Here is a 288,358-nt window from a genome sequence, read left to right as displayed (position 1 = left end):
GAGTGGCATTCTCACAGAGAAATCTGTTAAAATCCATCTTGTGTCCTTATATTTCCCAAAGCTTTTTATGTATAAAGAGACAACTGTATGGGGCGCCTGGGTGGCGCAGTCGGTTAAGCGTCCGACTTCAGCCAGGTCACGATCTCATGGTCCGTGAGTTCGAGCCCCGCGTCGGGCTCTGGGCTGATGGCTCGGAGCCTGGAGCCTGTTTCCGATTCTGTGTCTCCCTCTCTCTCTGCCCCTCCCCCGTTCATGCTCTGTCTCTCTCTGTCCCAAAAATAAATAAACGTTGAAAAAAAAATTAAAAAAAAAAAAAAAAAGAGACAACTGTCAGTTCAAATCTTACAGGGTTGAGCCATTAACATGAACGGATAAACCTGGTTTCACGAAGGCTGTTCTGAATCGGGGGTGCCTGCCCTAGTCAATGGAGTTGACATTACCTGGCTCCATCAACCATTTATTATGGGAGAACAGTGGTCACACCATAGAATTTTCTAATTAAAAAAATTTTTTTTCATGTTTATTTATTTTTGAGACAGAGAGAGACAGAGCATGAACGGGGGAGGCTGAGAGAGAGGGAGACACAGAATCTGAAGCAGGCTACAGGCTCTGAGCTGTCAACACAGAGCCGACGCAGGGCTCGAACTCACGGACCGCGAGATCATGACCTGAGCCAAAGTCGGATGCTTAACCGACTGAGCACCCAGGCGCCCCAGCATTTTCTAATTTTTAAAAAGAAACAAAAACTTTCAGATCATATAAAAGTTGGCAGAGAATCTAAAATATTTAAACTACAGAGTGGGAAAAGGAAGTGAAATATTGGGACCATAAACTTACCATTTCCTACCCTTGTGTAGCCTATGTTTAGAAAACTGTCATTCATAAATGTGCATCCACATACCCTAAATGAAATGCTAGAAACCATATACTCTTGGAAGAGAATTAGATTCCTCTTTCAGAGTAGTTCGACTCAATATTTGTATATCCAATAATATGAAGTAGGATTTTGCAAAGAGGAGTAAAGGTGAAATTTGTTAATAATGAATTTGCCATGCTAAAGAAAATAATGCACATATTATTTCTCTCTAGATCATCTGGCTTTGAATAAAACAAGCTCCTTCTGGGCATTGACATTATGGCTTCTTGTGAGTTTGTAGTGGGGATTCTCTTTCTCTTCCAGACTGGAACTGGGCTCCTAGGGAATTCCTTACTCCTTTATTTCTATTTGTTGACTTTGTTCACTAAACACACTCAGAGACGTACAGACCTAATTCTCAACCATTTGGCCGTAGCCAACTTTCTGATCCTTTTCTCTAGGGGAATCCCTCAGACACTGGCTGCTTTTTGTTTGGACAATTTCCTGGGAGAAGCTATGTGTAAGATTGTCTTTTTTACTCACAGGGTGGCCCGAGGGGTTTCTCTCTGCACCACCTGCCTTTTGAGTGGCTTCCAGGCTATTACTATTAGTCTTAACAATCCCACGTGGGCAGAACTCAAACTGAGAGCTCCTAAGTTTGTTCAACCCTCCTGCTGCCTCTGTTGGATTCTTCATCTCCTGATAAATATTGTCGTGCCAGTGAAAGTGACTCACCCAGGGAGTACTAGAAACATTACAAAAAGGGATTTTGGATTGTGTTCTGTCAAAGGGTCCAGTTCATTCATAAGCTCACTCTGTGCATTCCTGTTTACCTTCCTTGATATTTTGTGTTTGGGATCCATGGGTTGGGCCAGTGTCTCCATAGTGCTCTTCCTGCAAAGACATAAGCAGAGAGTCCATTACCTTCACCACACCAGTCTCTCTCCCAGAGCCTCCCGAGAGACCATTGCCACTTATACTGTCCTGCTGCTAGTGAGCTTGTTTGTTTCCTTTTACTTTCTGTCCTCTATCTTATCACTCTATATGACTTGCTTTGTCAACCCAAGCCTGCAGCTGGTGAACATCGGTACATTCCTTTCTGCTTGTTTTCCAGCTTCCAGCCCCTATGTGCTCCTCAGCCATGAAATTAAAGTCTTTGTCAGTTGTAAGACAAAAATCTCCAAATAGTCCGTTTACAAACAGCTACCCTTCATTCCACAATTTTTTTGAGTACAAAATATTCGGCAACTGTGAGTCTAACTGTGGACTCATTTAAAATATATCCTGGTTATGTTTCAATGTGAGATTTGTCTCGTGATTTAATTTTCTAAATGCATTTATTTTCTTGAATATTGCCTTCCAATGTAGCAAAATATGTTCTATTCTCTGCAGAAACTGCATAACCCAAGAAAAATGGGCTCACTTATATTGACACTTGGCTTTACCCTAATGACATGGCAGGACCTATATAATAACCTTAATAGGAGACCCACTGGATACTCTTTGTGCCCCACCACACGTGATCTGAATTCGCTTTTGAAGGCCTCATCTTTTAATATGAATCAGCCAAAGGCCAGCAGCCATTTGAAGAAACATTCTACCTTGATAGAAAAACACAGGGATGGGGGGGTGGGGTGGGGGGGAAGTAACATGGAAAAAACAAAGCATATTAAGGAAGTAGAATAAAGTCCTGCAATTTGTAAGTAATATCATTGATGAGATGTGAAATTCCACTGCATGCATGAGGCAAGGATAGGATGCTATTAACATGAATGACAGAAGACTAAAATGAACTTTTGGGAATCAGGACCATGCCAGAAGAAAGTACTCAGGCAGAGGGGTTGGAAGGTAATATGAAGCAACCTCTAGGAAATTGGAAGAAGGGGAAAGAACACTGGAAACATTAGAAAAACAGCAAAACTTTACTGGATGAATAATAGCGCTGGGAGAAAGAAATGTAAATGTGGAGAGGAGAATAACATCAAAGAAATTCTACACGATGGTTTGTCACATCCATTAACAGACTAACGAGGCCTATTTGTTTAATGGGAAATGGATCAAAATAAGCCCATATCTAAATTTTGAAATATTGGAGAGACTAATATTCTATAGTTCCATCCATGGCATTGCAAGTGGCAAGATTTCATTCTTTTTTATGGCTGAGTAATATTCCATTGTATGTATTTCACTTATGTGGAATTTAAGAAACAAATGAATATTGGGGGGAAATAAAGAGAGGCAAAGCAAGAAACAGACTTGTAACTATAGAGAACAAATTGATGGTTTGCTTGTGGGGGCAGTGGGCTGGGGATGGGTTAAATGGGGGATGGGTATTAAGGAGGGCACTTGTGATGAACACTGGGTATTATATATGAGTGATGAATCACTAGCTTCTACACCTCAAACTAATATTGCACTGTATGTGAACTCACTGGAATTTGAATAAAAACTTGGATGAGAAAAAAGTATTGGAGAGAAATAACAACTTCCTAAAGATTCTGGAGAGCAAACAACTGGTCATATCCAAAGGGAGGAAAATCAAAATGGCCTCAGGTTTCTAAAGAGCAACATTGAAAACTGGGATGTGATGGAACAATGCTGTCAAACTTCTGAGATAATGATTTACAAACTCAAATTGGATACCTGTCAAACTAAATTAAAAAATTTTTTTAACGTTTATTTATTATTGAGAGACAGAGAGAGACAGAGCATGAGCGTGGGAGGGGCAGAAAGAGGGGGAGCTACAGAATCCAAAGCAGGCTCCAGGCTCTGAGCTGCCAGCACAGAACCAAATACGTGGCTCAGACTCACAAACCGCCAGACCATGGCCTGAGCTGAAGTAGGACGCTTAACCAACTGAGCCACCCAGGTGCCCCTCAAACTAAATTTTTTTAATGTTTATTTTTTAGAGAGAGAGAGCACAAGCAGGGGAAGGGCAGAGAGAGAGGGAGACAGAATTCGAACCAGGCTCCAGGCTCTGAGCTGTCAGCACAGAGCCTGACATGGGGCTGCAACCCACAAACCGAGAGATTATGATCTGGGTTGAAGTCCTACACTCAGCCGACTGAGCCACCCAAGCGCCCTTGGATGCCTGTCAAACTAAACTCAGGGATGATTTAAAATAAAGGTGTTTTCAGGAGCGCCTGGGTGGCTCAGTCGGTTAAGCGTCCGACTTTGGCTTAGGTCATGATCTCACGGTCCGTGAGTTTGAGCCCCATGTCGGGCTCTGTACTGACAGCTCAGAACCTGGTCAGATTCTGTGTCTCCCTCTCTCTCTCTGACCCTTCCCTGTTCATGCTCTGTCTCTCTTGATCTCAAAAATAAATAAATGTTAGAATTTTTTTTTAATTTCTAAAAAAAATAAAGATATTTTCAGGAAGGCAAGGTCTCAAAATATTCTATTAATGCTTTCCCAGGAATTACTGAAGGCCAAACTCTGTAAAGAAAGTAAGTGAAAAAGGGGGCTCCTGGGTGGCTCAGTGGGTTAAGCGTCTGACCTTGGCTCAGGTCATGATCTCGTGGTGCGTGGGTTCAAGCCTCTCATCGGGTTCTGTGCTGACAGCTCAGAGCCTGGAGCCTGCATCAGATTCTGTGTCTCCCTCTCTCTCTCTGTCCCTCCCCCACTCATGCTCTGTGTCTCTCTCAAAAAGAAATAAACATTAAACAATTAAAAAAAAAAGAAAGTAAGGGAAAAAGAAGAAAATATGGATCCCTAGAAACTGGAGATTCAACGATATGAGATAATGAGATCTGTTCAGTAGTAGAGAAAGGAAAGCCTAGGTTGACAGCTGTATAGCCAGTCTAGAGATTACATAGTCCAGTTGGTGGCAGAGGAATGTACTAAAGAAGAAAATTAAACTGATAGAATTCCTGATGGGTTCCACTGCAAATTTGGGAATGAATAAAGAGTTTGTACACGGAGAAGCCAAGTATATTAAAACACATGAATTCTAATTTGGGGAAGTTAAAATTGGTATGAGAATACAAATTTAACATGAAACCTCACTTAGCTCAGCGGTTAATAGTCGTAATGTATAAACACTGATGATTTATTTGATCAAAATAGATGTATTTAAGCTAGTGTGGAGGGTTTGTTTGCTTTTTCCGTCAAATGAATCTCTAAATGATACACTGGCAAATATTATGGAAATATATTAGGTATGCCCAACTCCCAGGGGCAGTTCTGTGAGCGGGATCAGGAGTTCCCTGTCTCCCTCTCCACTTTCAGTGGGAAGTCGCTAAGGACTAACACCTTTTCATCAGATTTCCTCTGATTTACCCTGAAGTGTATGTGAGAAGGATGTGCATTGCCAAGAGATGTGGAATTAGGTTCCAGACTCCAGCTATTATCTACCTCTATGAGAATGAGATAAAGGGGGAAAGTGGCCAACGTGTCACGCTAGTCTGAAACTTTTCAGAGTGTTCAGATTGCAACAGAACTGCTGAACAATTACAGAATAATCCATGACACAAGAGTTACCTGGAACAAGTGTCCCTGGGGCAGCTAGAGAAGTTATTCCGTTTTTTCAAGGTCACTTGTGGAGGCAAAGTCTGGCAAAAAAAAAAAAAAAAAAAAAAAAAAAAAAAAAGTGGAACAAATTCAATGGGAAACAACCCTTGATCCTGAGGAAGACTTGAACAAAGTAGATGGCAAGAAACTTGCCAAAGAAAGAGAATCATGGGGCACCTGGGTGGCTCAGTTGGTTAAATATCCGACTTCGGCTCAGGTCATTATCTCGTGGTTCATGAGTTTGAGCCCCACATCTGTGCTGACAGCTTGGAGCCTGGAGCCTGCTTCAGATTCTGTGTCTCCCTCTCTCTCTGCCCCTCCCCTGCTCGTGTTCTGTCTCTCTCTCTCAAAAATAACTAAACATGTGAAAACAAACAAACAAAGAAAGAGCATCATATATGAGCTTTCTGAGAAAAACTAGAAGAAGGATGATTCAAATTTTGTTTATGACATTGAAGTTGAGTTCCCACAGGATGAACAGCTGCAGTCTTGTGACTGGGACACAGAGTAAGCTGATGAATTCTGCTATATAAAAACCTCAAAAAAATATATTGGGCTGGCAGAAAATCTATGTTTATACAAAAAGTGTATGAACGCGGTGCTAGCAAAATCCATTAAAGAACACTAAATGAACGTGTTGGGTCATGTTTGGATTGACCATGTTACTTTTCAAAACTGGGACATGTAGAGTATCTACTACTTAGATGCATGAGGAAAATAAGGAAAACAAAATATAGGAATCTGCATTTAAGGAGCTTACAATCTTGGGATGAGCACTAGGTGTTGTATGGAAACCAATTTGACAATAAATTATATTTAATAAAAAAAGGAGCTTACAGGGGCGCCTGGGTGGCGCAGTCGGTTAAGCGTCCGACTTCAGCCAGGTCACGATCTCGCGGTCCGTGAGTTCGAGCCCCGCGTCAGGCTCTGGGCTGATGGCTCAGAGCCTGGAGCCTGTTTCCGATTCTGTGTCTCCCTCTCTCTCTGCCCCTCCCCTGTTCATGCTCTGTCTCTCTCTGTCCCAAAAATAAATAAACGTTGAAAAAAAAAATTAAAAAAAAAAAAGGAGCTTACAATCTAATTGCAAGATAAGTAAAAAACCTGTGAAAAGCTAATTAACAGTATTAGGCAGAAAAAAATATTACAGCCACATGCTCTTTAAAGATTAAAGAGGGTCACAATATTCAAAGATATAATGTCAGAGAATGACCTAGATTGTAAGGAAGTCATGAAGTAGCAATGGAATAACGTTAGCACTTAAATCTAAATCACAATCTTCCTGACTCACCAATCAGATGTGGACTCCAGAGTCCATTCAAAGATTAGTGTTTCCTTACCTGGTTGTAGATAACGTTGTAATTGGGGCATTCTCTGTCTCCTACTTGTGTGTTACCCATAGATACTGCATTTTTCCTCTTATCTCATGTTTGATCTGGGTTTTTTAGTTGTGTTGTTGTTACATTTTGCGTTTGTTTGTTGAGGATGTGTTAAGCAATTCAGAATAAAATAAACCAGGGGTCCTTAAAAAAAAAAAGATTAAAGAGGGTCAGATTACCATAGGATAGGACAGTCAGGGAAGACTTTGTCCTTTAGTGGTGAGATCGGACTTTGCCTGGTCCTTGAAATGGTAGTATTTGGATAGAAGTTTATATGGAATTCCAGGTGAAGGAAACTGGGAGGGAAAAAAAAAGGCAGGGGGAGGAAGGTAGTGGTAAAGAGATAGGGATTAGGATATTTTATTTGAGGAACAGTAAGCAAATTACGGTTTGATAAGGTTGGAGGGCATATATGGTTACCAGGGGACTATTCTGTATGTCTTTATATGTATTTAGCTCTGTTTGTTATGTAGGTTCCTTTGTTATGTACTATTTGTTATGTATTTAACTCTGGAGTAGAAGAATGCCCTGCAGTTGCAAGTGGGTGTCATTTGATGGACAAAAGGGGAAATCTGTGCCCCTGGGATCAGGAAATATATGCTAAAGACTTTCTGAAACCCTGAAGCTCTTCCTATAAATAGAGGTTTGCTTGTAAAATGGGAAATCTACTCATAATAAATGAACCTAATAAAGGCCAGTTTAGACCTGTTCTTGAGTTTGGACCTACAAAGAGAACATCTTTGTTGAACAAGGTTTATGTGTACAAATACATCTTTTGTCATATTAGAATACTGTGTAATTGGCAGAAATTCTGTTTTCTGCAAGGAAATTCATACTCATTAAATAAATGTTTAAACATTTTTTTTTTTTTTAAGAAATATACTAGGTAATACGGAGAATGGTAAAAGATGGGATCAGAAAAGTGACGGGGGCAGATCATGAAGGAGATTATAAGCTATACAGGCCATGCTTAAGAGTTCGTCGGGGCGCCTGGGTGGCGCAGTCGGTTAAGCGTCCGACTTCAGCCAGGTCACGATCTCGCACTCCGTGAGTTCGAGCCCCGCATCAGGCTCTGGGCTGATGGCTCAGAGCCTGGAGCCTGTTTCCGATTCTGTGTCTCCCTCTCTCTCTGCCCCTCCCCCGTTCATGCTCTGTCTCTCTCTGTCCCAAAAATAAATAAACGTTGAAAAAAAAATTAAAAAAAAAAAAAAAAGAGTTCGTCATTTGGCTTTCGTTGTGTGAAAGCCTTTTTTTGAATAGTTACTTCATTCTGTTAACTGTTATACAGCTGGGCTATGGGAACTGAGTATTTTGTACTGATAACGCGATCCTGACTTCCGTCAAACTCAGCCATCTCTGATTTCCCATCCTGCGTGCCCATTTTTGTCATCCATTATCTACAATGCTTTCTGGAAGCTGATGCAAAGTTCAAATACTGGAATCTGTATTTACCCTACCAATTTAAAGTATAAAGAAATTTAAGAAAATAAACACAGGCTTACAAAATCATCGAATGTACTAGAGAAAAGAGATCTAGACAGGACTTTCAGGAAGTAAAAGATGGAAGTAAAAAATTTCCAAACTGGAAATTTTATTTCTGCAGTAGATTTCTGTCACAGACAGGAGCGGAGGATGTCATGAGGGTACCACCGGAACTGTCATGTTCAAGACCCAACACCATAGCTAAATCTGGGCATTTAGAAACCTTTGCCACTGACACCTCATCGGACTTTTAACATTTTAATAGCTAATAATTGGGGATATAACCTTCTGTAAATAAGATCATTATCTCCGCAACCTTGCTTCACAACAGAGCAATCAGCAGGAAAATAGCATGCCTCACTTCTATCTTCCAAACATCAGCCAAGTGTTAAGAGAACTTAAATTTGATTTGGATTTAAAGAAAAATTTAAGACAATTTTTAAAACCTAGTCCACTCCCACTAACCTAGCCAAAAAGGAACTGGTGAGTTTATATTTTTTAGCATTACAGCTTCCTCAGTTCAGGAAGGCACACTGAGAACACAGGGGATTGATCCTGAGGGTCAATTTACCACATCCATCAAAATAATCGAGAAAAGATTAATCTAGAAACCAAAGCATGAACATTACAAAGTCTGTTAATATAATTCACCGTATCAATTCTGAAAGTAAAAATTCAGACGTTACTCTCTCTAGAGTCTTTTTTTAAATCCCAGTATAGTTAAACGTACAACGGTATATTAGTTTCATGTGTACAATATAGTGATTCAATAAATCCATACAACTCAGTGCTCATTATGGTAAGTGTACTCTTAATCTCTCTCATTTATTTCACCCAGCCCCCCACCCCCCTCCCCTCTGGCAACCATCAGTTTGTTTTCTATAGCTGAGTCTGTTTTTTGGCTTGCTTTTTTTCTGTGTGTTGTTTCTTAAATTTCCCAGGCGAGTGAGATCATATGGTATCCGTCTTTCTCTGACTGACTTATTTCACTTGCCATCCATCCACGTCATTGGAAATGGCAAGGTTCCACGGTTTTTATGGCTAAGTAATGTTTCAATGTATATAGATACCACCTCTTCTTTTTTTTAAATTTTTTTTTTCAACGTTTATTTATTTTTGGGACAGAGAGAGACAGAGCATGAACGGGGGAGGGGCAGAGAGAGAGGGAGACACAGAATCGGAAACAGGCTCCAGGCTCTGAGCCATCAGCCCAGAGCCTGACGCGGGGCTCGAACTCACGGACGGCGAGATCGTGACCTGGCTGAAGTCGGACGCTTAACCGACTGCGCCACCCAGGCGCCCCATATACCACCTCTTCTTTATCCATTTATCTATCCATGGAAACTTGGGCTGCTTCTGTAATTTGGCTATTGTAAGTAATTAATAAACATAGTGGTGCTAATGTCTTGTTGAAATGGTGTTTTAATATTCCTTTTTAAATGTTTATTCATTTCTGAGAGAGAGAGAGAGAGAGAGAGAGAGAGAGAGAGAGAGAGAGAAAGTGAGCCGGGGAGGCCAGGGAGTGAGGGAGACACGGAACTCAAAGCAGGCTCCAGGCTTTGCGTTGTCAGCACAGAGCCCAACGCGGGGCTCAAACTCACGAACTGAGAGAACATAACCTGAACGGAAGTTGGACGCTTCACCGACTGAGCCACCCAGGTGCCTCAATATCTTTGGATAAATACCCAGTAGTGGAATACTGGATTGTATGACATTTCTATTTTTAATTTTTGGAGGAACCTCCATCCGGGTTTCCACAGTGGTTGCACCAGTTTGCATTCCCACCAACATTGCACGAAAGTTCCTTTTTCTCTACATCCTCACCAGCACTTGTTTCTTGTATTTTTTATTTTAGCTATTCTGACAGGTGTGAGGTGGTATCTCCTCGTGGTTTTGATTTGCATTCTCTGATGATTAGTGATGTTGAGCATCTTTTCGTGTTTCTTTTGACCATCTGTATGTCTGCTTTGGAGAAATGTCTGTTCATGTCTTCTGCCCACATTTTAATTGGATTATTTGTTCTTTTGGTATTGAGTTGTATAAATTCTTTTTTTCCTTTCACCGATTTTTTAAAAAATTTAAATTTATTTATTTAAATTCAAGTTAGTTAACATACAGTGTAGTATTTTTTTAATGTTTATTTATTATTGAGAGAGAGAGAGCGAGAGAGCACGAACAGGGGAGGGGCAGAGAAGGGGGAGACACAGAATCCGAAGCAGGCTCCAGGCTCTGAGCTGTTAGCACAGAGCCCGATGTGGGGCTCGAACTCACAACCTGTGAGATCATGACCTGAGCCAAAGTTGGACATTAACCGACTGAGCCACCCAGGCACCCCAACATACAGTGTAGTATTGATTTCAGGAGTAGAGCCCAGTGATTCGTCACTTACATATAACACCCAGTGCTCATCCCAACAAGTACCCTCCTTAATGCCCATCACCCATTTAGCTCTTCCCCCCCCACCTCCCCTCTAGCCACCCTGTTTGTTTTCTGTATTTAAGCATCTCATGGTTTTCCTCCATCTCTGTTTTTATCTTATTTTTCCTTCTCTTCCCCATGTTCATCTGCTGTGTTTTTTAAAATCCATGTGAGTGAAATCATACGATATTTGGCTTTCTCTAACTTATTTCGCTTAGCCTAATACCCTCCAGTTCATCCACATTGTTGCAAATGGCAAGATTTCATTCTTTTTGATCACCAAGTAGTATACCATTGTTATTGTATAATTATATTATATTTATTATATATATATAACATATATAACATATATATTATTGTATAACATGTTATTGTATAATTATATATTATATAATTATATACTATATATATGTGTGTGTGTGTGTATATATATATGTATATACACAATTTGAGGCCTCTTATTTGGTAGGGAGGCCTACCACTCATGCATCCTGTGTTCTGACTCTTCAGAGGGCTGCCCATTTCTGTATAGCTTCATCCACAGCACTTACAGAACCAGCATAGCTTGAATACCGGAGGGCTGCTGAGAACAAAAAAAAAAAAAAAACAGGTGGGGAACAGCTTGCTGCAGTCAGTATGCTTTGGTTTGATCAAGAGACAGAGCATAACCTGAGGCTTCTCCCTTGGAAGGGAGGGAGAAAGGTGGAGCAGGCACCCAGCTCCGTGCAATCCAGAAGCTGTCTGAGGGACAGGTATCTGTTTTACCTGACTAGGGCACAGATGGGGAGTCGGCATACTTGGGATGCCTCCTGGCCATTGAGAACAAGGGAGAGAGGAAAGCTTGTTGCTAGAGAATGAGACAACTTGCAGTCCCACAAACCTATACCAGAGGTAGTAAGAGATTACATACTTCTATAAAAGAAACCAGCAAACCTAACTGAGGAACTGTACACACAGGCCCAGAGAAGTTGCACCCCTCCTAAAAAAAGGTCTCAGAGTCTTCCAGAATCTCTTACCAGGCTTTTTGGTAAGGGTCTTCTCCTAAATGAAGCCAGTCCACAAAGACTGGAGAAAGTGGTTGTCTTTTGAAATGCATGGATCTTAACACAAAGTTATGATACATATAAAGAAATAAGCATGGCCTAAACACAGGAGCAAAATAACCCCCCAGAAGTTGGTCCTAAAGAAATGCAGTTATGTGACTAACTTAAAAATAATTCAAAATAACCATCATAAAGATGCTTTACATGCTCAAGAAAATGATGCATGAACAAAATAGGAACATCAACAAAGAGACAGAAATTATAAAAAAAGAATCAAAAAGAAATTTTAGGACAAAAGAATATAATAACTGAGCTGAAAAATTTACTAGAAGGGTTCAACAGCTGACTTGATCAAGCAGAATAATCAATGAATTCAAAGATAGATCAATTAAAATTATACACTCAGAGAAATAAAAAGAAAAATGAAAAAAAAAGTGAAGAAAGCCTAAGGACTTATGGAATGACATAAAGTGGACCAATATATGCATTATGGGAGTCCCAGAGAAGAAAGGAAAGAGAAGGGGGCAGAAAGCTTATTTAAAGAAATAATGGCTAAAAACTTCCCAAGTTGGGCAAAAGAAATGGATATCAGAATCAAGAAGCTCTGTAGACTTCAACTAGGATGAATCCAAAGAAATCCACACTGAGACACTTTATAGTTGAGTCTTGAACAATGTGGGAATTGGGGGCACTGACTCCCATCTTTTCAACATGGCAGTCAAAAGAAATTCCATGTATAACTTTTGACTTCCTTTCACCTTAATAGCCTACTGTTGACCAGAAGCATTACTGATAACATAAATAGTGACTAGCATATATGTTGTATGTTATCTGTATTATATACTGTATTCTTACAATGAAGTAAACTAGAGAAAAGAAAATGTTATTAGGAAAATTATAAGGAAGAGAAAGTACATGTACAGTACTGTACTGCATTTGTAAAAAAAAAAATCTGTGTGTAAGTAGACCTGTACAGTTCAAGCCCATGTTGTTCAAGAGTCGACTATATAATCAAATTGTCAAAAGTCAAAGACAAAGAGTATTTTGAAAACAGCAAGAGACAAGCAGCTTGTCATGTATATGGGAAACCCCATAAGGCTCTCAGCAGATGCCTTGCAGGCCAGAAGGGAGTGGGATAATATATTCAACATGCTGAAAGAAAAAAAAAATGCCAACCAAGAACTTATATATCTGGCAAAACCATCCTTCACAAATGAAGGAGATGCAGAGACTTTCCCAGAAAAGCAAAAGCTGAGGGAGTTTATCACCACTAGACCTGCCTTACAAGGAATGCTAAAGAGAGTCCTTCAAGTTGAAATGAAAGGATGCTAAATAGTAACATAAAAGCATACGAGGGGTTCCTGGTTTGGCTCAGCTGGTGGAGTATGCAACTCTCGATCTCTACATCATGAGTTCAAGCCCCACGTTGGGCATAGATTACTTAAAAAAAAAAAAAAAAAGCATGTGAGGGGTGCCTGGCTGGCTCAGTTGGAAGAACTTGCAACTCTTGATTTCAGGGTCCTGAGTTCGAGCCCCACATTGGGTGTAGAGATTGCTTAATAAATAAAACTTTAAAAAAGCATAAGAAAGTATAAAGCTCACTGGTAAGTTCACAGACAAATACAGCATACTATAAAACTGTGATGGTGGTGCAGAAATCACTGTATGGTTTAGAAGTTAAAAGAAGTATAAAAAGCTGTAACTATTAAAATATGTTAATGGATGCACAATATAAAAAGACACAACGTATGACATCAATAACAAGGTGAGGGGAGAAAGGTGAAAGTGTTGAGTATTTCTTTGCAAGTGAAATTAGGCAGTTGTTAGTTTAATACAGATAGCTATTTAAAATTTTTTTAAGTGTTTATTTTTTGGGGGGAGACAGAGAGACACAGCACAAGCGGGGGAGAGGCAGAGCGAGAGGGAGACACAGAATCTGAAGCAGGCTCCAGGCTCCAAGCTGTCAGCACAGAGGCCGAAGCGGGGCTCGAACCCACGAAGTGCAGGATCTTGACCTGGGCTGAAGTCAGATACTTAACCCACTGAGCTACCCAGGCACCCCCAGATAGTTATAATTACAAGCTGTTTTATGTAAACCTCATAGTAACCACAAAGGAAATACTTATAGACTATACCCAAAAGATAATTTGAAAGGAATCAAATCATGACACTACAAAAAAAATCAAGGAAGCACAAAGGAAGAGAGGAAAAGAGGGAGAAAAAAAGCCATAAGGCAGGGGTGCCTAGGTGACTCAGTCAATTGGGCACCTGACTTTGGCTCAGGTCATGATCTCATGGTTGATGGGTTCGAGCCCCATGCCGGGCTCTGTGCTAACAGCTCAGAGCCTGGAGCCTGCTTGGGATTCTGTGCCTCCGTCTCTCTCTGCCCTTCCTCTGCTCGCGCTCTGTCTCTCTCTCAAAAAATAAATAAAAATGTTTTTAAAAAGCCATAAGACAAACAGAAAATGACTAACAAAATGATAATAGTCTTTCTCTATCAACAATTATTTTAGATATACATGGATTAAATTCCCCATTCAAAAGACACAGTGTGGCTGAACGTATAAACATAATCCAACTATATGTTGTCTACAAGAGAGTAATTTTAGATTTAAGGACACACATAGGCTGAAAGTGAAGTATGGAAACAGACCTTCCATGCAAATGGTAACCAAAAGAAAGCAGGGGTGGCCATAATTGTATCAGACAAAATAGATTTTTAAAGTTTTTTTTTAACTTTATTTATTCTTGAGAGACAGAGAGAGAGAGATGGACTGCAAGCAGGGGAGGAACAGAGAGAGAGGGAAACACAGAATCTGAAGCAGGCTCCAGGCTCTGAGCTGTCAGCACAGAGCCCAATGCGGGGCTCGAACTCACAAACCGTGAGATCGTGACCTGAGCCAAAGTCAGATGTTCAACCAACTGAGCCACCCAGGCGCCCCAGACAAAATAGATTTTAAGTCAACAAATGAAGGCCATAAAATATAAGGTGAAAAACACCTGAAAGCCTACTACCTTGTGATAATAATTATTATTTTTTAACTATCTTTTAACACACATATGTAAATAACAGTGGTGTAGGTATGCCTTTTACACTTTTAACTGGAATTTCTTTTTACACCGGTTATCTATTAGTTTCTCCTCTGTACATACCTTCACAAGTTCCCACAGTCCCCTTGTGTAGAACATCTTAAAAATCGGGTGTACATATCCCCCTCCCAACACACACAGTTGCATTCAATTCCTATACCAAAAAAGTTTTAAGATTTCATCACGAATAAACAAATATTTATAACCAATGAGGAATATATCAAAATAACAGTATACAATTATGTAATATAATCCAGTTTAAGAAATACAATACATAAAATAATTGTGCTTTGTTTTCTTGTAAGAACAACTCAGCAAAACAAAATTCCAGTTTATTGTTGGAAAACACTGTTTCACACACACTTCAAACAGGACAAACAATAAATAAACAGCAACTTCATAGACAAAAAAGGGGGAAAAAGAAATTTTATCTTGGCCCTTTTTCATTAAAATTTTTAAAGTTTATTTATTTTGAGAGAGAGACAGAGAATCTGCATGGGGGAGGGGCAGAGAGAGAGAGAGAGGGAGACTACCAAGCAGGCACAGGGAAGCATCTCACCAACTGTAAGATCATGACCTGAGCCCAAATCAAGAGCGGGAGGCTTGACCCACTGAGCCTCTCAGGCGCTGGTAAGTTTTGATTCTTTTCTCCTCCCTTGTTGCAGATTCCCGCTGTGGTTCTGGGGGGGGCTGGCAGAGCAAGAGGTCATCTGTGGGTGGCGCTCCCCATGATGCGACTCTCCACTCAAAGATGACCCTCTTTACATTTTCAGACTGGACGTGGGGGATGAAGAGGTCCTGGTGGCATTTTTTGTCGTTGTTTATCAAGTTTAACTTTCCCTTTTTCACTGTCTAGTCATCATCATCGATCTTCCGCTTCGTGGTGTCGACATCAGCATCCTCACCATCTTCCGCTGCCCGTGTGTCTGTAGCTGCCTCGGCCTCATCATCTTCCTCTCCATCCTCTTTCCTCACCTCGGCCCTCCACCTCCTTTCCCTCCTCCCCTTCTTTGTCTTCCTCATCTACCTCATTGTCGGCCTCCTGCTCCTGATTTTCCTCATTAGTGTTCCCATCAGCAGGTGCAGCTCTTCCCTTCTCCACCTCCTCCACAACTTCCTTCTTCTTCTGTTAAGTCCTTGGCGGTGATACCGGAGCTGGGGTCCACGGCCGTGCCTGAAATGATGGGGCATGCCAGTGGCCCCATGCAGCAGATTCAAAAGCAAGCGAGAGATGGAGGACCCTCACGGAGCAGGCATGCGCCCGAGGTGGGAGAGCGGGCTACCCGAACAATGCAAAGATGGCTTTTCAGAGCAGCCCATGGGGCCATGAAATAGCTTTGAATCCCTTTAACAACTACCTTTTCATCTTTCCTCCTCTCTGAACTTACCACGTTCCTGAATTTTATTCACCATGCCCTTGTTTTCCATTATCTGCCACTTAAGCACAAAATATCATTGTTTTTCTTCCTTTTTAAAATTTTATGAATGAAACATCCTGCAGGTATATTTCTATGGCTCAATGCTCATGCTATGATAGATTCAGTAACTTTCACTGCTATGTACTATTCCGATGTAAAGGTACTCCAGACCTAATTGTTCACCCTACTTTTGATGGGTGTGTTTCATTTCTAGATTTGTTACTGCAATATTAATGAGAGCAATGCTACTGTGTTTGATCACAGGGAAAGCATTTTAAGAATTTGTGGCTGTGATTAAGCCACTGAGGGGGAAGCAAAAGAAGGACTTTTGGAAGAGAAACAACAACAACAAAAAAGGTCAAACAAACAAACATTTTTCTCCCCAGGAACATTGAGGAGTTTCTTCTGAAATTGTGTTAGAAAAGGAATTTTATCTTCTTCCCGAACAGTATAACCATTAGCTCTTTATCTTTGTTTCTATCTACTATTTGATATCTGAAGGAAAAGTGTCAGAAATGTCAAAGAAATACAAATATTTAGGTTCAAAATTGCCAACTGCAACAGAGGAATCAGGCACTGTTTAGGAAGTGGTTTTTGTATACTCAGGATATAACAAAATGTAATTACCACTTTTTGAAATAAGACAAGTAGTGTTCTGATGGACTAATTATGTAGTCTCAACCAGGTTCCTTGCCTTGCATGACCTATAAACTAGTACATCTGATTCCCTAATTCTGGGCTCTGTTCTAATCTACCTGCGTTCACAAGCAGGAACTTACTTCCTTAGTCTAGGGCTTTCAAAGTTATCTGGTTAAGTACCCTTAACATCACAGAAGAATGGACACCTACAGCAGCCACTCTATGACTGGATATTACTTTGATTTCTTCTTGCTTTTAAAACGTTATGCCAATTTGCATTCTTTCCCATAAAGCATCATTGATTCATTATAAAATATCTAAATTATTTGGCGGATAAATTGTAAATATTTTTCTGCATCTTAAATTTGATGCTCCAAGAAGATGTAATTGTACCACTCTTACGGATAATGAAACTGTGGAAATAATGAAACTCACTATCCTAACAGTTACAATTTTCCAGGTACATATAGTGATTGGCAGTCAGATCATCAAACTAACACATACTAGGCCACACAACACTGCACTGTTTTTCGATCTCAGCTGAACAGTGATCCGCTTTCATAATCACCATAGTATGCAAAAGAAAAGCCTATTAAAAAAACCTCCCAAATACTAAATTGTCCTCGGTTACTGACATTAACACACAATGTCCCAGATCTCATCTCTCAGTCCTACAGGGACCTTTGCACATGATCACAGTATCAATTCACGACCACGTATTGTTGCTTTTCTCTTGAAAAAATATATAATCTCTAACAGAAACCACCTTACACGTAAGGAAACAAGGATTCACACCAGCAGAAACTATCCCATGAATATAAACAACTCCACACGAGGTCCTAGTCACCGAATTGGACCCACAAACTCCGAGCCACACGTAGCCATCTGTTCAACCTGCCAGACCCTACTCGAGTCCCTCGTAAACCAGGTAAGCCCGTGGCCTCGCTCAGGGTTATTCCCATGGACCTTACTTGCGATGTTGCCGCCCATTGAAGCCTAAGTCCCTGGTCATATCCCCCCACGCCCCTCTCCGCCAACGCTCCCCTTCCAATCTCTAACACTCTCAGAATGCATTCCTCAGCCTTCCTTGAAAACCATTTAATTCTCCCTCAGTCACATCGAAGATTATTGAGATGTGATGTTCGCCTAGCCGGGACCTACTCGCTGCAGCAAAAACTAGAAGTTCGGGTTGACTTTGGAAAAAGCGCCTTTGCTAGGCGTAGCCGAGTTGCATGCTGGGAGCATTCTAAGGGTCCTGGGTCCCAGCTTCTGAGGATTTGCCCGCCGTGGACTACATTTCCCAAAAGTCTCCGGGCACAGGTCTTCTTCCGGGCGGGGTGAGGTTGCCCGCGGAGAGCTCTTTGGATGGCCCGGTTCTCGCCCTCCGAGGACTTGCCGTCTCTTATTTCCCATAAGCCTGTGGGTCCGTTTCCGGTGTCCTGAAGGTTCTCGGGCTCCGCGCGGTGAGTTGCTCGCGTCGGAGGAAGTAGTCAGCGCCGGGTCAGAACCCGCAGCCAGTGTGGGGGTGACTTCGGGAAGCGCCCGAGGTGAGGAGGCCCGGTTAGCGGACTGGGTGTGTCGCGTTCGGAGCCTCCAGCCTGTGTGTGCGCTAGCGGCTGAGCAGGATGGTGCGTGACAGGGCTGGGGTGTGCCTCGGTGATCGTGTATGCGATTGGGAATGTGTGCCCGGGTGATGGGGTGCGTGGCCTTATGGTTTTGCTTTGGCTGTGTGCTCTGGGTTCCCTCTAGACTTTCTTTGGGCCTGCCAAAGTTAAATGCCCGCAAGAGAAGGGGTCCTACCCTGAGCCCTAGAGGGAACGTTTCACGCCAAGAAGGCATAGGGCTAGTCTTGGGATGAGAATCGTACATCCGGAAGTGTCCTCGTGACATGCTTCTTGGAAGACGTGATGGGGGAGGCCCCAGAGGTAAGGTTCGTAGAAGGGGCGCGCGTCTCGGAGCTCCTTGGGAGCCAGCTACATGTTTCAGAGCAGCCAGACCTTCGTGCCCAGCAGCTGCTGTCAACTCAGAGACAGATTGCAACCTTCCTTCCTTTCAATTCCGTTGGGTTTTGTGTGGCTGAAGGTGAATACGGCTCTAGGCGGTGTTTCGGTTTTCCTTTTTTGTTTTTTTTGTTTTAGTTAGGTCTGTGCTCCAAGAAATGCTGGTGTCTCATGAGTCTTTCGGTGTCCCCCTCCCGCACCCCCACCCCCACCCCCACTCCCACTGCTGCCGGGTTTCTAAGAAGGATCCTGAGGAGGAGGGAAGAATTGTTGCATATTTTGAAGTCAAGGATCAGGGTGAGTTTGTGTTTCTTTATTATTCACACAGTTACTTTCGTTTTTAGATCATGAGAATATTTGCTTTCTTGGCCTGAAATATCACTAGTAGTGACTATCCTGGGTTTTCCTCCTGATGAATGACCTACCCTGCTCATGCATCCCTCTTCTTAGTCGCCCCTTTTTGACCTTACTCTCAATTAATAGCCAGCTATTCAAGTTTGAAAAAGTGACCAGATGCTCAAATGATCTAGTAGAGGAAATCTCAACCTGAGGTTTTGTCCCATTTATAATTGCCAGATGATCACAAATCTCTTGGATTTGAGACCGAATTTTTATAAATATTTGTAAATTTATTTTTTTAGTGGGCAAAAAATGTCTATAATTTCATGAGATTGTCGAATGTACATGACCCAAAAAAGATCCAGCTCCATTGGTCCGGGATTAGGATTTAATAGCTGGGAAGGAGATTTTACAAGATTAGTGTCCAGTGATATGGAAACAGTTAAGTAAATTGCAGTTGTCTCCTGTAATGGAATAATGTGTACTTGATAAAAATTATGTTTATAAAGAATCAGAAGGAAAATGTAAGTAATAAAATATTAAGTAATTGTTATAAACAGAAGTCCTCAAGAATATTGTGAGTTCTATATGAATCCCATTCAGTAAGAGTTATGGGAGACATTATTCTCAAACATTTTTTTTTTTAATTTTTTTTTTTTAACGTTTATTTATTTTTGAGACAGAGAGAGACAGAGCATGAATGGGGGAGGGTCAGAGAGAGGGAGACACAGAATCTGAAACAGGCTCCAGGCTCTGAGCTGTCAGCACAGAGCCCGACGCGGGGCTCGAACTCACGGACCGTGAGATCATGACCTGAGCTGAAGTCGGCCGCTTAACCGACTGAGCCACCCAGGCGCCCCTCAAACATTTTTTTTAATGTTTATTTTATTTTTGAGACACAGAGCATGAGTGGGGGAGGGGCAGAGAGAGGGAGACACAGAATCTGAAACAGGCTCCAGGCTCTGAGCTGTCAGCACAGAGCCCGACGCGGGGCTCGAACTCACGGACCGTGAGATCATGACCTGAGCTGAAGTCGGCCGCTTAACCGACTGAGCCACCCAGGCGCCCCTCAAACATTTTTTTTAATGTTTATTTTATTTTTGAGACACAGAGCATGAGTGGGGGAGGGGCAGAGAGAGAGGGAGACCATGATTCCGAAGCAGACTGCAGGCTCCGAGCTGTCAGCACAGAGCCCGACAGGGGCTCGAACTCACCAACCGTGAGATCATGACCTGAGCTGAAGTCGGATGCTTAACCAACTGAGCCACCCAGGCACCCCTGAAAGACATTTTTCAAGGATTGTCTCCAAAATGTTTTAATTGACCGTAGTGAACAGGTGGAGGGGTGTAGCCACACTTGTTGAGCATCTGTTCTGTACCAAATATTATTCTATTTATGTGCATATGTTTCCTTCCTCAAGACTTTGAAGGTGACTGAACGTAATTGGTGTGTTGGTTTCAGGGGAATCTTGATAGTGAAAGTGTCTCAGTGTAGGGGTCAGCTCCAGCTCCTGCATGTTCAACAGCTGGTCAGTGTACTTTGTTTCTGGCCCACTGATCTTCAGGGTTGGCTCTGTTTTTTTCAGTTTTCTTAATGACTGAAATATGCCCCTTCCCTATCATTCAGTTTTTTACATTTGGAAATATCTTTATATTTCTGGTTATGGAATTAATGCAGGTTTGTTGCAAAAAATTCAACAGTCCAGGGAACATAGAGAAGGAAATTAGAATTACATCCTCTAGAGGTAATCATTCTTTAAAAAAATTTTTTTAACGTTTTATTTATTTTTGAGAGAGAGACAGGGCGTAATCAAGGAAAGGACAGAGAGAGAGAGGGAGACACAGAATCCGAAGCAGGCTTCAGGCTCTGAGCTGTCAGCACAGAGCCCGATGCGGGGCTCGAACTCACAAACCGTAAGATCATGCCCTAGCCGATGTTGGACGCTTAACTGACTGAGCCACCCAGGCACCCCTAGAGTTAATCATTCTTAATATTTTGGTGCATTTCTGTTTAAAAATTTTTTTTCCTGTAAGCCTATGTGTCTGGTTTTGTTTCTGCTGAATAAGATAACAGTAATTGGTGATACAACTGAATTAAAGACTCTCTAGCTTTTATTTTGATGGAGAAGTCCAACCCACGTGTGGGTTTTGTTTTACTCTTGAATGTGCAGGAAGAAGAGAGAAGTGTTAGTGATTTCTTCTTTATTTAAAAACCTGAAGTATTCACAACTTTTAGGAATGTAAACACCATTTAAAAGTTAATTACAAGAGCCTCAAAGACAGCCTTTCAGAATTAGATTATTTTAAAGGTTATTTCCACAGAAAATAGTGATAATTTCCAGTGTCTTTGTTCTGTCTTATAAAAACCTATTTTACAAATAATATTTCCAAGGACAGATATTAATAACAGAAGGTAGAATAAGAAGGTTATAGTTATGGACATTTAATAAACCACCAATTTGCACAGAACAAGATCACACCTCTGGTTAATGTTCTCCTCTTGACATCTAATTGGGTTGTATTTTCTGAGCCAGCTTTATGATGTTGAGTCCTGTCTCTATCTGCAGCTTCTGGGAGTGGGGGATATCTCCTCTGTGTCTTTCTGAGAACCTGTTGTGCTTATGTTGTTATTTAGGAAGAATAGTGGGCTTAAGGCTGGACTGTGAAACTTTAGTTAACTTTGTAAGAAAACACACCTGAGAAGCATGGATTTTATTATGAAAATATGGAAAGGGTCATTAACTTTTCTTATTATAACAGAATAAGGGATAGTAATCTCCATTTTCAGTAATAATGGCTAAAACTTAGGTTAAGTAATTATCGTACACTAGTTTTTTTTTTTGTTTCTTTTTTTAACATTTATTTATTTTTGAGATAGAGAGAGATAGAGCTCGAGTGGGGGAGGGACAAAGAAAGAAGGAGACACAGAATCCGAAGCAGGCTTCAGGCTCTGAGCTGTCAGCACAGAGCCCGAGGTGGGGCTCAAACTCATGGACTGTGAGATCATGACCTGAGCTGAAGTCGGATGCTGTATTTATTACCTGAGCCACCTAGGCACCCCACTATTTTTTTTTTTTTTTTTTTTTTTTTTTTTGTAATTTAAGAAATCTCTACACTCCACATGGGGCTCAGACTCACGACCCTGAAATCAAGAGCCTTATGCTCCTCCGAACGAGCCAGCCAGATTCCCCTATCATACACCAGTATTGTATGTGGATTTTCTTACTTAATCTTCAGTGCAGCCCTCTGTAGCAGACAGTGTTCCTATCCTTCTCTTTTTCTTTTATTGACGAGGAAATAGAAGTGTTGAGAAATTGGTCACTGTCGAGCCCAGATTCACATCCTGAAAGTCGACACCAGAGCCTTTATCTTAATTTCAGATACGCTTCCCACATTGTGTATCCTTTACAAACTTGCCTGTATCACCAAGAAATTGATTATGTGTGTCTTTCTTCAATTAATATGGTCTAATACCACCAAACTAATGAGGGCACAGCAGGCCACAGTTGAGCAAACCTTTTGCTTACTGTTAGGTAGTTTCTAATTCTTGGTTATCTCATAAATGATTTTTGGTTGAATATTCTTGTGTATACATCTGTACTTCTCTAGCTATTTAAGGACACGTTTCCATAAGGGAATTTTGGATAAAAATTTGTCCCAAATTTAAGACCCTGAGATAGGACTTGGGTAGTGATACAGTAACTGAAAGACATGGTTGTTGCCTTTAAGACAAGGAAGACTAAATTTACATAGGAATGAAGTTAAGGCTGCCAGCAACAAAGGCCAAGAAACAACTCAGGTAACCTGTCTTGGAAACTCATAGGAAGGTAATTACAGGCAATACTGTCGGTCACGACTGGTTTTGCAGAGGCAAATAGAATTTATCCTGCGTGTTGGATACCCTGTAGTTTGTATCCTACTAATGTTAGTTGCTAAGTGAGACCAGTAGGATCCTTCAGCAATTATCAGGAAAGTATCCTGTCTAAAAAGACAAGTTCAGATATAAAATAAACCCATGTGTCAGAGGACATGAAGAGAAGCAGGATTGAGATCTCATCAATATATCCATGACATTTCTTGGGGGAATTTCAGCCACTTTTTTTCTAGGCAAAACGGGAGTGTATGTAGAAATTATATATTTAGTATAATGCATGGCCAGGGTTACAACAGTTATGCAGAATACTTAAACAAAAAGAACATTATGACCACAATAAAAAGAAAACCCTTATTGTATATAGATGTATAACTTTCTAAACACTTTTTTTTCCTAAACACTTTTTTCATCTGTAGACACGTGATTGTCAGTCTTTTCTATATTGTTATACAATTTATAAATATAATCATACTATACATCCTGCAAGCTGTATTTTCTATTGACAGTATATTTTGATTATTTCCCCCGACTTAGCTTAGTTTCTCGTATTCTGTTGCGTGTATGTTCTGAACGCGTTAAGAGGTCAGCTTTTTGGGCTCAGGCAGTTGTACGTCCTGTCCACCCGTATCTTGACCAACCTTCTTGAGCCCCGAGCCCATGAAAGATGTTCTCACTTGGACTGTTGTTGCTCTTTCTCAGCTCGGAGAGGCAGAATGGTGGGAGGGAGATCTGGTCTGGGAAGGACCAGTGGTCCAGCCTCAGTCTCATATCAGCATCCCCAGTATCAGGCACTGCCAGAAACCTTCCTACTGAAGGACCTTCGGGTTTGAGGGGAGAGTTTAGATTTCAAAGATGGTGTGGGAGTGTGGGGGGTAGGAGGAGGAATGGCAGAGGTAGAAGTTTATATTAGCTTAAGTCAGGATGGGATCACTTCACATCTGGTCTAAAGCTTTTTTTTCCCCTCCCCAGCTCTGACTTTTCTGGATTCTGTGCTTCACCAATAGAGGAACCCCATGGATTATTAATTAGTTCTTGCAGTTCTAGAACCATGACTGATGTAAGTTGGTTATTTCTCTCTCCTTGAAATACTGTGATTTTTAGGTCATATGAATCTTTTCCTTAATTATCCGAATGCTTTCTGCATAACAGAACCCCACTCCTGAACCTGCCTCTCAGTTCCCCCTATTCCAGTAAAGGATAGTGCCAAGTAGCCCAGTGTCCTTCGTATGTGCCTTTCCATTCAGTGTCGTCATGGTCATTGAACACATCCAACATCTGTGCGCTCGGTCTTCTATCAAGAGCAGCGAAGGGATGCAGTCTTTTGAGGGAAATACTTGAGCTTCTGTCAAAGAATAACTTGAAGAAATGTAGTTAACAGCACACTTTTACTTATATACAAGGAAAACCAGCAGTAGACTGATTTCATCTTTAAAACACCAATGATTTATTTACAAGGGAAGGAAAAACGGGAGAATGAAGACTGTAGACATTTTGAAAACAACAGTTATTCCTTTTTCAGGTTAAGGTGCTGATTGGCTGGCATCTAGGAAAGAAGCCAGTCAGGATACAATGCCCTTAGACAGCTGGATGGTCACGCAAGAGAACAATTTCAGTTGCTTGTGCCTTCTCTGGAAGAGCTTTGGTGTTTACCTAGGACATATCCATGGTAGGCTGTCTTGGGTGGTGCCCTTCGTAATCACTTCTGTCTTTGGTCCACTAGGGCTGCGCCATTTCCCTTATCAGAATTCCTTATTCCCATCTCAGGTCTGTGGTGTGATGAGTCAGTGATGAGGGTCCCATTTGGTCATACAGGCAAACTTGGAACTTCTTCATGGACCTGAGTCTCCCAGAGAGATAAGATGGAATTTGGGATTTCTTGGGCTCAGCCTCAGTCTCTGTGAGGCTTTGCAAGGCTTTTTGGATGCAGGGGCTTGTGAGTGGGTCTTTCCAGGGAAAGTGTGGTTCCCCAATCAATGAACACCAGTGTCAGAGTCCATTTGGTTATTGACCAGGATGCACGGATCTTGGTGACACCTGTGTCATATATGATGTGCTCTATTGGCAGTGTCCTGCTTGGGAATGAGGATGGTGTCAGGTGAGGTGTGGTTGATGGTAACAAGTAAGGTGACTGAGGTTTCTAAATACTGGATGATAGTAGATTTCTAGAATTAAGAAAGTCTTCAGAAGTTTTGCTCAGCCTAACTGTATAAATATAATGGAGGTATTAATTTCATATACCTATATGATGACCTGAATGCAGCTAATAAAAACATGTATTTGTAAGATGTGTAAGAAAAAAATGCTTACGTTGTAATCTAATGGAATGGTTTACTTGAGGCTTAATGATAATCTGCAATTTAATGGAAGTCATTTTTCTGAAATAGAGATTTTATAGTGCATTTGGGGAAAAAAAATTTCTTTTTGTGTTTTCTGTTCCTTAAAGCCTGAAAGGGAAAGGATGGTGTAGCAGTTTACGTTTATAAAGAATTTACGAGGCAGGCACATAGCAGGTTGTATGTGTGTTTACATACTCATAAACAACCTCCCCCCCCAACACCACTTTTATTTAATAGAAGAGAAACTGGGATTATTTTATATATTACCAGACAAGTCTAGATAGCTTACTTACCTATCTCACAATATCCAAGAAATTTTTTCTGCTGTAACAGGATTCTTCTAGAATGTGTAACACTCTGCTTTAGTTGTACTAATTTCTTTACTTTTCTCTACCTATATGTATCACAGGCCTCCAGCCTACTTGGTTGTTACATTTTCCTCTTCTTGCGGTTTATCCTTCGTCATCCTTTTTCCCCCTCTTAGAAATATTTTCTTAAATTCTTAAATTTCTTTAATTTCCCAAGTAATGTATGGGTTTTTGGTTTTAGGGCTTGGTGACTTTCAGGGATGTGGCCATCGACTTCTCTCAGGAGGAGTGGGAGTGCCTGGACCCTGCTCAGAGGGACTTGTACGTGGATGTGATGTTGGAGAACTATAGTAACTTGGTCTCATTGGGTAAGGTCATCTGCCTGAAATACTTTAGAATCTTCTCTGCACCATTGGCTTTCCCTGTGGGAATTATAGGGCTGTCTTTGAAGAAACCAGGTCAATTTCTTCTCCCTGTTCTCAAAGGGACAACTTAATATTTGTTGGATTAGAAATGGGTTCAGCAAGCTCCTTGATCGTCCCATACCTTCACACCTTCCTCTGGCTTTTCCTGTAGTGGCCTCTCTTCTTTACAAGGAGCTGGATTTGCATTATGGGGCATTCAGTTCGTAACCATTGTTTCATACTGTGTTTAACTTCAACGTGTCTAACGATTATCTGTGTGCTTGCTCCTCAGAATGTGATTGTTAATGTTTGAGGAACCATAGGAAGACCAGAACAGAGTTAGTGAAGGAGAGGATACCAAGAAGTTAGTGAAGGAGATAGGCAGGGCCCAAACGGTAGGCAGTTTTGTTGGTTTGGGGGAGGAATGTGGATTGTTTTCTGGGTGATTAGAAGCCTTTATTTGGTTTACTGGGGTTTTAGCTTTTTTTTTTTTTTAAGTTCATTTATTTATTTTTGAAAGAGAGTATGTGAGCAAGCGGGGGAAGGGCAAAGAGAGGGAGGGGAGAGGGAGAATCTCAAGTAGGGGTTTGAGACGTGGGGCTTGATCTCACTGAATGGAAATCAAGAGTTGGATGCTCAACCAACTGAGCTACCCAGGTGCCCCGGTGTTAGGTTTTTTATTGTTAAATATTACACACATACCTAACATCAGCTGCTTCTACCAGCTTGTCTTTTTTTTTTTTCTTCCCCAAATTAATATTTAAATTCTAGTTAGTTAACTTATAGTGTCATAGTGGTTTCAGGAATAGAAGTTAGTGATTCATCACTTACATATATAAGTGAATGAATTAATGAATGAAGTATTAAAAAAAGAAATACAGTTGCCAGGTCCTATCCCAGACATGCCGAACAGAGTCTACATTTACACAAGATCCCTGGGTGATTTTTATACACATCAAAGAAGCACTGCTCTTTGTTAGTTTTTGACCCACATGCAGAGAGTGCAGCTAGAAACAGGGTCCTGATGTACTCCGACTTTCAAAAGAGCCCCTTCACTTTATGCAGTGGAGGATCGAATAAACAATTCATTTCACACTAAGCGAACACGTTCCTTTCAACATGTTGGAGGCTGAAAGTTGCGATCTGTGAACCTTGTATTTTACAAAGTTAAACTCTACACGGAATTCAATCCTAAAAATGTCTCCTGAAGCTTCTTTTCCTGTTAGCAAAATAACAATAGTAACTCTGACAATATTAACACTTAACACTCTGCCAACCATACGCCAGGCTGTGTTGTTTTCTCTTTTTTAAGTTTGTTTATTTTGAGAGAGAGAGAGCACATGTGCATGTGAGAGCTCGGGAGGGACAGAGAGAGAGGGAGAGAATCCCAAGGAGGCTCCATGCTGTCAGTGCAGAGCCTGACTTGGGCTCGATCCCACAAACTGTTGAGATCGTGACCTGAGCCAAAATCAAGAGTCAGCTGCTCGACCGACTGAGCCACCCAGGCGCCCCAAACCAGGCTGTGTTCTAAGCAGAGCAAGTACATTAGCTTAATTAACTTTCACAACATCCCCTTGAGGCAAGTATTGTTTTTATCCCCTTTTAATGCATGAGAATACAGAGACACATATAGTGTAAGTGACTTCCCGGGGTCACACAGCTGGTGGGAGAAGGTTGCAGCAATTGAGCCTGTAAGGAAGTCTGGCTCATGAGCCTGTATTCTTTTTTTTAAAAAAATTTTTTTTTTTTCAACGTTTATTTATTTTTGGGACAGAGAGAGACAGAGCATGAACGGGGGAGGGGCAGAGAGAGAGGGAGACACAGAATCAGGAACAGGCTCCAGGCTCTGAGCCATCAGCCCAGAGCCCGACGCGGGGCTCGAACTCACGGACCGCGAGATCGTGACCTGGCTGAAGCCGGACGCTTAACCGACTGCACCACCCAGGCGCCCCATCATGAGCCTGTATTCTTGACCCTCGAATATGCATTTAAAAAATATCCTTTGTGGGGGCGCCTGGGTGGTGCAGTCGGTTAAGCGTCCGACTTCAGCCAGGTCACGATCTCGTGGTCCGTGGGTTCGAGCCCCGCGTGGGGCTCTGGCCTGATGGCTCAGAGCCTGGAGCCTGTTTCCGATTCTGTGTCTCCCTCTCTCTCTGCCCCTCCCCCGTTCATGCTCTGTCTCTCTCTGTCCCAAAAAAATAAATAAACGTTGAAAAAAAATTAAAAAAAAAAATATCCTTTGTGGTGAAATGGGAAATATTCATTAAACTCTTCTGCTGTATACCCAAGTGTGGTGCATGCCTTGAGGAAAACCACTGGCGCAGGTGTTTGAATTGTGAGTTAAACTGGCTGTTCTTTTCATGGGACACCACTTTGTTTTTGAAAGAATGCCTAACAGATGAACTATTACACTATTATTGAGACTTCGGTAGTTAGAAAAATTTTCTCACAAGTTGAGCCCGCCACTTGAAAGACAAGTAACAGTATTTTTTGCCAGTGATAGAATTCAGACTTTGAAGTAAAACTTAGAATTGTGTCAAACTTACATCTACCATTTTGAGCTTTTACAACTTCCCAATACATAAACATTTTTCTGATGAGATAGAAGGTAATATTAACACATGATTTTTTAAATATTATGTAATGTGTGAACATTTCGAAGATCTGCATAACTCCACGAGCCACCATTTTTCACATGACCAGTGCACGATATTACAAAATTATGCCCGGATAAAAGATCATTCAAAGTGCAGTGGATTTTAAGGTAACTTAATATGAAAAGTTCATGGGTATATTTGCATATTTCACCTTGCAACTAACCTTTATGAAACTATCCCTTCTCAAGTTTTACTGTAGCATCAAATAGTAACATACCCACAGTATCAAAGAATAACAGTTGCATATATGTGGGAGGCTAGATTTCCTTCGTATATTTCAGTCACAATAGCATATTGCCATAGAGTGAATGCAGAAGCAGATACGAGAATCCAGTTGACTTCTGTTAAGCCATACATTAAAGAGAGTCACAAAAAATTAAGATAATACTTATTTTTTTGTTTTAGAAAATGTAACTTTTATAAATTTATTGTACTGACAGAGTGATTCATTATTTTCAAGTGAATTAATAAATATCTTTAATTTTTCCGTTTTAATTTCTAGTATGGTAAATATTGGAAAATCTAACTTGCGCAAACAAAAGCTCTTTTGAGCCCGCAGTGATTTTTTTTTTAGCATTTATTTCTTTATTTATTTTTAAGTGTTTTTATTTTATTTTTTTGAGGTGGGGGGAGCAGATGGGTGAGGCAGGGAGAGGGAGAGGCAGAGGGGGAGAGAGAGAGAGAGAGAGAGAGAGAGAAAATCCCGTGCAGGCTCTGCACTGTCAGTATGGTGCCGGAAGTGGGGCTCATTCTCACCTGATGCAGAACTCAGACTCATGAACTGTGAGATCATGACCTAAGTGGAAGTCGGATGCTTAACCGACTGAGGCATCCAGGTGCCCCGGTTTGGTTTGTTTTGTTTTTTTTTTTAACATTTAAAAAGTAGTTAAATCTCTTTTCATTTACTAATATCGTTAAGCCTTCCTTACCAAGTAATTGTCATATAAGCTCTTGCATGGCAGTTCAGACTGGTTGAACTAAATTCAAGTTTACTGAACTATCTATTGATGCTAAGCTATACAAAAGTGCATTGCATTTAGTTTACATTTGGCCATCTCAAGGTAGTTGTAAGATTAGATTGGTCAGTTTAAGTTCTGTGACTTCCTTTTGGATGTACACACAGTCCTTATACCCAAATGTTCATGTATACAAAGAAATAAAACATCGTTAAGTAAAGCAGCAATAGTTACTACAGTTTATCTTTGCCCAGTTAAACATCATTAAAATTACTTCCCACAGACCTATCCCACAGTACTCTTCTACCCTTTAATAAGTCACCTAAGATGTCATAAAATCACCATTACACAAAAATACTAACCTTGTGTATTTTGTATTGCAAATACACTTATGCATGAGCAAGCAAAGAATTCACCAATAATTAAGAGTATAAGGGGTTCTGAGACCAAGTTTGAGGACTACTGCAGCAGGTGATGAGTCTTTCACTGTATGGGCTTTGTGAGGCCTCAGATGAATGCCTCTTTCCACTCAGTCTGGGTTGGTACTCCAAGTACCTTGTGGAGAGTCACTGTATGGATGCATAAATTAATATTTAGTTACAGATTCATGGCTCCTTTACTTGCTAAACCATGAGCTACAAATTCCAGCTGCCTTAGCAGTCCTGAACTCAGATACCAGTATCCTTTGCCCAGTGAAACCACTGCTGTATATTTGGACTTCATTTTCCTTTACCCAATTTTGGAGGACGCAGCCAGGCAGAAAGGGTGAATAGAAAGTTCTCCTAAGAATTGTCTCTAAAAGTTTTTCAGCCCTGTGTCTAGTACACTGTTTGTTTTTTAATTTTTTTAAATGTTTATTTTTTTTTGAGAGACAGAGCACGAGGAGGGGGAGGGGCAGAGAGAGAGGGAGACACGGAATCTGAAGCAGGCTCCAGGCTCCGAGCTGTCAGCACAGAGCCCGACGTGGGGCTTGAACCCACGAACCGTGAGATCGTGACCCGAGCCGAAGTCAGTTGCTTAACCGACGGAGCCACCCAGGCTCCCCATCTGGTATACTGCTTTATAGCTTTAGAGCTGTTTATAGTGTGAGAGTAAGTCTAATACCAGATTTTTCTTTATGGCTGGGGCTGGAAATCTCTCATCTTCATTTTGAAGAATACTTTGTGCTTTATATAGAACTTTAGGTTGAAAGCTTTCTTTCAGCCATTGAAGATATCATTCCATTGTCTTGTAGCTTCCATTGTTACAGATGTGAAGTCAGCCTCAATTCTTATAGTTGTTCTCTAACTTTAATGTCCCCCCTTTGCCTCCTTTTATTATTTTTCCTTTATTTTCAGTTTTCAACTGTTTGATTATGATGTTCCCAGTTGTTGCTTTTCTTTGTATTTATTCTGCTTGCAGTTTGCTAAAAAGTAGATTGCTTATTTATACATTTCATACATTTTAAGAATATGGCAATAATAATCTTTTTCAAGTACTTATTTGGCTCTTTCTGGGACTGCTGTTGTCTGAAGTTGGATTGTTTAATATTGTTGCACAGGTCTGACTCTATTTTTTTTTCCCCCATCCTTTTTCTCTTTGCGCTTCAGTTTGGGTTTTTTAGTTGTAGAATTTCCATTTTATAATTTTAGAGTTTGTGTTTCTTTGCTGAAATTTCCCATCTGTTCTCTATCTTTTCTTCCAGAATCTGTAAAATATAATTCAATGGCCTTGCCTGCTGATTCTAATATCTACGTCAGCTGCTCTTTGTCTCTTTTGTGTTTTTTTGGGGGGCTAGGGGTGTGATTTTAGGTCACACTTTCCCTGTTCCTCACCTACCGCATAAATTTTCATTGTGTGCCAGACATTTTGAAGAACAGTAAAGAATAGATCCCTGCCTGTTTCTCAAATCAGCTATTTAGGGGGAGGAGCTGATAACTCAGATCCCCCCAGGCTTAGAGCTGAGCTGGGACTGGGTCATAGCTTTCATTAGTTTCAGTTTATTTCTGGTTTCAAATTAGATTGAAAAATTGTTCTTTGCTCCAAACTTCCTACATGACCACTGATGTGCTTATCTCTTTGATTGTATCAGGATTTGAGCTAAGTGGAGGTTCTATTACAGTTTTAGTTGGTTTTGTTTCACATGTTTCACCTCCAGTAGAGCCTTGGAACTTAGTAGTTTTGTCTGCTTTTATCCCAACACCAATCCCTCAGAAAAATTCCTGTGGAGTATTGTATAGCTTAGTGTTTTGTTTTTTTAAGTGTAGTTGACATACAATATTAGTTTCAGGTGTGCTTGACTTTCTAGATTCCAGTTGATGATGCCAACCCGCATAGTTGTGAAAAAGTTCAGCCGAACGACCCCTGTGCACATAAGGGCTTGCTTGATGGAAAGGCATTTTGTGTAAGGGGTCATCCACACAGGAAGATAAGGAACTTGTTAAAATGATCTTTGAGGAATCCTCCAGAAAACTGTCAGATCAGAACATTAAGAACATAAGAGCTGAAAAGTCAAAACTGAGATTGTTGTTCCAACAGGGTAGACACTTGATGCTTAGGAGTGAGCTCAGGAAGTCTTATAATCCAGTTCTTTTATGGGTATTCTTTCTTTCTTTCGTTTTTTTTTTAATGGGTATTATTTCTAATTTGCCTTGTATTTCTGTTGAGGGTTTTTTAATTTTTTTTTCTGGTAAACGAAATAAAATATGTGGTTTTCTTGTTTTCTTTCAGATTTGGAGTCAACATATGCAACCAAAAATAAAATTTCAGAAAAAGACATTTTTGAAATACATTTTTCCCAATGGGAGAGGACGGAAAGAAGTAAAACTCTTGGCCTTGAGGCATTCATTTTCAAAAATAATTCTAAGTGCAAAAGCAAATTGGAGGGACTACAGGGACATCAAGAGGCATACTTTAGTCAAATGATAATTAGCTATGAAAAAATGCCCACTTACAGAAAAAGCAAATCTTTTAGTGCACATCAAAGAATTCATAATAGAGAGAAACGCTATATTTGTAAGGAATGTGGGAAGGCTTGTAGTCATGGGTCAAAACTTGTGCAACATGAGAGAACTCATACGACTGAAAAGCACTTTGAATGTAGTGAATGTGGGAAGGACTTTTTTAGTGCCTATCAACTTACTGTGCATCAGAGATTTCATACTGGTGAGAAACCCTATGAATGTAAGGAATGTGGGAAGACCTTTAGTTGGGGATCTAGTCTTGTTAAACATGAACGAATCCATACTGGTGAGAAACCCTATGAATGTAAAGAATGTGGGAAGGCTTTCAGTCGTGGCTACCACCTCACTCAACATCAGAAAATTCATATTGGTGTGAAATCTTACAAATGTAAGGAATGTGGGAAGGCCTTTTTTTGGGGCTCAAGCCTTGCTAAACATGAGATAATTCATACAGGTGAGAAACCTTATAAATGTAAAGAATGTGGGAAGGCCTTCAGTCGTGGTTATCAACTTACTCAGCATCAGAAAATTCATACTGGCAAGAAGCCTTATGAATGTAAAGTATGTGGAAAGGCTTTTTGTTGGGGCTATCAACTTACTCGACATCAGGTATTTCATACTGGCAAGAAACCCTATGAATGTAAGGAATGTGGGAAGACCTTTAATTGTGGCTCAAGTCTTATTCAACATGAGAGAATCCATACTGGCGAGAAACCTTATGGATGTAAAGAATGTGGGAAGGCCTTCAGTCGTGGCTATCACCTCACTCAACATCAGAAAATCCATACTGGTGAAAAACCTTTTGAATGTAAGGAATGTGGGAAGGCTTTTAGTTGGGGTTCAAGCCTTGTTAAACATGAGAGAATCCATACTGGTGAGAAGTCCTATGAATGTAAAGAATGTGGGAAGGCCTTTGGTAGTAGCTATCAACTTACTCGACATCAGATATTTCATACTGGTGAGAAGCCCTATGAATGTAAGGAATGTGGGAAGACCTTTAATTGTGGCTCAAGTCTTGTTCAACATGAGAGAATCCATACTGGCGAGAAACCTTATGAATGTAAAGAATGTGGGAAGGCTTTCAGTCGTGGCTATCACCTTACGCAACATCAGAAAATCCATACTGGTGAGAAACCTTTTAAGTGTAAGGAATGTGGGAAGGCCTTTAGTTGGGCTTCAAGCCTTGTTAAACATGAGAGAATCCATACTGGTGAGAAGTCCTATGAATGTAAGCAATGTGGGAAGGCCTTTGGTAGTGGCTATCAACTTACTGTTCATCAGAGATTTCATGCTGGTGAGAACCCTTATCAATGTAAGGAATTTGGGAAGACCTTTGTTCATGGCTCAAACCTTGTTCAACATGAGAGAACTCATAGTAATGACAAACCTTATGAATATAAAGAATGTGGGGAAGCCTTTATATGGACAACTTAAATGAGACAATTGATACTGATGAAACTTTCTGATTGAAGAGATGTGAACACATTTTTTATGTGTACGAACAATACAAGGAGAATCTTACTCTTGAGAAAACTTATAAATGTAGCGAATGTGTAAAACCCTTACCTGTGTGTGGACAGTTTACTTGATATATCAGAAAATTCATACTAGTGAGAAATGCTTTGAATATAAGGAATATGAAAAGGCCTTTAGGATTTTGTACAATCTTATTGAACATCAATTTATACTGATGTGAAACCATTCAAATGTAAGGAACGTGTGAAGATCTTTATTCTTGGCACAAAGTCTGGGAAACATTGGAGAATTCATACTCATTAGAAACACTTTAAGGAATGTAGGAAGAACCTAATCGTAATTCAGTTTTTGCTCTGCACATTAGAGAACTCATACTGCTGTGAAATATTATGAATGTAAGGAATGTGGGGAGCCTTAGAGATGTGATAAGTATCTCAGGGTACATCATAGACTTCATCCAAGTGAGAAACCCTTTAAATTGGGATGTAGGAAGGCCCTTAGAGAAGTACTACTAAAACTTGTCTAGAGCCTAGTGCCAGTCCACAAAATTGTTACCTGTCCATCATGAGATGAATGCAGAAAGCGAGAGTAAATGTTTGCAAACTTTTATAGCAATTTGTTACTGCCATAAAATTATCATATTTTATAAAAGTATCAACCACTTTATGAATGATTAGAAATTAAGAAGTTTGCCCTTTTCCAGAAATGATGTGAGAGACAACATTCACAGTTTCAAGAACATGACACAAGTCACAAGACGATTTAATTAGAATAAGAAACCCCTCACTGTCACCTCTCTGATTAGAATGGCAGAGTATTCACTCTATAGGATGATTTGGCTAACGTGAGACACAACTTCCTTATGCCTATAAAAGCATAGAGAATTTACAATAAACATGTTCATTTAATGAAGGTATAGAAACGTTCTAACACTACTTGATCTTTTTTTTTTTTTTTTTAAGTTTATTTTATTTTTGAAAGAGAGAGCAGAGCACAAGTGGGGGAGGGACAGAGAGGGAGACACAGAATCCGAAGCAGGCTCCAGGCTCTGAGCTGTCAGCACAGAGCCCAACGTGGGACTCGAACTCATGAACTATGAGATCATGACCTGAGCCGAAGTCTGTCCTCATCCAATCTTTATAAAACTTAAGTGAATTCCTCCTAGAGAATAACCCTATCAATGTAGCAAATGTAGGAAATCCCTCCCTCATGGCACAAACCATACTCCCTGTCATCACAATTCCACTTCCTTACTACCTTTGGGATGTCGGGCAAAATGCTCCTCCCCTCTGGGCATCATCTTTAAAATGCTAGTGATAGTAACTTTCTGTCCTGTTGCAGAGATTGGGTGGGTTTAGTATGCATCTGATCTTTGGAAGAATATCTGGCATGTAGCGTATGCTCAATACAAACTTGCTATTGTTCTTATTATCCTCATCATTAGTATTACTACAGTGAATTCTTAGGAAGAGAATGCTCATTGGTGTAATGAATTTAGAAAAGTTTTCATAACCACTCATCCATCTAAATTTCAGATAGTCCATTATGGATACAATTTAGAAAAACAACTCCAAAGGATTGTTATTCAGTTTATCCCTTAAGCTGCATAAAAAATGAAGGCTGAAAAGAAATGTGGATTTAGAAAGCGTTAAGATGTTGGGAATGTACCTCTTGAAGCGCAGGGGGTGTAAAGGAATTTGCCTGTAATGAATCCCAACAGAGAGGTAGCCAGTAATTAAAATTCTCTGTCCACATTTCAAATAAATTACATATTAAAAAGAAACAAATTGTGCATTTGGGAATTCTTTCGCCAGATATTATTAGGACAAATTTCAGACACTCTGAAAAACTTAAAGAATAGTATAATATCCATATATTCTATTTAGAATCAATAATTGTTAACATTTGGTCATATTTGTTTTCTCTATGAATTTATACGTACATATGTGTATGTATACTCATGTCATTTGACTTACGATGTAGAAATTATGACACTTCCTGAACATATTAGCATGCATCTTTTAAGAATAAGAACAGTCTTGGGGTGCCTGGGTGGCTGGTCAGTTAAGTGTCCAACTCTTGATTTTGGCTCAGGTCATGATCTCATGGTTGTGAGATTGAGCCCCATGTCATGCTCCATGTTGAGTGTGGAGCTTGTTTGAGATTTTTCCCTCTTCCTCTGCCCCTCCACTGCTCGTGCTTCCTCTCAAAAAAGATTTTTAAAGAATAAGCACAGCCTTTAAGACCATGGTCATACAGGAAAATTATCAATAATTCTGTAATATTCTTTTATATTAACTTTATATGTCCCAGTACTCGCAAGCTACCCTATTGCTTTGTATTTTCTTTTTATTTTATTTTTTGTTTTTATTTTTTAACATTTATTCATTTTTGAGAGACAGAGGGAGACAGAGCATGAGTGGGGAAGGGACAGAGAGAGGGAGACACAGAATCTGAAGCAGGCTCCAGGCCCTGAGCTGTCAGCACAGAGCCTGACACGGGACTCGAACTCATGAACTGTGAGATCATGACCTGAGCTGAAGTCGGACGCTCAACCGACTGAGCCACCCAGGTGCCCCTGCTTTGTATTTTCTAATGAGCATCTCGTCTATATTCATGCATTGCATTTGGTTTTCATGTCTCTAGATTTTAATCTTGAACAGACTTAAAAAAAATTTTTTTTTTAACATTTATTTTTGAGAGAGAGGGAGACACAGAATCCAAAGCAGGCTCCAGGCTCCACGCTGTCAGCACAGAACCTGACACAGGGCTCAAACTCACAAATCGTGAGATCATGACCTGAGCTGAAGTCAGATGCCTAACCGACTGGACCATCCAGGCACCCCCTTGAATAGACTTTTTGAAAATTAAGGAAAGCTGGTTTGTAGAATCCCATGCATTCTAGATTTGTTTTTTCCCTCGTGGTGAAATTTAAGTGTGCCTCTGTCCTTTGTATCTCTGATAAAGTCAAGTTAGAGCCAGAAGCTTAAACATTTTTGGCCAAATACATCATAGGTGGTGATAGGTACTTCATATTGCAACACACCAGAGTCACTTGCCAAAACTAAGTTTGCTCATTTGATTCCGATGGTGACTGCTAGAGCTCCCCATCATAAAGGTCCATTATACAACCACTTGGCCAACTACTTTTGAAAATGTAGTCCTATCATATGTATATATAAGTTCTGAATTAAAGAGAAAATTGAAACAATTATAGGTTGTTCAAAAAGTGATGATGAAATTGTGTATCAGAACTTGTAGAATGTGCCTGAAGCTCTGTTCCTTGGAAAATGCCTTTTAAAGTGTCTTGGAGAAAACCAAGATGCATCTGGCCAAATGGAGGGCCAGACCTATGCCTTGTTTTCCCCAGTATCTACATGGTCCCTGTCACACTGAACTAAGAAGCTATCAAAATAACAAACCCTAAGCCAATATACAGAAACCATTTATACAACTAAAATTGTCCCAGAACTTCTGAAGTTATGTGTCAAAAATTACCAGTACTGAATAGTGCTTGAGAAATCGTGGGAATCCCTGGTTAAAGAAGCTTATGAAGTAGCACTTACTAAATCTCTCAAGGAAAAATCAAACGCACCGTATCAATTTATTGGAAAACTAAAGAGTATTCTAGTGAAGAAAGTTGTTCAACTTCCTTTAAGTTGGTGTATCTCAAACTTTGCCATGGAAATACAGATTCCCATTATGTATTTCCATCTTAGGGATATGAAACTGTATTGGGAAATGCTGCCATAACTAGAGGCCCTAAAGTTGGGCATTTCAGTCACCAAACCTGCCTGGTAGCTATGAGGGAATGGGCAGTTAGCATCATGCTCTCAAACAATTGCCTTCTAATGTTTTCTCTTACTCGTGAGTAAAAATCTTTGTTGTAGCTAAGTCGAAATGGCTCCTGAGTCTTACCAAATGTCGTTTCATCATCCCTTCCTGCAAGTTTTAGTATTTAATTTGTTAACATGATAATTTATATTGACAGATTCTCTTGAATCTTTTTCCCATTCCCGGATAAACCCAGGTTAATTGTGTATAAATTTTGATGTATTTTATTTGATATATATATTTTACTTTGATATATATTTTGCATGTATTTTGATGCACTGCTGGATTTCATTTGCTCCCACTTAGAATATTGACATCTTATGAGTGAGATTACATAATAGTGTTATTTTTAAGAGATATGTATATACATATATACATATATATATATATATTTGTATTGCAATTACCTGTTCTTTAAAACTGTATTGGGGCGTTTTGAATTGGAGATCTTTAATCACATTTCTAGTTCTATCTGTTGATTTTTCTTGTCTTTGAAATTCTGCTTTGGACACAACAAATTCAGAGTGCCCAGCATAGTTCTTTTAAGGAGACTTTTCAGCCATGTAGTACCGGTCATGATCCACATAAAACGAGCATTCCAACATGGCCCCTCATTGAAAATCCTTCATTATGTGTTCTTGGGAATACTATGTTGGGAAGTCAGAGCTCCTCATCAGACTATTATGATCATACTTGTACATGTCTTTCTCCATATACTGGAAGTGGAGTTGTTTGGGTTTGGTCAGGGATATGCTTGTGTTCAACTTTAATTCTTCTACATACATTTGCAAACAAGTGTACCAACTGGCACTCCCACCAACAGTTGTATGAATGTTCTGCTTTCTCTATATCCTTGACAACATTTGGCATCAGTTTAAAACAATGTTTGCTACTCTGGTAGGTATCATGGTTTGCATTTCCTTTTTTTTTTTTTTTTTTTTTTCTGATTATTAGCTGTTTGGATATTCTTGCAATTTCTCTACTCCTTGCTCCTGACATTGGATGCATTAGGTGTATCTGGTTTCACAAAGCATTTGTAAAACATGTAGGGCAGGATGTAACACCTGGGCAGTGATAGGCAGTGACTGTGTGTGTGTGTGTGTGTGTGTGTGTGTGTGTGTGTGTGTTCATCCCCCAGCAGACACGAGCTGGGTGATGGCTGTGGTGGAATCAGTTTTATCTTTGCCTCTCTAGCTCCCAATATGGGCCATGACCCTTAGTTATTTGATGTAGTTAGGATATATACTCAGCAAAAATCAGAATACCAAAGTAGCTGAAGCAATGAGGAAGTATACTGAGTCAAATAACAGGCTCTTGGGAGGAGAGGAGTTTCCAGAGATTTTTGATTCATCAGCAAAAGGAAATATTCAGAGACGCAGATTCTCTTCTGTTTTTTACTATGCATTCCTCAGTGTTGACTAGGGTACCATGATGGCTGACAGAGTTTTAGACATTATATGCAGGCATGACAATATTCAGGGCAAAGAGTATGAGAGATCATTTTTTGTGACTTTTAGGAGCAAGGAACATTTCCCATTAGCCAACAGTGTATGTCTGCTTTTATCCTAATTGTTAAATTGGGTCACAGGTAATTTCTGAAATAATCACTGGTATTACTTTAAGTTAATCACAGACTCTTGAAGGTTTTATTTAAATAAATAGGTCAGGGGGCGCCTGGGTGGCGCAGTCGGTTAAGCGTCCAACTTCAGCTCAGGTCACGATCTCGAGCTCCGTGAGTTCGAGCCCCGCGTCAGACTCTGGGCTGATGGCTCAGAGCCTGGAGCCTGCTTCCGATTCTGTGTCTCCCTCTCTCTCTGCCCCTCCCCCGTTCATGCTCTGTCTCTCTCTGTCCCAAAAATAAATAAACGTTAAAAAAAAAATTAAAAAATAAATAAATAAATAGGTCAGGCTCAAAGATTTCATTATCTTTTTTTTTTTTTTTTTTTTTTTTTTTTTTTTTTTTTTGAGAGAGAGAGCGAGCACAAGCAGGGGAGAGGGCAGAGGGAGAGAGAGAATCTTGAGCAGATTCCACGCTAGCCCGACATGGGGCTCAATCCCCATGACCCTGTTATGACCTGAGCTGAAATCAAGAGTCAGACACTCAACTCACTGAGCCACTCAGGTGCCCCTTCATTATCTTTTTATGCATGTATGAAGAAAGAACCAGTGATCCTTTATTTTAACAATAGCAAAAAATTTTACATGTATGCATGTCACAAAACAGATGACAATTTAAAATTAAATGTATATATTAAGACCACCAAACATAATCACAGACTAATCAGAGGTTTGCGTTTATTTCGCAAAGACAACAAAAATTCTGAAGTAGTCAATATTAGAACATTTACTAGTACTTTTTTATCATCTGATTTTTTGTGTGTGTGCAGCTATGAGGGACAGGGGAAATATTAATGGTTTAACCTTGTAAAGTGTTTTTTTTTTTGTTCCCAGAGTCAGAGAAGCCTACTCTTTTAACTCCTGGAATTCTGTTAGTTTCAAGGATGAGAAGGTCAAGGTTGGCAATGTGGAAATGAAGTCAAAGGTGTAAGTAGAATTGGGGGGAATGTATTTGTTAAGTTTATTTTTATAGCACACAAACATAGTGCTAAGTACAAAAGTAGTGTTATTCTGTCCCCTTTCCTATACAATGACTATTCAGAGAAAACTACATTTTTCATCTTCTTCTGTATTCTTGGGCAGATATTCTGTATAAAATAGCAGAATACATTGCCTCAGAGTAGACATTCAAGACTGAAAATATTCCATTAATGCCTCATAATTCAGTGTCACCCATATGCCATTATTATGGATTTCACCAATAAAAATTTTCATTCAGTTTACTTTTACTATTCCCGAGTGTTTACTGTGGAGGAAAGGGTCTGCATTATCCTTGGCCACAATTTTTAAATATTATCCATTCTTAATGCCTTTTATGCCTGTTGCTCAAGAGATGTTGTGATTTCTTCTACCACCATCACTATGGTGATTTTCTTTACTTCTCTCCTTTGTTGAATTTTTAATTTTCTTTCATTTACCTGGTGGAAAACCTCTAGTTGCTTTCTTAGACGTGATTTTGAAATCATGTGGTTAAAAAAATTATTCTACCCTTCTGTTTCTAGTGTCTCCTTATTTGGGTCATATTGTATTAAATTTATGCCTACATATAGATGATTGCTTTTAAAAGTCTAGCACTTGAGGTAAATGCCTGATGTCTAAGTGCTACACCAGACTTAGACCAATCCATTCCATTACCTGCCAGGCATTGTTCTCCCTACTGAATACAGTGCAGGAGTTGGCAGATTTTTTTCTGTAAAGGGCCTGACAGTCAGTATTGTAGTTTGTGAGCCACAGGGTCTTTTTTTTTTTTTTTTTTTAATGTTTATTTATTTCTGAGACAGAGAGAGACATAGCATGAGTGGGGGAGGGGCAGAGAGAGAGGGAGACACAGAATCCGAAGCAGACTCCAGGCTCTGAGCTGTCAGCACAGAGCCCAACGTGGGGCTCGAACTCACAAACTGTGAGATCATGACCTGAGCTGAAGTTGGTCGCTCAACTGGCTGAGCCACCCAGGCACCTTTTCATGGGGTCTCTTCTTGATCACAACTACTGAGCTCTGAGGTTGTAGCATGAAAAGAAGCCATAGATGATATATAAATGATTGGGTGTGGCTATGGTCCAATGACATTTGACATGACATTGAATCTTAAAATTTTCAACTTCCACAAAGGACTGTCCTTTGATTTCTTCCAACACTTAAAAATGGAAAAACCCCAAGGGGCGGCTGGGTGGCTCAGTCGGTTAAGCGTCTGGCTTTGGCTCAGGTCATGATCTCACAGTTCCTGAGTTCAAGCCCCACATCGGGCTCTGTGCTGACAGCTTAGAGCCTGGAGCCTGCTTCGGATTCTGTGTCTCCCTCTCTCTCTGCTCCTCCCCCACTCATGCTCTGTCTCTCTCTCCTTCAAAAGTAAATAAAGATATTTTTTAAAAAAATGGAAAAACCCCGTAACCTCAAAATGTAAAAACTATTCTTACTCTGGTGATTGGCCATCGCCAAACAAAAAAAGACAGTGGGCCAGATTTGCCCCATAGGTCATAATTTTCTGACTCCTTTTAAAGATGAATAACTGAAAAGTCAACAATCATGCTGTAATGGACATTTTATTTGGCCTTTGGAGATGGACTTAGGAAAATCCAAATATAAACATAAAATGACACATTATGATGAGTGATAATGAAGAACAAGAAGGATTTTTTTTTGAGAACCAATGATGGGTGATCTTGATTTAAATATGGGTATAAGAAAGGCCTGTAAGAGAAATTAATAAACACACTACGGTTTGAAAGATGAGAACACATTCCTATGGCAAAGACCAGGGGAAAGAGAATTCCTGGTACCACAAAGTCCCCAAGAAAAGAAAGTGCTCGAGACTCTGAGAGGAACTGGAGGAGGTTCAGAGATGTGGGAATATCAGTGCTGGGTGTTCGCCTCATCCCCCTCCTCTGTGAAAGCTTAGTTCTGATTTAAATGTTTAAATGTCATTTGGCTGGATCCCCTTTCTTAAGAGTTCCCTTAGACAGCTTATGTGGGTCACTTACAGTAAATGGCAGAATTGCTGAGCCCTTGTATGCCTGAGATTTCTTTTGCTCTTTTATCAGTCTGGGTTCTCCAGAGAAACAGAACCAATAGGATAGATAGAAAGATAGAAAGAAAGATTAGATAGATGATAGGTAGGTAGGTAGATAGATAGATAAAATCTGTAGAGTACTATATATGTATGTCAATCCATCTGTCTATCTATCTATCTATCTATCTATCTATCTATCTATCTATCATCTATTGAACCAATAGGATGGAAAGAGGTAGGCAGTCCAAGAAGTCCCAAGATCTGAACTTGACAAACTGGAGACCCAGGAGAGTCAGTGATACATATATCACCATATATAGTGCCAGTTGGAGTTTGAAGGCTAAAGCTGATGATGGTTTAAGTTCCAATTGGAGTCTGAGTCAGAAAGCAGGAGGAGACTGATTGATGTCCCAGCTTCAAAACAAACACAGAATTCTTTCTTATTCAGCTTTTTAATTCTATGCAGGCTTTCTCTGGCTTGGGTGTGGCCTCCTCACACAGGGGAGGGCAATCTGCTTTACTCAGTCCTGATTCAGGTGTTCATCCATACAAGACACCCTCACAGACACACCCAGAAATAGTGTTTATCTGAATAGTTCAAATACCTGAACACCTATGGCCCAGTCAAAGTGGCAGGTAAAATTAACCATCACAGCTCTGATATGATAGGGGGATTTTGGCTAAAGCAATAGATGCAATTCGTGTTCACCCTAACGATCATTGTCGGTTTTATTCCAGCGACAACATGCCTACCCCAAGGAGGGGGACTAAGTAAATTATGTTTATGCTTAATGTGTCTGGTGCAGTGCTAAAAGATTCATATAGTTAACCAATTTAAATCTAGCAACAAAACCCTGCGCGTATGGTAATATATTGCCATTATAACAAAGACGAAAAATAGAGCTTATGAAAGTTAAAAAACTAGTCCAAGGCCCACCAACTTCCAAGAGGGGGAACATGGATTTGAACTGAAATGGTTTGGCTTAACCACTCTTTATATATAATCTTTAAGTGTACAAATATTAAAGGAGGAATTATTATCTTCCTAAGGATGAAGAAACTTGAATTTCAAACTTTTATCAACTAGTTAGAATTAGCCAGTGTCTAGTATCATATATACTCTTAAAAATGCTGTTTATATTACATATTTATATTTTAGGGCACATCTTCAATTATACAAAATTGGGGAGACCTATTTTTGTATGTAACCTGTTTTTTCTTATTTCTTGAAATGTTGTGACTATCAGCCATTATACCTCTACATAATTACTATTATTAATACCTGCCCAGATTCCCATTTTTAGAATACAATACTTTATTTGCCTATTCATAATTATTGTTTGCTAATATAATTAATCCTATGGAAAATAAAATTTTTTTCACTCTATCCATTACTGCGAAGTATTCTTTTATTTTTCTGTTTATTTTTTGTTTTTGTTTTTAATGTTTATCTATTTTGAGAGAGAGAGCACATGTGCACATTGTATGAGTAGGGGTGGGGCAAAGAGAGAGGGAGAGAGAGAATCCCAGGAAGGTTCTATGCTATCAGCCTGGAGCCCAAAGCTGGGCTTGATATCACAATCTCACAAACTGTGAGATCATGACCTGAGCTGAAATTAAGAGTTGGACGCTTAACTGACTGAACCACTCAGGTGCCCCTGAAGTATATTCTTTTAAATGGTTGCCGGATTAAAGAACATATTTTATTTTATTTTTATTTTCTTAGAACATACTTATTTTTTAAAAATTTTTTTAGAGAGGGAGAGAGAGAATTCATGATCAGGGGAGAGGGGCAAAGGGAAAGAGAGAATTTTAAGCAGGCTCCATGCTCAGCATGGAGCCCAGTGCAGGGCTTGATCCCATGACCTTGGTGTCATGACCTGAGCTGAAATCAAGAGTCAGACTCAACCAACTGAACCACCCAGGTGCCCCCAGGGCATATTTATTTTAAATAAGGACATAAAATACCCTCTAGGAAAGTTGTATATGGATTATTTTACACCAAATTAACTTGGAATTGATAGCACATAAAATTTATGGTACAATGGATATTATTTTTATAAAAGTTTGCCAGTTTTTAGGCTAATACGTAATATTTAGTGACGTTTCTACTCATGTCATAAATTTAGATATATTTTCATGTACACATTTGTTTTATTAAATCTCCATTTATATCCTTAGCTCATTCTTTTTCATATCAGAGTGTTCATCTCTGTATTGCTGTACATAAGCTGCTTACTGAGGTGCCTGGCTGGCTCAGGCATGTGACTCTTAATCTCAGGATTGTGAGTTTGCACCCCACATTGGGTATAGAGATTACTTAAAAATAAAATCTTTAGGGGTGCCTGGGTGGCTCAGTTAAGCATCTGACTTTGGCTCAGGTCATGATCTCACAGTGCGTGAACTCAAGCCTGACATCGGGCTCTGTGCTGACAGCTCAGAGCCTGGAGCCTGCTTCGGATTCTGTATCTCCCTCTCTCTCTGCCCCTCCCCTGCTCACACTCTATCTCTCTCTCTGTTGGATTATATGGTAATTCTATAATCTCTGTTGGATTTTATGGTAATTCTATATTTAAAATTTTGAGGAATCATCATAGTTTTCCACAGCAACTGCACCGTTTTACATTCCTACCAGCAATGCACAAATGTTGCTGTTTTTTAACGTCTTCATCAACCCTTGTTATTTTTTTTTTCTTTTTAAAACATTTTTTTAATGTTTGTTTATTTTTGAGAGAGAGAGAGAGACAGAGTGCGAGCGGGGAGGGGCAGAGAGAGACAGAATCCAAGGCAGGCTCCAGGCTCTCAGCTCTCAGCACAGAGCCCAATGTGGGGCTGGAACTCACCAATCACAAGATCATGACCCAAGCCGAACTGACTGAGCCACCCAGGCACTCCTCTTTTTCTTTTTTTAAATAGTCATCCTGTTCAGGGTGAAGTGGTATCTATTTGTGGTTTCGATTTGCATTTCTTTAATGATTAATAATATTGATCATCTTTTCATGTGCTTTTTGGCCATTTGCATATCTTCTTGGGAGATACATATATTCATTTGTTCTTTTTATTTATTTATTTTTTATTTTTTTTATTAAAAAAAAAATTTTTTTAACGTTTATTTATTTTTGAGACAGAGGGAGACAGAGCATGAATGGGGGAGGGTCAGAGAGAGGGAGACACAGAATCTGAAACAGGCTCCAGGCTCTGAGCTGTCAGCACAGAGCCTGACGCGGGGCTCGAACTCACGGACCGTGAGATCATGACCTGAGCCGAAGTCGGCTGCCTAACCGACTCACCCAGGCGCCCCTCATTTGCTCTTTTTAAATTGGGTTGTTGTTTTGTTGTAGAGTTGTAGTAATTCTTTATATATTCTGGATATTAATCTGCCAGATAGATAACCTGAAATATTTCCTTTGTTTCTGAGGGCCGCATTTTCACTATATTTATAGTAACTGTTGATATACAAAGGTTTTTAATCTTGGTGAAGTCCAACACATCTATTTTTTCTTTCCTGTGCTTTTAGTGTTATATCCAAGAAATCACTGTCAAATCCAATTTCATGAAGATTTCCTCCTATGTTTTCTTCTAAGAATTCTACCAGCTCTTAGTTTCGATCCGTTTTGGGTTATTTTTTGTATATGGTGTGAGACAAGGGTCCAGCTTTATTCTTCTGCATGAGGGTATGCAGTTTTCCCAGCATCATTTGTTGAAGAGACTGTTCTTTCCCCATTGAATGGTCTTGGCCTCCTTGTCAAAATCAGTTGACAGTATAGTGTATGGGTTTATTTATGGTCTCTCAATTCTATTCTGTTAATGTGTATGTCTATCACTTATGTCAGTAACAGTTTTGATGATAGCTTTGTAGTAAGTTTTGAAATCAGGATGTGTGGGTTCTCTAACTTGGTCAATCTTTAAACAACCCATATACATTTTATTCAGTGCTTGTTAAGTACATGGCTTTTATAATATGCTCATAAGATCAACATATTGATCATGCAATTTCTATCTGTTTGAACTTTTTACTGAGAGATGTGTTAAAATCTCCCACTATGTGTATGGATTTGTCTGTTACTCCTTGTAGCTTCTAGCATTGTTTTTGTCTCCAGGTCCATTCATTTTGTAACATCCCAAGTAGCCCCAGCATTATTGCCTTTTCAGTTAACTTTTTCATTTTTGCCCCAATGCAGATTTAATATTCTCAGATACTCAGCTCTATAACATTTATAGAATATCTATCAGCATTTGAGATAATTTTTCTATTTTACTGAGCATTTCCTGATATTTTGTAGGATTTTTCAAGTTATCTAGTCTGCTCCAAATAGAAGTCTTCATATTATTTCATGAAGTCCTGCCAGATTCTGTTTGTTTTAAGTGCCTACCTACCTCTGCCCCCTTTACTCTTATTTCATAGCTCTTAGTTGTATGGCATTATAAGTGTCATTTTATTGGTCTTCCTTTCTAACTCAACAGGCAGATCTTTGAAGGGACATACATTTCAGATTCATCTCCGTGTCCTCAGTAGAAGAACTATCTCTAGGTTAAAAGAAGGTTCTTGGTCCCAAAATCCTGACAGGAAATGAAATCACAAAGTGTCAGAGGTCATGATTGGAACTAATGCAAATTTAGTAAATAGTAGGCTCATGGAAGAAGTACTTACAATATTTGTTTCTGGGCTAGGTGAGAGAAGGGCCAATCACATGTCTGAAGGGGATAATTTGGGTCTAAGAGTTCACAGGAGTATTTACTTATCCCAAGCTTTAGGGCAAAAACCTTCATCCTTACAGTGCCAAGGACTTAAGTCATGTATCTGGTTCTGTCAGGAATTAAGGTCAGGAAAGATTAAGGACAGACATCCTAGCCTAGACCTCAATCCTCAGACTCTTCTTTGGGTCTAGTTTCAATTCTACCCTTTGTAAGGAAAATTGTAACCCCTTTCTGCAAATTTTGAATGAATCAGGATATGGCATCTAATAGGCTAGAGTTCCGTCTCCACTCTTGAAAGAACCTAGGGTTCCCGAGGTTGGAGGTAGCAGTCCAGATTTGTGAAGTGTGAGTTGCAGAATGGAATTACTGTAAGTTGCCTAATTAGGAGTGATAAGTCAGCGCTGTTCATTCATGGATTGTAGCTCCTCTTTCTCCACCTGCTTCAAAGCAGTTTTCTGTTTCAACTTCCCAAAGATAGACATGGGGGAATAATCAGTTTAAAAGCCAAGGATAGGGGCGCCTGGGTGGCGCAGTCGGTTAAGCGTCCGACTTCAGCCAGGTCACGATCTCGCGGTCCGTGAGTTCGAGCCCCGCGTCGGGCTCTGGGCTGATGGCTCAGAGCCTGGACCCTGTTTCCGATTCTGTGTCTCCCTCTCTCTCTGCCCCTCCCCCATTCAGGCTCTGTCTCTCTCTGTCCCAAAAATAAAAATAAACGTTGAAAAAAAAAAAAAAAAAAAAAAAAAAAGCCAAGGATAGCAGGCTTTGATAATTTCACTATCTTCTGCTAATGCTCACTGCTTATGTTTCCCAAGCTTAGAAGCATTTATTTTACTTAAGTTCCTATTTTACAGTGTTCTATAAATTATCTTAGCTCCTCTTCCCCAAGGAAGGTCTCAAATAACAGCCACTAATGCCTTTTCCTCCAAAGTTCATGTAGTCTTCCAAAATGTCATTTGGCACTATTTGAATTGTTAAAAAAGCAGAAAAGCATGTCCCTAAGGAGGGAAATATCAGTGTCTCACCCTTGCAGGTATTCTGAATTTTTGATGAGGTGGGAATAAACACTTTATGTAAAATCTTTGCTCTGTTTTTGGTTGAGGTGAGATAGGAACATGTGATCGCTGTTTTTAGTATACAACAACCTGGGTGAATCAGTAGAGATTATGTTCGGCTTTAAGACAGAGACAGAATGACTGGCTCAAACAGGAAAATTTTTCTGTCACCTAGAATTCTGGAGGTGGCAGTCTAAGCCTGGTTTTGTGGCTCTGCTCCAAAGTCCTCCAAACCATTTTATCCAAATCCAGGCAGCAGAATGGAGACACGGAGTAAGGAAGAAAGGGAGATAGCCAGGCGTGTTTAAGGAAGATTTCCCCAAATTGCCACACAATCTCAATGGTCTCCAGTTGGCCATAACAGAAGATCCATAATAAGGCGGGGGAATCATCATTCTGAGTTATGCACATAAGCAAATAAAGAAATGGTCATTATTTTATTATGGAAGAAAGTGGATGAATATAGGAGATAATTAGCACACTTGGCCCTAATTCAAATACGAACCATGGAAACCATCTTCTTGGATACCAGTATTGAACAAAAACGCTAAGGAGTAAATAATTGAGGGGTGCCTGAGTGACTCAATCGGTTAAATGTCCGACTTCGGCTCAGGCCATGATCTCATGGTTTGTGGGTTTGAGCCCCGCATTGGGCTCTGTGCTGACAGCTCAGAGCCTGGAATCTGCTTTGGATTCTGCGTCTCCCTCTCTCTGCCCCTCTCCCACTTGTCCTCTGTGTGTCTTCCTCTCTCAAAAATAAACATTAAAAAAAAAAATTTTTTTTTTAAATAATTGAAATGGGAGTTTACAGGTACACTTACAGTGTTTAAGTTTTTCTGGGGGCGCCTGGGTGGCTCAGTTGGTTGAGCATCCAACTTCGGCTCAGGTCACGATCTCACGGTTTGTGAATTCGAGCCCCGCACCGGGCTCTGTGCTGACAGCTCAGAGCTTGGAGCCTGCTTTGGATTCTGTCTCCTTCTCTCTATACCCCTCCCCACTTGTGCTCTGTCTCTCAAAAATAAACAAGTGTAAAAAAATTTTTTTTAAAAAGTCTTTCTGGAAATTTTGGTCTCTTACATCCCATTATGTCCTGCTAATTCTACTTAATATATGAAAAATTTTTGACTTTTTTTCCCACCATCACAGCTGTAGTGAATCTTCCTTATATGCAGCCTGGATTATTGCAGTCCCTAGTAATATTGGACAGATACTTTGTATTCAGTTTTTCCTGATGCTCCTCTCATTCCTGTCCTATATCCAATACATACTATATGGCCACCCAATTGAACTTTCTAAGACACAAGGCTAGTGTAACTGAGAAATTGATTTAAACTTTATCTAATTGTAGGTAATTTAAATATACAAACAAAAGCAGTGTAGGGGCAACTGGCTGGCTCAAAGAGTGTGCAACTCTTGATCTCTGGGTCATAAGGTCAAGCCCCACGTTGGGTGTAGAGATTGCTTAAATGAATGAATAAATAAAACTTTTTTAAAAAGCAGTTTTGACATATTTTGCCATTACTGACAACTTTATTGTTTTGGAAGGACTACATTTCACTTCAACCACTGCATAGATCTTATTTTTGTATTATAATGTACATGTCCTGTGTAGATGTTGTTTCTAGTGTTACACGTAATCACATCACTGATGTAGCTGATGTCAAGCCATCGATGGGTTTATTTGGGTATTTTATGAAGACAACGTGAGTTGCAGTGATATGAAGGAAATAATAATTGGCAATTAAATATAAATACTTATTACTTTAATCATAATTAAATTAGTCTAGATTAAATAAATATGTACAAATTTTAAAAGTTAAAATGAAAGCATACTAATGGCCTGTAGTCAAATGGAAGCCAGTACTCTGGCCAGAGTAGTAAAAAATAAGAGGCTGGAAGAAGTGCTATGAATTTCATCATAAATGCCAATTGCAATTTGCTGTGAACAGAGCAAACAAACAAAAAATTTTTGAAAATTTTTTGGAAAAAAAATTGATGAAAATTTTCCTTTCAATAACCAAAAAGGAATAGATAAAATCACTTACCTGAAAGCAGCATTAAATGGGCAACCAAAATATTTAAATAACTTTGAAACATAATCTGAGCTTATAACTGTGTGTAGCTATAAAATGGCTTTGTGTCTTACACACAAAATATCAATTTTCAGATGGAAATATAGAAAGATAAATTACTTTAGTTATGGAGCTTTGTTAGGATATGAAGACTAAACATTATATTTTATAAAAAAAAAAGGGGCACCTGAGTGGCTCAGTTGGTTAAGCATCAACTTCTGCTTAGGTCATGATCTCACAGTTCGTAGGTTTGAGCCCCATGTTGGGCTCTGTGCTGACAGCTCAGAGCCTGGAGCCTGCTTCGGATTCTGTGTGTCCCCCGCTTTGCCCCTCCCTGGCTCACGCTCTGTCTCTCTCTCAATAATAAATAAAAACATTTAAAAATTTTTCAAGTAAAAAAAATTTTTTTTAATTAAGCCACCAGTCAACTGCTCATAAAAGATCTTTCTAACAATATTAAAGATTAATTCAAAATTAGTAAAGCTACATATATTCTTCTTTAGTTTTTAGGTGAGTTGTACAATATGAAATATTGCCAAATTAACACTCTGGGTACATTTTGTTTCAAAGACTTCCAAATCAAATAGAAATGTTGTCAATTTTCAGCCTACAAAATTAGATTCATACCATAGATAATTAAAAATCTATATATGTCAAAAAAAGAATTTCCTCTAGATATGAAAAAAAAAATAATTTCTATTACAATAGGTGGTGCTCCAGCCATGCTGTTAAAATGTGGATTCCTTGGAATTTTAAGGTAAGAGCCTAATGTCTCCCTAATTGACTTGCTTCCCAGTATGAAAAGTATGATGGCTTGGTATATACATGTAAATGTTATGAATCATTGTCATTTATGGAGCTGTTGAAAGAAACAGAAAACAATGAATTTATTTATCTTATGTTTTTTGCCAGTGTTCATTGGTTGAATGGTGGAAGAGTTATACAAAGATTTACGGTACTTTGAACTCTGAGGCTTTCTTTAAAAAAAAAAAACAACTTGGTGGGGTGCCTGGGTGGCTTAGTCGGTTAAGTGTCTGACTTTGGCTCAGGTCATGATCTTGTGGTTTGTGACTTTGAGCCCCTCGTCGGGCTCTGTGCTCTCTCAGTCTCTCTCTCTCTCTGCCCCTTCCCCACTTGTGCTCTCTTTCTCTCTCTCAAAAATAAACATTTAAAAAATTTTAAAAATACTTGGCAAATATTTCACAATCAAGACCCCCAAAATGACAGTGTGGTTTGCTTTCTCACAAGTATCACACTGCATTTGAACAAACAAAATCTGAAATTCCAAGGAAAGGAAAAACTTTTTAAGACTTAGCTAAAAGGGTAGGAATATTTACTGAACGTGATACTTTTCATAAGTTAATACTAATTTTACTAATTTTCCTATCATGAATTGATATATGAAAGATTTTCTTCAGAATCAAAAGCATTGTCAAAATATGCAATTAAGAAACAGGAAATCTTGGGGCGCCTGGGTGGCGCAGTCGGTTGAGCGTCCGACTTCAGCCAGGTCACGATCTCGCGGTCCGTGAGTTCGAGCCCCGCGTCGGGCTCTGGGCTGATGGCTCAGAGCCTGGAGCCTGTTTCCGATTCTGTGTCTCCCTCTCTCTCTGCCCCTCCCCCGTTCATGCTCTGTCTCTCTCTGTCCCAAAAATAAATAAACGTTGGAAAAAAAAAAATTAAAAAAAAAAAAAAAGAAACAGGAAATCTTAGTAAGGAAATAGAAGCTATAAAAAAAGCACTAAATGAGGACTATAGGACTAAAAAGTGCAACATCTCAAATTTAAGACTTGATAGATAAGCTTAACAGCATAATTGAAATGATGGGAAAAAGAATCCGTGAATTTGAAGATAGAGTAATAGAAATTATCCAATCTGAAAAACAGAAAAACAGTTGAAGGAAACAGAACAAGTGACCTGTGGAATAATATCAAAAGATTTAACATGAGTACTTGGAATCCCAGAAGGAGAGGCAAGGGCAGAAAAAAAAATCTGAAATGGACAAAAGTTTCTGGAATTTGGGGAAAGGCATTAGTGTACAGATTTCAGAGGCTCAGAGAACTCCAAACAGGATTAACATAAAACCATACCTAGACCAGCATAGTCAAACAGATGAAAAACAGATAATGAGAAAATCTTGAAAACATGCAAAGAGAAATGACACAGAAGGAAAATAATTCAAATGACTTCTCATCATAATCTATGGAGGCCAGAAGTCAGCGTTACAATATCTTTTTCAAAATACACAATAAAACCCATAAATCTATTTTAAGAAAAATACTCCCTTCAAGAACAAAGGCATTCAGTAAAAGAAACTGAAAATTCATCACCAGCAGATGTGCACTCCAAGAAATGCTAAAGTTCTTTAAGGTGAAGGAAAATGATACCACATGGAAATTCAGACCATTGGGAATTGGTAACTGGGAATAATGAAGAGCATAGGGAAAGGTAAATATACGGATAAATATAAAATATGAGGAGTTTTGGGGGGTCTTAATTTCTTTAAAATAATAACCAATTTAAATTTCAAGTGGAATGCCAATGTGACTTTCCGTGGATTACTAATTGCAAAGAAAAAATGTACCAGCACAACAGAGAGAAATGGTGATCAATACATGAACCAAGAGACCAAACATAGTTTCACTGGTATGCCAACTGATATTTTATAATATTAAGTACACTATTACCTATGAAGTCTTGTAAAAAATGTGTAATCTGAAACCTAATCAAGCCTCTAGACATAACCTTCAGTTCAAAATAAATACAAAGGAAAGAGGAAAAGTTAAGCCCACCTTGAGAAAAAGGACAAATATGGAATTACAATATTATGTAGGTTACTTCTTCTGAGTCTTCAAAAAAGGTAAGGAGGTGGAGAGTAAATTCTTGACCAATTCTTATCAGACTCAATAAGCCACAGTCATATAACATATATGAGCTTAGTTTGGTTTTTGACTTTTAAAAATCCAGCACTTTTAGAAGATGTTCTTTAAACAATCAGAGAAATTTGTAAATGGGCTGAATGTTGTAAAACAATATAGGGTTATTGTTAATGTCTTTTTAGGTAACAGTGGGTTAATGGTCATCTAGAAGATTATCCTTAATTCTAAGAATTGTATGTTGACTTTTTAGAGGTGAAGTGATATCTAAAACATTCACTGAAAAACACAGCAAAATGATATATGTAAAATACATTCAATATGCAATAAGAATGATATATGGTATTTGTGCATCTGTATATATACATGTTCATACATAGAGAAATATTAGATATTGAATTTAGGTGAAGGGCAAAAAAAACATCATTGTAACACTGCTGTACCTTTTATGTAAGTTTGGAAACTTTCAAAAACTTGAGGAAAACTTTTCCAAGTCAACGTATGTCTTTGGCTACCAAATTATTAGTTTTTAATTTATTTCAATTGTAGGGAATGTGGATTGTATGTTATCTGTATTACAGAATTTATTGTAAGAAAAGTTTCTGCAAACTACTTTCTAATTTTTCAACAGCTAAATTCTCAATATTCAATAAAGGCACAGGGTTTTTTCTTATTAACCTTCAAGGGGTTGCGCTTTGAATAAAAAAGGGTCTTGTTTAATATATTCTATGGGATTTTGTCCAGAATGAATTATCTGAAAAAAATATGCTTATAGAGTCCTCCTTCCACATGAATTTATATACAGTAATACTAGTGATTATCATTTAAAAACCACAATACTTAGTAAACAAACACTATGTGCCAGATGCCTTTCTAAGCATTTATATTTTTATGTTAAATAACTTAATCTTTACCATAACATCATTAGGTGGTGGAATAGTGACAATGGTAAAGGATGTGCCATGGCTAAAAGGCTTTCTGACTCTCACTACATCAAGAGTTTCTCACCACTATGAAATCTTTGATGTTGGGTAAGTTGATAGCAATGAGTAAAGGCCTTTCCACAGTCCTTACATTTGTGTGGTTTCACACCAGTATGAATTCTCTGATGCTGAGTCAGACGATCACTACGATTAAAGGCCTTACCACATTCTTTACACTCATAGGGTTTTTCACCAGTATGAATTCTCTTATGTTGAGAAAGACCTGAGATAGAACGAAAGGCCTTTTTACATTCTTTACATACATATGGTTTCAAACCAGTATGAACTGTCTGATGATAAATCAGTTGAGAATTAAGTCTAAAGGTTTTTCCACATTCCTTACATTCATATGGTTTCTCCCCTGCATGAATTGACTGATGTGTTTTAAGGTCTCCAACACGACTGAAGGCTTTCCCACATTGTTTACATTCATGTGGTTTCAAATTAGTATGAATTATCTGATGTTGAATAAGGTATGAATGAAGCTTAAATGTCTTCCCACATTCTTTGCATTCATGTGGCTTCTCACCAGTATGAATTCTTTGATGTTGTGTAAGTTGAGAGCCTCTGCAGAAGGCCTTCCCGCATTCCTTACAATCATAGAGCTTCTCACTACTATGAATTCTCTTATGTTTAAGAAGGCTTGAGCCCCTACTAAAGGCCTTTCCACAGTCCTTACATTCATGAGGCTTCTCACCAGTATGACTTCTCTGATGTTCAATAAGTAGATAGCTGCGAACAAAGGCCTTTCCACATTGTTTACATTTATATGGTTTCTCACCAGAATGAATTTTCTTATGTTGATAAAGACTTGAGCGATGACCAAAAGCCTTCCCACATTCCTTGCATATATAGGGTTTCACACCATGATGCATTTTCTGATGTAGGCACATATGTCGGTACAATCTAAAAGTTTCCCCACATTCATTACATTCATAGGGTTTCAAACCAATATGAATTTTCTGATGTTCAGTAACGTGAGAATAACGTCTAAAAGACTTCCCACATTGCTTACATTCATAAGGTTTTACACCAGTATGAATTATCTGATGTTGAATAAGCTGTGAATAAAACCTAAAGGCCTTCTCACATCCATTACATCCATAGGGTTTCAAATCAGTGTGCATTTTTTTATGTCTAATAAAATGCTGGAGAACTATAAAGGCCTTTCCACATTCTTTACATTCATATGGTCTCACACCATTATGGTCTCTCAAATGTTCAGTAAAGTGTGATTTTTTTCGAAAGCCCCTCCTACATTCCTTACATTCATAGGATTTCTCTCTAGAGTGAATTCTCTGATGTAGAGGAAGAGATATATGTTTTATAAATGTCATTTGACTAAAACATCCCATGTTGGGTCCCTGTTCTCTCCCAAATTCAATTCTGCACTGTGGGTCATTTCTGAAAATAAACCTCATTAGGTTGAAGGTTTTACTTCTTTTCATTGTCTCCCGATGGTATGAATTTACTTCATAACTGCTTTTTTCTGAAGATAACTTGTTGGTCTCAGTTGTAAAATCAAAGTCTGAAAGAAAATGAGAAAATAAATGCTATTTTCCTGTACTGGGGGTGAGGAGGGGCCTTCTAGAGTAAAAATAGGGATAAATTGAGAAGTATACTCACTGGAAGTAAAAGGGTTATAAAATCCTAAAATCGTGTCATTAAATTTTTAAGAGGCAAGAAGGCCTCAGGAAATTATAAAAGTTCATATGAGACTTTTAAGGTTTGTGAGTAGGCAAAGAGAAAAAGTCAGGAGTTCTCATATTTAGTGTGGGTCAAAATTACAGAGAGAGCTTTTTATATATAGTGCCTTTTAGAGATCCACTGAGATTGAATCAGATTCTGCAGGAGTAGGTTCTGGTTATCTACATTTCTAACATTATCTATCAGAGGCTCTCTGTAATTTTTTCGGTGGGTTGTCTTTATCTTAGCATGAAACCTAAATACACAATCATGAATAAAAAGGATGTCTTATTTACACAAATTCATTTCAAGCCCTTGGCATCTTTGTTCCCTATATACTATCCCAATGCATCTCTTCAGCTACTAAGATGTCCCATGACCTTTCCCATTCCCTGGGGCTCCACCTTTCAGAAATCCTCTCACCTCACTCCTTTAAATTACTATCTTCAGGTGTTGCAGGTTAGAAATCACTTCTTCAGAAAGGCTGCCTCCGCTAACTCTAAGTAAATTCATATCCTTTATCCTGTACTCCAACACCTAACTTTTTGTCTTCAAAATACTTTTCTCTATTACATACTTATTTTCTCATTTGTTTTACTACTTAGTTTCTTACTCTAAAACTCAAAAATTCTTGCAACTATTACTGCAAAACAAGTCCTTACTTGTAGAATAAAGTACTGAATTTTAAAAAATAACTTGGATGAAAATAAAGGTAAATAAGGATGAAAATCAAGGTCACTGGGGAAGACAGCCAAGCAAAATAACCATTTAGTTTCTGAAAATGATGCAACAGTTATCAACTATCTCTCGCTGATCCTAATCTCTCATGCCTTATTATAGTAAAGTATGCTTTCCTCTATCATTTACCTTACAGGTGAGAAAAATGTACATCCAAACTAGCTTAGTCAAAAATATAAATGGAAAGAGGTGATACCTGATCGTTCTCCACCTGCTTATCCCCTTAAATTGACGTACATTGTTCCATCCTTCCTGTGCCAAGTCATGATTGTTTTTCTGCTTTATCTCAATCAAGATAATCAGATGGTGTATTCCCTTCATCAGTAGAACTTTAACATTGTTTATCCATCCTACTGATGCTAACTGTGTTTTGTTTCTCTAATGACTTTCCCAAATCCTCCCTTCCATTCCTTTATAGGCAAGGCAAATTGTCCTTGAATTTCACAGAAATGCATTTCAGGAATTGCAATAGTTAATATTATTTTTAAATGCTTATGAACATCTAAGAAATTAAACTTGAGGATGCTGGGGAAAAATAAAGTAACTAAATACCATGGGAACAGACCCTGGGAAACCAAATGCCTGGGACTCTGCAACAAAGAATACGTTGAATGTAGGCTAAAAATGGGCTGTCTGGATGGTGGAGCAGCCTGAAAGACTCTCATGTGCTAAATGGGTCGAGTATGAGGTGAAGACAAGTGGGATTCTTCTATGAATGAAGTACAATATGTTCACAAAGTTGAAGTAAAGCAAACAATATTCTCTGAATCAATGAAAAATGAGTAGCAATCTCAAAAAGCCAAAACCCTTTCTCTGGATAAATAAAAACCAACAACTACTGTTAGAGAATGATAACATACAAACTGAAACCACAGAACATCTTGAAAAGAATGATAGTAAAAATACAACACATCAGAATCTATGGCCTTCAACTGTATTGCTGCAAACACATGGACCAAAAGGCATACATCTAATGAAAAATTAAAGAAATAAAATGAATAAATTAAATATGAAATCCAAAATTAGGAAAAGACAAAAATTAGAAAAAGAATGATAAAATATATTGAAGGAAAGCAGAAAAGGAAAATCAATAAAAACAAATTTTAAATAAAACTGTACAATTAACACATACGAACAAACCACTAGCCTACCTATTCAAGGAACAAAAGATAGGAGGCCAATCCAAACGCAATGACAACAGGCAGTCAGTCATCAATAAAGAAATAGAGAATGTTTAAGAAATCCTTAAAGACAACTATGCAAATAAATTTGAGATGTACATGATGACGTTTTTTTCTGAAAATATTACTTATAAAAACTGACCCCAGTGAGATTTACTGACTTGGTCCTAACAAATAGAATATGAAAAGGAAACAAAAATAATAACTTTTCAGTGAAGAAAACTGACAGACACCACTTTATACAAGTTTTTAAGGTTAACAGCACACTGATAAATCATATCGATACCATCTACTCCCGTTATACAATGAGAAGGGTACTTCTCTGGTATTCTTCCCCCAAATCCATAATCTCAGTTTGATCATAAGAAAACAAACAGCCCAAAATTTAGAGGCACTCTACTAAATACCTGACCAAACTGTATCTTCAAAAGTATCAAGGTCAAGAAAGAGAAGGAAAAACTGAGAAACTGTCACGTTTGGAGGAAACTAAGGACACGTGATGACTAAAAGTAATGTGGTATCCTGGATTGGATCCTGAAACAGAAAAAAAGACATTAGTGCAAAAACTGGTGAAATCTACATAAAATATTTAGTTTATAGTAATTGTAAAATGTTAATTTGGTAGTTTTCACAAATGTACCATGGTTATGTAAGATGTTATCATCATTATGGGAATGGTAACTAGAACTCTTTGTACCACATTTATAACTCTTCTGTGAATCTAAAATTATTTCAAAATAAAAAGTAAGACAATAACAGAAATAGACCCCAGAAGAGATGGAAAATCTAAACAAACCAATTTCCGTAGAAGAAATAATTTTAAAAATGTGTATTTATGCCCACAAAAAGGTGATTACAATTAGCTTCCCTATTGGCCAGGTTTCAGTCTCTGTAAACTATTTCCCACTAATGTGAACTAGGGTGCCTTGGAGAAATAGCTAATTCCTGGTCCAGGGCAGGGAAGATATAAGGTGAGTCTAAAACCTCTTGTATTAAAGTGCAAAGAAGCTCTCAAAGACAGAGTGAATAATTTGTGATTTTGGTCATGTAACATTAAGAGGGATCAAATTTACCCTCCTACCTTAAATAACTAGAAAACCCAACAAAATAGATGAAACAATATCTTTCAAATATTGGAAAATAGCACCAGACAGAAATCTCCTGAGAGAAGGGAAACAAACGAAGTGTGCCCCATAAGTACCACATCTGACTGCCTAAAGAGAATTTCCAGAACAAAGCACAAGGAGGGGAAACTAAAACAGTGCAGCTATATCCCTGAGTTGAGAAGACAGAGTAGAGAATGAAGGGAAAGAAAGAGATGCAGAATTTGCAAGTTGGAGTACTAGAAAGGAGGAAGAGAGATCTCTAGAGATCTGTAGAGGAATCTCCTTGAAGCTGGATGAGTATGAGTTTGGACATCTGTGTGAGGAAACAAATAACAAAGAATGTACTACCAGATAGAAGTAGGCAGAACATCCCCTGGAAGTCAGAAAGGGCCTGGGAAATTCCTGTTTCCACCAACCAGAATGGAAAGACCCCATAACACAAGGCATCAAACAGAGTCCACAGAAGGATACGGCCTTAGTGGGGTGGGGGTGAGGGTGGGGCAAATTATCCCTAGACTAAAAGCTGTTCTGGACCCACCCTAACAAAACTTAAAAGCAAACCACAAAAGGATCAACAGATTCCAAATTACATAACTGTATCCCAGACCAAAGCCCAAAAATGTGTAAAAGAATATTAGAAATCCAGCATCCCAACACAGTAAACTTCACAATGTCTGGCATCTAATAAAAAATGATCAGGCATGTAAATAGCAGGAAAATGTGACCCTTACTAGGAGAAAAATGAATCAAAAGAAACAGACCAAGGAATGATGCAGATAATATAATTAGTAGGCAAGGATACTGGAAAAAGCTATTGTAAGTATATCCCATATTTTAAAAGGATGGCTACTCTTCTCATCTTTTAATGTTCTTTTTTTTTTGTTTGTTTCAAGTTTTTATTTAAATGCTAGCTAGTCAACATACAGTGAAATATTACAGGAACAGGAAGTGATGCATCAGTTACCTACAACACCCAGTGCTTATCACAGCCAGTGCCCTCCTTAATACCCATCACCCATTGAGCCCATCCCCCACCTCCCTCCTTCCCTCAACCCTGTTTGTTCTCTGTCGTTAAGAGTCTCTTTTATGGTTTGTCCCTCTCTCCATAGTTTATTCTTTGTTAGACTCAACATGCAAAAGCATTTATGGGGAATATTTTCCCAAAATTCTTACATGTTCAAACTGTTGCACCTATACTTTAATGACAGATGATTTAGGCCTGAATCTTCTAATTTTGGGGGAGACTTTTGATGACTGATTCAGTTCCTTTAGTGCTTATGAGACTTTTCAGGTTTTTTTCTTGAGTGGAAATTTTTGTAGATTAAAATTTTCTAATCATTTATTTCATTTGATTTTTCGTTTCTTTTTGGCAGGATGATTTTCAAAATACTGTATTTCACGGCTTCAAGGTTTGTAATGAGGTGGCTTTTTTCCTTACACAGATTTTTTTTTTCTTGATTCATGTTGAGAGAGAAGCAAATTGATTTGACTTGCTCTTTTGTGTTTGGCTTTCATTTCATTACTTTCTACTTTCTTTTACTATTTCCTTTCTTCTACTTTCTTTAAGTCTGTTATGCTCTTCTTTTCCTGGCATGTCAAGCGGACGATTCACTTATTAATTCTCAACAATTCTTCTGGAATCAAAAAAATCCATTCAGAGGGGCACTTGGGTGACTCAGTCGGTTGAACGTCTGACTCCCGATTTTGGTTCAGGTCATGATCTCACAGCTGTGAGATTGAACCCTGCATCAGGCTCTATGATTGGGATTCTCTCTCTCTGCTCCTCCCCTGCTCCCTCTCTCTCTCATATAAATAAACATTAAAAAGAATTTTTTTTTAAAGATCGTTTGGGAGAAGCAGCTTAAAATCGAAACAGATAAGCAATAAGAGCCATGAAGAAGTGATGATTTGGTCCTGAGGATCCACTACTCTTCCCCTGTAGAAACTCATTGATTCCGAGTGCAGCTAACAGTAAAGTGATAAAAAAGAGGTAGCTGACCATTACCCAAACTGAAAACTAGCACTGACCCAGCTCATTCCCTGATTGTATTATAGTGATCAGCCTGCCATCCTAATAATTAATAGAGGAAAATGTAAATACTCTGGTGGAAGATCCCATCATATGGAAACTGTTCAGTTCCTGTGAACACGATGTCCAGCATACAATCACAAGTCCAGGTGACTTAAAGAGGAATTACCAGATGACGAATAATGAGAGAAAAAAAGAAAGAGAATCATACCCAAGGATAGTACAAAAAATGAAGGCCTTCAAGAATTCCATGATAACTTTGATTAAAATGTTTAAGAAAACAGATGAGAAAACAGTAATGAAAAGAAAGTAAATAAAAGAATGAAGAATTTCAACAGATAATTAGATGCCATAAAAGACCACCAAATTGAATTTCTAGAACTGAAAAAGACCACATCTGATATGAAAAATCCATCTTTAAGAGCAGACTCATCATAGCAGAATATGGGATAAATGAGCTGAAATACACGTCAACAGAAAATAATAGAGAGAAAGGGAAATAAATACATGATAGAACTGTGCGATACACTCAAAATATCTAACATCACCATAACTGGCATCCCAGGAGAAATAATGGTCAAGCATTTTCCAAAAACTGAACAAAGACTTTCACTTCTCAGTAGAATCTATAAAAGCACTGCAAACCAACTTTTCTCCTGCTGTAAATGCAAAAATAATACTAAGCAGATAATACTCTTGATTCATTCTACACTGTAGAAATTACCATGGTTCTTTTGTAGCAAAGAGAAAACCAGGACCCCATGTTATCTGTTCTCCATGTAGGTGGACCAGCAATTAAAGTGGAATATTTGTAGATATTCTGGACATACACATAATATGAAATTTGTTTCCTTTGCATTGGTTATGCAGGAAAAAGTCCAATAATTCAAACCTTTATTGATTTAGAAAAAGAAGGAATTGTAGGATGGGGCGGAGGGAGGTAAATGAAAGATAGAAAAGATTCAGGTGCTGAAGAGAGATGCCCATTTCCACCTAATAAAGGTCAAACTAGGCCTTGGAGAATATGAATATGGAGACATTTATCTGGTTTCTCGCTATAGAACATAAAATACACAGTGGAGAAAGCAGCTATTCCAGACAGCAGATTCTACATCACTTCAGGCAGATGTCCTTACCCAGTGAGACCAAGTTAGTATAATTCTCCAACATCACGTCTCTGTACAAATCCCTCTGATCAGAATTTAGGCATTCCCACTCCTCCTGAGAAAAGTCTATGGCGACATCACTGAATGTCAATGGCACCTGAAATGACAAACCCACGTGTTATTTGTAACAGTAAAGAAAAAATGTTCAAGATGGAATGACTGAATTGCAGTAAGGGGGCAATACAGAAAAACAAGTAAGCTGAGTTACAAGATCATGACACGATCAGACGAAGATAAATAAATTAGCTTCTGAAGTAGAGTGCCAACAGTCTTGAAGAATCCTGTTGGAGTACAACAAATTTCTTTAAAAATAGAGGAAAACTTTAAATGTACGAAAATGAATTAAGTAACCAAGACTTTCCCAATTAAATGAAACAGTATATATATAAGCACATTACCTACTATGTACCTAAATCTGACACTATTAGTAAATGCACGTTCTGACATTTTTTCTCCTCAGTGTATATGTAAGGAGCATTGTTCACTTTCTTCCCCAAAATGAATTAAAAAATCTACCCCAGCAAAAATGGAGTAACAGGGATTGGATTTACCTTCCCATGTGAAATAACCAATGGACAAAATGTATGAGACAATAGTTTTCAAAACAGAAAATATTAGGTAGTGATCCTTGAGAGATAAGTAACAGATGAAGTGAACTCTATGATTGCCCTAGCTTCCTGCTAGGAGACAGTATTCTACATAATTATTAGAATGGCTAAAATTTAATAGACTGTGTTAGGTGTTGCCAGGGATGTGGAAAGAAATGGAACTCTCAAATACTGATGGTGGGAATGTAAAATGGTACAATCACTTTGAAAAACGGTTTGTTTCTTTTTAAAAAAAATTGTTTTAATGGTTACTTATTTTTGAGAGAGAGACAGCGCAAGTGGGGGAGGGACATAGAGAGAGGGAGACACAGAATCTGAAGCAGTCAGCACAGAGCCTGACGCGGGGCTCAAACTCATGGACTGCGAGATCATGACCTGAGTCGAAGTCAGACACTTAACTGACTGAGCCACCCAGGTGTCCCAGTTTATTTCTTAAAAAGTTAAACATCCACGTTACCCAGTCATTCCACTCCTGGTGTTCACCCAAGATAAATGAAAGCATATGTCCACACAAAGATTTTGGCATGAAGCATTTTGGCATAGCAGCTTTACTTGTAGTAGTCAAAAAGTGGAAAGAACTTGGGGGCACCTGTGTGGCTCAGTCGGTTAAGCCTCCAACTTCAGCTCAGGTCACGATCTCACGGTTTGTGGGTTCAGGCCCCGCATCGGGCTCTGGGCTGACAGCTCAGAGCCTGGAGACTGCTTTGGATTCTGTGTCTCCCACTCTCTCTGCTCCTCCCCTGCTCACGCTCTGTCTCTCTCTCTCTCAAAAGTAAAATAAAAAAAATTTTTTTTTTTAAAGTGGAAAGAACTCAAATATCCATCAACAGAAGAATGGATGGAAAATTTTGGTATATCCTGAGACGAGAATACTAATCAGTAATTAAATGGAATATACTACTGGAATGGAATATATACTGGAATAAGATATGCAACAATATGGATGAATCTCAACATAAATATGCTGAATGAAATAGGCTAATGAAAGAGCACATGATGTATGATTACATTTATATAAAATTCTAGAAAAATGCAAACTAACCTATAGTGACAGAAAGGAAGACAGCAGTTGCCTGGGCACAAAGGGCAAGGTTGGGAGCAGGTAAGGAGGGGGCGATTATAAAGGGACATGAGAAAAATTTTTATTATCTTGATAATGGTAAGAGTTTCACAGGTATATACATAGGTCAAAACTCATTAAATTCTACACTTTAAATATGAGCAATTTATTGTAAATTAAATTTCAATAAAGCTACTCTAAAGAGACAAAATACACTCAATTATATGTCAGTTATACTTCAAAAAGCTGATAAAGTTTCTATCTTCGGAAATAGTTTCTATAAAATTAAGTAATTTTATCAAGATGTAATATATGTCAGGTTGTGTATAATAAGCATCTCCTTTATTTTCACAAGTTAAAGTTTTCATTTAGTCCCTCTTAAAGACATCAGATACAATTTTTCTTAAAGTCTTAAGGTGTTATTAATGTTATTAAAATAATATTAAATGTAAAGTATTATGCTATTATGATATTTAGGGTGGACCCAAATCCTAAGCTTTTCCCCACTGTTCAGTATCATCTAGGACATGTAGTTCTAGATGATCTTCCTTTCTACAATCTTTACTGAATTCCTGTTCCTGAGTTAGAACATACTAATATAGGATGATCAGACCAACACTGATTGACTCAAGACCAGCTATTTATCTTCCAATACAAAATGGACCTTACTACCTTATTCAGTTCTCAGTGATTCCTTAGCCAGGGCCCTGATGTCTGTCTGTCTGTCTGTCTGTCTCTCAGCACCAATACCATTTCTACCCAAACTGAAAAGCTTTTCAAAGCTGAGGTTTCATCTCACACCTGACCCTGAGAACATTCATAACCCAATTCTCCCTTACCTCCCTGGAAAACTATGGAGAAAGTGTACCCTCCTGTGATCAAATAGGACCATCACTTCTATCTCATGAAACCACAAACCTGATAAGGGAAGCTCAAATACTTCCTTCCAGGTACTTTACTCTTTCACTCCTTTAAAAATGCTCTTGAGAGAAGACTGAACACATAGAAGATAAATGAATTATTTGATGAATAACTGAAAATCAGTTCTAGAAAAACAAGGAGCAAATGAGGAGGACATGATCCTTCTCTGTAAGGGGAGAAACCATGAAATAGGGTCAGAGATACAACTTGCCTAGATAGGGGGCTTGGGGATAAAGAATGAAAGTTTTATATGAGCTAAAAATCACAGTATTTCAGGATAGAGACACCTACCTGGGCCATGGTTTTCAAACCACCTGTCTTCCTCAGGTTTCCTCTATTAGGGAAGCTGAGTTCAGAGAAGCCAGAGCTGAGAGAGGAAAAAGAGGCCTTGAGACCTTGTGTATCTCGGAACTCCAAAAATTATTTAAGGTAGGAGAACCTTTCTTTTTTCTTCTTTATTTCTGCTTCCCACTCTCCACCCCCCCCCCCCAAACACATTAACACATATCAGGGGATATGAGAAGTCCAGAGAAACCCAAGCCCTTCCCCACACCTACAGATACAAGCCACACAAGAGTGGATACAGAACAGGGGCACTCTTGCACCAAAGCTCGATCCAGACACCCACAGTGCCTTATTTTCCATTCTTACCAAGCCAACTGAACCCTGCCTGGGTTGTTCAGTGATACTGAATAGATCCTCCCCCATCCAGGCCTATGTTCCAGGGTAAAGACCAAGTCATACAACACAAACTGCAACAACCTTTATCCTTCATGGACGTGGACATAAAATCTTTTGCACCAAAGACAGAAAACAGTAGAGACAAACCTGGAAACCTTGACCACTGTAAGATTGCCTGCCCATGTGAAGTCTTTCCCCTAAGCCAAAACTTTGACTTCTAAGATCCTCTGGGTTAACCAACCTGGATTTCCCTATCAGGATCTACTTTGCTGGCACGAGTCCTTGCCTGTGCCCGCAGCTCCCAACCCACCCAGTACCGACAAGAGAGGAGTGAATTCCTGCTTACTGAAACCACACAGCAACATACAGATTTTTGCAACCTTACGTGATAGGTAGTGTGTACACATTAACATTTAATTAAAGACTTTTCCCTATATCACGAACAATAAGTAGAAGTGATATGTTTTGAATTTAATTTCTATAATTATAGGGCCAACTTTTTCCTCCAACTATTGCCTTTGAAACCCAGATTTTTTGTTCCCTTGTGTGAAACCTAAGAATAGGTAATTAAAACTTCACCTATCAAAAGATTTACTAAACAGATGTTTTTTAAGCAATAAGGTACTAACATTTACAGGTATTCAATTGTTGGATTTCAAAGGTTGATGATGTACCACATACAGTAAGGTTGTGGGGAAAAGAACATTTTTTTTTTTTTTAATTAGAGAGCGAGAGCGAGAGAGAGAACACGCAAGCACAGGAGAGGAGCAGAGGAAGAGAGAGAGAATCCCAAGCAGGGATTCTCTGTTCAGTGAGGAGCCTGATATAGCACTCAATCCCATGACAGTGGGATCATAACCTGAGCCGAAATCAAGAGTCAGATGCTCAACAGCCACCCAGGTGCCCTAAGAGCATTCTTATGGTGTCCTGTGGACTTCTGAAAACCTAGTGCAGTTGAGACATGTAAGTAGAATTTTCCATAAGAATTTAGCCATGAAAGGCCATTTGTGAGTTTCCATCCAAAGGAAATAACTGTAAAATTTGCCTAGAGATGTATAAAGGAATATTATAGATACTAGTTAAAATTAAAAGAAAAAACTGGAGAGAAATCTAAAAGTACTAAATCTAAAGGTACTTAGATGGTCAATTAAATAAATTATAGTGAGTTCATGCAATGGAGAGTGAAGCAGACTTTGAAAATGACTGTACAGACCATTGGTTCTCAACAGGGGAACATTTAGCAATGTCTGAAGACATATTTGGTTGTCAAAATATGGAAAGGGCTGCTATTGTTTCTAGTGAGTAGAGAACCAGAGGTGCTGTGAAACATCCTGTAATGTACAGGAAAGCCCCCTCCTCCCCACAACAAAGAATTATCTAGCTGAAAATATCAACAGCATTAAGACTGAGAAACCCTTGGGGCACCTGGATGGCTCAGTCGGTTAAGTGTCCGACTTAGGCTCAGGTCATGATCTTGTGGTCCGTGAGTTCAAGCCCTGCGTCGGGCTCTGTGCTGACAGTTCAGAGCCTGGAGCCTGTTTTAGATTCTGTGTCTCCCTCTCTCTCTGCCCCTCTCCTGCTCATGCTCTGTCCCCCTCTGTCTCAAAAATAAATAAATGGTAAAAAAAAAAAATTTTAATGAGAAACCCTTAAGTAAACTCATTAAAGGAAGATAACCTAATCCAGAGTCTGTATATTATCCACAATGCCAGCATACAATAAAAATTATTAAACATGCAAAGAAACAGGAGAAGGCTACTGATAATCAACAGAAAAAAATCTCAGTATAAACAGATCCAGAGATTATCTACATAGTGAAGCTAATAGACAAGGACTTAAAAACATTACATTAAGATGCTCAAAAAAATAAAGAAAAATATGGGCAAAATGGGATGCAAAATGGGTTCAATTGGTAGATCACATGACTACTGATATCAGGGTTGTGAATTCAAGCTCCATGTTGAGTGTAGAGCTTACTTAAAAAAAGTGGGGGAGGGGGGTTCATCTGGCTGGCTCAGTCAGACTGCAAAATGAAGCATATCAATAGAGATTTAGAATCTTAAGAGATTCACATGAACATTTTATAAGAATAGAATACTGAAAATTAAGAATGTATTGAATTGTCAATGTAAAGTCAAATTAACAATAATCTTATGCAGAAAGAAAAAAGGAAAGAACAGAGCAGAACGTAAGAGAAATACAAGAGATAGTCAAGACAGGAGATTGAACACCTAAAAAAATAAGACAGGAAATTTCCTTGAAGAAGCAATGGACAAAAACATCACAAATCTCGTGAAATGCTTTGATGTATGAATCAAAAAACTCATCAAACCTAACCAGATAAAATGCACAAATCCATACCTAGGCACAGCATGGCCAAACAACTGAAAAACAAAGTTTAAAAACATATCTTAATAGTATGTTGTTAAAGGATATCAGTTATAAGAACACAACAAGAGAAAGAGTTCATTTCTCAACAGAAATTATAGTAGCCTAAGAATGGAATCAGATCTTTAAAGTGTTGAAAGAAAAATATGACAACTGTGAATTTTATACCCGAAGAAAATATTGTTCAGAAATGAAAGTGAGGGGCGCCTAGGTGGATCAGTCAATTAAGCATCTAACTCTTGATTCTGGCTCAGATCATGATCTCATGGTTCGCGGGATGGAGCCCTGCATGGGGCTCTGCGCTCACAGGGTGGAGCCTGCTTGGGATTTTTTTCTCTCCCTCTCTTCTGCCCCTTCCCCCCTTGCTTGCTCTCTCTCTCTCAAAATAAATAGATAAACAGTTAAAAAAGAAATGAAAGTGAAAGAAAGACCTTTTCTAACAAAAGCTTGGAGAATTTCTTATTAACAGACCCACAATACAAGAAATACTAAAGGACAGCAATCAGGCTAAAGGCAAGTAATCCCGGATGGAAGTGTGGATGTACAAAAAGTTAGGACAGTATATATATGAATAATATGACTAAACAAATGGGCTGTTTTAAAGCAACAAAAATAATAACACTTGTGGGGCTTGTAATGAAGAAGAAATGACAGTAACACCATAAATGGAGTTAAACTTAAAATGGTCTCACATTATTTGGTATGTAGTAAAAGTCCTAATCTAAAGGAGACTATATTAAAGATGCAGTCAAAAATAGCTCAGTTAAAGAATTATAGAATTATACAAAGAATTAAAGAATTATACAAAGATGTACAACCAGAAAAACCTAACAGAGAGATAAAATGGAATAATAAAAAATACTTGATTAATTGAAAATAAGACAGGAAATAAGAATGAATAGGACAAACAAAATATATCCCAAGATTACAGACTTAAATCAAACTCTATCAGTAATTATAGTGAAATATAAATGTACTAAACATTGCATTTAAAAGCTAAGATTGTCAGATTAGATTGAAAAGAACAACAGGATCAATTATGCTGCTTCTAAGAGATACATTTGAAACATAAAGACACAGACATATTAAAGATAAAAGAGTGGCAAAATGTATTAGACATTAATTAGAAGAATGCTGATGTTAGTATATTAATAACAGATACAATGGGCTTCAATGCAAGCAGCATTATAAGTGACATGTTGTACAATTCAACAAGAACAAAATGGGAGTCTTACATTTCTTATGTACCTAATAACACAGCTTTAAAATATATAAAGCCAGGGGTGCCTGGGTGGCTCAGTCGGTAAGTGTTCAACTCTTCGTTTCAGCTCAGGTCATGATCTCACAGTTTGTGAGTTCGAGCCCCACATTGGGCTCTGTGCTGACAGTGCAGAGCCTGCCTGTGGTTCTCTCTCTCCCTCTCTCTCTGCCCCTCCCTTGCTCGCTCACTCTCTCAAAATAAATAAATAAACTTAAAAGATTAAAATAAATAAATAAAATATGTATAGGAAAGCCAAAAGAATTAAAGGATAGTTTAAGATTTTAATACCCTTTCAAAAGTTTGAGATTTTAATACCCTCCATTGGTAACCAATGACAGGAAGAGAAAAAAAATAAACAAGGCCATAAAACTTTGAACAGGAGTAATCAAATTGACCTAATTGAACATTGTACTCCCAAACTATAGACTATATACACATTATTTTCAAATGCTCACAGTGTATTTATCAGAATATTCTGGGCCATAAAACAAGCATCTATAAATTTCAAATGATTAATATCAAAAAAGAATGCATATATTCTGAAGCCTCTGGAATTAACTTAGAACTTAAAAACAGGTATTTCTCAAATGTTTCCAAATATAAAAAGTTCACTTCTAAATAAATACAGGTCAAAAAACAAATCATAATGGAAACCAGACCTGAATGATCCTGAGAGTATGATATAACACAACTTGTCAGATGCAACCAAACCAATACTTACAAAGATATTTTTTACCTTAAAAAATTTTTTGGGGCGCCTGGGTGGCGCAGTCGGTTAAGCGTCCGACTTCAGCCAGGTCACGATCTCGCGGTCCGTGAGTTCGAGCCCCGCGTCGGGCTCTGGGCTGATGGCTCAGAGCCTGGAGCCTGTTTCCGATTCTGTGTCTCCCTCTCTCTCTGCCCCTCCCCCGTTCATGCTCTGTCTCTCTCTGTCCCAAAAATAAATAAACGTTGAAAAAAAAAAAAAAAATTTAAAAAAAAAAAATTTTTTTTTAATGTTTATTTATTTTTAAGAGAGAGAGAGAGACAGAGTGTGAATGGGGGAGGGGCAGGGAGAGGGAGACGTGGAATCCAAAGCAGGCTCCAGGCTCTGGGCTGTCAGCATAGAGCCTGATGCGAGGTTTCGAACCCACGAACCATGAGATCGTGACCTAAGTGAGCTGAGGTCAGACATTTAACTGACTGAGCCACCCAGACGCCCAACATTTTTTACCTATAGTTTTTTTTTTTTTTTTTAATAAATGCTGCAGATAAATGCCATTCATTGTTTAATCTCCATCATAGTTGTTAGATGTACTACAGATATGTTGACAAAGCAAGTAAATTAGTAGTGAAATTACGATGGAAACCCTGTGTCAAATTATGTCAATGCTAATAAATCTGGAATTTATTTTCTCCCAGTGGACAGCGTGAGCATTTGTAATAATTGTCCACTTAGGTTATTCTTTCTTTACACTTTTTGACCCCCTTCAGCTAAACATAAATGTATGTATTATCAAAGTTAAAAATCAATGATCTACCTTTGGAAGCTAGAAAAAGAAAAGCAAATTTAGAAACCAGTGACATAAAAAACCCACATATACAACAGAGAAAAATGAATAAAGCCAAAAACTATTTCATTGAAGAGATAATATTGATAAGCCTCTAGCTATACTGGTCTAGAATATAAATGCCAATATCAGGACTATGAAAGGAGGTATCACTACATATATTATAGACATTAAATTGATGACAGAATTTCATGAACAACTTTATGCCAATAAACTTGAAAATGTAGATGACATTTTAAAATTCCTTGAAATAAATTTAACTGAACTGATATAAGAAATGGAAATTCTGAATATTGTTGTATTTACTAAAGAAAGAAAATCTTTGGGGCACCTGGCTGGCTCAGTCAGTCAAGTGTCCGACTTTGGCTCAGGTCATGATCTCACTGGGTTCATGAGTTTGAGCCCCATGTTGGGCTCTGTACTGACAGCTCAGAGCCTGGAGCCTGCTTCGGATTCTGTGTCTCCCTCTCTCTCTGTCCCTCCCCAGAGAGAGAGTCTCTCTCTCTCTCTCTCTCTCTCTCTCTCTCTCTCTCAGAAATAAACAAACATTAAAAAAAAAAAAGAAAGAAAGAAAACCTTTATTAAGGAACTTCCCATAAAATGTCAGGCCCAGAGGCTTCAGTGGCAAATTCTCCCAAACACTGAAGGAATTAAAAATACTAGTAAAACTCAGTATCTTCTAGAAAACAGAAAAAAAGTGGACCATATCATGAGGCATAACTGTAGTATCAAAACCTGACAGGGATATTAATCACAAGAAATGAAAATTACAGCATATCTCTCTCATGAACATAGATGGAAGCATATTAAACCAAATATTAGGAAGCATAGTAAACCAAATAGTACCAGTGATAATAGATGATGAGGATTTAATGTAGAAATACAAAGGTCATTTAATTTTCAAAAAATCAATGTAACCTTCCAAACTTAAAAAATAAAGGAGGAAGCCATTCATACATTTTGTCAGATGGAGAATCTTTGATAATATTCAACCACAGTTCACGATAAAAATTCTCGGCAAACTAGGAAAAGAACGGAACTTCTTTAATTTGATAAAGGGAATCTACAGAATAAAACTACAGCTACCATTATATGAGAGGTGAAATATGGGTCGCTGGCCTTCTGAGTTCAGAAACAAGGTAAGGTTGTCCATTCTTACCAGTTCCATTAAATTTTATACTATAAGACCTATCCAGTACCGTAAAGAAAAAAAAAGTGAAATGAAAGGTAAGATTGGAAAAAAAAAAGTAAAGCCATCTTTATTTGCAGATAACATGATTTTGAACACTGAAAAAAAAAATTCAGTTCTACAAACTATTAGGATAAATGAATTCATTAGCAAGATTGTTGAATAAAGGTCAAAGTATAAAACAATTAATTGTATTAAAGCAAAGTTACTGGAAAATGAAATTTCAAAATCCCAACAGTTTATGAAAAAAACTAAAAAATACAACACTTTGGAAAAACCTAACAAAAGAGGCACAAGACTTTTAGACTGAAAACAACAAAACATTAAGAAATTAACAATTAAACAAATGGAAACATATTCTATGTTCAAGAATTGGAAGACTCAATTTTAACTTTTAATTCTCTCTAAATTGATCTAATGATTCAATGCAACTCCAACAATATCAGCAGGATATTTTTTTAAAGAAAATTAACAGCCAATTTGACAAGTTATATTAAAAAAAAAGACAGAAAATTAACAAACTTGTTCTACATTTATATGGAAATGCAAAGAACCCAGAATAGTCCAGGCAATTCTGAAGAACAAAGTTGTCAAAACCACATTACTAGATATCAAGGCATGACAGAAAGCTACTGTAATTAAAACAGTGATAGTGACACAGGGTTGACAAACAGACCAACAGAACAGATTCCAGACAGAGACTTGCACATATATAGTCACATTTTTCAAAAAAGTCTGATTGCAATATAAATCAGAAAGGATAGTCTTTTTCAACAAATGGTGCCTGAGCAATTGAGTATCTGTGTGCAAAAAAATGATTTTGACCCTGATTCTACTGGATAGAGATATAAATTCAAGATGGATCATACGCCTAAGTTTGAAAACTGAAACAATAACCCTTCTGAAAGAATAAGAAAATATCTTCAAGATTATGGATGTGCAAAATTTCCCCCGTTTTTAGTTTAATTTCTATTTTTACTTATTTTAGATTTAGCGAAAAGTTCCAATAGTACAGAGAGTTCTTTTTACCCCTCACCCCAATGTTAACGTCTTACATAGGACAGTAATCAAAACCAGGAGATTAACAGTGGGACAATACTAGAGATGGCACATCTTATTCAAATACCACCGGTTTCTCACACTAATGTCCTTTTCTTTTCCAGGATCCTATACGTGATCCCACATTGCATTTAGCTACTATTTGTCCTTAGTCTCTTCCAATCTCCATGGTCTCCTCACGGTAATAGTTTTCAACTGCTGCCATAACAAACCACCACAAGTTTAGCTTACAACAACACATATTTATCATCTCACAATTTCTGTGGACCCAGAGTTTGCACACAGTTTAGCAGGATGCTCTCCTTAGGCTGATCTCATAAATTGCAAACAAGGTGTTGGCTGGGCTGTGTTCTCATTCAGAAGTTCACCTGGGGAAGAACCCACTTCAGAGTTCATTCGGATTGTTGGCAGCATTCATTTCTTTGCAGCTATACGACTGAGGGCCCCAGCGTTTTGCTGGCTGTCACCTGGTGGACACCTGCAGGTCCTAGAGGCCACCTGCAGTTTCTGGCAATATGGGCTTCTCCCGCATGGCCGCTTACTACATCAAGCCCTCAAGGAGAGTCTAGCTCTAGTCTGCTATAACAGAGTCTTCCACGACACGATATAACCACAACAGTGACATACCATGACTTTGACCATAATGTAACTTTATCACAGGAGTGACATCCCCTCACATTTGCCATTTTCTCTTGGTTGAAAGCAAGTCAGACGCTCAGCTTGTACTCCCGGGGTGGGGATTATACAATGGCACAGACACCAGCAGGCAGGAATCGAGCGGTCACCATAGAGTCTGTCTACCGCACCTATCTTCATGACCTTGCCATCTTGGGGGAATACCAATCATTTTGTCAAATGTCCCCCCACTTGTTTTTTCTAATATTTTCATGATTGGAGTGAGGTCACGTATTTTTGGCAATACCACAATGATGTTGTGTCCTTCTCTTCGCACCATAAGAAAGGGCCCATGATGCCAATGCCTTATTACTGGTGAGGTTAACCTTGAACACTTGATTAGACTGCTTTCTGCTGAGTTTCCCCACTGTAAAGTTACTATCTTTCCCTTTGTAGTCAATAGGCAGCGTGGGAAATATTGTGACACTACAAATCCTTTCTCTCCTCAAATTTTCACCCACTAGTTTCAGCATCTATCAGTTGATTGTGTCTGAAACAACTATTTCTGTGGTGTTTGCCTAATTGCCATTTTCCATCTCCCTCTTCCCTTCTACACTCAACCCCTGGAATTCTACAATAAGGAAGAGCTGACCCTTCTTCCCCAGGAAAAGATGTTTTAAACAGAACAAAGATGCAATAACCGTAAAGAAAAAGACTGGTTAAAATTAAGAACTTCTCTTCATTATAAGATATCATTAATAAAGTGAGTAAGAAGCTCTAGGCTAATGAAAGCTATTCTTTCTTTTTCTGTCTCTGTACACACACACACACACACACACACACACACAGGCATGCATATGCTTACATACACACACAAAGGACTTGTATTCAATATGTATATAATTCCTACAAATCAACAGGAAAATGGCAAAAAACAGACCAAAAAATGGACAAAAGATTTGAATACTTAATAAGAGTATATCAAAATGGACAGTATCAAATGAAAAGATATTACATAGCCACTTATCAGAAAATGCTAATTAAAATCACAATGAGATACTACTGTGCATCTATCAGAATGGACTAAAATGAAACGATTAACAATATCAAGTGACGGCCAGTTTGAAAAGTAACTATACTTTGCAGTGGAGAGTAAATGAAGTCAATCACTTCCGCCCATAAGTACATACCCAGGAAAACCGAGAACAGATGTCCACATGAAGCCTTGTACAAGAGTGTTCATAGAAGGTTTATTCCTAACAGCCAAATGCGGAAAACAACCCATTGTCACAAGAATGAATAAACAAAGTGTGATATGGTGACACAAGGGAGTTGGCATAATGTGATCATATTCTGACAGGGCTGCTAGAGACAGAATGGTGTCTCTTCCTGTGAACTCCTAAAGCAGATCACCTGAATTTCTCCTCGTGGCCTCTCACATAGTCTATCTTATTCCTACTTTGATTTCATTTCCTTACTGGATGACAAGTAATTTGAGGATAGCAACTGTATCTTTTTGTCATTGTATTCCAACGAGTACAAGCATATGGATATATTGTAAATATCTGGTATTTGACTCAAATTTCAAAACTAGAAATTTATCCTTAGGGAATGACTGTAAAAGGACATAAAGATCTATGCATAATGATGTTCACTATAGACTAATTTAGTTGGTGATCAAAAATTAGAAACATAATAGCTAACGGTAGGCAACAGATTCAATTATGGGGAGAAGGGCTTGGGGGTCCTGAGAAGGATGATCCACCTGCATGACCTCACACACAATTCACAGATAATGTCACTGTTAGGCAGGACATTTCAGAAGAAGGAAAAGAAAGGGTCTCATAACTTTACAATTAAAGTGCATTTTACGAATAATGAGGCCATACAAACTCACCTGAACTTTAACTTTTAGATGTGTAACAAAAATTCTTTTTGCTCTCAGTATCTTTTTTTTTTTTTTAAGAGACTGGCAGCACTGGGAAAAGAGAAAGCAATCATGAGACATCAGGATTTTCTTGGATAGCACAGGAACTTCTAACACCAGTCCCACACACACAACCAGACTGGGAGTAGAAAGGCTACTAGAGCAGTGCTGACCTTCCCAGTATGAGAGAGGCCAGGATCACTGACGTCTCGGGTGGATTCTATCTCCAATTCACAGCATGTTCCTGGGGCCGGAGTTCTGGAAATGCTGTGGTTAGGAAACATGTAGGTGACCTCTAGGAGCTTCCAGGGGGGATCCTACTCCTACTCCTGGGGCCTCATCAGGTCTTCCCAAAAGCCTGCCTTGGGGCCACATCGAGCTTCCAAAAAAAAAAAAAAAAAAAAAAAAAAAAAAAATCTCATCTCAAGATCAAGTCTGTGTGACCTTGCTATAATTCTCCATTCTTCCATTCTAAGGCCCCGAATCTGGCTTCCCTCTTTTATCTGCGGCCGTCCCCAAGTGGCTGTGAGGACACAGGGCGGAGGATCCGCGGAGCCTAGAGCCGTGCGTTCCAATGACAACCCACACGGCCACACAACCGTCGGTCACCCATAAGCCATGAAGTTAAATAAGCACAAATCAAGTATCTGTCACTGACATGCAAACGCAGACGACGTCACGGAGACACGCTGTCACACACACACACACACACACACACACACACACACACACACACACGCATCTCGGGGGCACACAAATCTCTGCTGCTCGCGCAGACACAGGCCTGTGACTCCTGGCTCTACACGCCCTGTCATCTCCCGGATTGTTCTCTTCTGGAGAGCCCCTCATCCCCTCCGCGGGTTGCGTCCCGCTCTGGTCAGAGTGCGGAAGCCTCCGCTGATTTTTATCTTTGGATAGGTCTTACTCACCACGTAGGGACCACAGCTGTTTGGACACCGGAAAAGGACTCAGGGGTCTAGGGGGATGCGAGCCCGGTGGCTTCTGGGAAATGCAGTCCAGCGGGAGCAGCCCAGGCAGCAGGGAGCGGGCGGTGCCGGCGCCTGTGCTCAGAGTGCGCAGGCGCAGGTGTGCGCCTGCGCGCGGCGGAAGAGAAGCGGACCTGTGGAGGGCGGTGATCTCAGGTGGTCCCGCATGGGTGGAGAAGGCGAGTGGGATGTAAGTCCAGGCTGTAGGACGCGGAGCGAGGGCATGCGGACTCCGGGGCCTCGACCCTGCAGGCGGGAAGTGGAGGTAGCAGGCTCCTGGGTACCATAGTTCCCTAGGTGCGAGCTCTGTGAGGGGGCCTGGACTTTCGTCCTTCGCGCCCCAAGGGTGGCACCTGCGCCTGCAGTAGAGCCAGGACCACCGCGGGTGTTAAGTATGCGTTTGTTTTAAAGAAACAATGCCTCGGTGTGTGTAGGTGTGTTTGGGTTTTCATTCTCCGTGACACTGGGGAACCCACTGTGCGTCTGTACTGTGTGTGTGTGTGTGCGCGCGCGCGCTTGTGTTTCTCTGTGTGATTCAGACCTTGTTACTTTGGATGCGAAAGTGGTTTGTTTTTCAGATTTTAAGGCTGTATAAAACTTATTAAGCCCTGTTCTTCCTTACGCCTACATCTCCGTCCCAAAATTCCTCGTGCCCAGTAAGTTGTCTTTCTATTAACGTCGAGTCTGACTGACTTCTGTCCAAGAGGTGTCCTAGCAGGGCCAACTCATCCATGAGGCAAGGTGGCAAAATGCCTAGGGCCCACAATACTTTTGGAGGCCCACAAAAAAAAAAAATTCTTTTAAAATCAGAATTAAAAATGAACGTTTAGGTCAAAGCGGCCCTATTTCTTTCCATTTTTAAATACAATACTAAATACTTAAGTATGCACCTCCAATAGGGGATAGCTCCTATAGTGGCTGTAACTGTCCATTGTGAGTTGGGTTCTCTCAGACTCACTAGGTCATAACATTGTAGATGAAAGTGGTACATCTGGAATCAAGTATGATCAGGACCAGAGTGCACAAGCAAGCTACCTCAGTATGTAACTAACCCTGGTTCCATTTCATTCACCATGGTTGCATCAGCACCTCTCCCTCAGCTCATGTGTGTACATGGCTTCCTGGGGGATCATTTATGACCAGCAGATAGAGGAGGAGAAATCCTGAGTTTGATTTCATGTATGTGTTCATTCAATATGCAAGCCAGGAATAGATGGGCAGGATACCATCACCCCATTCAGGAGTGGCCCTGAAGAACAGTGACAAATGAAAATTCTCCCTGTGGAGTAAGAAATTTATCAGTCTATCCGGTGACCCACTTCGTGGGAAAGGATAAGTGACCTAAAGTTAGAACGTATATAAACTCATGTGCAGTGGTACATGGATTGTCAATTGGTAAGATATTTGAGAAGAACAGTATTAGAAGACCAAGGAAAAGGAGGTCTGAGGAAGAGGGATGTGGAGAGACATGGTAGTAGGCATGAAGTGTATGTAAACAACCTTGTATTTCATGTTAGTACCCACCAGAGAGCATGTGTGAGCGACACCAGATCAGGTAGACAAAATGTTGCGGTCAGTTAATATCATTTAGTCTTGTCATGTTTTACTAATTGTGGCACTATGGTGGCAGGGATAGAAGCTACCTCTGGGCCAAACAGCATGGGCTTTTATTTACCAAAAATGATGTGACTATTAATACCACCAAATATTCAACTTGCTAGCAACAGAGATAAATTAGGAATCCCAGATATAACACAGTCCCTCGAGGAGACCAATCAACCATTTGGTGGCAAAGCAGAACTGCTTCCACACTGGACAGGAATTAACACATATTCTGATTATAGGTTTACCTTTCCTGCCCACAAAGTCTTCAGCTAGCCCTAGCATATGAAGGCTTACAGAGCTTTTGACCGTTGTCATGGATCCCAATAACATTTGATCCAACCAGGAACCTACTTTTCTCTAAAGGAGATGCAGAGTGGACTCATGACCGTATGTTCCACGGTATTATATATTTTACCAACCAAAAACTGCCAACCGGATAAAGCATCAAAAGGCCCTTTGAAGACACAGCTAACATGCCAGGTTGGAGGCCATACTTTGCAAGGCTGGAATGCCATCCTCTAGGATACAGTAATCCTTTGAATAAAAATTAAGTGAAAAATATAAATTTATAAATCCCAGAAGTTCAGTGACCTCTAAGAAGGATGAATAACAAAGAAAACTACAGGGAGGCACAACATAATAAAACTGTCTTAAAGCAAATATAAAGAGAGATTTGTGAAAGAAGATGTATAAATGACAAAAATGATTGCCGACTTGTCATTAAAAAATTGAAAGACTGAAGACAATTGAACAACATACTTACAGGGCTGAAAGAAAAGAAATAAGAAAGAGTAACCCCAAATTATTCATCCAGTAAAAAATCCTTCAATAACGAGAGCCAAATGAAGATATTTTTAGATTAAAAAGAGAGTTTATCATCAGAAGACCTAACTACAAAGAATGCTAAAGGAATTTCTGCAGGCCGAAGGGAAAGAGATCAAATGAAAACATTTTTAGGAAGAAAAGAAGTGTGCACAAAACAGTAAATGTGTGGGTTATCTTTTTTTTCCCCAGTGCCTTTAAAACACATGACTGTTTAAACAAAACTATAACATTTTGTTGTGTAATTTAAAACATATGTAAATGTAACATATTTAATAAGTTCAATATAAAGTATAAAAATAAATGGAACATTACCGGTGCAGCTAAGATAGATTAAGTCCACTACAGCCTATATTCCCCATGGATTACAATCAAACTCTGAGAAAAATACAAAGAGCAACTACCTGAGGGCTTTGAAAAGCAAATAATAGCAGGAAGATTAAGGAGGGAAGTCAAAACTTCAAGATCGATTAGTGTGGCATGGTGAATCCATTTATTATTATTATTATTATTATTATTATTATTATTATTATTACTATTACTATTCCCCCCTTTTATCTCCTGGCTTTAAACTAATGGTTGGCCAAATTGGGAAACACCTGAGAACAGAGAGGTAAAAATTCTGAAAGAAGCTTATCTTCTGACCCAAGCACTAGAAAAGAGGGCCCCTGTGACTCTTGAGAGTATGGGGGGGGGGGGTGTAATCCCCTTTTTTTCTTTTTTTCCGCCCCTTTCCTGGTGCCTGCCCAAGGCCAACACCATTGGTGGAACTGCACTAACGTCAGTGCATATGAAGTCGTGAGTTAAAACCCATTTCTCTAGATACAGGAACTGAGAAAAGAGCTTTTCTTATGTAGAGTGTGGGAGTAATGGCCAATGTATGTTTCACTTTCACCACTGTAACCCCACCATTGTCATCTGGTAGTGTAGAAATATGTGACAGGGTATGAGGCTAAAACTCTGATAGAATCTAATCTTTTGGTTCAAATAAACTTGAAAGAGGGCCTTTAGGATCCAAAGTTCAAGAGGAGATTGAGAAGAGGCCATTGCTGAAGGAGACACTTTAGTTCTGTGGATGAACTGATAAAATTTGAGGGTCACCCATAAGGTGCACATTCACAGAATATACCCAAAGAAGTGCAGAAAAGACATTGCTCAGAACTCAACTAATTTCTAAGTGGCTTAGTGGATGACAGACCCGAACGGTATATTCAATGTTTTGGAACCACCACATACAGAAAGTGAGGCAGACTTTGTGATTTGAACCTAATCCAGTTGATTGCCTGCTAAAACAAACAAACAAAAAAATCAATATACTCCAGAGATTTTAATAGGAACCACAGTCTCTTAATGTTTCATTAAAAATGTCTGGGAGGGCACCTGGGTGGCTTAGTCGGTTGGGTGTCTGACTTTGGCTCAGGTCATGATCTTGTGGTTTGTGGGTTCGAGCCCCGCGTCGGGCTCTGTGCTGACAGCTCAGAGCCTGGAGCCTGTTTCGGATTCTGTGTCTCCCTCTCTGTCTGCCCCTCCCCTGTTCACGCTCTGTCTCTGTCTCAAGAAAAAAAAATTTTTTTAATGTCTGGGATACAATCCAAAATTACCTGATACACAAGAGCCAGGAATATCTGACCAATTTCAAGGGAAAAGACAATTAAGAGATGCCAACCCCTAAATGTTCCAGATGTTTGAATTACCAAAGATTATTTTGTTACAATAATAAAGCAAATATTATAACCATTTTCCATGAAGCAGAAGTAAACACTCTTGAAATGAATGCAAATATAAAAGTTCTCAGGAGAGAAATAACAACCATATTGAAATTTTAGAACTTTAAAATACAATGGCAAATTTAAAAATTCAAAGAACATCATGGCAGATAGAGATGACGAAGGCAGCTCAGTAAACTTTAAAAGAGATCAGTAGAAAGTATCCAATCTGAAGTAGGAAAAGAAAAATTAGAAAAATCTCAACTGAGCCATAGTGACGTCACCTTTGGACCCGTATCAAAAAGCCTAATATACGTGTTGTTGGAATTCCAGAAGGAGAGAAGAAAGAGGTATAAGATAAATTTTGGAGGAATTGTAGTTGAAAACTTCTCCAGTTTTTCAGATTCAAAAGGACATTTTTCATATTCAAACAACTCAATAAAACCCAAACATGTTATAATAAAGGAAAGTCACTGGACTTATAATAGTTAAACTATAAGAGAAGAGACCAAAGATAGATTTTTAAATTCTTAAAAGCTAGTAGAAAAAAAATTCACATTATAAATAAGAGAACAATGTTTCACATCACTGCATATTTCTGATTAGAAACTATGTATGTGAGAAGACAGTAGAACAACATTTTAAATATGCTGGAAGTAATGAATTGTCAATCCAAAATTCTGTATCTGGGAAAAAAAATTCAAATGTGAAGACAAAATGATGAAGGAAAACTAAATTAATCACCAGCAGACCTACTGTAAAAGAAATGCAGATGAGAAATGATACTAAATGAAAAATCTCAGGAAGGAAAGCAAAGCAACAGAAATGGTAAATATTTAAGTAAATATAATATGGTATTTCTCCATTTAAGTTCTTTAAAATATGCATGATGAGGGGCGCCTGGGTGGCGCAGTCGGTTGAGCGTCCGACTTCAGCCAGGTCACCATCTCACGGTCCGTGAGTTCGAGCCCCGCGTCGGGCTCTGGCCTGATGGCTCAGAGCCTGGAGCCTGTTTCCGATTCTGTGTCTCCCTCTCTCTCTGCCCCTCCCCCATTCATGCTCTGTCTCTCTCTGTCCCAAAAATAAATAAACGTTGAAAAAAAAAATTAAAAAAAAAATATGCATGATGATTGAATAAAAAAATCATAATGTCTGGTACGATTTTTTTAAATAATAAGTTTTTTTTCATTTAATTTTAGAGAGCATGAGTGGGGGAGAGGGACAGAGGCAGAGAGAGAGAGAGAGAGAGAGAGAGAGAGAGAATCTCAAGCAGGCTCCATGCTCAGTGTGGAGCCCAAGGTGGGGGTCAATCCCATGACCCTGGGATCACAACACAAGCTGAAATCAAGAATTGGATGCTCAACTGACTGAGCCACCCAGATGCCCCCTGGTATGATTTTTCAATGTAGATACATATAATACATGTGGCAGCTATAGCATAAAGAGAGATGACAGAAGGACCTGAAGGAAAGTTGTAAAGTTTCCATGTTTTATGTCAAGTCATAAAACATTTACTCAAAGTAGTATGCAAAAGTTTATACACACACACACACACACGAGTTCGTGATTATATATATATATATATATATATATATATATATATATATTTCCCAGACCAACACTAAAACAAGTGAACAAAACAATAAAACACCAAACCAAAGTAATAGACTAAAAAGACAATATATAAATAAAAATGGAATACCCAAAAATACGCAAATAATGCAGAAGAAGATAGAAAACGTGGAGCATAGAAACAGAAAAGGACAGAGAATAATAAAATGGTAACCCAAATCAAACCATATCAATAATTAAAGTCTAAATATACTGAGTAAGAGGAATGTTTGTCATATGGTAGTCAACTGTGCTGTCTTCAGAAAAATCACTTTAAGGGGAGCTAAGATGGCAGCATATAGGAGGAACCTACATAGTAGGAGGGCTTGCTTCTTCCCTCGAACATAGCTAGATAACTACAAATCATTCTGAAAACCTGGAGTGCCTGCGTGGCTCAGTTTAGTGTTAGGCTCAGGTCATGATCTCATGGTTCGTGAGATCAAGCCACACATGTCGGGATTCTTTGGGGATTCTGTCTCTCCCTCTCTGCCCCTCTCCTGCTCGCTCTCTCTCTCTCTCTCTCAAAATAAATAAACTTTTAAAAAATCATTCTGAATACCCAAGAGATCAACCCGAGGACTGATAGAACAAACTGCACAACTAGAGGGAGAGAAGAGACCACATCAAGGAAGATAGGAAGTGTGGAGACATAGTTTGAGGTGGGGGGAATTGGATCATGGGTGCTGCGGAGGGGAAGGAACCCTGGCTGCCGAGGAAGGTGAGAGAAAGTGGAGTGCACAGAGGTAGGCCCAAAGAGAACACTTCCCCAAAGCCATTGGCTAGGAAAATTAGAAGGGCTGATTTTCCTGAGTTTTTGCAATGAGCAGAGCTCAAATACTGGAATTTTAGAGGTCTGTGGCTAGAATTCTAGGCTGGGATGGAGGACTGAGGGCACTGCCCTACTCCGGGAGAAAAGGCAGACAAGCAACCCCAGGGCAGATGGTGCTATCTGAGGATCACCTAAGGCGCATGGGAGAGACTGTTCCCTCTCCTTGGAGTGCATCTGTGAGAAGTCACATTGCCTCTCCAGGGACAAAAGAGCCGGTGGGTGGCATTTCCCTCCTCCACCCCTCAGCATAGGTGCAAAGACACCTACTGAGGATGGCTAACCTGGACACTGGCTGTTTAGCCTGCTTTGCTCCAAATCTCATAGCCCTGCACTATGGCATGACTGCCCTTCTGAGTCAAACCTGCATCAGTCCCAGCCTGGTGAGAACCTCTCCTGGAAGAGCAGTGCAAGTCCCTGCCACACCAGGTCCCTAAAGTTTGGAGTTATAAAAGTCAGCAGGCTTGGGGCACCTAGCTGGCTCAGTTGGTTAAGCATCCAACTCTTGATTTTGGCTCAGGTCATGATCTCACAGTTCATGGGTTCCAGCCCTGAGCTGGGCTCTGTGATACTGCGTGGAGCCTGCTTGGGATTCTCTCTCTCCCTCTCTCTCTCTCTGTGCCTCCCCTGAGCTTTTGCTCTCTCTCAATATAAATAAATAAACTTAAAAACAAAAACAGAGCAGGCTTGGCTGGGAGAGAACCCCAAGTGTATTGACCTGCCTCAGGCAAGGCAAGCAACCCAGAGACAGTGTGAAAACAGCGATCTGAAAAATGCCTAGGATGCACAAGGGGAAATTATTTGCTCTTCTGGGAGGGCTTTCTTGAGAGCAGCAAGCCCAGTCATCCATCTCCAGACACAAAAGAGCTGGCTGGTGCCATTTCCCTCCATTGCATAAACAAACCAGCAAACAGCACAGCACCAACACTGGCTGCTTAATCTGCTTACACCAAGTCCTTCCCTTTTGTGTTCTGCTGGTACTGCTTTTCCATAGCAAGTGTGCCTTAGGACAAGCACAGTGGGTCCCTTCCCAAGAAGACCAGCACAAACCCCTGCACACACCATGTCTGCTGACCACAGGGTTTTGTAAAGTTTCAGTTCTAGTGGAAATAACATCAGGTATCATTTAACAAGCAGATGAGAGCACACCTAGTTAAAAGTCACCACATTCTGGCCAAGGTCCAAACACTCCCCACTGTAGGCAAGCAGACCTGAGGGAGTGGCCAAAACACAGCAGCAGAGTGCATGCGGTATACACCAGAAACACTTCCTGAAGTGCCAGGACCTAGAAATTATATGACCCCTTCTTCATAAAGCCATTACTCTCAGGATCAGGAGGCATAGCAGAATTTTCTAACACAGGGAAGAAGACAGAGACCTAGACAAAATGCCAAGATGGAGGAATTCATCCCAAAAGAAAGAATAAGGAAAGGTCATAGCCAGAGACCTACCAAACAGATACAAGTAATATGCCCGACACAGATTTTAAAACAACAATCATAAGGATACTTGCTGGTTTTGAGAAGATCATGGAAGACATTGGGGACAGTCTTACTGCAGAGATAAAAGAGCTAAAAACCAACGAGGCATAGGGGTGCCTGGGTGGCTCAATTGGTTAAACATCTGACTCTTGGTTTCAGCTCAAGTTATGATCTCATGGCTCGTGAGTTCAAGCCCTGCATCGAGATCCACATTGACAGCGCAGAGCCTGCTAAGGATTCTCTCTTTCCCTCTCTCTCTGCCCCTCCCCCACTCGTGCTCGCGCGCTCTCTCTCTCTCTCTCTCTCTTTCTCTCTTTCTCTCTCTCTCAAAATAAATAACCATTAAGAAAAACCAATCAGGCAGAAATGAAAAATGCAATAACTGATATTTGAAACCAGCTGGATGTAATGACCACTAGGATGGAAGAAGCTGAAGAACAAATAAATGATATAGAAGATAGAATTATGGAAAATAATAAGGCTGAACCGAAGAGAGAAAGAAGAATGATGGATCATGAGAGTAGGCATAGAACTCAATGACTCCATCAAACATAACAGCATTCATACCATAGGAGTCCCAGAAGAATAAGAAAAGAGAAAGGGGACAGAAGGTTTTCTTTGAAGAGATTACAGCTGAAAAATCCCCTAATCTCAGGAAAGAAACAGACATACAAATCCAGGAGGCACAGAGAACTCCCATCAAAATAAACAAAAACAGGCCAAGACATACTGTAGTTAAATTTGCAAAATATAGTGATAAATAAAAATTCCTAAAAGCAGCAAGACAAAAGAAGTCCCCAACTTATAAGCAAAGACCCAGAAGGCTAGCAACAAATCTCTCTACAGAAACTTGGCAAGCCAGAAGGAAGTGGCATGATATATTCAGCATGCTGAATGGGAAAAATCTACTGCCAAGAGTACTCTAGCCATCAAGGCTATCATTCAGAATAGAAAGAGAGATAAAGAATTTCCCAAAGAAAAACTGAAGGAGTTCCTGACCACTAAACCAGCCCTGCAAGAAATACTAAAGAGGACTCTTTGAGTGGGAAGGAAAGACCCAAAGTGACAAAGACTGGAAAGGAATAGAGAAAATCTCCAGAAACAACGACAAAATAAGAAATAAAATGGTACTAAATATGTATCTATCAATAATTAATCTGAATGTAAATTGACTAAATGGTCCAATTAAAAGACATAGAGTATCAGAATAGGTAAAAAACAAAAACAAGACCCATCTATATATTCCCACAGGAGTCTCATTTTAGACCTAAAAACACCTGCAAATTCAAATTGAGAGGATAGAGAAATATTTATCATGAAAATGGTTGTCAATAGAAAGCCAGAGTACCAATACTTCTATCAAACAAACTAGATTTTATTTTATTAAAAAAAATTAATGTTTATTTATTTTTGAGAGCAAGACAGAGCATGAGACCAATACCCCAAATATATAAAGAACTCATACAACACAACAACCACAACAACAATAACTAATATGATTTATAAAAATGGACAGAGGAACTAAACAGACGTTTTTCCAAAGAAGACATCCAAATGGCCAACATGTACATGAAAAGATGCTCAACATTGCTAATCATCTGGAAAGTGAGGATCAAAACCACAGAGATATCATCTCACACATGTTAGAAGGGCTATCACAAAGAAGACAAGAGATAACAGGTGTTGGTAAAGATGTGGAGGTAAGGGAACCCTAGTACATTGTTGGTGAGAATATAAATTGGTTCAGCCACTATGGAAAACAATATGAGTTTCCTAAAAAATTATAAATAGAAGTACCATATGATACAGCAATTTTACCTCTGGAGATTTAACCAAACGACATGAAAATAGGAGTTATAAGAGATACATGCACTCCCACGTTTCTTGCAGCCAAAGTATGGAAACAATCCAAGTGTCTGTCAATAAATAATTTGTGGTATATATACAGTGGAATATTATTCAGCCATGAGAAGGAAGGAAACGCTGCTGTTTGGGACAACATGGATGGACCTTTAGGGCATTATGCTGAGTGAGATATGTCAGAGAAAGACAAATACTGTATGATATCTCATATGTGGAATCTAAAAAGGGAAAATTCATAAAAGCAGAGAATAGAATGATGGTTACCAGAGGCTGGGGGGGTGGGTGGGAGAATTGGGGATATGCTGTTTGGAATATACAAATTTAGAAATAATAGATGAAGAAATCCCATAGAGCGAATGCACAGCATAGTGATTATAGTTAACAATAACTGTATTATAAACTTCAAAGTTGCTAAAAGATTAGATCTTAATTGTTTTCATCACAAAAAAGAAATGACTAAGGTAAGTGACAAGTGTTAGCTAAGGCTAAGGTGGTAATCACATTACAATATGTAAATGTATCAAATCAACATGTTTTACACCTTAAACTTATACAATATATATGTCACTTACATTTCAATTAAATAGAGCAAAAATTATATATGATTCCTTAATTTGAATTCAAAGAGTTTTTAAAAAGACATTGTATAGGGTGGACCCTATTCTATATTTCCTCCAGTTCCCTGCCAATGCAAGAAAAAATTCCTAACGTCTTTCCTAAAGCGAAGGTAAAGCGGAAAAGTTTGCTGCTTCTGTTTTATATCCTGTTAGATGGTTGCATCTCCTTTTTAATGGTTTCTTGGTCACAGGTGAATCCAGGCGCATGTAATAACGACTTGTTGAGTGCAGCTCAGGCGTCACTTTTCTGATCTCTGTTTTTACCTAACCCATAGCACGCCTTTGCAATTATTTTACTTTTGTTTCTCATATTTCCAACTATATCACGTATGATAGGGAGGAGTGAGGGAAAAAATAGGCCAACAAAGTTCCACAAACACCGAAGAGCTTATTTAGACTTCACCTGCTAATTCAAAAGGAAATTGCAGGCAGGCGGGAAGCTCAGCCCTTCAGAGGATTCTGGGATGTGTAGTCCACACGCTTTCTGGGATTGGGACACTTCCGCTCCGGAAAAGCGCGGATGTCTTTGCTCCGCTCGAGAAATAAGAGCGTATAAAACAGTGCTCCGCGTTTTCGGAGGCATTTCTGCTACCGGGGGTTAAGAATGAGAAGCTCTTTCCTTTCGTGGACTCTGGGAATTGGATTCAGGCTGTGGGTCTCGGAGCCGGCTTCTCAGTCTCACACGGAGGCGGGACGGGGCCTCGGGTTGCTCTCGGGGATGCTGGGAAATGTAGTCCAGGAGCTCCGCGTTGTTGGAGGTATTTCCGCTGCGGGAGGTTAAGATCGCGGCCTTCATTTCTCTCGGGGAGGTGAGTGATACCGGCGACCCCGCGACTTCTTTTAACTTTTGATCTGGTAGTGGAATCAGCCGCGCCACGCCCTCGGTCCCGGGGGAGGAAAAGCCTCGGCCAACGGCAGAGAGCAAGGTTAAGAGACGGGGGCGGCCGCTTGCCTTCCCCTCCCCTCGCCCTAGCCTGTGCGTTTGGGGCGGTTCGCGAGTCTCCCCCTCCCCCGGCCTGGAGGCGGACCTAGATCCGCAGGGTTTGAGGGTCTTCCAGCTCTCCGCTGCCCTGTCCGGCTCACCTTCCGCACGCTGTGTCACTTCCTAGAACTTAATCTTTCTGTGCCTCAGTTTGCTTTTTTTTTTTTTAAGAAAAAAAAAATTTTTTTTTAATTTTTATTTTAAATTTTTTTTTTAATTTTTTTTTCAACGTTTATTCATTTTTGGGACAGAGAGAGACAGAGCATGAATGGGGGAGGGGCAGAGAGAGAGGGAGACACAGAATCGAAAGCAGGCTCCAGGCTCTGAGCCATCAGCCCAGAGCCCGCGGGGCTCGAACTCACCGACCGCGAGATCATGACCTGAGTTGAAGTCGGAGGCTCAACCGACTGAGCCACCCAGGCGCCCCTCAGTTTGCTTTTTTTTGCAAACGGTGATATTACGAGTACCTACTTTACACATTTGTTTTGAGAATTAATGGTATAATGCAAGTAACAGGTTTAGAGCTATTCAGCCGTGTGGCAAGGTGTTAGCTGTGAATATACACTCTGTGATAGTGATCAGGAAGGTATGTCTCTGGAAGCTTTTCGAAGTGGCCCTGGCCCTTCTTTCTGATCCATATGGGAAAGGAGGCTGAGCCTGGACTACTTCTGACTCGTTTAATAAGAAAGTGCGTCACCCCCGGAATATCTTCTGCGGTTTTAACAGGGCCACAGACAAGATCATAGTATCTCGGCCTCCTTTCTTTCCGCTTTCCTGACTTCTAAAAGAGGGCTCCTGGCAGCAAAGCCCCACCGAGACGGAACTTAACATTCCTCTTCCTTTTCTGCGGTGGGAGAAGATACTTCATTCATTAGCAAAATGTTTCCGTTACAAGGGTGCTCAGTTAAACAGTTGGGAAAATCTGTAGAATACGTACAGGGCACGAATAATGGTCATAATGATTAAACGTTGAGCGCTAAGTGTCATCCTAAGGGCTTTATAAAAATTAACGCATACAGTTTCCACAAAGCCCTTATGAAGTGAATACTGTTATTACCTGTATTTTACAGCTGAGGAAATGGAGGCAGAGGAGCATAAGTTACTTATCATATGTCACACTGCTAATAGGAACAGTGGGATTTGAGCACAAGGTGTGTGTTCCTTATTTCTGCGGATAGATATCCTTGGTCCCAAAGTGTAAAGTCCCCAAGTTGGAATTAGGACACAAAATAGAAATATATGCTACGTAAGTATTTAACTATAGGAAACTGCCTGCAGAAGAGTCATTCGGGATCAAGTTGTGGAGTTTCGTTGGACTTTTATTGCAGTGGAATTTGAAATCAGCGTTTGTGAGTTTGGACTTCTTTATAAAATTTTGGAAGCATTCTCATTTAGTTTTATTTCAGAGAGTATTTGTTATTCATGTTCTCATTATGGGAGATATGCACACTCAGGGGCGCCTGGGTGGCTCAGCGTGTTAAGCTTCTGATTTTGGCTCTGGTCGTGATCTCACAGTTGGTGAGTTCGAGCCCCACCTCAGGCTCTCTGCTGTCAGCACCCAGCCTGCTTTGGAACCTCTGTCTCCCTCTCTCTCTGCCCCTCCTCTGCTCATTCTCTGTCTCAAAATGAATAAATAAATACATAAAGAAGATAGGCACACTTACTGTAGGGAATTCAGAAAATATAGAATATATAAAGCATTAAGAATAACAAAAAAAAACCACCTCATAGTACTACAAAATAGTGTTTAACATTTTAATGCACTTCTGTTTAGTAGTTTATAAATGTGTATTTATTTTATGAAATTGTTATCACACTATTCATAGTTACTACCTTAAGTCTTTACTATGAAAATTTCCAAACTTACCCAAAGTGTAATGTAATGAACTCCTATGTAACCATCCCCCTGATTCAGTCCTTGCTAATTTTGTTGCTTCTCTGCTTCCCATGTACACATTTTGTTCTTCTTGAGTATTTAAAAAAAATTTTTTTAATGTTTATTTTTGAGAGACAGAGACAGAGCAGGAGCAGGGGAGGGGCAGAGAGGGAGGGGGAGACAGAGTCAGAAGCAGGCTCCAGGCTCTGAGCTGTCAGCACAGAGCCTGATGTGGGGCCCAAACTCACAAACCACGAGAGAGAATGAGCTGAGCCACCCAGGCGCCCCTCTCCTTGAGTATTTTATTTTATTTATTTATTTTAAAATATATAACTCTTGATTTATTTTCTGTCTCCTGTTGGCTGTAGGGACCACTGTTTCCTGGACCTCATCATACTTTATTCAGAGTGCCTAGCATGAGGTGATCAGAGAAGAGTTATTCAGTGAGTGTGATTCACATAGCATTCCAAAAGGGAGCCGCAGCCTGGGATTAGAGGACAAAATAGAAAGATAATCTGGGCAGTTGGGTGACTCAGTCAGTTAAGCGTCCGACTTTGGCTCAGGTCATGATCTCACAGGTCATGAGTTCAAGCCCTGCATGGGGCTCCACGCTGTCAGTTTCGGATTCTGTCTCCCTCTCTCTCTGTGCCCCTCCCCCACTCATGCTGTCTAATGTTCTCAAAAATAAATAAACTTAAAAAAAAAAAAAAGAAAGATAATCTCTATCCACATTCGTTGTCTTTTATCTCACTTGGGGTGGGCTATAGAATACATCAGTGCAGAAGTTGATGTACAATTATGCATAATATGTCATGATCTAAAACAGATGTCCTTAGAAACAAATCGGTGTTAATGTTTCGGTTTTTGTTTGTTGCATGGAGATCATTAGGGGGGCGATTAGAATAGCTAACATTTGTTGGGCAGCTCTCATGACTTGGAGAATTTCTAACGCTTTACACGTGTTAACTCACTTATTTTTCACTACAGTGCCATCATTATTATTCGCATTTTAATGGTGAATAGACAGTCAGAGACAATTGAATAAATGACCTGGTGGCACAGTTGGCGGGAAGCAGAACCAGGGTCAAACTTCAGCAGCTAGGTTTGAAACCCAGCTCAAGCACTCTGACTGGATAACCTTGGGCACATTATTTAACTTCTGCGTGCCTCACTTTTCTAACCGGTCCAGTAGGGATAGCAGTACCTCCCTCCTAAGGCTTTTGTGAAAATTAAAAGAGCCATCTATGTGGGGTCCCTGGGTGGCTCAGTTGGTTGGGTGTCAGACTCTCGATTTCAGCTCAGATCATGATTCCAGCTTTGTGGGATTGAGCCCCGTGTTGGGCTCCACGTGGAGTATGAAGCCTGCTTGAGATTCTCTTTCTCTCTCCCCCTCTCCCCCTTTCCCCTGCTTGTTCTCTCTCATGCTCTTTCTCTCTAAAATTAAAAAAAAAAAGGGGGGGGCGCCTGGGTGGTTCAGTCAGTTGAGCATCTGACTTCGGCTCAGGTCACGATCTCACGGTTGATGAGTTTGAGCCCCACATCAGGCTTTGCGCTGCTGGCGCAGAGCCTGCTTCAGATTCTCTGTCTCCCACTTTCCGTGCCCCTCCCCTGCTAATGCTTTCTCTCTCCCTCTAAATAAACATTAAAAAATTATCTTAGGGGCGCCTGGGTGGCTCAGTTGGTTGAGCGCCGCACTTCGGCTCAGGTCATGATCTTATGGTTCGTGGGTTCGAGCCCCGTGTCGGGCTCTGTGCTGACAGCTCGGAGCCTGGGGCCAGCTTCAGATTCTGTGTCTCCCTCTCTCTCTGCCCCTTCTAGGCTCACACTCTGTCTCTCTCTCAAAAATAAATAGACATTAAAAAAAATTTTTTTAATTATTTTAATTAAAGATTTAAAAGAGCTATGCTATGCAAAGTGCTTGAAATAGTGCTTGGCATGTTGTAAATCCTCCATGTGTTACAGACTGAAGTTATTTTACCATTATAGATGACTTTACAACATGGAAAATGCAGCCAGTTATTGAAAGGGCAAAAGGAGATTTTAAGGTATTCGTTTTTTTCATGCACCTTCTGCTTTCACTACTTCGGTTCTATCATTCAGCTGAACAGAAATGGTTAGTTTCTGTAATAACCATTGGTTAAACTTGCAACTGACACGAATCTGCTGTCTTTTGAACCTAGAGAGTCCCTGGGAGATGGTTATATGGGCTCTGTTGCTTTAAAAAGGTTCAAGTCTGCACTATCCAGTATGGCAGCCGTCAGGCAGATGTGACAGTTGAGCACTCGAAATATGTCTGGTGCTGAGATGTGCTGTAAGTATAAACCATAAAATGGCTCAGGAATTTTTATAGCAATTGCAGATTCAAGTGGTAATATTTTGGGTATAGTGGGTTAAATAAAACATATTGTTTAAATTAAGCCCATTTGGGGGCACCTGGGTGGCTCAGTCGGTTGAGCGTCCGACTTGGGCTCAGGTCATGATCTCGCGGTCTGTGAGTTTGAGCCCCGTGTCGGGCTCTGTGCTGAAAGCTTGGAGCCTGGAGCCTGGAGCCTGCTTCGGATTCTGGGTCTCCTTCTCTCTCTGCCCCTCCCCCACTCATGCTCTGTCTCTCTCAGAAATCAATAAACATTAAAAAAAAATTAAAAATAAATAAATAAAGCCCATCTGCTTCTTACATTTTTTTAACATGGCTACTAGAAACATTTGAATTACACGTGGGGGCACCCGGGTGGCTCAGTCGGTTAAGCTTCTGACTCTTGATTTGAAGAGTCATGATCCCACAGTTTGTGAGTTCAGGCCCCACATCGGGCTCTGCGCTGACAGTGTGCAGCATGCTTGGGATTCTGCCTCCCTCTCTGCCTCTCCCCTGTTCTCTCTCTCTCTTCTCTCTCTCTCTCTGTCTCTCTCTCAAAAATAAATATTTTAAAAATAAAAAAATAAATTACACATAGAGCTCGGATTACGTTTCTATTGGGCGGCGCTGATTTCAATAGAACCTCCATTTTCACTCTGGGGATCTGCCTGCAGGGGCATCTTACAACGGAGAGAAGCAGGGATTTGGGAAAGCAGGAGGCCTGGGTGCCAGGTCTCACCCTGCCCTTGACTTTCTGGGTGCCCTTGGACAGTACAGAGAACTCCATGAGAGGCAGAATAGAATAATACAGTGGTTCTCAAACTTTGGTCATAGCAAAATCACGTTAGGGAACTCGATGCTGTTCTGCTCACTCCCTGTTCACGCTGTGTAGGAAGGCGAGTCCTTGTCCTATGTAGGGTGAGATGCTGAATGGGTGACACGTGACACCGGGGAGGCGAGATGGGCAGCAGCTTTCCCGCAGCCTTGTGGGGAGGACACTGCGTGTCCTACAGGGCCATCCAGGGGCCGGCACTCAGGAACAGAGCGAACCAGCAGGGGCCAGGGAGGTGGGTTTTGTAGTGACGAGGTACAGTGACCCTGGGCTCCTGCAGGAAGATGTGGCCAGCCTGTCTGGATAAGTTCACAGGCTGGCAGGGAGGTGAGACCTGTTAGGTTGATGACTGAGTAGTGTGCAGCTGGTCCGGTTAGTAGGGGGAATTGTGTCAGGTCTTAAGTTATAAAGGTGATTGAGTGACAACATGGAGAGGTTGATGCCATTGAGAAAGAAGGTTTTTAATTCAGTTCTGCCAGAAACGAGAGACACAGCCTGCCACACAGGACCACATGAAGCCTGTCACACGCAGGGTCGGGAAGCAGAGAGGGCCTGGGCTCTGCCTTTATGACTGACGATCGTGACAGGAAGTAACTCGGTGGAGACACCCACCTGGGGTACTAGTGAAAATAGGCTGGGCTCAGTGGTTGGGGGAATTATATGACTCCTGCGTGCCCTCAGGAAGCTGGCTTTGGTTGACAGGCTGGCCTTGGGATTCAGCAGCCTTATGCAGAGGTTAGGAATACCAGATGTCAAATAGCCAGTATAGAACCTAAAGCCCTGGTTGATACATAGGGGGAGTAGCTGGGGTGGGAGCCTTTCCCCCCAGGGTCAGGGCCGTATCTGGAGACAGCAGAGGAACTCCCGGCTAGGCCTTTGGGCCCCAGGAAGCTCAAAGATGTCCAGGCAGCACATGGAATTTCAGGCCCTACAATTCAGTTGCACACTGGAGTTTGAGAACCACTACACAAATAGGACAAGGGCCTGGGCCTAGGCGACCTGCTGCCTGGGTTCTTTAGTGCCTGGTTCAGTGTCCTGACTGGCCAATGAAACTGTGGCCTGGGACAACGGGAGGGGTGTAGAAATGCACTTGTCAGCCGCCCATGCCAGACCTGAGTTGATTAGTTGTGGCTGAGGCCTGAACCTTTTTGTTTGTTTGTTTTGAAGTTCCTTCTGAGTCTACTGTGCTGCCTGAGTTGAGAACCAAGGTCTTAGTAGTAGTTGAGGCTCTGGGTGAAAATCTTGACCCTTCCGTAGGGCACTGGTTAATCATGAGCCAAGCCGCTTCTCTGTGCTCCATGTTCTTTATCTGTGAAATGGGGATAATCATTGTCCGAATTTCTAGATTTGTGAAGATCAAATGACGCGGTGCACGTAAAGCATTCATGTGAGTAGCGCCTTGGTAGGTAGTAGGTCAGTTGCTGTGTCAGTTGCTGGAACTATTACTGGGAGTATTTTTATGAATGGTGTGGGGTTTCCTTGTGGGTAAAATTAGGTGCTTAGAGTTGCTCTTGGAGTGCTTTCTGATCTTAAGAAACCTTGATTCTAATCCTGTTGTTAGAACCCTAGAGAAAGAGAAGTTTGCAATTTGTGTTTACTTTCTTTAACTTTTTTGCTCTTAGGCAACAGGGCAGTCTGTTGTAGTTAGTAGAAAAGGTGGAGGTGAAAACCTCGAGTCCTGAATCTGATGGAAAATATCTGGAGGTTTGGTTGTTGTGTTTTTTTTTTTTAATGTTTTCTTTATTTTTGAGAGAGAGACACAGAGTGCAAGGTCGGGGGGAGGCAGAGAGAGAGGGACACACAGAATCCACAGCAGGCTCCAGGCTCTGAGCTGTCAGCCCAGAGCTCCACGCGGGGTCAAACTCACGAACCGAACCGTGAGATTATGACCTGAGCCAAAGCCGGAGGCTTAACTGACTGAGTCACCCGGGCACCCCTGGAAGGCGGTTTTTGACTGATACTACTCAAATAGTGACCCAGAAACCAACGGCATCAGCATCACCTGGGATATTGTTAAAAATGTAGATTCTCAGTCCAAATCCGTGATCTCCTGATTTAGAATTTCTGGGGTGAGACACAAGTACCTGTGCCTTCCCAGAGTCCCCCAGGTGATTCATGGAACATTAAAATCTGAGAGGCAGTGGGGCGCCTGGGTGGCGCAGTCGGTTAAGCGTCCGACTTCAGCCGGGTCACGATCTCGCGGTCCGTGAGTTCGAGCCCCGCGTCGGGCTCTGGGCTGATGGCTCAGAGCCTGGAGCCTGTTTCCGATTCTGTGTCTCCCTCTCTCTCTGCCCCTCCCCTGTTCATGCTCTGTCTCTCTCTGTCCCAAAAATAAAAAAAAATAAACGTTGAAAAAAAAAAATTTAAAAAAATCTGAGAGGCAATAAATAAATAAATAAATAAATAATCTGAGAGGCACTGGTAGAGAGAACAGACTTGTGACTTTTTAACAAAAACAATTTTGTTTCTCTCTGGCTGAATTCCGCATCCTTCAGATACCAGATAGCTACATGGCTCTCTCTCTCTCATGATTCAAGTCTCTGCTCAAATGTGGGAGAAGCCTCCGTGACAGAAACTTATTCTGTAACGGCCCCTCCTTTCATCTCTTCTTCTCTCTCTTTTCAAATGATCATATGGTTTTTATTGATTGATTTTTCAAATATCGAACCACCCATGTAACAGGAATAAATCCCACTTGATTGTGGTGAATGACTTTTTAAGTGTATTCTTGGATTTGGTTTGCTGATAAATGCTGAGGATTTTTTGCATCTGTGTTCATCAGAGAGATTGGCCTGTAGTTCTCTCTTTTTTTGTGATGTCTTTGTCTGGTTTTGTATTGGGGTAATGCTGTCCTAATAGAATAAATTTGGAAGTTTTCCTTCCTTTTCTGTTTTTTTGTTTGTTTGTTTGTTTGTTTGTTTTTCGTTTTTGGAGTAGTTTGAGAAGAAGAAGTATTAACTCTTCTTTAGATGTTTAGTAGAATTCAGGGTGCCTGAGTGGCTCAGTTGGGTAGGCATTTGACTCTCGGTTTCAGCTCAGGTCTTGACCTCACGGTTTGTGGGTTCAAGCCCTGTGTCAGGCTCTGCTGACAGCATGGAGCCTGCATAAGATTATTTCTTTCCTTCTCTCTCTGCCCCTCCCACACTCTCTCCCAAAAATAAACATTAAAAAAAAAATAAATGTTGAGTAGAATTCACCTATGAAGCCTTCTAGTCCTGAACTTTTGTTTTTTGAGAGTTGGTTACTGATTCAATTTCTTTGCTGGTGATAGGTTTGTTCAAATGTTCTGTTTCTTCCTGTTTCAGTTTTGGTAGGTGATATGTTTCTAGGGGTTTGTCTATTTCTTCTGGGTTGTTCAATTTGTTGGCATATAGTTTTTCATAATATTCTCATATAATTGTTCATATTTCTGTGGCTTTGGCTATTTCTCCTGTGTGATTTGTGATTTTATTTGAGTCCTTTCCCCCACTTTTTTCTTTATAAGGCTGCTAGACATTTATCAATTTTACTGATTTTTTTTTTCCAAAGAACCAGCTACTGGTTTTATTGATCAGTTGTTTTCTTTTTCCATCATTTAGTTCTACTCTGATCTTTAATATTTCCTTTCTTCTGCTGGTTTTAGGTTTTATTTGTTGTTCTGTTTCTAGCTCCGTTAGATGTAAATCTAAGTTGCTTGAGATTTTTCTTGCTTCTTTTTTACAAACAATATATATATATTTTTTTACCATTTATTCATTTTTTGATAGAGACAGAGAGTGAGTGGGGGAGGGGTAGAGAGAGAGGGAGACAGAATCTGAAGCAAGCTCCAGGCTCTGAACTGAGAGCACAAAGCCCGATTCGGGGCTCGAACTCACGGACCGTGACATCATGACCTGAGCTGAAGTCGGAAGCTTAACCGACTGAGCCACCCAGGTGCCCCGGAGATTTTTCTTGCCTCTTGAGGTAGGCCTGTATTTCTTTAAACTTCCCTCTTGGGGGCACCTGAGTGGCTCGGTGGGTTTAGTGTCTGACTTCGCCTTACGTCATGATCTCAGGGTTCATGGGTGCAAGCCCCATGTCGGGCTCTGTACTGAAAGCTCAGCCTGGAGCCTGGTTGGGATTCTATGTCTCCCTCTCTCTCTGCCCCTCCCCTGCTCATGCTCGCTCGCTCTCTCTCTCTCTCTCTCAGAAATAAATAAACATTAAAAAAAATAATAAAAAAAAATAAAGACTTTTAAACTTCCTCTTGAACTGCTTTTGCTGCATCCCAAAGGTTCTGAACAGTTGTGTTTCCATTTTCATTTGTTTGCATGTACTTTTGGATTTCTTCTTTTATTTCCTGTTTGACCCGTTCATTGTTCAGTAGCATGTTATTTAACCTCCCATGTATTTGTGGTCTTTCCAGGTTTTTCCTTGTGGTTGGCTTCTGGTTTCATAGAGTTGTGGTCAGAAAGATGCATGGTATGACTTACTGAATTTATTAAGGTTTGTTTTGTGGCCTTAAATCTGATCTCTTCTGGAGAATGTCCCACGCGCACTTGAAAAGAATGTGTATTCTGCTGTTTTAGGATAGAATGTTTTGAATATATCTGTTAAATCCATCTGTTCCAGTGTGTCATTCAATGCTATTGTTTCCTTATTGATTTTCTGTTGGGATGATCTATTCATTGATGTAAGTAGGGTGTTAAAGTCCCCTAGTATTATTGTATTATTATGGATTAGTGCCTTTATGTTTGCTAATAACTGTTTTAGGTATTTAGGTACTTTCATATTGGGTGCATAAATATTTACAATTGTTATATTTTCTTGTTGGGTTATCCCCTTTATTATTATACAGTATCCTTCTTTGTCCCTTGTTACAGTCTTTGTTTTAAAAGCCATTTTGCATTTAGGGTATTGCAATTCCAGTTTTCTTTTGACACCCATTTGCATGATAAAGGTTTCTCCATCCCCTCACTTTTTAAAACATTAATTAATTAATTATTTTTATTTTTTAAGTAAGCTTCATGCCCAGCATGGAGTCCAACGCAGGACTTGAACTCATGACCCTGAGATCAGGACCTGAGCTGAGATAGTCAGACATTTAACCAACTGAGCCACCCAGGGGCTCCACCATCCCCTCACTTTCAGTCTGCAGGTGTCCCCTCACTTTCAGTGTTTAGGTGTCGGTCTCCTGTAAGCAGCATATAAAATGGGTCTTATTTTTTTAAGCATTCTGTCACCCTGTGTCTTTTGATTGGAGCATTTAGTCCATTTACATTCAGAGTAAATATATATTTATTGCCATTTTATTACCTGTTTTGTCATTGTTTCTTAAGGTTTTCTCTGATCCTTTCTTGTCTTTCTCCCTTTTGTGGTTTGGTCATTTTCTTTAGTGCTATATTTGGATGGCTCTGTCTTTATTCTTTGCATATTTATTAGTGGTTTTTCATTTGTGGTTACCATTAGGTTTGTATATGATCTCTTTTGCATATAGCAGTCTGTATTAAGTCGATGGCCTTTTATGTTTGAACCCATTCTTTTCTCCTCTCCTCCCCACGTTTTAGGTCTATGGTGTCATGTTTTACATCCTTTTCTTTTGTGAGCTCCTTTTTTTACCTTTATCTTACAGAAGTAGTCAATTTTTACTGCTTTTGTGTTCCTACCTTCTTACTGTCACTTTTGGTATTTCTTTTCCACTCAGAGAGTCCCCTTTAATGTTTCTTGCAGGGCTGGTTTAGTGCTCATGAACTTCTTTAGTGTTTGTCTGGAAACCTCCTTATCTCTCCTCCTGTCCTTTTTTTTGTTTTTAATTAAAAATTTTTTTTTCAACGTTTATTTATTTTTGGGACAGAGAGAGACAGAGCATGAACGGGGGAGGGGCAGAGAGAGAGGGAGACACAGAATCGGAAACAGGCTCCAGGCTCTGAGCCATCAGCCCAGAGCCCGACGCGGGGCTCGAACTCACGGACCGCAAGATCGTGACCTGGCTGAAGTCGGACGCTTAACCGACTGCGCCACCCAGGCGCCCCTGTTTTTAATTTTAGAGAGAGAGAGTATGTGGATGGGGGAGGGACAGAAAGAGAGGGAGAGAGAGAATCTTAAGCAGGTTCAGTCCCCTGCGGTGGGCTCCATGACCCTGAGATCATGACCTGAACCAAAATCCAGAGTTGGACGCTCAACCGACTGGGCCACCTAGGTGTCCCTCTCCTTCTATTCTGAATGAAAACCTTGCTAGATAGAATATTCTTGGCTGTAGGTTTTCTCCAGTCAGCATGTTGAATATATAACGCCACTCCCTTCTGGCTTGGAAAGTTTCTTTTTTCTGTTCTTTTCTTTTCTTTTCTCTTCTTTTCTTTTCTTTTCTTTTCTTTTTTAAACTTTTAATGTTTATTTATTTTTGAGGCAGAGAGAGACAGAGCATGAACGGGGGAGGGGCAGAGAGAGAGGGAGACACAGAATCCGAAACAGGCTCCAGGCTCCGAGCCGCCAGCACAGAGCCCGACGCGGGGCTCAAACTCACGGACCGTGAGATCATGACCTGAGCCGAAGTCGGCCGCTTAACCGACTGAGCCACCTAGGTGTCCCTCTCCTTCTATTCTGAATGACAACCTTGCTAGATAGAATATTCTTGGCTGTAGGTTTTCTCCAGTCAGCATGTTGAATATATAACGCCACTCCCTTCTGGCTTGGAAAGTTTCTTTTTTCTTTTCTTTTCTTTTCTTTTCTTTTCTTTTCTTTTCTTTTCTCTTCTCTTCTCTTCTCTTCTCTTCTCTTCTTTTCTTTTCTTTTTTAATTATATATATATTTTTTTTTTTAATTTTTTTTTCAACGTTTATTTATTTTTGGGACAGAGAGAGACAGAGCATGAACGGGGGAGGGGCAGAGAGAGAGGGAGACACAGAATGGGAAACAGGCTCTAGGCTCTGAGCCATCAGCCCAGAGCCCGACGCGGGGCTCGAACTCACGGACCGCGAGATCGTGACCTGGCTGAAGTCGGACGCTTAACCGACTGCGCCACCCAGGCGCCCCTCTTTTCTTTTTTAAACTTTTAATGTTTATTTATTTTTGAGACAGAGAGAGACAGAGCATGAACGGGGGAGGGGCAGAGAGAGAGGGAGACACAGAATCCGAAACAGGCTCCAGGCTCCGAGCCGCCAGCACAGAGCCCGACGCGGGGCTCAAACTCACGGACCGTGAGATCATGACCTGAGCCGAAGTCGGCCGCTTAACCGACTGAGCCACCTAGGTGTCCCTCTCCTTCTATTCTGAATGACAACCTTGCTAGATAGAATATTCTTGGCTGTAGGTTTTCTCCAGTCAGCATGTTGAATATATAACGCCACTCCCTTCTGGCTTGGAAAGTTTCTTTTTTCTTTTCTTTTCTTTTCTTTTCTTTTCTTTTCTTTTCTTTTCTTTTCTCTTCTCTTCTCTTCTCTTCTCTTCTCTTCTTTTCTTTTCTTTTTTAAACTTTTAATGTTTATTTATTTTTGAGACAGAGAGAGACAGAGCATGAACGGGGGAGGGGCAGAGAGAGAGGGAGACACAGAATCCGAAACAGGCTCCAGGCTCCGAGCCGCCAGCACAGAGCCCGACGCGGGGCTCAAACTCACGGACCATGAGATCATGACCTGAGCCGAAGTCGGATGCTCAACCGGCTGAGCCACCCAGGTGCCCCTCTTTTCTTTTTTTAAAGTTTATTTATTTTGAGAGAGAGAAAGAGAGAGACAGACAGAATCCGAAGCAGAGTCCACGAGGTCAGTGCAGAGCCCGACACGGGGCTTTGACCCACAAACTGTGAGATCATGACCTGAGCTGAGATCGAGAGTCAGATACTTAGCCAACTGAGCCACTCAGGTGCCCCGGGCTTGGAAAATTTCTGCTGAAAATCCCTTGATAGCCTTATGGGGTTTCCCTTGTTCATAACGGTCTTCTTTTGTCCTGCTGCTTAAATTTTTTTTTTTTTTAATTTTGTATGTTTTGCCATTTTAGTTACAATATGTCTTGGTGTGGATCTGCTCTTGTTGATTTTGTTGGGCATTCTCTGTGCCTCCTGGTTCTGGATATCTGTTTCCTTCCCCAGATTAGGGAAGTTTTCAGCTATTATCTCTTCAAATAAATTTTCTGCCCCCTTTTCTCTAATTCTGGGACGCCTATAATGCAAATGTTGCTAATGTTTGATGGAGTTGTAGAGTTCCCTGAGTGTATTCTTGTTTTGCGTGATTCTTTTTTCTCTCTTTTGTCCAGCTTGATTGCTTTCCATTACTCTTTTAGGTCATTAATTCGTTCCTCTGCTTCTTCCAGCCTGCTCTTCATTCCATCAAGTGTGTTTCTCGTTTCATTCATTGAGCCCTTAATCTCTATGTTATTCTTTCTCTCTGTGATAATGGTCTTACTGAAGTCTTTCACTCCTTTCTCAAGTCCAATGAGTATCTTTATGATCATTCCTCTAAATTCTCCATTAGGCATGTTACTTGAATCTGTGTCACTTTTATCTCTGGCCATGGGCTTGTTCTGGTCTTTCGTTTGGAACAGATTCCTCCGTGTTCTCATTTTGTCTGGGTCTCTGCACCTGTTTCTCGGTGTTAGGAAAGTCAGCTACATCTCCTGTCGTTGATGGTTATGGGCTCACTTAGAAGAGGTCCTCCAGTTCCTGCAACGTAGTGTCCTCTGTTTTCCCAGGGCCTGGTGCTTCCGGAGTGTCTCCAGTGTGTGCTGTGTGCCCTCGGCTTGGTTTAAGCAAGAGCTTAAATTTAAAGAGTGTCAGTGCTGCTCTGGTTCCTGCAGGTGGCTCTGTGTTTATGCTGAGGGGCGGGGGATGAAAATGGCACCTGCCAGCTTCTTTGTTCCGGGAGGGCCTCTCCGTGAATGCTGCCTCTCTGGAACACACTCCGAGACGAGCTAATAACCTCCCCACTGTGTGTGCCCCAGGCACGCTTCAGATTGCTGTTGCCACGTTGGGTGTCTGTGGTCTGGTTCTGTGCTGCCTTCTCTCCGAGAGCAGTCCCGGTGTCTCCCGGCTGTCCCCAAGCCAAGCCTGCTGACCTTTAATACTCCAGGCTTTCAGGGCGACTGGGTGGCTCAGTCACTTGGGTATCCGACTTTGGCTCAGGTCGTGATCTTGTGGTTCATGGGTCTGGGCCCCCGTGGGGCTCTGTGCTGACAGCTCAGAGCCTGCAGCCTGCTTGGGATTCTGTGTCTCCCTCTCTCTGCCCCTCCCATGCTTACTCACGATCTCTGTGTGTGCGTTTCTCTGTATCAAAAGCAAATAAACACTGAAACGAAACAAAAGAAAAAAAACCCACCAGGCTTTCAGCCTCGCTGGTTGCAAGAACTCACGAAATTCAGCTTCTCTTTCTTTCCAAGCCCACGGCTCTGGGGATTCATTGTCCCTGTGCGCTCCCCTGCGTGCCAGTCTGTCCCTCGCCTTCTGTGCAACTGTGGCTCCCCCTTCACCACTGAGGCCATCATCTGTTTCTCTCCAAAACTGCATCTCCACACTTCCTAACATCTTCAGCCGGGCTTCTCCTCCACCCTTAGTGGAGTTTGTGCTACCATTGTTCAGGTTGATTTCTGGGGTATTTAGGATGGTTTCGTAGTTACCTAGTTGTGTTCGTGGGAGGAGGCGAGCTTAGGGTCCTCCTGCTCCGCCCCCATCTCCCCCTCTCCAAGAAGGAGGTGATTCTTGACGTGGCTCTCCTAACAGTGCTCTCTGGCCCCAGCCACTTCCCCCTCGAGGCTCTCTGCTGAAAGAGTAATCTGTTTCCAACACAGAAGGAATCTTTTTACCCTCCCTTCCTCAAGGCCTTTGCAGCTTCCCTGCTGAAATGCAGATAAAACTGGGACGCACCTCACCATAGTTTGTTTTTTTGTTTTTGTTTTTGTTTTTTTAATTTTTTTTTCAACGTTTATTTATTTTTGGGACAGAGAGAGACAGAGCATGAACCGGGGAGGGGCAGAGAGAGAGGGAGACACAGAATCGGAAACAGGCTCCAGGCTCCGAGCCATCAGCCCAGAGCCTGATGTGGGGCTCGAACTCACGGACCGCGAGATCGTGACCTGGCTGAGGTCGGACGCTTAACCGACTGCGCCACCCAGGCGCCCCTGTTTTTTATGCTTACTTTTGAGAGACAGAGGCAGAGTGTGAGCAGGGGAGGGGCAGTGAGCGAGGGAGACCCAGAATCCGAAGCAGGCTCCAGGCTCTGAGCTGTCAGCACGGGGCTTGAACCCACAAACCGTGAGATCATGACCTGAGCCGAAGTAAGACGTCTAAGCCACCTGAGCCACCCAGGCGCCCCACATCACCATAATTTGAATCCTGCTTACCTGCTTATCTGTTGCTGCCTCTTGTTTGTATTCACTCCCATCATAACATATGTTCTCATGAGGTTTTCTAGCGATTCTGCTTCTTTTTGGCTAACAGAACTCCATCGTCCCCCACAGCTCAGCGAAAGCCCTCTTTATGTAGGACCTGCTGTGTGGGCCGTGGGGCACCAGACCCTGTGCCCTACTCTGCCCTGTAGCGGTGTGTGATCACCAGACCGTGAGCAAGTTGGCACTGGGTAATTGTCTTCCTTTCAGGGAGGTTTCCCTGAGTGTTCAGTGAATTAATAAACTCAGTTATTTAATGAAGAGTTTATAAATTAGCCTGTCTAATGCTTAACTATGTAGGCAGTGGGTTGGTGGTTCTGAATATTTTGATGGACACATTCTGTGGATTTTGTATCAGAAGTTCATGTAGGCACTGACTGTGAAGAGCAGACATCACCTTCTAAGATGACATTTAAGAAAATTCAGAGGCTCTTTTCCTTCCACAGATGACCTTGGTCTTGCAAATATCGTGAAAGAGCTGGAGGAAAAAGTTAGAAATAAAACCCCCACTCTCCAATCCTCCCAACTGGGATCAGCCTCAAAATTTTACAACTCACAAAAAAATCTCAGACCAATGAGTCTTGTCTTCCGTGCGCCTCCGCCTGTCTGCCTGGTGGCAGGTTCATTCGTCAAGACACTGACACTGACTGCTGAGTGACTCCTGAGCAGTTTCTGTTACAAGCGCTGTTTCAGGTGCTTGAGCTGTAAAGCTGGGTAGGTGTTAATGACGAGGTTGATTTACCGACTATGTTCCTCCCCCCCATAGGTGATGGAAAGATCTCCCCCACGGAGCCCTCTTAACGAACAGAAGTTGTTGGGCAAGCAGTCAGAACCAAGTGAATCACAAATCCCGAAAGGGTATTTCTTCCAGGATTAGGAAGTTTTCCACTGCCCTTTTCCATACTAGCGTTCTTGTATCTAAAGATGGCGCAGTCACTAATCGTAATTAATAAATTGTCCAGCAGTGAACCAGCAATATAACCTGAGTATTTTCAGTTTCCACCCTCCCAGAATCAGAATCCTACCCCGAGAGCTACAAGGAGAACTTGTATTCAGGCCACCAGTGTGGTTGGGTGGGTCGTTCACTGCCGGGGGGTGGGGGCTCTCGCCTGGAAGGGGAGTGGTCTCTGGAATCTAGCCCACGCACTGCTCAGCAAACAGTGCTCAGCTGCATCCACCCTGAGGAAAGGGGTGGGGGGTGGGGGGTCCTTGACGGTTCCATGTAAAGCGGCTATATGGGTAACCCGTATTGAATGTTTTAGCTGCAGACTCTGTTTCAAATGTTTGATGTATAGTCACGTAGGCTGAGTACCCTTCCCCTGAGGTTGGTAGTATTATTGTTGTCATTATCATTATTGTTTCCAATTTATAGATTGGAATTTGAGGCACAAAGTAGTAGCAAGTTGGGGATGCCACTGTTCCCGTCCTGGTCGTCTGATTCCGGAGCCTACGCCCTTCACGACTCTGTTCTCTTCTCCCTCAACTAGATCCTGTGGCTTCAGAGTCCTCTCCCTGTTTCTGTGTCTATCATCCGCAGCTCTCAGGCTCTCGTGTCCCTTTCTGTGAGACCTTAGAGTCCCGTCTGCTTGTTTTTGTCTTTACAAACCACAGAGGGACAAGACCTAGAATGCTGGTTCTGGGGTGAGAGCTGGATTCCGATTCCGCCCCTGCATCTTGACCTTACCAAGCCTCAGCTTCCTCGTCTGTTAAATAGGAGCGACTGTCCTCATCATCATCGTTGATTGAGAACTTCCTAAAATGCCAGGTACAAAGCCAAGGGCATTGCGTGGATCCGCTTGTTTATTCTCCCACAATACTCCTATGACTGAAATTCTGTTTTTATCTCCTTGTTAATAGCTGAGGATGGGCTCAGACGTGTAGGTGATTGGACCAAAGTCACACGACTTGTACAAGAGTAGCTTCCTCACAGGTACGTGGGTAGCACCTCAGTGAAACTGCGCGTGCCAAGCGCTCTGCCAGGTCCCTGACGTGTACTCGGCACCTATGTAATGTCACACATTGCCATTTTTGTTGTCTTTAACCATTTTCTATGATTACTGTAGCTTGTGAGTTCGAATGACCTATTGATTGCCTAACTTACAGTTAAACGAATCTTGCAGGGTCACAGGCTTTTATTAATTTGTCTTCCGTCTTCATGAGAGTTTATACATATATATATGTATATATTTTAATTAATTTATTTATTTTGAGAGAGGGAGAACGTGAGCAGGGGAGGGGCAGAGAGAGAACGAGAGAGAGAGAACCCCAAGCAGGCTCCAAGCGGTCAGCGCAGAGCTCGACACAGGGCTCGTACCCGCGAACGTGAGCTCACGACCTGAGTCGAAACCAAGAATGGGACGCTTAACTGACTGAGCTGCACAGACGCCCCTTGATATGGAGTCCTTTTTAAGGCCCTACTGTTAAACAGAGTAAACTTTACAAGATCTCATACCTTTCAAAAACCAGTCGTCCATAAAAACAAAACAAAACAGTTGTCTGCATAGTCAAATTCACAGAAAGAAAGTAGAATAGTGGTTACCAGGGGTAGAGGGGAGGGGTGATGGGGAGCTGCTGTTTAATGGATACAGAGGTTTAGTTGAGGATGGTGAAAAAATTCTTGAGTTGGATAGTGGTGATGGTTCACAACAAGAGGAATGCATGTAATGAACTGTACAATACTTTAAAATGGTTTAAAATGGTAAATTTGGTGTTGTGTATATTTTACACAGGGAAAAAAGTCATCCACGTAGTTAAATATTATTGCAAAGACATCGTGTTAAGAATGACCGACCAAGATGGGGCGCCCGGGTGGCTCAGTCAGTTGAGCATCCGACTTCGGCTCAGGTCATGATCTTGTGGTTTGTGGGTTCGAGCCCCACATCGGGCTCTGTGCTGACAGCTCAGAGCCTGGAGCCTGCTTCGGAGTCTGTATCTCTCTCTCTCTCTCTCTGCCCCTCCCCCACTCATGCTCTGTATCTCTCTGTCTCAGAAATAAATAAACATTAAAAAAAAAATTAAATCAATAAAAAAAGAATGACCGACCAAGAGAGAATACCATATTTCAGAGGTTACAGCTGGTTTTCATAGGACAGAACAACAGCCTCTAAAGACACCATTGATAGAAACCATTTATGAGGACAGGTGTTTTTTTTTTTTTTAATGTTTTTATTTATTTTTGAGAGAGACAGTGTGCGAGTGGGGGAGGGGCAGAGAGAGAGGGAGACACAGAATCTGAAGCAGGCTCCAGGCTCTGAGCTGTCAGCACAGAGCCCAGTGCTGGGCTCGATCCCACAAACTGCAAGATCATGACCTGAGCCACAGTCGGACGCTTAACCGACTGACCCACCCAGGCGCTTTGGGGACAGGTTTTATGTTAGCGAATATTACCTGCTTTTCTGCAGCTACTAAGAAATAAGGTACTCTGAAAGGGTTCTGTGTGCTTTGTGCCTGCTGGTTTAATTCTTAAAACAGTCCTATGAGGTAGGCATTATTAATCCCTCCGTTTTTGCAGGTGAAGGAATTCAGGCACGGAGATATTAATAATTTGTCCAAGATTTCACAACTAATAAGTAGCAGTACCATGAGCCTAAAACATTTGGCCACCGTGTTATTAGGACCACCGTGTGTGCTTAGGTGGTTGTCCATTGTGCAGGGGCTCTCGGCTGAGGGGGTGAGTGGTCTCTGGAATCCAACCCACGCTCTGCTCATTGAGCCCCCTGAGGAAACGGCGCTTTTGCAAGTTCATGTAAAGCATGAAACCTAGGTAGTGATGTGTGTTAGCCATATGGGTTAGCGACAGTCTTGGCCAGACTCTGATGGTTTTGTTTTCTCCTTCCTCTTCCCTTTTTTTGCCTTCTCAGGACTCAGCCCTTCCCTAGAAGTAGAAGGAGGACAAAATGACCAAGTTCAAGGTGAGTTGGGCTTCCTTTCTAGATTTGAAATTACTGTCTCATTTCTCAATGATTAGTTGCATCCTTGAAAACAATAGATTAATAGGCATTTCAAAACCTCTTCTGTGCCAGAGGATCACTACTTCTTACTTTGGTGTGGTTTAATTTTTTTTTAATGTTATTTATTCTTGAGAGACAGCAAGCCACGGAGGGGCAGAGAGAGAGAGAGAGAGAGACAGGATGCGAAGCAGGCTCCACGTTGTCAGTGCAGAGCCCAGCGTGGGACTCAGACTCACAAACTGCCAGATCATGATCTGAGCTCAAGTTGGATGTTTAACTGACGGAGCCACCCAAGAGCCGCTAATACAGTTTAATTTTTGTTGTTTTATTTTATCTTTCATAATTTCACGAATAAAATAGAGGAGAAAAGTGATTAGCAGTGAAAAAAGCCTCCCTAATTTTACTACTATTTTCCTTATAAAAGCTGTTTTCATTTTCCCATGTCCTTTCCCTCATAGGCATTGGTAACTGTATATATATTTTTTTAATTATTATTTTTTTTAACATTTATTTATTTATTTTTGAGACAGAGAGAGACAGAGCATGAATGGGGGAGGGTCAGAGAGAGAGGGAGACACAGAATCTGAAACAGGCTCCAGGCTCTGAGCTGTCAGCACAGAGCCTGACGCGGGGCTTGAACTCACGGACCGCGAGATCATGACCTGAGCCGAAGTTGGACGCTTAACCGACCGAGCCACCCAGGCGCCCTGGTAACTGTATATTTTTAATAGTTACATAAAAATTCTCAAATTATGCCTTTTCTAATTAATACAAATATATTTTCTACATTTATTTTATTTTTTTTACATTTCGTTATTTTTGAGAGACAGAGCACGAGTGGGGGAGGGGCAGACAAAGAGGGAGACACAGGATCCAAAGCAGGCTCCAGGCTCTGAGCTGTCAGCACAGAGCCTTATGCGGGACTCGAACCCACGAACTGCGAGATCATGACCTGAGCCAAAGTTGGACGCTTAACCGACTGAGCCACCCAGGTGCCCCTATTTCCTACATTTTTAATGGCTACATTATATTCCCTTATATTGATGTAGTCTGTGTGTATGTCTCATAACTTTTACCCCATTCACGGACATTCAGGTAGTTAAGAATTTTTACTATTTTATTTACTTTAATGTTTTATTTATTTTTGAGAGAGAGTGCAAGTCGGGGAGGGGCAGAGCGAGAGGGAGACAGGATCCCAAGCAGTGAGCAGTGACAGCAGTGAGCCTGATGTGGGGCTTGAACTCACGAACCGTCAGATCATGGCCTGAGCCAAAGTTGGATGCTCAACCGACTGAGCCACCCAGGCGCCCCCAGAATTTTTACTATTTCAAAGGACATTGTTATGATGAGCACCAGCTATTGTACAGAAGTGCCGAATCACTGTATCATACACCTGACACTAATATTACACTGTATGTTAACTAACTGGGATTTAACAAAAATTTTAAAAAATGAAAACTAGGAAAGTAAAATTATAATAAATTCTGATTTTGACATAGTTAAAAAAGAACATTGTAGTAACAGTTGGCCTAACGTAAACCATTTTCCTCAAAAAGGAATTTTGAGGGGTTTGCCACTTTTTGTTCTTAATGTTTTTAGGAATGTAAATTGAAAAAGTACCTTTGATAGGCAAAATCCTCAGGGATATTGTATGTAGAATACTCAGATATAACAGTGCAACCAGGTATAACTGATGCTTTGCACAGAGAGAACATTCTTCCATATTTTCCCGTAAGAAAGCTAGATACTTGGGGCGTCTGGGTAGCTCAGTCAGTTAAGCATCCACCTTCAGCTCAGGTCATGATATTGCGGTTCACGAGTTCAAGCCCCACGTCGGGCTCTGTGCTGACAGCTCAGAGCCTGGAGCCTGCTTCGGATTCTATGTCTCCCTCTCTTTCTACCACAACCCTGCTCACGCTCTGTCTCTCTGTTTCTCAAAAATAAATAAACATTTAAAAAAATTAAAAAAAAAGAAAGCTAGATTCTTTCTCATCCATGTCTGAATCCTGTCATGTACATATTTTATTTACTGATTTATATTTTTTTATTTGGGTATTGATTGATTTTTATCAAAGTTATAATGTGCTTTTTTCCCCCTCCCTCTTTTTTATTCTTTTCAGTTTTTTATTTACATTTTAGTTAGAATAGTGTTGGTTTCAGAAGTAGAATTCAGTGATCGATCACTTACATACCACACCCAGTGCCTTTCCCAACAAGGGTCCTCCTGTACCCATCACCCATCCAGCCCTTCCCCCTCCCACCTCCCTCCATCAACTCAGTGTGTTCTCTATCATGAAGAGTCTTTTATGGTTTGTTTCTTCCTCTTTTTCCTTTTTTTCCCCCTCCCATATGTTCATTTGTTTCTTAAATTCCACATATGAGTGAAATCATACGGTGTTTGTCTTTCTGCTACTTACTTGCTAGCATAATACCCTCTGGCTCCATCCGCGTCGTGGCAAATGGCAAGATTTCATTCTTTTTGATGGCTCAGTAGTAGTCCATTAGAAGGTACTTAATTTTATAAAGTCCAGTAGCACAGGGAGACATTCCAGATGCTTTTCTTACTGCGTTTAGCTTCCGACTGACCTTAAGAGGCAGTACTTTGTCTCCTCTGCATTTTAATTACAGAGACACAGGATTGTAGAATTTCAGAAAACGGTTTAAGTTCACACAGGAAAGCAAAGGTCTAACTGATCCAAAAAGACTCCGTGGATTTTTATTTGGATAAAGAGGGAGGCAAGGGCAAATAATTCTCCAGTCAGGGTCTTGGTCCTTCTACGTGCACTTGGTTGCCCTATGCATGGAAGACAGCACAGATAATACTGCCTCTACATGGTCACTCTTCAGAGGCTCCTTCTTTAGGATCTCTGATGCTCATTCAGGACGCTTGGATGTGCAGGGCTCCGGTGATGAACACACAATGCTCATATGAAAAGTTAAGACAGGGGCTGCCTGGGTGGCTCAGTCGGTTAATTGTCCAACTTTGGCTCAGGTCATGATCCCAAGACTTGTAACTTCAAACCCCGAGTCAGACTCTGTGCTGACAGCTCACAGCCCGGAGCCTGCTTCGGATTCTGTGTCTCCCTCTCTCTCTGCCCCTCCCCTGCCCTCATGCTGTCTTGTCTCTCAAAAATAAACAAACATTAAAAATTTTATAAAAAGAGGGGCACCTGGGTGGCGCTGTCGGTTAAGCGTCCGACTTCAGCCAGGTCACGATCTCGCGGTCCGTGAGTTCGAGCCCCGCGTCGGGCTCTGGGCTGATGGCTCAGAGCCTGGAGCCTGTTTCCGATTCTGTGTCTCCCTCTCTCTCTGCCCCTCCCCCGCTCATGCTCTGTCTCTCTCTGTCCCAAAAATAAATAAACGTTGAAAAAAACTACAGAAAAAAAAAAAAAATTTTATAAAAAGAAAAGTTAAGACAGTACCATGCATCAGCAATTCTTGACCGTGGGTGATCTTTGCCCCCAGGCAGTGTCTGGAAACATTTCTGGTGTCACCACTTGAGGGAGGCTTCTGGCTTCCAGTGCATAGAAGCCCGGGATGCTGGTAAACATCCTGCGGTGCATGAAACAGGCCCCCGCCCCAACAACAAACATTATCTGGCCCAAAATGTGTGTCGTGTCAAGGTCAAGAAACCATGCAGTGCACGAAGCTATACAAGAACAATAGCAAAACGTGGGTGACAGTATTTAAATATGTTTAAAAAAAAAAAAGCTTCAAATCTCTAATAGAAATTTTGCAGTCATAAAGTAAAACTCTGGTTGGACTATGAGCAAAGAACATTAACTGGCAACGTACTGAAGCAAAAAATAAAGATGGCCAGTAAATATATGAAAATACGATAGCTCGTTGATTACCGAATTAGTACGAAAAGAACAAGTTGCTTTTTGCTGATCAAATTTCTTAGGACTCAGAAACACTGGTTATATTCAGTGTTGCGTATGATGTGGAGAATCAGGGATATTTATATTCTCTTGGGGGAAGCGTAAAATACAGAGAAAGTTGAAAAGAAAGCCTGGCGTTGTACATAGTAGTTTTGAAGTGGCATATTCTTCAACACTGCAATTTTTACCCCTTGGAACTTATCCTAGGAAAAGAATTAGACGGGAGGCTAGTATTTATGGAAAAGGTTGTTCTTTTCAGTATTTATTTTGAAAAGAAAAGAATGCCAGGTAAGACAGTATGTATTATTTGAAATGTTTAATCAGATAGTAGTGAAAATCTGTGGTCTCTGAAAATCTGGAACCACTTTGTACCCACCCTTTCCAGTTTTCTCAGTGCTCTTCCTCTGAGTGGCCATCGGGCGCAAGATTGAGCTTATGTGTGCTTGATGTTGTAGGAGGCGGTGACGTTCAAGGACGTGGCTGTGGTCTTCACGGAGGAGGAGCTGGGGCTGCTTGACCCCGCCCAGAAGAAGCTGTATGGAGATGTGATGCTGGAGAACTTCCGGAACCTGCTGTCTCTGGGTGAGGACAGGTGCTCTGTGACTGAATGTCACCCCCTCTGTGTGGTTTATTTACCCTCCGATGTGTGGGGCTTTGGAGCTCTTGACCTGGTTTCCGGTGTTCTAATCAGCATAAGATGCAGAGATGGCATTTTTCTGGTCTTCCCCCGCACCCCCAACAAAGTTTGTGTTTTGTACATGAGCCGTAAATTGACGCCATGACTGCTGTATCCACATTTTTGGCTTTTCTCCAGTTGTGGTCATTTCCAATTAGTGGGTCATGACACATATTTAGGGTATTGTACCAGCATTTTTAAAGTTTATTTATTTATTTTGAGTGACAGAGCGTGAGTGGGGGAGGGGCCAAGAGAGAGGGGGACAGAGAATCCCAAGCAGGCTCTGGGCTGTCACACAGAGCCTGATTCGGGGCTTGAACTCACAAACCGTGAGATCATAACCTGAGCCAAAAACCAAGAGTCAGACACTTAATTGACTGAGCCACCCAGGCTCCCCTATACCAGTATTTTTAATGAAATACAATAGGGTAGGGCACCTGGGTGGCTCAGTCAGTTAAGCATCAGACTTTGGCTCAGGTCATGATCTCACGGTCCGTGAGTTCGAGCCCCGCGTCGGGCTCTGTGCTGACAGCTCAGAGCCTGGAGCCTGTTTCAGATTCTGTGTCTCCCTCTCTCTCTGCCCCTCCCCTGCTCGCACTCTGTCTCTTTCTCTCTCTTTCTCCAAAATAAATAAACATTAAAAAAATTAAAAAGAAAAAAGAACTACAATAGGGTAGAAAACGTCAGAGCCCTTGGCAATAACTACACATTGCAGCAGCAAAAACTACAGTCAGTTGCTGAAAATTGTGTAAGCAGTGGCGGAAAAAGTCTGAAAAAAACAGACATTTTTTTACCCCAGTAGTTCACACTTAGATCCTGGATTTTTGCAATAAAATGTCGTCCTCTGATGCATCATAATTAACAGTTTGGAAAACACTAATTCTGATGTCCTAAACATGGTGTGGTGAAAACGCATGTGTTGTGATTTTGGCCTCTACTATATTAATTTAAAATGTTTGTCCTTGCCTTTCCACAGGGCACCAACCCTTCACACCAGATGCAGTACCCCAGTTCAAGAGGGGAGGAAGGCTTTGGATGATAAAGGCAGCAACCCAGAGCCACGGCTCCTCAGGTGAGAGCCATGCGGCTCAGTCTGTCACGTCTCTTGTCACCTCCACAGCTCTGGAGCGGGTCGCGGTCAGTGCCTTGTCTCTGAATTTCTGCAGCAGTTTTTAGCACTCTCCCTCTCTCTTTTGCTCATTTACAGTTGTTCTCCACTGGAAGTGACTCTTTTTTATTTTTATTGTAGAGAGAGCGAGAGCAGGGGAGAGGGGCAGACAGAGAAAGAACCTTAAGCAGGCTCCATGCTCCACACGGAGCCCGACACGGGGCTCCACCCCACGACCCTGGTATCAGGACCTGAGCTGAAATCAAGAGTCAGGTGCTCAAGCGGACGGAGCCCCCCAGGAGCCCCTCGAAGTGATTCTTTTGCATGTTTGTCAGGTCTTGTCAGGCCTCTGCTTGAACCTCTGGTAGCTTCTTACCTGATTCAGAGTAGAATCCAAGTACTTACAGTGACTTCTGATGTCCCACCTGTCCGCTCCTTGCTCATCCTCCATCCCTCTGCAGACGTGACCTGTCGCTTTCCCCCATGCCTGTCTGTGCTGTCCAGTTTTGTCGCTCTGCTATGCTACCCGTGGCCCGGCCTTGTCACCCTCTACCTGTTCTTCCTTCTGTCATCCTCTTGGCCCCTCCCTTACTTCGCGTAAGTCCTTCTCAAATCCTAACATCCTAAGAAAGACCTTCCGTGACCACTGTGTTCCTGACCCCTTCTTCTTCCCCCGTTCTCCTTTCCCTTACCCCGACTGATTTGGTGTCTAGGCATTGATCGCCGCTTACCATATTAACATATATTTTTGCTCCGCTCACTCTATTCTCACTAGAATGTAATTATCAGGAGAGAAGAAATTCTGTTGCCTTTATTGCTGTATCCTCAGTGTGTAGATCAGACTTGGCAGAGGACAGGTGTGCTATAAATGTTTGTTGTGTGAGTGAATGAGCTGATAATGGTTACATGGACTTTTTCCCATTAGTCGTGGACGTACTTAAAGGGTGTTAAACAGAAATGTGTGGTGAAGGCATCGTCTGGAACAGCCCATGATTATCGTGATTATCTAATCGAATGTAATTGATTAGGTCCTTTTAGATATGTGTAGTTTGTATCCATTAAACCATATCTGATGACAGCTTAACTTTGCACTTGTAACCACAGTGAATATCATTTCAGCTCTGGCTTTCCTGCGGGTTTTAGTAGTTAATCCTACTGTCTGAGTGAAGAACCACTTTTTAGAATGAAGAATCTGATAGCCACTTTTGAGGCAGGTCTCCTATTAAGGAAAGTATCAGATATTAACTAGCTTTCAAGTTCGTCTTTCCCTTCGTCGGTTTTCCTCATGGCAACCACCAACCTCATCCAAACAGTTAAAGAAAACAATGTCACCCACCAGTATCCCTGTGTGTGTGTGTGTGTGTGTGTGTGTGTGTGTGTGTGTGTGTGTGTGTAGTTCTAACATGCATTTTATCCAGAGAAACCTTCACTTACAAAGCACTTTTAATATTTTACCATTCTGCTAATGCTTGTCATAAGCCACTAAATTTATTTCAGACTCACTGAGTCCAACCCGTAGCTTGGAAAACAGTGGTGTTGTCCATACAGGAACATGCTTCTGTATCCATCAGTTTGACAGCCTGCTTTCGGAGTCGTTATTCCTGAGGCTCTAAATATTGACTCCTATATGAAGAAGGAAAAGTTTTACACACATAGGAAGAGATTACAAAAATTCAGAAGGGGGTGCCTCAGTGGCTCAGTCGGTTAAGCATCTGACTCTTGATGTTGGCTCAGGTCATGATCTCACAGTTTGTGAGTTCAAACCCCATGTCGGGTTCTGCACTGACAGTGTGGAGCCTGCTTGGGATTCTCTCTCCCTCTCTCTCTGCCCCTCCCCCTTGTGTGTGTGTGTGCTTGTGCCTTCTCTCTCTCAAAAATAGATAAGTAAACATTGAAAAACATTTTTTCACAAGTAATTGATCCATAGGCCCCACGGCCGCTTGTATGCCTTATGCTTTTTTTTTTTTTTCCTTCTTTCCTCTCAAGCGATTCTTGCCATGATTTTATGATCAACATGATTTTATCATCAGCAACATCCACTTAGGTTAGCCCTGCCTCTGGTGAAGCCTTTCAGCTTCCCAGCAAAGTTGCTGCTTCCATTCCTGTTATGGGTAACTTCCTTGAAAAACCTCTTTTACTTTTGTAACAGAGCTCAGACTCTCGCAAAGAAGTCAAACGGGGGCTTATTTGTGTGTTCAACATGTACTTACGGAACGCTGACATCTGGGAGTGCTGATAAAGCAATGAATGATCTAAGTGCTCGTCCTGGTGGATATTGCATTCAGGTGGGAGAAGACATAAAACAAAACAATAAAGGGCATAGATAGTGCATCTGATGTAATATGTGCCATGTAAAAACAACACAGGGTAAGGTGAATGCCGAGAAGGTTGCTGGGGGTGTCAAGGGATAGGGAGAATTTCCTGCTGGATGCTGGATGGTGAAAGAGGCCTCACTGATGAGGTGTTATTTGAAGAGAGAGCTGAAAAGAAGTAGGTAGCAAGCTCTATAGTTTATTGAGGGAACAGAGTCCCAAGGAGAACATAGCTCTTCCTGACTGATCCTGACTTGGAGAATCCATGCCATGCCCTGCTCCTTCTCACAGGTTCTTGCTCTGTTCTAAAAGATGAGCATCTCAGGGGGACCTGGTTGCTCAGTCAATTAAGTGTCCGACTTCGGCTCACATCATGGTCTTATGGCTTGTGGGTTCGAGCCCCGCATCGGGCTGTGTGTTGACAGCCCAGAGCCTGGAGCCTGCTTCAGGTTCTGTGTGTGTGTTTCTCTCTCTCTGCCCCTCCTCTGCTCACGCTCTGTCTCTCTCTCTCTCAAAAAAATAAATAAACATTAAAAAAAATTTTTTAAATGAATAAAAATAAAAGATGAGCTTCTGATTTTCCACTCTTTTTTTCCCCCCGAGGTGATAGGAACTTTATTGCTATGAGGTTTTAGAATAATGTATGCTAGTACCATAAACCTCTTCCCCGATTGCCGTCCTGAAGGACATTTTCCTGCTTATACTCTGAATTTCAGGCACTTGGGTGATAAGATCTGTTCTCCCAAACACCTGTCTTTCCAACCAACCCAGTACATCAAGGCTTCTAACATGGAATAAAGTCCAATGAAATAATTTGAAGCAAAGGTTTTCAGATGTGTCTTCAACACATCTTCTGATCGTCTGTCTGTAAGGGTCCTGCTGGACATTTTGAGCATTTGGTCAGATGTGCATGCAGTAGGCAGAATTATGTGGAGACTATTTATCGGACACCTGGTTTAGCAAAGAAGAGAAAGCTTTTAGGTGGGTGCAGCTTCGTCTTTGGAAAGATTCCCTAGGAAGTGTTTTTCTTGATCTGCAATCACCAAATTCATACTACATACTACATATCTCATTAAGGTGTAGTGAATAGGAGCCTGGAGGACCACCTCTAGGTTTTCAATGATAGAAATGGCAGGGTGTCACAGACTTTGAATCTGGAGTTCTCTCTTGTCCAGCAAGAGAGCGGACGCAGACTTGAATATGAGAGAGGCTAATGTCCGGGAGGAGACAAGCGTCCCGAGTAAGGGTCCTTGTTCCGTATTTATTAGGATCGGAAGGCTTACGAGTGTGCAGAAAGCGACGGTGAAACAGTGAACATTAACTCGTGTGTGAGAGAAAGGGAGTTTCAGAGGTATGAAGTGTTAGGGGTTGGGGTTAAGACAAATCAGAGTCCTGGTGCCGAGCAGACAGCCGTTTACTGCAGGCACCAGGCACCGTGTCTGTTTATCTTAAATTTCTAGGGGCCAAGACAAATAGAGCATGCTGACTCAGGGCTAACAAGGCATTTTTCTCACCAGTTAGCTCTGGGCACTTCCACCTGGTGGCGGCTTTCCACTCTATGCTTTGTTTTACTTCATGATAAATCCTGGGCACTTTTGCCCTGCTGTGGCGGCTTTCTGCCTCTAACTGTTCCTCTACCTGTTCTTAGACACTTGCATCCTTTGGGAGCGGCTTTCCGCTCTATGCTCTGTTCTGTGCTTGGCTTTTTCACCCTGTGGCAGCTTTCCACCTCAACCTTGTTAACCCATTGGTGCAAGCTCAGGGAATCCTTAAACTTATCCCTACAGTGTGGCACCTGGGTGGCTCGGTCAGTCAAGTGTCCCACTTTGGCTCAGGTCATGATCTCACGGTTCATGAGTTTGAGCCCCGCATCGGGCTCACTGCTCTCAGCACAGAGACTGCTTGGGATCCTCTGTCCTCCTCCCACCCCTTCCCTGCTCCCGCTCTCTCTCAAAAATGAATAAACATTTTTAAAAAACGGTACCTTCTCCCGGTTCATGTTAAGCCTTCGGGTGTGGGCCTTAAGTTTATAACCTTGGTACCTCTGACCAAAGCATTTAATGTGCCCCATCTCTAAATTCTCTTTATCCTTTTAGGAGACAGGAATCTAAATGATGCGGAGACTCTTCAGGAAATTGGATTAAAGTACCTGCCACACGAAGAGCTTTTCTGCTCGCAAATCTGGCAACAGGTTACAAAGGAGTTAATCCAGAGCCAAGATGCCATGGTAAATATTCAAGGAACTGGCTCTCAGCTGGAAAAACAGGGTGATGCACTCTATAAAGATGGGGAGTTTGGTAAAGGCTTTAATCAGACTTCGTGTCTTCAAATTCACCACAGAGACCACACAGGAGGAAACCCCTATAAGGGGGGAGAGTGTGAGAATGGTTTCATTGAGCACTCTCATCTTCAGACTCACCAGACAGCCCATGTGGGAGAGAAGCCCTATAAATGTGAAAAATGTGGAAACACCTTCCGCCGACTTTCAAGCCTTGAAGCCCATCAGAGAGTCCACAGCAGGGAGAAATCGTACAAACACGATACATCGCGTAAGGGTCTCAGACAGAGGTCACATCTTCGCCATCCGCAGAGAGCCCCCCCTGGAGAGAATCCACACAAGTACGAGGAGTGTGGGAGGAGCGTCCGGAGAAGCTCCCAGTGTCAAGCTCCTCTGATAGTCCGCACGTTGGAGAAACCTTATAAATGTGAGGAGTGCGGGCAGAGCTTCAGTCAGGGCTCGTATCTTCAAGTCCACCAGAGAGTCCACGTGGGAAAGAAACCCTATAGATGTGAAGAGTGTGGGAAGGGCTTCAGTTGGCGTTCGCGACTGCAGGCTCACCAGCGAATCCACACAGGAGAGAAACCATACAAATGCGAGGCCTGTGGCAAGGGCTTTAGTTACAGCTCACACCTTAACATCCATTGTCGAATCCACACAGGAGAGAAACCCTATAAATGTGAAGAGTGTGGGAAAGGCTTCAGTGTGGGCTCACACCTTCAGGCCCATCAGGTCAGCCACACTGGAGAGAAACCTTACAAATGCGAGGAGTGTGGGAAGGGCTTCTGTCGGGCCTCAAATCTTCTGGACCATCAGAGAGGCCACACTGGTGAGAAACCATATCAGTGTGATGCCTGTGGAAAGGGCTTCAGTCGTAGCTCGGATTTTAACATTCACTTTCGAGTCCATACGGGAGAGAAACCCTATAAATGTGAGGAGTGTGGGAAAGGCTTCAGTCAGGCCTCAAATCTTCTGGCCCATCAAAGAGGCCACACTGGAGAAAAACCATACAAGTGTGGTACATGTGGGAAGGGCTTCAGCCGGAGTTCAGATCTTAACGTTCATTGTAGAATCCACACGGGAGAGAAACCCTATAAATGTGAGAAGTGTGGTAAGGCCTTCAGTCAGTTCTCGAGTCTTCAGGTGCACCAGAGAGTCCACACTGGAGAGAAACCGTATCAGTGTGCGGAGTGTGGGAAGGGCTTCAGCGTGGGTTCACAGCTCCAAGCCCATCAGAGGTGCCACACTGGAGAGAAGCCGTACCAATGTGAGGAGTGTGGGAAAGGATTCTGTCGGGCCTCGAATTTTCTGGCTCATCGTGGCGTCCACACGGGAGAGAAGCCGTACCGGTGTGACGTGTGCGGTAAGCGCTTCAGACAGAGATCCTATCTTCAAGCCCACCAGAGGGTCCACACTGGGGAGAAACCATACAAGTGTGAGGAATGCGGGAAGGTCTTCAGTTGGAGCTCATACCTTCAAGCCCACCAGAGGGTCCACACTGGGGAGAAACCATACAAGTGTGAGGAGTGCGGGAAGGGGTTCAGTTGGAGCTCAAGCCTTATAATTCATCAGCGAGTGCATGCTGACGATGAGGGTGATAAAGACTTTCCCACCTCGGAGGATTCACGCAGGAAGGAAGCTCCAGAAAAGTGATAATGTTTTAATACCTCAAATGGGTGCTGAAACAATCCCGTTACCAGACCTGTCATAGGAGACAAAACATTTGTTTAAAGAGAGTCAGTATTACAGCTCCGCATGTCCCAGTGGTTGGGCGACCACATAGCAGAGAAGTCTCATGAGAGCGGAGACTTAAGTAAGGGCTTCATTTAGAACGTTGACACGTAGCAGATGTGACACAGAAGAGAGGCTTAGGAGGGATGAGTCCGTCTTCCGCTAGGATATAAGCTCCAGGAGAGTAGAGATGCGTCGGCTGCCAAATCTATTCAGCCTTTCAGTGCCTCACACGTTGTAGGTGTTCGGTAAGGTTCAATCAGTGTAGGGAGAAGAGTCATCGTTGAGATTTTTTCTTCGGTTCGTCTCGCAAAATGTCTATGAGATGTACTTAGAAGAAGAAATCTGCAAGGCTTAGAGGACACGTAAATTAGGCATGTGGGCTCATTTCCCCAACCCTGCAGGTCCTGTGAACTGGTGTTTCTCAACCTGTCAGGAGGTCCAAAAATCAATTCAGTGGGTTGTAACCAGCACTTATGTGTGCGGGTACTTTATTGAGGTATAATTTGCATGCAGTAACATGCATAAAATTCAAGTTTACAGCTTTCTGAAGTTTTGCAAATGTATAACACTCGTGTAATCCTCACCCAAATTGATGTGTGCAGTATTTCTATTAAACCAGACTGTTTCCTTGTGTGCATTTCTAGTCATTCCCACCTCCGGTGGCGACAAGGATGGTTTTTATACCTCACGTTGGTTGAGGCTGTTCTTGGACTTCCTGTGGCTTCAGTATGTACTCTTTTATGTCCGGATTCTTTGGATCAAACATGATCATCAAACATGAAAGCAAAGTTGAAAAAATTCAGTATCTATTCATGAGAAAAATTCCTCAGGGAGATAAGAGCCTTCTATGAAAATTCTACAAGTTAGCATTCTTTAAATTTTTTTTTAATGTTTATTTATTTCTGAGACAGAGACAGATCATGAGCAGGGGAGGGACAGAGAGAGAGGGAGACACAGAATCTGAAGCAGGATCCAGGCTCAGAGCTGTCGGCACAGAGCCCAATGCGGGGCTCGAACCCACATACCCTGAGATCACGACCTGAGCCGAAGTCAGACACTTCACCGACTGAGCCCCCCAGGGGCCCCTAAAAGTTAGCATTCTATTTAAAATTATTATTAAGGATTAACTTATATGCAGTAAATTGACTCTTTGGTGTAGGGTTCTGTGTTTTGGCAAATGATTACTATTGTATCACTGCCCCAACAGTCAAGACATTTAACAGTTCCATGACCCCCTTGCCCTGAAATTCCTTTGTACTCTCGTGGTCAGCCCCTTCCCTATCACCCCTCCCTACCTTTGGCAACCATCTACCTGCTCTCTGTATGCATAGTTTACTTTTTCCCTTTATGTCCTAAAATGGAATCATTCAGACTGTAGTCTTTGGAGTCTGGCTTCTCCCACTTAATGCTTCTGAGATTCATCGATCTTGATGTGCGGATTGCTAGTCATTCCCCTTGTCGCTGAGTCGTGTTCTGTTACAGGGATGTACCACGTTTGGTTTACCCATTTATCACTTGAAGGGTATTTGAGTTTCCAGTTGTTAGTGGTGATAAAGAAAACAGTGACTAGTGTTTGCATACAGGGCCGTGTATCAACACAAGTTTTCTTTGTCTTCGTAAATACTTAAGAGGGGGGTTGTATGCATGTTCAACTGTATGGAAAAGCTAACGGCTCTAAAATGGATGTACCGTTTTGTATTCCCACCATCAGTGCGTATCAAAGTTTTGTTTTGTTTTTAGCATTTCGCTAGGTTCATAGTGGCATCTTTCTTTGGTTTTAATTTACATTTCCCGGGGCACCTGGGTGTCTTAGTCGGTTGGGCATCTGACTTCGGCTCGGGTCATGATCTCATGGTTTGTGGGTTCGAGCCTTGCGTTGGGCTCTGTGCTGACAGCTCAGAGCCTGGACCCTTTTTCCAATTCTGTGTCTCCCTCTCTCTGACCCTCCTCCGCTCACACTCACTCTCTCTCTCAAAAATAAATAAACTTTAAAAAAATTTTTTTAATTTACATTTCCCTAATGACTATGTTGGGCATCTTTCATATCTGAATGTTTGCTATACATGTATCTTTTCTTTGGGGGACTGTTCTCTTCTTGAATTTTGAAAGTTTGTATGTTCTGGATGTATGTCCTCATATGTTTTGCATATGTTTTATCTCTGCGTGTGGTTTATGTTTTTATTCCATTATCAGTATTTTTTAAATTATTTTTTAAATGTTTGTTTATTTTTGAGAGAGAGGAAGACAGTAAGTGACAGGGGAAGGGGCAGAGAGAGAAGGAGACACAGAATCCGAAGCAGGCTCCAGGCTCTGAGCTGTCAGCACAGAGCCTGATGCAGGGTTTAAACCCATGAACAGTGAGATCATGACCTGAGCCAAAGTTGGACGCTTAACTAACTTAGCCACCCAGGCGCCCCGATTGTCAGTATTTTTTCACAAAGCTGGTATTTTGTTTTTGATGAAGTTCAGTTTTCATCTTCCGTGGATTCTGCTTTTGGATTCAGATCTGAGAACTCTGCCTAATCCAAGGTCACAAAGATTTTTCTCCGTTTTTTTTTTTTCTTAAGTTTATTTATTTTGAGAGAATGAGACACGTGTGTGCGCGTGGGTGGGGGAGGGGCAGAGAGAATCCCACGCAGGCTCCACACTGTCAGCACAGAGCCTGACATGGGGCTCCATCTCATGAACCGTGAGATCGTGATCTGAACCATGAGATCAAGAATCTGATGCTTAACCAACTGAGCCACCCAGGTGCCCCTCTCCTCTTTTTTATCTAAAAGTTTGTTTCAGGTTTAACATTTAGGTCTATGATCCATGTGAGTTAGTCTGTATAAAATGTGGGGTCAAGGGCCAATTTTTGGGCATGGAAACATCCAGTTAACTATCCTTTTAACATCAAATTGCTGTTGTACCTTTGTGAAAAACCTGTAGATCATACATGTGTGGGTCTTTTTCTGGCCTCTCTTTGGTTCCATCAATCTATATGTCTATCATTTTGCCAATATGTAGCTTTATACACTAAGTCTTGAGATGAGATAGTATGAGTCTTCCAACTCTATTCTTTTTCAGAATATTTTGGCTATTTTTTTTTAAGTTTAAATTGCCTTTTTTTTTTTTTTTTTTTTTTTTTTTTTAGTTTATTTAATTTTGAGACAGAGAGAGAGTGTGTGTGAGCAGAGGAGAAAGGCAGAGAGAGAAGGAAAGAGAATCCCAAGTGGGCTCTGCATTGTCCGTCCAGGCTTAAACTCACGAACCATGAGATCATGACCTGAGCTGAAATTAAGAGTTGGAATCTTAACCAACTGAGCCACCCTGGCACCCCCTATTTTGGCCATTTTGTCTGCTTTTCCATAATTTTTAGAATAAGCTTTGTGACTAAGCTTTGTGAAATTAAGCTCATGACTGGGAATTTTATTGAAATTGCATTGAATATATATAGGTGAGTTTAGGGAGACTTAGCATCTTATCAATATTGGATATTCTCTCTCTCTTTTTTTTTTTTTTTGGCAATATTTAATATTCTAAACCACAGACACCATGTATCTGCCTATTTGTTTAGGACTCCTTTAATTTCTTTTATCAGTAATTTGTAGTTTTCAGTACATAGATCCTGTACATATTTTATTAGATTTTGGGGCGCCTGGGTGGCTCAGTTGGTTGCGCGTCCAACTTCAGCTCAGGTCACGATCTCACGGTCCGTGAGTTCGAGCCCCGTGTCGGGCTCTGGGCTGATGGCTCAGAGCCTGGAGCCTGCTTCCGATTCTGTGTCTCCCTCTCTCTCTGCCCCTCCCCCATTCATGCTCTGTCTCTGTCTCAAAAATAAATAAACATTAAAAAAAAAATTAAAAAAAAAAAGATTTATACTTAAGTACTCTGGTTTTTGGTATTAAACTAAATGGTACTATTTTTCAAATTCCAACTTCCAGCTGTTCATTGCTAGTATATGGAAATGCAATTGTTCTATGTTAACCTTGTAGCCTACAATCTTGTCAAACTTGTATATTAAAGTAGCTCTTCTATATAGATTTCCTGGGATTTTCTGTAATCAGATAATGTCATCCACAAAAAGATTAATCTTTCCATGCCAGTTGATGTGCGTGTTCAGCAACTTCACTGCGACGTAAGGAAGCTTCCCCACCAACATTAGGTTTGGGTCACAAAACTCATGACAGACACCCTTTGGGATGATCAAAGGTGGAGAGAACACTTGTCCAGAAGGTCCAGAGCAGAAAGAACAGTCAATGTTCAGGTATTTTATCTAGTAGAAGTCCTCTCGAAGTTAAGTTTAAAAAATGAGTGGTGCCTGGGTGACTCAGTTGCTTAAGTGTCTGACTTCTGCTCAGGTCATGATCTCGCGATTCGTGAGTTTGAGCCCTGCGTCGGGCTCTGTGCTGATGGCTCGGAGCCTGGAGCCTGCTTCAGATTCTGTGTCTCCCTCTCTCTGCCCCTCTCCCATTCATGCTCTGTCTCTCTCACTCTCAAAAATAAATAAATGTTAAAAAAAATTTTTTTTTTAATGGTTGGAGGTTGCTTGTACTATGTGAGTGAACCTTACCCCAGAACCTTACCAGAATTGTGAAGGAGGCAGAGGACATGGGCAGGAGATGAAGCTTATAAGTTGCTGACACAAAATCAGATGTCTATGTTTCTTTCCGATGGCCTTCACAATTGACTCCTTTTTTTGTTTGTTTGTTTATTTTGAGAGAGAGAGAGAGAGCGAGCGAGCATGTTCGTTCGCATGCGCGTGGGTGGGGGAGGGGGCAGAGAGGGGAAGAGACAGAATCCCAAGCAGGCTCCATACTGTCAGCAGAGAGCCTGGCATGGGGCTCGATTTAATCAACCATGAGATATTTGATATGACTTCAGTATTAAAATTTTTAGACTTCTTTTGTGATATAATGTGATCTTTCTTGGAGAATGTTCTGTGTGAGCTTCAGAAGAATATTCTGCTGTTGGATGGAATGTTCTATGTTGGGTCCCTTTGGTCTAATGTAGTTCATGTTCAATCTTTCCTTATTGATTTTCTTAAGTTTTTTAAATGTTTATTTATTTTTGAGAGAGAGACACACACACACAGAGTGCAAGTGGGGGAGGGGAGGGAGAGGGAGACACAGAATTCGGAAGCAGGCTCCAGGCGCCGAGCTATCAGCACAGAATCCACAGCAGGGCTCAAACTCATGAACTGTGAGATTATGACCTGAGCCAAAGTCAGACAGTTAACCGACTGAGCCACCCAGGTGCCCCTCCTTATTACTGATTTTCTATCTGGATGATCTATCCATTGTTAAAAGTAGGGTACTGAGGTCCCCTTGCATTTTTATTTCTCTCTTCAGATCTGTTAATATTTGCTTAGTATATTTAGTTTCAATGTTGGGCACACATTTACACTGGTTTTATCTCGATAAATTTACCCCTTTAACACTGTATAATTACTTTCTCTGTCTCTTGTTACAGTTTTTGACTTAAAGTCTGCTTTGTCTGATATAAAAGCTTGTGCTTTCATCAGTTTCCATTTGCGTGAATTATTTTGTATTCGTTTCTTCATTTTCAACCTATGTGGGTCCTTAAAGCTGAAGTGAGTCTCTTGTCCGCAGCATGTAATTGGTTCTTCTTTTTTGATCCATTCAACCAAGACTCTATGTCTTTTGGCTGGAGAATTCAATCCATTTACATTTAAAGTAATACTGATAGCTAAGGACTTAATAATGCCACCTTGTTAATTATTTTCTGACTGTTCTGTAGTTCCTTTGTTCCTCTCTCCCTCTCTTGCTGTGTACTTAGGTTATCTGAGGATTTTCCATAGTGCTGTATTTTGATTCCTTTCCCTTTCTCTTTTGTGCATCTACTACAGGTTTTGTTTTGTGGTTTCCATGAGCTTTCATAAAACATAACCATTATACCTTGGATCACATATAAAACTTTGTGCTTTTCTCCTTAGAGTTTATGTTTTTGATGTCACAATTTATATATTTTTATATTATGGATCCACTAATAAATTTTTGTTGCTACGTATTTTTTCAAGTTTTTATTTAAATTCCAGTTAACATACCTTGTAATATTAGTTTCAGTTGTAGAATTTAGGGGTTCATCACTTACTTACGACACCTGGTGCTTTTCCCATGTTCCCGCCTTAATCTCCATCCCCTATTTAACCATCCCTCCCTCAACCTCCACTCTGGTGACCATCAGTTTGTTCTCTAAAGTTAAGAGTCTATTTTTTGGTTTTCCTCTCCCCATCCCTCCTCCCCACGTTCATTTGTTTTGTTTCTTGAAGTCCACGTATGAGTGAAATCATGTAGTATTTGTCTTTGTCTGAGTGACTTATTTCACGTAATACTTGCTAGCTCCATCCATGTCATTGCAAATGACAAGACTTCATTCTTTTTATGGCTGATTTGTATTCCATGGTGTGTATATACTACATCTTCTTTATCCGTTCATCACTTGATGGGCACTTGGGCTCTTTCCATAATTTGGCTGTTGTTGAATCAAATGCTGCTATAAACACCTGGGTGCATATATCCCTTCCAGTCTGTATTTTTGTATCCTTTGAGTAAATACCTTGTGGTGCATTTGTTGGATCGTAGGGTAGTTCTATTTTTGACTTTTTGAGGAACCTATAGTTATTTTAAATGCTTTTCTTTTTTAACCCTAGAATTAAGGAATTGATCACAACTAGGAGAATTTGACAATATACTTCCCTTTCTTTACCAGTGAGGTTTATACTTACATGTTCATTTTACTAATTCGTATCCTTTCATTTCAGCTTGAAGAACTCCCTTTAGCAGTTTCTGTAGAGCAGGTCTAGGGATGATCAACTCCTTCGACTTTTGTTTGTCCGGAAAAGTCTTTATTTCTGCGGCACAGCTTTGCTGAGTAGCATTGGTTGCCCTTTTTTTGTTTTTTGTTTTTTTCCCTTTCAGCACTTGGAATACATCATCTCTCTCCTAGCCTACGAGGTCTTTGATGACATATCCTATGGTGATGAGTTTCTTTTCCTGTGCTGCTTTCAAAATTCTCTCTTTAATTTTTTAATAGGTGTATTATAATGTGTGTCAGTGAAGTCCTCTTTCAATGGAAAACGTTCCAGGGCCTATGAAGTTCATGTACCTGGGTGTGCATATCACTCCCCAGATTTGGGGATTTCTCAGCCATTAGGTAATTTTTTTAAACATTTTTATTTATTTTTGAGAGACAGAGCGTGAGCGGGGGAGGGACAGAGAGAGAGGGAGACACAGAATCCGAAGCAGGCTCCAGGCTTTGAGCTGTCAGCACGGAGCCCTACAAGAGGCTCGAACCCACGAACCGTGAGATCATGACCTGAGCTGAAGTCAGACACTTTACCGACTGAGCCACCCAGGCGCCCCGTCAGCCATTATATAATTTTTTAAACTAAGCTTTCTTTCCCTTTCTTCTGGGACTCCCATGATGTGTATATTGTTTATCTGTATTCGATCCCATAATTCACATAGGCTTTCTTCACTCTTTTTCATTTTCTTTTCTTTTCTTTTTTTTTTTTTTTTTAATGTTTGTTTATTTTTGAGAGAGAGAGGGAGACACAGAATCCAAAGCAGGCTCCAGGCTCCAAGCTGTCAGCACAGAGCCCAACAGGGCGCGAACCCACGAACCGTGAGATCATGACCTGAGCCAAAGTCAGATACTTAACCGGCTGAGCCAACCAGGCACCCCTCACTCTTTTTCATTTTCTTCTCCTCTGACTGAAAATTTCTAATGACCCCTCTTTGAATTAACAGATTTTTTATTCTGCTTGATCAACCCTTAGGTTCGTGCTCTCTGTCGCACTTTTCATTTCATTTATTGTATTTTGGGGCTCCAGACTTTAACTTTGCTTCTTTTTTTCCAACTTGTATCTCTCCGTTGAACTTGCTGTTTTGTTCATGTATTCTTTTCCTAATTTTGTTGGGTTGTCTGTCAGTGTTCTGTAGCTCACTGAGCTTCCTTAAAAGTTTTTTTTTTTTTTTTTCAACGTTTATTTATTTTTGGGACAGAGAGAGACAGAGCATGAACGGGGGAGGGTCAGAGAGAGAGGGAGACACAGAATCGGAAACAGGCTCCAGGCTCTGAGCCATCAGCCCAGAGCCTGACGCGGGGCTCGAACTCACGGACCGCGAGATCGTGACCTGGCTGAAGTCGGACGCTTAACCGACTGCGCCACCCAGGCGCCCCCTTAAAAGTTATTTTGAATTCTTTGTCAGGCAATGCTTCACTCTCCATTTCTTTGAAGGTACTTACTGGAAAAGGAGCGTGTTCCTTTGGTAATGCCAGTTTCCTTGATTTCTTTTTTTCTTTTTTTTTTTTTTTTTAATTTTTATTTTTTTTAAATTTTTTTTTTCAACGTTTATTCATTTTTGGGACAGAGAGAGACAGAGCATGAACGGGGGAGGGGCAGAGAGAGAGGGAGACACAGAATTGGAAACAGGCTCCAGGCTCTGAGCCATCAGCCCAGAGCCGACACGGGGCTCGAACTCACGGACCTGAGTTCGTGACCTGGCTGAAGTCGGCCGCTTAACCGACTGCGCCACCCAGGCGCCCCTCCTTGATTTCTTATATCCCTTGAACTGTGTTGCTGTCTTCTCATTTGAAGAAGCGGTTACCTCCTCCAGGCTCTACCGACTGGCTTCAGGGGAGAAATGCTATCACTATCAGCTGGCTGGGGATTCTGAGTCTTTCTCAGAACTTTTCTATCGATGTATCCATTCCACACTCGTGTTCCCTCTTGGTGGGGGAATTTATAAGATTGTATGCTTTTTCCCAGCAAAGCCAGGCTTGGTGATGAGAGCGTCCCTTTTTCTCCCCCTTCGAGTGTTGTCCTGAAGCGCTTACATTTGTGTCCCCTTTTCCCAATCCTGCAGAATTGGGATGACCGTCTGTGTGTGCCAGAGGTGTACAAAGGCTCATGCTCATCATCTTCTGGGGTGGGTGCAGGCAGCTAGCCACAAAGTGGAGGAAATGAGGCATGTGGCGTGTTGGGGTGCTAATGGGCAGTTTGGGGAGCCTGCAGGAGACGTATCCCCAGCACTTGTGGGCAGGCTTCCTGGCAGTCTGTGATGTACTTAGTAGAATCTGTGTACCTTTGATGAGTTCCAGGCCCTGGTTGCTGTGCTCCTAGCCTCTCCCAACCCTTCGGCCATACAGATCACCTCGGTATTGTGGGTAGAGCAGGAAAGAAGTGGGCCTTTTGAGTAGCAGCTCACACAGCTGGGGAAGCCTAGCACTTGACTCACATGATCTTACTTCCCCACCCACATGGGAGAAACTGCAGGCCAATGGGATCTGCCTTCACGGTGAGCTCTGCTGTCGTGGAGGAGAGGTGACACAGGGAAAGAGAAACTCTTCTCCCCTTCACTGCATCTGTTCTCAGATTTGTTGCTGCTCCACCAGTGCTGGAACTTTTCTGTTGGAATATGGAATGCCTACAAATGTTCTTGTGTCCAGGAGTGATTGCCCTCAACCCCCTGAATTTTGCAAAGTCGTCCTTGCTGCTAGAAGCAGCCATTCTGCTACCTACTGAGGAAAATGACCCCTTTTGTCCCTGAAGAGCATGTAATGGCTTCCTCTGAGATAGAGACCTTGAAAGACAGGGGTGCCTGGGTGGCTCAGTCGGTTAAGCGTCCTACTTCGGCTCGGGTCATGATCTCACAGCCTGTGGGTTCAAGCCCCACGTCAGGCTCTGTGCTGACGGCTCAGAGTCTGGGGACTGCTTCGAGTTCTGTATCTCCCTCTCTTCTCTGCCCCTCCCCTGCTCACGCTCTGTCTTTCTCTCTGTCTCTCAAGAGTAAATAAACATTAAAAAAAATTGAAAAAAGAAAGACACTGCTGATTCTCCTCAGGACCGAATCCTGCCACACCTCTTTGCTTCCACAACTATACATAGATTCAAGTCACACCTGGTTCCAAAGCCTTAGGTACAAATGACACTGAAGTGGTACTCTGCACATTGAAAGAATTTCATGATTTTTCAGCTTAGGTAGATAAATCTGGGAACATGTCTGGGGGTGGATCTTTGGGATATGGGGTTGCGACACAAGGAGTATAAAATTGGATGAGATGAATATATTGATACAGGCTCATTAAACAGATTCTGAATTCAATATTTCAGCTCCATTGGTTAGAAAGGTGTGAGTTTTTTATTTTGTTTTTTGTTTCTGTTTTTTGCTTTGTTGTTGGTGGTTGGTTGGTAGGTTGAAAAACGGATGGAAATGTAGCTTCACTAAATTGAGTTGAAATTCCAGAATTTTGGGGCACCTGGGTGGCTCAGTCGGTTGAGCGTCAGACTTCGGCTCAGGTCATGATCTCGCCGTTTGTGAGTTCGAGCCCTGCGTCGGGCTCTGTGTTGACAGCTCAGAGCCTGGAGCCTGTTTCAGATTCTGTGTCTCCCTCTCTCTCTGATCCTCCCTAGTTCATGCTCTGTCTCTCTCTGTCTCAAAAATAAATAAACGTTAAGAGAAAAAAATATTAAAAAAAAAAAAGAAATTCCAGAATTTCTTTGGTACGATGTAGAGGGAAATGTTCAAAGTCTTGCGGAGATTTGAATGTTAGAGCAGATTTATCATGTAGACATGTCACCCGCCCCTGGAGGAATAGAGAAATCATAATTCATCATGACCTTGATAAATAATTTGAGAGGAACTTCAGCATCTTTGAAGAGCTGAAGGTTTTTTGTGCTCTGTAGAGGAGGATCTCGAAATGAAATGATGAGATCCTAGTGTGGTATTGGTCAAGTGGTGGCATTTAATCCCAAAGGCAATTTGGATAGGGATACTATAATGGACAGCAGAGCCAACATCATACTCAGAATAGTCTGATATGTGACATTGGCTATTGACTTTGATGTCCCTGAAACATAAATAGACGTGAAGTATACATGATACGTACAAGTGGAATAGTTCTAGGCCATATGAACAGAAGTCTACCTTCATCCTAAAAACAGAGATTGACTACCTCTTAAACAGTATCCAGACATGAGCCAGTTTTCACACCCAGAATTTAGTGGATTAAGAAAAGGCTGGGAGCGCCTGGGTGGCTCAGTCAGTTAAGCATCCAACTTGGGCTCCGGTCATGATCTCGCGGTTTGTGGGTTCGAGCCCCGCGTCAGGCCCTGTGCTGACAGTTCAGAACCTGGAGCCTGCTTCCGATTCTGTGTCTCCTCTCTCTGCCCCTCTCCCACTTGTGCTCTCTCTCTATCAAAAATAAATAAACATGAAAGAAAGAAAGAAAGAAAGAAAGAAAGAAAGAAAGAAAGAAAGAAAGAAAGAAAGAAAGAAAGAAAAGGCTTCATCTTCCTAAGTACCCTGCTACCCTGCCAAACATTGCAATGTTAATCTTTCTCCTGGGCTTCCCTCAAGGGGACCATTTGGCTGGGATTACTGGATCATGGCTCTGAACTGGCCCATTGATTGATGCTGATTGGCCCTGGCGAGTGGGAAGTCAAAGTTCTCCTAGGCATATTGATAAGACTATGCCAGGGGATGGGAAATAAATTCCCTAAAAATCTAGGTGCCTTCTACTTAAGTAAAGTTTCTAAGGGGTCATTGGTGTTGGCATGTTGAAATGCCACTTCTAAAGTAAAGGACGTGTTGCATCCAGGTCCCTCCTACGACCAAAAGAGAGTCACCATGCCTAGTGTGCTCCCTCAGATTTTTGAACATGCATATTTCTCATTGGGGTGTTCTATGCCCTTTTATGTGTGACCTGAAAACCTTCTGCCTGGAGCCCAGTGGAGAATAAGGCTCTCAGGTCCAGGCTTCCATGGAAGCTCTCTACCACTTGGGCCATATGACCCAGCAGATTAAAAGGTTCTTGAAATGTCAGTGGCAGACAGAAATGGTGTTTGGAATGTCTGGCTAGCTCCTAAAGATAATTCACAGCACAGACCCTTAGAATTTTGGCATCAAGCCCTGCATCCTCTATAGACACCTCTCTTTAAGGAATAATTTTGGGGGGCACCTGGGTGGCTCAATCAGTTAAGCATCCCAATTCTTGATTTCAGCTCAGTCATGATCTCAGGTTCGTGAGTTCAAGCCCTGCATCAGGCTCTGCGCTGATAGCATGGAGCCTGCTTGGGATTCTCTCCCTCTTTCTCTCCCCCTCCCCAACTCATGCTCTCACTCTCTCTCAAATAAATAAACTTTAAAAAAGTTATATTTATTATATTATATTATACATAAAGAAACCACTTTGGTTTTGTCATTGCACTTTACTAGACTGAAGAGTTAACCATGGGCTCCCAAATTACCACACACTCTGACTCTCCTTCATGGACTAGGTGTCAGCTCACCAATGTAGGCTTGGATTTGACATCAGAAGCACTCTGTTGTCAAATGAAAGAGATTTACATGAGAAGTAAATGGAAGTATATTTATGTGAAGCATTGGAAGCATCAGTAAATGGCCCAAATGCCCACGGTCCATACTTGTATTATGTTACTTTCTCCCAGTGTGCCCCTATAGCTTCGTGGAAAGTTCCTTATGACCAGTTGGGCGAGGAAGGGAAAGTTCACTCCTGGCCAATTTGCAGATGGTTCTGCATGGTAGGTAGACAGGCACCGACCTGAAATTGTTCAACTAAAATATAACAGCTTCTTTCTGAGATGTCCGTAAAGGGCAGTTGTGAAAGGAAAACCTCTTAATGGGCAGAACTTTGACCAGTGTGCCTTCGTTGCTCATTTGGCCTAAAAGAACAAATGGCTAGAATTAAGAGTCTGTATAGTTTTACAGGCTGTGGTCAAAGGTTTGGCTGGATTTTCAGGTTCTTCAAAGATACGTGATTGGAAAATTAATTGCAAGGTATCCTAAGGGAGAGGTATTTTGGATAGACCACTCTGAGTGGGGAAAGAATGTGAAGATAAGTGTGCTCCACATAAACAACCACCGTATGGTACTTTCAGTAGAGAGGGTTTCAATAAACAAGTAGTTTGATTCAATGTGTCTCTCTCTTGTAGCTTCTGTCAACAGCCACTTCTGTCATTGCCCAGTGAACTCATGAGCCAAGTGGCCATAATGGCAGGGCTGGAGGTTATCCATGGTTTTAGCAATGTAAACTCCATGTACCAAGGCCATCCTGGCTATAGCTATTGCTGAGTGCCATGTGCCAGCATCGGAGACCAACATTGGTTCCTTGATATAGTCCCTTTCCCCAGGATGATTGGTTCCATTAGACCATTTCCATCATGGAAGGGGCAGTACCTTGTTTTTAATCGAATAGGCACTCTGGATATGGATTCACCTTCCACACCTGCAGTGCTTTTGCCAAAACTACCAGCTAGGTACTCTAACAGTCCTTTTCCACTATTTTTGTGGTATTCCACGCAGCATTCGTTCTCTTTTTTTTTAAACTTATTTTTATTTCAATTCCAGTGTAGTTAACATACGGTGTTATATTTATTCAGATGTACAATATGGTGATTCAGCAATTCCGTATATTACTCAATGCTCATCAAGATAAGAGATAAGTGTACTAGGGGCACCTGGGTGGCTCAGTGGGATGAGCATTTGACTCTTGATTTCAGCTTAGGTCGTGATCCCAGGGTTCTGGGATTGAATCCCATGTTGGACTCTGCACTGAATCTGGAGCCTGCTTAAACTTTCTCTCTTTCTCTCTCTCTCTCCCTCCCTCCGTCCCTGCCCCTGTGCCCCTCTCCCCCACTTGTGCCCCCTTGCTCTCTAAAGTTAAAAAAGGGAAGAAAAGAAAAAGATAAGTGTACTCTTAATCTCCTTTGCCTATTTCAACCACCCCCCACCCACCCTCCAATGGTAACCATCAGTTTGTTCTCTGTAGTTGAGTGTTTTTTTGCTTGTCTCTTTTTTCCCCTTTGTTCATTTGTTTCTTAACTTCCACATGTGAGTAAAATCATATGGTATTTGACTTCCTCTGAGTGGCTTATTTCATTTAGTATTGTACTCTCTAGATCCAGCCCTGTTGTTGCAAATAGCAAGATTTAACTGTTTTTAAATGGCTGAATTAAAAAAAAAATCATATCTCCTTTATCGCTTCATCTATCAACGGACACGGGCCACTTCCATAATTTGGCTATTGTAAATAATGCTGCAGTAAATATAGGAGTGCATATATCCCCTCGAATTAGTGTTTTCATGTTCTTAGGGTAAGTACGCAGTACTGCAATTACTGGATCATATGATGGTTGTATTTTTAATTTTTTGAGGAACCTGCACACAGCATTGCTTCTGATAAGGAATTCACTTCATAGCAAATGAAGTGTGTCAGTGAGCCCATCCTTGCGGAGTGCATTGTTTTGATCCTGTTCCCCATTACCTTGACATAATTTGGATTGATAGAAAGTGGACTGGCCCTTTGAAAATTCAGTTACATTACCTGGTAGGTGGCAGTATCTTGTTGAGCTGTGGCAGTGTTCTCATAGATACTGTATATGATTTAAATCAGTGCTCAGAATATGGTGTCCATAACCAAGCTTCACAAGATCAGGAATCCAGGGGTAAAAATTTGAGTGGCTCCACTTACTACTACTTCTAGTGTTCCAATAGCAAATATTTTGCTTCCTGTCTCCATGAGCAGGCTCTAAAGAGATCTTAATTCCAAGGGGATGAATGATTTCATCAGAAAACACAACAATGATTCCGTTGAACTTGAACTTGATATTTCAGACTGGGCACTTGATGTCTTCTACTTCTGAATGAATAGTCAAAGAAGGGGGTTATTTTACTGGTTGGGGTAATTGATTCCGATAACAAACAATTGAGTTGCTACAGCACAGTGGAGGTAAACAGGAGTACGTCTGGAATGCAAGAGATCACTTAGGGGTCTCTTAAAAGCACCATGTCTAATGATCAAAAACCAGTGGAAAAATACAACACAGTTCAGGCAGGACTGTTAATGTCTCAACCTTGAAGAATGAAAATTTGGTTCATCCTGCTAGGAAAAGAACCACAATGAACTGAGGTGTTTGCTGAGGGCAAGGGGAATATGGAATGGGTAGTGAATGATGAGAGCTGTAGATCATTACATCAGTTCCAGAAATGATGACTGTAATACTTATAAACATTCATTGTTTTGTTATATTTTCACATACTCACAAAATATTTATTTTCTTTTTATCCCCAGTTTTATTGAGAAATGATTGACATACATCACTGTATAAGTTTAAGTCATACAGTATGATGGTATGATTTACATATATTGTGAAATGATTACCACGGTAGGTTTGGCTAATGTCCATATTCTCATGTAAATAAAAAGAAGGGGCGCCTGGGTGGCTCAGTTGGTTAAGCATCCGACTTTGGCTCAGGTCATGATCTCATAGCTCGTGAGTTCGAGCCCCACGTCGGGCTCTGTGCTGACAGTTCAGAGTCGAGCCTGCTTCAGATTCTGTGTCTCATCTGCCCCTCCCCCGCTTGCACTCTGTGTGTGTCTCTCTCACTCAAAAATGAACAACAACAACAAAAAAAAAGAAAACATTTTCATCTTGTGATGAGAACTCTTAGGATTTACTCTCACGAAGTTTCCTATATATTATATGACAGTGTTCACTGTAGTCATCACATTGTACATTACATCCCTAGTACTTACTTATCTTATAGCTGGAAGTTTGTACCTTTTGACCACTTTCCCCCAATTCCCCTTCCCCCCACCCTCTGCCTTTGGTAACCACAGTCTATGAGTTTGTTTCTTCTGTGAGTTTGTTTTTTTGTTTGTGTTTTAGATTCCACATATAAGTGAACTTATGCAGTATTTGTCTTTCTCTGACTTTTCATTTAGCATAATGTCTTCAAGTTCTATCCATATTGTTGCAAATGGCAGGATTTCATCATTTCTTTTTATGGCTGAATAATATTCCATCGTAAATATATACAAAAGCTTCTTTATCCATTCACTCATTGATGCAAACTGAGGTTGTTTCCTCGTGTTGGCTATTGTGAATGCTGATGCTGCTGCTGCTGCTACAAACACGGGGGTGCCGATATTTTTTCAAATCAGTGTTTTCATTCCTTTAGATATATTCCCAGAAGTGGAATTGCTGAATCCTACAGTAGTTCTATTTTTAATTTTCTGAGGATCCTCTGTACTGTTTTCCACAGTAGCTGTATCAATTTACAGTCGAACCAGCAGTGCACAAGTGTTCTCTTTTCTCCACATCCATAACATCATTTGTTATCCCTTGTCTTTTTGATGATGGCTGTTCTAACGGGGATGAAATGATACCTCCGTTGTGGTTTTAAGTTGCATTTCACTAATGACTAGTGAAGTGGAGCATTTTTTCATGTACCTGTTGGTCTTTTGTATATCTTCTTTGGAGAAGTGTCTACTTAGGTCCTCTGCCCATTTTAACTAGATTATTTGTGAGAGGGGTTGTTTTGCTGTTGAGTTGTATGAGTTCTTATATATTTTGGATATTAGCCTCTTATCAGATACATGGTTTGCAAGTATTTTTCCTCATCCATAGGTTGTAATTTCCCTTTGTGGATGATTTCTTTTGCTCTGCAGAAGCTTCTAAGTTTGATGTAGTCTCACTTGTTTACTTTTTATTTTGTTTCTTGTGCTTCAGGTGTCGTATCCAATAAATCATTACTAAGGGCCATGTTGAGATTTATTCCTGTTTTCTTTTAGGAATTTCTTAAATTTAAGTCTTTCAATTCATTTTTAGTTAATCTTTGTGAATGGTATAAGATTTGGGTCCAGTTTCATTCTTTCGAATGTAAATATCGAATTATCCCAGCACCATTTATTGAAAAGAGAGTCTTCTCCATTGAGTGTTCTTGACTCCCTTTTCAAATATTCGTTGACTGTATATGCTTGGATTTATTTCTGGGCTATCAATTCTGTCCCATTGGTATTAGTTTTTGTGCCAGTACCATACTGTTTTGATGACTATAACTTTATAGTATAGTTTGAAATCAGGACGTGTGATGCCTCCTGCTTTGTTCTTTCTCGGGATTTATTTGGCTATTGGGGGTCTTTTGTGGTGCTATGTAAATTTTTGGACTGTTTTTCCTACTTCTGTGAAAAAAAAAAAAAGCTGCCATTGGAATCTTGATGGGGATCTCATTGAATCTATACATGCTTTTGGTAGTCTTGATATTTTAACAGTATTAATTCTTCCAGTCTATGAACATGGATACTTTTCCATTTATTTGTAACCTATCAGAATAGGGCCCCACTCTAATGACCTATTTAATTGCCTTCTTAAAGAGCCTATCTCCAAATACAGTCATATTGGGGTTTAAGGCATCAGTATGCATGGGCAGGGGGGCACAAACCAGTCCATAGTATCTTGAGAGTGGGAAATAGTTTCAAATAGAAATAGAAATCAAATAGTTTTGATTGAGATATAATTCACATACCTGAATATTCACACTTGTAAGATGTATAATTGCATGATTTTTGGTATATTCACAAAGATATAAACTATCACCACTGTCTCATTCCAGAGCCTTTTCATCAGCCCACCAACCCCTCCACCCCCCCCCCCCCCCATCCATTAGCATTCATTCTCCACTCCCAATGAACAAGTCCCTGGTAATAACTAATCAAATTTCTTCCTCTATGGATTGATGTATTATGCACATTTCATATAAATGGGATCATAAAGCACATTGTTTATTGTGTCTAGCTTCTTCCACTAAGCATGTTTTCAAGGTCAATCCTTGACTGAATCAGTATTTCATTTTTTAATTGCAGAGTAAGATCCCATTGTATAAATATATCACATTTTATTTACCTAGTCATCAGTTGCTGGATATTTGGATTGTTTCTACAATTTGGCTATTATCAATAATGCTGCTATAAACATTTTTGTACAACTGTGGGCATATGATTCATTTCTCTTGGGTATATACCTGGGAGCGGAATTTCTGTGTCATAGACCCAATCTTTTTAAAGGTCAGTTTTGCTGATATCCGGCTAGGGCTGACATCATAGATAAATAAAGATACTCATGGCTGTGCAGCTTATAAGACTATGTGTGCTTAAAGAGGTGAGAACATCAGTTAGAATAAAGGAGACTGTATCGCTCTTAGGTCCAAGTAGGTGGGGTCAGGCCCTGTGCCTCAGGAGGGCCTACAGTATGCAGTGCCCAAATTTTTCATGTTGCCCTCTGCTGCCTGAGTCTGGTTATGACTGGTAGTGTTACCCAGTTAGGGTGTCTAGAGCCTGGATCTGAACCTGTGTGTGTCCAATCTGGTTTCTCCTTCTGGGGTTGTCTCTGGTCTTTATCCCATTTGAGTGGTGTATCAGATACCCCAGGAAACTTCCAAGACTGGTGCCCATGAGGTCGTGTCGAGGTGCCTTGGTGCTTGCTTCCCTGTGGCACAATATTTTAAGCCGTCACATGATGAGTGTACTGCCAGAATGAAGGTGACTCATGGATTCTGGCACTCATGATTCAGACTCATATGGAAGAGTAATAAAGAATCAGTCAAATTACCATAACTGTCTTGGGCCCATGAATTTGTAGCACAGTTTTAAAGTATTTTTATCAACAGTTCTGCTGTGTAGATTTCCAAATGCGCAGCTTCTTAAGCCTTCACCTTGTGCATTCTTCAGAGTATCTGAAGTTCACCACTGCAACTGAACTTTCCAATGATATATTAGGGATATATATCATTTATATATTCCTATATCATATATATATTTGATATATGTGGATAACAGCTAGGTTTGCTGTTATGTTGCATCCACATGACTCCTGAAAACAGAATGCTACGGGCACCAGTGACAGTCACAACAAAGTTTATTACAATGAGAGGCAAGGCCGACCGATCGGGACCAACGCTTGATAAGAGTGCAGCCCCGAACAGCCGGGGTACAGAGTTTTTATAACCGATCACATCGTTTTATCATCACCTGGGAACAGAACAAAGAAACAGTTTCCAGATGAGTTAGAAACAGTTGCCTAATGAGGTGTTTACTTTAGACTTTCTGCCTCTAAGTTGCAACCAGTGGATCTCCTTGACCCTGCCTCTGATGCTCTTTTCTTTGAACTTTTGTTTCCTTAATTGGTGAAGCCTAATTTACAAGAGTATGAGGCGTAGTTTACCAGAGCAAAGCAAGGCTGTTATCTCTTAACCTTCAGTGTCAACACAAAGCTGTTATTTTTCAAGCTAAGCATTAGCCCTACGCTACAATTTAACCCTTACAGTTATAGTAGAGACAAACCTAATAGCTTAAATAACCTAGAATATTTTCTGCTGCCGGATTTCGGAGAGGTTAATTCTTGCCCCCACTGTGGGAACCCACGTTACTACTGTCCTTAAAGTCGACAGTACGACCTGCGCCCCCATGACCACTGTGGGAACTATACTACCGAATCCCTCAGGAGGCACAAGCACTTCCGGCCGAAGAGGGTGGGAATGGGACGGTGGTTCTCTGGCTTTCTGGGAAGTGTAGTCCGGAAGTCCCGTAGACAGTCGTACACTTCCCCAAGGCCGTCTGGAAACATGAATTCTGGGTAGTTGATCCTCCCGCAGCCTGGGGCGGGGCGGTCTCAGGCACTTCCGCTTGGGTGGCCAGGTTGCTACAGGCTCTTCCGTTGCTGTGGTGAGTGGGTTCTGGTTTCGAGACCCTTCTGAACTTCCCTGGGTGCCAGTACCACCGGCCATTGATTTGGGGAAAAGAGCTGCGTCAGACAGCGGTGGTTTGAGGACTGGAGTGGTGTTTCCCTCCCCAGGGACCCTCTTGGCGTTTGGGGATCTTGTGCTGTGCATGGCCCGGTGTGTGTGTGTGTGGGGGGTCTCCCGGGTTCTCTGCCTACGGTCCTGCCCCCCACCCCAGGGCAGCCCACCTTTCCCTCGCTCCGCCTTTTCACTCGGTTGAACATTGGGGGACTTAACATCTGTGTCCTTTTTTTTTTTTTTTTTTTTGTAACATTGGGATGACTTTCCTACCTTCCTATAATACAGCGGTTTGAGAATTAAACAAATGGGTTAAGTAAAGCCTTAAAGACAGTTCCTGCCACGTGGTGAATGGGGATCTCTTGGTATTAGACTCCTTAATTTTTTTAAGTGCTTAGTAACCTGAAAGCCATGAATATCGGATGGAGTGAGAGCTTCAGCTGCAGTGACTCCTGTCATTTCTCTTTGATCCCAATCGTTAGCTTCATAGTCCCCAACCCCTTCTGAAGAGTTACTCCTGTGGAAGTTAGTGAGAAAACCTCCTTTAGGATGGCGTCCGAGGCTGGCAGGGAGAGCCCTCACACCCTGTCGCTCTTGTCAATTGTAAGAGACCCAGTTGGAAGGCCCAATTGGAAGAGACCACCTTGCAGGCTGATAACTACCGTAGCTCTTCGTTGCTATCCCAGAGGGAACCAGAATGGCTTTCCTCCCCCAGCTCCGCAACAGCCCAACCAGTGAAAGATTGTCAAAACTCAGCCAATGAAAAGCCACCATATTTCCAAGTCCCGGTTAATCCAATGGGCTTTTTGTTTATGACAGCCTGCCCAGTTTCTCCCTTTCTTCTGTAAAAGAGTGGGTTTCTCCTTTGTTCTGCGCACTTGCCTGTGGTTTTGCCATATCCTGCTCGTCCTGGATTGCAGTTCTCTACTATTCCAGTAAAATAACTGGCAGTTTTATTTTTAAGGTCAACATTCCCAAACCATTTGTGGCTGGAAGTAGGGGGTCTGGAGGAGGGCAGAATATCTCATGATTTCTCAGGGACAGAGACATAATTGTGGCATTTCAGAGCCTCCTCTCTTTCCTTGGTTTTTGTCGCAAAAAAAAAAAAAAAAAAATTGTGTTTCTCGCTGCACCATTGTGGTTATGTCTAAAAACTGCTGATACTTTTGGAGTTACGTATGATGAGTTGAAGACACCAACACCTAGCTGCTGCCAGCTGTCAACTGTCCTTGCCCTTTTTTTTTTTCCTTCACGCATCTCTTTTTTTCAAGAATTTGGGATTATGCTGTAGAAAATACTTCTTCGTCCCTAAAGATTTGTATTGTTAGCAAAAATTCAACTGAGTAAACGCGAAGACTTCATTGGCTTTATTAAGCGGTTCATAAATTGGGTGGCATCCCAAAGAACAAGTAGGAGGGATCTCCCAGGAGTTGTACAGAATGGAAGGTTTTTACGGGAAGGAGGGTGGGGCAAGGAAGTTATTAGCAAGTGGAAAGAAAGGATTGTTCCGGGCACGGTCACTTTCCCTTAGAGGGAAGAGCAGGGCATCTTATGCATCTTGCGGGGATGGAGAGGGTCTGTGTGACAGATTACTCAGCTGGTGCTTATTGGAGAATTTCTGAGTTTCTGGGGGAGTCTGAAACTGCAATTAGGTTAGGCATTAAGCCCCAGTTTGGTCACTTGGCCTAAGTGACAGCGTTTTAGGGCTGTGTTTTTCTTTTCAACAGTGTCTATTTTCTGCGAACAAGGATATTCTCTTCTATACTCACAGGGTCAAAATCAGAAAATGACATTGTTAATATGCTGTTATCTAACCCACAGTCCATATTTAAATTTGTGCTGTTTTTTTTTTTTTTTAATTTTTTAAATATTTTTTGAGAGCAAGAGTGCAGGCTGGGGAGGGGCAGAGAGAGAGAGAGGGAAACACTCTTTAATTGACTCCTTTAATCTGGAATGATTCCTTCATTTTGATCATGATGTTTTTGTTCACGATGTGTAAGCACACTGTATTGGAGAAAGTCCATCTTGTGAAGTTTGTGTGATAGATTTCATGGTTTGATTCAAGTTTTTATTTCAATTACAGCTACTTAACATACAGTATAATATTAGTTTCAGGAATAGAATTCAGTGATTCATCACTTACATACGACACCCAATGCTCATCACAAAAAGTGCCCTCCCTGGGGCGCCAGGGTGGCTCCGTCGGTTAAGCAACCGACTTTGGCTCAGGTCATGATCTCGCAGTTTGTGGGTTCGAGACCCTCATCAGGCTCTGTGCTGACAGCTCGGAGCCTGGAGCCTGCTTCGGATTCTGTGTCTCTCCATCTCCCGCCCCCTCCCCTGCTCATGCTCTGTGTCTCTGTCTCTCAATAATAAATAAATGTTAAAAAAAATTTTTTTAAAGAAAAGTGCCCTCCCTAATACTCATCACCCACTTAACACATCCTGCCATTCACCTCCCCTCCAGCAACCCTCAGTTTGTTTTCCAGTTAAGAGTCTCTTTTATGATTTGCCTCTCTCTCTTTTTCCCCCCTACGTTCATCTGTTTTGTTTCTTAAATTCCACACTGAGTGAAATCATGTGGTATTTGTCTTTCCCTGAGTGGCTTAATTCACTTAGCATAATACACTCTAGCTCTACCCATGTCATTGCAAATGGCAAGATTTCATTCTTTTTGATGGCTGAGTAATATTCCATCATATATATATATATATATATATATATATATATATATACACACACACACACACACACACACACACACACACACACACATATATCCATTATATATATATATATAGAGAGAGAGAGAGAGAGAGAACATCTTCTTTATCCATTCATCCATTCTTGTACATTTGGGCTCTTTCTATACTTCGGCTGTTGTTGATAATGCTGCTCTAGGGGCGCCTGGGTGGCGCAGTCGGTTAAGCGTCCGACTTCAGCCAGGTCACGATCTCGCAGTCCGTGAGTTCGAGCCCCGCGTCAGGCTCTGGGCTGGTGGCTCAGAGCCTGGAGCCTGTTTCCGATTCTGTGTCTCCCTCTCTCTCTGCCCCTCCCCTGTTCATGCTCTGTCTCTCTCTGTCCCAAAAATAAATAAACGTTGATAATGCTGCTATAAACATCGGGGTGGAGTAAATACCTGGTAGTGCAATTGCTGGGTCATAGGGTGGTTCGATTTTTTCTTTAATTTTTTTAATGTTTATTTATTTTTGAGAGAGAGACAGAGACCGAGCATGAGCAGGGGAGGGGCAGAGAGAGATGGAGACACAGAATCTGAAACAGGTTCCAGGCTCTGAGCTGTTATCACAGAGCCTGACATGGGGCTCAAATTCACAAGCTGTGAGATCGTGACTCGAGCCGAAGTCGGACGCTTAACTGGCTGAGCCATCTAGTCACCCCAGTTCTATTTTTTCGTGTTTTTTTTTTTTTTTTAATTTTTTTTTTTCAACGTTTATTTATTTTTGGGACAGAGAGAGACAGAGTATGAACGGGGGAGGGGCAGAGAGAGAGGGAGACACAGAATCGGAAACAGGCTCCAGGCTCTGAGCCATCAGCCCAGAGCCTGACGCGGGGCTCAAACTCACGGACCGCGAGATCGTGACCTGGCTGAAGCCGGACGCTTAACCGACTGCGCCACCCAGGCGCCCCAATGTTTGTTTATTTTTGAGAAAGTGAGAGAGAGCGAGAAAGCACAAGCGGGGGAAGTGCAGAGAGAGAGGGAGTCAGAGGATCTGAAGCAGGCTCTTTGCTGGCAACAGAGGGCCCAATGCGGGGCTCAAACTCAAGAACCATGAGATCACAGCCTGAGCCGAAGTCAGACGCTTGAACAACTGAGCCACCTGGGCACCCCAATAGTTCCATTTTTAACTTCTGAGGAACCTTTATACTGTTTTCCAGAGTGGCTGCACCAGTTTGCAGTCCCACCGACCATGTAAGAGGGTTCCCCTTTCTCTGCATCCTCTCCGACACCCGTTATTTCCTGTGTTGTTCATTTTAGCCATCGGACAGATGTTAGGTGGTATCTCGTAGTTTTGACTTGTATTTTTCCTAATGATGAGCGACATTGAGAATCTTTTCATGTGTCTGTTAGCCATCTATAGGTCTTTTTTTGGAAAAATGTCTGTTCATGTCTTTTGACCATTTTTTAACTGGATTATCTGTTAAGTCCATCTGGTCAGTGTGTCATTCAAAACCATTGCTTCCTTGTTGATTTTCTGCCTAAATGATTTGTCCATTGATGGAAGGGGAGTATTAAAGTCCCCCACCATTATTGTATTATTATCAATGAATTCCTTTATGTTTGTTATTAATTGTCTTATATATTTGGGTGCTTCCATGTTGCGGGGGAAAACAGTTGTCCACAACAATTTAAAAATTATTGTTCAGCTAACACGATATTAGGGAAGACAATGAAGCAGAGTTAACCTATTTTTCAAAGGTTATGAGTGACCTCAGAATAGTCAATGTCAGGTTCGGATATCATACAGTGTCTTTTGGTAGAAAATCATATTTATAAGAGAAATTTCACATTACAGAATGTCCTCTTTTTTAATATTAGCTACAAAAATAAGAAACTCTGAGTGTATTCAAAGTGTTCTCCAGCTCTCAACAGCTCTAGGATTTGGAAATATTATTCTCCCATTTGTACAGATGACAAAATTGAGGGAAAGAGATGTTATTAAATTACCCAAGATGATACAACTAGTGAGAAGCTGAGGTAGAATTTGAACCCAGATATGATTGCCCCAGAGATGATTCTTAAGTGTTTTTTTTGTGTTTTTTTTTTTTAGCATTTATTTATTTTTGAGCAATAGGGATAGAGCATGAGCAGGAGAGAGGCAGAGAGAGAGGGAGACACAGAATCCAAAGCAGACTCTAGGCTCTGAGCTGTCAGCACAGAGCCCGACACAGGGCTCGAACCCATGAACCGCGAGATCATGACCTGAGCCAAAGTCGGACGCTTAACCCACTGAGCCACCCAGGTGTTCTGCCCCAGAGATGATTCTTGTTGGGTGCATTATGTTGTCTCAATTTCCATCATATCAGAATCTCAGCTGCTACCTTGGAAGCCACAAGATGACACAAGTCAACACACCAAGTCAACACACAACAGTGAATGTGCGTGGGGGGCAGGAATGGAGTATCCATGCCCTGATCTGCTCTTCAAGTTGTATATGGCAGGAGCCACCCCAAGAAAGGGGCTCCTGAGTAATTCACAATAAGCATTCATGTGGGTGAGCATCGTCCCTGGTCACCCATTCATGTCCTTTTTTGCCTTTTCCAGACACTACCAGGCACAGATCTGCCTCAGCAGGACTCTATTCCCAGAATCTGTACATCTCCAGAAGTAGCAAGAGAAAATGACCACATTCAAGGTGCATATGGCTTCCCTTTCTTCCTGGTAAAATTCCATTTCACTCCTCAAAGTGTTACACATTTGTGTCTTTTCCTCGGTGACTCAAGGAGAGCACCAGGCTAAATGACCTGTTTGCTTTTTATTTTTTTGTTTTTTTGGGGTTTTTTAGCATTTGTTTTATTTTGCCATTATTCATTTTATTTGAAAACAAGTGTGGACAAATTAGTAGGAATGCTTGCTTCACTGCTGACACATTAACTATTTTTATTTCCCCATACTCTTTCTTGTGCACATTCATAGATTTATTCGCATTCATGATATACATCTCATGTTGACTTGTGTCTTTTTCATTTAGCATTATATAACAGCCATTATTTATAGTTGCTCCTAGACATTAGGGTGGCTTAGGAGTTTGTCGTAAGGCACACTGCATTGATCATTTTCCTGCCTGCAGGTTTTTCTCCAAAAAATCAATTCTCCGAACACGCTGCCTATTTTTTATCCTCAGTGTACTAAGAACTCAGTAACGAAAGAGTACACATGATACATGCCGTGTTAGGATTTTGTAGACAGATATTCAAATACAGCATAGTGCAACAGGCTCTAACCACTGCTTTATGCAAATATTGTTGGAGATTTTCATACAGGAAGAGCTAGATTCTGTCTTTCCTGTGTCTGAGTCATACCCTGCATGTCTCTTATTACTTACTGGTGTACTTAAAAAAAGTTTTTTGGGTGGGGGGCTCCTGTGTGGCTCTGTCAGTTAAGCATCCGACTTCAGCTCAAGTCATGATCTCATGGTTTGTGAGTTTAAGCCCCGCCTTGGGCTCTGTGCTGACAGCTCAGAGCCTGGAGCCTACTTCAGAGTTTGTGTCTCCCTCTCTCTCTGCCCCTCCCCTGCTCATGCTCTGTCTCTCTCTCTCAAAAATAAATAAACATTAAAAAAAAAAGAAGAAACTTAAAAAAAATTTTTTGAAACTTTTTATTATCTTTATTTGTTATTATTTAATTATTTTGAGAGAAGGAGAGGGAGGGGCAGAGAAAGGGGGAGAGAGAGAGAATCCCAAGCAAGTTCTGCACTGTCAGCACAGAGCCCGATGTAGGGCTTGAACCCATGAATGGTTAAGATCATGACCTGAGCCGAAACCAAGAGTCAGACACTTAGCCAACTGAGCCATCCAGGCACCCCTGGTCTACTTTTATTCCTTCACGTATTGATGAGTTTTTTCAAAATAACATATAACCTTAGGTTTGTATATGTGTTTTTCAATAATAGATTTTATTTTTTTAGGGCAGTTGAGCATTGACAGTAAAATCCAGCAGAAAGTACAGAGATTGCCTGTGTACCCCCTGCCCCCACACACCCACAATCCCTCCCATTGTCAACATCCCCCACCAGAGTGGTGCACTCTTACAGTCGATGAACCTGTATTGGGACATCATTATCACCCAGAGTCTCTAGATTACATTAAGATTCACTCTTGATGTTGTTCTTTCTGTCGGTTGGGACTTTATAATGATATGGCCCCACCATTATAGTATCATACAGAGTAGTTTCACTGCTCTAAAAAATCCTGTGTTGCACCTATTTACCCCTCCCTTTCCCTAACCCCTGGCAACCACTGATCTCTTTACAGTCTCCACAGTTTTACCTTTTCCAGAATGTTATATGGTTGGAATTGTACAGTATATAACCTTTCAGATTGGCTGCTTTTACTTAGTAATATGAATTTAAGGTAAAAACATATCTTTTTTTTTTTTTGTGGCTTGATAGTTGTTTTTTTCCCCCTTAAATTATATTCTGGTGTTGGGCACCTGGGTGGCTCAGTCAGTGGGTTGAGCATCTGACTTCGGCTCAGGTCACGATCTCACGGTTCATGGGTTCAGGCCCTGCATCGGGCTCTGTGCTGACAGCTTGGAGCCTGGAGCCCATTTTGGATTGTGTCTCCCTCTCTGCCTCTCTCTCTCAAAAATGAATAAATGTTAAAAAAAAATTTTTTTTAATTATATTCTGGTATGGATGTGCATAGTTTATCCATTCATCACCTAAGGGACATCTTGCTTGCCTCCAGCTATAAACTAAGGTATAACTTTAGTTTAAAATATCCAGTCTTGCTGGATTTGCCAGGCACTTAGTTCTGTCTCTGCATTTACTCCTCAGAGCTGTTGTATAAGGAGGTTCTTTTTTTTTTTTTTTTTTTTTTTTAATTTTTTTCAACGTTTATTTATTTTTGGGACAGAGAGAGACAGAGCATGAACGGGGGAGGGGCAGAGAGAGAGGGAGACACAGAATCGGAAACAGGCTCCAGGCTCTGAGCCATCAGTCCAGAGCCCGACGCGGGGCTCGAACTCACGGACCGCGAGATCGTGACCTGGCTGAAGTCGGACGCTTAACCGACTGCGCCACCCAGGCGCCCCTATAAGGAGGTTCTTGATTGCATCTTCCACTTACATATGTAAAATATAGGAAACCTGCTCAGGTTCACACAGGAAACCAACGGTCAAGAACATTAGCCATTCCGTTGAGTAAAAGTGACAGATAAGAAGATAGTATCTCAGCGCTATCCCTCTCAGTGAAGGTTGGTTGTAAGATTGAGGTTATATGTGCTTGGTGTTGTAGGAGGTAGTGACATTCAAGGACGTGGCTGTGGTCTTCACGGAGGAGGAGCTGGGGCTGCTGGACCCCACCCAGAGGAAGCTGTACCGAGAAGTGATGCTGGAGAACTTCGGGAACCTGGTCTCTGTGGGTGAGGACATGAGCTCTCTGTAACTGAATGTTAGTCTCCAGGAGTAGCTTTGTATCCGTGGGTTTTTGAGGCTTTGGGGCCCTTGAAATGGTTCTCTGAGTTTGGGGATATGACTTTCCTAATATATATGGGACACACAGCATTGTTTTGTTTTGTTTTGTTTTGTTTTGTTTTGATCAATGGGCAAGTTTTTGTTTTGTTGAAGAACTAAATGAACGGTATACAGCTCTATTTTTTGTATTTCTGACCCTATCATGAGTTATAAAACCAGGACCGGGAGCCCTATTATCAACTTTTAATGAAATAAACGAGATGTTAGCAAGCTTCTCCCACTCTTCCAAAACATTGAAGAAGAGTATTTCTTAACATATATGTGTAGGAGACTTGGCAAATGATATTTCTTCAAATGGGTCATGAAAAAAGAAAGTTTGAAAAACACTGCTTCTGAATGCTTGAAGAATACGTAGTGGGAACCTAATTCTCCAGTGAATTTTACCTACAACACGTATGACTTTGTGTGCTCGCAGGGCATCAACCATTCAAACGAGATATGGTCCACTTGGTAAGGGAAGGAAAGTTTTGGATGATGAAGTTAGCAACCCAAGGAAAAGGCAACTCGGGTAAGATCCAAGTAACTGTGCGTCGTGGAGGCAACTCACCCGTCTCTTTCACATTTTTCCATGCTCATTTCCATCGCCTTGTTCTAAACTGCCAAACCTCTTTCCTGGATTATTACAACAGCCTTTTTATGGGTTGTCCTGCTTCCACACTTCCCATCCTACATGTGTTATCCACAGGAGCAGCCAAAGTGATCCTTTGGAAGTGTACACGAGATTGCCATTCCTCTGTTCAAAATCCATTATGGCTTCTTTTTTCCCCCTTAAAGTTAAAATCACTTAAAGTGGCTCTTTTTTTTTTTAATTAAAAAAAATTTTTTTTAATGTTTATTTTTTTTTTGAGAGAGAGAGAAAGACAGAGCTTGAGGTGGGGAGGGGCAGAGAGAGAGGGAGACACAGAATCTGAAGCAGGCTCCAGGCTCCGAGCTGTCCGCACAGAGCCCGATGCGGGGCACGAACCCACGAACGGTGAGATCATGACCTGAAGTGACATCAGGTGCTCAACCGACTAATCCACCCACATGCCCCTAAAGTGGCTCTTAGAGTCCTCTCTGGTCTGCTCTGCATCCCCACTCCCTCTCCTTTGAATACATCTCCTGTTCTCTCTCCATTTTTCTTTCTTTCTCAAGATTAAAAAAATTTTTTTAATTTTTTTTAAAATTTTTTTAATGTTTATTTATTTTTGAGAGAGAGAGAGAGGGACAGAGCACGAGCAGGGGAGGGGCAGAGAGAAAGGGAGACACAGAATCTAAAACAGGCTCCAGGCTGTGAGCTGTCAGCACAGAGCCCGACGCAGGGCTCAAACCCACAAGCTGTGAGATCATGACCTGAGCCAAAGTCAGACGCTTAACCGACTGAGCCACCCAGGCACCTCAAGTTTTTTTTAATTTTTTTTTTTTTTCAACGTTTATTTATTTTTGGGACAGAGAGAGACAGAGCATGAACGGGGGAGGGGCAGAGAGAGAGGGAGACACAGAATCGGAAACAGGCTCCAGGCTCTGAGCCATCAGCCCAGAGCCCGACGCAGGGCTCGAACTCACGGACCGCGAGATCGTGACCTGGCTGAAGTCGGACGCTTAACCGACTGCGCCACCCAGGCGCCCCAAGTTTTTTTTAATTTTTAAGTTGTCTCTACACCCAACATGGGGCTTAAACTCACAACCGAGATCAAGAGTCACATGCTCTTATCGATGGCGCCAACCAGGTGCTCCTCTCGCTCCATTTCTCCACCCACATCGCCCTCCCTGCCGTTACCAGGACCTGCCAAGTGTACTGTACTTTGCTTATTGCTGACTTTCCAAATTACTATGAGTGTAGTAGACTAAACGACAAAATTTTAAGGTGTGTTTGTTCTTGAGGTGTGAACTTTGACACATCTCACTGGGATAATAGCAAGGTGCCTACAGAGTCGTGTTCCTCTCTGGATGCTCAAGGGGAGAGTCTTTTCCCTCGGGCTACCAGCATGTGCGGCCTGCCCAGTTCTCGACTCTCATTCTCCCTCCTCCGTCTTCGAAACCAGCGACACTGCATCTCCCTGACGGTCTTGGGTACTCTCCGTCTGCCCTTCTTCTGCCTCTTGTGTCTGCTGCCTTTCAGGACCCTTCTGATTACATTCCTCCCGGATAATCCAGGACGATCGTCCTCTTTTTCTGATCAGCTGATCAGCAGCCTGCATTGCATCTGCAACCCAGGTAACATAACAAAAGTTCACGGGTTCTGGGGATGGGACACGGACATCTTTCAGGAACCATTATTAAGTCTGTTACAGAAGCTTCTCCCTCAGGGTCCTTTACTTCTTTGCTCTGCCTGGAACAGTCTTTCCCCAAAACTTCCTGCCGGCTCTTCCCTTCTTCATTCCGGTCTCTGCAGAGTTTTACTACCATGACACAGGCCTTCTGACCATTCTGTTTAAAATACAATGCTGTCTTTACTCTTCCTGCCTTATGTTGTGTCTCATATGTCTTTGCCTCTTAACCCTCTCTCTCCAGTGGATATAATCTTCAGGAGGAGAATTTTGATTGATTTGATTATTGATGTGTCCTCAGTGCCTAGACTAGTCCTGAGATATGGCAGATACCTGTAAATATTTATTGACTTAGTGAAGGACTTAATGGATAGGAGAAATGGACTGTATTTCTTGCTTGTGGTGATGCAGGATAGTTTATTTTTCTGAACGCTTATTACAGGCTTTTAAATTTATTTTACAGTGCGCTAAAAGGTCTTTCATTTGCAATTTGGAAAAAACTGCTGAAGACCAATTTATCTATGTCCAAAGTTTTTCCACCCCATTTTCAACGAAACAGCCCAAAGAAACATCCAGACCTTCTCTAAGAAACCAGTGTGTAGGCTTCCTTTTCACCCAGTCACTCCATGACTCATGGAAACCGCTAATAAGTGATCCATAAACCAGAGTGAATTGAAGATACTGCAGAACATGTCTTGTCCTCAAATGGCCGGCTATCCGGTTTCTACTTATTTAGATGTAATCACACTTAAGTTTGATTCTTTATGTACCCTTGTACATGTATCACAATGACTTATGACTTGTATCACAAGGAGATTTCTTTTTTGATGTTTAAAATATTTATTTATTTACTTTTTATGTATTTTTAATTTATATCCAAGTTAGTTAACATACAGTGTAATAAAGATTTCAGGAATAGAATTTAGTGATTCATCACTTACTTTGAACACCCAGTGCTCATCCCAACAAATGTCCTTAATGCTCCTCACCCATTTAGCCCATCCCCCCCACCCAACACGCCACCAGCAACCCTCAGTTTGTTCTCTGTATTTAAGAGTCTCTGATGGTTTGTCCCCCTCCGTGTTTTTATATTATTGTTGCTTCCCTTCCCTTATGTTCATCTGTTTTCACAAGGAAACTTCTAAGCACTGTGCTTGTGACCATATAGGCAAACATGCTTTCCCTATGGCTTTCCTTTTATAGGGGGCATAGTCATTTCTGGAAAGAAATACTTCTTTTTTTAAAGGTTTTTATTGTAATTCCAGTTAATGTACCATGTTACATCAGTTTCAGGTGTACAATACAGTGATTCAGCAATTCCATACATCACCTCACGCTCATCACAACAGATGCACTCCTTGATCCCCATCAGCCATTTCACATCCCCCCCCCCCCCCCATCTCCCTTCTGGTAACTACCAGTTTTTTCTCTGTAGTTTCTTGGTTGGTCTCTGTTTTTTTATCCCCCCTTTGTTCATTTGTCTTCTTTCTTAAATTCCACGGATGAGTGAAATCACATGGTTTTTGTCTTTCTTTGACTTATTTTACTTAGTATTGTACTCTCTAGATCCATCCATGTCATTGCCCATAGCAAGATTTCGTTCTTTCTTCTAGCCAGATAATGTTCCATTGTGTATATATACCACATCTTTATCCGTTTATCGGTTGATGGACACTTGGGCTGCTTCCATAATTTGGCTATTGTTAATAACACTGCTATAAACATAGGGATGCATGCACGTATCCCTTTGAACTAGTTTTTTAATATTCTTTGGGTGAATAGCTGGTAGGGCAATTGCTGGATGGTAGGTTAGCTCTGTTTTTAACTTTCTGAGGAGCCCCCATACTGTTTCCACAGTGGCTGAACCAGTTTGCATTCCCACCAACAGTACACAACTCCTCACCAACACTTGCTGTCTTCTGTGTTTTTTAGATGTTTTTTTTTTTTTTTTAATTTTTTTTTTTCAACGTTTATTTATTTTTGGGACAGAGAGAGACAGAGCATGAACGGGGGAGGGGCAGAGAGAGAGGGAGACACAGAATCGGAAACAGGCTCCAGGCTCCGAGCCATCAGCCCAGAGCCCGACGCGGGGCTCGAACCCACGGACCGCGAGATCGTGACCTGGCTGAAGTCGGACGCTTAACCGACTGCGCCACCCAGGCGCCCCTGTCTTCTGTGTTTTTGATTTTAGCCATTCTGACAGGTCTTTTGGTAGGGATTGCGTTAAATATGTAGATTGCTTTGGGTAGTACAGACACTTTAACAGTATTTGCTCTTTCAGTCTCAGAGCATGGGATGTCTTTCCATTTCTTTGAGGTCGTCTTCAGTTTCTTTCATCAGTGTTTTATAGTTTTCAGAGTATAGGTCTTTCACTTCTTTGGTTAGCATAATTCCTACGTATCTCATTATTTTTAGTGCGTGTGTAAATGGGATTGATTCCTTAGTTTCTTTTTCTGCTGCTTCATTACTGGTGTGTAGAAACGCAATGGATTTCTGTACATTGAATTTGTATCCTGTGATTCCACTGAATTCATTTATCAGTTCTGGCAGTTTTTTGGTGGAATCTTTCAGGTTTCCTATATAGGGTATTATGGCTTCTGCAAATAGTGAAAGTTTGACTTCTTCTTTACTGATGTGTATGCTTTTTATTTCTTTCATTTATTTATTTATTTATTTTTAATGTTTATTCATTTTTGAGAGAGAGAGACAGAGACAGACAGACAGAGCACGAGCAGGGGAGGGGCAAAGAGAGGGAGACACAGAATCCGAAGCAGGCTCCAACCTCTGAGCTGTCAGCACAGAGCCCGACGTGGGGCTCGAACCCGCAAACCATGAGATCATGACCTGAACTGAAGTCGGACACTTAACCGACTAAGCCACTCAGGTGCCCCCCAGGTGCTCTTCAGATCTCCCGTTTCCGTGCTGTATGTCCGTGGGCTGTTTGTCCTGCTTTCCTTCCAAGAGCAGCCCCAAAGACTTCAGGCTGTCCCCGAGCCAAGCCTGCTGACTTACAGCTCCAGGCTTTAAGCACCACTGGTTGCAAGAACTCATGAAATTTGGCCCCTCTTGCTTTCCAAGCCAATTGCCGTGGGGATTCATTTTCCCCGTGCGCTCCCATGTGCCCGTCTGTCTCACCCCCTTCTCCACAACTATAGCTCCCTCTTCACCACAGCAGCCATGATCTGTTTCTCTCCCAAACTGTGTCCCCACACTTCCTGACTTCTCTGCGGCTTCTTCTCTACCTTTAGTTACAGAGTTTGTGCTGCCATTGTTCAGGTTGATTTCTGGGGTATTTAGGATGTCTCCTAGTTATCTACTTGTATTCATGGGACAGTTCATGGGTACTCTTATTCCATTGCCATCTTCCTTCTTCCCCCCAGATACTTCTCTTTTAAAAAATATTTTTTTTAAGTAATTTCTACACCCAACATGGGGCTTGAACTTACAACACCAAGATCAAGAGTCATGTGCTTTACTGACTGACCCAACCAAGCACCCCTAGAACACCTTTTTTTTTTTTTTTTTAATATTTTGAAAGTTTATTTATTTTTAAAGAGACAGAGGCAGCATGAGCAGGGGAGGGGCAGAGACAGGGAGAGAGAGAGAGAATCCCAAATAAGCTCTGCACTGTCAGCACAGAGCCCAACACGGGGCTCAAACTCCCGAACTGTGAGATCATGACCTGAGCCAAAACCAAGAATCGTATGCTTAACCGACTGAGCCACCCAGGCGCCCCAAGAAAATCTTTTTTTAAAATAAGGATTCTGATGTCTTTTCCTAGATAGCTGCCCAACAAGTGGAGAAAAAAAAAAAAATCTCAACTTCCTGATCTCTCAAGATAGTAATCAGTTTGAAAGGTTTTGTTTTGCACAGTTTGCCCATCTACAGCGCATTGGCATCTTACAAAGCCTACATCCACCCCACTGTTGCCAAGTTTCCTCTCCATGTGCCAGAAGGGGAGGAGATGAAAGGAACCCCAGTCACACAGCTGAATGTTGTCCATACCTGATCATTTTGGTCAAAAATTAAGGTATCTATTTCTGCACCTTTATTTTCTACAAATTTAGCCATTAAAGAATAATCATTTCACATGATTTCCATACATTTATCATGAAGCCTATTTCATCTGCAATTGATGAACATTATAACCTGGAAAGTATCAGGAAACAGCCCACTCAAAATTGTCACATCCTTGGAGAGACTTCTTATATCCCCCGCCCAAAGAAAACTATTTTAATGTTTATTTATTTTTGAGACACACACACACACACACACCCACACAAAGAGTGAGCAGGGGAGGGGCAGAGAGAGAGGGAGACACAGAATCCAAAGTAGGCTCTAGGCTCTGAGCTGAGGGCACAGATCCTGATGCAGGTTTGAACCCACGAACCATGAGATCATGACCTGAGCCGAAGTCGGATGCTTAACCGACTGAGTCACCCTGATGCCCCAAAGAAAACTATTTTAAAGGACAGTTTATTAAATATAACCATAAACTAGCATCTACCAAGAGGTGCATACACACCTATTAATATTTTTCCAAGTTTTTGCCCTTAGGACTTTCCATTTGAACACTTTGTTTAATTATAGACTTGCTGAGTTCCTGAACTAAGTTTTCAAACTTTTTAGAGCACAAGCCCTACTAGGAAATGCATCTTTCAGTGTATCCAAAAGAAACATTTCATTTGTGTGTAGATTTGTGTGTACGACTTTATAAGAATTCGTGCAATCACCCCATTCCTATGAATAATGATACTCTGATGATTTGTCCCTTTTTTTCTAAATGCTTATTGAATGATTTTAAATTTATTTTACAGCCAACTAAAAGGCTATAGTTTCAGTCAGAAAAACTCATGTGAAAGCCCAATATTCTACATCCAAAGATTTTTCCACACTCTGTTTAGTATGAGACAGTCCAGAAGCCTCAGAAGAAACCGGTGCATAAGCCTTTATGTATCCTTTCCACCCCTCGCGGTTCTTGCCATCTTCCAGTTCTTTCATTAGGAACACCACCCTCCTTGTGGGTATTCCTGTGGGGTACAAATTTCTGACCTCACAGTAAAACTGCAGATTCCTGTCCCTTTTTAATTTCAGGTATCTTAATTAAGTTACTACATATATTAGCACAAAAATAAGATGAGCTACACATATTGTGTAGAATTTGCGGGAATACTTAGAACATATAGATATAATCAGTTCTGGGTGCTTGATATATAGGATTGCAAAGAGTCTAAGCAACTGTAAGTTTTTGAGGGACAGTTCACACAGACCTCCTGTACTTGACACCAACTAAAAGTTTGAGGGGTTCCCAAAATTGCCTTCAGATTGAATAATTTTCTAGAATTCACTGAAAGCTGTTATACTTCGTTTATTACAGGAAAGGCATGAGAAAAAGCATAGGAGAGAGAGTTTAGAGAAGTACCATATGCAGTTTCCATTGTCTTGTCTCCATAGAATCAGGGACGTGTTATTGTGTTACTTTCCAAAATGAAAGTGTACAGTTATACACAGGATATTGGCAATTAGGGGAACTCATGTGATCCTCAGTGTCCAGAGTAATTATTGGAGCTCTGTCACATGACCATTCAGTATAGACTGAATGGTTTCATATGGTTATTCTCAGTCTCTTGGTCCACGCTACCAGGTAATTGAAAGCCCCGCCCAACATCATGTTCTTAGTTTTTCTGGTGTGGTCAGTATCATCCTTAAATCATATTGTTAAAGTAATCTAATGTGACTGAAGTCCCTATTGCGCTCATTTCAGGCATGACATTCCAGGGGCTTAGAACTGTCTCTTTGATGTTGAGGACAGGCCTCGTTGTTTATGTAACTTATTTGTAACTGCATATTTTACTATTTCAGAATTTACACCGATTTATGAAATTGAGTGGAAGTCGCAAAATTAATATGTATCATTATCATTTTTGTTAATTCTTTGATTTCTAACTTGTCCATTACATATGAGGCTTGGCATGATTCTAAATTTGTTTCATTGGTGCTTAGTGGATAGGACCCTACTGGATTACCTCTTGGTTTCTGTAGACATTTAAACCAGAGACCATGGTACACACTAGAAGGATGTAGGGAATATTCCCTGGGTTCATTAAACTCTCATGCTCTTTCCTAACTGTTAAATCTTGAGGACACCGAACAAAGCCTTCATTTGCCCACATCTATGCATTCTCTGTCTTTTAGGAGACAAAATCCAACACAAGATGGAGACTATTCCTAAAGTGGAACCACATGAAGAACTTTCCTGCTGGCAAATCTGGCAGCATATTGCAGATGACTTAACCTGGTGTCACGACTCCATGATAAAGAGTTCTCAATTCCACAGACAATGGGATTTACCCAGCCACGTTGAGGCAGCACGGTCTATAACCCACACAGGCCAGAAGACTTCCCTGGGGAATGAGTGCAAAAAGATCTTTAGTGATACCTCCCACTGTGATCTTCAACACATAAACTCAGGGGAGAAGTCTCACACATGTCGCGATTGTGGGAAATGCTTCTTTTATAGCTCAGCGCTTCGTATTCATCAGAGAGTTCACCTGGGAGAGAAACGGTATAGGTGTGAGGAGTGCGGTAAGGAATTCAGTCAGAGCTCATGCCTGCAAACTCATCAGAAAATCCACACCATAGGGAAGCCATTCAAATGTGGGGAATGTGGGAAAGGCTTCAGTCGTAGATCAGAACTTAGTAATCATTGCAGGTTACACTCGGGAGAGAAACTTTATAAGTGTGAGGGATGTGGAAAGGCCTTCATTAATGCTTGCCATCTTCAGGACCATCAGAGAGTCCATACCGGGGAGAAGCCATTCAAGTGTGATATCTGTGGTAAGAACTTCCGTCGTAGATCAGCACTTAATAGTCATTGTGTGGTCCACACGGGAGAAAAACCATACAAGTGTGAGGAGTGTGGGAAGTCCTACACTTGGCGTTCACGTCTTCGTATCCATAAGAAGGTCCACATGGGACAGAAACCATACAAATGTGAAGAATGTGGAAAGGGCTTCTTTTCTAGGACACATCTTTATTATCATCGGAGGTTCCACACAGAGGAGAAACCTTATAATTGTAAGGAATGTGGGAAGAGCTTCAGGTGGGTCTCACCTCTTTTGACACATCAGCGAGTCCACAGTGGAGAAAAACCATTCAAATGTGAAGAATGTGGGAAGGGATTTGGTCAGAAATCGTGCCTGCAAGCTCATCAGAAAGTCCACACCAGAGAAAAGCCATACAAATGTGACACATGTGGGAAGGGCTACAAGACGAGCTTGGATCTTGATGTGCACCAGAGTGTCCATTTGGGAGAGAACCCATACACCTGTAGGACATGTGGTAAGCACTTCACTAGGACCTCAAATCTTAAAGTTCATCAGAGAGTCCACACTGGAGAGAAACCGTACAAATGTAATGTGTGTGGTAAGGTCTTCAGTCAATCTGGACATTTAAAATCTCATCAGAGAGTTCACACAGGGGAGAAACCTTACAAGTGTGAGATATGCAGTAAGCAGTTCAGTTCAAGTTCGTATGTTAAAATTCATCACAGAATCCACGCTGAGGATAAATCTCATTCTGTCTCATAGGAGGGAAAACATTTGTTTCATTAAAGTGAATGTTTCAGCCGTAGCTGAATGCATCCTGGTGATTCCAAGGTCACATAAGTGGTGCAGTGTACAAGGTACAAGAACCTCGGCAGTTTTAGCTATCACTCAAGAAAAAGGCCTAAATATAATAATTTCTTTAGGCCTTTATCAGATTCTAATGGTGGATGTTAAAATCGATGTCCCCTGAAATAGAAGCTTCCTGAGGGCAGGGAGTTTGTTTGCTGCTGAATCTATACAATCAGCATTGAATAGCACTCTGTGTATGCACTTAGTACACATTTGTGAAATGAATCAAAAGGAAGAGAGAATTAGGGAAGATTGTGGAGTAGGAGGACGCTAAGCTCCTCTCCTCTCATCGATGCAACTAGACAACACTCACATCAGCGTAAATAACCCAGAAATTGACCCCGACACTGGCAGAACAAAGTCAACACCTAAAGGTAGAGAAGAGGCCGTATCAGAGAAGGTAGGAAGGGCAAAGATGCAGTTTGGGAGTGAGCCAGACTGGCCGTCTGTGGAGGGGAAGGAACCAGTGGTGTAGAGAAGACAAAAAACAGACTGTCACACTGGGGAGCCCACATGGGGAAGATGAATCCCTGTAACACTTGGCTTTGAAAGCGAGAGGGGCCAAATGGCATGAGTTCTTAGCAGCCAGCTGGACTTAAAGCCTGGATTTCCAGTGTCTGTGGGCTGGGCTCTGGGAGAGCACGATGAACAGCTGGTGGAGACACAACCAGGAATCGAGTTTGGCAAATGCCAGGGGCAGACAGCAGGGACAGCAATTTACTGAGTGTGGCCTGGAGAGGCAGGGATCATGGGGACACTCCTTTGGGAACAAAGGAGGGAACCATTTCCCTCCCTGGCCCCCCCCCCCCCCAGCATAAGCACATGGGTACCTGCTGGAACCAGCACGGCGCCCACACTCCTTACCTAACTTGGTTACACCAGCCCCTGCCCCCCTGTGCTCTGGTGGGTCTGCCTTTCCCAATCACACCTGCTTCAGTCCCGGCACTGTGAAGACCAGAGCAAACCTACCTTGTCTCCTGACCTGTGTGTTTTGCAGAACATCAGTTCCAGAGGTGGCAGCTTCAACAGGTCTCATTTCACAAACAGACCAGCACATATCATTAAAATGGGCTCTACCCAGCTGGGACCAGACACTGCCCACAATAGGCAAAGAGAGCCTCTGCAGGTGACCAGACTGAATAAAAAGAGCCCAGGACACAGCACTGGGGCACAGGCAACACACATAGGAGACCCTGCCCCTGAAGCGACAGGTCCCAGGAAACAGGAGAGCGTGCACTGCAGGGCACTACCGGACTTGTTCTTCATAAGGGCATTACCTTCGAGAGCGAGAGACACAGCTGACTTTCCTAATATGCAGAAATAGACATGGAGACAAAATGAGATGGGAATATCCCCCAAATGAAAGTACAGGACCAAACCACAGCAAGAGACCTAAGCGAAATGGATATAAGTAATATTCCAGACAGAGAATTTAAAGTAATGATCACAGATACTCACTGGGTTTGAGAAGAGTGGAGGACATCACTGAGACCCTTAATAGATTAAAAAGAACCAAGCAGAGATGAACACAATAAATTAAAAAAGCACTTGATGGGATAAGAAGAAGGTGAGATGAAACAGGAATGAATGAATGTCCTGGAAGACAGAGTAATGGAAAGTAAGCCACACAAATGAGAGGAAGAAAATCATGGAGATTGAGGATAGGGAACTCAATGACTCCATCAAGCATAATAGCATAATAACATTTGCATTAAAGGGACTCCAAAAGAAGAGAAAAGGGGGCAGAAATTTTACCTGAAGAAATAATAGCTGAAAACTTACCTAATGTGAGGAAGGAAACAGATAACCAGATCCAGGAGGCACAGAGATCCACCCAAAAAATCAGCCCAAGGATGTCCACACCAAGATATATATTTGTTAAAATGGCAAAAAGTGATAAAATATTTTAAGTGAACCAAAGAGGCAAAATGTGCAATCTTTACAAATTGTATCTGGAGAAGGAAACCAGCAAAAAACTAATAAATAATTCTGAGGAACAAATAGTTGAAATGCAGAAATACACTGAGTACTGTGTTCCACAGCATTATTTTGGTAGTTTCCTCTTATGGTTGGCTCTGGCTATCAGCCTGTGTTCTGAGGTTGAGTTCTTATTTTTCATGTCTTGATCTCATATCCCATTGGTTTACGCAGTAGCAGTTGAACTCTTGTGGTTTTTCTCACATTGCAGACTGAAACAATTTAACTTCACAATAACTGGCCACTGCACATATCTTAATTGAATTTTCTCAACAAAGTTAAGGCAAGGGCTCAAAGAAACACTAAAGGCATCAGATTTATATAGTAGTGATAAAAACATTTTTCTTAATTTTGAATTTGTCATTGAGTTTTAAATTTCTGCATTTCCATGTAGTCTTTGATATGATTGCCTTCTAATTGTGGTAGGATTTTTTTTTTTTAATCAAACTTCTGTGGTGGAAATTTATGCCATTTTGAAGGACATTTAATTTGTCAGCTTCCCATATTTTCCCCTCATCCCCATGAAAATAAATACTAGAAAAAAATTGGGATTTGGTGATTGCATCAAATACATTAATTACAGGGTGCAGAAATGACAGTTATATGTTTTTCTTGGTGACAATAAAAACAATTTTTTGAAAAGCAGTATATTTCAGAATGTGTAACATGCAACTTCGATCTGGAAATCATACTATAGGAACATACTATGAGATTCAAACAATGAAAAGATGAATACCACATCAATAATGTCACAGAGTTTTAACAATGGAAATAACAAGTGTTCAATAAGAATTTGTTCAAATTTCATATATTCCCGTAATAACATGGGGCCATTAAATTGATGTCAAAGACATGTAATAGCAGAAGAACATAATAAAAGCTTTGTGAAATCAGACCATAGCCTTCATAGTGTAATAAATTCATAATTCTGTGTATTATGTGTTTATATACATACATAACCTAGAAATGGATACTCTAAATGATATTCTTTGGCAAGGAGTGTTTGGTGGCATTTTCCATTCTGTAATTCTACTGTGTGTTTTTATTTCTCAGTGAACATCAATTTGATCAAACTGGCAAATTACAATAGAATTTGAAAGATGATTAGGAGTCCCTTATAGTTGGGTCACCTACTAAGATTGTTCTGCATTATCATATGGCAGATAAGATCAAAACTAAGGAATGAGACACAATTTGTATTCACAGATAAACTAATGAGTATGGTCAACCATGTTTGTTGTTGATGCACAAGATTCATCTTGAGGCATAAGCCAGGGAGCAGGCAAATACTGGCGACAGTAGAGTGGTTGGTTATGTTGTGGAGGTTAAGAAAAATGCTTTGAAGAAAAAATGTGCATGGGTAGGGATCTTACAGAGCATTATAGCATTGGAGCCTCTAAGGAGGAAGAAGCTTTGGATGCCATTCCACACTCCGTGGATGCCATGGTGATATTTTAAGTGTATTGACTGAGGGGCTTACTTACAAAGTGTATCTAATAGATTCATTTTCGTAATCAATTTTCTGGGCTATCTCTCCACAGGATACTAGATACTGCGATCCATGCTATCTCAATTTGCATAGTGGCTTGAGGGTCCCTTCTACTACCTTCAGGTTCTGTGAGTTGCTGAGAGGACACAGAATATAGTTGGATTTAGGACTATATTTCAGTGAAAGAATACACGTGTGAAATGTCTACACTAGGACGACAAAAGAAAGGGGTTTTAAAAGGGGTTCTTTAAAAAAAATATTTATTCATTTTTGATAGCATGAGTGGGGGAGGCACACAGGGGCAGAGGGGGACAGAGGATCCGAAGTGGACTCTGCACTGACAGGAGCAAGCCCAATGTGGGGTTTGAACTCACAAACTGAGATCATGACCTGAGCCAAAGTCGGATGCTCAACCCCTTGAGCTACCCAGGCACCCCTGAGAACCTAGGGTTCTTGTTTTTTTTTTCTTTCTTTTTTTAATGTTTATTCATTTTTGAGAGACACAGACCAAGTGAGTGGAGGAGGGGCAGAGAGAGAGGGAGACACAGAATCTGAAACAGGCTCCAGGCTCTGAGCTGTCAGCACAGAGCCCGACGCGGGGCTCGAACCCACTGACTGTGAGATCATGACCTGAGCCGAAGTCGGACGCCTAACCGACTGAGCCACCCAGGCGCCCCTGAGAACCTAGGGTTCTTAATGAGGGCTGGTCACGTAGGCGCCATCTACTTAGCACGTGACAAAATTCAAACCTGCAACAGGGAAAGCAGATGTTCAAAAGAAACCTTGTTGCGCAGTTGAGACACAGTGAACAGCTCTGACCAGTGATGGACGGAGTAAGTCTTCCCAAATCCGTGTTCCCTGACACCAGCCGAAATCCAGCCTTGCAAGCAGGCCTAAGGACCATTTATAATAGCAAACCTACTACTCCTCAGGGGAGGTGCCAAAACGCTTAATTCATCCAGAAACACACCAGGAGTTGGACACGTTGGGCTTATTATTTGTTGCAGTGGAGTACACCCACCGGGGAAAACCATGAAGCGTCACGAGAGAAAGAGGGTGTCAGAAAGAATCTATTCTAGGATTTGAGCTCTGTTTGGGTGGTTTAGGGAAGGCCTAAAGAAGCAGGGTTCCTGGAGATGAACTACCGTCGGAAAGCAGGAGGAATTCTAAGAGTGAGTGTTTCAATAGGTGTTACCTTTTGGGAAGGCAGCCTGGAACAAGAATAAAGGTCCAAGTGACAAAGAAGTAGCAGTCACCCATCTAGCAAAAAAGGGACATGTGGCATTGTGTGATGGCACAGTGACCTCGTTTTTGTGTGCATCTCAACAAAATTAAGAAGGGGACTTGTTTCGTCTCACTTTACCATGGTCTCAGAGGAACGCTCATTCGAGGATGGTATTCTGTGATTCATTTATGTCCCAAAGAAGACTAACGTGGCCTAGCTTCGAGGGCTACACCAGCTTCCAGATGTCGGGCCGTTTCGTTTTTAGTTCTCAGTCCATCCAGTGTAACATTCTACAGCCATCATTTGGAAGGAGTTAGACTTTTTTCAAAAAAATTTTTAAATGTTTCTATTTATTTTTGAGACAGAGAGAGAGCATGAGCAGGGGAGGGGCAGAGAGAGGGAGACAAAGAATCTGAAGCAGATTCCAGGCTCTGAGCTGTCGGCACAGAGCCCGACACAGAGCTCAAACTCACAGACGGCGAGATCATGACCTGAGCTGAAGTCAGATGCTTAACCGACTGAGCCACCCAAGCGCCCCTTAGACTTTCAAAACTGGTATTACAAAATGTTCAGCTTATATGGATATAGAACATGAGACTTCATTTTATTTTTCAATTACCTTTTTTTTAGAGAGAGAGAGAGATTGTGTGTTTGTGGGGGGTGGTCAGAGGGGCAGAAGGAGAAAGAGAATCTTAAGTAGGCTCCACACCCAGCACAGACCCTGACAAAGGGCTTGATCTCACCACCGTGAGATCATGCCCTGAGCCAAAATCAAGAGCGAGACACTCAACCAACTGAACCACCCAGGCACCCTGAGACTTCATTTAAAAAATTAAATATAGGGGCGCCTGGGTGGCTCAGTCAGTAGAGCATCCAACTTCGGCTCAGGTCATGATCTCACAGTCAGTGAGTTCGAGCCCCGCGTCGGGCTCTGTGCTGACAGCTCAGAGCCTGGAGCCTGCTTCGGATTCTGTGTCTCCCTCTCTCTCTGCCCCTCCCCCGCTCATCTGTCTCTCTTAGAAACAAATAAACATTAAAAAAATTATTAAAAAAAAAATAAAAAATAAATAAAAATTAAATATAGCTAGATATAGCTAGATATAGATATATATTGATATGTGTTTATGGGGAGACAATTTTTATCTTCAGGAGGAAGGATTCTAGGTGCAATTTTCTTATTTCGCTTCATGCTATTTTTAGTTTTTAGTAACATACATCTTTTAAAATTAACTATATGCAATAAAATAACTATAAAATATAAGATATTTTTATCAGAAAGTATAAAGGAAAAAACTCAATACTAAAATATGCTCTCCCACCTACAGAATCCTCCTCCGTGATTTGCCTTTAAATCATGGGCTTTGGGTGTCAGAATAAGTCCAATGTCAAGTTCTGCAGCTATTACCCTTGCTTTGAGATACTGGACAATTTTGTAACTTCACAGAAGCTTGACATGTTCACCTCCAAAGTAGGGATAATAATTTAAATTTTTTTTTTTATTTTAGAGAGTGAGCGAGAGCGCACACACAGGGGAGGGGCAAAAGGAGAGAATCCCAAGCAGGCTCCCTGATCAGCGCAGAGGCCAATGTGGGGCCGGATCCCACCACCCTGAGATCATGACCTGAGCCAAAATCAAGAATCACATGCTCAACCTGCTGAGCCACCCAGGCACCCCGGGATAATAATTTTAATATACAGTTTAAATAAGGGAAGCGTGCTTTTCCATGAGGACAAGCTTCCACTTGGGCCCTAAATTCCTCCCAAGTCTGTGGTGTGTCTGGGGTAGAGGCGGGTAACTTCCTCGCTTCTCACCGCCCCTCCCGAATAATTCTCCCTCACCCATTCTTTGAACTCTGTTTTGGCCTCATATCGTCAGATTACATTAAACATCCTCCCCCTCTCAGTCGTCTAGTGTCCCTTAAGCAATCATTCCCCGTTAATTTCTTGAAGATTGTACCTCCTCACCTAATCCCTTTCCAACAACACTCCTGTCACAATTGGAGGCATTTCGAATTCGGAAGTCGTGTCCATGGAATAATTTCGCTGAAGACTCAGGCAGAGGTAACGCAGACTCTTAACACGGAAACCCGTATTACCACCTAGGAAGTCGGGACTGCGTGACCCCTTCCATTCTGGCATTTGGGGAAGCGTAGACAAGGAGCTTCCAGCAGCCGCAACTTGTTTAGGAGCGCGAGCCTAAGAACGTTTTGCCTTTAGCATTCTGGGAGATGTAGTCCCCTTGCTCCGTGTAGTCGCGCTCACTTCCGCTCAGGAAGGCGGGTCTGGTGCATCCTGGGAGATGTGGTCCAGAAGCTCCAGGTTCTCGCGGGCACTTCCGCTGGGGGAGTGGAAGGTTGCTCCTGAATTTTCTATGGGAGCGGTGCGTCAGTTCCGCCTCTCCCAGCGCTTCCAAACTTCCTGAATCTGTGCTTGGAACCTGCAGCGACAGGGCGACTTAGGGGGGAAAAAAGCCTGAGCGGAGCACGCAGGTATTAGCGGGGGGGAAGGCAGTGGTGTGCGTCTCTGGGGGAGTCTCTGCGTTCGTGGTGGGTCCCGAGGTGGGGCCCGGGGTGGGGCGTGGGGTGGGGTCACCTATCGCCTGGCTTGAGTTTCTGCTTGTCTCAGCTCGCCCCGTCCGCCTCCCTACACCCACGCGTGCCTGTGCTTTCTGGTGTTCCAGGATTGTAAGAGGTGGTGAAAGAGGACTTCAGCTGCCTCCATTTTGACCTCAAACTTTCTGGTTGGCTTCTTTCCAGCTTGTCTCTTGGCGCAGGTGGCACAGCCTTGGGGGCAAAGCAGCCCCTGGTGCGAACCTAAACTAACCCCTCAAGCCGTAAGGGCTGCCCTGCGCCAGCAAGACCCCGTTTGTGATTGACCCCAAGATAGTAATCCATTTGACCTTCGCTGCCCACCTGCAGTACCCTCCCGCCTTCACCCCACCTTTTGCTTGTATAAACCTGGACGTATTTTCAGGCACTTTGAAGACAGTCTTGGAGCCGTTAGTCTGCAGTCTTTTGCCGTTCGCCTTACTGAGATAAATTCTTATTCACCTGGACTAGATTCTCTGCCTTCGGATTTTGTCAGCAGCGAGGGACCAAATGGGGTCTGTTTGGGACCTCCCCAAAGCCAGATGCTCTTGCCCCCTCCTCCCCACCCCGCCCCCGCTCGCCAGCTATGGCTGTGGAAATAAAAATCTCAAAACAGCTCCTGGCGTATGGTGAATGGTGATCTCTTTTTGGTATTAATTTCCCGAGCATCAGTCAAGTCCCCAGGTTAGGGTCACGTATCCAACTGCGGTGATCTTTGCTCTTCTCTGATTCCTGCTGGATCAGGTTGCTGGATCATCCTGGGCCCCTTCTTTAAAAAAAAAAATTTTTTTTTAATGTTTTTATTTGTGGGAGAGAGACAGAGCACGAGTGGGGGAGGGGCAGAGAGAGAGGGAGACACAGAATTCGAAGCAGGCTCCAGGCTCTAAGCCATCAGCACAGAGCCTAATGTAGGGCTCGAACCCACAAACTGTGAGATCATGACCTGAGCCGAAGCCGGACGCTCAACTGACTGAGCCACTCGGGCGCCCCATCCTGGGCCCCTTCTAATCTCTCTTTTCAGAAGGTGTGGGTAGTAATGGAACTAAGGTTGAGTTCCCACCTCGGTGACTCAGAAACCTTACCAGATTGAGTTGTTGCATAAAGAAAACTTTGATTTGCAAGCAAAGAAGGAAATCACAGGGGAATAGCTTCCGCAGCCGGGAATCCCCAAAAGAGGGTGGATGGGTTCCTTTTGTTTAGGGTTAGGATGGATATTTAGATAGGGAAGGCTTGTCATGGTATGTAGAGGCAGGCATAGGGATGAGCATGCGCCTTAAGGAAACATGCCTATATGTTGTGTGTTACGTACATGAGGCTGAGGCTCCTCCTTGGGCAGAGATTTTAGGATTATAATGAGGTAAAAGTAATTGTAGGTCAGTCCAGAAGCCACTCCATGGTCCTTCTGTGCAGGCATGAGTTGGGGGTCTAGCGCAGAAGTTCTGGGTGGTCTGGGTCTGCGGCAGGTCTTGTCAGGGCAGTTGTCATCACCTGAGGTGGTTTCCGGTTTCATTCGCCGGAGTTAAGAGGTAAGCTAGAAAAGAGAGCTTAAGGGAAAATGTAAGACATAGGTGGGTGAGTACAAGCAGGTGGGCGTTAGATGTCAGGTCTTGGGGTCTAGTTGGTGATGAGGGTTGCTTCCGGATTGCATTATTATTATTATTATTATTATTATTATTATTATTATTATTATTTTAGAGAGAGAGAGAGAGCATGCGTGAGTTGGGGAGAGGGGCACAGGGAGAGAGAGAATCTTAACAGGCTCCACAACCCTGGGATCACGACCTGAGGCGAAATCAAGAGTCTCTTGCACAACCAACCAGCTGAGTCACCCCAGGCGCCCCCCTAGATTGCACTGTTACTGAGGACAGTGACACGATCGTGGCATTTCATGACATTATTTTTTTTTCCTCCCCAGCTTGATTTCTCAGAAAGGGCTGCACAGAGGTGAAAGAGTGACTCCCCTGACTACTGACAGCAAAGTTCCACGTGAGTGGGATTTGGCTTTTCTTTCTTTCTTTCTTTCTTTCTTTCTTTCTTTCTTTCTTTCTTTCTTTCTTTCTTTCTTTTTAATGTTTATTTATTTTGAGAGAAAGCGTGTGTGGGTGAGTTGGGGAGGGGGAGAGAGAGGGAGAGAGAGAGAATCCCAAGCAGGCCCCCTGCTGTCAGCACAGAGCCTGTCACGGCCTGGGAAAAGGAGGGGGGTTGCTCATTCTCCCTACCTGAGATCATGACCTGAGCAGAAATCAGGAGTCAGATGCTTAACGGACTGAGCCACCCAGGGGCCCCTGGGCATTTTTCTTTTACAACGATAGTCACATCAATTAGATAATGTATAGGTTGTGTAATTGGGCATGGTATTAGTAATAATCCTTAATTGCCAACCTCAACCATGATGGTTTTATACAAATAAATATATTGGGCCACACCACAGCTATGCGAAGAAATTCTGCCTTTTTTTTTTTTTTTTCCTAGGCAATAAAATGAGATTGAGACCCAGGGAGCATAAGTGATTTGCCCACAGTCCCCACCTAGTAAGAGGCTGAGCTGGGGTTGGAATGAAGGCAGCCTGAGTCCAGAGCTCAGGTTGCTAATCTCTTGAGCATGTTCTGCAGCTATAGGAACCAGCAGGCATCAGACCCTGGGGTAGTTAGTACTTGGGTCTGGAGGACCTCAAAAGCAAGGCTAATGGGCTTTGACTTTTCTGAGTTTTTAAAAGCATTGTGAACTATTTTATTCTGCTTATTACTAGTAATATGCTTTCTTCTTTTTTTTTTTTTTTGAAGTTTATTTATGTATTTTGAGAGAGACAGAGGCATTATGAGTGGGGGAGGGAAAGAGAGAATCCCAAGTAGGCTGAGCAGTGCCAGCACATAGCCCAATATAGGGGCTCAAACCCATGAAACCATGAGACGTGACCTGAGCTGAAACTAAGAGTCAGACACCTAACCGACTGAGCCACCCACGTGCCTCCTTAAAGAACTGTATCATTATGGAACAATCAAAAAATACAGAAATATGAGGGAAAAATTATTTTATTTTTTAAGAAATTTTTTAAATGTTTACTTTTTGAGAGAGAGACAGAGTGTGAGTGCGGGAGAGACAGAGAGGGAGGAGACACAGAATCGTAAGCAGGCTCCAGGCTCCGAGCTGTCAGCACAGAGCCCTACGCGGGACTTGAACTCGGGAACCGCGAGATCATGACCTGGGCTGAAGTCGGACACTTAACCGACTGAGCCACCCAGGCGCGCTGGAAAAAATTTTTTTAATTACCCGGTAATCGAGGATGTAAAGATAATAACTGTGAAGCTTTTAATGCATTTCTGTTTGGTGGCTGTTTGTGTATATTTGTATGTTTGTTTATGAACATTCTACACATTGATCATATTTTTCTGTGTTTAGCCTCTGATGTATTTTAACTATGGAAATTTTGTTTACAATTAAAAAAAAATTTTTTAATGTTTATTTAATTTTGAGAGAGAGAGAGAGAGAGAGAGAGACAGAGCACAAGCAGGGGAGGGGCAGAGAGGGAGACACAGAATCCAAAGCAAGCTTCAGGCTCTGAACTGACAGCACAGAGCCCGACGCGGGGCTCGAATTCATGAACTGTGACTTCATGACCTGAGCTGAAGTCAGAGGCTTAACCGACTGAGCCACCCAGGCACCCCCCTTTTTTTTTTTTTACGATTTTTAAGTAACCTCTACACCCATTGTGGGGCTCATATGATCAAGAGTTGAGCCAGGCAAGGTGCCACAGAGCTATGGCCAATTTTTAAACATTGCCAAGAAAAATGAATTTCCATTTAATTTCATGATCATCTTTATTATTCCCGTTATTATTGTTGTTCCTGTGACTGTTTCCTGACAGTATAAGACTTTATTTTTGCATAATTTAAAATTAAAAATTTTTCCATTGAAAAGTTGCAAAAATAGTGTAAGGAGTTCTCATATACTCTTTTTAAGTTGTTTTCTTTTTTCTAATTTATGTGTTTTGAGAGAGAGCGAGTTGAAGAGGGGCAGAGAGAGAGGGAGAGAGAAAATCCCAAGCAGGCTCCTTGCTATCTTGTGCAGAGCCTGATGCAGGGCTCAATCCCACGAACCTTGAAATCACTACCTGAGCTGAGATCAAGAGCCAGATGCTTACCTGATTGAGCCATCTAGGTGCCCCCTCAAATACTCTTTACACAAATTCCCCAATTGTTTACATTTTGCCTGTCTTGTGGCTCCGTCAGCCACATAACACCAGGAATATACCTGCAATTCAATGACAGCTTCTTTTAGCTTTCTGAAGGAAGCCCCACATATGGGTAATCAGGTATCTTGGTAAAAAGGATTTAGGGGAGGCTGATTATAGAATTTTAACATCCTGTGCTTGGTAATATTGGATGTTATACTCTACGATAGAGTTACCTATCAGATGTTAGATGTTTAGTAAGTAATTACAAATAGTAGTTAATGGTGTTGTTACTTATTAAATAATGCTAGATAACATATAACATCCTGGTTTGTAATCTGCAGTCTTCTGTTTAATTTTGTTCTGTTTTTCATGTAAATGCCTATAACCAGTCTTCCCTCCCCCATCTCATTTCAAAGTCCAATTTTATGTACTGCCTTAAACTGTATATTTGTTGATGGACATTGTACAAAAATTTTGTCATAAACTTGATGTTCTTTAATGTGGAATGCATTCCATAACCTTTGTCTTTTTTGTTGATGGTGCTTCTTTTTTTTTTTTTTTTTACTTTTTGTTTTTCACGTAAGCTCTACACCCAACGTGGGGCCCGAACTCACAACCCGGAGAGCAAGAGTCACACGTGCCATCGACTGAGCCAGGTGCCCCTGTTCTTGATGCTTTTGAAGAGTGTAGAGGCAAGTTAGTTTGGAGAAAGTTCTCCATTTGGGGTTTATCAGATGTACTTACTACGTGTTTAGGTTCGGTAATGCGTCATTAGCAGGGATCCCATAGAACATTGAGGCGTCCTTGACATTGCAGCATAACAGGAGCCAAAGGACGTCGGTCTGTCCGTATATCGGTGAACTCAACGTTGTTACCTAAGCTAAGGTGATTTCTATTAGGTTTCTCTGCTGCGAAGTCACTAATTTTTATTTATTACATTTTTTTAAAGATTGTATTTTTTAAGTAACCTCTATACCCAGCGTGGGGCTGGAACTCACAACCCCCAGATCTAGAGTCGCACGCTTTACCGACTGAACCAGCCAGACTCCCCTAAAGTTACTATTTAAAAAAATTTTTTTTTTTTTCAACATTTATTTATTTTTGGGACAGAGAGAGACAGAGCATGAACGGGGGAGGGGCAGAGAGAGAGGGAGACACAGAATCGGAAACAGGCTCCAGGCTCTGAGCCATCAGCCCAGAGCCCGACGCGGGGCTCGAACTCACGGACCGCGAGATCGTGACCTGGCTGAAGTCGGATGCTTAACTGACTGCGCCACCCAGGCGCCCCAAGTTACTATTTTTTAAATCAAAATGAGTAAAGTTTATGGGAAGATACACTTACTGGTTGGCATTCTGCTGTGAGGCCAGGCTTCCCCATGTTCCCTGCTTATTCACTCAAATATAAATACCTTTATCAAGATGCACTCAGAATCTGTCAATTAGTTTTGTGATTTAAATGACACGTAGATGAACAAACATTTATTTATATCAACTTGATGTGTATTGTACATATCATAGAATCTGCCCATTTTAGTTGCACAAATCGGTGATTTTTAGTAACTTCGCTGAGTGGTGCAGCCATTGCTGTAATTCAGTTTAGAACATGTTCATTCTCCCAGTTGGATTCCTCAGGCCCATTTTCAGTTCACCTCCATTTTCTCCCCTAATACCCAGGTGACCACCAACCTGCTTTCTTTCTCCTTAGATTTGCCTCTTCTGGACATTTTCTAGAAATGGAATCATAAAATATCTGGCCTTTTGTGACTGGCTTCTTTGACTTTCAGCAGCGTTTACCAGGTTCATCCATGTTGCAGCATGATCCATACTTCCTTCCTTTTAATTACAGTAAAAGTATCTGAAAAACATTCCACTGTACAGATTTGTCACAATTTGTTTATTCGTGCATAAGTCATAGGTCGACATTTCGGTGGTTTCCGGTTGGAGGGTTATCAGGAATAATGGTTCTGTGAACACTCATGTACAGATTTCCAGTAATCATCCCGGGACAGGAGGGGAGTGACATCCCGGGCTACCTTTAATGTCTTTTTTCCGCCTCCCTAGGCCCCCCACCAGGCGCCGTTCTGCCTTCCTGGGATCTGTGCAACTCTGCGCTCTGCACACTGCCAGAAGTAGGAGGACCCATGACCATGTTCAAGGTGAGTAGGGCTTGCCTTTCTCACTTTCCAGATTCCATCTCATTATTCAGATGGTCACACCTTTTTCTGGGGATGACTCAAGCAGAGCTCCAGGCATTTGAGGACCTGTTTTGTGCCAGGGTCTTCCCTTGTCCCTTTTGAATTTACTTTGCATGTATTTTTAGTTTTTGTTTTATTATTATTTTTCTTATGGAGTAGAAAAATTCCTAGAAATGAGCAATTCTTCCAATTCATTACTTCCTTTCTGGCAAGTGAGCTCTTTTTATTTTTTCCCTCTCTTATCCTTGTCAGTATCCATAACTGAATTTGTATTCGTGATATACATCTAATTTTAATTCTGAGTTTTTTTCCTTTAATGTTTTGTAATGTTCATTTTTCACAGTTGCATCCTGTCCCCATTGAATCGATGTACTTTTTATCTTTACTTCCTGTTCAAAGACATGTATGTGGTTTAGGGATTTTACTGTTTTTTATTTTTTTTATTTTTGAGAGAGAGCGTGAGCAGGGGTGGAGAGAAGAGAGAGAGAGAGAGAGAGAGAGAGAGAATGAGAATAAAAGCAGGCTCCATGCTGTCAGCACAGAGTCCAATGCAGGGCTTGAACCCACAAACCATGAGATCGTGACCTGAGCTGAAACCAAGAATCAGACGTTTAACCAACCGAGCCACCCAGGCACCCCTCGAGAGATGATTTCCACAGCTGGCCTGCTCCCTGACCCCTTTCTCAGAGTCACCCCGCCACACTGACCTGCTCAGCGCTGCAGGCACGTTGATAGCAGTTAGCACAGTCGTTTATAAAATTTAAATTTTAAATGTAAAATCTTTAAATTTCTCTGTGGCCAGAGATACCTGATACGGAATTACCAGGAGCAACAACCTGGGGCAAAAATACTTGCTACAGGGATGCCAAAATAAAAAGGCAGAGCCCATAATAGGAATCTTATGCATGTGGTAAAGGGCAAAAATCCAGTGAAATACAAACAAGGATGAGAGTAAGCATGTGAAAATGAGAAACACAAATAAACATCTCAAAGGTAGTTATGTTAATTTACAGTCAAATAAGTGGCAATAATAATACAAGTTGTTCTTGTAAACCAGATTAGCAAAACTGTGGAAAAATGTATAGCCTGCTCTTGGCTGTCATTTGGAGACCCAGGACTGTTGTATTCTTTTTTTTTTTTTTTTAATTTTTTTTAACGTTTATTTATTTTTGAGACAGAGAGAGACAGAGCATGAACGGGGGAGGGTCAGAGAGAGAGGGAGGCACAGAATCTGAAGCAGGCTCCAGGCACTGAGCTGTCAGCACAGAGCTCGATGCGGGGCTCAAACTCACGGACCGCGAGATCATGACCTGAGCCAAAGTCGGACGCTTAACCGACTGAGCCACCCAGGCGACCCAGGACTGTTGTATTCTTTTGAAAGTATTCTTTTGAAAGATTAGCGGTGTAGGAAAAAGAGGGGGAAGAAAATCTGCCATTATATGATCACAATTTTAAACATGCTCATTTTTGACGTTTTAATTTTCGTTTGCGATCATTTTCAAGTGGTCAGGGAAACAAGGTCTATGTAAAATGATGTTCTTTGCAGGATACGTTGTAATGAGAAAAATACGTAAAATTAAATAGTGTTTAATCGGTATCATTAAGTATAGTTTTCTGTTCTCTGGGATAACAGCCAGAAAATGAGATGAAATATTTTTTTAATTTATTTATTTTAGAGAGCCAGAGCAAGTGGGGGAGGGGCAGAGAGAGAAGAAGAGAGAGAATCCCAAGCGGGTTCTGCACTGCCAGCACAGAGCCTGATGTGGGGCTTGAACTCTCTAACCATGAGATCATGACCTGAGCTGAAATGAAGAGTTGACACTTAACCAATGAGTCACCCAGTCACCCTGAGAGGAAATATTTTTATTTTTTATTTTTTTAGAGAGCTTGGGAGCAAGTGTATGCAAGTGGGGGAAGGGCAGAGGGAGAGAGAGAATCCCAAGCAGGCTCCACACCTGGTGCAGACCCCACCCTGGGGCTCGAGTTCACAACCGTGAGATCTGAGATCATGACCTGAGCCAAAATCAAGATTGGATGCTAACCAGCTGAACCACCCGGGTGCCCTGATGAGATAGTTGTTGATAATGGCAACGTGAAGAAATAACATGAATAATAAAGGTCTGTTAGGCACTTACTCTGTGCCATGCACTGTTCCAAGTGTTAGGGATATTCCCTTGTTTAAATCTTGAAGGAACTCTGTCACAGAAGGACCACATACGGAGAAGAAACTCAGGCACATGGACAGACTTGTCCGAAGTCACACAGCTAGTAAGGCACAGGCCCTTGGGAATCGCACTGAGGCCTGCTGGCTCCGGAACATGATGCTGAACATTACATGGGAGAACCACGTAGCTGTCCCACAAGGTTAGCAAAAGCTCGTCAGTGGCACATGTGAAAGCAAAGTGATAGAGTTCGTGTGTGAGAGGAAGAAGGTGGGTGTTGTCAAACGTTTGAACTAAATTGCTGAATGCTTCTGGGGCAGTCAGCACCACGCGTCGCGAAGTAAAACGTGTGTTGTCCAGGATGCGTGTTTAGAGTTGTTGGTGGTTGCTTGTAAGTAGACTCCACGAGGACACAAAAACACAAGGACGTTGTCATTGCCACACATTTTGGTGAGGCTGACGAAACTCACCGTGGCATTGGCAGGGTAGAAGGAGAAGCGCCTGGAAGCCTACAGATGGACTTGAGTCCCTCACACTCTGGAACTACGTCCCACCATCCTCTCCAGGTTTTCCGTGCTGCCCCGCTCCCAGTGGCCATTGGGTGCGAGATTGAGGTTATATGTGCTTGGTGTTGTAGGAGGCAGTGACGTTCAAGGACGTGGCTGTGGTCTTCACGGAGGAGGAGCTGGGGCTGCTTGACCCCGCCCAGAAGAAGCTGTATGGAGACGTGATGCTGGAGAACTTCCGGAACCTGCTCTCTCTGGGTGAGGACAGGCGCTCTGTGACTCAGTGTCAGCTTCCTGGATTGGCTTTGTGTGTTTGTGTGTTCAAAGCTTTGGGGTCTTGAAATGGTCCCTTGTATTTATGGTGTACTAACTATTTTTAATAACATAAAGTGGAAAATCTTAGTTTATTAGAACAGAATATATTGCAGCAAGATCTCCCGCCAATTTTGTCAGTGGTGTAGGAGCCCGGTGGGAGATTTAGTGAAAATAGACATTGGTTAGAAATAGGTGTTTGTAATGCACGTTTCTGCATGTATGTCTGGGTCTTGAAATAGGGGCCATGTTTGTTTGTTTTTTTAATTTTTTTTAGTGTTTATTTATTTTTGAGAGAGAGACATAGAGTGTGAGCGGGGGAAGTGCAGAGAAAGAGGGAGACACAGAATCCGAAGCAGGCTCCAGGCTCTGAGCAGTCAGCACAGAGCCCAAGTCAGGGCTCGAACCCACAAACCGCGAGATCATGGGCTGAGCTGAAGTCGGAGGCTTAACCAGCTGAGCCACCCAGGTGCCCCAATATGGGCCATGTTTTTAAAAATGTTTGAAAAATGCTGGTTTTGATTAATTGATCAGTATGTGCAGGAATCCAAATGTTCCATCAATTGTACCTTTAGTGTGTGCGTTCTATTTATTTCTAAATGTCTTTCTAGTTTTGAGAGCATGTGTGCTCAAGCACGTGAGTGGGGGAGGAGCAGAGAGAAGGAGAGAGGGGATCTGAAGTGGGTTCGAGCTCACGAACCATGACATCATGCGCTGAGCCAAAGTTAGATCCTTAACCAACTGAGCCACCCAGGCGCCCCTAATGTGTTCGTTTTAAATACGGACTTTGCATGCTCACAAAGCACCGCCTCTTCAAACATGATACATTCCTCTTAGAGAAGGTAAAAACGCTTTGGATGATGCTAGCAAGCCACAGACGAGAGAAATCAGGTGAGAGCCAAGCAGGTGGGAGTCCTCGTAGGTGTTCTCCTGTGTGTCTTCGCTTCTTTCCGCCCCCTTTGCTCTCACCTGGTCCAAACTGCTAAACTGTTTCTTGAATCCTTTCAGCCGCTTGCCTGTTTCCACGCTTCCTCTTGTTTGTTCTCCGCGTAGCAGCCCGAGTGATCTGTAGGAACTGGAAGTCAGAGCCCCGTTCCTCTGCTCAAGACCCTTTGGGGCTAATTTTTCCCGGAGTTGAAACCTCTCGAAGTGGCTTTTTGAGTCCTCCATGGTGTGCTCCCCGTCCCCCACTTCCTCTCTGAATACCTCGCCCGTCCCCTTCCTCTTGCTCCGCCTCGTCCACCCACACCGTGCCCCTCGGGGCTCCCAGACCTGCCAGGGACGCCCTAGCGCCTGCTGCCGGAACAGACTGCCACGTACTTCATGGCCTAGAGCAACATGGTTGATTATGCTTCTCTGGGCCAGAAGTGTGGCATGGTTCTTAACCAGGCTACAGTCGAGATGTCTGCACAGTTGCATTTCTTTTTGGAGGCTCTAGGGGAGGATCTGGGTCTTGGGTTTTTCGGCTTCTAGAGGTTACCCCCCGTTTTTGAACTTACGGCCCCTTTCTTTCGTCTTCACCGCCAGCACCCTGCTTCTCCCTGCCCGTTCTCTTGTGGTTGCATTGCCTTCCTCCGCCCTTCTTCCGTAGCTTTCGTGCACTTTGAAGGATCCCCTTGATTGCCTTGAGTCCACCTGGGCAATAGAAGATAGTCTTCCATTTTAAGGTCAGCTGATTAGCAGCCTTAATTTCCATCTGCAGCCTTAATTCCTCTTTGCCATATACTTAACGTATTTTAGGCTCCAAAAATCAGGATGTGGATTCTTCCGGAGCCAGTTAATTTGCCTACTACACATACTTCTGCCTCAGAGCTCTTACTTACTCTCTGTGGCTCTCTCTGACATATTTTTTCGCCTGAAATCCTTTTGTCCCTTCACTCCTTCCCTCCCTCCTTCCTTCCTCCCTTCCTGTGTCTGCTCGGTTTTAATGTCACAGGAACGGCCTTCTCTGACCAACTTAAATAAAACATCACCCTCTTTACTTTTCTTGTTCTGCCTTATGTTGTGCCTCATACATTTTTTTTGCTTGTTCATCTCCTCTCTGTCCCCGCTGGAGTTTGATCCCTGCCCACCCCCCCCACACCCCCAGCAAGGGATTTTGCCTCTTTTGTTCATTGCTCTATTCTCAGTGCCTAGAATCGTCTGGTATGTTGCAGGTATCTGGAAGCATGTATTGACTTCGTGAATGTGTTAATGGAAGGGAGACCTCCACGTGTCCATGGGTCCTGGAGATAGCTATAGGTCGTGTGCAAACCAGAGCGAAGGAAGGATGTTGCAGAACATTGTTTGTTTTCTGATGAATGCCTATCCAGTTTCTTTCTGTTTGTTATTTTCTTGGGTGCCCTTGCCATGAAAGTGTGTTTGGGTATGTGCACTTGACCCGTGTCCCAGGGCAACTGGTAGGCATTGTGCTTGTGGTCATACTGAGTAACATGCTTTGTCTCTGTGCTCTGTGGCTTTCTTAGAACCTTCCGTTGGGGAGCATTTTCTTTTTTTTTTTTTCTTTTTTAATTTTTTGTTAATGTTTGTTTATTTTTTTTTTTTTTAACGTTTATTTATTTTTGGGACAGAGAGAGACAGAGCATGAACGGGGGAGGGGCAGAGAGAGAGGGAGACACAGAATCGGAAACAGGCTCCAGGCTCTGAGCCATCAGCCCAGAGCCCGACGTGGGGCTTGAACTCACGGACCGCGAGATCGTGACCTGGCTGAAGTCGGACGCCCAACCGACTGCGCCACCCAGGCGCCCCAATGTTTGTTTATTTTTGAGAGAGAGACAGAGTATGAGCAGGGGAGGAACAGAGAAAGGGGGAGACACAAAATCCGAAGCAGGCTCCAGATTCTGAGCTGTCAGCACAGAGCCTGACACGGGGCCCAAACTGACAGACAGTGAGATTGTGACCTGAGCAGAAGTCAGAAGCTTAACTGACTGAGCCCCCCAGGCGCCTCAGGGGAGCATTTTCATTTCTGGGAAGAATACTTTTGGAATGACAATTCTTTTTTTTTTTTTTTTGAGAGCATGTGTGTCCTGGGGAGAGGGGCAGGAGGATGGAGAGAATCTCATGCAGGTGCCACGCCCAGTGCTGAGCCTGATGCAGTGCTTGATTTCATGACCATGAGATAACGACCTGAGCTGAAATCCAGAGCCAGATGCTTGGGGCACCTGGGTGGCTCAGTCGGTTAAGCATCTCTTTTTTTGGTTTTGGTTTTGTGTTTAAATTTATTTTTATTTATTTTGAGACAGAGAGCAAGCCAGGGAGGGGCAGAGAGAGGGAGACAGAATCCCAAGAAGGCCCCGCACTGTCAGCACAGAGCCTGATGCAGGGCTCAAACTCATGAACCATGAGATCGAGACCTGAGCCGAAATCAAGAGTCGGACGCTTAACCAACTGAGCCACCCAGGCGCCCCCGGAATGAGGATTCTGATGTCCTGTTCTCAGATCCCCCAACAGAAGGAAGAAAGATATGTTTCCTCTTTCTTCTTCTATATGTTTCTTTTACCGTATCAGGCAGTATCAGCCAGGTTGCAAGCTGCCTTCCTTTTGAAGAGTTGCCATCTGCAGCCCATTTGCCTCTCTCAAAGCACCCACCCACATTACTGCCTCCAGGTTTCCCCTTCCCTGTCCTCGGAGGGGAAGATTTAAGGTGAGAGCGATAGGAGACACATACCCGAATGCTGCCTGCATCTGGTTCAAAAATAGATCATGCTTTTTATTTTCTACAGAGTTAGCCATTAAACAAATGTGAAAGAATATAGATTTCATACAATTTTTCCTTGATTTTTTTAATTTTTTTTTTATTTGTTTTTTTTTTCAAACGGGAGACACAGAATCGGAAACAGGCTCCAGGCTCTGAGCCATCAGCCCAGAGCCCGACGCGGGGCTCGAACTCACGGACTGCGAGATCGTGACCTGGCCGAAGTCGGACGCTTAACCGACTACGCCACCCAGGCGCCCTTCTTGATTTTTTAAATGAAGATTTGGTGCTTTTCAATTAGTAAACATTCATTGTGTTTTCATTAGAACTTTTTCTTTTAATTTTAGACCGAGAGAGAGCAAGTAGGGGAGAGGGGCAGAGAGGAGAGAGAGAGAATCTTACATAGGCTCCATGCTTAGCACAGAGCTGGACACGGGGCTCGATCCCGTGACCCTGGGATCATGACCTGAGCCAAAATCAAAAGTCGGACATTCAACCAACTGAGCTACCCAGGTGCCCTTCAACTAGTGAACATTCTGACGTAGAAAGAATCAGGAAATTTCCTGTTTAAAATTGTCAACATCCTCAGAGAGGCTGCCTGTTCCCCTCACACAACTCCTCCTTATAGGGGTCAGTTTGTTAAATATAACCATAAACGGAATTACTCACCAAAAAGTACATACTCACCTATTAGCGTTTTCCCAAGATTCTAGTAACTTATCTTTCCATTTGAACAATTTAATTAGGGACTGGGTAACTTGTAGAAGCAAAGTTTCTGAGTCTTTCCAAGCGTGAGCCATAGTAAGAAACACATCTTTCATTGTAACCAGAACATTTTGCATGTTGTAGATTTATATGTGACTTTCACAGGCATTTCGCATAATGACACCTGTCCTGTTGGCAGTGATGCTCTGATAGTTTCTGTCCTGGTTCTTTTTTCTGAGAGCTTATTACAAGCTTTTAAGTCTTTCCAGCTTACTAGAGTCTCGAAGGTTTCGAGTTTGAAAAACTGTTGTGGTGGGTTATGTTATCCACACATCCATACATCCACAGTTCTCCCACATCCTATTATCACAGAGATAGTCCTAAAGCTTCAGAAGGAACCAGCAATAGGCCTTCCTTTCTTTTCACCTCAGAGACGCTTGCCACCTTTTATTGTTTTTGTTAGCATCCTGGTTGAGGTACCCCTGTCTCTCGATGTCCCCTGTGCAGCTTTTCAGCTTCCCAGCAAAACTGCAATATTCTTTCCCTTTCCTGTATCAAATAACTTACCTGGAAAAGATATTTTCTTTCTAGGGTGTGGCTTCAACTCTCACCAGAATAGTTGAACCAGGATTCATTTATTTCATTTAACATGCACTTGTGGAGTACTTTTCCACACTCCAGGCAGAGTTCTGGACATTGGTTATAAAGTCGGAAAGTGTAAAATGTGTTCACCGTACAAGGTATAACACGCTTCCCTCCTTGGTGCTGCATTGTGGTGGGAAAGACATATGGTGCCCGACAGATGACCTAGCAAGTCACATGGTGAGAGGGGTGCATGGAACATAAGGAAGGATGGGAGTTGCCGGAGGTGAACTGGGGGCGGACAGGGCTGATTATTTTACGCTGGGCCGTAAAGTGGCTTGTTGCTGGACTGACTTTGAGCAGAGACCTACAAGTCGTGAGGAATCATCCATGTGTCTGTCCAGGAAGTGTTCCTGGCAAGATCAGACTCCTGCAGTTGGGCTGGTTTTCGGAGGTTACACCATAACCTCATCTTTTCCTTTTCCCAGGCTCTGTCTCTGTTGTTTTTACTTTTTTTCTAGAGCTCTGAATTACCATCAGGTTTTAGAACCATGTATGTTTTCTGTTCAACTTTATTTCCCTTTTGTCCTCAGGAAGGAAACTTGCCCGTAGAAGATAAAGTTCTGCTGTCTGCTTTATGCTATGTTTTAGTCAGTGTGCCATTAGGTATTTGCTCCCAAACCCGCAAGTCATTCTAGATATTCCAGGTCACCTGGACGCTGAAGTAACTTTCCAATAAAGTGACCCAAGGCAGGGCTCTGTAGAGGCTGTTTCCCACACATCTAGTGGATCGAAACGGGGGCAGCTTTTAATTGACTATTCATACAGGGAGGCGAGTGAATTTCCCTTTTAAACATTTCTTCAGCAGTGTTTTCAAAGACTATCTTTCTAGAGCAGTTTTAGGTTCACAGCAAAATTGAGCGAAAGAGACAGAGATATCCCATATATCCCCTACCCCCACACACTCACCTCTTACATGATCAGTATCCCCACCAGATACAATTGATGAACCTATATGGACACATCATTGTCACTGAGTCCATAGTATACATTAGGGTTTACTCATGGTATCATACATTATATAGACTTGGGCAAATGGATAAAGCCATATATCCATCTTTATAGTATTATATAGAGTAGTTACACTGCCCTAAAAATCCTCTGTCCTCTGCCCATTCATCCCTCCCCTCTAACCCTTAGCCACCATTGATCTTTTTACTGTCTCCATACTTTTACCTTTCCAATAATGTCATATAGTTGGACTCATACTTTTCAGTTTGGCTTTTTTCACTTAGTAATACGCATTTACATTTCCTCCATATCTTTTCATGGATTAGTAGCTCATTTCTTTTTAGCACCAAATAATATTCCATTGTGTGTATGTACCACAGTGAATTTTTATCTGTCCGCCTACTGAAGGACATCTTGGTTCATTCAAAGTTTGGTCCTTGTGAATAAACCTTGTCCAGGTTTTGTCTGTGTATAGATTTCTGTGTGGGCGTACATTTTCAGCTCCCTTTGGTTAATAGCAAACTGTACAATAGTGGGAGAGTATGGTAAGGGTATGTTTAGTTTTGTAAGAAACCACCAAACTGTCTTCCAAAGTGTCTATACTATTTTGTATTCCTACCAGCGATGAATGAGTTCCTGGTGCTCCATGTCATGGCCAGCACTGGTGGTGTTGGTGTTGTAGATTTTGGCCATTCTAATACATGTGTAATGGTGTCTCGGTGTTTGGATTTGCATAAAATAACATGGGAGCATCTTGTCATACACTTACCGCCATCTGTAGATCCTCTTCAATGTTTTTTTTTTTTTTTTTTTTTTTTTAATGTTTATTTCTGAGAGAGAGAGAGAGAGACAGAGAGAGACAGAGCATGAGCGGGGGTGGGGCAGAGAGAAACACACACAGAATCTGAAGCAGGCTCCAAGCTCTGAGCCATCAGCACAGAGCCCGATGCGGGCCTCGAACCCACGAGCCATGAGATCATGACCTGAGCCAAAGTCGGACACTTAACCAACTGAGCCACCCAGGCGCCCCGATCCTCTTCGATGTTAGGAAGGTCTTTGGTCCATTTTTTAATCAGGTTCTTTTTCCTTATTGTTGAGTTTTAAGAAAAGTACTTCTTGAAAAGTTTATTGAAAAAATAATCTTCAAATGTTTAGATAATCTTTTTTTTTTTTTTTTTTTTTTTAAATTTTTTTTTCCAACGTTTATTTATTTTTGGGACAGAGAGAGACAGAGCATGAATGGGGGAGGGGCAGAGAGAGAGGGAGACACAGAATCGGAAACAGGCTCCAGGCTCTGAGCCATCAGCCCAGAGCCCGACGCGGGGCTCGAACTCCCGGACCGCGAGATCGTGACCTGGCTGAAGTCGGACGCTCAACCGACTGCGCCACCCAGGCGCCCCAAGATAATCTTTATGTAAATACAGAGACTTGGGAATATGAATGGGGTAAATGTTTTAGAAAACACATTTCTGAACTTAAGTTATTAGAGGTGGTCAAAAGTTTGTAATAGTAGCCAACCCATTTAATGTCTGTCAACACAGAAAGATAAGGTTAGGTGAACATGTGCAGAATTTCCAGGAATACTTTGAATATAGAAATATAAATATTTCAAGGTATTTGGTATTAGGACATATAATAAATCCAAAATTTGGTTATGTTACTGCTTTTCTTTAAGTTCTAATTGATTGACATTATCTATATAACTTTTCTAACTACATAACTTATTAACTACATAATTTTCTATTCAATATTCTACACTGACTTTCAAATTCAATAGAAATGGCCATAGAGGCAAACCATAAGAGACTCTTAAATACAGAGAGCAAACTGAGGGTTGATGGGGGGAGGGGGGAGGGAATATGGGCTTAATGATTAGGAGCCCACTGGCCCCCCTCCTGTGTTCCCTACACCTGCAAATCAGAGACTCTGATACGTGGTGGAAAAGACCGACTGGACATTCTCTGGGTTCAGTAAAGTCTTACGGTCTCTCCTAAATGCGAAATCTTGAAAATACTGAACAAAGCCTTCAGTTGTCCACATCTCTGCATTCTCTGTCTTTACAGGAGGAAAGATCCAAAATAAAATGAAGACTGTTTTAGAAACAGAACCACACAAAGAGCTTTCCTGCTGGCAGATCTGGCAACAGATTGCAAGTGACTTAACCCAGTGTGAAGGCTCCATGATAAAGAGTTCTCAGTTCCCCAAACAAGGTGATTCACCTGGACAGGTTGGGGCCGGACTGTCTGAAACTCACACAGGTCAGAAACCTGATCAGTGCAGTGAATTTAAGAAATATTTCAGTGATGTCTCCAACTTTGATCTTCATCAACAAGTACACTCAGGAGTGAAGTCTCACACATGTCGTGAGTGTGGAAAAAGCTTCTGTTACAGTTCAGCACTTCATATTCATCAGAGAGTTCACCTGGGAGAGAAACGCTATAAGTGTGACGAGTGTGGGAAGGAATTCAGTCAGAGCTCATGCCTGCAAACTCATCAGAAAGTCCACACCGTAGAGAAGCCATTCAAATGTGAGCAGTGTGGGAATGGCTTCTGTCGTAGATCAGCACTTAATGTTCATTATAAATTGCACATGGAAGAGAAACCTTATCGTTGTGACCAATGTGGAAGGGCCTTCATTCATGCTTCCCATCTTCAGGAACATCAGAGAATCCACACCGGGGAGAAACCCTTCAAATGTGATAAATGTGGTAAGAATTTTCGTCGTAGATCATCACTTAACAGTCATTGTATGGTCCACACGGGAGAAAAACTGTACAAATGTGAGGAGTGCGGGAAGTGTTTCTTTTGTAGCACAAATCTTCACATCCATCAGAAGGGCCACACGCGAGAGAAACCTTATAAATGTGAGGAGTGTGGGAAGGGCTTCATTCAGCCTTCTCATTTTCGGGCCCATCAGAGAATCCATACTGGTGAGAAACCATATGTATGCAAAGTGTGTGGTAAAGGCTTCACTATGAGTTCAAATCTTCAGGCACATCAGAGAGTCCACACAGGAGAGAAACCATACAAATGCAACGAGTGTGGGAAGAACTTCGGGACGAAAACCCGTTACCAGGTTCATCTGGTGGTACACACGGGAGAGAGACCCTATAAATGTGAAGTATGTGGGAAGGACTTCAGTCAGAGAGCATATCTTCAGTCCCATCTGAAGACGCACAGTGTAGAGAAACCTTACAAGTGTGAGGAATGCGGGCAGGGCTTCAATCAGAGTTCCCGACTTCAGATTCACCAGCTGATCCACACCGGAGAGAAGCCACACAAATGTGAAGAGTGTGGGAAGGGATTCAATCGTAGAGCAGATCTCAAAATTCACTGCAGAATCCACACAGGAGAGAAACCATTTAATTGTGAGGAGTGTGGGAAAGTATTCAGGCAGGCCGCAAATCTTCTGGCACATCAGAGAATCCACAGCGGAGAGAAACCTTTCAAGTGTGCAGAGTGCGGGAAGAGCTTTGGTCGCAGTTCACACCTGCAAGCCCATCAAAAAGTGCACACTGGAGAAAAGCCATACAAGTGTGAGGAGTGTGGGAAGGGCTTCAAGTGGAGCTTGAATCTGGACATGCATCAGAGGGTCCACACAGGAGAGAAACCCTACAAGTGTGGGGAGTGTGGTAAGCACTTCAGTCAGGCCTCAAGTCTTAAGGTTCATCAGAGTGTTCACAGTGAGGAGAAACCGTACAAATGTGATGTGTGCGGCAAGGTCTTCCGCCACTCTTCACAGCTACAGTCTCATCAGAGAGTTCACACAGGGGAGACCCCTTACAAGTGTGAGACCTGTGGTCAGAGCTTCCGTTGGCGATCCAAACTTTCACATCATCGCAAAACTCATGGTGGCAGTACGGTTTATGAAGGTAACAAGAGTGGTAAGAACATGAAGGAATTGTGTGTGGAAAGAAGTTCTCCAAAATGACGTTGTGTGAAACCCTGAATTCTTACCATCATCGAGTCTCATAAGAGAGAAAATACTTGTTTAGTTTAGTTGGTATTGAAGCAATAATTCAACCTATCTCGGTTTCACCAGATCACACAGTGGAGAACCCTTAAGTGGTGTGATACGTCTTTGTTCAGAAGCACTTAGATAGTACTTAGGAATAGAGTTTGGTCTGGCCTTTAACACAAGTATAATGGTGTGCATGCCAGAATTCATATGCACTAGAATGTAAGCTGCATGAGGACAGGGACTTTGCTGCTAAATATACATAGCCCTCAAAGCTGGAGGCATCATAATTCTGGACTTCAAGTTATATTACAAAACTGTAACAAACAAAATAGTATTGTACTGGCACAAAAATAGACACAGGTCACTACAACAGAATAGAAAACCCAGAAATGAACCCACAAATACATGGTCAGTTAATCTACAACAAAGCAGGAAAGAATATCCAATGGGAAAAATAGCGTTGGGAAGACTGGACAGCAACATGCAAGAGAGTGAAATTGGACTGCATTGTTACCCCATACACAAAAATAAATCCAAAATAGATTAAAGACCTAAGTGTGAGACCTGAAACCATAAAAGTCCTTGAAGAAAGCACAGGCAGTAATTTCTCTTATATCAGCCGTAGCAACTTTTTTTTCTAGATAGATCTCCTGAGGTAAGAGAAACAAAAGCAAAAATAAACTATTGGAACTACATCAAAAGAAAAAGGTGCACGGCAAAGGAAACCACAAAACTAAAAGGCAGCCTACTGAATAGGATATTTGCAAATGATGCATTCGATGAGGAGTTACTATCCAAAATATATGAAGAAATTGTAAAACTCAACACCCCCTCCCCCAAAAATCCAATTACAAAATGGGCAGAAGACCTGATTAGACATTTCTCCAAAAAGACATCTAGATGGCCAGCAAACACATGAAAAGATGCTCAACGTCTCTTCTCAGAGAAATGCAAATCAAAATTACAATGAGCTATCACCTCACACCTGTCAGCATGGCTAAACTCAAGAACAAAAACAACAGGTGTTGGCAAGGATGTGGAGAAAGGGGAACCCTCCTGCACTGTTGACAAGAATGCAAACTGGTGCAGCCACTGTTAAAAACAGTATGGAGGTACCTCAGAAAATTAAAAATAGAACTGCCCTATGGTCCAACAATTGCACTATTAGGAATTTACCCAAAGAATACGAAAACACTAATTTAAAGGGATACATGCACCCCAATGTTTATAGCAACATTGTTTACAATAGCCAAAATATGGAAAGAACCCAAGTATTCATAAGTTGATAACTGGGTAAGGAAGATGTGGTATGTGTATATATATACGATGGAATATTACTCAGCCATAGAAAAGAATGAAATCTTGACATTGGCAGTGATGTAGATGGATCTAAAGGGTATATTGCTAAGTGAAATAAGTCAAAGACAAATATGTAATTACACTCCTATGCAGAATTGAAGAAACAAGAAACCAGCAAAGGGCAAAGGAGAGGCAAACCAAGAAACACTCTTAACTATAGAGAACAAACTGATGGTTATCAGAAGGGAGGTGGGTGGGGGGATGGTTTAAATAGGTGATGGTGATTAAGGAGTGCACTTGTGATGAGCATCGAGTGATATGTGGAATTTCTGAAGCACTATATTGTACACCTGAAACTAATACACTGTATGTTAACTAACTGGAATTTAAATAAAAACTTTACAAAAAAAAAAAAAAGTCCGCACAGCCTTAATATTGACTAGCCCTTGTAGGTGTGCTCTCTATCTGTATGTTAAATAAACAACATATGAAAATTGTATCCAGAGGAGGAAACCTGCAAAGTAAATTTCAGTACAGAGCAGTACATTTGTTGAACTGTAGAAAACCACTGCATATTACAATTCACAACGTTAATGTTACTCCTCTACTATAAATGGCTCCTCTCCTCCCACAGCCTCTGTTCTCAAGTTGGGTTCTTATCTGGGGCCCTGTGTACTTTTCCAAGCATTGTATACAGTTACGTTGAACTCTTTTGTCATTTTTCTGACACTACAGACTGAGAAAATTTTGTTTGCAAGGACTTAACTGCATTTCACACAGCTGCTTTTATCTATCAATGTTAAGGCAAGAATTTACTGTAACACTCTGAAAATGTCACAATTAATTACCAATAACAATTTTCTTAACTGACCTTGAGTTCATCGTTGATTTATAACTCTGCATTTCCATCCAACTCAAAATGTTGCCTTTTAATTACTGTAGCAATTTTTTTTAATCAAAACTTTCATGTGGGGTCTATGCCCTCTTTCTCCCCCATGTTCATGAAAGGAATACCCCCCCCCACACACACACATTTGTGGGAATTTGATAATTTGATCAAAATTTTTTTTAATTTTTTTTAATGTTTAGTTTTGAGACAGAGACACAGCATGAGCAGGGAAGGGGCAGAGAGAGAGGGAGACACAGAATGTGAAGCAGGCTCCAGGCTCTGAGCTGTCAGTACAGAGCCCGACACGGGGCTCGAACTCACGAACCGTGAGATCATGACCTGAGCCGAAGTCCGACGCTTAACCAACTGAGCCACCCAGGCACCCCTGATCAAATGTATTTTTGAGGGGAAATTGATACATGCTTTTCCCTACTGGCAGCACTAAAGCATGGTTCTTGGAAAGGAGTATATGTCAGAATAATAGGTTGTACATCTCTGATTTGGAAATCATATAATCAGAAGTTAACATTATGAGATTAAAATACCAAGAAGATGAGCACCACATTGATGATATCACTGATTTTTTAATAGGAATAAGTGCACGTCTGTAGGAACTTGAATTTTGAATATTCATATATTAACTTGAAGCCATTAAGATTATGGCAGATATCTGTGACAAGAGGAGAAAATATACGGGCTTTGGGAAATCATAGATTGTAGCCTTCATAGCATAATCACACATAAATCTTTGTGAGTGTGTTTGTGGGAATGTATGTATCTACATACATAGATAATGTGTAAAGGGATCCTTTGTCATAAGTGGTTTTCCTTGGCAAGGAACATTTTATAGCATTTTCGCATTTTTCATCCCCCCCCATATTCTTCCATTTAAGTTATGCTTCAGTTTTTCATGGAATAGTACCAAAGCAGTAAATTACAATGGAATTTAGGAAAGTACCAAATAATTATCCCTTGCAGTTAAGCTGCTCTGAATGTTCTGTGTTGTCATCTGGCATATAAGATCAAAATTAAGGTATAGTCTCTGGAAGCCAATTGCAAAACCAAAAAATTCTCTGGTGGTTTTGCATATACAAGAACTGGATGAATTTTAACAGTTGTAGTTAACGCATGCTGTGCTTTAAGTATAAATTCATAACAGGGAGAAGGCAAATCCTGGAGCTACAAACAACATTGGTATAAATGCATTGTGGAGGCATTAAAAAATAAAACATTTCCTTTTGAAAAGGTATGCATGAAGGAAGAACATAACAGCAATGTGGACCCTCTGGATGTGGAACCAGTAAAGATGAAGACCAGGTTTGGATGCTGTTACATAGACATGGTAGTGATTATTCATTATAGTTGATTAAAGGGGCTTTCCTCAGCAAACTCTATTTACTGGAGACAGATTCCCACAATTGATTTTGTGGACCACACCCTCATCGGATGTTAGGTACTTAATTAGGTCCGTGCTGTTTCAGTTTCGTGTATTGGGGGTTCCTAAAGCTGTTCCGTGTTCTTTCATTCCCTAGGAGTACCCAACAACTGATCTGTTAACTGAAAGGATACAAAATAAAATGAGCAAAAGGAGAAGGTACATAGGATGAAGTCCGGAGGAGGAAATTGGGTGCAAGCTTCCAAAAGTTCTCTCCCTGTGGAATCACAGTGTACCGAATTCCTTTGGCACTGAATTGTGGTAACACGTGTGAAGTGTCACCATCAGAGACTCTATGCCCTAGGGTTTTTTTGGAGGCCGGCTACTTAGGCATTCTCTGCCTGGCATGTACCAAAATTAGAGATTCTCAGAAGGAAAATAGATATTCAGGATAAATCACTTTGCACAAAGAGCTTAGGCACTGTGAACTACTTAGGGAACGGTAGGAATCCTCCTGACCAATCCAACTACCCAGATATTTGTCAAGAGCCAGCCTTGCACACCGGCCTTTCTAAGGGTCCCAGTCTCAGCTCTATTTTAAACTTTTCTGTACACGTGACATCAGAAGCCCAGTGCCTTCATTTTGGTTTCGTTTTTTTGTTTTTGTTTTTTTGTATTTTGTTTACCATTTTTTGCTGTTATACCATAATGTGTCGTCAGGGAATTTGTGACAGAAAACTCAGTAGATGAAAAAAAAAAAAAGATTTGCCCTCACAACTTCTAAGACTGCAGGTATGGCTTACTGGTTGAAAGTTACTGAAAAACAGGATGGGTGCTACAGAGCCCAAAATATCTCCACAAAGTACAGTATTATTATAAAAAGAAATATAGGGGCACCTGGGCGGCTCAGTTGGTTAAGCTTCCGACTTTGGCTCAGGTCATGATCTCACGGTTTGCGAGTTCGAGCCCAGCGTCGGGCTCTGTGCTGACAGCTCAAAGCCTGGAGCCTGCTTGGGATTCCGTGTCTCCCTCTCTCTCTGCCTCTTCCCCTGCTCACACTCTGTGTCTCTGTCACAAATAAATACACATTAAAAAAATTTTTTTAAAGGAAACGTAGGTATATCATGGAGAAATCTAGATGAACACTCCCTTAGCCAAGATGTTCATATTATTGATAATAGAACAAACCTACATTTTAGATCTCCTGATATGTACCAAGAAGGACATGATGTTGCTTCACTATTATTGCTGCCAATACAATATTTTTATTTTTGTATCCTGCATTCTGAGGGAATAGCAGATAAACCCAAATTGATAGTTTCTTCACAATTGCCTGACTGCAGGAGTATAATTGGCCAAAGGGCCCAGCTGCTGTGCTCTAAAATGCACCACCACACTACATTTACATGGAGGCCAATCTTCCCATGATTGCTCCCCGTCAACACAATAGGGGTCCTAAAACGGATCCATTCTTGGAGGCTGGGACTCCTCTGTCCAAAGCCTTTTCTTCAGGGACCCCCTCCCCCTGACAGCTTTCAAGATCTTAGATATAAAGCAGTCTAGGATGATCACCAAATGTTCCAAAACTCCTTCACTCAGGGTCACATTTGTACCATGATCTGATGATTCTGATGATTCCCTCCCTGAGCTCCCAGCCATTTTCTCTCTCAGATGTTTCCCCCTAATAAAATATCTGTTCTTTAAAAGTCTTGCTTAACATCTTGGCGTCCACTCCTTGGAGAACCAGGACAAACCCAACATCTTAGAAACACACCTCTCGGGCTCATTCCCGTTATTTCCTTTTCCCGGTGGTAGCCACTAACTCAATGGCACAGATTCATTTAGTCTGTTCTGTATTTTATATAAGTGGAATTATGCAGTATACACAAAATACATACACGCTGGGTTCGTTCACTCAACATCATGTTACGACATTCACCAACATTGTTGGGAGCAGAGGACTTTGTTTTACTTTAGTTGGTGGAGATCATTGTAGTGTGTAAACATACCATAATCTATTGATTCTATTGTTGATGGGTATCGGGTAATTTCTAATTTTTGGATATCACGTTTAGTACTGAAATGAACATCTAAAATGTGTCTTGTGCTTAATATATGATACATTTACTTGAGGAATATTTATATGGATGGAACCAAAACATTATAGGTAAATGTTCAACTTTAGTAGATACTTAGAATATTCCAAAGTAGTGACACCAGTGTAGTCATACTTTCTCAATAGTGATATGCAAGTGGTGGCATCTTTACTCAATATTTTTGTGTTTTTTTTTTTAATTTTAGCCTTTCTAATCAGAATGTGCTGGTATCTCATAACAACATAATTTGTATTTCCCTTATGACATGGAGTTTAGTACCTTTTCATGATTACTGGCTCACTTGACATCCTCTTTTCTGAATTTACTTGTGTCTCTTTTCCATATTTTGTGTCGGGATGCCTGTCTTATTGATCTGAAGACTTCGATTTTACATAAGAGTCCTTTGTTCCACACATTTTGAAAAATCTCTCTTTTTGCCTTTTCATTCTTTTAGTGTGTTTTGATTAGCAGTGTTTCTTAACTTTAAAATAGTACAAGGGAATGCAAGCTGGTGCAGCCGCTCTGGAAAACAGTATGGAGGTTCCTCAAAAAACTAAAAATAGGACTACCCTATGACCCAGCAATTGCATTTATCCAAAGGATACAGGTGTGCTGTTTCAAAGGGACACATGCACCTCCATGTTTAAAATTTTTTTTTTTTCCAACGTTTATTTATTTTTGGGACAGAGAGAGACAGAGCATGAACAGGGGAGGGGCAGAGAGAGAGGGAGACACAGAATCGGAAACAGGCTCCAGGCTCTGAGCCATCAGCCCAGAGCCCGACGCGGGGCTCGAACTCACGGACCACGAGATCGTGACCTGGCTGAAGTCGGACGCTTAACCGACTGCGCCACCCAGGCGCCCCGCACCTCCATGTTTATAGCAGCACTATAAACAATGGCCAAAGTATGAAAAGAGCCCAAATGTCCATTGATGGATGAATGGATAAAGAAGATGTGGTCTATATATACAGTGGAGTATTACTCGGCAATCAAAAAGAATGAAATCTTGCCATTTGCAACTACGTGGATGGAACTGGAGGGTTATTATGCCAGGTGAAATTAGAGAAAGACAAAAATCATATGACTTCACTCAAATGAGGACGTAAAGAAACAAAACAGATGAACATAAAGGAAGGGACACAAAAATAATATAAAAACAGGGAGGGGGACAAAACAGAAGAGACTCGTGGAGAACAAACAGGGTTATGGGAGGGGTTGTGGGAGGGGGGATGGGCTAAATGAGTAAGAGGCACTAAGGAATCTACTCCTGAAATCATTGTTGCACTATATGCTAACTAATTTGGATGTAAATTAAAAAAATAAAACAAGTTTAAAAAATATAAAAATATATATAAAATAGTACAATTTTTCAATTTTTTATTTCAATATTTGATTTTTGTTTTTGTTTTTTTGGTTAAGAAATTCTTCCTACTTAAAAAGAGGGAGGGAGAAATTCTTTCTAGTCTGAGTAAGAAAGAAGTTCCATTTCTTTCCTTTTTTAAAAAAACTTATTTTATCTTTTTAAATTTATTTTTGAGAGCAAGAGAGAGCATGAGCGGGGGAGGGGCAAGGAGTGAGGGAGACACAGAATCTGAAACAAGCTCTGAGCTGTCCGCACAGAGCCTGACGCGGTGCTCAAACTCACAGACCGTGAGATCATGAACTGAGCTGAAGTCAGACACTTTACCGACTGAGCCACCCAGGCGCCCCTGTTTCTTTCCTAAATTATCATTGTTTGCTCTTCAAACTTAAATCTGCAGACCTTCTGGAATTTGTATTTTTATATTCTATGAGACAGTGATCAGCATTTTTTCCCTGTAGAGATATCCAACTGACTGAGAACTGTATATTAGTGAGACCTCTTTACCCTCTCTGTTGTAGTGTTTTCTTTATACACATCAAGGTATAATGTCTGTTTCAATATAGATTTTGATGTCTATTCACTCATTCGTCTATTCTTGAGCAAACTCCAGACTTATATTGTAGATTTTTAAGAAGATTTAGTGTATACTAATATAAATAAGTCCTCTGTTTTATTCTTATTTAGACTCTTCTTAGCTCTTTTCTAATGTTTCTAATCATCTTATCATTTTCTAGGAGAAAATGCTGATATTGTTACTGGAGTTTGGTTGATACTATAGATCATTTTGGTGAGTATTGAGATCTTTGTAATACTGAGTCTTGAAGCCATGAATATCATTATTTATTTTTTAAGAGTTTTTCTTAGAGAACATAAAAGTGAATCCCCATATAATAAGATGCACATACATAGACTCCAAAACATTTAAAGGACCTACATATGAAAGACAGGTCTAGAAATTTATTTTAAGCAGGAAGAAATAGATACTTTTGCCTTAGGAGTTTCCAAGGACAGAGATTAAGAAGAAATTTAGTAGTTGTCTTACAATTAATGATTTCTATTCAATGAGGGACACAATAGACAAAATTTAAAAACACATGCCCACTTAGGAAAGAATATTTGTAATTTCTAAAACTGACAATGTATCAATAATCAGAATGTGCAATGAAAATGAGGAAAGAAAAAGGTAGCATCCACAAGAGAAAAGGGGCCAAGGGTATAAGTAGGCATTTACAAATGAGGCTCCTGAGCATTTGAAAAAATTATCACACTTATTAGAAACTAGAGAAATTTAATTAAAACTGTGTGATACTGGGGCGCCTGGGTGGCTCAGTCGGTTAAGCGGCCGACTTCGGCCCAGGTCATGATCTCGCGGTCCGTGAGTTCGAGCCCCGCGTCGGGCTCTGTGCTGACAGCTCAGAGCCTGGAGCCCGTTTTCAGATTCTGTGTCTCCCTCTCTCTGACCCTCCCCCGTTCATGCTTTGTCTCTCTCTGTCTCAAAAATAAATAAACGCTAAAAAAAAAAAAATTTTAAATAAAACTGTGTGATACTACTATACATTTAATAGTATCATAGTTATACTGCCGGTAGTAACAACTGGCAAAAGTTAGGGTGACAAGTCTTCCAAATGGAGGTGAACAGATAGTTACATAAAAGACAGCTCTTGTTAATGTGGACTGGTGTAATGATTCAATCTGGCTGATACTAAATTTAAGTATACATGTATGCTATGAAGTAATTTCCCTCTTGGATATGTCTTCCCAAGAAATTCTCACATAGGTCTGTAAGTGAACATGTGTGTTCATTTCATTGTTTCTGGCAGTAGGAATGGGAAGAGTAGATAGATGAAATGTTGGGAAAAAAGGTAGAGGCAAACCAAGAAACAGACTCTTAACTATACAGAACAAACTGATGGTTGCCAGAGGGGAGGTGTGTGTGAGATGGGTTAAATAGGTGATGGGAGGGGCACCTGCCTGGTTCAGTCAGTAGAGCAATACAACTCTTGATCTCAGGGTTGTTGAGTTCACTCCCCATGTTGGGTGTGAAGCCTACTTAAAAAAATAAATAAAATCTTAAATGAATAGAATAGAATAGAATAGAATAGAATAGAATAGAATAGAATAGAATAGAATTAAGGAGTGCACTTACTGTGATGAGTACCAGGTATTGTATGTAAGTGCTGAATCACTAAATTATACACCCGAAACTAATATTACACTGTATGTTAACTAACTCGGATTTAAATACAAACTTTAAAAAAATGTGGGTGCAGAAAATGGAGTTGTATAAACTAGATAAGATGGGTGGATAAATCTTAAAAACATACACCTGAGTGGATAATATAAACACCAGGATAAATTTTATGACACAGTATCACTTATATAAAGTAAAAACACATGTGCACAAACTGCATCATACTACATTCAAGATTTCAATTGACTTGTCCATTGGGAAGAATTTCTGTGTCTGCTCTGTGTGCCATGTTGCATTAAGCCAGGCACAGTTCTTAGAGGATGATTTCCCAGAATTTGGAACACAAAAACATTAAAAAAGACACAAGAATACTGTAATTATTATTCCACTGACTTCTGCGTTTCAATGTTGTTGAAGCAATGAACCAAATCCAAAATACTGCAAGTGTAGGGAAAATAATGTGATTTTCCATGAATTCAGTCACATACTTAAAAAAAAAAAAAAAGGAAGAGTGCACGACTATAGAACTATTTAATAGTGATAACCAATACATTCAAATGTTTGGATCTTTTTTTTTAATATCTGGATTCAAAAAAATTTAGTTTAGGCATATTTCACACAACAGTAAAAATTTTTTTTAACCTGGGCTTGAATATAAATTGTTATTAAACAAAGATTTTTCCTTTTCCTTTTTTCTTTTAAGTTTATTTATTTAAGTAATCTCTACACTCAACCTTGGGCTTAAACTCATGATCCTGATATCAAGACTTGCACGCTCTTCTGACTGAGCCAGCCAGGTGCCCCCTCATTTTATTTTTCTTAAACATAATTGCACAATATCTTTAGGCTTTAAAAATGTTCTTATCAGGGGTACTTGTTGGTTCAGGCAGTGAAGCATGTGACCCTTGATCTCCTGGTGGTGAGTTCAAGCCCCACATGGGGGGTGGAGCCTACTTAAAAAACATGTTCTTACCAGTAAGAGATGGATACTAATATATTTATATGTGAGAGTACCTCTCTGGAATTTGCTTTAAAATAGTCAACGCAAAAATAAAAATTGAGAATGTGTTAGAGGAAATAAGTGATCCTGGCCAGTTCAAGAAGGAATGAAAAATAAAGAGAAGGTATACAAATTGGAAAGGAAGAAATAAAATGGTTGTTACTTACAATTAACATGATTTTTTAAGTTTACTTATTTTGAGAAAGAGAGAGTGAGCAAGCAGGAGAGGGGGCAGAGAGAGAGGGAGAGAGCTAGAATCCCAAGCAGGCTCCATGCTCTCAGTGCAGAGCCCAACTCAGTCCTCAATCTCAGGAACCTTGAGATTATGACCTGAGCGAAGACCAAGAGTCAGTCCCTTAACTGGCTGAGCCACCTAGACACCCCACTTAAATTAACATGATTAAGTGTATAGAAAGTCCAGATGAATGTGGTGTTAACACTGAAATTTATAGATGAGTTCGGCAAGTGAAATTTCTGTCATTTCATCAAGTATTACATATATACATATATATATATATGTTGTTGTTGTTGTTGTTACAGAGAGAAAGTAATACAAGCAGGGGAGAAGGGCAGAGGAAGAGAGAGAGAATCTTAAGCAGGTTTCACACTCAGCTCAGAGCTGATGCCAGGCCTGATTCCATGACCCTGGGATCATGACCTGAGCCAAAATCAAGAGTTGGACGCTCAACTGACTGAGCGTCTACACCTCTACAAATATATTTTTATAAAGTTGTTCACAATATCATCATGGTATCTCATGATGTTCTCTTTAATTTCTGATACTTACTATTTTTCATATATGTCTTTTTTAAAAATCATTCTCACCATACTTTTATCAATTTCATTGCTTTCCCCACAGGGTGATCTTTTGACCTTCTGTGGAAGGCGGGATCCACTTAATTTTGTTGGTAGTTCACTAATCTGCTCTTATTTCCTTCTATCTGCTTTCTTTGGTTTTGTTATTCGTTAATTACATTTCTGAGATTAGTTTTTCTCCGGAGGGATTTTCAGCTTCTCCTCTATTTTAATACATGCATTTAAGGCTCAACATTTTCCCCCTATGTGTGTACCTGTTAAAATCTCCAGTTCCAACTGAGTTTGAATCTTTCTCTGTCATAGTTCAATTTTCGCTTTATAAAATACAAACTGAAGTTATTACTTTCTGGTACCTTGAAACTTTTATCATTACGAAAAGTGGCCCTATGCCAAGTAATGTTTTTCCACCTTAAAGTTCATTTGGCCTAATACTGATATGACAAATTTTATAATGATAGGAATAATTTGAGGTTTAGGATGATGACCGACATCTTCCCGTACAAAGGATTTCCACTCGCTTCTGCAAGGGTCAGAAGATGCCAACAATTCACTTTCATGCAGTTTCAAGGACTGAGCTGATTTAACGTTTGCCAATGAAGGCCCAGTTTCCTTTTGCTCCTATTCCTATGGTGGAGCTCTTTGGGATTTACTAGGAAGCATCTGTGGTAAAAAAAAAAAAAAAAAAAAAGAAAAGAAAAGAAAAGGATTTACGTGCTTTAGTCCCTTGAGCATATCGAAAGTGCTACTTAGCTTCTCGGCTTTTCGTGAACAGAATCTACACTCTTCTAAGTGCTGAGATGACGTGCTAAAATGGCAAGGCAACTGCAAGAGACCCTCTCAGGGATCCCTGGAAGTGAAATAGAAGAGTCGAGCACTTCCGCATCAGGGGCGTGGCTTTGTCTGTTTTCCGCTCCGACCTTAGGTGAAGGGTAGTCTGGAGAGTCTTATTATCACCATAGCTGCAGCGCGACGCAGGTTGGCCCCTGCGGTCCAGACCTCCGTATAGTCTCGCACTCCGCAGCGACTGTAAGCCCCGGCTGTAAGCGTTTTTCCCTGCGGCATTCTGGGAAGTGTAGTCCAGGAACTCCGAGTAGTCGCAGGTACTTCCATTCAACACGGTGGTGCTGGTGAATTCTGGGAAGTGTAGTCCAGGAGCTCCGGTGACCGCAGGCACTTCCGCCCCAGGAGGACGCCGTAGCAGCCATCTTTTCTCTGATTGTAGGGTTTCAGGTCCGCTGTTCACGACTCGTTCAAACTTCCCCGGAACGCACCCGGGGCCAGCAGCCACCAGCCTTTCATTGGGAGAGAAAGAGGAGCAGCGGCTAAAAACGGAGGTTAGATGGCCGAGGGGGGGGGGGGTGATTTGCGTTCTCCTGGGCGGAGCTTCTTCGCGTTGGGGAAGTGCCCGGGATGGGGCGGGTTCTGGTTGTGCTTCTCCGGGTTAGAGGGTGTCCCGGGCTCTCTGCACCTGTGTCCTGGCTCCCCACCTACGACCACCCCCTCTTCATGCGGTATCGCATTGGGTGAGTTACTTAATCCCTCTATGCCTTGGTTTGCTGTTTTGTAAAAGGGGAGTAAAAGTAATACCTTCCTAATACAGTGCCGTGGGGAGAAAACCAAGATAGTACATGCAAAAGATTTAAAACTACCTGGCGGGAGGGTTGTGGTTATTAATACTACCGTAATTATCCGAGAAGCGCCCGTTTCTCAGACTCTGCGAGCCCAGGATGCTGAATTGTCCTGGACTCCTGACCTTTTTTTGGAAGGACAGGGTTGCTTCTAGTTGATACCGGGGAATGTGATTTATTGGGAATGGAAAGAATACTGGTATTTCACAACCTCCTTTCCTTCCCCAGCCCTGACTTCTCAACAAGCACTGCAGGGAGGAGGCCACAGAGCCCCACGTGAGTAGGACTTGCCATTCTTCTACCAAGATAGTCACGTAAACTGGAGAAAGTGTGGGACACGCACTTGGGCATGGGTGATGATTACAACTGAGCCTTCGTTGCAGAGTTCCATTCTAAAAGCTTTACACAGATGAACACATACCCCCTCACACAATGGCTCTTTGAAGTACCGCTGTTTTTCCTACTTAAAAAAATTTTTTTTTAAACATTTTTAATTTACTTTTGAGAAAAACAGAGCAGGAGCAGGAAGAGGGGCAGAGAGAGAGGGAGACACAGAATGGGAAGCAGGCTCCAGGCTCTGAGCTGTCAGCACAGAGCCTGACATGGGGCTGGAACCCACGAACCTTGGGTATCATGACCTGAACCAAAGTCAGATGCTTCACGGACCTACGTGCCCCCATGTTTTTCCTACTTTAAAGATGAGGAGAGACTGAGGTGGAGAACATAGCCCATTTGTCCATGGGCATCCAGGTAGTAGGAGGCAGAGCAGGACATTCTGAAGCCATCACCTGAGTTCATGAATCTCTTTGATATATTCTCCTTGACCATAAGGGACTGGCTAGAATCATTGTGAAAACATTTTGGGACTTGACTGCAGGGACCTTGAGAGCAAGGTTTAGGGTATTCTAAGAATTTCTTATATTTTTTTAAGCCGTATTTTTTTAAGTGTATTTATTTTGAGAGTGCGTGCGCGCAGGTGAGGGAGGGGGAGAGGGAGAGAGAATCCCAAGCAGGCTCCCTGCTATCAGCGCCGAGCCCAGGTTAGGGCTTGATCCCACAAACCATGAGGTCATGACCTGAGCTGAAACCAAGAATCTGACGCTTAACCTACTGAGGCACCTCGGTGTCCGAAATCTCTAAAGTAGATTTTTGGTCTGTGTCATTTGTTTTAAATAATATACATATTTTTTAATTTTTAAAAGTTTATGTATCTGAGAGAGAGAGCAAGCACAAGTGGGGGAGGGGCAGAGAGAGAGAGAAAATCCCAAGCAGGCTCTGCACCGTCCGCACAGAGCCTGATGCGGGGCTCGAACTCAAACTGTGAGATTATGACCTGAGCCACCCAGTCGCCCCTAAATAATACTTATATCATAGAAGTGACCTAATCATTATGGAAAATACAGAAATGCATATAAATACAAATGTTAACTACCCATAACCTTGGAATGTAACAGTAACAACAACATTTTAGCCTGTCTGGTTGCTCTATGTATATTTGCGTTTAGTGGAGGTTGCTTTCTTTGGGCCAGATGGGATACTGCAGTGCTCCTGAAACTGTGGCCCACAGAGCATTGGCCTTGGCATCACTTGGGTAGAAATGCTCATCCTTGAGCCCCTTCTGAGACCTTTTATTTAAACTTTCTGCCCATGGGACCCAGGAATCTGCATTCCAGCAAGATTCTGGGGGAGATTCCTGTGCACGTGAAAATTCCAGGAGCTCAGGAAAAGGCTCTTGTCTGGAAGCTGAGACCTGGAAAATGGACCTTGCTGGAGGTCACAGATAAAACTGAGCTGGGTACACCATAGCCCAGCTCAGTCCAGTGGTTTCTCCGCCCCCCCCCCGACCCCCCCGACTCGTTCTTGTCAGCTGTCGTGTCTGCTTGCAGTGTATTGACTTGAGCAGAAGGCAGCCGGCAAGTGTAGAGTCAAACTGGAGGGAATTGGAGGATGTGTGTACTTTGGGGAGTGAATTTGTTGCCATCTTTTGTAATAGAGAAATTCTTCCGGAAGTTTGAAGATCAGCTAGTAGTTACTGTTAACATAAGATATTTTTGCTATAGTCACCTTTATCAGAACTACTGCTATTATTACTATTCTTTTTTTTTTTTTTAATGTTTATTTTTGAGAATCAGAGCGTGAGTGGGGGAGGGGCAGAGAGAGAGGGAGACACAGAATCCGAAGCAGGCTCCAGGCTCTGAGGTGTCAGCACAGAGCCCGACGCAGGGCTCGAACTCATGAACTGTGAGATCATGACCTGAGCCGAAGTCAAACGCTTAACCGACTGAGTCACCCAGGAGCCCCATTACTGTTCTTATAGCTATGACTATTTCCTATTTTCTTTCACTTTTTTTTTTAAAATATGTTTTTTAAATATTTATTTATTTTTGAGAGAAAGAGAGAGAGCCGGGGAAGGGGAGAGAGAGAGGGAGAGGGAGAGGGAGAGGGAACGAGGGGAATCCCAAGCAGGCTTCACACTGACAGTGCAGACAGAGTCCGATGTGGGGCTTGAACTCAGGGACCGCAAGATCACGACCTGAGCTGAAATCAAGAGTTGGACACTTAACCAACTACGCCACCCAGGCACCCCTCACTTTTTCTTTTTATGTACCTTCAAACTTCTAGAAAAGTTGCAAAAATAGCATAACGAAGTCTCATATCTTCATCAGATTCATCAGTTACTAACTTATATTTTGTCTATTTGCTCTGTCAGTGAGTGTCAGCCCCAAACCACCAGGGACGTCTCTGTAATCAAAGCATTAGGTTGGTTTCAGCTTGTGGAAGCAAGGAAGCCCACACACCCAGGGTGTCTTGGTAAGAGGCTATTAAGTGGGGCTGCTTACAGGGTTTTTGCCTTGTGTTAACTGAGTTGGGGAGTTTTAAGCAGTGAGAGTTTGATCTGGTTTGGATGCTGTCAGGAAGCAGAAGCAATTTGATGACTGAATGTTGTAATAATTTTTGTCTAGTAGATGGGAGAAACAAAATGAGACTGCAGTTGTCACTATTAATAAACTAGTCACTCATGTTAGCTGGGGGTGGGCTACAACAAAGAATGTCTTTGTGTCTGTGTTGCAAAGTGTCTCATCCTTTTTAAAAAAAAATTTATTTTAATGTTTATTTATTTTTGAGAGTGAGAGAGAGAGCACGAGCAGGGGAGGGGCAGAGGAATCAAAGGATCTGAAGCAGGCTCCAGGCTCTGAGCTGTCAGCACAGAGCCCAATGCAGGGTTTGAACTCCTGGACCGTGAGATCATGACCTGAGCCAAAGTTGGACGCTTAACTGACTGAGCCACCCAGGCATCCTGTGTCTTGTCCTCTTCCTGTTCATCATGATCACTGAGTGGCCCTGTCAGATTCTCGCTGATCGGTGGCAGACACCAAGCTCTAGCTGTTTGCTGCTGTTAGCTTTCAAGGCCTCCCCCTTTTTTTTTTCTCTTTCACAGCTTTATCATACTTGTATATTGTTATGTTTTTTTGCTGAACCATTTGAGAGCGAGCTATAGACTGATCAATATGGAATTAATTATGATAATAATGTACTGTTATCTAATCCACAGTACAAATTTCAGTTTTTTTCAGTTTTTCCAAGAAAGTCTTTGAGAGCAATTTCCTTTTTCTAGTTCAGGGTTCAGTCCTGTGATATGCGTTGAACTTAGGTTTTGTTTTATTAGTCTTTATTGTAGAATGATTCTGGGGCGCCTGGCTTGCTCAGTCTGTAGAGCATGCAACTCCAGATTTTGGAGTTATGAGTTTGAGCCCCTTGTTGGATATAAAGATTACTTAAAACTTGGGGTGCCTTGGGTGGCTCGGTCAGTTGAGTGTCTTCCTTCGGCTCAGGTCATGATCTCTTGGTTTGTGGGTTCATGCCCCATGTCAGGCTCTGTACTGACAGCTCAGAGCCTGCAGCTTGCTTCAGATTCTGTGTCTCCCTCTCTCTCTTCTCCTCCCCTGCTCACATGCTGTCTCTCTCTCTCTCTCTCAAAAATAAACATTAAAAAAAAAAATTTTAAAAACCTTGGGGCACCTGGATGGCTAGTTGGGTAAGCGTCCGACTTCGAGTCAGGTCATGATGTCACAGTCCGTGAGTTCAAACCCCGCGTCGGGCTCTGTGCTGACAGCTTGGAGCCTGGAGCCTGCTTCGGATTTTCTCTTTGCCTGTGTCTCTGCTTCCCCCCTGCCCCATTAAACATTAAAATAAACATTAAACATTAAACGTTTAAAAAAATTTTTTAAAGGTTACGTAAAACAAAAAGATAGAATAATTCCTCAGACTTCATTTATGTAATTTAGATGATGGTATTCTTGAAGAATATTGGCAAATTATTTTGTAGAATGTCCCTCTTTTTTGGTTTATCTGGTATTTGTTTATGATTTGATTCAGGCTGTACGTTAGCAACAGGGATGCTACAGAAGTCAGTGGTAAGGCCACCTTCTTGGTGCATCACGGGAGGCACCTGTCAGTTTGTTGGTTTGACCCAACTGCTGGTGTCAAATTTGTTTTCTTGGGTAAGGTGTCTGCCAGGTTCCTGTTTTCCCTTTTGCAGTTAATATTTAATTTATTTATTCCCAAACTTTCACCATTTTTTGGCATCCATTGATGATTTTCTAACTATCTTTCTTTCATTCTACTTTTTTTACCTTGCCTTCTGCCAGAGGGGGATCTTTTTCTTCCTACCTATTTATTTCTTATACATTCCTTTATTTGTAACAGTATGGTTACAACTCAGATGTCTGTCTTTTTTATTTAAATTAGGTCAGGACTGTCAACCTATTTTTTGTTGTAGAAGCTTGGGTTTTACTAGTTCTCTTTATCTCCATGCATACTTGTCAAAAGTGCACTTCCTGCTTAAAAAGAAACTTCACTCGGGGTGCCTGGGTGGTTCAGTGGGTTAAACATCTGACTTCGGCTAAGGTCACGATCTCACGATCCGTGAGATCCAGCCCTGCTTCAGGCTGTGTCCTGACAGCTCGGAGCCTGGAGGCTGTTTTGGATTCTGTGTCTCCCTCTCTCTCTGCCCAGGCTCTCTCTCTCTCTTTCAAAAATAAATAATAAACATTAAGAAAAAAAGAAAGAAACTTCACTTATTTTTGTAACTTTTATAAAAAGTTGGCCATGTCTCTCTAAATATTGCCGTTGAGGTTTCAGATTATTAGGAAGACAACCGGAGATGTGGAGCAGTTAATAAGACTCTCACCCGACAGAGCGACAACCTTTGATCTCTGTGTATTTTAACAATATTCTCTCGGTAGAGAGAATCTAAACTATAGAGTCTTACTCTGCAGAATGTGTCCCTGCATTTGCAAAGAAATAAGGAACTGGCAGGGCTCTGGGAGCTTTCCACCTCTTCCGTGGTCCCAGGACGTTGGTAGCGTTATTCTCCCCCACTTGCACATGACAAAATCGAGGCAGAGAGATGTTAATGATCTGCCCAAGATGACACTGCTACTGAATAGCCTAGCTGGGATTTCAGCCCATGCACACTGACTCCAGAGCCAACTCTTACTGGTGCGGTCTCAATATATATCATACCCGGGATAAGAATTCCTATGGGGATTCCCTGTAGCAGAAGCTACGGGGGCACTGTGGTGGAGCCATTTTTGTGGTTGGGCAGGTGTTCCTTGAACTACTATGGAAGGGATAGAGGGCGGGTAACTGGTATACATGTCTCATTCTGCCTGTGAAGGCTTGTTCACCTGCGCCATGCCAAGGAAGGAGTGCCCTTGCTGATTCACAGTGAGCCGTCCCCTAGGTTAGTGACGTACCTGACTGATTGCCACTGACTTCTTTCTCCTTTCTCAGTCTGTCTTCCTAGGATTCTGTTTCTCCAGAAGGAAAGAGAAAATGAGCTTGTTCAAGGTGAGTAGGGCTTGCCTTTTTTGCTGTTAAAAATGTCCTTTTAGTCCTCTAAGGCTGGACATAAGTTCTTCTCTCTTTAGTTTTTATTTGTCTTTTAAATTTGTTAAAAAAATTTTTTTTAACACTTATTTATTTTTGAGAGAGTGAGTGGGAGCTAGCAGGAGAGGGGCAGAGAGTGAGGGAGACACAGAATCCGAAGCAGGCTCCAGGCTCTGAGCGGTCAGCACAGAGCCCGATGTGGGGCTTGAACTCACAAACCACGAGATCATGACCTGAGCCAAAATCAAAATCAAGAGTAGGACGCTTAACTGACTGAGCCACCCAGGCATCCCCATCTTCATGTTAAATATAAAGAAAAGGAGTTGGGAAAAAGGTACTTGCTTAAGTTCACACAAGAAAACCAGGGATCTGGAGGCAGAGTGTGGTGTTCGAGTGAAGACAGGTACAGGAGGAGAGAGTGTTTCATTCAGGGACCTGGCATGCCCTTTGGATTATTTCCACATAGAATGCTACTCCTCACCTGATCCCACCTCAGTGGGACGGCAGGTGCCATCAAACAGTGCTGCGGCTAAACTGTTAAATGTTCCTGGGGTAATTGGCAACGTTAGTTAAAAAGTAAAACCTTTTTGGTATAGGATACAGCGATTCATATTCTAGGGAGTTTGCTTTTTATAGTGTTCACTGAGAGGGCCGGGTGAATAGACAAGCTTTCCTTTCCATAGCAACACTTTTTTTTTTTTTTTTTTTAAGGTTCTGTATTTATTTTGAGAGAGTGTGAGTGGGCTAGGGGCAGAGAGAGAGGGAGAATCCCAAGCAGGTTCCGCGTTGTCCGTGCAGAGCCTGATGCAGGGCTCGAACCCAAAACACCGTGAGTGAGCTGAAATCAAGTCGAATGTGTAACCGACTGAGCCGCCCAGGTGCCCCTCATAGCAGCACTTGTGACGAGGCTGCTGGAAATCCGCGTGTGGCACTGGTAGGGTAGGAGTGGCGCTGGGAAACCTACACACTGCTCAGGGGCCAGAGCAACTTCCCCCCCATCCTTCCCACCTCTCGCAGTGGACATCGGGTGTAAGATGGAGGTTGTGTGTGTTTGTCGTAGGAGGCAGTGACGTTCAGGGATGTGGCAGTGGCCTTCACGGAAGAGGAGCTGGGACTGCTGGACTCTGCCCAGAGGAAGCTGTACCAGGATGTGATGTTAGAAAACTTCAGGAACCTGGTCTCCGTGGGTGAGGACAGCCCCCCTCTGGAGTATCTTTGTGACCTTTGGGGGCTCTTGAGATGGTTCTCTGAGTTTGGGGAGTGAACTTTTCCATTTCCTACGGGACACAGGATGTTTCTGGTCTTTGTGAATGGGATCTTTTAGGTCTTTTTTATTTGGGTTTGGTAAAGAACTATAGATGGACTATGTATACTGCTACGCTTTGCCTATTCGATTTCAGATTTCACTCCTATCCCATTAATGCATTATAAAACCGATTTATTGAGGTCTGTGAGCAACTTTGAATGAAATAAATAAGGTAGAGGATATCAGCTTCTGAGGACGCATTGCAGCAAAAACTGGCTGAGTGCAGGAGTGTGTGAGGGCCAGTGGGAGGGATTTAGTGAACACGGACATTGGTCAGAAATAGAGCATTCAAACGTTGTTTCAACAGTACATATCTTTAGGTATGTATTTGGGTCATGAAATAAATGCTATGTATTTAGCATTTGGGTCATGATTTAAAACAGGTTGGAAAACACAACTTTCGATATCTCGAATATGCAGTTGGAACTCAAAAAGTTTCTAGTAGGGGCGCCTGGGTGGCGCAGTCGGTTAAGCGTCCGACTTCAGCCAGGTCACGATCTCGCGGTCCGTGAGTTCGAGCCCCGCGTCGGGCTCTGGGCTGATGGCTCAGAGCCTGGAGCCTGTTTCCGATTCTGTGTCTCCCTCTCTCTCTGCCCCTCCCCCGTTCGTGCTCTGTCTCTCTCTGTCCGAAAAATAAATAAACGTTGAAAAAAAAAAAAAAAGTTTCTAGTAAATTTTAGCCCTTGTGTGTTCGTTCTTTGTTTTTAATTTTTTTTTTTTTAACGTTTATTTATTTTTGAGAGGGAGAGACAGAGCAAGAGTGAGGGGAGGGCAGAGAGAGACACACACAGAATCTGAAGCAGGCTCCAGGCTGTCAGCACTGAGCCCGATGCGAGGCCCGAACTCATGAACTGTGAGATCATGACCTGAGCCGAAGTTGGCCGTTTAACTGACTGAGCCACCCAGGTGCCCCTCTCTTGTGTTCGTTCTAACTCGTGACTTTGCGTGTTCTCAGGACACCAATCCTTGAAACAAGATAAATGGCGTATAGAAAGAGAAGAGAAGCTTTGGTCGATGAAGACCGCAGCCCAGATGGAGAGAAATGTGGGTAAGAACCAAGCACGTGTGAGTTCTCACAGTTTCCTGACCATCCTTGTTGTTTCTCGCCACCCCTGTGCTGTTGCCCATGTCCAAGTTGCCACAGCTCCTCCCTGGATTGTGTGACTCCTCCTACAGTCTGTTCTTCAAGTAGCAGCCAGAGTGATCCTTTGTAACTTCAGGCGAGGTTAGGCTAGTCTTCTGTTCAGAATTCTCTTACAGCTTCATTTACGTAGAATGAGAACCACTGACAACAGCCTCCAGAACGTCCTCTGTGGTCTCCCCCACTGCCTTTCCGAATACATCCGTCCTCCCTCTTTCCCCATCTTTTCTGCCTACAGCGTCCTCTCTGCCGTTCCCCAGACCCGTAAAGGAAGCTTCTGCCTCAGAGCCCTTCACTCGTTCTCCTCTCTGCCTGGAATACTTTTCCACCTCCAATCCTTCAGGCCCCTTCTCTCCTTCTTTTGGGTCACTCAGTTTTTTGTTTTTTTTTTTTAATTTTTTTTTTTTTTTCAACGTTTATTTATTTTTGGGACAGAGAGAGACGGAGCATGAACGGGGGAGGGGCAGAGAGAGAGGGAGACACAGAATCGGAAACAGGCTCCAGGCTCTGAGCCATGAGCCCAGAGCCTGACGCGGGGCTCGAACTCCCGGACCGCGAGATCGTGACCTGGCTGAAGTCGGACGCTTAACCGACTGCGCCACCCAGGCGCCCCTGGGTCACTCAGTTTTAATATCATGTTTAATATCATGTTTGGGCTCTGACCACCCTGTCGAAAATGCCTTCCCCTCTCTACTCTCTGTGCCCTGCTTTATTCTGTGTCTGAGCCCTGGTTCTCACCTCACATATATTTTTGTTCATTGCTTATTACCTTTCTCTCCTCACTGGAGTGTAATTTTTAAAAGTGGGGGATTTTTCTGTTTCTTGTTCACTATCCTTAGTGCTTAGAACAGTCCTGGTACATGGCAGGGGATCTGTAAATATTTGTTGAATAAATGAATGAGTTCCCGTATAGGGAAATCTGCCTTCCATGGAAATAGCTGATAGGTGGTGAACAGATCCACGTGAATAGGGGATATTGCAAACCATTTTTTGTCTTTAAATGAATTCCTGACCTAATTCCGATGTTTCTGGTGCCCCTGGTATACGTGCGTGTACATGTGTGTGTTTGCCTTTCTGTACAAATTGACCCGCAGCAACTTGTACAGAAACCTATACAGAACCTGCAGCACTGTCATTATAAGCAAACTGAATAACAGTGTTTCCCTGTGACTTTCCATTAGTAGTAGAGCATATTCATTTGGGGAGGAATTGTTGTTTTTTTTTTTTTTTTTTTAACAGGACTCTTCCAACGTTTATTTATTTTTTTTGGGACAGAGAGAGACAGAGCATGAACGGGGGAGGGGCAGAGAGAGAGGGAGACACAGAATCTGAAACAGGCTCCAGGCTCCGAGCCATCAGCCCAGAGCCCGATGCGGGGCTCGAACTCACGGACTGCGAGATCGTGACCTGGCTGAAGTCGGACGCTTAACCGACTGCGCCACCCAGGCGCCCCAGGAATTGGTTTTTTAATTGTGGATTCTTCTGTCCAGTTAGGCAGCTCCTCCATAGAAGGGAAAATATTCAGTTTCTGTGTCTCTTGTATCAGAGAATGAAAGGTCTCAGAAAATAGCAAGCTTGTGAGTTTGCCTTTCCCTTAAAAGATTTGCCCAACTGCATCCCATTTGCTGCTTCCAAAATCCACAGGTATAATAAGAAGTGGATCTTAACGTTGTTACCTCAGACGTTGTGTTTGTGTATGTATTTAAATGTATGACTTTTGAAGGCGTTTCGTATAATGACACCTTTATTGCTTGCGATGACTCTCTAATCGTTTCTGATCTGTTTCTTCTAAATATTGTAAGCTATGGAATTGATTTCCCAGCTCCCTAAGAAACCATTCTTCACTTTGAAAATTATTCTTGTTGAAGACCAATGGATCTATATCCAAAATTTTTCCACGCTGTCTTCAAAGAGTTGGCATTCGTCCCTGGCCTCTAAATTTGATTCTTACTTGGCAGGGTAGTGTGGGGAGGGTGATTACGGTATATTTAGAGAGATAGTACAGGGGCGCCTGGGTGGCTCAGTGAGTTAGGTGTCCGACTTCGGCTCAGGTCATCCATGATCTCACGGCTGGTGAGTTTGAGCCCCGCGTCGGGCTCTGTGCTGACTGCTCGGAGCCTGCAGCCTGCTTCGGATTCTGTGTCTCCCCCTCTCTCTGCTCCTCCCCTGCTCATGTGCGTGCGCTCTCCCTCTCTCTCTCTCTCTCAAAAAATAAAAACATTAAAAAAAATTTTAGGTAATACCAAAGTCTCAGAAGGATCTAGTGCATAAGTCTTCGTGCTTTTCTTTCTTCAGCACCTTTGATTTTCTCCTCAGTACCCCCTTGGTGTACTGCTGCCTCTGGTGCCGCCTTTCACTTTCTTAGTAATCTGTATTTGCCCGTCCTTTTCTTATTTCAAAAAATGTTTTATTTTTATTTTTTTTTAATTTTTATTTACTTATTTACTTAAACATTAATTTATTTTTGAGAGACAGAAAGACAGAGCATAAGCAGGGGAGGAGCAGAGAGAGGGGGAGACACAGAATCTGAAGCAGCCTCCAGGCTCTGAGCTGTCAGCACAGAGCCTGATGTGGGGCTCGAACCCACAAACCGTGAGATCATGACCTGAGCCGAAGTTGGACACTTAACCAACTGAGCCACCCAGGCACCCCTCAAAAATGTTTTTAAATGTTTATTTTTGAAAGAGAGAAAGAGCACAAGCGGTGGGGGCGGAGAGAGAGGGAGACACAGAATCCAAAGCAGGGTCCAGGCTCCACGCTGTCTGCAGAGAGCCTGAGGTGGGGCTCGAACCCACGAACGTGAAATCATGACCCGAGCCAATGTCGGTTGCTTAACCGACTGAGCCACCCAGGCACCACTTATTTCAATTTTTTTTTTGTTTTAATGTTTATTTTTGAGAGAGAGAAACAGAGACAAGAGTGTGAGCAGGGGAGGGGCAGAGAGAGCGGGAGACTCAGAATCCAAAGCAGACTCCAGGCTCTGAGCTGTCAGCAAAGAGCCTGATGCGGGGCTTGAACTCAAAAACCATGAGATCATGACCTGAGCCGAAGTTGGGCACTCACCCAACTGAGCCACCCAGGTGCCCTTTCTTTTCTTACTTCAAATACTTGTAAAAGTTCTTTGGCTCCTCTGTCCTGTTCACACTTAAACTGGGATTTATAATTCTCATTCTAATCATCATCATCATCATCATCATCATCATCATCTCAGACCTCAAACTGGGATTCATCTATGCATGCGCTTCTTGAGTGCCTGCTAACTGCGACGCACTGTCAAAAGCTGTCAACACTGCAACACGCTTGTCCTTACTGATCATGCATTGTGGTGGGAAAGACATGTCATTTCTGACATTTAAATGGTAGGTCAGATGGCAGTAATTTTGTTTCAAGTAGGTTTCATTGATGCTAAGCGGTTGGAGTTTAATGGACTACCTCTTGGTTTCTATCAGTATATAAGCCAGAGTATTTCATATGTGGTGAAAAAGATAAGCCGGACCATCCTGAGGTTCAGTAAAGTCTTGTGCTGTGTCCTAAGTGTGAAATCTTGACTCTGAACAGTGCTTTCACTTGTCCTCATGTCTGAATTCTGTCCCTATAGGAGGGAACAGTCAAAGTGAGCTGAGGACTCAAGACAGAGGACCACGTGAAGAGCTTTCCTGCTGGCAAATCTGGCAACACATCGCAAGTGACCTAACCAGATGGCAGAACTCCATGAGGAATAGTTCTCAGTTTCACAAGCAGGGTGATTCCCCCTGCCAGCTTGGAGCGGGACTGTCTATTCAAATTTCTGAAGATGAGAACTGTATGCTAAATTGTAAAGTGGCTGGTCCCAGTGGTACTGAAAACTCAGAGTTTCCAATTCTGAGAGTCCAGGACTCTTGGAGGAAAACGTCTTTGACTGAGTCGCAGAGTTATCAGAACAGATATCAGCAAATTTCCATGAAAAATCATCTGTGTCGGTGTAAACAAGATGTTGACGCGATCGGTTGGATTTCACATCCCCTTAATCATGGAATACACAGAAGTGACAAATCTTATTGCCACGATGATTATGAGAAAGACGGCATGAAGGTTTCAGCATTGAACCAGGATAGTGTGATTCACACGGGACAGAAACCTTACCGATGTAATGAATGTGAAAAAACCTTCAGTGACCTCTCCACCTTTGATCTTCATAAACAGTTACACTCAAAGGTGAAGTCTCATACATGTAGTGAGTGTGGGAAAGGCTTCCGTTACAGCTCAGTTCTTCGTATTCATCAGAGAGTTCACGTGGGACAGAAAGGCTATACGTGTGGTGAGTGCGGCAAGGGATTCAGTCAGAACTCACTTCTGCAAACCCATCAGAATGTCCACACTGTAGAGAAGCCATTCAAATGTGAGGACTGTGGGAAAGCCTTTGGTCGTAGATCAGCACTTACTGTTCATTGCAAAGTCCACACAGGAGAAAAACCTTATAGTTGTGAGGAGTGTGGGAGGGCCTTCAGTCAGGCCTCTCATCTGCAGGACCATCAGAGGGTCCACACTGGGGAGAAACCATTCAGATGTGATGCGTGTGGTAAAAGCTTCAGTCGGAATTCACATCTTCAATCCCATCAGAGAGTCCATACAGGAGAGAAACCATACAAATGTGAGGAGTGTGGGAAGGGCTTCATTTGTAGCTCAAATCTATACATTCATCAGAGGGTCCACACAGGAGAAAAGCCCTACAAATGTGAGGAATGTGGTAAAGGCTTTAGTCGGCCTTCAAGTCTTCAGGCCCATCAGGGAGTCCACACTGGAGAGAAATCCTACATATGTAATGTGTGTGGTAAAGGCTTTACTCTGAGTTCAAATCTTCAAGCCCATCAGAGAGTCCATACAGGAGAAAAACCATACAAATGCAGTGAGTGTGGGAAGAGCTTCAGGAGGAACTCCCATTATCAAGTTCATCTGGTAGTCCACACAGGGGAGAAACCCTACAAATGTGAGGTATGTGGGAAGGGCTTCAGTCAGAGTTCATACCTTCAAATCCATCTGAAGGCCCACAGCGTGGAGAAACCTTACAAGTGTGAGGAATGCGGGCAGGGCTTCAATCAGAGTTCCCGGCTTCAGATTCATCAGCTGATCCACACCGGAGAGAAGCCACACAAATGTGAAGAGTGTGGGAAGGGATTCAGTCGTAGAGCAGATCTCAAAATTCACTGCAGAATCCACACTGGAGAGAAACCATATAATTGTGAGGAGTGTGGGAAGGTATTCAGGCAGGCCTCCAATCTTCTGGCACATCAGAGAGTTCACAGCGGAGAGAAACCTTTTAAGTGTGAAGAGTGCGGGAAGAGCTTTGGTCGCAGTTCACACCTGCAAGCCCATCAAAAAGTGCACACTGGAGAAAAGCCATACAAGTGTGAGGAGTGTGGGAAGGGCTTCAAGTGGAGCTTGAATCTGGACATGCATCAGAGGGTCCACACAGGAGAGAAACCCTACAAGTGTGGGGAGTGTGGTAAGCACTTCAGTCAGGCCTCAAGTCTTCAGCTGCATCAGAGCGTCCACACTGGAGAGAAACCGTACAAATGTGATGTGTGCGGCAAGGTCTTCAGTCGCTCTTCACAGCTACAGTCTCATCAGAGAGTTCACACAGGGGAGAAACCTTACAAGTGTGAGACCTGTGGTAAGAGCTTCAGCTGGCGATCCAACCTTACCATTCATCACAGAATCCACGCCGGTGATAAATCTTACAAAAGCAGTAGGAGTGGTAGGAACAGCAGAGAATCTACACAGGAAAATAGTTGCATAAAATGATTTTTTAAAAAGAAAACCCCAGTGTCCCGTGAATTCTTCCAATCATAAAGTTCAAAAGAACTTGTTTGTTTCACTAAAGTCAGTGTTCAGCCCCAGCTTAACATATCCCAGTAGTCAGGAGGGCACGCAGCAGAGAATGCTTGTGGGTTGTATAGCGAAGTACAGTTTGAACTTTGAGCTTTATTATTAAATACTATTCAGGGGAGAGGCTTTGGAAAGGACGAGTTTTATCAGGCCTTGTACAAAAGTCTGATGGACATGCTAGAATGAATGCCCGTTAGAACGTAAGCTCCATAAATGCACAGACTTGTTCTGGATCTGCAGAGTCTTAACATGCTGGGGACTTTGGAGGTGCTCAGTGTTTGTTAAATTAATGAACGGGGGAAATGGTATATTTGAAAATTGTGTTGAGATCACCTCCGGAATTTCACAAAAATTTATATTCAGAAGAGGTGACCTAAAATCAGCCTTAATAAAATTAGTTCAGGGAGACAGTTGAACTGAGACCACTCAGTACTGCAGTCTTTCCTGGTAGTTTGACGTTGCCCTGTTGTGAGGAGCTCCTGTCTTCTCCAGCCTCTCATCAGGTTGGGTCTTATCATTGGACCTTGAACTTCGTCTGCATAAAATCAATAGAATCCCAGTCACCTTTTGTGACAGCATAGACCAAAAAGTTGCTGATCTTACAATAATAAGACCTTAACACTGTCGATTATTATTTTCAAGAATGTCAAAGCAGGGGTTTAAGTGTCAGAGTCCCACTAATGACACACATCTCTTAGTAAATGTTGAATTGATCATTGGTGTCTTATTCTCCATATTTCCATCCAGACTTTGACGCCATTGCCTTCTAAGGGTTTTAGCATTACTTTCATCAAAACTTCTTAGGTAGAGAGGCTATTTGAAGTAGATTACTTTTGTCAAGTTCTCTATCCCATTACTGCGTCCTTTCCCCACCCTGAGAAAGAAGGAAAGAAAAATTATTTGTTGGAATTTGAGAATTTCCTCAAACACATTGACCACTGAGGCATGACTGACTTTCACGCTTTTTCCTAGCAGTGGATTGAATAATTGCTTTTTGTTTTGAAACTGGTCAGTATTTATCAAAATGTAGAATGTGGAATCCCTTTGATCTGGAGAAGGTAGAATATGAACTTATGATTTGGAGTTTCAAATAGAAAAGGTCAGTAGCACAACAGTGCTGTTAACTAAATTTTTTTTTCTTTAACATTTATTCATTTTTTGAAAGACAGAGCAAGAGTGGGGGAGGGGCAGAGAAAGAGGGAGACACAGAATCCGAGGCAAGCTGGAGGCCCTGAACTGACAGCACAGAGCCCGGTGCGGGGCTCGAACTCACAAACCGCGAGATCATGACCTGAGCTGAAGCCGGATGCTTAACCGACTGAGCCACCCAGGTGCCCCATAGCTAAATTTTTTAAAAGTGGAAATAAATGTTCATCAGTAGGGATTTATATAAATATGTTTTGATATACAATAACATTCATTAAAATGATGGCTAAAGCTTAAAGCCAAGACAAGAATGTAACAGTTTAAGGCAGTTTAGGGACATCAAGTACCTTAATCAAATGTGTGTGTGTCTATGAATGTGTTAATAATGCATCCAGTCATGTGAAGGGATATTTATGTTACGTAAATAGTGGCAAGGAAGATTCTCAGAGATTTTATAGTATTTAACTCAGAATTTTCGTTGAGCATCAGTTTTATAGTAAAATACTATTATTTTACAGCAGCAGAGTAAGCTATGTAAAACAATTTTAAAAATTTCTAAGAACATATCTCTTACGGTAAAATCATATCATCATGTGGCATGTAAGGCCAAAATTATGGAATAGAACCCTGGAAATCAGTTGTAAAAAGAAAAAAAAAATTCTGTAGTCATTCAAAGGTACAGATACATACAGTGAGCGTAACTGTGTATTTGTAATTAATATATTTGAAGCTTAGGCATAAATCCATTGACTTAGAAGATTCTAGTGTAATTCCAACAGTGGAGATTTGTACATCCCCTGCTTCTTGTCAGACTTCCCTACTGGGTGAATGGAATCCCACAGTACTGGCTTGCTCTGATTAGGGTGGTAGCTGCCTCTTTCCAGACACCATGAAACAGAGAACCTTGAGCTGTGGGAGAAAAGGGATGATGAAAAACTTGTTTACAGAGTAACTGGGCAAATCTTGAAGATGGAGAACGAAAGTACATCTGTTTTGAGGTAAAATTTAACAAAGATTTCCTAAGGAAAAGATGTGCATAGGGGAGCATCTAGCATGATGGAAGCAAGCTGTGTGAGCAGGTTTGAATATCGTTTCTACTTAGTCATTTTACTGATATTTAATGCTTATTTGGTTAAAGGGCTTTGCTCAGCAATGGAGATTTTATATACACACACACACACACACACATATACACACACATATGTATATATACATACATATATATATATATATATATATATATGTATATATAATGTGAAGGGTTTCCAAGTTGATTTCTTGGACCACACCTTCACATGCTATGTGAAGTCCATGCTACCTCAAATTGCGTTAGATATGAGAAATCCTAGGCCTTGCATGTTTTGTTTTGTTTAATGGATACCAGGATAGCCTGTCATTTCAAGGTAATTTGTAGTTTAATGGGTTAAACCAAAGTTTGGCAAGGTATTGAAAGCTTTATTGGAACATAGCAATGCCCATTTATATATCATCTGTGACTTGTTTTCTCATTGTAGTGACACTTTAGTAGTTGTGACAAACACTGGCCACAAAACCTAAAATACTGAACTTTCTGGCCCTATACAGAAAATGCCTGTTAATCCCTGTGTTAAACCAAAGACATTTGTCTCCCATAACTGGAAAGACTACAAGTAGAACAGAACTTAAACCTGGTTCAGTCAGGATTTCAGAATGGTTTCCTTTTGATTCTTGTATCTGCCCTTCTGGTTGATCTTGTTCTTTTGGGTTGGTCCAGAGATGCTGGTAGCAGTGGGGACTACCTGTTTCTTCACAGTCAGTGAAAGAGAATTTCCTTTGTAATACTGGGTAGTTCACTACTCTCTCCCAGTGTGCCTGGCTCCTCTGACCTTGACTCCCATCTACATAAAGATTAAACCTCTAGCTGTGTATCCGGTTCCACTGGCTTTTGTAGGCCATTCGGTTTCAACTCCCACTTGACACCATGGGCCCACACTCATGGCCTCTGGAGGATTTTCCTATCTTAGATTTGAAGTTGGCTACATATTAATACTTTGAGGGCTTGTTGTAAAGAGTTGGCTTGCTTCTTTCTTTCTTTCTTTCTTTCTTTCTTTCTTTCTTTCTTTCTTTCTTTCTTTCTTTCTCTCTTTCTCTCTCTCTCTCTCTCTTTCTTTCTTTCTTTCTTTCTTTCTTTCTTTCTCTTTCTTTTCTTTTCTTTTCTTTTCTTTTCTTTTCTTTTCTTTTCTTTTCTTTTCTTTTCTTTTCTTTTCTTTTCTAACAAAAAGGAGGCCCAAAGTCAAATTCAGTAAGCAGCTGAATGATAACACATCGATTCACAAACTTATAGATTCTCTTATGGTACAGAGTATCAAAGGGAAGGACTAGAATCCTGAAAAATTGAGGAAGAAATATATGGGTAGATTCCAACAAAACGGAGGCCTTTGATCTCTAAACTTAGGTGAGCCTCCTTTGCCATTAGAAGGAAGCCTTTTTCTCTCTTCTGATGTAGTTTTTTCTTGCCTGAAGAACCTGTTATGATCTCCCCCAAGATGGGTTCCTTGCAGGAAACTAGATCCTTAAGACTTTTCTCTACTGCCTCTCATTTTTCTAGACCTGTTAATCAACTAAATCCTTGCAGGGAAGGGGAAAGTAGTGGGAGTGGAGGGAGCCATCAGGTATAAAGTATAACCATGAGGAGACACTATACCTTGCCAAAATATTTTTATATAATTTGTATCAATAGAAACCTGAGAAATCTATATGGTTGTGGGTCTTAAGGGTATGGAATCAGGTGGAAGTAATATAATATTGGAGTAGGGTGGATTTGTTGATATGAGTGTACTGAACATCAATTTCAGACTGAGCATCTGTGAATGCCTTCAACAGTTTGTTCAGTAAAATGACTAAAACCTGAACCTAAAGTTATCCTATATACACTAAAGTCAAAATGCTAGAACTTTATAAGTATGTTGTAAAATATTTTCTCAACCTTGACACAACTGACATTTTGGACTGGGTAGCTCTTTGGTGTTGGGGCCTGTCCTGTGCATTGTAGCATCTCTGCAGCAGCATCTCTGGCCTCTACCCACTACATGCCAGTTGCACCCCCCCCCCGCCCCAACAGCTGTAATAATAAGAAATGTCTCAGGACACTGCCAAATGCCCCAGGGTGGGGGACAAAATTGTCCCCAGCTAAGAACTGCTGTAGAAGGTATACAAAGACATGGGAATGTCAGACTGCTGAAGTGAATTTGTCATGTAAGACCCGCTCAACGTAACCCTCTATGTGCCCTGGGAGGGTTTAAAGAACACTGCCTTTGCCAGAGATTTAAGAAGTTCATTGGTGGGGGGAGCATTGGCAGTCTTGGTGAGTGAGTCCATTCCCATTTCCAGAGCATCTTAAAGAACAGGCCAGGTTCCCTTGAGGAAAGCATCTGATATACTGCCAAAAGTATATACCATAAATTGTTCTAGACTTCTTCAAAGTGACCTGCAGCCATATTTATGGAAGTTTTGCATTAGATAAGTGGAAATAAGTAGAATACGGAGGGATTACTGGACAGTAGACATGACATTGATTCCTGGAACCTCAAATGCATTGTGCCCACCAGTTAGTAGTTGGGGCTTATAAACAACAAATAATAACCTAACTTTTGCTCAGGTCCATATGTGGTGGAACCCATTGTATGGTTATTTCCCAAGTTCCAGAATGCCAAATTGCAATAGAAATACCCAACCACTGGCAGAATTCTCACATTGGTTCCCTCACCCATGAGACAAAGCCTATTTTGGTAAGAAAGGACAAATAAACACTGTAACTGCCTTGTATGTACCAAAATAGAAAAAAGAAATGCCATATTATTCAAGGGATTCTAGAGATTAGTGCCACAGCAGTATCTTGAAAGTCATAGATAGGAGTCCTGTTGTTCTATCATATCCCTCTAGTTTACTCCTTAAAAAAAATTTTTTTTAATGTTTATTTTTGGGAGAGACAGAGACAGTGTGAGTCAGGGAGGGACAGAGAGGGAGACAGAGAATCCAAAGCAGGCTCCAGGCTCTGGGCTGTCAGCACAGAGCCTGATGCAAGGTTTGAGCCCACGAACTGTGAGATCATGACCTGAGCTGAAGTCGGATGCTCAACTGACTGAGCCACCCAGGCGCCCCTAACTTACTTATTTGACCTGTGAAAAAAGACAGGTGGATCTTGGGGGAATGACCTGGGATTATTGTAAATTTAATTAGGACTTGACATCACTTGTAGCGTCAGATGAGGTTTTATTGCTGGAGCACGTCAATCATCTGCTGACACCTGATATGCAGCCATTACACCAACATGCTTTCTTTTTCTTTTTTTTTCCCTATACCTGTTCCTATACCTGTTTGAATGTTAGTAAATGTTCAAAGAAGTTGAGTTTCATCTGGTAGGGCCATCAATACACTTTTATAGCTCCAGCTCAGGGCTACACCAACTTTCCAGTCTTCATAGTTTAGTTCCAAGGATTGGCCAACTACAATCCATGGGTCAAATCTGGCTGCCACTTGTTTTTTGTAAATAAAACTTTGTTGAAACATAGCCATGACGACTCTATACATATTGTCCACAGTGCTTTCATGCTAAGATGGCAGAGTTGAGTAGTTGTGACAGAGATCTGTGTGGTCTGCAAAGCCTAAAATATTTACTATCTGGTTCTTGACTGAAATAATTTTGTGACCCCTGATATATATCTGATGAAGTATGAAGTGTCTGACAGGTAGGGTCACTGCATGGAGCTTACAGCATACGTATTTAGGATTTGGGAACAAAATTATGCCATTCTCTGCTGATAGCATTAATCCTGAGAAAGCAACTTCTGGGTTTTTCAATCTCTAATTGAAACTATCTGGCCATAAGCCAGAAAATTACCATGTGATGAAGTCATAAATTTGAGTATACCAGCAGCTATACTGGTGCTGATGTTGAAGTGATCCATATGAGGTTGGGTCTAAACAGAAGTCACAAGTAAGTTGCATGAACGAGTGACTCAGATTTCCATAGCTCCAATTCTTGCTACTGTGAGTCCCATCTTTCAACCCATGCCTGTGGCTTCATGAGGAGGTGTCTATGATCAGCTGAATGAGAAGGGAAAATTTTGGTGCTGTTCTCCAAAGAGAACTACCCAGGCCCCTGCTAGGAATTTGATTACACAAGACCACTTCCATCATGGAAGGGACAGCATTTTGTTTTCACTGGAGAAAAGTTGCTTTTAGATATGGAACTGCCTTTCCCGGTCCAGTGCTTCTGCCAGAAACACCATCTGTGGACCTCACAAAATGCTTTATTCTCTCTCATGATATTCCATCCACCATTGCTTGTGACCAGGCAAAGAATTTTACAAAAAGAAAAAAGAATTGTAGCAAAATTAATGTTCACAGGATTCACAGATCTTACACGATGTTCCCCATTAACAATTCTGCTTCAGAAGCTGGATGAGCTGGGCTTCTCAGAATTCCTAAACTCTGATTTCTCCTCCCACATTTGTGTAAAGTCTAATTCCTATTTTTTTTTAATGTTTATTTCTTTTTGAGACAGAGAGAGAGGGAGACACAGAATCCGAAGCAGGCTCCAGGCTTGAGCTGTCAGCACAGAGCCCGATGTGGGGCTTGAACTTATGAAATGCGAGATCATGACCTGAGCTGAAGTCAGACGCTTAACCGACTGAGCCACCCAAGTGCCCCAAATCTAATTACTTTTTTAAAATACACTTATCTCTAAAATCATAATGACACAACTTTTCTGATTGAACCCTGGCTGATATTGAACCCTGCAGTGTAAGTGCCTGACATTAGCCTATTGATTCCTGAGGCATCTGCTTAAAAATTTTGAGGCATCCGCTTACTCATTTTGGATAAACATATTGCCAGCTATATGGCAGTTTCTAGCAAAACAACCAGATAAGGAACTAGGCCACCCACATTCATGAACTTCCCTTTCAGAAACCCTGGGTGACCCTGTCTCTACTCTCCCATCCTCTAATCCCACTTGTATGTTTCAAATAATTAAGTGAACTCTTGTGAAACCCCAGACACCCACCCTTGGACCCAATTAAACGTAGAGCCCCAGGTCTCAGCTTGCTCTTTCTCTCTGATCTCTCTGTGTGGTCCTTTGGCATACCATGTACCCTCCGGGACATGGGAGTTATAAATCTTACTCCTGGTTTTTTGCTGAAGTGTGTCCTGTGATCATAATAACCAATAAGGGCTGGTCCAGCCACAACATTGGCCCCAGTTGGGGAAATGTCTGTGGGGCTCTATACAAGTAATAGAGTCTGGGCCAGTACTTCAGGCATCCATAACCAAGACCATTACCATCAGTAGGCTCTAACAGACACAACAAACCATTTCTGCTGCTCCTTTTCAGTTACTACCCACCCGCCTCAAGTGCCCTTCCCTAACTTCTATTACTATTGACTACTTTTCCTTTTGTTTATCTTTACATAAATGGGATTACGTTGTATATATTCTTTTGTGCCCCGCTTGTTTTGCTCAACATTGTGTTTGTGAGCTTGAACCATGTTGCTGTTTATAAGCAATCGTTTACGTGTTTACTGTAGAGCAGAGGTAGGCAAACTACATCCTAGGGGCCAAATCTTGCGTATATTTTGGGATGTGTGTGTAGTGTGTTTATTTTTCTGCTTGCTGGAAGTGGAATTGCATGTCATGGGTGATGCATATATTTAATTCTAGCAGACACTGCCAAACATTTTCCAAGTCACTGAACTAATGTACACTCTCACATGCAAAGTGATAGAGTTATGGTTGCTCCATATCCTTGTCAACACTTAGTAGTTTGCTTTTGGACTTGTTTAAGAATTTTATTGCCCTATTCTAAGGTAACGAACATTCTCTCTTAGGTTTTATTCTTAAGGAGCACCTGGCTGGCTCAGTCGGTTAAGCGTCTGACTTCGGCCCAGGTCATGGTCTCGTGGTCCGTGGGTTTGAGCCCTGCTTTGGGCTCTGTTCTGACAGCTCGGAGCCTGGAGCCTGCTTTGGATTCTGTGTCTCCCTCTCTCTCTGCCCCTCCCCTGCTTGAGCTCTGTCTCTCTTGCTCCCAAAAATAAACATAAAAAAATTTTTAAGGTTTTATTCTTAAAAGCTTCATTATTTTACTTCTCAAAATTAGATCTACAGTCCTTATGAAAGTTATATTTGTAGATTCTGTGAAGTAGAAGTAAATATACTTTTCCATATGGATGTCCGATTGATGGAGGACATACATAAAAATACTTCTCTCTCCCTCTATTGCAATGTCTCCTTTTCATGAATCAGATGAAAGTGTCTGCTTTGATCTGGTCTCTATTCTCCTCCCTTTTTTATCTGGCCATCTTTAAGCAAACACCACGCTGTCTCAGATACTGTAGCTGTATAATATTATTTAATATCTGATAAAGGCTTCCATTTTGTTGTCTTAACATTATCTTAACTATTTTTAGCCCTTTGCTTCTTTACAAAATGTTTATAACTACTGCATCAATTTCCAGGAAAAAAATTTCTTTTTTTTTTTTATGTTTTTTTAAAAATTTTTTAATTTTTGAGACAGAGACAGAGCATGAGCAGGGGAGGGGCAGAGAGAGAGGGAGACACAGAATCTGAAGCAGGCTCCAGGCTCTGAGCCATCAGCACAGAGCCCGACGCGGGGCTCTAACTCACAGACCGTGAGATCATGACCTGAGCTGAAGTCAGACGCTTAACCGACTGAGCCACCCAGGCACCCCAGTATTTCTTTTTTTGAGAGAGACAAAGTGCAAGTGGAAGAGAGGGGCAGAGGAAGAGAGAAAGAGAATCTAATCAGGCTCCATGCTCAGTGCAGAACTTGACATGGGGCTCAATTCTACAACCCTGGGATCATGACCTGAACAAAACTCAAAAGTTGGATGCTCAATTGACTGAGACCCCCAGGTATCCCATAAAGCCAGCATTTCTATTGGGTTTGCACTGATATTGTAGATCACTATACTAGTTTAGCGTATTTTAAATTATGGAATTTTCTATCCATTAATAGCACTACTCGTTTTTAAGCATTTATTTTGTATATGCAGAAAAACAAAGTGGTTCCTCACCTAATAACACATGCATCGGTAGACTCCAAAAGGATTAAAGGCCCTAAATATAAAGGATAAATTATAAAGTTAATTTTAAAAATTTGAAACTTGGGAGTTTCAAAAGCACAGAAATTAAGACAAAGTTTGTTAAATTGATTTCTTCATCATTAAGGTTGTTTATCCAATGTAGGACACAATAAATGAATTTTAAAAATCCAGTTAGGGTATATTTTGTGAAACCCCAGACACCCACCCTTGGACCCAATTAAACGCAGAGCCCCAGGTCTCAGCTTGCTCTTTCTCTCAGATCTCGCTCTGTGGTCCTTTGGCATACCATGTACCCTCCAGGACATGGGAGTTATAAATCTTAACAGTGGCAAAAGAACAGTCTCTTCAACAAATGGCGCTGAGACAATGGATATGCACACGCAGATGAAGTTGCACCCCGTACCACACACAATTTTCAAAAACCATCTCAAAATGGATCAAGGACCTAAGTGTAAGAACCAAACATTATAAAACTTTTAGCATTAGTCAGTGGTTTCTTGATATGACATGGAGGCACAAGGAACAACAATAAAAGATCTATAGGACATCATCAAAATTAGAAACTTTTGTGTCTCAAAAAATACCACCAGGAAAGTGAAAAGACATCCACAGAATGGGAGAAAAAAATATTTGTTTTCATATCATATATGAAGTTGAATCTCTTATAATGAAGTTATAACTAGAATGAATATATAAAGATCATTTACAATTTGGTAATAAAAGACAAATAGCCCACATCATCAATAAAAAGACAGATGGCCCAATTAAACCATGTGCCAAAGCATTTGGGAATAGACATTCTTCCAAAGAAGATACACAAATGGCTGGTGAGCACATGAAAAGATGGTCAACATTAGGAAAATGTAAATCAAAACCATAATGAGACAGCACTCCACATTCACCAGATTGGCTACATACAATACAAAACAAAACAAAACTTGATAATAAAATGATTGGAGGTGGATAAATTGAAACTGCCATATGCTGTGAGTGGAGATGTTTTGGAATGTGCAAAGGCTTTGGAAAATCAGTCCAGCACTTTCTCAAAAGGTTAAATTAGCAGGGCGCCTCTGTGGCTTCATTGGTTGAGCATCCAACTCTTGATTTCAGCTCAGGTAATGATCCCAGGGTGGTTGGGTTGGATCGAGCCCCACACTGAGCCCTGTTTGGAGCCTCATGTTGGGCTCTGCACTGGTCATGGAGCCTGGTTAAGATTCTCTCTCTCTCTCTCTCTCTCTCTCTCTCTCTCTCTCTTTCCCTCTCCCTCTTTTTCTCTCTTCCTCCCTCTCTCCTTCACACATGCTCTTTCCCTCTCTCTCTTGAAAATAAAAAAGATTAAACTAGCTATTATTAATAAATATAAGTATATGAATATGCTGTGAACCAACAAATGCACTCCTTAGATATGTGTCCTAAGTAAATTCTCATACATTTGTATAGGAGTATGGAGACATATCACATCATTATTGCCAATGGAAAACTGGGTATCTTTCATGGAAGAGTAAATAGATAAGATGTTGTGTGTGAATTTTATAAAATAAATTAGATGTATGCTAAAAACATGGACAAATCTTAAAGATATAATACTGAATGAAGAAAGTTAAAAAAATCAATTAAGTTTTATAACACAATACTGATGTGTTTTTGGAGTGATGATGGGGTCCAGAGCCAACGACCAAGAAAGAATTCTTGAGATGTCTTTGGTGCAAAAAGATGATTTTACTAAATAAAGGGGACATGATCAGTGGGTAGAAAGAGCTGCACTGGGGTTGTGAGGAGTGACTGATTGTATACCTGGGAGTTGAGGGGGTGGGTAAAGGCAAGGGGAATTTCCCAAAAGGACCTTCATATGCTAAAGAAGACTCACAAGATACTGGAGATCTTGCTATGGTTGAGCCAAAGTTATTTTTCCCTCTAGTAAGGCATTAACATTAAGAAAGATGGGAGTTTCTTGGAGGAATGTTTTACTCTGCCTATCTCAAGTATTTGTCAATGGGCTGCAGGTTATAAACAAATTTAATTTTGTGTACATTTTCTTCTTGCCTTCGTTACCCACATCACTATGGAGGGGAGAGTGACGTTGGGGCTCCAGGAAACTGAGTCTATAGGTTTCTGGAGATTTCCTTTTTTCTTATAAATCATTAAGACAGTTGCAAACTGATGGAGATTCATGCCCTGCATGATTGTGATCTCCATCATTTAACCATTTGTTTTTCCCTTTCCTTTGTTCTTGGGCAGCTAGGGGTACCTGAGAAATGTTACACATATCCCACCTCGGGGGAGAGGGGAGAGTTGCATGGTGTTAGCTTTACCCTCAGCTTGCCTTTGGCTCCCTCATCAATACTACTTACGTAAATTAAAAATATGTTCACACAAAAATGCACCACACATATTCTGCATAAGAAGACACACAAAAAGAAATACAGCTGACCCTTGAACAACACAGGGGTTAGGGACACTAACCCACCCAGTAAAAAAATCTGTGTATAACTTTTGACTCCCCCCAAACTTAATAGCCTACTATTGACCAAAGCATTACCAATAAACAATTAATATCTGTCATAGACTCTGGGTCTAAAGTTCTCTCTCGTCTAGCAAGAGAGAAGGATGCAGGATAAAAAGTGAGAGATGGTTAATGTCCAGGAAAAGACAAGAGCCCCGAATAAGTGTCCTTGCCCCATATTTATTAAGATCAAAAGCTTTACAAACACGATGGGTGTGCACAAAGAGACATTGAATCGGTGAACATTAGCTCATGGGCATGAGGGGAAAAGGGGGTTTTGAAGATACACAGTGTTTGAGGCTTGGGTCAATATAAAACAAAATCCTGGTGCCGGGAAGATGGGCAGATGGTTGTTAACGGCAGACAGGAGGTGCTGTATATGTTTATCTTAGCTAGCCTAGGGGATAAGACAGATAGGGGAAATAACCTCAGGGTTAACAAGGCACCTTTTCTTTTGTTAATCATCTCCGCTCTGGGCAACTTCACCCGCAGCACAGTGGTCTATAACTCAATTTACCTGTTTACCTAATTTGTTCCTTCCCTCCTGCGAAAGCAGCTTTATGCTATAACACTAAATTGGGGGGCGTTTTCGCCCTGAATGCCTAATCTTGCTTACCTCATATAACTTTGTATTGGGGGCCTTTGCACCCCTCTCTATTCTGGGGTGCCTTTGCATCTCCCTATTCTTGGTGCCTTTGCACCTCCCTATTCTGGGTTGCTAATCTTGTTTACCCAAACTCGGGTGTGAGCATCCTATCGCTTTGTAATTCTTTATGCCTTGTTAACCCATTGGTGTAAGCCCAGGGGATTCCTAAACTTATTCCCCACAAATATGTTGTTACATGTATTTTGAATGTTGCACTGTATTTTCAAGTAAGCTAGAGAAAAAAATGTTATTAAGAAAATCATAAGAGAAGCGTTCCTGGGTGGCTCAGTCTTTAAGTGTCTGACTCTTGGTTTTGGCTCAGATCATGATCTCGTGGTTTCGTGAATTCGAACCCCAAGTCAGGCTCTGTCCTGGAAGCAAGGAGCCTGCTTGGGATTTTCTGTCCCCCTTTTTCTCTCCCTCTCCCCCTCTCCTGCTGTCTCTGTCTCATTAAAAATAAAATTAAAAAAAATTTTTAAAGAAAATCATAAGAGAAAATACATTTATAGTACTGTACTGTATTTATTGAAAAAGAATCCACATATAAGTCTACCTGCACAGTTCAAACCTGTGTTGTTCGAATCAACTGTACTTCAGATGAAATAATATCCTATGGGTCATGGGGCGCCTAGGTGGCGCAGTCGGTTAAGCGTCCGACTTCAGCCAGGTCACGATCTCGCGGTCTGTGAGTTCGAGCCCCGCGTCGGGCTCTGGGCTGGTGGCTCAGAGCCTGGAGCCTGTTTCCGATTCTGTGTCTCCCTCTCTCTCTGCCCCTCCCCCGTTCATGCTCTGTCTCTCTCTGTCCCAAAAATAAATAAACGTTGAAAAAAAAATTAAAAAAAAAAAAAAGAAATAATATCCTATGGGTCAGAGGAGCAAATGAAAGTGTTCGATGGGGAAAAGAAAGGAATAAATACAAAATTATTTTATCACATGTGTCCAGGATTTCAATTTAATTTTACTGAAAAAAGGTTCTGCAATTTGCTTTAAAATACTCCCGCGGGGCGCCTGGGTGGCGCAGTCGGTTAAGCGTCCGACTTCAGCCAGGTCACGATCTCGCGGTCCGTGAGTTCGAGCCCCGCGTCGGGCTCTGGGCTGATGGCTCAGAGCCTGGAGCCTGTTTCCGATTCTGTGTCTCCCTCTCTCTCTGCCCCTCCCCCGTTCATGCTCTGTCTCTCTCTGTCCCAAAAATAAATAAATGTTGAAAATAAAATACTCCCGCAAAAATCTTTTTAAAAAGTGTGAATAGGCTAAAAGGAACAAGAGTTCTTTTCAACGTACAAATGAAAGAAAAATAGATAAGAAATGTAAAGATTGAAAAAGAAGAAACAAAATTGTCATTATTTACCAATGGCGTGTTTATGTGTTTAGGAAGTCTAAAATAATTTACAACAAAGTTATTGGACTTGGCAAGTAAATTTGACCAGTTTGCTGGATACAAGGCCCAGTCCGATTTGATGAAAGGGGTGGTATTTAGCATTCTCTTCTGTTTCCTGTTCTCAAAGATAAAAATTTCAACATTTTATCACTAAGTATTATGTGTAATTGTTGTATACGTTTGTTTTAGGTATCTTTCCACATTAAAAAAAATTCAAGTTAGTTGACATATAGTGTAATATTGGTTTCAGGAGGAGAAATTGATTTTAGTTTTAAGCTGGAGTTTTCTAGGAGTTTATAACCATTTGACATGTATTTTCAAATTTATCATTGTAATGTTCTGCACAATGTTTTCTTAATATCTTTATTGGTGTTTCCATTTTTATCACTGAAATTGGTAGTATGTCATTTCTGTCTTTTTTTTTTTTCTTAGCCACTCTTACTGGACGTTGTCAATTTTATTGGTTTATTCATTGACTCGTCTTTTGGCCCTTCACAAAAACTTCAGTCTATTTTGTTTTCTATTTCATGAATTTCTTATTTTCATCATTTCCTTCTATCTACTTACTATAGTTTTTGTTTTCTGTTTATTAAATTCCTGAGATGGATGTTTCCATTTTAATTTTCAGCTTCTCTTCTGTTTTAGTAAATGCTCTCCAGACTCTACATTCTTCCTAAATATGTGTTAAAACTTCCCAGTCTAATTGTGAATGTTTTTCTCCCTATAATTCTGTCAGTTTTGCTTTTTAAAGTTTGCTTTTGATCATGCAAAGCTGTTATTCTTGATAATTTGAAACTTATGAAGTGTTTCTTTCCATGCCTCATGATGGTTTTATCTCCAAGGGCTATTTTGCCCGCTATTAATATATTTTAGTATTACAGAAATAATTTGAAGCCTAGGATGATGCTCCCTTTCTCTAGAAAAGATTTTCATTTGTTTTTGCTAGGTGGTTGAAGACAGTAACAAACGTTTCACTCTAATCCAATTTCAATTAGTGAGGTGATTTGGAGTTTGTCTTCGGTCTCTACCAAAGACAATCCATTTCCCTCTTATTTTTACTCCTACAGGGCAGCTTTTTGGGATTCTTCACTGCCCTACCCCGACCTCCTTCCGAGCGCCTTGAACGCGACTAAAGTGCTGATCAGCTTGCAACAACAGAATCTGTAGGAGCCACCGTGGAAGACCCTTGCAGCCTAAAATGACACAATCCCGCCAAGATTCACTCTGGCATTAAAGGAGTTAATACCCAGCCGCTCAGGGTACCCGGAAGTATTTCCGCTTTAGGAGGCGGAGCTGAGGGCATCGTTTATCTCGGGCATTCTGGGAGATGTAGTCTGGGCTACATGTAGCCTGGAGCACTTCCGCTTCTGGAAGGCCTGGCGAGGGAATTCTGGGAAGTGGTCCATGAGCTCCCTCTAGTCGGAAAGAGCCGCTTTCGCGGTAGGAGGGCGAGGTTGGTGCGCGCCTTCCTGTCCAGTAGAGGAGTCTTCTCTCCCAGGGGGCTCTCCGAGCCCGGAGCTGCCCGAGGCAGCGGAGGGTGGAGTTGGAAGAGGTCTGCGTTCCCCTCTGCCAAGCCTCCCGTCTGCAGCGCCTCTGGCTTCCCTGGGTCGGGGCGGCCCAGGTCTCCGTGTCCCCTGGTCTGCGGGTCTCCCGGCGCTCCAGCCGGCTTTCCTCACCTACCAGTCAGCGCTGCCACTTCCTAGCAGAACAACGCTATGCGAGTTACCTAATCTCTCTTGGTCTCGTTATGCTCATCTCTCAAGTAGTGTCATTGGTATAGTGGTCCCTCATCATTTTTATACGAATTAATTTATGAAATGACCTCAACAGCCTTATGAGCCAGGTAATGCTATTCGCCTTTTATTTATTTTTTCAGCAGAGGTAGCTGGAAATACAACCTCCTACTAACAGAGTTCTCGCTACATGATGTAGAAAAGTAAGCTTATTACTGAATACTCATATTCAGAGTACCGTATCGTAGGTAATTTGCGGGAAGAGATTACAAGTAAAGAAGCTTCGCCCTGTTTATACAGGCAAGCAGTTACAAGCTTTTTATACTGTTAAATGTTTAACTACTAGGTACACGTATTCTCAGGATTAACGATACCTTGGCTTCCTATAAGAGGGCTTGATTACACCATTTGCTGCAAATTCGTTGATAAATTTATGCTAATTTTTCTTGGGAATTTTCTTAGTTAATTGACCTTATCCGAGGGAATAATGAAATGTATCTTATCTCCCCTGCTAGCAGAGAAAGAAACCTTGGTTAAACTCCCACAGTGATAGGGACACTAGATTATTTGCCCGGACATTTACATTTAAAAGGGACAAAGCCCAGACCTTTGAAAAACACTTCTGGAAACTTGGTAAGAAGTTACTTAGCCTCTAACAAGATTTACATATGTATTTAAAGGTCAGAAAAAAGATCCAAAAAGCACTGGGTTTCCTATGGAAATGCTCTAAGAAAAAGGGCAGAGAAAATGCATCTTTTGGACAAGGAAAATTATTTTTTTTCTTTTTCGTTTACTCTTTGTGAGTTTACACTGTTTGCCCAAAACTTAACGCTTTAAGAGGCAGAACTGCCATTCGAGCCCAAGGTGTTACAGCCTCAAGTCTGTGTTTTTAATCTCAATGCTGTACATTAAAACAAACATAGGAAATAGTTCTTTTTAAAAATTTATTTTATTTTATTTTATTTTATTTTATTTTATTTTATTTTATTTTATTTTATTTTATTTTATTTATTTTTTTATTTACTTTAGAGAAAGAACAAGCCAGGGAGAGGGGCAGAGGGAGAGAGAGAATCTTAAGTAGGCTCCATTATCAGCGTGGAGCTCAATGTGGGTCTTGATCCTATGACCCTGCGATCATGCCCTGGGTTGGAATAAAGAGTTTGGGGTGCCTGGGTGGCTCAGTTGGCTAAGCGTCTGACTCTTGATTTAGACTTAGGTCATGGTCTTACAATTCTTGAGTTTGAGCCCCCCAAACTTGAGCTGAGTTCTTGAGCCCCCCACTACTACTGCAGAGCCTGCTTGGGATTCTCTCTCTCTCTCTCTCTCTCTCTCTCTCTCTCTCTCTCTCTCTCTCAAAAAAAAAAAAAAAAAAAAAGAGTTGGATGCCCAACTGAGCCACTCAGGCGCCCTGCTCTTAATTTTAATGATCTTAAAGCAAAGTTGCTAAACCACTCATCCCTTATTCATGTTTCCCGTCACCTGAGGATAATATTTGCTTTTTATAGGGTGGTTATGAGTCAGGTAGAGTTTCCAGTGCCCTTCAGTGTAGTTACTAATTTGTTTATCATATCAGGCATAGTATTATTTCCATTTTGCAAGTGAATAAAAATGGAACAGAGTTCACAGAATAAGTGGAAGAACTGAATCTTAACCCAGGCATCTTGATTCCAAATCGGTAGTCTGTGTTATTACACACGGCTTTTATTCATGTATGAGACAAAACCCACAAGAAGTCTTACGGGAACAGGGAAGATTTAAGCTGTAGATGAAGACTAAGCCCTAGAAGGGAATAGACCAGTGGGGTGTGATGTAATGAACAGTAGATACAAAGAGGCTTTTTGTAGGAGTACAAGTTATTCACTATGGCTGGACATGAGTGGAAGACGGGTTTGAAGAGGAAAATGACATAGAAGATTCCTGTTTGTGTGACTTGCCTTGAGGGCACTGGATAGAAATGCAGGTGAAGATAACTGAATTTCCATGTTATGTTCTATCTCTTTGGCATCAGGGAGGCCAAAAAAAATTGATTGAAATTAAGTATCTGTTCGTGTTGGTTATACGAGATGTGGCTAACAGTGGTTAGCACTCAGGCTCTGGGTGTCAAATGCCAAATTTTGAAACCTGGCACTGGCACTTACTAATTTAGTAATGTGGACAAAGTACTTACCCTTCCTCTGCCTCTGCCTCCTAAACTGTAAAATGGAGGAAATTATAGTATTTACCTCAAAAAGACAGTTGTGAATGGAGAATCCCAGAGTCTCAAGTGTTTGGAATAGTCCCTAGCATGCACAAAGTACTTCACAAGAAACGGTGTATAACAGAAGGAATGGCCCCACAGAAACTCTAGGCTATGTGCTTATATCAATTTTTTCTTTTGGAGGGTCCTTGGATCTCAACATTTGAGTGACGGGCCTGGATTACATGCTAATTAGCTACACCTGTCCTTTCCCAATATGTATTCGAAATGCTTGCAGGGGAAGGAAACCGCAACATTATTTCTGTTCACATTTCTAAAGATCTAAGCTAAATAAGGACAACAGGCTGCTTTCTGCACAAGTGCAACAAACTTAACTCTTCCTCTGCTGGGATGTTGTAACGCAAACCTACTGCTAGGTGGACGGAATGGGGTGGTCCCTGGGCGGTCCTTGGTTGGGGGTCTCTGTCAGGACATCTAAGGTCCATCCTCCTGTCGCTCATGCCTATTTTCCTGCCTAACATGTTCAGTAAATAAGAAATGCAAACATATATTGTAGTGGATATGTGGATATTTTTAGGTGTTCCTCTCTGCTCTCCACCCTCATTTCTTTGAAACATCTGTTCTATCATAGATATCAGCAAACAAGAGTTTTACAGTGACTGTTGCATAAAAATCTAATTAATAATGTATTCATCCTCAAATTCGGAAATTTCTCTGAGGAATGTTTACAACCCCCCCCCCCCCCGCCCCAGTTGGGAAATTGATCATACAAATATGCTGAAGTTTGTCTTTTTGCTCTTATGTCTGGCTGTCCTCAGTAGCCAAGTTCTTAATTATTTGTGCTATTCACAAAAGTTGAAATCTACAATACGTTTTGCCTTCATTTTTTGTTTTTGGTCTTTCATTCGTTTTTATATCTAAAAAGTGTCTGAAACTGCAAAATAAAGGCTATCGTTTTCTCTCGTCTAGTAGTAGGTACAGTTTCGTTATTAAAGGATCACGTGATCTTCTTACAAACTGTTTTTAAGTCTCTGACTCTTCAAATATTTGCTAATTACGTTTTGTTTGTCAGTGGGAAAAACTCAGTTTCACTGGCGTCACAGAACAGCTTTAGGGCGGCAAAATGGGAAGCCATAAAGCGGTTTCCGATCTTTGTAGTCCTCGCATTACCAGCTGGGAGAGTTGCTGGGAGGGAAGGGAGTGGCCTAAGGCGGGCGGACAAAGTTCTTCCTCCTCTTGGAGTTTCTGGGAAATGTAGTCCTTAACTCTTTCCGGAAACAAGGGGCCGCTGCGCCGCCTCTTCTCCCGGGGCTTCCGGGAAGTGTAGTTCTGGGGCGCCGTGTAGGCAGAGGCACTTCCGCCCCGGAAAAGCGAGGCTGCCACCATCTTTTCGGTCAGGAGGTGAGTCAGCCTTGCTTCCCCCCACCCCTCCGAGCCTTTTCGGCCTGAGCGTGGGACTAGTCGCTACCGAGGCGGCCTTTTTAGGATGGAGGAGTCGCGGCCGCCGGCGGAGGCCGAGAGACGGAGGGCAGAAGTTTGGATTCCCTCAGCTCTCCTCCCCCACTTACCGAGCAGCGCTGCTACTTCTATCGGTACAATACCCGGCGAGTTGTTCTCTGCGCTCTACTTTCCTCCTCCGTACGGTAGCGAGCGAGCGAGCGAGCGAGAAACTACTGGGTAGGGTTGTGATTCCAACTGAACGAGACAGTACGTGTCCAGAGCTTAGAACGGCGGGGCACGGGATGACGGGTTGGCTCTCGCTCGTGATAGAGGAATTCGGTCACCAGCGCCCCTTTGCCTGGAAGCCCCAGTGAAGACAGGGAGCTCAGGGCTCTAGGGGCATCGACAGCGTGGCCCTGCTGTCATCGTCCCGGGCACCGAGGTCTTCCCCAGCTCTATCGATCTCTTTTAGGAAGCTCCGAGGCACCCCGCGCTAGCGCCTGGGGATGTCCGCTACGCTTGATCCCGGAGACAGAGCCAGCCGTGCCGTCCCACCGCGTCCTTTTCTTCCGCGTCCCTGGGGTCGCAAAGGGGAGAAAGGACGGACTTCTTGGCTGCTCACGGCATAGCCCCGGGTACGTACCAGCGAAGGTACTTTCTTGTCCTGTCCTCTGTTTTCAGTTCATCAGGTTTCTTTCAGTCAGTAAATTCGCAGTAGGAAAATGTGCAAATATTTGTCGCATCAGCCTGCCGGTGTTTAATCTCCCCGTTGGTAGGTGTGAGTGTGGATTTTATACCACACGCGCATATGTTTTAAATATGTCTTCATTTTTCAGTTTACCACGTTTTACATTTCTTCCTTTTGCTCTCCTTTCTTCTTATTCCTCTTTTATTTACTCGCAACTGCTTTGGGATAAAAAACGGTTATCTGTCTCTGAGACTAATGTTTTCTTTTTTTTGAGAGAGAGCGAGAGCAAGCAGGGAAGGGGCAGAGAGAGAGGAAGACAAAGGGAATCCCAAGCATGCTCTGCACTGTCAGCACAGAGCCGGATGTGGGGCTCGAACCCAGACTGTGAGATCATGACCCCAGCCGAAATCTGATGCTCAACTGACTGAGCCACCCAGGCGCCCCCACACCACCACCTTTTTTTTTCTTTTTTTTAAACTGTAGGGTAGGTTCTGTGGGATAGGTTATATTTTTGTTCTAACTACCCTCCAAATTGGTCAGATCTTTCTTGGGCTTTTTTTTGTTTGTTTTAAATCACAAAGGCGTTACCAACATACTTACAAGGGTCTTTTTGTTTGTTTTGGGGTTTTTTTGTTGTTGTTTTGTTATTTTACCATTTCTTCTTTAGGGCTCATTTAGTTATAAATGTTCTTCATCTTTGTTCAGCTGAATTTTTTTTTTTTTCCTGCCTTGTGTCAGTAGTCACTCTGTCGAGCATAGAATTCAAGGTTGACCATTATTTTTTTTCCTTCCTTTTGGAGATCTCGTTCAGTTGTTTCAGATCTCCATTCTGTTTCCCTGATTCTGTCAGTCTAATGGTCATTTCTATTAGGTAAACTGTATTTTCTTTCTGGGAGCTTTAAGGATTTTTGTTGTTTTTAGTTCTTATTTACGTACAGTTTTTAGTTCCTTGCATTCTTGAGTTTCAGTATGATTTAAGAGAGTATTTTTATTTATACTGTTGAGAATTTCTATGTATGAACTCACAATTATCTTTTGAAGTAAGACCTCTCTGCCATTTCTTTCATTCTCTTTTCTTCATACTCCTATTGGACAAATGTTGGAGCCTCTCAATCTGTCTTCTGTGTTTCTTGATTTTTATTTTGTATCTTTCTTTATCTCTATGCCTCTCAATCTGTCTTCTGTGTTTCTTGATTTTTATTTTGTATCTTTCTTTATCTTTATCTATCTCTTTATTTTGTATCTTTTCTTTATCTATCTTTATCTTTATCTCTAGGATTAAAAGGCTCTTACCAATAAGCCTTTTATTGACTTCATGAAGTAAATTGACTCGAAATGATGCTTTTTAGAAAACTAATACCAGTGTCGAAATGTTACTAGCTGGGCAACAAATTATTATTTTTTAAATGTTTATTTTATTTTTTCTTTGAGAGAGAGAGCATGCGTGGGGGAGAGGCAGAGAGAGAGGGAGGCACAGAATTCCAAGCAGGCTCTGCCATGTCAGCGCAGAGCCTGATACAGGGCTAGAACTCACTAACCAGGAGATCATGACCTGAGCCGAAACCAAGGGCCAGATGTCTAACCAACCCAGCCACCAGGCACCCCTGAGGAAAGAATTGTTAAGTAAGAGAAAATTTTAAGTCAGAATTAGGATTTTCAGAGAAGAAAGGTGAGTTTCATAGGAGAGCATTATGAAGTCCAGGTACTTTTCCGATCTTTTTTGCTGCTTTGAGAAAAGACCAGTGCAAATACAGTTTATAATGCAAAGTATCATCTGCTTTTTTGCAGGTGCAGGAAAAAAGGATTCCTGGCTCTTTGAACTTTCCATCTGCTGTTAATCTGGGGAAAACCTTATGAGGTGAGTATGATTTGCAGTTCGTATCCTGTCCTCACGTGCAGATGACCACAGTGAGGCACAGAGTTTTTTCTTTAACACCCTGACATTACACAGATGCAAGTATCATTTCCAGGATTTAAACCGAGGCCTTTGACTTAGAACCACATGTTTTTTTTTTTAAGCCTATACATGTTGTTAACAATGCCCTTCATTTCCTACTGTCCCCAGGATGGAAAATTCTTATAGTAGGGTTACTGCATTTGATTCTGCAGGCTATTGACTGTCCAGTGGCCCCTGACTAACAAACTTATTAGTAGTTGGAATCTACTCCATGCTTTCCTTACCATGCTGTATGTGACTGCAACTGCCTGGAAGTAGGAGAACTCTCGTATAATTTCTGCAAAGATCCACATGGGCTCATGGCCGCCCTGGCCTGCATCTCATGGCTTCTTTGTCCTTCCCCAGTTATGCCTTCTCAGGACTCTGACCTTTCCGAGAAGGAGCAGGAGAAAATGACCAAGTTTCAGGTAAATAAGGCATTCTTTTGTGGCTCCCAAGGTGTGTTTTTACTTTTCAGAGATTAGGCACATCCTTTTTTCTCTTCCTTGGAAAGGTTAGTGGAGAACAACAGATTTTGAGTGCATGTTCTGGCCAGACTCTGTGTGCATGTGTGTGTGCTGTTTTATCTTTATTATTTCACAAAACGATCTCTGAAAAAAGTAATAGCCATTTGAAATAGACAAAAGTAATGTACACTCCTGCTTTGCTTACAAACCAGCTCTTTGCACTTTCCCGCATTCCTTTTTCACTTGCATTCTTAACTCTGTATTTGCAATATTGGCATCGGTGGGATCTACAGTTGACCCTCAAACTATGCTGAACCCCCTGCACAGTTGAAAATCTACATATTAACTTTTGACTCTCCAGAAACTTATCTTTTAAGCGTACTGTCGACCAGAGGCCTTACCAATAACATAAACAGTTGATTAGTACCTATTTTGTATATGTTATATACTATGTTCTTACAATAAAATAAGCTAGAAGAAAAAAAACGTTATTAAGAAAATTTTAATTTTTTTTTTTTTGTCAACGTTTATTTATTTTTGGGACAGAGAGAGACAGCGCATGAACGGGGGAGGGGCAGAGAGAGAGGGAGACACAGAATCGGAAACAGGCTCCAGGCTCTGAGCCATCAGCCCAGAGCCTGACGCGGGGCTCGAACTCACGGACCACGAGATCGTGACCTGGCTGAAGTCGGACGTTTAACCGACTGCGCCACCCAGGCGCCCCTATTAAGAAAATTTTAAGAGAGGATACGTTTACAGTACTGTAAAAAATTTGTATATAGGGTGGACCCATGCAGTTCAAACCCTTGTTGAAGGGTCAGCTGTACTTACGTACATTAAAGAAAGGCTTAATAACTCTATTGAGATTAGTAAGAGGGGCGCCTGAGTGGCTAAGTTGTTTAAGCGTCTGACTTCAGCTCAGGTCATGATCTTGCAGTTCGTGAGTTTGAGCCCTGTGTCGGGCTCTGGTCTGTGCTGACAGCTCAGAGCCTGAAGCCTGCTTCAAATTCTGTGTCTCTGTCTCTCTCTGCCCCTCCTCTGCTCACGCTCTGTCTTTCTCTCTCTCTCTCTCTCTCTCTCAAAAATAAATAAACATTAAAAAAAAAAAAGGCTAGTATGATAAAGAAAAACCTAATTGGTATATGAGTAAAAGAAATGGGAGTGTTAAAAAAAGGTAAATTTATGGAGAAAATAATGGTCACTCATAAGTAAACGTATGCAGATGTGAACAAAGTCTTTCTGTATATTTATCACTTAGGTTGTCGAAGATTTTTTTAAACAGGAGTTCTGTCCTCTTTGGCCAGAGTCTAGAGATTCAGGAACACTTGTACTCTTGCATGAAAGGTGAACTGGGAAAACTTTTTTTTTTTTTTTTTTTTAATATATGAAATTTATTGTCAAATTGGTTTCCATACAACACCCAGTGCTCATCCCAAAAGGTGCCCTCCTCAATACCCACCACCCACCCTCCCCTCCCTCCCACCCCCATCAACCCTCAGTGTTCTCAGTTTTTAACAGTCTCTTATGCTTTGGCTCTCTCCCACTCTAACCTCTTTTTTTTTTTTTTTTTTTTTTTTTTCCTTTTTTCCTCCCCCTCCCCCATGGGTTCCTGTCAAGTTTCTCAGGATCCACATAAGAGTGAAACCATATGGTATCTGTCTTTCTCTGTATGGCTTATTTCACTTAGCATCACACTCTCCAGTTCCATCCACGTTGCTACAAAAGGCCATATTTCATTTTTTCTCATTGCCACATAGTATTCCATTGTGTATATAAACCACAATTTCTTTATCCATTCATCAATTGATGGACATTTAGGCTCTTTCTATAATTTGGCTATTGTTGAGAGTGCTGCTATGAACATTGGGGTACAAGTGCCCCTATGCATCAGTACTCCTGTATCCCTTGGGTAAATTCCTAGCAGTGCTATTGCTGGATCATAGGGTAGGTCTATTTTTAATTTTCTGAGGAACCTCCACACTGCTTTCCAGAGCGGCTGCACCAATTTGCATTCCCACCAACAGTGCAAGAGGGTTGGGAAAACATTTTGAGAGGGAAATCTGCTATTCTTTGAAAAATCTGGAAGTGTTTATTCTGTGACTTTGCAATTGCTGCTCTTAGCCAAAATCTCCGTAAAAGGATCTTTGCAGCATTGATTAAAATTAAAAACCTGTCACTATGGGACGCCTGGATGGCTCAGTCGGTTGGGCGACTGACTCTTGATTTTGGCTCGGGTCATGATTTCATGGTCGTGAGATCGAGCTCTGTGTTGGGCTCCGTGTTGGGTGTGGCGCCTGCTTAAAATTCTCTTTCCCTCTGTCTCTGCCCCTCCGCCAACTCGTGTGTGTATGCTCTCCCTCTCTCAAAATAAGTAAACTGAAAAAATAAATACAAAATAAAAATCTGGAACTAATTATACACGATTTGTATTGATTAAAGACAAATCATAAATTCTAAAGAATGTTAGAGTCTCTGGTCGCAAAATGGAATGAGACCGTATAATAGTAATTGTTCACATTTACTGAGCACTTTGAGATGCGCCAGGCACCACTCTCTGTGGTTTACATGCACTTACTCATCTCATGTTTTCAAACACCTTGTGGTTTAGACACCATTAAAGAAAAGAGGAAATTGAGATAGTGGCAAGTGATGGAATTTCCCCCAAGGTCCTGTAATTAAAACTTTGAAATTTGAACTCAGTCTGTGCCTTCACCAGCTGTGAGTGCCGCAGGTGGATACGGCATGTGCATTGAACACAGAAAGCCATGTGACTGTCCTGGAGGACTGCCAAAGGCCTGTGAAAATTGCAGGGACAGAATCCAAGCTTTGTGGGGCGATCCGGAGGGGACAGTGAATGGGGGACAGCTCTGGGACTGAAATCTGCCTGGGTTTCCTTCAAATCAGCAACAAGATTTTTGGTAATCCTCTTTACCCTTTTCAATCCCGGCTTTTTTCCAGTGGAGATTATGGGATCGAGGTTGTGTGTGTTTGATGTCGTAGGAGGCAGTGACGTTCAAGGACGTGGCTGTGGTCTTCACTATAGAGGAGCTGGGACTGCTGGACTCTGCCCAGAGGAAGCTGTACCGAGATGTGATGGTGGAGAACTTCGAGAACCTGCTTTCAGTGGGTGAGAACAGGCACACTGTGACACTGAACCTCACCCCTACTTAGAGCCTGTGTCCTCATTTCAAAGCTTTGGACCTTTTAAAATGGTTCCCTGACCTTGAAAGCACAAGTTTTTCTAATCCCTGGGACTGCAGGCATAGTTTTTCCTGGTCTTTCTGCTCAGGCAAAGTTCTGTCCAGGGATGATTCCACCCCCACCCCTCCCCCCCCCCCCCCCCCCCACGCCATTAGGCAATGTCTGGAGACTATTTTGATTGTTACAACTAAAGGGGAGGGGTGCTACTGCCACCTAGTGGCTGCCAATGCTTCTAAACCTACAGCATGTAGGACAACCCCCACCACAAAGAAGTAGCTGGTCCACAATATTCATAGTGCCGCAGTTGAGAAATCCTCTTTAAATTAACTATAAATGAGGGGCACCTGGGTGGCTCAGTCAGTTGAGCGTCCGACTTCGGCTCAGGTCATGATCTCACGGTCCGTGAGTTCGAGCCCTGCATTGGGCTCTGTGCTGACGGCTCGGAGCCTGGAGCCTGCCTCAGATTGTGTATTACCTCTCTCTCTGTCCCTTCCCTGCTCGTGCTTTGTGCCTCTGTCTCAAAAATAAATAAACATTAAAAACAAAATTAAAAAAAATTAACTATAAATGGGAATTATAAATTATAAATTGGCTTCTATGTTTTTCAAATACTTTATCTTTCAGATTATGGCTGTGACCCATTGGTGGGTCATGGAATTAATACATTGTACTGGAATTTTATTTTTCAGTGAAATAGGATAAACAAGAATAAGGGCAGAAACCATCAAAGTTCCTTATCAAGACCTGCTCACGTTGAGGCACAAACTGACCATTTGCAGTGAGTGGTGTGAGAGTGGGAAATAGGATGAGAACAGCCATTGTTCTCTAGATCTAATTTTATCTCTGTCTAGACACGGACTAGGTCATGACCTCAATTCATTTCTTATGGTTTGTGATCAAAAAAGTTCTTAAATTGTCACTTTAGAGGTTCTAAGGATTGTAGAATTTGGACAAAAATATAGCTTTGTGTTCATCTTAAAAATGCATATCTGCCTTTTCATAGGACATCTTCCCTTCAAGCCAGATATGATGTCCCAGTTGGAGGCAGAAGAAAAGCTTTGGATGATGGAAAGAGAAACCCAAAGAAATGGATATTCCAGTGAGAACCATGTGGCTGTTCCTTCAGGTACCAGCTAATCTGCTTCTCACCATGCCCGTGATTACCACTCTTGTCCCAGTACTGTCATCCCTTGCCTGGACTGGGAAGGCAGCCTCCACATTGGTCTCCCTGCCTCCTCCCTTGCACTCCTATCATCTGTTCTCAACATGGGACCTGAGTGATTCTTTAGGGAGCAAGTGGGATCACGCCGTTCCCCTGCTGAAAACCCTCCAGAGACTTCCCATTTCTCTCCGTGTCCTCACAGTGGCCTGCATGGCCCTACCTCATCTGGATGCCTCACCAGGTTCCTCTATGATCAGCCTTGCTTTTACCCTGGATTCCATCATCCCTGGTGTCCTGGCCCCCTTGGAGTGTCGTCTGCTGTTTCAGGGCCTTTGACTGGCTCCCCCTCTGCCTGGGCATAGAGTCCGCAGCCACTCCCTTACTTAGGTCTTTGCTCGGGTTTCACCTACATCAGCTAGGCCTTCTGTGTCTGCTGTTTAATGTGTCATCCTCTCCCTTCTCCATCCCCTCACCCTGCCTTATTTTGTGTCTAAGCACCGATCACCTCCTGACCTGGTAACACAGTTTTATTTACTTGTGTGTCCTCTATCTCTCCAGGAAGTAGGAATTTGGGCAGTTTTATCTGCTGTGTCTACTCAAAGCCTCGGGTGGGCCTTCTGCACAGAAGGTGATCCCATACGTGCTTGTTAAGTGAGTAAGTCAGTTACCTAGTTACTGTTCTTGTAGAAGTGAGCTACAATACCAGCCTTTCAATAGCAGCCTTTCCCGGATGGGAAGAATGCCTTGTCCATGTCCCCAGACAGGCTGATTACTTTCCCGCCCAGCCTTTTACCGCCCTCCTTTCTCCTGCCCTCTCTCTCTCCTTCACCTTTCACTTCACTCTTCGATCTCCGTTCCTTTCTCTCCCCTAGTGTCCTTTCTCTTTAATTGGCATATTTCTCAGTTCTACCCATTTAGAAGTTAAAAATTAGATATTCCTAGATCAAGTAAATTCATAGGCTCTCCCTCTGCCTGAAAACGAAACAGTAGCTTGTCTGCAAACGTGATAAGTTAGGCGATGAATTCTGCAAGTGATTGATGGATGTACCCCTTCTTTTGTCCTTTTCCCTTCCTATGTCGTTTCATGGTTGATGCGCTCAGGGTGTTGGATACTTGCTTCCCTTCACTGGGTCTCGTTTTCACGTGCAGACTCAACCTCAGGAATGCCGACCCTAAGTATTGTCACTTCTCAGTTTTGCATAATAGACCAAGTCTGTCTTTTAACAAATCTTGTAGCATTTGCTGTCACCTTGTCTCAAAGGTTTTTTGACCTCTTCACCATCAGCATGTTTCAGGATTTTGCAGCCACGCCCCACATACAAAAACTGTGCTAAAGTGCTCTTTGCAGGTCACAAGAGGACAAATTGAAGGGCTTATTTTTGTAGATGCTTAAAAACAAAAAGCTTACAGATACTGGAGACAAGTGGGCATCCCATCTCCGTCACTTCTAGAGGTGGCTCATAGGTTTAGAGCAAGCACACTAATGTGACTAATGGATTGTTCTGGAACATTGTCTCCCAGTGAATGTCTAACATAGTTCTCATTTCTAAGATGTCTTGGAATATGTAAAGATTTATACTGAGTAAACTTAGAAGATAAAAGCTATTCCCAGTTATCAGAATGGATAACTAAACTATCAGAAATTATCAGTGCCAAGGATGCAAGGCATTTCAGTTCATCAGTTCTCAGGGAAGAGGCTCAGGTTGTCTACATATGAATGGAAGCCACCAGCTTCCCAGCTGAGCGCCTGCCCCTCTCGCTAACACCTAAACGATCACAGAACGCATATATGGTAGATGTTCATTAATTTCAAATTGGACATTTCCAGGCATCAGAAGACTGGTATACGTACCTGTGGACATGAGAAGGGTCCTGACAGGAAAGAAACTTACAGACTTTCTAAATTTTCCAGTGTAATTTGCATCCTAGTGATATTAACTAGCTGATAGAGCAATGTGAGAAGCCTTTTGACATGCTGTAGTGAGTCCTGATAAGAAACACCCGAAGTTAGCTCCAGCGTCACAGGTTAAGGGCACGGACCTCCACGAGACCACCCACCAAGACGTCAGACACCAGCTGGGTTCTCCAGGGCCACCCTCTTAGGACCCAGCTGGCATTCACTAAAATGACAAAACACAGGAAAGCTCTATACTTACAATTATAACTGCATTATAACCAAAGGAATACAAAGGCAATGAATTCTGTGAGCGAGTGACGGATGTACCCCTTCTTTTGTCCTTTCCCCTTCCTATGTCGCTTCATGGTTGATGGGCTTAGGATGTTGGATACTTGCTTCCCTTCACTGGGTCTCGTTTTCACCTGCAGACTTAGCCTCAGGAGCGAGGTTCAGCCTTTTTATTTATTTATTTATTTTTTAAAAGATTTTCTTTTTTTGGTAATCTCTACACCCAACGTGGAGCTTGAATTCACACCCCAAGATTGAGTCACGTGCTCAACCGATTGAGCCAGCCAGATGCCCCGAAAAGAATGCAAATCCGAACCAGCAAAAGGCAGAGATGCATAGGGTGAGGCCCGGGACAGTTCCCTCCCACCTCCCTCTGATAATGACCCTTGTGATGACTTTGGACACATCCACATAATCCAGGATAACTTCCCCATCTCAGGATCCTTAATTTAATCAGATCTAAAGCCCTTTTGCTACATACATGAACATACAGGTTCCAGGGATTAGGGCATGGACATCTTCACCTAACATAGCTAGAAGTGTGTATATATCTGTTGAGATTTTTCAGCTTATGTTATTAGAATGTAACTTTCCACTTAAGCAAATTAATGAAGGACTTTTGGTACCCAGCCCCACTGAAACATTTTAAGCCAGTGGCTTCCATACATTTTTAGCCATGACCTTCGATCAGATATTTTACATCTTTATCCAGCATAAATGTAATATTTAGGTGTGTGTTTAGAACTGAAACAAGCATTTCTTTCTTTGTTTCTTTTTTTTTTTTTGAAACAAGCATTTCATACAGTGGTGTCCTTACTATGTGTGATTTCTGCCAGGACCTAAAATACTATTTAATGCCTATAAGCTTTTTTAATCTTACTGGGGAGGATGCCTCTTACCATAAGCCTACTAGGGCAAAGGTGAGTAGGCTTTTAATTGATGTTATTGGAGGATAGAATGTGGCTTGTCTTTGTTGCCCTGCAGTCATTTGATTTCAAACTTAAAGCTCTCCTTTTAATCTATGAAATTTATGGTTCTAAAATGGGTTACATTTACACTTAGTGGCTAAGAGTCTGTTGACCCCATTTTTTGCTTCCACTTGCATGGAAACACATAAAAGGTTACATGATACTGTATAGACGTGACCCTCCTCATGGTTTGTGGAGGCCTTATCGTAGGGCCAAATGTGAAATCCTGACGTTTCTGTACCTAAGCATTCACTTGTCCTTATCTCTGATTATTGCTTTTTCTTATAGGCAGCAAGAATCAAAAGGAGATGGAGACTCTTCGAAAAGTTGCATTAAAATACTTTTCACACGAAGAACTATCCTGCTGGCAAATCTGGAAGCAGGTGGCAAGTGATTTAACCAGCTGTCTTCAGAGGAAGCGTTCCCAGTTACTCCACGGTGATTCTGTTCAGGTTTCTGAAAGGGAGAATAATGGAATGAATCCTAAAGCAGGTAGCTCCAGTTACACTGCAGGTGTATCTATTTTGAGAACTCAGGATTCTTGTGGGAATACCTACCCACGTGAGTCACCGGAGCAGAGTAGAGGTCAGCAAGTAAATGTGAAAAATAACCTGAGTATATGGGAGGCCTTCATGAAGCAATCACTTAGTGATTGTATTAGCACTGACACAGAACAGAAGCCCTATAAATACAGTGAATGCGGCAAAAGCATTTGCGATGGTTTCAGTCGACATGTACCCCCAGGAGGGGATCTCTTTCCGTGTCGTGAGTGTGGAGAGGGTTTCAGTTATAGCTCAGTGCTTCCACTTCACAACGTTCACCCAGGAGAGAAATGCTCCAGGCGGTGTCCACACCTGCAGGCTCTTCAGAGAATTCGCCCAAGAGAGAAACACAATAAATGTCACGACCCTGGCGATTGCTTCGGTAAGAGCGCTTTTCATCCTCATCAGTCTAACCACACAGGGGAAAAGTCCTACAGATGTGACAGTTGTGGCAAGGGATTCAGTAGCAGCACAGGCCTTATCATTCATTACAGGACTCACACCGGAGAGAAACCTTACAAATGTGAAGAGTGCGGTAAGTGCTTTAGCCAGAGTTCAAATTTTCAGTGCCATCAGAGGGTCCACACTGAAGAAAAACCATACAAATGTGAAGAGTGTGGTAAGGGCTTCGGCTGGAGTGTTAATCTTCGTGTTCATCAGAGGGTCCACAGGGGTGAGAAACCCTACAAATGTGAGGAGTGTGGTAAGGGCTTCACTCAGGCTGCACACTATCACATACATCAGAGGGTCCACACTGGGGAGAAGCCTTACAAATGTGACGTCTGTGGCAAGGGCTTCAGCCATAATTCACCGCTAATATGCCATCGGAGAGTCCACACTGGAGAGAAGCCATACAAATGCGAGGCGTGTGGGAAGGGCTTTACCCGTAATACAGATCTTCATATCCATTTCCGAGTTCACACAGGAGAGAAACCCTACAAGTGTAAGGAGTGTGGGAAGGGCTTCAGTCAGGCTTCTAATCTTCAAGTCCATCAGAATGTCCACACTGGGGAGAAACGATTCAAATGTGAAACGTGTGGGAAGGGCTTCAGCCAGTCATCAAAGCTTCAAACCCATCAGAGAGTCCACACCGGAGAGAAGCCATACAAATGTGATGTGTGTGGTAAGGACTTCAGTTACAGTTCAAATCTTAAACTGCACCAGGTAATTCACACTGGAGAAAAACCATATAAATGTGAGGAGTGCGGGAAGGGCTTCAGCTGGCGATCAAATCTTCATGCTCATCAGAGAGTCCACTCTGGAGAGAAACCCTATAAATGCGAGGAGTGTGACAAAAGCTTCAGTCAGGCCATAGACTTTCGGGTACATCAGAGAGTCCATACTGGAGAGAAACCATACAAATGTGGTGTATGTGGTAAGGGCTTCAGTCAGTCCTCTGGTCTTCAGTCCCATCAGAGAGTCCACACTGGGGAGAAGCCATACAAATGCGATGTCTGTGGAAAGGGTTTTAGATACAGTTCACAGTTTATATACCACCAGAGAGGCCACACTGGAGAAAAACCTTACAAATGCGAGGAGTGTGGGAAAGGCTTTGGGAGGAGCTTGAACCTTCGCCATCATCAGAGGGTCCATACAGGAGAGAAACCCCATAGGTGTGAAGAGTGTGGTAAGGCCTTCAGTCTCCCCTCAAATCTGAGAGTTCATCTGAGTGTTCACATTAGGGAAAAACTATTTAAATGTGAAGAGTGTGGTAAGAGCTTCAGTCAGAGTTCGCGTCTTCAAGCCCATCAGAGAGTACACACTGGTGAGAAACCATACAAATGTGATGTATGCGGTAAGGACTTCAGTCACCCTTCACGTCTTACGTACCATCAGAAAGTCCACACTGCCAAGAATCGTTAAAAGTGAAGAATGTCTTAATGGCTTCTGTCAGGATGTACGTCGTCACATATTTGGAGGGTCGTTGCTGGTGATAAACTATCAAGTATTGAGAGTGGAAAGGGATTTCTTCAGATGGAATCTTTCTAACATCCGTTAAAATGATGACGTGGAACCATAATACCAGGAATGGAACTAATATTAAGGGGGAGGAATAGCTTGTAACCCTCTTGGCAAGATCCATCTGCTGTAGTCTTTAAAAGTAAATACATGCCTAAAGATACTGTGTGAAAGGAGATTTGCCATATATATACTAGCTAGTTTTTTTGGCGGGAGGGAGGTGGTCAGGGAGGTTTCTGGATTACTTTAATTTATATTTTATACTTATTTACAGTGACCATTATTTTTACTAAAGCTGTAAAGCTGTGAAAAGTGAATAAAATTACTGACTTAAATTTCCTATAACCAAGAATTCATACTATGATTGCTTTATTTCATATGGCATATTGGATTAAAATTAAGGAATAGATCCCCTGGGATGAAGCTTTGATCTTCAGAAGTAAATTTGTATTTGCTACAGATGTATAAAAAAGAATGGTCATTGCATCATTGTTTATAATAGGAAACAAACAATCAGTTGGATAGAGTATTTTATGATTTATTAACCCAGTAGGACACTATGCAAACATCAGATGGGAAAAGGTAAATTTATAGTTCGGGATATTGGAAGATGTCCAGAATATATTAACCTGAAAAAAACAAGGCATGGGGTTTTGTGTGATCTCATTAGAAAAGGTGTAGATGAATAGGTATTTCTGGTTATCGCTAAATGATGATATTTTGTTTCATATGTATTTTTGCATTTCTTGAAATTTCTTATTTTGAAATAATATAAAACTTTCCAAAAAATGTAAGTTATATAACATCTCTTGTATTCCCTTTATTCAGATTGATGAGTTAACATGTTCGAATCATTCTCTCCATTGATATCTGTATGTACACATAGAACTTAAAATTTTTTTTTAGTGTTTATTTATTTTTGAGAGACAGAGTACTCGTGGGGAAGGGGCAGAGAGAGAGGGAGACATAGAATTCAGGCTCCAGGCTCCAAGCTGTCAGCACAGAGTCCGATGCAGGGCTCGAACTCACAAACCATGAGATCATGACCTGAGTCAAAGTCAGGTGCTTAACTGCTCAACCGACTGAGCCACCCAGGTGTCCCTGCACACATAGAATTTTTAACCATGAGTATGTTACAGACCTCTTGCCCCTTGCAGCTAAATACATCAGTGTATGTGCTAAGAACAAGGATGTTTAATTTACTTACACAGCTACAAGTATAGTGATCAGGAAAATTTAATACTGATACATAACACTATTTAACTTACAAACCTTATTCAAATTTTATCAGTTGTCCTGATAATGTGTCACATTCTTTCTGGTTTAGAATCTAGTCAAGGTTTATACATTTCATTTAGACTCCTTTAATCTGGATCACTGCCTTACTGTTTATTTTTAATGACCTTGATATTTTTGAGTGTTATACAATTTGGATTAGTGTGAGGTTTTCTCATTATTGGATTTAAATTATGCATTTTTTGGCATAAGAATTCCATAAATGATGTGTCCTTGGTGTATCACATAAGGAAACATGGTATGTTAGTCCTATTATAGGTGATGTTAACTTGGTTAACTCGATTAAGGTAGGTAAGCTGGGTTTTTCCACTGCAAAGTCACCATTTTTACCTTTGTAATTAGTACTTTGTGGGGAGGTATATTCTGGTTCTGTAAATAGCTTGTTTTTCAACAAAGTTTTGTCCACTGGTTTTAGCATCCGTTGCTAAATGTGGCCTAAATCGACGTACTGATGGTTGCAAAAGAGTGGTTTTCTACCATCATCATTCCCTCAACATATGTTAGCCAATATCTGTACTGTTTGCTCATTTTTTTTAAGTTTGTTTATTTATTTTGAGAGAGAGTGTACGGGTGAATAGGGGTCAGAGAGAGAGGGAGAGAATCCCAAACAGGCTTTGCACTGTCACCATAGAACCTGATGCGGGTCTTGATCCCATGAACTGTGAGATCACGATCTGAGCCAAAATCAAGAGTGAGACTTAACTGACATACCCCCCGCCACCGCCAGTGCCCCTACTTATTTACTCTTCATAAATTTGAGCACATCCTTACTCTGGCACAATATAATGTCCCATACTTATCTTGTAGTCCCCCACCCCAGCCATGGAATCTGTTATTTCTTTAGGAGACCTTGTTCTTCACAGTGGGTAATGGTATTTAGAAATTAAGGCCTGAGAAATAGATATGCCCCTCACTACTGAGGGGATGGAAATGATAAATAGGTAGGTAGATAAGGATGTTCACAGGTAGAAAGAATGAACCATGAGTTCGAACCACCAATTCTTAATTCAACAGTATAGTGTTCTTTCTAGCCTTGCCCCATTACAAATTGCATCTTCATTCTCTAAGCATAAAAAATGTTACTCCCAGTATCATCCACATATTAACTGAAGAGTATGGACATGCACTCCCAGCTACAACTTGGTTCTGTTGTTCACGGGAAAAGAATGGAGTATTGGACAACTAAAGCTAGAAGTGACTTTTGAATGGCATAGTCTCCACCATAAGTTTTCCCAGTCTCAGGTCACCAACTCTAAACCAAGTAAAATATCCTTGTTGGACCATGAAGAAAAGTATCTGATAGAAACATTAATCCAAAGATGGGCATATCCAGATGAGAACCCACCGGTTAATGATCCCTTGCAGATACTAGGACAGCGAATGTAAAGGAATAGTTCCTTTGAAGGGTAAGTTGGGGAGCAGTTCTGGCCATTGACCAGCCCTGCGTTATGTCATCTACTATTCACCTCCCATTCCCCCCTATACTTAGAAGGAGCTTGACAATTTTCAGGCCATTGAGGACCACACTTCTTCTTGAAAAAAGTGTGTGAGGACCACACTTGCTTCTTGAAAAAAAAAAAAACTAAAGTATTTTAGGAGAAACTAATGTTAAAGAGACCAAACCAGAATGTTGGTTACAAAGCAGTATATTGTAATTAAAAAGCAGATTCTGGAACCAGACTTGTCCAGTTGAGCTGTTTGCTAGTTGACTAAGTGCAGACAAGATGCTTAACCTCTCTGTTCTGCAGCTTGTGTGTTCAGTGTGGGTAATAGCTCTTCTGTTATGGGGATTAAAACTATAATAGTAAGAGCTGTAGGTATTTAGGTATTATCTTCGACATGAAATTATTACTATATATTTATATTATTAAATTCTAAGCCAGAGAATAATAAACTATAGGCTCTTGGCCAAAGCCAGCTTGTATCCTATTTTTGTATGGCCTGAGACCTTGGGATTTCACATTTGTAAAGAATTGTAAGGAGAAAGCAAAGAGTATGGACCATAAAGCCTCAAACATTTACTGTCTGGGCCTTTATAAAAAGTTTGCCATCGTCTGGTCTGAGCTAATTTCAGTTTCTCAAAAACTCTTCTGAGATATATACATAATATGTGATAATACGGAAGAGTTTTAGCTCAATGTAGCACTTCTTAAACCACAGGATTTAAAACTTTGAGCACTTTAAACCTTCAGGAAGTCTAAAAAATGCCCAAAGCAACATCAGAAAAATTTTTTTTTTAATACAAGGTTCTGGCCATTTATGAAGAAGCAATATGCTATTATGCTATTATTAATGTCTGATTAACCTGCAGTGCTAAGAATACACGTTATTTATTTCTCCATTTTTGCATGTAAGAAAATTTAGGCTTTAAGAGGTTATTTTCCCCAAGACAGTAGATAATAAATAGCACGACCAGAGTTTGAACTCCATTCTGACAGACTTTGAAGCTACTTTTAACTGCCATCTGCATGAATTACGTTGCAGGGCCAGAACCCCTAAAATTGCTCTATAGAGCATTCTCCCCGTCTCACATGAATGAATCATGAATGTAAGAATGGAAAATCCATAGAAAAATACCAGATTTATCTAGGAAGCCTTTGTTACATCTCTACTCAGGCTTTTATTTTTTTGTTTCTAGTAAATCAATAACCTAAGCGATACGTCTTATATTCTGTATTTCCTTGACTGTTTCTGGCCTCACTGATGCCATTAGTTTTCCAACATTTTTCTTTGATGACTCAAGAGCCAACTCCGAAAATTAACTCAAACTGAGAAAGAACAGCCATGTTGAAAGCTTTAACTTGCCACTTGTAACCAAACTGAACATCATTTTCGGTTTTGCAGATTCTTTGTATATCTGAGTACAAATCCTTTATCTGGTATGTGATTTGCAAAGATTTTCACCAAGTTCTCAAGTGGAAATTTTAAATATGTATGAGGTCAATTTTGAAATTGTTCTTTTATAGATCATGTTTTGGGTGTCATACAGAAGAAATCTTTGCCTAATCCAAGGTCCCTATGATTTTTCTCCTATGTTTTCTTCCAGAAGTTTTATAAGTTAGGTTTTACATTTAGGTCTCTGATCCATTTTGATCATGTTTGATCATTCATTGTGATACTTGTACATGGTACAAAATGTAGGTTCATTTTAAAACGTGGATGCTCAGTTATTCCAACACCACTTTTGTTCAGGAGACAATCCTTTCTCCATTGAATTGGGTTTTCCATCTTTGTCAAAAACTGATTGACCATATATGAATGGGTTTTTTCTTTTCCTGGACTCTATTCTGTCACATTGATCTTTGTGTTTATTCTTGTATCAATACAACTTGTTCCCAATTACTCTAGCTTTATAATAAGCCTGTCAATCAAGTAGAGAAGCTTTGCTTTTTCAAATTTGCTTTAGTTATTCTAGGTCTTTTGCTTTGAGTTGTAGAAGTATCTTGTTGATTTCTTTAAAAAAGTATTTGCTGGGACTTTCAAGGGAAGTGTGTTGGAATATTTCACATCTTAAATCTTCCAGTCTGTGGATGTGGCATAGCTCTATTTGGATCTTTTATTTCATCAGTAATTTTTGTTATTCAGTACACAGATGTTGCCTGTGTGTTTTGTAAGACCTCTACTTAAGTATTTCCTGATTTTTTTTTTCATTCTTTATAGCCTCTATATATATGGTCTGCAAATTGTCTGTTGTCTGCAACGTTATTTCTTATCCGATCTGGTTTTGTGTCTGTTTGGTTATTTTCTTTACTGTACTGTCTGGATCCTCCAGAGTGCTGTTGAATAGGATGTTGAGAGAAATCATCTTTGCCTTTCTCTTCAAGCATTTAGTCTTTTAAGTATTACATTAACTGTAGGTTTTTGTAGATGTCTTTTATAAAGTTAAGGACAATCCTTCTATCCCCAGTTTGCTGAAATGTTTTCATCATGAACAGATGTTAAATTTTCTCAAGTGCTTTTTTTCTGCATCTGTTAAGATGTCATACACTTCTTCTGTAGTCTGTGAATATGGTAAATTACATTAGTTTTCAAATGTTGGAATGATATTGCATTCCGGAGATAAACCCGCCTGACATGATGTATTGCTCTTTTCAAATGTTGTTGTTTTCTGCTTGTTAATAGTAATTGTTGAGGAATTGTGCATCTATGTTTACGAGGGATATTGGCCTATGGTCTTTCTTCGTGTAATGTTTTTTTCTTGTGTTGGTAACAAGGTAATGTTGCCTTATAAAATGAGTTGAGAAGTGTGCTGTCCACTTCTATTTTCTTTCTTCCTTTTTAAAAATATTTATTTTGAGAGAGAGAGAAGAGAGAGAAAGAGTGTGCACATGTGCACAAGCTGGGGAGAGTTAGAGAGAGAGGGAGAGAGAGAATCTCAAACAGGCTCCATGCTCACCATGGAGCCCAATGCGAGGCTCGATCCCACAACTGTGAGATCATGACCTGAGCTGAAATCAAGAGTGGGATGCTTAACTGATGGAACCACAGGCACCCCTCTCCACTTCTGTTTGCTCAGTTTTTTGAGGAATTGTTTTGTTTTGTTTTGTTTTCTTAAAGGTTAGTAGTATATAAGCAGTCTAGGGCTGGTTTCATTGTTTTAGAAGCTTTTAAAACTTGAATTCAATGTTATTAATAGATACAGGAATACTGTAGTTGTCTATTTCTTCTTGAATGATTTAGGTAATTTGTGTCTTTTTAAGGAATTTGTCCATTTGATCCAAGTTGTCACCTATGGCACAAAGCTGTCATAAAATTCCCTTATTATCCTTTTAATGTCTTTAGGATCTATTAAAATGTCTTGCAGTCCTGCCAATGGTAATTTCTTGTAACCTCTTTTCAAAGTTTATTGTTTTTTCTCTGGTGTTTTTCACCTTTCAGCTCCATTGATTTCTGCTTCATTTATTATTTTCTTCCTTCTGCTTTTGTCCCCCAATACTCTAAAATTTCCCTCTAAGCATGCCTTAGTTGCATTCCACAAGTTCTTATATATTGTCTTTATATTTTGATTTGATTTGATTTAATTTATTTCCCATTTCCATTTGTAATTCCTTTTTTGACCCATGGTTAATTTAATTTCAAGATTTGGGGGATTTTCCTAATTTTTTCTGTGATTGATTCTCATTTAATTCTGTTGTGTCTGAGAATGTACTTTATGTGGCTTCACTTCCTTTAAATTCATTGCAGTGAGTTACATGGTCCAGGATATGATCCATCCTGGTGTATGTTCCATATGCCCTTAAAAAAGAATGTGTATTCTGCTATTGTTGGGTAAAGCATTCTATAAATGTCAGTTAAGTGAAGTTGATTAATAATGTTGTTGAGCTCTTCTGTTTCCTTACTGATTTTCTGTTTATCCTATTGATTGGTGAGGGTGGTGGAGTCTCTGTGATTGTGGATTTGTTTAGCCTTCCAGTCCTTTCAGTTGTTGATATATTTTGAAGCTCTATTTCTTTGTGCATACATGTTTCATGCCTTTTTGGTCCAATTACCCCTTTACTATTGTGTAATGTTCCTTTTTCCCTTGGTAATATTCTTTGTCTTGATGTCTTTTTTGATTATCATATAATCACTCTTGCTTTTTAAAAATCAGTGTTTGCCTAAAATTACATAGCCATTCCAGCTTTCTTTTGATTATTGTTGCTTTATTCTCCAATCCGACAATTTCTTTTTTTTTTTTAGTAAGACTGTATTCAATACCCTAGTAAAAGTGTTTTTTTTTTAATGTTTATTTATCTTTCACACACACACACACACACACACACACACACAGCATGAGCAGGGGAGGGGAAGAGAGAGAGGGAGACACAGAATCTGAAGCAGGCCCCAGACTCTGAGCTGTCAGCACAGAACCCAATGTGGGGCTTGAACTCACGGACTGCAAGATCATGACGTGAGCTGAAGTTGGACACTTAACCGACTGAGCCACTCAGGCACCCCCCTAGTAAAAGTTTTGAGTATAAGTATCCAACAGTATAAAAAGTACAAAACAGATTTGTAGATTTCTAATATATTAATACAAAGTGCATGACTACAGGGGCGCCTGGGTGGCGCAGTCGGTTAAGCGTCCGACTTCAGCCAGGTCACGATCTCGCGGTCCGTGAGTTCGAGCCCCGCGTCGGGCTCTGGGCTGATGGCTCAGAGCCTGGAGCCTGTTTCCGATTCTGTGTCTCCCTCTCTCTCTCTGCCCCTCCCCCGTTCATGCTCTGTCTCTCTCTGTCCCCAAAATAAATAAACGTTGAAAAAAAAAAATTAAAAAAAAAAAACAAAGTGCATGACTACATATAGTATATCCTATTCCAATCTGACAATTTCTGTTGTTGTGTGTACACCATTTATATTTAATTGGTGTGTGTATGCCATTTATATTTCATATAATTATTGATATGCTTGGATATAAATCTGTATTTTCATTGCCTACTGTTTTTTCTTCCTTTTCTTGTCAATTGGAAGTTTTTTTGTGAATTCATATAATGTCCAATATTGACCTATTATTTATATCACTTTTTGTAATTGTTTTAGTGATTACCATAGGACTTGCAATATACGTCTTTAATTAATCCCAGTCTACCTTCAAATAATGTATTCTACTTATACAGCCATATACCCACAATTCCTTCCTCCAAGGTTTTGTGCACTTGTCAAATATTTTTCTTTTGCACATGCTATATAAAGCCATAATACATTGCTACTGTTTTTGATTTAGACAATTATCTTTTAGAGCAATTAAAAATACCAATTAAAATTTTAACTGCTTCTGGCAATCTTTATTTGTTTGTAGGACCAAATATCTGTGTACTCTCTTATTTTTCTGCCTGAAGAACTTCCTTTAAGATTCCTAGTAGTGCTAGTCTGCTAATGAATTCTCAGTTTTTTTGTTTGTTTGTTTTGGTTTTAAGAAGTATTTATTCCTCCTTCATTTAAAAAAAATTTTTATTAAAATTTTAAAAATATTTATTTATTTTTGAGACAGAGAAAGAGTGCGAGCAGGGAAGGGAAAGAGAGGAAGACACAGAATTTGAAGCAGGCTCCAGGTTCCAAGCTGTCAGCACAGAGCCTGATGCGGGGCTGAAACTCACAAACTGAGATCGTGACCTGAGCCAAAGTTAGACGCTAGCCGACTGAGCCACCCAGATGCCCCTTCTACTTCATTTTTGAAAGGTATTTTTGCTGGGTGTGGCATTTGGAGTTGACAGATTTTTTTTTTTTTTTTTTTTGTCTTCTGGTTTGCATAGTTTCTGATAAGAATTGTTCTGTAATTCTCTCTCTCTTTGTCCCTTGTGTGTGTGTGTGTGTTGTGTCCTTCCCCCTCTCTCTGGCTATCTTCAAAATTTTCTCTTTATCTTGTATATTTTGCAGTTTCAATATAACGTGTCTAGCTGTGTTTTTATTTTAACCTTTAATTTAAAAAACGAAGGAAAAACCCATAGAAAAATACTCATTCACCTAGAAGCTGTTTTACCCCTTATCAGTAAGACACTTCATGTAATAAATGAAATGACTGAAGTGTGTGTGTGTGTATTTAAATTTGAGTATAGTTGACACACAATGTTACATTAATCTCAGGTTTACAACATAGTGACTTGACAAGTTTATACATCATGCTATGTTCACCACAAGTGTAGCTACAATCTGTCCTGATAAATTGCTATTACCTTTCTTATTCCTTATGTAGTGGCCTTTATTCCCATGACTTATTCATTCTGTAACTGGAAGTCTGTATCTCTCATTCCCCTTCACCCATTTTTCTCAACTTCCCACCCCCGCCCTGCTGGCAACCATCAGTTTGTTTGCTATATTTATAGGTCTGATTCTGCTTTTTGTTTGTTCATTTTTTTTAAAGACTTAATTTTTTAATATATTTATATATATTTTTTGAGAGGTCGTGCACATGAGTGGGGTAGGGGCACAAGGAGAGTGGGGAGAGAATCTTAAACAGGGCTCAATCCCATGGCCATGGGATCATGACCTGAGCCAAAATCAAGAGTCCAATGCTCAACTGACTGAGCCACTCAGGAGCCCCTAAAGATTAAACTTATGAGTGAAATCATATGGTATTTGACTTTCTCAGTCTAGCTTATTTCGCTTAGCATAACACTGTCTAGGTCCATCCATGTTGTAATATTCCATTGTATGTTGAAGGATATATTTTTTAAAGCATTAGAAGGGCCTTGTTTGTATACACTTTGTCATTGGTTATATTTTGTAGCTCACTAATGTCCTTCACTTTTAAACCCTTTTACTTTAATACATAATCAAAGAACTAGTTCCAAAAATTAACTCACACTCTCACAAAGAATAGTCATATATTATGGAATATTTAAAATTGATTTTTAACTTGAATATATACCTCTTGAATTTGTGTTATGTGCATGAAGAACCACTAGAAACACACATACACAAAAGCTAACAAAACTTAGCGCATGGACATTGGTAAAGGCAAACCTGGGGTCAGGATGGGATAAGAGTTCTCAATGTATATTTGTATAATTTTAATTATGAACCATATGATCATACTACCAAGTGTAGGAAAAAACTCAATTTAAAAATTCTCCCCAAATTGCAATATTGGAGCTCATGTTTCCATTTGAACAGTTTAATTATTTGATTAGAGTCTCACTTATGATAAGCACTGAGCAATGCATAGAATTGTTGAATCACTATATGAATCACCTGAAACTAATATAACACTGTATGTTAACTATACTGGAATTAAAAGAAAAAGAAAATATTCCCATTTTTAACCCCTTAAAATTGCACTGTTTAAGAACTGCAGAGTGATGTCAGCAAAAATTATGGAGAAAGTAGTTCCAAGGGCCCAGCTTCCACAGAAACAACAATAAAAGGTCAAAAGCTCAGAATCAATTTCACTGGGATCCTGGAAGATGGCTAAAGATGTGCAACCACCCAGTGAATGGTGAATTGAGAAAACAGCAACTTGAAGATGGTAGGGGAGCTTTGTGGTATTTTACTTGCCCTTGCTTCACCCACCTCCCCTACTCAGCAGTGGTCTTGACGGGGACAGCCTACACTCACATCTGGTAGGAACCCGATCGTTGGCTTCAGAGGGACCAGAGCTAACTGTGTTCTCAAAGAATTGTGTTTTGTCTGTTCGGAATCATCTGGGGGCTACCTGAAGGACTGATGCCACGTGCTTGATTTTGTTCCGTCTATATGGGAACAAAAGATGAAAATTACAAGGGTTTCAGGAGCTCTATGAGAGGAATGGCGGGGGGGGGGGGCAGAAACAAATATATATTTCTATTATCTCGCAACCCATTTCTCATCAGAAACCATGGAATCCAGAAGGCAATGGATAACTCCTATATGATTTAAAACAAAAAAACATGAAACGACAATTACAAACCTTTATTAATGGGGTATACAAGGTATAAAGATGTAATTTGTGATAAACTAAAGAGAAGAAGACATATATGGGAGCAGAGTCTTTTATACCATTGAAGCTAGGTTGGTATTAATTCAAAAGAAGTTGTAATACACTTAAGAGATTAACTGTAACCTCAGAGTAACTGCTAAGAAAATAACTAAAAGACATGAAAAAAAATGAGAAGGAAATCATAACGATACAAAAAAATCAAACACAAGATATGGCATTAATGGAGGAACTGAGGAACAAAAATAGTAAGATGTATGTAAAACGTAGCAATATAGCAGAAGGAATCTTCTTAGGAATTAATTTAAATGTGAATTAAATTATGGATTATTAATGTGATGTCAATTAAGCTTCCCAATTAAAAGGTAGAGTTTGGCAAAATGGGTAAGACAAGATCCAACTATATGCTGTCTACAAGCGACTCACTTTAGAATCAAGGAGCCTAGTGTCCTGCATTAACCTAAATGTAAATGTAATGTGATTACAATCACATATGAATAAAGGTGCAGGGAAACCCCATCTTTGTTGCCATGAACTTCCTTTCCTTGAAACCTCTGGATAGGTAGAGAATTTACTTTTTACAAATGAATAAACTTCTTTCCTCCTTTCTCCCCCTACCCTCTTTTTCTTTTTCTTTTCTTTTCTTTTCTTTTCTTTTCTTTTCTTTTCTTTTCTTTTCTTTTCTTTTTTCTTTTCTTTTCTCTTCTCTTCTTTTCTCTTCTCTTCTTTTCTTTTCTCTTCTTTCTTTCTTTCTTTCTTTTCTTTCTTTCTTTATGTATCTATCTATCTATCTATCTATCTATCTATCTATCTATCTATCTTAGTCATATATGGATATAGATGTATATCTTCATTCTCAATTGCCTTTGGTCTATTTTTCAATACTTTCATCAGTACCATACTGGTTTAGTTACCATAGCTTAGCAGTGAGTCTTGATATTTGGTAAAGGAAGGATGTCTTCCCATCTTGTTCTCTTTTAGGGTGTCTTGGCAGTTTCCAGTAAGGGTAATAAGAGACACAAACAGAACCATCTGTGTAGTATTCTTTCTTTAAAAAAAAAAAAATCTGATCAAATTGAACCTCTAATTCTAACCATTGGCATATGGAATGTATGAAGAAATATTTGTGATAACATGAATAAAACTGAAGGGCATTATGCTAAGTGAAATAAGCCAGACAGAGACAGACAAATACTTCCTGTTATCACTTACATATAGAATCTAGGAGGGGGGAAAATAAAAAGCTGAATTCATAGAAATAGGGAGTAGAATGATGGTGGTTGCTTGAGGTTGGAAGGTGGGGAAAATGAGGAGAGGTTGGTTTAAAGGGTACAAACTTTCAGTTATAAGATGAATAGGGTCTGAGGATTTGATAGTGCCCTATTGCATACTTGAAATTTGCTGCGGGTAGAACTCACAGGTTCTCACCAAAACAAACAGAGTTAGGTTGATGGATGTGCGAATTCATCGTGGAAATCCTTTCACAATGAACACATATCAGTTCACCACTTACACTTTAAATATGTTACAACTTTTTTCTCAATCATATCTCAATGAAGCTGAAAAAAAAGTTGAATTTGTTACCATTATCTGATCAAGATCCCCCACTTTCACACCTAATTTTGAATAATCATGGTTCATTGATTTCAACAACCCTGTAGAAAAATAAAACATCTTACTGTATTTTATGATGTCAAGTGCAGAATGGACTGTAGGTGATATGCTGAAAGCAAACTAGAGAGACATTTTCAAGCTGTATTTCAGGCTTTTCTTTTCCAAACTGCAGTACTTCCTTTACTTCCCTGCCACTACAATTTTTTTTTTCATTTATCAGAAAATACCCTCATTTCCAAGTGCCCAATTAAAACCGAGAGGAGTGGGAAACTTTAGTTATTTGTCTTGTGGTCTGGATCCATCAGAAGTCACTCTTTGTTTTTGCGGAAACTTATCATCATTGGAAAGAAAACCTCATATCAGGTAAACGTTGTCAGAGATCTCGACACTTCCAGATACACTAGCATCAAACCAGCCTTGAGAGCCTAGCTTCACTTCTCTCTCCTATACAGCTACATTTCTTTACAGTCGCACCTATTAGTACTGTAATTAAAAAAATATATATATATATTTACATATATATATAATTTTTTTTTTTTTTTTTTTAGAGAGAGAACGAGTGGGGGAGACAGGCAGAGAGACCGAGGGGGTGGGGGGAGGGAGAAAGAAAGAATGTTAAGTAGGCTTCACGCTCAGCGCAGAGCCGCAGAGCCAAAAGCTGGGCTCAATCCCAAGACCCTGAGATCGTGACCTGAGCCAAAATCAAGAGTCGGAGGCTCAACCCATTGAGCCACCCACAGGCGTTCCTAAGGAAGGTTTTTTTAAACAAGTAAAGAAGGAAAAGAAAAAGAAAAGAAAGGTCAAACGCTAATAGCACCTGAGAACGGACTTAACTGCAACTGTTATACATTTAAGGGGGGAAAAAGTGGCAACCTTTAGAGCCGCATTACCGAGGATTCTGGGAAGTGTAGTCCAGGCCTGTGGGAGTCACAGCCACTGCCACGGAAAGAAGCTATAAGCCCTTTGTACCGCAGGGGGTTCTGGGAAGAGTAGTCTAGGGACGGTGGCCGACAGGGCACTTCCGCCCTGGGAGGATGAAGACGCGTTCATCGGTACCTTCTGGGAGGTGAGTCGGTGCCGAGCCCCTGCGTCTCTGCCAACCTTGCCCGGGCGCGGAGCCCGCAAGTGCCGCCCTCTCGCTCGGGGAATAGAAGAGGCATAGAAGCCGCTGAGGGCCGGGGCGGCGGGGTGTGTCACCTTGGCGTTGCGGGCGGGGGTCGCGACCTCGGTTTCTCTCGCCTCCTACACGCTCTGCCGCCTTCTAGCGACATTTTGTGGACTTGTTTACTTTCTCCATTTGTTCTCTGTAAAGTGGAATTAAGGGTAGTACCTTCCTAGTAGGCACTAGTGTAGTGGGGTTTACGTGAAGTAAGTAGATGTAAGAATGCTTGAAAGCGATCCTGGCACAGGGACGGTGGCCGGTTGTTACAAGTCTACGATTTCTTTCCAAGAAGCGCTCGGTTCCTGGAAGCTTGTGAGCCCGGGGTGAGTTCAGCGCTGCAGCGTCGCCAGCCCTTCTCTGACGCCTGCGCGAAGCAGGGCCATTTAAGATTCCTCTTGACTCTTCACTACCCCACCCCACCCCCTTTTTAAAAGAAGGGCTGGCCTCACTCCCAGCTCGGGCCTGTGATTGTCCTCCGTGATTTATCCTGGACCAGAGACAAAATTGTGATCTCTCCCAGCCTCCTTTCCTGTCTCTGCCCCAAGTTCTCAGAGGGTGCAGGGGAGAAGTGACCCCCAGCGTCCTGCTAACTGGACGAGCGGACCTAGGCCGGCCGACTCCATTTTGTTCTGTGTCCTCCATCTTGAGTGACTATGTCCCCAACATGGCCCCCTTTCTGGGAGAACCACAGAAAGACATTCCCGCTCAAACCTCAGACCACGCCTACTCCCCTGGAGTAACTTCCCGCTCACCCAAACTTCCCATTCAAATCACGCACGGCAACCTGCGCAACGGGACTATGACCCTTCCCCAGCCTTGGCTAAGGCCATGACCATCACACCACCAACTGCCCCTAGATCCCTATAAAACCTTTGTGCTTTTGAAACTCTCTCTCTCTCTCTCTCCCCGGCATCTCACCACTGTGTCGGTGCAGGTAGGGGATTGAGCTCGAGCTAGCTCAAATAAAGGCTCTTTGGTTTTGCATTGGACTCGGCTCCCTGGTGGTCTTTGGGGAATCACGAATTCTGGGCATAACATTTGGGGGCTCGTCCAGGATCCCCAAGACCCCCGAGGGACCCCCGACCCGGAGAGCCTGACTGGCCATAGTTAGTGTCTGTTCGTTCCCTGTCTCTTCTGTGTGAGCTCATTTCTGAAATTCTGGTAGTGCCTGGCACGGTCTAAGTGGATGCACAGGAGGACCACGGGCCGGGAGTTCTGGAAGACATTCTGATCCTCCCTTCTGGAGGGACGTGGATTCCCCTCAAAGGTCTGAGACGAAGCAGGTCGCTCCTGCCGGTCAGTGTGAGGCCGTCGTCTAGCTTTCAGTTTTGCTTCCATGGAGTTGGAAGACTGTTTCTAGGGGCCCTCTGTCTGTTTCTGTGTTTCTCTGTTTTGTTCTGTGGACTTACTGGACGGACATTATGGGACAGACTCAGACTACTCCTCTAAGTATTATGATTGATCACTTTAAGGATGTCAGGGGAAGAGCTAACAACCTCAGTGTGGAAGTCTGAAAGGGTCAGTGGCAGTTGTTTTGTTCTAGCGAGTGGCCATCTTTCAATGTCGGATGGCTGCCAGAGGGAACCTTCGACCTCCCTACCATCCACCGAGTCAGGGGTATCATCTCTTGGCCTAAGATGGGCCATCCTGATCAGCTCCCTTACATTATCACTTGGCAGGTCCTTGTAGAAGACCCACCCTCTTGGCTTAAGCCCTTCCTAGCCCCACACCCTCCGGAGCCGAAACCCATTCTTGCTTTGCAGGGGACAGAGAAGGAGGAGAACAAGAAAAGTCTTATCCAGCCTTCAGCACCCCTCTACCCTGTCCTACAAGGGGGGACTGAAGAAGAATTAATTTTTCCTCTCCTGTATAACCCCCCCTAGGATGCGGGAAGAACACCATCCTCCCCCTCCAGGGGAGGCAGATGCTGTTCCGAGAGCGGGAGGTGGAAACGCTCCAGTGGGAAGCCCGCCCTTTACCAGACAAAGGGCTCAGAGGGAGCAATCCGCCTCTGCTGCTGACTCTACTATTCTGCCCCTGCGAGCCACCGGACCCCCAGACGTAGAGGGGAATCAGCCCCATCACTATTGGCCTTTCGCCACTAGTGACCTCTACAACTGGAAAGCTCAGAATCCTAAGTTTTCCGAGAAACTAGCAGGGCTTATTGATTTATTAGACTCTGTTCTTTTTACCCATCAGCCCACATGGGACGATTGCCGGCAGCTTTTGCAGGTCCTGTTCATGACTGAGGAAAGAGAAAGAATCCTCAGTAAGGCCTGAAAACTAGTTCCGGGTGCAGACGGGAATCCCACCACCAACCAGGCTCAGATAGATGCCTCCTTCCTCTTAACTTGGCCCAAGTGGGATTTCAGCATGGCAGAAGGTAAGGAGAGGCTCTGGGTCCACCGCCAGACTCTAATGGGGGGGTCTCTGAATGGCTGCTAGGAAGCCGACCAATTTGGCCAAGGTAGGAAATGTACAACAGGGAAAAGATGAATCTCCGGCTGCCTTTTTAGAACGGATCACGGAGGCATTCCGTACCTATACCCCCATCGATCCAGAGGCTCCGGAAAGCAAGGCAGCTGTTATCATGGCCTTTGTAAACCAATCGGCCATAGACATTAGGAAAAAATTACAGAAAATAGATAGACTAGGAGAAAAAAGTCTGCAGGACTTACTGGTGGTAGCCGAAAAGGTATATAATAACTGGGAGCCTCCTGAGGACAAGCAGGCTCACGCCATGGTGGCTGCCAGCAGTAAGCAGACTCGAGACCTGGCCAGAATACTACTAGCTACCACTGCTGACTCCCCCGAGGAACGAGACCGCTGTCTCTGGCAGCTGGCAGACGACTCAAAAGGAGGTAAAGGAACCACCAAGGGGGGAAGCAGAGGCTGCAGAAAGATCAGTGAGCATACTGCAAGGAGATGGGGCATTGGGCCCAAGATTGTCCAAAAAAGGCCAGCGGGAAGGGAAGCAAGACTGATCAAGTAAAAGTCTTAGAGCTAGATGAGCTGAGTGATTAGGGGAGTGGGGGTTCGGACCCTCTCCCCGAGCCCAGGGTAACTCTTAAAGTGGAGGGGACCCCTGTTGACTTCCTTGTTGACACTGGAACACAACATTCGGTCCTCTGTACCCCACAAGGAAAACTAGCCAGCAAGAAGTCCTGGGTACAAGGGGCGACTGGTATGAGCCAGTATTCATGGACTACCCAAAGAATGGTAGATTTGGGGACGGGCCGGGTATCCCACTCCTTCATGGTAATACCAGAATGCCCCTACCTGCTGTTAGGACGGGACTTAATCAAGATTGGAGCTCAGATAACTTTCAGACAAGGGGGGCCTCAGGTCACCGATGGCAAGGGCCACCCCATCCAGGTCCTGACCATGAAACTAGAGGATGAATACCGCCTCCACTAGGAGGCTCTCCCGAGAGAGGATAATATAGACAGATGGCTACAAGAATTCCCCTCTGTTTGGGCAGAGACTGGGCAATAGGACTAGCCACTCACAGGACCCCAGTCCTGGTAGAGCTCAAGCCAGGAGAAGGTCCGGTAAGGATCAAACAATACCCCATGTCTCAGAAGGCCCGGAAGGGGATCCAGCCACACATCCGGAGACTATGAAGCCTAGGGGTACTAGTTCTTGCCAGTCTGCCTGGAACACCCCCCTACTGCCAGTCAAAAAGCCTCACACAAATGACTATCGACTGGTACAAGACCTTTGGGAAGTAAATAAGAGGGTCACGGACATACACCCAACTGTTCCCAACCCATATACTCTCTTGAGCTCCTTGGCGCCCTCCAGGGCCTGGTATATTGTACTAGATTTAAAGGACGCCTCTTCAGTCTGCCGCTGGCACCCCAAAGCCAACCCTTGTTCACCTTCAAGTGGCATGATCCGGAGGAGTGCTACAGCGGACAACTCACCTGGACACGGCTGCCTCAGGGGTTCAAAAATTCGCCCACCATCTTCGACGAGGCACTACACGAGGACCTGGGTCCTCGTGAGTACAGAAAGAAATACCCTGGCCTCACCCTTCTACAGTATGTAGATGACATCCTGATTGCTGCCGAGACGGCCGAGGACTGTGAGCGAGGGACCCAGGACCTGCTGGCTACCCTGGGGGCCTTGGGGTACCAGGCATCCGCGAAAAAGGCTAAGATATGCAGGGAGAGGGTAAGTTACCTGGGATACATCCTGGAGGGCGGACAGCGACGGTTATCAGATGCCAGAAAAGAAACTGTCCTGAAGATCCCTACTCCCACCTCCCGAAGGGAAGTAAGGGAATTCCTAGGATCGGCCGTCTACTGCCGCCTCTGGGTTCCGGGTTTTGCTGAGATTGCCAGGCCCCTATATGAAGCTACCAAAGAGGGGAAAACATTTGAATGGACTGAAAAAGAAGAAACTGCCTTTAATCAGTTAAAAAAGGCCCTCGTAGGTGCCTCAGCCCTGGGCCTGCCAGACATTACGAAGCCCTTCCACCTCTTTGTAGATCAACACAAGGGAATAGCAAAAGGGGTTCTAACTCAAGCCTTAGGCCCCTGGAACCGCCCCGTGGCTTACCTGTCTAAAAAGCTAGACCCAGTGGCTGCCGGCTGGCCGCCATGCCTAAGAATTATTGCGGCGACAGCACTCCTAGTCAAGGACGCAGACAAACTGATCCTAGGACAGGAGATCTGGATCATGACCCCCACACGCCATTGAAGGGGTCCTGAAACAGCCTCCTGATAGATAGATAAGCAACACACGTTTGACTCATTACCAGAGCCTCCTACTCAACCCTCCATGGGTGCAGTTCCGCCCCAGTGCGGCCCTCAATCCTGCAACCCTGCTGCCTGACCCTGACCTAGATGCTCTACTACATGACTGTGCAGGGATCCTGGAGCAAGTACATGGATTCCAGACGGATCTGACCAACCGGCCCCTCCCCGATGCTGAGGCTACTTGGCTCACTGATGGCAGCAGCCTTGTGCGGGATGGACACAGGTATGCGGGTGCAGGGGTGGTCACTGAAACGGACACCGTATGGGCAGAGGCTCTACCCTCTGGAACGTCAGCCCAACAAGCAGAGCTCACCAAGGCGCCCTCACCAAGGCGCTGATGCTGGGAGCTGGAAAATGACTTAACATCTACACAGACAGCCGTTATGCGTTTGCCACAGCTCATATTCATGGGGCAATTTATCAGGAGAGGGGGTTACTGACGGCAGAAGGACTGACTATAAAAAATAAGCAGGAGATACTTGACCTGCTTACAGCCTTATGGCTTCCTGCCAAGCTGGCCATTATCCACTGCCAAGGGCACTAGAAAACTGATAACCCAGTAGCTAGAGGTAATCAAAAGGCTGACCAGGCAGCCAAGGCAGTAGCCCTTACTTCAGTCCCCACCATGACCATACAACTACCGGACCCAGGAGACCCAGTTTTACCAGACCAGCCCAAATACTCCCAGGAGGAGTTACAGCAGATCAAGAAACTCCCCATGGCCCAGGAGATAAAGGGATGGTGGTATACACCTAACAAGGAGCTCGTGCTGCCAGACTGGCTCAGAGTCTCAGTATTACAGCACATGCATTGGTCTACTCACATGGGGGCCCGAAAATTAAAAGACTTAATCCAACATGCCGGAATCAAGATTCACCAACAGGACACCAAAATAGAGCAAGTTGTATCTGCCTGCAAGACCTGCCAATTCACCAACGCGAGGGCCACATCAAATAAAAAAGGAACCAGGCTCAGAGGCACCAGACCGGGAGCCCAATGGGAAGTTGACTTCACTGAAGTCAAACCAGGAAAGTATGGTTATAAATATCTTTTAGTATTTACAGACACCTTCTCTGGCTGGGTGGAGGCATACCCAACCAAGCATGAAACGGCTCAGACGGTGGCTAAGAAGCTACTAGAAGACATCATACCCAGGTATGGTTTTTGTGCCATGATCATATCAGACAATGGACCGGCTTTTATCTTGCAGGTAACGCAGGCAGTAGCCATGGCGGTGGGGGCAAACTGGAAATTACATTGTGCTTAGAGTCCCCAGAGCTCAGGACAGGTAGAAAGAATGAATAGAACCCTAAAAGAGACCCTTACCAAATTAACCATGGAGACTGGCGGGGACTGGGTGACTCTCCTACCGTACGCCCTTTACCGGGTTAGGAACACTCCTTACACCCTGGGTTTTACTCCCTATGAAATCATGTTTGGCAGGCCACCCCCTATTATTCCCAACCTTCGAGATGAACTTCTTGCTGAGTTTAAAGATCAAGAACTTTTTCTTTCCTTGAGAGGGCTCCAGAAGGCACACGAGGACATTTGGCCGCGCCTCCATGCCATCTACGAGGCTGGCCCAACCCCAACACTTCATCAGTGCAGGCTGGGAGACTGGGTCTACGTCAAGAGGCACCACTGAGAGACCCTTGAGCCGTGCTGAAAGGGACCCTACATCGTGGTGCTGACAACCCCCACCACTCTCAAAGTAGATGGCATTGCGACCTGGGTCCATCACACCCACGTTCGGCCAGCAGACCCCTCCTGGATCCGGAAGGACTTTGTCATGCGATGGGCCATCAATCAGGACCAACACAACCCACTCAAGCTCAAGCTACAGCGCATTCGACCCACCTAATATTGGTAACTCTGTCAGCTCTGCTTGTCACTGCTCATGCTGCCGAGAGTCCCCACGCCCCCCAAAACATCACCTGGCAGATCATAGACACCAGCTTGGGGACAATACTTAATCAGACTTCCCAGAGCCACCCCAGGGACACTTGGTTCCCAGAACTTTGCATAGACCTCCAAACTCTGCTCCTCTTATCACCATATGCCCCCAGATTCCATGCGAAGAACCTTTATTTCTATGTCTGCCCTGGCCACTCTCGCTCGAGCACATGCGGGGACGCGGCTGACTTCTTTTGCGCCTCCTGGTCATGTGTCTTGACGGGGCACATCTGGTGGACCCCACCACACCAGAGATCTCATCATGGTAAAGCGACCCAGTGGCCCCCGACCGCCATATGCCTGGGGGCGCGGTAATCCCATAGTTATATCCTTTACAAGCCAAGGTAAAAAAACAACAGGACGGGAGAGTGGAAAAACCTGGGGACTCAGGATATACGACCAGGTTAGGCTGGGAGCCAAGGACAAGGGAACGTTATTTACCCTCTGAATGCAAGCGACTCCCCCTGCCCAGCAGTCCCCCAAGGGGGCAGGACCCCACCAAGTACTAGTTCCCCGACCTGCCCCCGCCCGGACGACCACGCCCAGAAACACCTAGGCCCTGGCCACACAGCCCTCCACATCCCCTGTCCCTACTGGAGTGTCACCCGCATCTCCTGCCCCAGGTCACAACTCACTATCTGATACAGACCCCCTGTAGAGCATGGTTGTCGGAGGATACCAGTTACTAAACACTTCTAGGCCCAACCTGACCAAGTCCTGTTGGCTCTGTCTAGATGTCCAGCCCCCATAGTATGAAGGTATTGCCATTAAAGGTAATTATACAACAGCCTCCAACTCTAGCTCCTGCAGATGGCAGCAGGCTACTGCAAGACTAACCCTCCAGGCAGTAACAGGGCAGGGCACTTGCATAGGCCACGTGCCCCCCCCCCCCCCCCCCCCCCCCCGCCGGGCATTCTCATCTCTGTAATGAAACCCTAACAGTCCCCAGGGAGACAGTGTATCTACTTCCCCCCAAAAATGCATGGTGGGCCTGTTCCAGTGGCTTCGCTCCCTGCGTCCACTCCCAGGTCCTTAGCGCTCTTTGGACTGGGATTAGTGGGGGCAGGGACCAGAATATCCTCACTCGTCATCCAGGACAAACTACAGAACCCTAAGGGCAGCCATTGACTTAGACATAGAAAGAATTGAGAAATCAATTTCTCATCTACAGGAATCCCTTACTTCCTTATCAGAAGTAGTACTCCAAAACAGAAGGGGATTAGACTTATTATTCATGCAGCAAGGAGGACTATGTGCAGTCCTAGGGGAAGAATGTTGCTTCTATGTTGATCACTCGGGGGTCGTAAAGGAATCTATGGCCCTCATAAGGGAAGGGCTGCAAAAACAAAAGTTAGAGAGAACAATCTCAGTCCTGGTACGAGTCTTTGTTCAACTGGTCTCCCTGGTTAACTACCCTCATCTCGGCCCTTGCCGGACCCCTTGCCATCCTGCTCCTACTAGTAACCCTTGGACCCTGTATCATCAACAGGCTGGTCCAGTTTGTCAGGGACCGTGTGGGGGCCGTCCAACTAATGGTCCTCCATGCTCAGTGCAAGCCCCTAATAACAGAAGAGGACAAAATAGAAATGCAGCCAGTCCCATGATTGGGTCTGTAAGCTACATGACAAGGGGGGAATGAAAGAGTGGACCTAGGCCGGCCGACTCTATTTTGTTCTGTGTCCTCCATCTTGAGTGACTATGTCCCCGACATGGCCCCCTTTCCGGGAAAACCGCAGAAAGAAATTCCCGCTCAAACCTCAGACCATGCCTACTCCCCTGGAGTAACTTCCCGCTCACCCGTTCAAACTTCCCATTCAAATCACGCACGGCAACCTGCGCAATGGGACTCTGACCCTTCCCCAGCCAATCGGCTAAGGCCATGACCATCACCCCATTAACTGCCCCTAGATCCCTATAAAACCTTTGTGCTTTTGAAACGCACTCTCTCCAGCATTTCACTGCTGCATTGGTGCAGGTAGGGGATTGAGCTCGAGCTAGCTCGAATAAAGGCTCTTTGCTTTTGCATTGGACTCGGCTCCCTGGTGGTCTTTGGGGATCACGAATTCTGGGCATAACACTAACAGTGTCCCAATCTCAATCACAAGTTAGCAAATATAAAAGTCTAATGAATCGACATCTCACTGTGATTGTGATTTGTATTTCCCTCATGATAAATGATGTTGAGTCATGTGCTTTTTTTTTTAGTGTGCTTTTTTTTTCATCACCTGTATATCCTTTCTGAAAAGTTTAGTGAAGTTAGCAGCATATTTTATTTTATTTTTTAAATTTTTTATTATTTTTGAGAGGGGGGGAGGGGCAGGGAGAGGGAGACACAGAATCTGAAGCAGGCTCCAGGCTCTGAGCTCTTTTCTTTTCTCTTCTTTTCTTTCTTCTTTTTGATAAATAATTAGGAGGAGAATCTAATCTCTGGGTCATATGCTTAGCTTTTTAAGAGATGTCAAATAATTTTTCATTTGTATTTGCGTATTTTATATTCCTTTTGGCAATATGTTAGAGTTCCAGTTGGCTCCACATTTTTTCTAACATTTGATATTTTCAATCTTTTAAATTTTAGTCATCCTAATGACAGTTGTGTTGTGATATATTGTTGTGGTTTTCATTTGTATTTTCTGATGCTTTAGATGTTGACTACCTTTTTTTTTTTTTTTTTTTTTTTTTTTTTTTTTTTTTTTTTTTGCCTTTTGGGCATTTGCATATTTTCTTTTTGAAAGGTTCAATTCTTTTGCTCAATTTTTAAGCTAAGTTGTTTACTTTGTATTGAATTTTAATAGTTCTTCTAATATTCTGGATACAAGTCATTTTGACCCATGAGCATTTAGATCTTCTTTCACTTATTTGGGTCATTTCATTTCCCTCAGCTTTGTTTCACAGCTTTCAGTATGTGGGTTTCTTACATGTATTTGATAAATTTATCTCTAAGGGATTGATATTTAGGGGGTACTATTCTAAGTGCTGTTATTGTTGAAATTCAGTGTCTGTTTGTTGCTAGAATATAGATATATAATTGGCTTTTGTATCTTGACCTTGCTAACTTTGCATAGTAAATCTAAAAACATTTTTCTGACCTGTTAGAATTTTCTACACAGATGGTCATCACTAAATAAAAAGTTGTACTTCTTCGATTCCTGTCCCCATTGTGTTGATTTCTTTTTCTTCTCTTATTGCACTGGCTAAGACTGTTAGAAGACTTTTGGATAGACGTACTCACCATATACATCCTTTACTTGTTCCTAATCTTAGGGAGAAAGTGTTTAGTCCTCCATCACCTGCTGGCCTTTTTGTAGATGCCAGTCACTGGGGTTGAGGAAGTCCCCTTCTAGTCCTACTTTACTCAAGAGCATTTATTATGAATGACCATCAACTTTTTGTAAATGCTTTTTCTTTTAATAATCGGATCATCATATGTTCCTTTGGTTCAATTTGATTCTTTTCGACCTTGTTTTTTACACTTAGTTAGGTTGGGTCTAGAGTAATCTTTATTCCAGAGCAGTGGCTTTCCAGCAGCTTTGCCCCACCATGGGACATTTGGTAGTGTCTGGACATTTTTGGTTGTCATGATTAGGGTGGGTACCACTGACAACTACTGGGCAGTGGACAGGGATGTTGTTAAATATCCTACAATTCACATGATAGCACCTGGCAACAAAGAATTGCCTGCTGCAAAATGTCAACTGTTGAGAAACTCTGTTCTAGAGATAGTTTAGCCCTTTTACCTAAGCATGGCCCCTCAGTTGCTGCCAAATGTCCCTAGTGGTCAGTGAGGGCTTTCCATTTTGACTGTCTGGAATTCAAACACCTCTAAGTCCTACTAAGCTACTAAGCTCTGGAAACCATTCAGCCCATAACTCTCCGGTTACTTTTTGCCTGGCCTGTGGAGTTTCCTCATATATGTGCACAGTTTGGTCTTTAGTGGTGGACTCAAAGGGATTCCTGTGCAGATTTACAGTACTTTTCTTCTGCATTCTTCTTTCTGGAACTCTGCTCTGCAATTTCCAGCTACCCAGTCTCCTTGTTCTGATTTCTGTCTCTTCCACTCAGCAGGTCTCTGTTTGGGTTCCTCCTTCTTGCACCTGCAGTTCAAAAGTTATCGATTGGCAAATATCTGGGGTGATCATAGGACTCCTCATTTGTTTCCTGCATTTAAGAGATCAAAGTATTGTGCTTTCGATGTCTGAAGATGATTGTTTCATACTTTTTCCCCCTATTTTCCTACCCATGATAGGAGGGCATGTTTAGTCCTAGTTATTCTGTTATAGCCAGAAATAGAAGTCTGTCACCTACATTTTATTTTATTTTATTTTAATTTTTTTAATGTTTATTTATTTTTGAGACAGAGAGAGACAGAGCATGAACGGGGGAGGGTCAGAGAGAGGGAGACACAGAATCGGAAACCGGCCCCAGGCTCTGAGCTGTCAGCACAGAGCCCGATGCAGGGCTCGAACTCACGGACTGCGAGATCATGACCTGAGCCGAAGTCGGCCGCCCAACCGACTGAGCCACCCAGGCGCCCCTGTCACCTACATTTTAAAAACATTTTTATTTATTTTAGAGAGAGCATGAGTGGGGGTGGTGGGCAGAAGGAGACAGAGAGAGAATCTTAAGCAGGCTCCATGCTCAGCACAGAGCCCTACTTGGGGCTTGATCCCACGACACTGGGATCATAACCTGAGCTGAAATCACAGTCGGACCCTCAACTGACTGAACCATCCAGGCGCCCACATCTGCATTTTTAATGACTACATTATAGTTCAATGAATTGTTCTTAAAGAATTCCCTAATCTTAGACATTTAGGTAGTTTATGATTTTTAAAAAATGTTTTAATGTTTATTTTTGAGACATGAACTGGGGAGGGTCAGAGAGAGGGAGACACAGAATGTGAAGCAGGCTCCAGGCTCTGAGCTGTCAGCACAGAGCCCGACGTGGGGCTAGAACTGTGAGATCATGACCTGAGCCGAAGTTGGATGCTTAACAGACTGAGCCACCCAGGTGCCCCTAAAAAATGTTTTTAAAGAACACTGCAGTGTTCTTACATACAAGGTCTGTTCCCAAAAAGTAATTCTGGAGACTGCCACTTCTGGAAAGATGGAGGAAACGTACTTTTCCCTATTCTTCCCACTAAGTACAGCTAAAAATCCTGGATGTTGTATGTAAAGCAAACATGAAAGCAGGCAGACTGGCTTGGGACCTAAGACTCGAGGAGTGATATGGCAGTGAGTTACTTGGGTTTTCTTTTTGCCTCATATATCCCAGACTTGGTGCTGGAGATGATGGCAATGTGGAAATACCAATGAGTACAGACCAAAAAAAACAAAAAAACCTTTTCTGTCTGGTCAGAGGGGTGAGGAAAGGGGCAGCTTAGCAAGACAGAAAACTTTTTGATAGTAACTACTCTTTTTCCAGTCACCAAAAAAAAAAAAAAAACAAAAAAAAAAAACAAAAAACAAACAAACAAACAAAAAAAAAACCAAACGAACAAACAAAAAAAACCCCGCCCCACACCTGCCCCTGCCAGGCTGTAATGACAAGCCTAGGCTTCCTGCCTTGCCAGCTATAATGAGCCCCCCAAACTCCCTGTCAGGGTGTAATAAGTACTCACCCACCACTATGTTGTCAAAGGAGACAATGTGGGAGCCTGGACTTCACACTCACCTAGTGATAATGAGTTGCCTCTCCTTTTCCCAGCTTAGGTGGTGTCAGAGGAGACCTAGTGGAAATTCAGGACTTTGACCACTACCCGGCAGAGTTGAGGCCAACTCCTCATACCCCATGTCAGTAGAAGCCAATGGGGAACAGTAACAAACCACCTCTGCCCCTTTCAGCCGCAGTCTTATCTGCAGAGACCAGAAGTAAAGGGCCCGAAGTCTCACCCCAGCCCAGAAGTAGTTAACTCCTTACCCCACCAGATATCAACAGAGGCCAAGTAGGGAATCTGGGCCTAGCTCTGCCCCCCTTTGCCTTTGAGAGAGGTGTCAGAGGGGGCCTAGTAAAACAGAAGATTTACATGAAATCCCAAGTCTTATAATACTCAAGAGGTCTGAGTTTCAGTGGAAAAATGACTTGTCATACAAGAACGAGGGGAATCTCAACTTGTGTGAGAGACAATCAGATACAGTAAAATGATGTTCACTGATGTTAGCTCTCAGTTAGAAGGGATGAGATACTAGTTACCTGACAAGGGCTTTTTTTTTTTTTTTTTTTTTTTTTTTTTTGTGGTAAAATATACATAACAAAATATATCATTTTAAGTGTACTTGTCAATGACCTTAAGTACATTCCCAGTGTTGTGCAGCCATGACCACCACATATCTCCAGAACTTTTTCCGTCTTCAAACTGAAACTCCATACCCATTAAACAGTAGCTCCGATACCTCCTCCCCCTAGTCTGGAAACCACCATTTTTCCCTTCTGTCTCTATGTATTTGCTCCTCCTGGAGAAAGCTTACATGAGCAGAGTGAACCACGGTGATAAAAGGATTATTTCAGAACATTGTTAATGTCTAACCTAATTAGAAGTTCTGTGGTACTTGTATTAAGTTATCTATAGTTATATAACAAATTACTCTTAAACTTATTGGTTTAAAGCCACAAGCATTTATTTATAGTTTTCGTGAGCCAGGAATCTCGGGCAGGTATCTAGGTGGTTCAGGCTCAGGATCTCATGAAGTCACTGCCAAGGAGATGCCAGAACTTCAGTCTTCTGAGGGCTTGATGAGGGTGAAAGGTCTGCTTCCAAGATGGACTCATTCACATCATTGTTGGCAAAATATCTCAGTTCCTCGCTGATTATTTGGGGGCCTCACTTACTTGCCAAGTGGGCCTCTCCCTGGGGCTGCCTGAGTGTCCCCAAAACATGGAAGCTGTTTTCCCCAAGAGCTAGTGATCTAAGAGAGTGGAAGGCAGAAGCCACAGTATCTTTTATAATCTAACTTTCGAAGTGTCATAGCATCACTTCCGCCATATTCTGTTTACACAGAGTGATCCTGATACATTGTGAGAGGGGACCTTTATAGGAGTATGGATATCAGGAGGCAGGGATCATTGGGGGCCATCTTGTGTGCTGTGTACCATAGCACCTTTTGTACAAATACAAATCCACAAAAGCTAAGAGATGACTCTAACTGTTCAGCAGAAAATCCAGCCAAATTAAGTGGCCACAATGGTCATAGGATTTTTACTCCCATAGGATATGTCCGCTATGAGAATACATTTTCTAGTGGTTTTTTTTTCTAGTTATAATGTTTATCAGTTGAATATTCTATATTAGGACTTCATTGGAATAAAGGGGAATCCTCTCAAATCTAGCTTGTTTAATGTGTGTTTACTGGCTAAATTAAGGATATGAGGGAACTATCTCATGGATTTATTATTAGGACAGAGGAAATGTTTCCTTTTACAAATAAATTCTTTTCACTTTTCTGAGGATGTCTTCTCTTTTTCTCTGTGGGAACTCTTGGCATCACATGATAATCTTTCTGTAAACAATAAAGGACAGATTCGGCATTTCCCAGCCATTTTTGCCTTGTCTTATACATACATGCAGGTGGTAATAGTGTAACCATGATTTTAAGGCTTATAAATATCCAGGATTTTGTAGATCTTATATACCTGCTGCAGAAAAGAGGCAGGAATTACTTAAGTGATTATTTTTATGGACAAAGAAGTAAAGTTTCTCCCCTGTAAAATCTTTCTGATACGTCTTTTTGTTGCTCTGTAGCCTTGTATTTCTAATTTGACCTCATACATTAGTCTTGGTATAGTTATAAATGAGTCTCCTTGGTACTTAGTGGGCAGGAAGGAGCCTGCTCATTACTGTGTTTCCATAGGCATGAAAAAGCCAGTGATAAAGTCAAGCTGAAGTCTTCACTGGTTGAATAAGATCTCCCGGTGTGATTGACCTGTGAAATATTTCTGTCTCTGAACAATATTCACTTGTCTTCATGCTCGCATCTGAATCCTTTTTATCCTTCTAGGACACAGGAATCAAAACAAGATGGAGACTTTTCAAAAAATAGGATTAAGATACCTTTCACATGAGGATGTTATATACTGGCAGATCTGGGAACCATTTACAAGTAAATTAACCAGAAATCAAGACTTTGTAATAAATCTGCAAAGCAAGAAGTCTGAGTTGCCAACACAAGGTGATTCCTCCTGTCGGGTGTGGGCAGGAGAATCTCAGGTTATTGAAGATGAGAACTGTGTAATAAAGCTTCAAGGGGAGAGTTCCAATACTATCAAAAGTCAAGAGTTTCCAATTAAGACTACTTGGGATTTCTGGAAGAAAATCTACCTGAGAGAGTCACACAATGATCAGAGTAGGTGTCAGCAAATTGATGTAAAAAATAAACCATCTAAGTGTGACCATTGTGTTATGAGAAGGATCTCTCAACTTTATGATGATCAGGAAGCACACAACAGCCAGAAGGCTTATAACCACAATAGTTGTGGAAAAGAGTTCCTGAGGAAATCGTTCCAACATAGTATAACCCACTCAGGAGAGAAACACCATGTATGTAGTGAGTGTGGGGAGGACATCAGCAACAGTTCAGTGCTTTGCATTTGTCAGAGCGTTCATGCAGGGGAGAAATGAGGTAGGAATGGTGAGTGTGGTGAGGGCTTCAGTCAGCTCACACCTGCAAAATCATCAGGGAATCAACACAGGAGAGAAGCCCTACAAATGTCAGGTGTAGGCTAGGGGCTTCAGTCAGAACTCCTGTCTTCCTACCCATGAGTTCCTTCACCCAGGAGACAATCTGTATAGGTGTGACATGTGTGGGAAGGGCTCGAGTCATAGCCCAGATCTTAACATTTGCTGTATCAGTGACACTGGAGAGAAATCCTCTAAATGTGAGATGTGTGATAAAGGCTTTAATCAGGCATCACAACTTCAAGCCTATCAGAGCCACCCCCCCGCCCCAGAGAAAAAAACATACAAATGGGAGGCATGCAACAGGCTAGTTAATCAGAATCCTAGTCCTCATCAGAGAGTTAGCACTGGAGAGAAACCATATAAGTGTGAGGTATGTGGGAAGGACTTCAGTAAGGCCTCAAATCTTCAAGTCCATCAGAGAATCCACACTGGAGAGAAGACATATAAATATGGTATGTGTGATAAGAACTTCAGCCTGACTTCCCACCTTCAGGCCCATCAGAGAGTTCACACTGGAGAAAGACCATATAAGTGTGACACATGTGGTAAGTACTTCACTCAGATTTCCCATCTTCAGGTCCATCAGAGAGTCCATACAGGAGAGAAGCCATACAAATGTGAGAAACTCTACAAATGTGAAGAATGTGGGAAAGGCTTCATCTGGAACTCCTATCTTCATGTTCGTCAGAGGATCACACAGGAGAGAAACCCTATAAATGTGGCATGTGTGGTAAGACCTCATATCTTCAAGCCCATTGGAGAGCTTGAAGACTTCAATCAGACCTCACATCTTCAAGCCCATTGGAGAGTCCATACGGGAGATAAACCCTACAAATGTTTTGACTGTGGTAATGACTTTAGTAAAAGTTCACGTCTTCAAGTTCGTTAGAGAGTCCATAATGGTGATTAATCCAGTGCACGTGATGAGTGTGAGAAAAGTGTTTTTCAGACTGTAGACTTCTCATTTTCATCAGAAAATCCACACAGCAGAGAATATTTATAAAATATTATATTTTAAGAATTCAGCAATGAGCTGAGTTTTTTTGTTAATGTTTATTTACTTTTGAGAGAGAGACAGAGTGCAAATGGAGGAGGGGCAGAGAGAGAGGGAGACACAGAATCTGAAGCAGGCTCCATGCTCTGAGCTGTCAGCACAGAACCCGACGTGGGGCTTGAACTCACGAACTGGGAGATCATGACCTGAGCTGAAGTCGGAAGCTTAACCAACTGAGCCACCCAGGAGCCCGGGGCTGAGTTTTTTTTTGTTTGTTTGTTTTTTGTTTTTTGTTTTTTATGATATCTGAATTCCACTGAAAGAAACCTATTGTGTGAATGTGGCTAGTGTTTCCAGCAGAGCTCAAAATTTCAGTCCTCAAGCCATAGAAACCCTGTGAGAATAGTACAGTAAGTTTCAGTCAGAACTTCTATGTTCAGTCAAATCTACACAGGAGAGAGCCCTTAAGAATGATAGGTAAGGTCAGGATGTTAGCAAAAGTATATAGATGGACATGACAAAATCCATACCCACTAGAATATAAGCTCCATGGGGGCAGGAAGTTTGTTTACTGCTGAATGATCATGACCTCCAGCCAGTGCTTAACAAACAGTAGGTGCCCTGAAAATGTCTAACTTGGTGGAAAGGAAACCTATCATAAATATGACAAATACGTAAAAATTTTAAGGAGCTCAACCCAGTCAGTCATAATCAGTTGTCCGAGGAAAAGGATTCTTGTAAGGAGCTTTAAAACGTAATTCAAGGAAGTGACCACTTAATAAAAAATACATAAAATCATGCAATGTGTAATTTGAGTGTAAGATTTTTTTGCAGTTGGCTCCTGTTCTCTGCAAGTTTTTATCTTACCACTTAAGACTCTCTGTACATCATCCATTGTGTATAAATCTCATTATCTCTTTTGGGTCTTTTGTGACAAGAAGAGACTGAATGATAAAAGAGAAACTTGTCTTCAATTCCATAAAGTCTTCATGAGAAAGGTGTGTGAAAAAAGGGGGACATATTATAATATGCCTTTTGGACGTTGAACTAAGCTATTAAGGCACAGAGTATTTTGAATTTTTTTTAACGTTTATTTATTTTTTTGAGACAGAGAGACAGAGCATGAACAGGGGAGGGGCAGAGAGAGAGGGAGACACAGAATCGTAAGCAGGCTCCAGGCTCTGAGCTGTCAGCACAGAGCCCGAAGCGGGGTTCAAACTCACGGACCGTGAGATCATGACCTGAACCGAAGTCGGACGCTTAACCGACCAAGCCACCCAGGCGCCCCAGGCACAGAGTATTTTGGATACCACCCCACACTTCTTATCTGCTTTGCTTTTTTTTAAGTTTGCTTGGTTGAATAGTTTACTTCAGTGTATATTTACTGGAGAGAGAGAGAGAGAGAGAGAGAGAGAGAGAGAGAGAGAGAGAGAGAACGGTTTCACACAATTTTTTTTTTTTTTTTCCTGGACCTTACCTTTCAGCTACTTGAGTTCCATATTACCATCAGAAATCCAGGGCCAGTAACGCTGTGCTTTGTCATTACCAGATCCTAGGGTGGACAAGTGGAGCTCATGGCTGTTTATATGAGGATGTTTTCAGTTGTAAGAAATAGAAAACCCAGTCTGAACTAGCTGAGACAGAAGGAGAATTTATTGGTGTATGTAATTAAAAAGAATATGGATAGGACAGGATATAGGCCCCATTGAAAATGGCTCTGGATTAATTCTTTTTGCGATTTCCTCATTTCTGCGCTTTTGGTTGAGTTGATTCTCATGTTTGTTCTTTCCAACTCGTAGCAAATTTATTTAAAGAGTTGATGCTCTGTTAACTCTTCTAGCACACCCCCTTTTCTATATACTTACAGAACAGTTTTCTGGACCTCTTGTTGTCCGTGTTTGTCACCTAAAGGGTTGGCATTTTCCTAAATATGCCCTATCTAAATGCCAATATTTATAGGTACGATTTGCCATTTTTATCATATATCAGCGTTCTGGAGAATCTTTTTCTTTTCCCCTGAGTAAAATTAGATTTTTCTCTAAAAAATAATGCCTGGGGGCGCCTGGGTGGCTTGGTCAGTTAAACGTCCGACTTCGGCTCAGGTCATGATCTCACGGTCTGCGAGTTTGAGCCCCGCGTCGGGCTCTGTGCTGACAGCTCAGAGCCTGGAGCCTGTTTCAGATTCTGTGTCTCCCTCTCTCTCTGCCCCTCCCCTGTTCATGCTCTGTCTCTCTCTGTCTCAAAAATAAATAAACTTTAAAAAAAAAATAAAAAATAATGCCTGTTGGGGCACCTGGGTGGCTCAGTCGGTTAAGCATCTGACTTCAGCTCAGGTCATGATCTCATGGTCTGTGAGTTTGAGCCCTGTGTCGGGCTCTGTGCTGACAGCTCAGAGCCTGGAGCCTGCTTCAGATTCTGTGTCTCCTCTCTCTCTGCCCCTCCTCTGCTCATGCATTGTCTCTCTCTGTCTCAAAAATAAATAAAAACATTAAAACAATAAAAAAAATAATGCCTGAAATTTTTTAAATAAGCAAATAATTTAAAAAAGGCACTAACGTCTCCATAATAAACATAATAAACAAGATTTTATTGAACATTTTTAGGGTATCTGCATATGGATACATATCTTTTCAGTTTTGCAAAACTAGGACAATATGCATACTATGTTGTAACTTGATTTTATTCACTCATTAATATGTTGGAAACCTTTTCTATCAATATTGATCTATATATATAGTGTTTTAATTGCATAGTATTCCAGTAATACAGACATATCACATTTTAACCAATTACCTACTGATGAATGTTCAGTTTGTATCTCCTAAACAGTTCAATGCAAAATTTAGAACAGTGACATCCATCTTCCTGCTCTTGAACTGTTATTTCCTTGGGAGAAATTTTTAGAACCAGTGCTGTAAAATGACAAACTGTGTCTAAAATGTATATAGCTATTTAAAGGGCCAAGAACAGTGAAGACAGTCTAGAACAGCATGAGGGGTTATACTTTCAAATACCAAACCTTTGATGAAAATGCAATTTTTACAACAGAATGGCACAGTGGTGGTGGGCACCGTGGTGGACAACAGACTAATGAAGCACAATAGAGTTCATGTATGGTACCGTCTTGATATACAACGAAGGAATCATTGCAGTACAGTGGAGAAATCTTCCAGTAAATCAGTATATCAGTAGAGGATCGTTTCAGTATATGGTAGTGATCAGATACATAGAAAATAAATGAACCTTGACTTCTATCTCACACCATGCTGATTTGTAAATCAGTTCCTTATGGTTACTAAGACCTAAAAGTGAACATTGAAACAGTAGAGCCTAGAGCTGCACCACCAATATGGTAGCCAACTAGCCACAGGTGACTGTTCAGATTACAATTAAAAGTTTAGTTCTTCAGGCACTCTAGCCCCACTCCTCAAGTGCTCAGTAGTCATATGCTACCATATTAGCACAGACACAAAACACTTCAGTCATCTCAAATCTATCGGATAGCAGTGTATGCTATAAGACACAAGGTAGTCTTTTCCTGTTGGGGCCTGTAATTGATGATTCTTTCCTGTTGAGGATTCTTCTGATGGAGTCTATAATTGGTACTTGTTCAGGGTGAGTGGTACACATGAGAGCTCCCCCTTCTGGCCCCCCGACTCTATTTTAATGAGGTTTCCTTTTAATGATTTTCAGAGTCCCTTTTATTGCTAATGAGTATTCCATGGGGTAGGTGTACTACAGTTTGTTTAACCATGTACCTGTTAGAGGGCATTTTGGTTGTTTCTGGTTTTTGATGTGATGAATAGAGCTTCTGTAAACACTCACAGGTTTTTGCATGAACATAAATTTTTGTTACTCTGGGATAAATGTTCAAGAGTGTAACTGATGGGCCTAGTTTTTCTTTTTTTTTTAAGATTTAGTTTTTGAGTAATTTCTATATCCAGTTTGGAGCTTGAACTCACAACCCTGAGAACAAGAGTTGCACGGCCTACTGACTGATCCAGCCAGGCTTCCCAATGCATGTTTTGTTTTATTTATTTATTTTTAATGTTTATTTATTTATTTTGAGAAAGAGAGACAGTGTGAGCAGGGGAGGGGCAGAGAGAGAGGGAGAGAGAGGATCCAAAGCAGGCTCTGAGCTGTCACCACGGAGCCCCATGCAGGGCTCAATCTCACGAACTCCGAGATCATGACCTGAGCCAAAATCAAGAGCCAGACACTTAACCACCTGAGCCACCCAGGCACCCTGCATGTTTTGTTTTAAAAGAAATTCCCCGGGGCGCCTGGGTGGCTCAGTCGGTTGAGCGTCCGACTTCAGCTCAGGTCACGATCTCATGGTTCGTGAGTTCGAGCCCCGTGTCGGGCTCTGGGCTGATGGCTCAGAGCCTGGAGCCTGCTTCCGATTCTGTGTCTCCCTCTCTCTCTGCCCCTCCCCCATTCATACTCTCTCTATCTCAAAAATAAATAAACATTAAAAAAAAATTTTAAAAATAAAAAATAAAAAAAAAATAAAAGAAATTCCCAAACTATTTTCCAGAGTATCTGATATTTTATATTCCCAGCAGCAATGTATGAGTGATTCAGTTTCTTCATACCCTTCCTAGCATAGCATTGTCACATTTTACATGTTTTTTTGAGAGAGAGAAAGCATGAGTATGCATGAGTGGGGGAGGAACCCAGAGAGAGAATCTTAAGTAGGCTCCATGACCAGCACAGAGCCTGACATGGGGCTTGATATCATGACTGTGAGATCATGACCGAAACCAAAATCAAGAGTCTGATTCTTAACCAATGGAACCACCCAAGCACCCCACATTTTATATTTTGATCCACATTGTCTGAGAGTCTTCTAGAAAGGCTATGCCAATATATTCTGACAAAAGACTCATGAGAAACCTATTTCCCTACCTCATTACCAAATAGTAGGCACTGTCCATTTCCCTGTGTCAAATATAAGGAAACAATGAGAGGGCAGATACTGTAAAAGATATTCATTACCTCTGACATCTGACACCTGGGATTTCTGTAGGGTTTCCACCGTTCCCTAAGTGATAAAAAGTGGTTCACTTGGGCCTAAACTGTACAAACGATATGGTGTAGGCCAAACACTTGCTTTCCTTTTTTGGATGTCAGTAATGTGAATGCATTGTAGGCAGAGTGTGTGTATGTGACTAGCCTGTAATTAAATCTTAGGTACTGAATGTCTAATGGTGCTGAGTGTCCCCTGGTAGACATACTTCACATGTGTCATGACAGCCTATTGCTGGGGAATCAAGAGTGTCTTGTTTGACTCCACATGGAGAGGACTCTTGGAAGCTTGGACTGGTTTTTTTTTCTTTCTCTAGAAAATTGTGTCTTCACCCCACAAGACAAAATTTTAGATAAACCAGAGAAATAAAGAGGGTGGATGGAGGAGGGAAAGACTGAGGTTCCCTGAGAGAAAACACTTTCATGGTGTTGTCACAACCCTCCTCCCCAGCCGTTGCTAACCTTGTAAATGTTAGACCTACTGCCCAGGGTTTGAGTAAGCTTACAAAGAGGGGGTAAAACAATGGGGACTTTTAAAGACATGGCTTTGTATTTTGTGGCTAGGATGTATGATAAAAATTGATGTAAGTTTCTAAGATTATGACCTAAACGCTAGAGGGATCATCTCAGTCAGAGAAAGCTGTAGAGGATGTGTCAGAGGCCACAACTCTCTTGCTTCCTGCTTCCTGTCAGCAGGTTAAAATGTAAACTTTGGGGGCGCCTGGGTGGCTCAGTTGGTTAAGCGTCCAACTTTTGGCTCAGGTCACGATTTCACGGTTCGTGGGTTCGAGCCCTGCGTCAGGCTCTGTGCTGACAGCTCAGAGCCTGATGCCTGCTTCAGATTCCCTGACTCCCTCTCTCTCTGCCCCTCCCCCACTCACACTCTGTCTCTGTCAAAAATAAGTAAACATTTAAAAATTAAAAAAAAAATAAACTTTGAATTTTGGGAACAGAATAAGTCTCTGTAATTGATGATTTTTGCTATGAGTCTTGTCTGTTGGAGCCTCTGGGAAAAAGGAGGCAACATGAAAAGAGAGGCCATCTCCTTGTGGAGATACACTTTTGGAGTTTTCAAAAGCAGTTTGTAGCTGCTAACGAGCTCTCAGAGAATCAGATGTCTAACCCCAAGAGGCAGATGCTTCTCCAGCCTGGTGTGCATATTTTTGAGAGGTCAGTTTGGACTCCAAGAATAACAAGGTAGAAAGGGCTCAGGATGGCCTTACCTGGACTTGGGCACAGCCATCTGGCCCTATAGTCTCAGCTTTGCTGCTGCCAGAGAGAAGCAGGTGGCTTTTTTGGAATGCTGAAATCACAGTTCCTCATTGCCTGGACCGTCTCTGGGCTGAAATCTGATACCGTCCGCCCGAGCTGTTCCAGCCCCAGCATGGACTGTGCTGAATTGAAGTGGGTTGGGATCACTCCACTCAGGAAACTGACTCAGATTGTGTCACTGTGTACCCCTCTGGGGGGCCCTAAATTGTGACATCATGGATACTCCAGCTTTGGGGTATATATATCCAAAGGAAATGAACACAGGTCACCAAAGAGGTACTTCACCTCCGTGTATACGACAGCATTATTCACAATAACCAAACTATGGCAGCGACCTAAGTGGCATCGACAGATGAATGGATAAAGAAGACATGGTGTAGATATGAACTACTATTCAGCCATGAGAAAAAAGGAAATTCTGCCATTTGGGGACAACATGGATCAATCACATTATACTAAGTGTGATAAGTCAGACAGAGAAAGACAAATACTGTATAATTTTTATATGTGGAATCTAAAAAAAGCCAAAAAACAAGAAAACTAAAGTCATAGAAGCAGAGTAAAATGGCAGTTACCAGGGACTAGGAGTGGGGTAATGGGAGAGATATTGGTTAAGGCTCCTCTGGCAACTAGGAGATAAATAAGTCCCTGGGGCACCTGCGTGGCTCAGTCGGTTAAGCATCTGACTTCAGCTCAGGTCATGATCTCATGGTTTGTGGGTTCAAGCCCCAAGTCGGGCTCTGTGCTGTCAGCCCAGAGCCTCGAGCCTGCTTTGGATTCTGTGTCTCTCTCTCTTTCAGCCCCTCCCCTGCTCTCTCACGTGCTCTCTCTCTCTCTCTCTCTCTCTGAAAAATAAGTAAACATTAAAAAATTTTTTAAAAAGTGGAAAACCCTTTATGGGTGCGCTGGGCCCTCTGGATCGCACAGAAACACCCCCAGAAAAAAGCTTATTGCCTGATGGAGTCATGTGACACTGAGGTGCTCGCTGATCCACACTAGATGTCAATAGACTGATTGCATTCCTAGCTCATGGGACCTGTCAACTAGAAACACATCTGGACTTCAGTGAGGAGAGACTTCGTTCAAAGGGACTTTCATTAGGGAGAATGCTCCGATTTCCCAAATCTGAAAGTGTCTCAAACGGAGACAGAAAAGGGCTTTTCTTTTCTCAGGTGGGGTAAGAAGACCTAGCAGGCACTTTGTGGGGGAGGAGTAGGTGGCCAAAGCAGGACGTCACAGGAAATGTTTCATGTCTTCAAAGATATCCCAAGATGTCCTCGAGGTGCTTGAGAGCAGTAGGTAAGGGGAGAAACCCAGAAGCAGCACCCAGAAAGTGACGCTGCTGTTCTCCAAGTCCCCTGACGTGGGAACCTCAACAGTCACACATTCCCCATCCAACTGTGGGCTCACCCTGTCCCTCCATTCATTGTGCAGTCTGCCCCTCATGTGTTTGGGGGGCTGTCGATATGAAACAGAGGAAGAACTAATCGCCTCTCAGGCAGTGCAGGAGCTTGATTAATAAAATATCCCTGGAGGGTGAGGGGAAGCTTCATCAAGGCATCACCTGAGTAGGGTTTTGAGGGGCACGTGCAAGGTCTCATGCCTGCCCTGCAAACATGAAGGGAAGGAGAGCCCCCCAGGTGGAGCCAATATCCTGAGCAAAGTGGTGAAAGGATTTGGCTTGGGAAAGGTCATGTCTGGAAAGCTGGGTCTAGAAAACAGACCCTGATGGATGTCATGGATGAAACTGAGCCTGGTGCCCCAGACCCTTACTTGGTCTAGACAGTTTTCCCCACTACACATCTGGGATTGTCAGATCTCCATGCAACTCCCAGTGCCTGAGAAGAAGGCATCTAATGATCCTGGAGCCGGCCAGAGGAAGTTACTTGGGAAGGAATGTCTCCAAGTAGGAAGAGAAACTAACAATAGCAGGTAACATGTCTCAAAGACTTCCTCCTGCATGCCCTACACGGTTCTGTGTGTTTTGATGTATATTTACTGCATTATGCCTCCCCACAGGCCTCTGAGGAAGTTACACCTTGTCTTCCTTTTACACAGATGAGGCAACAAGGCACAGACAGGTAGCAGGTCGGTGGTAGAGCCTCAAAGATGTGGCTCCAGAAGCCACCCCCTTCCCTATTCTGTATTATCTGGCAGAAAGAGCATTTGTCAGCAGGAGCTTTCTTTCTTTTCTGTGTTTGTCCTTTATTCTTTGCAGTGGGTGGTGTAGTGTCTCCCAAAGATGTTCATGTCCTAATCCCTAGAACCTGTGTTCTCTTATATGGACTTAGCAGGTGTAATCAAGTTAAAGGTCTTGGGGAGAGTACCATGCATTATCCAGGTGAACCCAATGTAATACAAGGGTCTTAGAAGGGGAAGGCAGGTGATTGGAGGGAAGAAAAAATGCTATGCGACTGGCTTTGAAGGTGGAGGAAGTTGCCACAAGCAGCTTCTAGAACTGGAGGGGGCAAGAAACGGATTTTCCCCGTGGGGCCTCCAGAAGGAGTCAGCTTTGCTGACATCTTGATTTTAGCCCTGTAAGACTCACTTTGGACTTCTGACCTCCAGAACTGTGAGAGAATAAATATATGTTCATTTAAATTAGTATAAAGTTAGCTCATTACAGCCTCCATAGGAAATGAATCCACTCCAGGACTGTCCTTTTACTGAATCGGTGAGTATTCCCCCTCTCCTCTTTGTCTTTATAGCAGCCCAGTGACAAAGAGCAGAGAGGTTCTAGACTCAGCCAGATTTGGGTCCAGCCACTGCCACTTGACAGCTTTATGATTTGGGTGACCTATTCTCACTGAATCTCTGTCTTCCTGTCTCTCAGGAGCAACAGTCATCAAAATCCTCGTTATTTTTTGAGAATGTATCTAACGTGCCAGGCCTTACAGAGATAAGCTCAAAAAAGCCCCCAACATCTCTGTGGGTTGAGTTTTATTATCGCTATTTAAGGATTATTAAACAGGGACTCAGAGTTTTTGCTAATATGATGAGCAAAACTCAAAGCTTTCATTGGTCCAGGAACAAAGAAGAGAACGTGCCTTGGAGCCTCTTGCGGCTTCCAGAAGAAAACCCACCAGGAATTATCCCCTTTTATGAAACAAATATGAACATAAAAAAAAAAAACCACCTACAAGGCAACAAATAATAAGTGTAAAGCCACCAGTCAAGATTTCACACTGTTGATTTTTCAAAGATGAAGTTCCCTGGTGTTCTGGTGTCTTCTCAGCCCATTTGCAAGGATAGCTCTCTGATGGGGAATATAGCCTCTGCTTCTCTGAAGTTGGCAGAAGATGGGGTCCCCAACCCCCACAAACAGAATTATAACAGCTTTCTTTCTACCCCCATGTTTAAACCTCACAACTGCTCGGCAATGAGAAAGAATGAAATCTTGCCATTTGTAGCGACGTGGATGAAACTGGAGGGTATTATGCTAAGTGAAATAAGTCAGGCAGAGAAAGATACCGTATGTTTTCACTCATATGTGGATCCTGAGAAACTTAACAGAAGACCACGGGAGAGGGGAAAGGGGGAAAAGTTAGGGAGGGAGGCAAACCATCAGAAACTCTTAAATACTGAGAACAAACTGAGGATTGATGGGGGTGGGGGAGAGGGAGCTTTGAGGAACGGTGGTTGGCATTATTAGACCCCGCTGTTTTCATCCCAGAGGAAACTAGTGGTAACGGGAACCCAGCCCATACTCTGCTTACCAGGACACTTGGGGCTGCGTCTGTTTCGTGTACGGGGGGCTCTTTATTTTTTACCAGTTTTCACAAAGATGCCAAACAGGCTGGAGAATTCCTGGCCTTTCTCTCATGACTTCTTTTCGTTTATCTAGTTGCGTTTTCTTGTGACTCTGTCCTTCTCCAGAAAAAGGAGACAATGACCAAGTTCCAGGTGAGTTGTGCTTTTTTTTTCTCATTTGGCAATGAGTGGGCACATCTTTTGTCAATTTGATGAGGACTAAAAGATGACCCCCAAATATTTAGTGTTTGTAATATGTCGAACATGTGCTTTTTATCACTGAATTTCATTTATACTTTTTGTTGCTCACTGTTGTTTCACAAGTAGTGTGAAAGTGAATAAAAATGTCTGTTACTCTTCTGCTTACAAATCAGCTGTTTTCAATGCTTTTTTAAAAATAGACCTTGATAGGGGCGCCTGGGTGGCTCAGTCGGTTGAGCGTCTGACTTCAGCTCAGGTCATGATCTCACAGTTTGTGAGTTTGAGCCCCGCATCGGGCTCTGTGCTGACAGCTCGGAGCCCGGAGCTTGCTTCCGATTCTGTGTCTCCCTCTCTCTCTGTCTCTTTCCCCCTCACACTATCTTTCTCTCAAAAATAAATAAACGTTAAAAAAATAAAAATAGGGGCGCCTGGGTGGCGCAGTCGGTTAAGCGTCCGACTTCAGCCAGGTCACGATCTCGCGGTCCGTGAGTTCGAGCCCCGCGTCAGGCTCTGGGCTGATGGCTCAGAGCCTGGAGCCTGTTTCCGATTCTGTGTCTCCCTCTCTCTCTGCCCCTCCCCCATTCATGCTCTGTCTCTCTCTGTCCCAAAAATAAATAAACATTGAAAAAAAAAATAAAAATAAAAAAAAAAATAAAAATAGACCTTGATAAGTACAGTAGCAATAATAGAAAAAGTGTGATTTTTATAGGTACTTTATTTCCCTATTTTTATAACGAGTTTGAGGTAGAATTCACATATCCTACAATTCATCTATTTAAAAATGCAGTGGTTTTTAGTATATTCAGGTATGTGTAACTATCACCATAATTTTAGAACATTTTCATCACCTCAGAAAGTAACCCTGTACCATTTAGCTCCCTGCTCCACCCCTCCTAAAAATGGAAACCTCTAACATGTAGTACTTTAGGACTGGCCTCTTAGTGTGTGTGTGTGTGTGTGTGTGTGTGTGTGTGTGTGTGTGTGTGTGTAATTTTTGATGTTTATTATTTTTTTTTTATTTTTTTTCAACGTTTATTTATTTTTGGGACAGAGAGAGATAGAGCATGAACGGGGGAGGGGCAGAGAGAGAGGGAGACACAGAATCGGAAACAGGCTCCAGGCTCTGAGCCATCAGCCCAGAGCCTGACGCGGGGCTCGAACTCACGGACCGCGAGATCATGACCTGGCTGAAGTCGGACGCTTAACCGACTGCGCCACCCAGGCGCCCCTTGATGTTTATTTTTGAGAGAGACAGAGCATGAATGGGGGAGGACCATCGGGAATGTACGATGGCTCCAGTTTCTTCAAGTCGTATATTTCCAGCCTTTGTCACTTATGAATAAAACTGCTGTAAACACCTGCACTGTAGTTTTTGGATGTGTTATCATTTCTTTTGAGTAACTACCTAGGAGTGAGATTGCTGGGTCTTGAGGTAAGTCTTAGTCAACTTTGTATAGCAAAGCGTCAAACTACTTTTCAAAGTGCTGTTATATTTTGTGCAACTTCTGTATCCTCAATAGAACTTGGTATTATCCATTTTTTTTTTTTTTTTGCTTAATTCGATCCATTCTAATGCGTGTATGGTAGTATCTCATTGTGGTTTTAATTTGCATTTCCCTAGGACTAATGATACCGAGCATTTCCATGTGATTATTGGCCATTCCTCTATCTTTTGAAAGTGTTTGAGCACATTTTTTCCATTTACAAAATCGATCATTTGTCTCATTGAATTCTAAGACTTCTTTGTAAATTCTGGATGCAAGTTCTTTCAGTTCACTTTCTATCATTTCTCACTATGTAGCCTAACATTTAAATTCTGTTAATAGTGCCTTTAATTTAATGAAATTGAATTTATCAAGTTTTTCTTCTGATTTATCCTTTCTGTATCCAGTATAAATCTTTGAATAACCTGTTTATAAATATTTTCTCCTATGTTTTCTTTTTTTTTTTATTTTTTTTTAACGTTTATTTATTTTTGAGACAGAGAGAGACAGAGCATGAACGGGGGAGGGGCAGAGAGAGAGGGAGACACAGAATCGGAAACAGGCTCCAGGCTCTGAGCCATCAGCCCAGAGCCCGACGCGGGGCTCAAACCCACGGACTGTGAGATTGTGACCTGAGCTGAAGTCGGGCGCTTAACCGACTGAGCCACCCAGGCGCCCCTCCTATGTTTTCTTAAAAAAGCTTCATATCTCCAGTTTTAATGTGGGCCTATGATGCATTCTGAGTAATTTCATAAATAGGGTACAAAGGATGAAGGTTCATATATTTTAACATGTGGTTGTTTAAATGTTTCAGTAAAATTGGTTCAAAAACTACCCTTTCTCTATTGAATTACCCTAGTACCTTTATCAAAAGTTAACTGACAGTATATGTGTGGTACTAATTATGGATTCTCTGTTGCAATGAGCTGTATATCTGCCTCCATGCTAATAGCAGCCTGTCTTGATTGCTCTAGCTTTAGAGTAAGTTGTGAAATTAGGTAGTGTGAGTCTTCTAACTCCGTGCTTTTTCAAAAGAACTACCCTATGGAGATCAATAGAATGTTGCTGCTTTCCATCCCTTAGCCAGGATGTCCCTGATAAAACATGGGATCCAGGGGGCAACTGGGTGGCTCAGCTGGTTGAGCATCCGACTTCAGCTCAGGTCATGGTCTCGTGGTTCGTGAGTTTGAGCCCTGCATTGGGCTCTCTGCAGTCAGCACAGAGCCCACTTAAGATCTTCTGTTCCCATCTCTCTCTGCCCCTCCCCTACTCATGCCATCTGTCTCAAAAATAAACGTTAAGAAAAATGGGATCCAGGCATCAACACACCTGGACAAATCTGAGGCAGTCATCTTAGCATTGATGCCCTGGCCAATAAATGACCCATCTTCATGTTTCTCACCAACAATTGGACATTTGCCTAAAAATTGTCCCTGCCTAGCATAAAGGACTCTGGTAATCTCTTCCATCCAAAGTAGAAATCAAATTATACATCTCTACATATATTAAAGCCATAAGATATGGCCTTGCCAGGATACTCATTTTCCTCTTTAGAATTCTGGAAATTACTGATAGTTACCAAGGCACACATTTCACTTCCCCAAAGATGCATTGCTAGCTCTTGGAAAAAGGCATTTGATAAAACTTTCGTATTTCTGACAGGTCCCAGAATGCTAATTTAATTAAGAAACTTTATGGTAGCCAAGATGGCAGAGCAACATGGAAGTTCTCAGCTTCTCTCATCGCTGAAATGCAACTAGATCAGGACCAAACTATTTTTTCACACCTATATGCTGTTTTTTCACACCCATCTATATGCTGTTTACAAGAGACCCATTTTAGACCTAAAGATACCTTCAGAATGAAAGGGGATGGAGATCCATCTATCATGCTAATGGTTGTCCAAAGAAAGAGTAGCCATACTTCTATCACACAATCTAGATTTTAAAATAAAGACTGTAACAAGAGACGAAGAAAGGAATTCTATCATAATTCAGGGATCTATCCACCAAGGAGGTCTAACAATTGTAAATATTTATGCCCCAACGTGAAGCACCCAATTGATTTATTAGTATATAAATCACTTAATCACAAAGAAAGAAGCTCATAGTTAATACCATAATGGTAGGGATCTTCAACACCCCACTTACAGCAATGGACAGATCATCTAAGCAGAAAACATAAATTTTTGATCTTGTTTCCATCCTCTAGGCCTGGAAACCAGATTGAAGGTGTGTACTCTCTTGGGACCCATCTGAGCCTAAACTTCTACTACCCCTAAAAACTTACCTGAATATTCAGGTTAAAAGGGGTGGATAATCTCTGTTCTTCTGATCCTCTTCAGGAAATCAGTATTCCAGGTGCATCTCTAAGGGCTGTAGGAACTGCCAGAAGGCAATACAGAAAACTTCACTTAGCAAATAAAATATTACACTTAGACATAACAAAAGTCAGCACAATTAGTTTGCTATGGCTAGCATAACAAAATACTACCGGCTGGGTGGCTTGAACAACAGAAATTAATTTTCTCTGGAGGCTGGAAGTCCGGGATCAAGATGTGGGCAGGTTTGGCTTCTTTTGAGGCCTCTCTGCTGGACTTGGAGATGGTGCCTTATTGCTGTGTCCTCACATTGTCTTCTCTTTGTGTCAAGCATACATGGTGTCCTGTTGTGTGTCCAAATTGGATTAAGGTCCACCCCAAAGACTTCATTTTAACTGGAGCACCTCTTTAAAAACCTTATCTTCAAACATGATCAAATTCTGAGGTACTAGGTGTTAGGATTTAAAGTATGAACTGGTGTGGACAGATGGGTGGGTGTACACAATTCAGCCTATAGCAACACCATATCCCATAATGATGAAACCAGACAGCCCCTCTTTGGTAATAATACATGCCAAGGAATCCCAACATTCTACAACAAAGCCCATCAAGTGCAGTTGCACACCATTCTGTTGACTGTTGGTCTGGTTACTGTTGATTTGGATGTTTTCTTTGGTTTGCAACCAGGAGGCTCAAACCTTCCAAGTAAGCCAGTTTCAACCAGACATGGCAAATGCTGAGGTTTGCATGCCATCAAGTTTGGCTAATACAAGCCCTACGATCTAAAGACCTTACCTGCTTGCCTATCACTCACCAGTCCAACAATTGAGGTAAAGAGCCCTGAGTAATTGACCAAATTAGAAGGCTTGCCTAAAGGCTAATGATGGATATTTCAACTGGCAAGCAACCTGACAACCTATGAGCATTATGCACTCAAATCGGTGTGATTTTTAGGATTTAAAACCTATTTGCAACAGGAACCCTTCACCTTGGTTAGACACAAACACCCCTAATTTTTACATATGCTTTATCAAAATTTCAGTTCATACCCTCCAAGAACTTCCAGACCTGCCACCTTGACCCAAGAAATAGACCAAGATGTTATTATCAATATCTTTTCAATGGCAATGTCTCCCGATCTGTTGACTCTACCATACCTCAACTATTCCATCATTATTCCACTGTATTTTAAAATAGCAGATGTCTGTGTCATCTGCAAATAGTTTTATTTCTTAATAGTCTGTACACCTATAAGTTTTTGTACTAACTTGGACCTTCAGTTCAATATTGAATAAACATAGTGAAATTAGACATATTTGCCTTATTTTCAATCTTAGCAAGAAAGCATGCTTGAAAGAATTTTCAATATTTAGTATAACATTAGCTGTAGAGTTTTTACAGATACCTTTTTATAAGAGGGTATTCCTTTTTATTCATAGTTAATTGAGAGTGTTAATCATTAACGGGTGTTGAATTTTATGGCTATTAAAATGGCCACGCGGTCATTCTTTTTAGTCTCTTATTAACATGGTGAATTAAATTGATATATTTTTATTTTTATTATTTTTTTTTAATTTTTTTTTCAACGTTTATTTATTTTTGGGACAGAGAGAGACAGAGCATGAACGGGGGACGGGCAGAGAGAGAGGGAGACACAGAATCGGAAACAGGCTCCAGGCTCCGAGCCATCAGCCCAGAGCCTGACGCGGGGCTCGAACTCACGGACCGTGAGATCGTGACCTGGCTGAAGTCGGACGCTCA

The 288,358-nt window shown here is 41.8% G+C and overlaps 8 protein-coding genes, 1 long non-coding RNA gene and 1 pseudogene across 39 annotated transcripts; 9 read left to right on the top strand and 1 right to left on the bottom strand.

Annotated features, from left to right (window-relative positions):
* The first annotated feature begins 1,135 nt into the window (after window positions 1–1,135).
* LOC123578832 (vomeronasal type-1 receptor 1-like) lies at window positions 1,136–2,044 on the top strand. The gene has a single exon (XM_045442081.1). It carries the CDS (start codon window positions 1,136–1,138, stop codon window positions 2,042–2,044), a length of 909 nt encoding a protein of 302 aa, XP_045298037.1.
* A 2,972-nt stretch (window positions 2,045–5,016) lies between these two features.
* LOC123578507 lies at window positions 5,017–5,994 on the top strand (annotated as a pseudogene).
* Window positions 5,995–18,153: 12,159 nt separating this feature from the next.
* On the top strand, window positions 18,154–34,212 carry ZNF283 (zinc finger protein 283). 14 transcript variants are annotated; one of them, XM_045442072.1, is made up of 6 exons: window positions 18,267–18,379; window positions 19,078–19,129; window positions 24,014–24,101; window positions 24,564–24,710; window positions 25,930–26,056; window positions 32,415–34,212. In XM_045442072.1, exons 4-6 carry the CDS (start codon window positions 24,708–24,710, stop codon window positions 34,079–34,081), a joined length of 1,797 nt encoding a protein of 598 aa, XP_045298028.1. In that variant the 5' UTR covers window positions 18,267–18,379; window positions 19,078–19,129; window positions 24,014–24,101; window positions 24,564–24,707; the 3' UTR covers window positions 34,082–34,212. The 14 variants fall into 14 exon arrangements, 13 of the variants coding, with proteins under 13 accessions (XP_045298031.1, XP_045298032.1, XP_045298021.1 ...); XM_045442068.1 differs by lacking the exon at window positions 24,564–24,710 and having other exon boundaries at window positions 18,266–18,460; XM_045442069.1 differs by lacking the exon at window positions 24,564–24,710 and having other exon boundaries at window positions 18,266–18,460; window positions 19,075–19,129.
* Window positions 34,213–40,380: 6,168 nt separating this feature from the next.
* On the top strand, window positions 40,381–51,435 carry LOC123578831. The gene is made up of 2 exons (XR_006702528.1): window positions 40,381–40,501; window positions 51,113–51,435. It is a non-coding gene; the product is annotated as an uncharacterized LOC123578831 (long non-coding RNA).
* A 1,604-nt stretch (window positions 51,436–53,039) lies between these two features.
* On the bottom strand, window positions 53,040–76,651 carry ZNF404 (zinc finger protein 404). Of its 3 annotated transcripts, XM_045442078.1 has the most exons (5): window positions 76,358–76,651; window positions 75,399–75,479; window positions 65,050–65,125; window positions 62,140–62,266; window positions 53,040–55,791 (listed from the first exon to the last, which is right to left on the bottom strand). In XM_045442078.1, exons 3-5 carry the CDS (start codon window positions 65,056–65,058, stop codon window positions 54,269–54,271), a joined length of 1,659 nt encoding a protein of 552 aa, XP_045298034.1. In that variant the 5' UTR covers window positions 65,059–65,125; window positions 75,399–75,479; window positions 76,358–76,651; the 3' UTR covers window positions 53,040–54,268. The 3 variants fall into 3 exon arrangements, with proteins under 3 accessions (XP_045298034.1, XP_045298035.1, XP_045298033.1); XM_045442079.1 differs by lacking the exon at window positions 75,399–75,479; XM_045442077.1 differs by lacking the exons at window positions 65,050–65,125; window positions 76,358–76,651 and having other exon boundaries at window positions 75,399–76,345.
* A 10,825-nt stretch (window positions 76,652–87,476) lies between these two features.
* On the top strand, window positions 87,477–159,622 carry ZNF45 (zinc finger protein 45). Its single transcript, XM_045441368.1, has 13 exons — window positions 87,477–87,754; window positions 104,929–105,082; window positions 105,175–105,247; window positions 107,178–107,228; window positions 111,604–111,730; window positions 112,801–112,896; window positions 117,341–119,171; window positions 119,658–119,739; window positions 144,145–144,235; window positions 146,837–146,963; window positions 147,491–147,583; window positions 149,177–149,271; window positions 155,520–159,622. Exons 4-13 carry the CDS (start codon window positions 107,214–107,216, stop codon window positions 156,911–156,913), a joined length of 3,951 nt encoding a protein of 1,316 aa, XP_045297324.1. The 5' UTR covers window positions 87,477–87,754; window positions 104,929–105,082; window positions 105,175–105,247; window positions 107,178–107,213; the 3' UTR covers window positions 156,914–159,622.
* A 4,377-nt stretch (window positions 159,623–163,999) lies between these two features.
* LOC123578826 (zinc finger protein 234-like) lies at window positions 164,000–185,750 on the top strand. Of its 4 annotated transcripts, XM_045442063.1 has the most exons (7): window positions 164,016–164,180; window positions 166,195–166,265; window positions 169,038–169,145; window positions 170,515–170,609; window positions 173,448–173,591; window positions 174,432–174,519; window positions 181,684–184,375. In XM_045442063.1, the coding sequence occupies exons 4-7, from the start codon at window positions 170,595–170,597 to the stop codon at window positions 183,549–183,551; spliced, it is 2,115 nt and encodes a 704-aa protein (XP_045298019.1). In that variant the 5' UTR covers window positions 164,016–164,180; window positions 166,195–166,265; window positions 169,038–169,145; window positions 170,515–170,594; the 3' UTR covers window positions 183,552–184,375. The 4 variants fall into 4 exon arrangements, with proteins under 4 accessions (XP_045298018.1, XP_045298019.1, XP_045298016.1 ...); XM_045442062.1 differs by lacking the exon at window positions 174,432–174,519 and having other exon boundaries at window positions 164,000–164,180; window positions 173,448–173,574; window positions 181,684–185,750; XM_045442060.1 differs by lacking the exon at window positions 174,432–174,519 and having other exon boundaries at window positions 169,038–169,109; window positions 173,448–173,574; window positions 181,684–185,750.
* A 10,040-nt stretch (window positions 185,751–195,790) lies between these two features.
* On the top strand, window positions 195,791–210,850 carry ZNF226 (zinc finger protein 226). Of its 8 annotated transcripts, none has more exons than XM_045442051.1 (6): window positions 195,791–195,946; window positions 196,469–196,516; window positions 202,037–202,093; window positions 203,193–203,319; window positions 204,394–204,486; window positions 208,178–210,850. In XM_045442051.1, exons 3-6 carry the CDS (start codon window positions 202,079–202,081, stop codon window positions 210,358–210,360), a joined length of 2,418 nt encoding a protein of 805 aa, XP_045298007.1. In that variant the 5' UTR covers window positions 195,791–195,946; window positions 196,469–196,516; window positions 202,037–202,078; the 3' UTR covers window positions 210,361–210,850. The 8 variants fall into 8 exon arrangements, with proteins under 8 accessions (XP_045298007.1, XP_045298009.1, XP_045298011.1 ...); XM_045442052.1 differs by lacking the exon at window positions 195,791–195,946 and adding an exon at window positions 196,025–196,135; XM_045442053.1 differs by lacking the exon at window positions 202,037–202,093.
* Window positions 210,851–229,475: 18,625 nt separating this feature from the next.
* Window positions 229,476–243,500, top strand: ZNF227 (zinc finger protein 227). Of its 4 annotated transcripts, none has more exons than XM_045442046.1 (7): window positions 229,476–229,550; window positions 230,062–230,224; window positions 232,066–232,135; window positions 232,580–232,641; window positions 235,681–235,807; window positions 236,885–237,007; window positions 240,485–243,500. In XM_045442046.1, exons 4-7 carry the CDS (start codon window positions 232,582–232,584, stop codon window positions 242,599–242,601), a joined length of 2,427 nt encoding a protein of 808 aa, XP_045298002.1. In that variant the 5' UTR covers window positions 229,476–229,550; window positions 230,062–230,224; window positions 232,066–232,135; window positions 232,580–232,581; the 3' UTR covers window positions 242,602–243,500. The 4 variants fall into 4 exon arrangements, with proteins under 4 accessions (XP_045298002.1, XP_045298006.1, XP_045298005.1 ...); XM_045442049.1 differs by having other exon boundaries at window positions 229,522–229,741; XM_045442048.1 differs by lacking the exon at window positions 229,476–229,550 and adding an exon at window positions 229,606–229,826.
* Window positions 243,501–255,958: 12,458 nt separating this feature from the next.
* On the top strand, window positions 255,959–272,563 carry LOC123578823 (zinc finger protein 233-like). 3 transcript variants are annotated; one of them, XR_006702525.1, is made up of 3 exons: window positions 255,996–256,064; window positions 258,360–260,336; window positions 261,795–261,907. XR_006702525.1 is itself a non-coding variant. In XM_045442044.1 (2 exons), the coding sequence occupies exon 2, from the start codon at window positions 271,667–271,669 to the stop codon at window positions 272,435–272,437; it is 771 nt and encodes a 256-aa protein (XP_045298000.1). In that variant the 5' UTR covers window positions 255,959–256,064; window positions 270,869–271,666; the 3' UTR covers window positions 272,438–272,563. The 3 variants fall into 3 exon arrangements, 2 of the variants coding, with proteins under 2 accessions (XP_045298000.1, XP_045298001.1); XM_045442044.1 differs by lacking the exons at window positions 258,360–260,336; window positions 261,795–261,907 and adding an exon at window positions 270,869–272,563 and having other exon boundaries at window positions 255,959–256,064; XM_045442045.1 differs by lacking the exon at window positions 261,795–261,907 and having other exon boundaries at window positions 255,988–256,064; window positions 258,044–258,815.
* Window positions 272,564–288,358: the final 15,795 nt, after the last annotated feature.

The sequence above is a fragment of the Leopardus geoffroyi genome, chromosome E2 (genome assembly GCF_018350155.1).
Source record: "Leopardus geoffroyi isolate Oge1 chromosome E2, O.geoffroyi_Oge1_pat1.0, whole genome shotgun sequence".
NCBI classification, from domain to species: Eukaryota; Metazoa; Chordata; class Mammalia; order Carnivora; family Felidae; genus Leopardus; species Leopardus geoffroyi.
Note: the sequence above shows the minus strand (reverse complement) of the source record. Positions and strands in the feature narration are given on the sequence as shown.

Bases quoted from the DNA above. Each gene is read 5' to 3' on its own strand.
- LOC123578832 (XM_045442081.1), top strand. From the start codon at position 1,136: ATGGCTTCTTGTGAGTTTGTAGTGGGGATTCTCTTTCTCTTCCAGACT.
- ZNF283 (XM_045442075.1), top strand. From the start codon at position 19,004: ATGAGTCTTTCGGTGTCCCCCTCCCGCACCCCCACCCCCACCCCCACT. The intron at 19,130-25,929 runs GTGAGTTTGTGT...TTTTGGTTTTAG, and splicing joins TTTTGAAGTCAAGGATCAGG to GGCTTGGTGACTTTCAGGGA. The intron at 26,057-32,414 runs GTAAGGTCATCT...GTTTTCTTTCAG, and splicing joins TAGTAACTTGGTCTCATTGG to ATTTGGAGTCAACATATGCA.
- ZNF404 (XM_045442077.1), bottom strand. From the start codon at position 75,509: ATGTCTCATGATTGCTTTCTCTTTTCCCAGTGCTGCCAGTCTCTTAAA. The intron at 62,267-75,398 runs GTGAGTTTGTAT...TTGTCATTTCAG, and splicing joins ATCTAAAAGTTAAAGTTCAG to GTGCCATTGACATTCAGTGA. The intron at 55,792-62,139 runs GTAAGGACATCT...ATTTTCTTTCAG, and splicing joins TACTAACTTGGTCTCACTGG to ACTTTGATTTTACAACTGAG.
- ZNF45 (XM_045441368.1), top strand. The intron at 144,236-146,836 runs GTGCATATGGCT...TTGGTGTTGTAG, and splicing joins AGAAAATGACCACATTCAAG to GAGGTAGTGACATTCAAGGA. The intron at 146,964-147,490 runs GTGAGGACATGA...GTGTGCTCGCAG, and splicing joins CGGGAACCTGGTCTCTGTGG to GGCATCAACCATTCAAACGA.
- LOC123578826 (XM_045442063.1), top strand. The intron at 173,592-174,431 runs GTGACTCAGTGT...ATGCTCACAAAG, and splicing joins TGGGTGAGGACAGGCGCTCT to CACCGCCTCTTCAAACATGA. The intron at 174,520-181,683 runs GTGAGAGCCAAG...CTGTCTTTACAG, and splicing joins CCACAGACGAGAGAAATCAG to GAGGAAAGATCCAAAATAAA.
- ZNF226 (XM_045442051.1), top strand. The intron at 203,320-204,393 runs GTGAGGACAGCC...GCGTGTTCTCAG, and splicing joins CAGGAACCTGGTCTCCGTGG to GACACCAATCCTTGAAACAA. The intron at 204,487-208,177 runs GTAAGAACCAAG...CTGTCCCTATAG, and splicing joins CCAGATGGAGAGAAATGTGG to GAGGGAACAGTCAAAGTGAG.
- ZNF227 (XM_045442046.1), top strand. From the start codon at position 232,582: ATGCCTTCTCAGGACTCTGACCTTTCCGAGAAGGAGCAGGAGAAAATG. The intron at 235,808-236,884 runs GTGAGAACAGGC...GCCTTTTCATAG, and splicing joins CGAGAACCTGCTTTCAGTGG to GACATCTTCCCTTCAAGCCA. The intron at 237,008-240,484 runs GTACCAGCTAAT...TTTTTCTTATAG, and splicing joins CCATGTGGCTGTTCCTTCAG to GCAGCAAGAATCAAAAGGAG.
- LOC123578823 (XM_045442044.1), top strand. From the start codon at position 271,667: ATGTGTGGGAAGGGCTCGAGTCATAGCCCAGATCTTAACATTTGCTGT.